The sequence below is a fragment of the Ixodes scapularis genome, unplaced genomic scaffold, assembly GCF_016920785.2.
Source record: "Ixodes scapularis isolate PalLabHiFi unplaced genomic scaffold, ASM1692078v2 PGA_scaffold2__306_contigs__length_199485367, whole genome shotgun sequence".
NCBI classification, from domain to species: Eukaryota; Metazoa; Arthropoda; class Arachnida; order Ixodida; family Ixodidae; genus Ixodes; species Ixodes scapularis.
This window is the reverse complement of record NW_024609857.1, coordinates 64,916,376-65,142,728: the sequence shown is the minus strand read 5'-3', so window position 1 is coordinate 65,142,728 and position 226,353 is coordinate 64,916,376. Positions and strand designations below refer to the sequence as shown.

At 45.4% G+C, this 226,353-nt stretch overlaps 7 protein-coding genes across 11 annotated transcripts in view; 5 read left to right on the top strand and 2 right to left on the bottom strand.

Moving 5' to 3' along the window:
* The window catches only part of LOC8036859 (NADP-dependent malic enzyme), a 195,635-nt gene extending 159,290 nt beyond the window's left edge, over positions 1-36,345 (bottom strand). Inside the window, exon 1 of the mRNA XM_042291906.1 lies at positions 35,920-36,345. Coding sequence (XP_042147840.1) covers positions 35,920-35,966 — 47 coding nt within the window. The 5' untranslated portion in view covers positions 35,967-36,345. The remainder of the gene's footprint in view (positions 1-35,919) is intronic.
* Positions 23,332-33,889, top strand: LOC8032707 (smad nuclear-interacting protein 1). The gene is made up of 5 exons (XM_029972024.4): positions 23,332-23,554; positions 24,809-24,960; positions 26,551-26,674; positions 28,135-28,331; positions 31,641-33,889. Exons 1-5 carry the CDS (start codon positions 23,456-23,458, stop codon positions 31,987-31,989), a joined length of 921 nt encoding a protein of 306 aa, XP_029827884.2. The 5' UTR covers positions 23,332-23,455; the 3' UTR covers positions 31,990-33,889.
* Positions 36,346-54,281: 17,936 nt separating the features above from the next.
* On the top strand, positions 54,282-74,696 carry LOC8032706 (sulfotransferase 1C2). Of its 2 annotated transcripts, XM_040504621.2 has the most exons (4): positions 54,282-54,325; positions 55,563-55,622; positions 56,231-56,397; positions 73,245-74,696. In XM_040504621.2, exons 1-4 carry the CDS (start codon positions 54,295-54,297, stop codon positions 74,187-74,189), a joined length of 1,203 nt encoding a protein of 400 aa, XP_040360555.2. In that variant the 5' UTR covers positions 54,282-54,294; the 3' UTR covers positions 74,190-74,696. The 2 variants fall into 2 exon arrangements, with proteins under 2 accessions (XP_040360555.2, XP_040360556.1); XM_040504622.2 differs by lacking the exons at positions 54,282-54,325; positions 55,563-55,622 and adding an exon at positions 58,522-58,591 and having other exon boundaries at positions 56,294-56,397.
* A 25,534-nt stretch (positions 74,697-100,230) lies between these two features.
* Positions 100,231-124,956, bottom strand: LOC8032705 (26S proteasome non-ATPase regulatory subunit 6). The gene is made up of 8 exons (XM_029972011.4): positions 124,726-124,956; positions 119,839-120,044; positions 115,240-115,385; positions 113,976-114,195; positions 108,740-108,848; positions 105,498-105,666; positions 104,788-104,893; positions 100,231-100,408 (listed from the first exon to the last, which is right to left on the bottom strand). Exons 1-8 carry the CDS (start codon positions 124,865-124,867, stop codon positions 100,340-100,342), a joined length of 1,167 nt encoding a protein of 388 aa, XP_029827871.1. The 5' UTR covers positions 124,868-124,956; the 3' UTR covers positions 100,231-100,339.
* Positions 124,957-125,129: 173 nt separating this feature from the next.
* LOC8032709 lies at positions 125,130-149,441 on the top strand. The gene is made up of 8 exons (XM_040220680.2): positions 125,130-125,250; positions 129,394-129,617; positions 130,360-130,402; positions 133,868-133,940; positions 142,952-142,982; positions 146,531-146,733; positions 147,084-147,219; positions 149,215-149,441. Exons 2-8 carry the CDS (start codon positions 129,396-129,398, stop codon positions 149,338-149,340), a joined length of 834 nt encoding a protein of 277 aa, XP_040076614.1. The 5' UTR covers positions 125,130-125,250; positions 129,394-129,395; the 3' UTR covers positions 149,341-149,441.
* A 1,218-nt stretch (positions 149,442-150,659) lies between these two features.
* On the top strand, positions 150,660-212,817 carry LOC8032710 (DCC-interacting protein 13-alpha). Of its 4 annotated transcripts, none has more exons than XM_029972008.3 (21): positions 150,660-151,266; positions 159,332-159,430; positions 161,503-161,562; positions 162,205-162,279; positions 169,056-169,143; positions 171,288-171,329; positions 176,905-177,017; positions 177,700-177,878; positions 179,295-179,459; positions 180,807-180,891; positions 184,983-185,080; positions 186,586-186,718; positions 190,840-190,910; positions 191,304-191,447; positions 192,933-193,060; positions 199,509-199,617; positions 202,995-203,081; positions 203,713-203,803; positions 204,552-204,602; positions 208,655-208,687; positions 211,051-212,817. In XM_029972008.3, the coding sequence occupies exons 1-21, from the start codon at positions 151,213-151,215 to the stop codon at positions 211,174-211,176; spliced, it is 2,031 nt and encodes a 676-aa protein (XP_029827868.2). In that variant the 5' UTR covers positions 150,660-151,212; the 3' UTR covers positions 211,177-212,817. The 4 variants fall into 4 exon arrangements, with proteins under 4 accessions (XP_029827868.2, XP_029827869.2, XP_040076612.1 ...); XM_029972009.4 differs by lacking the exon at positions 150,660-151,266 and adding an exon at positions 155,731-156,033; XM_040220678.3 differs by lacking the exons at positions 150,660-151,266; positions 159,332-159,430; positions 161,503-161,562; positions 162,205-162,279 and adding an exon at positions 162,697-162,892.
* On the top strand, positions 172,349-173,209 carry LOC120848661. Its single transcript, XM_040220681.3, has one exon. The coding sequence runs from the start codon at positions 172,349-172,351 to the stop codon at positions 173,090-173,092; it is 744 nt and encodes a 247-aa protein (XP_040076615.1). The 3' UTR covers positions 173,093-173,209.
* Positions 212,818-226,353: the final 13,536 nt, after the last annotated feature.

The window sequence follows — 226,353 nt, the reverse complement described above, 5'->3', positions numbered from 1 at the left end:
AAGAACACAGGTTAGCAGTCCGCACTGCATTGGCCACTTCTATAGTGGAAATACTAGGCATCATTTTAAGGCATAATCCTGTGTCTAAATCTTACTATAAAAAGACGTTCTTCAACCTACACCTACGGCGGTCTTTCTTGGCACCAGATTCTCGTGTGTGTGTGTGTGTGTGTGTGTGTCTGTATGTGTGTGTCTGAGTGTGTGTGTGTGCGCGTGCGTGCGTGCGTGCGTGCGTGCGTGCGTGCGTGCGTGCGTGCGTGCGTATATATATATATATATATATATATATATATATATATATATATATATATATATATATATATATATATATATATATATATATACATATATATATATTTATATATACTGTATACATAAGGTCTGTCTCAGGCCGAAACGTTGACGAACTTTACGAATAATATGTTTTAAAAACTCCAACAACCGTCTCAAGTGCGTTTTTCTGCTGTATATACTTTTCGTCATCCTGCGCTACGTTTGTTTTCTCTCTCTCGCTCTCTCGCTATATATATATACCAAGTCAAGTCTCTTGCGTCACGCCACGGTGGAAGCGCTTCGGGTGCACTTCCGTTCTTAGGTATGTTCATAAAAGGCTGTCCGGGCCTGGCAATTGGTACGTTGTTTTGGTAGAAACCAGTAAAAACCTGCTTTTTTCTCACGATTCCGCAGAGTTGTGAACATTGGGGCTGCACAAAAGGGCTGGGAGAAGGTGTCAAGATCGGTGTTCACGTCTTTCCTGCTCGCCCGATTCGTTCGCCCTCCGAGAACGAGACGCCGTGAAAGGAGAAAACTAGACGCCGTCGGAGACGATCGCCTGTGCGGGAAGCACTTCGGGCTAAATTCACGGAGACTCTTTGTCGTAACATTTATTTGTATAGCTCCAACATGAACGAGGGAGAACCTTCAAGCGGTCCAGACCATCCCAACGACGTTCAGTAAGTTTTCGCGTTTCACGTTCCAACGACAGCGGCCCGCAGACCACGTCAAGGATACACGCGCCGTCGAAACGATCATTGCGACACAAAATAACTGCAGTCTTCCAAGAACTTGTAAACGCGAAGGAGAGCTGGGGCGAATCCTCTCGGAGTAAACAGTACATACAAGGTGGTCCTGACCATTGTAACCGCTGGCGATCGCCAACTTTTATGCTTAATTCACATAATCCGTTGCTGCTCGCGATTTTCAGTGTCGACGTCGAGTACCGCAGCTTCTACTTCCGCTTCTATTGCGGCCCGAGCTACGCTGCAACTGAAAATAGCGAGCAGAATCTTATCATGCATATGAGTTAGGAATGTATCGCCGTACGTCACATTATTTACGCAAAGTTTTGTAGCCTAAAGAGCCTTATCTATTTTCCTGAGGCCACCAAAGTAGTCGGGCATTGCTAGGAAGACGAAAAATCAACAATTCTAATGTAAAAAAAAAGAGCACGGCGACTCACATTGACGCCAACAACAAAGCATTCCAATTATTTCCTGATCTTCTTGCCCACACCCCATCGCGCATGCGCGAGGCGCCGGTGTTTGTAAACATGAGCTCGTTTCTATGGTGCGCTGCACGACAGATTCTGGAAGCAAGTTACAGCTCACCATTGCATATAGGCGTTGCCTTGGCAATGTACTGCTTGGGAGAGCTACTGGTGATGGCCCTACGACCGCCGGTATTTCACATTTTCTCCGCCAGACCGCAGAAGCATTTTGTGATGTGCCGAGAGAAATAATTGGCCTCCCCGTACTTAACTCGTAACCTCATTTCGAAGCCAAAAGATCCAACCCCTCCTGAATCTCAAAGTGGTGTTGTATACAAAGTGAACTGTCAGGACTGTGACAAGTGTTACATCGGAGAAACTGGCCGCAAACGGAGTACCCGCCTCAAAGAACACAAAAGAGACGTGGAGAAGGCAACACATGCCACAAGATCAAAAACAGAACTGGTGGACCATTGTTGGACGACTGGTCACACTTTCGACCTGGCGAATGCTGTGACCCTGGCACGCGAACAACGGTGGGGCCCCAGAAGATTTCTGGAATCATGGTGTATTCGGAGTGACCCATCTGCCTGCAATTCTAACCGCGGCCCCCTCCCCGACGTATACACCGACATCGTGAAATAACTTGTCATTTAACTTACCATCCAGGACGGACGTAAAAAGAAGTTGAAGCGAGGGCAGACAATGACAATGTCTCCCTTATGCCATGGACGAAGAAGTCGGCAGAACCAGCGCCACGGATGAAGAGAAGGAAGAAGAAGCGTTGGATTTTTGGTAGCTAGTCGGGTGTTCCCAGGCCGCACTGATGATGTCTCCCGTATAGGAGACGAAACGTCTGATAAATGTTGATATTAGTATGCAAGTCGGAGGTATTTGTTTTTAATACTTAAAAAGTGTCGTCTTTCCCATTGGGTGGAGTCACCTCCTCTGGGGTGGCGGACAGAAGTGCCGTTCCTTTGCGACTGCAGTGAAGTGATTAATGCGAGTCATTTTGGAGCACCTCTCGGAGTAGCGGGATGTCCATTTTGAAGCAGCAAATATCGCTTTTGGAGCACAAGTATACTTTTCCTTCTTGGTCATTCCATTGCGAATACCAAGTAAAGATTTTTGTATTGCCCTGTCCAGCTAAGGGACAGTGCTTCTTTGCTTTCCCACTTCAATGCTGCCAATCACATCCATTACAAAGCATAATTTAATTGCAAAGGAAATATAATTATGCACATGTAGAGATTCATGATGACGCGAAGTCAGCGTATGGAAAATAAGTGTGCCGTAAAAAGTCTAACTGCACTCAAAACCTGTATTCTCAAGCTTTCATTCCACTACTAATGTTATTCAGTTTTAATATGAGCACTGCGTCTACAAACAGAATTCTAAGTGGAGGGTATAAACAAAACTGAAAAATAAAGGTCTCTCCAACCTGTGCCACTCGAGGTATAACAGGTTTAAGCCAACTATAAAAAAATAAATAAAGATAGCAGAATCGCTTTTCGTATATAAATGCCAATTTATATTATACAAACAGTTAGAGGCCTATTTAGAGGTGTCAACTAAACATAAACTTCAAGCATACAGCGCAGTCAAGCATAAAATTTAAACCAATAGCGCAGCCAAGCTACAGCTAATCAACGTAATTCACCAACACCTTTTCGATATCCAAAATCAAAGTACCCTTTCTTAAATCGCGAATTATTAAAACAAGAAAAAAAAATAGCTCTTTCAATTATACACGGAATTTGTTAGGATTTGCGGAGTATCATGTAAACTAACCATTGTTTCATTTTGTAAATGTCAATACAAGGTAGATGTCACATCAACATTCATCAACTTTTTTCTTTTTTTTTTGTACCTGACGCGCGGTCATATCTCATTCCACCGTAGAGGAGTGCTTTATCCCTTAACTCTTGGCCGCGTGGCCGGTGAAATTTACAAAATCACTATGACTGCTCCGCGGGCGTAGCTTCCCTGCAGTGCACCAATTCGCGAGGAGAAGCGGAATCAACGAAGCTGATTAACCAGACAGAAAAGATTACGAATAATAAGAATATTCACGAAGCCATTCAGGAGCTCAGGTGGCATTCCTGGTCTCTCGACCTTGTCATCGGAGTCAGATTATCTGCGCGGTTCTTTCAAGCGAATAAGCGTTGCTTTGCGTGCTCTAAAAAATAAAAAAATAAACTTTTACAACTGTTTTTTTTTTTAAGGTCGCACGTGTAGTTGGGCTGCGAAGAATGGCGCGCGCAGTCGCTGTAGCCACGAACCTTTGCGCTTCGGACAGTCTTCGGTCCGTTCATCGGCGGATGTTCTGCCGCTCCTGTTTCGTCGTAAATGTCGGTACGACCCACATCCGGCACCAGCTAAGGTCACGGATTATAAAAAAAGAGGGAAGGCGCATATAAGTCTTAGCATTGTATAAAACGCACAGACGGAAACTAGAAAAAAATATATATATATACGCGGGAATTTAGAGTAACTAAAAAGTACGAGCGCGATATCTCTACCCGAACCCAAACAAAACCCCAGTCAAACGAGCCTCGTTGCATTCAAACCTTCAACAACAACAACAACAACAACCAAAATAAGAAGAAAAAAAAAAGCGGACAACAAGTAGTCGAACGTTTATCCCAACGATGCCCCGTTTGAAACGCACACTCGACTGCCCTACGTGGGCGTGTGGTCCGAGCGTAAACGATCGTTTCGACGAGCGCCAAAAGGAGCCTTTCTGCCCGAATGCATCGGGAAAGGGAGGGGTCGTTGTCGTCTCGGAGGCGCACGTGCCGGTATTGCCGTCCGAGGAGCGGAAACCGCCGCCCTCACCGCGAAACAAAGCGTCCGCCGTCGATCCTGTGATTAGGGTCCACCGCACGCTACGCTGATCGTCACGGACGGACGTTGTTTGTCGACCGGGTCGTTGCTACGAGGGAAGGACACCTCTCGAGTGTTCGAGCATAGCGCCTCCGGTTTTAAACGCAGAATGTACGTGTTTAAGAGCTACAATGCGCCGGGAAAGTGGGACGTGACGTCACAAAAACTCGCTGCGCCACAAAAAAAACAAAACAAGTCAACGAAAACCGTCACGCTCCCTTCAAATTTAGCAGATTTGCGCCCCATTACACTTGGCAGAGCGTCGCTAAATTACGCTGGCGCTGTTCACGTGACGAACGTCACACAACGACGCGACTGAGATCGTGACGTCACGGTGCCCCCGTTACGCCACGAATGCAGCTCTAAACACGCTGTACAAGTTGTTGTCTCTCGACTATATATCAGTGGGATAAGGTCGGGAGACCTCCGTTCCCGAGTACTATAACGACCAAAATGCAGAGTATTGTATATGATTTGGAAGGCGCTCACACTTCGTTTCGGCAGTAGAACTTGGCAAACGACGAAAAATGTGACCCCTGTGAGCCAATAAAAAAAAAACTTCGGAGAAGAGCACGTGACCATACGTCGCAGGAGCGCCCTATAGCGGTGCGTCTATCTTTCGCCCTTTTCGCCAGTATACGAAGAATCTGGTACGCTCGCCACCGTATCACTGCACACGAGGAACTGGACATGCAGTCAAAAGCACCACGAGGTAAAGGTTACAGAGTTGTATGCGTCTCATTAACGAGGAACATCTGGCTCAACAGTCTGGAACACGAAGAGTAAAAGCTTGCACTGCAGAACCCATGCAGTTCTCGTGGGTTCAATCCCCACTCCTGCTCGTTTCGATCCGGACGAGGATCGTAGCGTTGTGCGGTCGTGTGTCGCTACACACGACCGCACAACTCGTCTCGTCCACAGCAGAGACCCCAGACGCCCACTGGGGCTGACAAACGTCGCGATGCCTAAACAAACAAACGACATAATTTTGGGCTCGACACAACTAGGTTTATCTGGTCCCAGCAGAGGATCGAGAAAAAAAAAATTAGACCACCCGGAGATTTTTTGGTGTACAACCAAAATTTCAGCAACGCGGCGCCTTATGATCCATCATTAAAAAAACAAAAACAAAAGTTTTTTTAAACAATCTAGTTGGGACACGCGTGTCAAAAAAATTTATTCAAAAAAAAATTTTCTTTTTTTTTTTTTTTTTTTGCAATATTGACGGCGAGAGATTTATTTGAAATTCTAGGCGCGAAGTACATGACGTCACGGAAAGGTCATTCGCCTAACAAGATAGTCATTCGGTCATTCGCTCTTTCCACCTCAACGTGAAGACGAAGCTGATCCACCCCTCCTCCACGCGCCCGAAATGCCGAGAGAAATAAACAAGTGGAAAGGAGGTGACTACCGACTAAATCACTTCTCGCGCCGTCAATATTGCTCTAAAAAATGTTTTTCTTTCACGTAAAATTAATTTTTTTGACACGTGTGTCCCAACCAAACTGCTTAAAATAACTTTTTTTTTTTTTTAGGGGAAGTTTTTGTTAGATTGCACCGCGAACTGTCTCCGAGCTCGTAGACGATTAGTTTCTAGAAAATTCCGCTTTATAAAGCGGTATTTACTGCACGCTTTTATCGGATTCCGGCCCATAAAATCTGCGACAATTATGACGTAAGAGAGCAAGCCAACCCCGGCGCACAAAAAAAATCAAAAAGTAGTGCATCGGTATGAATGAATAAAAAAAATAAAAAAAAACTATACATTCCTATCGACCCCCCACTACGGTCACCATTAAAAGTCTGCATGAGCGCAGTGCAGACGGAGGAAAAACAGAGCTTTTGCAAAAAATCCCGAAAAGCCGCAAGCCAAGTCCAGTACGCTCTTCGGGTTGCGCTCTTTTTTTTTTCCTGCCCTCTCCCCCTCGCCTGCGTCTCCTCCATCGCATCCGTCCTCCGCTTCAACCGATTCAACCGCCTACCGTTCCCGGCGTTGCTTTCGGCGCCGCGAATGGCGCAGCGCGTTTTGCAACAGGTCTATGAAGTATTTGATCAAGCAGAAAAAAATTCGGCCCAGAACCACGGAATAATTTTGGCGCCGAACTGCGCCATGCTGCGCTGGTGTGCTTATCCTGCAACATCTCCCCATATTTCACCAAAATCTGTGGAGTTTGCGCCAGTATGGCGCCAAAAGTGGAGTAGTGCACAATCGCGCGTCGGGCATTTAGAAAACAGAGCAGAAAATAATAATAAAGTAAAGAATACAAAGAACTTTGTGAATGTTGATGTGTGCAGTGAAATGTGCAAAAAATACTCTTGTCAGTTAGTATGATAGACTGCGGCATCCTGACAAGTCGTACTACTTCTTCTTTTCTTTTCTTTTTTTTTTTTTATTCGCACTTCGGCATCGGATTAAGGTGGATAAATTATGTTCATAAAGTCTAGTTTGGTTACGCTATACATTAAGCTTTTACGTTTAGTTAACATTTCTGAAGAGTCCCGTAACTTTATTTGGCCACGCTTAATAAAGTTTCAATTAAAACTAAATGAATATTAGTAGTAAAATGAAAACCTGGAAATGTCGCTAATTAGTTCAGCTGGTTTATCGAGGCAAATTTATTGTCCATTAAATAATTTTCAGAAGAAAACGAAAAGATTGTTGCCGAAATCGTTGCGGATTGTGGTTCAAATGCGATAGTTTTTGGCAACATCTTGTACCGCGTAAACCGTCTTTTTTTAGTAGACTGCTAAGGGATAGGAACTGCTGTGGAAATTCTAGGAATACGTTTCGTCGACGTCCATGGAGTCCTCAATAACATTTAAAATCAATGCACATACTTTCGTGGTGTAATTGTCTACGTTAGATCCCACCAACGACTTACGTTAGAGAGCATTACCGCAACTCAAATGTATGTCCTCTTACTCTAACGAATATCTGTGTAAACAGGTTAAGACCCCTGGTAACTCTATTTGCCGTTCAGAAGGAAATTTATATTATCACATTCGTTGGGCCCTTCTATGCATAATTGAAGTAGGTGTCCGATGCATGTCGCCTGCTTCATTCGTTAGAGCGCGGAGACGGACAGGAAAAGTGTGGACGATTCGCTCAGAAATGCATCCAAAAAAGTGCCGAAGACACAAGCAGGGTCCGAATATGCAACGGGCACTCACGATTTTCGGCCGCAGGTAGTGATCCGCGGGGAATGATGCCTCAGCAGCACGACCAAGTTTCTCCGCGCCGCTCCCCGCTAAAACGCCCCAACGGACGTTGGACGTGCAATCAAAGTCGCGCAAAGGGACGCGTACCTAATCGGAGGAAGAAACTCCGCGAAGACCACGTGATCACCTTCACCCCGCAGACCTTGTGACGTCAACCAAAAAGCCAACGGGGAAGTTCTCGCCCGGACGTTTCGCCATCCCCCACCTAGAATCACCCCCTTCCTTCACCCTCAGAGCGGGGAAATACAAAACGCACAATATCAAATAAAAAGGAAAAAGAAGAAGCTCCCAGACACGAGAACTGTACTGCGATTCACCTTACGATAGAGCGCAGCAAACGCTACAAGCAAATCTAACACTGCGAACGCTTGACGTGACGCGCTGTCACTTCATGCGTTCGTGACTATACGTGTCACCCGCACGTCACTACGCCATTTTCGACGGTCACATGATACTCTACTCAGCTTTGGACTGGCTTCGATTGCTTACAGCGTTTTAACAACTAATAGAAGCAAGCTCCAGAACTAACCCCATCATAAACCTGAGACCAGGAAAAACGAAAGCGGACAACCAGATGAAACCAGTAGATAAACGACCGATGTAACCGTGACGTCTGTTTGTGCGCGTGTGCGTGCGTACGCGAGCACGCACGCAGCTTCTGTCCGTAGGGGCGTATTTCCCCAGCAGCCCTCGCGTGTTCTTGTACGACGCGTCCGTCTCTCCGTGAGCTGGTCTCCGCAGCCGGCGGCGTTAGTATTAGGATCGATATTTCTGCGCCGTTATTATCACTCGAAAAATATTCCTCCCCTATCGCGGCATTTGGTGAACCATAGCGAAGGTTACAAGCGCGAACTCCTAGCCGCAAAACGCCTTGGCGGCATCACGAACATGAGTGCAGCTGGAGCATCTATACAAATGCTCTGGCAGAGAAACATTCTGCTAATTTGGGGCTAACGTCGCAAAGGGAGACCGCGCGGGTATAATTTGAGACTTGACGGAGCGCAGTTTTGCTGACAAACGCGGAGCTCCAAGGCCGGAGAAAATAGCGGATTGCCATAATGAGGTATCGCGAGACGGATCTTCCACGAGGACAACACTCCGTGACATGCCATCGACTCTTCACGGTGTGCACACGACAACGCAGACCGCATTTGTAACCTTTAGTAGGAGAATAGGACACTCAAAGCTCGTTCCCCGTGCTGAACTATCGACAAAGTGTTCACCGTAAGGTCAAAGGCAGTAGAACAGACAATAAATGAAGAAAAAAAGAGAAAAAAAAAAAAAAAAAACGCCGGTAGGCTCATACAGGCACTGTGTTAGCTCGGTAACAGTGCTCTAATCTTAGCGAAAACTTTCATTGACTATGGTTATCAAGATACATGCCATCGCGAGCTTGTATTCTTAATAGTTACTGTTGCGTGTCCCCCTTACATATGGCAAGCCCACTTGGGGCTTTCACGGACGTTTACGTAAATAATATAGAAGTGCTATTACACAGTGAGGCCTGTCTGCCTCCGGTTTCCCACCTTCTTGCGTTTTCTGCTGGAAGAAAGCGACATTTTCACCGGATTTCGGTCTAAGCCCTTTCTAAGGGAAACTGAAAATGTTCCCTCATTCTTAATCAAGCGCTGGAAACGGTTCAAACAAAAACGCACTTTGTTTTACCAGTTTTGCCGAGATCGAACCAAAGGAAAAGTCAGGGGCGTTTTCCAACATCTGTTAAAGTTAAAAAAACAAACACTTAAACAACCCGAAAGGTGAAACACATCGACAGCTAAGGTGTAACATTGGAGCTCCTAAGGTATCATTTCGGATTAGATGGACTGAATGAAAGGTAGAAGTGCGAGTGCGCACCTTAGACTCCGCATATGCATCGTAAATCTCTAAGGCACTTTTATTTGCCTATCTCCCGAGAATTGTTGTTTGTGCTAATTCTGGGTCACATGGGCACCTATCCAGTGCACTGCCAGATTGTCCGGTGGGGACTGTTTTACTGACCATGCATGTTATCTTGCTTGTTAATTATCGTGTTATCAGCGGCCCGTGGAAAGTTTTGGCGGAGCGCCGAAAATGGCCCGCGACGATATGGATCGCGGTCGACGGCGCCAAACGGCCAAATGTCCCACCAGGATTGGGCAGAAATACTCAAAAATGTATTTGGAAATACAAATACTGGGATAGATTAAGCTAAAATACTGATACTGAAATATATCTGTAAAAATGTATCGCGATACGTATCGGAAATACATTTCAAATGGAGGCAAAAAGTATTTGGAAATACAAATACAGGAATACATTTTAGGAAGGGCAGAAATACAAATACAGAAATACTGATACTGCAATACATTCTTCAAATTTGCTTGAGATGCCAAATGAGGTGAAGCTTGAAGTTGGAAGTGGAAGTTTTTGATCCCGAGATTACTTTCCCGTAGGCATGGCACTATGCCTTGAAGGAAGTGGTTTCGAACGGCTAGGAGTCTTCAATGGAGTCAAAGGAAACGTTCCATCCAGAACTGGCCGCAATCCCTTCTCTGACATCCTGTCTGTCTGACGAGGGATGCGAAAAGACTTCGACCTCTGAAATTCGATGTCACCCTAAATTCCACCAAAACGTCACAACGCCCCTGACCAATAAGGATGCCCCTGTCAACATTGATCACATGACGGCGGAATGAACCGTCTTTATCTGTTGGTGTGGTCCTAAACATGAAAATTTACCACGCTGTTGTATGAAAGAACGATGCGTACTTTCGTTGTAGTTTACCTCGTTGAAGATTGTGCAGGCAGTGTCATTTGGAATTTTTGAGAATAGTGGAACACGTGAAGCATCCTGAAACACATGTCTTATCGTCTGTTACGGCTGAAAAAACGATACGTCAGCATCCATGTTGCGAAGGTTTTTTTCTGCCGACCCTCCGCCACCGACGCATGGATTGCAGTCCTCAAGTATCACCTTGCATCATCCAAAGAGACCTCGTGGATTGCAACCTTATACTGCCGGCACAGGTACGAGCTCTCCGAGAAACAGCGCGCTTGAGACGAGTCGCAGCTGTACGGAGTCTGAGTCGGCACCGCGAGGCCACGTCTGGCCTCACTCCTGGGTTTCGGATCGTTAGAGCAGCGGGTCACGTTCACGTCGGCTGATCACGTACCCTTGAGCCGTGCAGTATTACGGGCGCAGCCGCAGACGCAGTCGAATATGTGTTGAACTTCACTGCGTGAGTGATCCTACTATTTCAAGCCAACCACCGCCCAGCTCGTGCTGCAACAGACTGTGACTCAGCTTTCCCCGCTGGGTGAACTGTGTACGCTAAGGCGAGAGAGACGGTTAGCAGCGAGCATTGGATGCCAGCAAACAATGACTCAAGAAATCCCTACCTAAGGACCTGCGGCAGAAGATGCTCTGACTCCACTCCTGGCACGCCACCTGGTTCGAGTCCCCGACTACGCAGCACTTCTCAGAAGAAAGAAGACGAAGCACAGAAAAATAGTTCGGAAACTCGAAAGGAGTCTTTGTCAGCACACTAACAATGCCCCAGTACCACCTTGGCCCTGGTGCCCTCAAAAAAAAAAAAAAAAAGCGTCTGGATTTTTTTTTTTTTTTTCAGAGGGGGGGGGGGGGGGGGTATTTTTCAAGAAATGTAACGAAATACATTTCATCCTGATTGTATCGCGATACAAAGAAACATACCAAATGTATTTCGATACAGGAATACAGATACTGGTGAAAAAAAATGTATCGCGATACAGAAATACAGATACGAAATGTATTTCTGAAATACTATCGCGATACATTTGTATCGCGATACTGCCCAACCCTGTGTCCCACTAACAACTATCGCTGTAATATTGCTGTAAAACATTTATAAAAAAAATCGCTGCTGCCGCTAAGTTGGCTCTTGAAGAAATGCGTGCGCATTTCCCGCAGCGGTTGTATATAACAAAGCATGTTGAATGCAGCTTCTCAGCACTTTTCCGCGCAATGAAAATTCCCGGAACCCCATTTCTTCCTGGGTCAAGCAGATCGGTTCCCTTAGCGTGTGCAACAAGGGCGTGCGCGCGATCGGTGCGTACGGTCCCCGTACTATCTTCGGAAAGCCAATCTCTGCGCCCGAACGTCGGCGGATTTCTGCGAACGGCGTCGTCGGTCGTCTTGAGCCTTACGTTGCCAAGACGACCCGGTGACATGGTAAGAGGACTGCGTGTCAAGAAAGGCGTGGAAGGCGTAACAGGTCGACGAACGGAACCGCAGCCCGTGTGCGTCCACAGCTAGGTCTCCAAAGCCGACGGCAGGAGCTTCCGAGGGCGTCCGAAGCGCGCTCCCACACCCCGTCCGCCATCTGTCGGTGCTTGCAGAAGGTGTTTCCTGCAGTTTTCGCAGTCAGTGCAGCTGTGGCGCCATCCCGTGGCGCCGTTGCGAACTTTGGTTAGTCCAAACAGTCCAAACCAGTTCAATGTCAGCGCATGTACCAGGGCACTAATGCTAACGCATTACAAATGGAACACCACTTCAGACAGCATAAACGAGAGCGTCGCTCAAAACAGTCCTTTGTGGTACCTCATCGCCCTTTTTCGCGTGACTTGAAACATGGTGGCGCCAGTGCGCCAAATAGCCCTCAAACCCTTCCGGTTCCCAAAGAGACGGCGGGTTTCACAATGTTCTGGAGATTAAGTCTACGCGCTCTTATCGGAGAATGGTCGATTATGCGTTCACTCGTATGGCGAAATAATCATGCCTAAAAATTTAGAAACTATACCCGGACCGGAAGTGTGCAAGGGCTACCGAGTAGATGGCGCCACTGAGTTTGTTGCAAACAAGAAACAAACTAAAAAAGGACGGATAGTGAGCAAGGGCAGGTTTATGAATAGGTATGGCCTGGAGGGAAGGGGTGCCAGCAGAGAGCTCTGCCGTCACATATGGATGTGACGCCACGGGCGAAGCATTTGTCAGCTCTAAGTTGTTGACACACTATTTCCCATTTCACCAAGAACTAAACATTTCTTTATAGAAAGAAACTGGTGTATGTCGTTTTATTTTCCAGAAATAAAGAACAATAATCTTGGGAGGTTCTTTAAATCCGCCATGGGAGTAAGCTACAACGCTTCCGCAAAGCTCCCAATATTGCTGTTGTTGGCAAACGATTAATAGGAGCGCGCTCTCAGCACGTGCTTGCTTTACATAAAGGGCTGCAGTAGACCCATCTCAGTAAGCGTTCGGCGCATGCGTGACGCCGCCATAACTTTAGTTCATAGGAGGCAGACGGCCGTGCATGCGAGAGCTCGTGCCGTCTCGTGCTCCACACGCGTAAAGCTCCAGCGGGGTTGTTGCACATGCAGGGAGACTAAAGTTCCCTCGATGCATTGCGGCAGCGGTGGCGTAGTCAAACTGGCTGGTGAGATCGGTCTATTATTCCCGTTTGGTCGGCGAGGTTCACCGCCTGCCCGCACCCGGCGATCCCGGCCCCGACCCGCTCTGCACGCACTGTGGGGTTCGCGCCACGTGCGCCCACCTTGTCTGGACGTGCGAGGGGGTCGCCGAGCATCGAAACAACGCCATGACCTTACTCAAGGAAGAAGCAAGAACAAGAAGTTACGTACGAGGACTGAACCTGTCCCAGTCTCGAGCGCCCGCACCACAAACTCATTCTTCGACTCCCTGATTAGTTTCGTCCGCACATCAAGGGTCGCCTGCTACAAATAATCTCCACACCCTACCCTTCTCACAATCCCCATCCCCCGCCACAATTAGACGACTCTATCGAAATATCTTGATGTATCCATTATTTCAATAAAAACGTTTTCTCGATCACTGACGCGCTGTGAGCAATGCGCTCAAACATGGCATATGATCAATAATGCAAATAAAGTTATGCAAAGAATATGTTCCCCCAGTTTGACATGACTACTCTGTTAACGCCAATAGGTGGTTTCAACAGACAAAATCCGTTACTGACGCAGTAAAAACGAAAATAAAGTCTATGGTTGCTATTATGCACTATCAAGCATGGCTATGTTCGAAATCTACTCCGAAGAGATCCGAATTACTCACTTCACATGGACACATAAAGAGCAATGTAGTGGTGCAGCGCTGGACGGAAGGGAGATTTTCGAACGCCACTTAAGCAAATTTTGCTGCAAATTACAAATGCAATCATCGAAATTAAGTAAAACGCTGCTCCAGAGGCATATACACCTACACGCACGTTGCACTCGCGAATCTTTCTCGAAGGGTTAACACGGCGTCGATTCTTGATCGGTATCCAAGCGGGCAAAGGCACAGAGACGTGGCACTTTGGCGTGCCAACGCATGTCCTTTGATTACGCCGCCTGGCCTCGAGACGCGTTCGACGAGTTGTACCTTATTTCTGCGTTGCTGCGCTTTAGTAAAAGATTTCCACGGGTTCTCAGTGTCAGCTCGTTTGCACGGGGATTTCAAAAACTTCCTCGGCGAACGACGGCGAACGAGAAGAAAATGTCACTTCCAGCACGCAGCCGCCCAGCCTCTGCGACGCCTCACCAAGATGGCCGATTCGGAACTTCTGACCAAATGAAAATGCGCAATCCAGCAAATAGGTCGTATTCACTGGACGCCGTATTTGAGGTGACTGCGCACAGCGCATGCTCGGGATGAGTCACTATATATGATCGCCCAAAAGACGACAATCTTGATGGTGTGCAATATGCGTGTTGGAAGCATTGTAGTAGCCTGCCGTCAGCACGTGCTCAGCAACAGCGGGCTCAACTATGGCCGGCAGTGAATACCACCTATTGTCCTAGAGATGAATGGGCTTCGTAAGGCCCCTTGATGTGTTTGTGCTTGCCTCACAAGTACTACGGAGCCCGGAACGCGCCTCCGACTGATGTGTTTAGCGTCATATTTCGCCCCATGCATGGAGAGTGGTCCCGAAGTGGCAACAAATGACGTCACAAAAGCCGGAGTGTCACGCTGTCAGGTGTCGCGATCCTGGCGGTTGGTTCTAGACATGCTGGCGAAAAGCAAGAGCGAACGTGAGTATCACTCGTCGCGGCGTCGCAACTCCTGGCTGCCGAAGCTTCCGTGGACTGTCAAAGCTCAAGAGTGACTTGGGGCAGAACAGGCGTCTGCCACATCCCCAACAGCTGCTGAGACGCCGCCAGGATCGCGGCCGGCGACATGACACGTACCTCGTACTGAGTTGCGGTGAGCAGACGTGTTTCCTGGTTCTCCTCGAGCATCCGAAGCTAAGTGCCAGTTTTTCTTCTTTTCTCTCTCTTTTTTTGAGAGTTGATTGGAAGTGACTATGCGGTAGCAGTATTAGGTTTGAACAGCAGCAGTTAACGTTAGTTTCGCAAAGTAGGCTCTGTTTGAATTTTTGGCGGGAAGGGACGGTTTGTTCCCGGTCTAGACATGGGTCTAGATTTGGGTCGGCATGACAAGGGTGGGGACGAGTTGGTGCAGTGCGAGGGGTGTGGGAGGTGGTGTTACCTGGAGGAGACGGGTTTCGGGAGCCTGGAGGTGGCGGCGGAGGTGAGTTTCGAGTGTCGGCTTTGTGTGAAGCTTCAGCAGGTAACTGGGGAATGGGAGGGTAGATTTCGGGAGATTGAGGCCCAGCTTAAGGCAGAAGGAGAGAAGCGGGTGGGTCTCGAGGCCCAGGTAGAGGAGCTGACTAGGCAGCTTAATCATGAGAGGGAGCAGCGGGTCGGCCTCGAGAAGCAGGCGGAAGAGCTGGGGGAAGTATGGAAGGCGGGTTTAGAGGAGCGTAAGAGGGAGTGTGACAGTAGGGTAGAGCGCCTGGAAGGGGTAATTCGAGCGAGTGAGAGTAGCGAGGGAAGAAAGGAGGAAGTGTCAGTTCTAGCGGGACGAACCACCAGTCTGCAGGCTGGGGTCCCTGGTGGTCGGGAGTCCGGCCTGTTGGCAGGCGGGCTCGACGACGCTGGAGAGCTGATTGAACCTCAGCTCAATGGCGCCTTCGAGCAGCAGGCGTCGGGCAGTCAGGTGACAGGAGATAAGTCGCAGGACAAAGGCGCGCAGGCACCAGGGGGATCTAGGGTACTGGTAGTGGGGAGCTCTAACGTAGCACGGGTTAGGAGGGGTGTACATAACAGGGTGAAGGGAGACCAGAGGGTAACCGTAGAGGTCCAGCCAGGGAAGTGTATGGTGGATGCTATGACCGCAGCACGTGAGGGGGTGTGGGATAACCGGGAGGGAAGGAACCTAGTAATAGTTCATGCGGGGCTTAATGATGTGCTGAAGGGTAGGAGCCAGAACCTCGGAAAGCAGCTAAACGTGGAAATACGTAAGCTGAGGGACGTGTCTGAGAATGTGCATGTGGTTGTGTGCACCATTCCAGAAGTTCGGGGGCAGTCCGGGTTAACGGAGAGGAGGGTTGTCGAAGCCAACGGAGTAATTAAGGGTATGAGTCGACAGCTTCGGTACGACGTAATGGAAGTAAACAGAGAGGTGTACGAGGCTGGCTCCCGCCCTTTTGCAGATGGCATTCACTACAGTGAGGCCACGGGTTACAGGTTGGGGGATAGGATGGGCCGCACGGTGACTGCTTTTTTGGGGGGACCGAGGGCCCTGGGGGCACTGAAGTAATTGAAAACCCAACGAAGTCAGGAGAGGCACCCAGGGTTAAAAAGAGGAGAAAACGTAAGAACAGGTATAAAAAAACAGCACAATCAGACATTGGATATATTAACATGCAGGGTGGTAGAAATAGGTTAAAATGGGAAGAGGTAGAGGAGCAACTAAGAAAGGAGGATTTAATGGTGTATGGGTTTGTGGAAACACATCTCAGAGACATGGAGCAGCCACCTTGCAACCCTGACTATGTGTGGGAAGAATGCAACAGAATGGAGGGAACGAGGAAGGGAGGTGGAATTGGAGCATTTATTAAGAAGAATATGAACTTTCAAAGGATCAGAAAGGAGTGCGCCGAACATTTGTGGCTGAAAGGAAAAGTCGCTGGGGAATCAACAGTCCTTGGAGTGGTTTACTTATGGACAGGGACAGGTGCTAAAGAGGAAAACAGAAAAATGATTGATTGCATATCAAGAGACATTAGTGAACTAGGGGAAGGCTCCGAAATAATTATTATGGGAGACATGAATGCCCATATTGAGGGTCTGGATGGGTATACGGACTCAACTGGAAGCATATTACTAGAACTGGTGGAAAAACATGACTTAGTTTTATGTAATACCAGTCAGAAGTGTGACGGGCACATAACTTGGGAAACTGGCAATCTGCATTCAACTATAGATTACGTACTCATGTCACACAAAATATATGGTAAGTTACAAGTAATGAAAATAGATGAAGAAGGTTCCAAAAGTCTTGGTAGTGATCACAAACGTATTAAGCTGAATTTTGCCAGAGAAGTAAATCCTGAAACTAGACAACATAATTCAAAGCAAACTTTCTGCAGCGACAAAGAGTTGGAAATAGTTGTTGAAAGAATAGAGGCAGCAGTTTCAGGGCACCGGCATACAGATTGGACCTATGAGAGCCTAACTAGGCTTTTTGCTCTAGAACTAGACAAAGTTAAGAGTAAACGAAAGGGGAAGCAAGGACATAGACCAAAAAGCTGGTGGGACAAAGAAGTGAAGCAAGCGATACAAAAACGTCAGGAAGCCTCTAGAGAACACAGGTATTCCAAGCGTAGTGGGGAGTCCGAAACGGAAGTAAAAAGAAAATGGGACAATTTTATAACATGTCGCCGAGAGGCATCCAGTTTGATCAATGCGAAAATTCAGAGAAAGGGTGAGGAATGGATGAGTAATGTAAGTAAGAAAGATAGAAACGCTGCCAAGAAGTTTTGGGAGCACTTGAACTCACTCGGTGAAACAACGCAAGCTAGACAGAGGTTCATACTCTCGCATCAGGGAGATCAATTAGAGGGAGATGATGCAATACAATATATTGGAGCAGTGATGGAGGAGAAATTTCGGGAACGGTTACATGTGGAAGATAGGAGAACCGAAGGAAGTAGCAGTCCAGTTTGTGACATCGCGGATTTTGGACAAAGAGAATGGGAAAAGGCGGAACGAAGAGTCCCTATTGGCACGTCGACAGGCACAGATGGTATCCCTATCAAGCTGGTGAAGAATTTGGGTCCTAAATCTAAGGCAAAACTAAGGGAGGTAGTGAGTACCATGATAACAAAAGGAAATATTCCAGATGAATGGAGGCTTAGTAGGATGAGTATGATATATAAGGGAAAGGGAGATAAGTCTGATATTAGGAATTATCGTCCTATAACCGTGACACCGGTTATTTACAGGTTGGTAATGCAGATTATAAAGAACAGACTGGAGGAATGGGTAGATTGCGAGGGCATACTGGGCGAATTACAGAACGGGTTTCGAAAACAAAGAAGGTTGGAGGACAATTTATTTTCTCTAACACAGTGTATAGAAATAGCGCAAAAAGAAAACAGACAGCTCTGGCTGGCATTTCTGGATATCAAGGGTGCCTATGACAATGTGAACCAAAGAAACCTGTGGGACATAATGGAGAACTTAAACCTAGATGAAGGACTAACAGCACTATTAAGGAACATTTACAAAGATAACAAGGTGATTATAACATGGGAAGGAAAGGCGACAGGGAAAATAGAGATAAGACGAGGCCTTAGGCAGGGGTGCCCGTTATCGCCTTTGCTGTTTATGTTGTATCTGAGAGGATTGGAGGATAGACTAGAGAAGAGTGGGCTTGGGTTCAACCTTTCTTACAGTAAGCTAGGCCAAAAAATTCAGCAATCCTTACCGGGATTGATGTATGCGGATGATATTGTACTAATGGCTAACAACAGGACAGAGTTGCAGGAATTAATGAGCATCTGTGGTAGGGAAGGAGAGGAATTAGGTTTAGAATTCAGTAGCGAAAAATCGGCAGTCATGATTTTTAACGAGGATGAAGTTGAGAGGCTGAAGATACAGAACATTACAGTTGAGAGAGCTAGTAAATACAAGTATCTAGGAGTATGGATATGTGATGGTGCAGAATATCTCAGAGACCATGAAAAGTATATAATAGGTAAGGGCAACAGAAATGCAGCTGTAATGAAAAATAGAGCACTTTGGAATTACAACAGGTATGAGGTGGTGAGAGAGATTTGGAAAGGGGTCATGGTGCCTGGCTTGACTTTTGGAAACGCAGTGCTATGCATGAAATCCGAAGTGCATGCGAGACTAGAAATAAAACAGCGCGGAGTAGGTAGACTGGCTTTGGGGGCACATTGCAAAACGCCAAACCAGGGAGTACAAGGAGACATGGGATGGGCATCATTTGAGAGCAGGGAAGCGGTGAGCAAGGTAGAATTCGAGGATAGGTTGAGGCAAATGGACGGGGAGCAATGGGCACGAAAGGTTTTCAGCTATTTATACATGAGGAGTGTAGACACAAAGTGGAGACAGCGCACTAGGAAATTAAGAGGAAAGTTTTTGGGCTATAGCGAAGATACCGAAGAGCAAGTCTCAGTTAAGAAGAAAGTTAAGGCCACAGAAAGAGATTGGTGGCTAGAGGGAATGCAGACAAAGACGGCTCTGGAAAGCTATAGATTAAACAAAAGAGTTATTGCCAAAGAAAGCATTTATGACAATTCTAGGGGAAGCTCATTGCTGTTTGAGGCAAGAACGGGTGTTCTGCGAACCAGAACATACAGAGTGAAGTACCAGGAAATTGATACAGTGTGCACTGCTTGTGGAGAGGAGGACGAGACGGCTGAGCACTTGATACTCTACTGTAAAGGGCTTCACCCTATGCCTACCGAAGACAACATAGATTTAATAAAGTCATTGGGTTTTAGAGACAGCGAAGGGAGAGTGGATTTCAAGACTGTAGAGATTACCAAGCAAAGATTAAGTGAATGGTGGCAGAAATCGAGAGAAAACTAGGTATTTTCTTATCCACTGATGGCAAGGGGGTTTCATAGCCTCACTTTCTTTGCACTGCGGAGTGAATATAGATTTCACATTTAAATATTCTAAGCTTAAATGGTAAAACAAAATGGCTAGGTGGCGTAAGCTACCGCCCGATCCAAAGGGCTCAGCCGTATTCATCCATCCATCCATCCATCCACGTGTACGCTATCATCAGGCGGATATCGAGGGAGCACTTTCCTCGACGCGGGAAACACACCGATCGGAGACGCGTTTCAGGAACCATACAAGAACGACAAATGCGAAGAATGCACCAGGCCTGTGCCTCGCGCGGCCCTTGGAAGTAAATGGCGGCGAAGTACTCGCTCCTGGTACAGTGGCCTATCTCGAGGAACGTGTCTTGCGCGTTCGGAGAACAATGGTTGCGTACAGTGTCGGTTGGCGGTTGGCGGCTTAGCTGCGGATGATGATGATGATGGTGGTGGTGATTATGATGATGGTGATGGTGATGACGCAGCTCTTCCCTTTGTAGCGGGTGAGCTAAAAAAGTGTGCCCTAGCCAAAACTTCGTAAAGCCCCTCTATCCTGGGAAAAGTGGCGCCATTCATTGTTGCGGAAATGCTCGAGACACGTGCCGCGCGCCAGTTCTGGGAAGAACATGCCGTCTGAAACCTAGCTCAGTGCTGCGTCGTGCCGCCATAATCTTCCCAAGGGCTGCACGTTGCACGTGCCTCGTACATCGACGCACCTTGCGCTGCTTTTGAAACATGAAGGGGCTTTAGAACTTTGTAAGGTCACTTCGAGGCAACAAGCGCCCCCAAGTGGAGCGATTGGCAAAAGACGATGAAGTAAGTTTCTGTCTGCTCTCGTAGACCAGTTCTTGTTCTGCGTAATTACGGCGTCCTTTTCGCTCTTTTTCCTGCTGTATTCGACGGTCCCCACGCCGATGAACTCGTATGGCCACGAGGAACTCGACTAATCAGGTACCTCCAGCACGTATCTAGAGGCCAGGCAAGTACCGGGAGTCAGGGCCCAGGATTACTCTCAGCTGATCCCATCTTTACTGAGCTTTCATTTTTGGAATGTCACTGCATCATCATTAGACGCGGCGTCGCGGGCCTTCATGGTACGGGCAATTTGCCTATCTGCAGCATCGCGGCTCTCCTGAGCCAAATATAAATATCAGTATCACTACGACAGCTGCTCTGAACCCATGCAGACCTAGTCACAGAATAGACAGCGACCGTCTGCAGGAGACAGAAATCTTTGCTCGCTCAGGCAACGGTATCGCTAAGTATTCAGTCTTCAAGAACGCTGTCGTGCATGCGCAGAGCTGGCATGACACAGTCGCAGTCAAATTCAAATCGTTAATCACCAGAGCGCCCTATTAAACTCTCGATGGAATTCATCGGAAATATACGTGGCTTGTGCTGATTCCCATATCGGTTATTAAGGTGTCTTTCCTGCTGGGCTCGTGCGTTGTCCACCATGCAGTTCGCACCACCAAATTAATTTTCCTAGGCAGGAATGGGTAGGAATGACTACCAGCACACTGCCATTAAGTGAGTGTTCTTCCTGTGTATGCGTGAAATTACTTTTAAGTGTGTCTGATCTTGTGCGCTGTGAAGCAGTATTATGCAAAGCATGTATTGGGGATATCGAATTGCTGAATCATCGCGTGCGTTCTCCTCCCGCTGATGCAGAAGAATGCAGTGCCCGCACGACGGGTTGCAGCGTGCTCGATGGACCGTGAGCGGGCTCAAGCATCGATTGGCCACGTGGAAACCCGTCGAGCGTCTCTCCTGCTGGTACAACCAGTTCTGGGGCACGGACGTCGAAGAGGACCGGCTCCACATCATTGACGGGGACGAGGGCTTCGTCAACTGGTTCTGCCTGCCCTTCCTGAGACGGCCCAAACGGTGGCCCCAAGCCGAAGTCGCTCCGGACCTAAACCGACATCATGCGCCCGCCTTCTTCGACAATAACGCCATCGAGGAGGACGAGTGAAGGGCGCCGGACACTGCGATGCTCTCAGGACATTGCAGGCAAGCTGCCAGGACAGCATGACCCCGAAAAGCGTGTATTAACAAAAATTGACAATTGACAAAAAAAAAAGCCGTAACAACACGTCAAGAATTCAATCTAAACGTCTCGAGACAAGACCAGCTATGTCACAAATATATAAATATATCTTTTTTTTTTTTTTTTCTGTTTCGTCAAGACGAGTTACGCGAAGAAGTTCGATGACAAGCATGCCGTGAACTTAGTGTAAAGAAATGAATTTCGGATATGCTGGGGCGGTAGGGTTAAAGAGAAGATAAGTCGGGACAATAAGTGTGTCACTGGTGGCTTCAGGTCGTTCGGATTGGGATGGGGTGGCTTCCAGGCCGAAGTACTCAAGTTTTAAGAAATACGTGTTGTGATAGAAGGAAAAAAAATGGCATTTGTTAGTGAAAATAAATTAAAAGCTCGTTAGGTTCCCGAGGTGTTTTGTGTTGTTAATGGCAGTGCCAAACTAAACACTAATTTGTGCTTTTGTAACTTGTCGACCATTTTACCTTTTACCTGTATATATTCGGGACTAACTGCGTCGCAATCGTGGACGCAAGTAGAGAATGAAAAACGAACTAAGCGAATGGCAAATTTAGAGTTTATGTCAGCGTTGGCATTACTTTTAAATTATAGTTTAACCTCCAGCGTCTCGCTCAATCTCGTGTGACATTTCACGGGAACAGTCGAACCCAAGATATAGAAAACATGATATTAATCAATAATAATAATAATAATAATTTATTTGAAAAAGGATCATCCACTGCACAACGCAGGTTTGTCAAGGCCTTCAAGGTTTCGGAGGACTAAACCAAGGTTGCAGAGATATAAAACGTATCACACACACACACACGCCAGTAAAAAAAAAAAAAAGAAATATTGAGTTTACAATTGTTTACAGCAGTTCACTGAAGCCGTAAGCTCCCAATTAAAAAAAAATGAAACAAAAACAATGGAACTAAATATAGAAAACAAATTAGGATATGACATTTATCACCACTGAACGCCATCTCAAAAAGTCACACGCTGTAAGGCAGTACTGGGTGAAACCCGAGGCTCTCGTGTTAACGGAAAACGAAAATTCACAAAATCAGACAAAAAAGAATGCAAAAATACTCCAAAAGCCAGGAGACGCCATAATTAAAATAGGAGCACCAAACACGTAGCCAGGATGTTTTTTTTTGTTTTGTTTTTTTTTTTTTTTTTTGGGGGGGGGGGGGTGGGGGGGAGGTCCCAACAAAATGAAAAATTTCGGGTTGGGGGGAGGGCCCACACCCCATGACCCCCCTTCCCTTCCCTCCCTCCCTCCCTCCCTTCCCTCCCTTCCCTCCCTCCCTCCCTCCCTCCCTCCCTTCCTTCCTTCCTTCCTTCCTTCCTTCCTTCCTCCCTCCCTCCCTCCCTCCCTCCCTCCCTCCCTCCCTCCCTCCCTCCCTCCCTTCCTTCCTTCCTTCCTTCCTTCCTTCCTTCCTTCCTTCCTTCCTTCCTTCCTTCCTTCCCCCCCCCCCCCCAGCTACGTGCCTGAAGAGCACCGACTTGACACAACAGAAAAAACAATTTCTTTAGACGTTTCGCCTCCCATGCGAATTGTCAAAAAAGAAAGTAACAGATTAATAATACATATGTCAACAATAAATAAATAATAAAATAAGTACTTTGAATGAACCCCACGGGCACGAACTTAAGGTTTAATTATTGTACAAAAAATAATAACAATAAGTACTAATTTTATTTTTCAAGTGACTCTCGCTTACCAGAACCGTGAAAAGAGCGCTCCGGCATGGTTTCGGTTTCGATTTGCCAATCTTCATCCGCATAGCGGCGCCACGATCGCCTCGACCGATTTCCGGTTTCCGCTCTCGTAATTTTCCAAAATGGCCGACGTCTGCCGTTTTCTTAGTTTGTGACAACGTTGGTTTGTGATCGCCGTGCGGGCATTCTCGCTTTCGCACCATGAGTGAACCAAAAGACAAGCGACGGAAAGACGGCGAATCTCGCCGAAGACATCGGTCCCGATCCATTAGCCCGGACTGGAGGTCGAAAGCACCCAAGGTAAAAACTGCGTTGCGGAGCGGAAAACGGCACCGAGGTTATTCAACCACCTTGAGTCATGAATGCTTTCAACCTTTCCGTATGCCCCGCAATCGAATTCCACAAGCTCACGAAAATTGCCAGCCAGGTTTTTTGTGTGATCCTTATGAGACAGACGTCGCAATATCGCACCTCTGTCGGATCTTCTCCATCGGAGTGGACATGTGTTGACGTTAAAAAAACACTCAAGGCAAAAGTGGCGAAACCATTTGTCATTCCAATATTCCTTCAGTGCGGTTTAGTTTTTGTCATAAACATGCCAAGACTGCAGTGGTTGCACACCCTCAACGACAGTGGTGTTCTCGCCATTCCAGACATTATTAACTGCGCACAAAGGTAGACGAACAAATGCGCAGTAAATCCGACCTGTCGTTATAAAACGCCAAAGCTTTCTTTTGTAAGCAACTCCCAGTGTAGTTAGATAGTTTTTGTATGTGCCTGGTATGCTTCACAGTGAGAAACTGTGGAGAAAATAGAGTGATTAATTTGCTTACAGCGTTTAGTTACTGGAATATGCAAATAAAACATAAGGTCACCGGTGTGTTGTCTCAAGCAACCAAAATAGTCATATTTGTCCTAGAAAAACCTCCGTTGAATGGCTGGTAAAATTTATAAGATTAATAACTGATTCATAAACAGACTGCTGCCTAATCACTGTCATTGTGTACACATAATTGTGTGATATTTGTGTTTTGTTTTGTAGTAAGTTCAAAGCTGCCGCATAACCGAGAATTTGGTTGCACATCAAAAGATCCCTAGGAGGTTGAAACTAACCCTCAGTCCTTTGCTGGGGCATGTGAGATTCCCTTTGTTAGTGTGGCATGTAAATCCCCAAAATTATTCCCCGGTCATAATAGATCAAGTATTTCAGGAGCTGCCTCACAATATTGTATTCCTCACGCAAGAAGTATAAAATGTGCCTACAAAACATTGAAGTGTATGCAACCAAGCTATTTTCGATAAGAGAGTGGCAGTTTGGAAAATAATGTACCTTTCAAACGGAATCTTCCACTCATTTTCCCTTGTAATACTCGCTAAAAAATCAGCAATACTCGCTAAAAAATTGGCAATAGAAGCCTCTCCCACAATCATTCTTCATTTAGCAGTTGGTCAGATTATAGTGAGAGATAATTTAGGAAGAATGCATGTGCTGTGGCATATCCCAAAAACCTGTATAAACTACAAAAAAAAAAAAAAAGCTTCTTTTTTATGCAGCCTGCAGTCCCGAGGCCAGAAGAGAGGTTGGTCGACAAAAGAGAACACGACCGGGGTCGAAGGAAAGACCCTGGCGAAGACACCAGGTCGCGCAAACCGGGGGCCGGAGAAAGGAGTCACGCCCGGCCACACGAAGACTCTCGCGGCCAGAGGCGAGTCGGTGCACCAAACTATGAATTGCTACACTTCATGCACGAGCGCTCTTGGCTGCGTGATCGTCAGTCCACTTGTAGATCACCATTAACTTGCTATCAATTTATAACCTCACTTCCTTCCTGTTCAGCGTCAAATTCACAACAAAAAAAGTGCTGGGTTCAATCCGCAAAATGCAATTGCTCATTTTTTTTTTCTCGTGAATGTTTGAGTGATTCTAACTTTCCGTCCCCAAGAATTACGTACATCCTTTCCGAAAAATGCTGGGAGCCAACAGCCATGACACATACTCTTTGTTAAGAAAAGGCGGGCATGGTTCGGGTACGTGCGAAAAATAACAGTCGGGCTCGGGCCGAGTTTGGGCAGGAATACTTATCGACCGGGTCAGATTCGGGCGATGTCCATGAACCATATTCGAGCCAGGACCGGGTCAGGTCGGTCCTTAAAATTCCTGCCCGATCTGATCTCTAGCTTGCACGTTACGAGCGCGCATGCTTGGCATGGACGCTGAAAAGCCGGATCTCGCTCTTATAGCTTCTGCTATGCTCCCACCTAAAGTAAAACGGGGCATAGCACTTGAGCCTCAAAGCGATGCTAAGCACAACTCCAAATATTTTGGAACAAAACCTGCTTTTATTTGTGTATAAAACTAAATATGCCATACCAGTTACAAAATAGGATTTTAATCTTTAGTTTCTTTGCTAAACACAGAAGAAAAAAGTTGTTGAGGTAAAACCAAAATTTTTGCTCTTAATCTGAGAGAGAGAAGGACCTGTTCAACCATGACATTTCCATCAAACTCTGTGCAAGCAACTGTGGGACACAAATGCACATGCATACCTGCCAAGTTTCCCGTATTACCCGGGAGACTCCCGAATTATGATCAGTTTGTACGATTGACAGAAAAAGCTCCCAGAGAACACAAATTATACCTCTCCCTCTTTCCCGCTCTTAAATAATGAGTTTTTGCCATAACATCAGATGACTGCAATCCCATGAGCCTAGCAGTGCATTATATAAATGTAATGAAGTTGTCTTCATGCAAATTTGTTGTCAATAGTTAAGCCCACCCTCCACCCCTTGCTTAAAAATTCTCCCAGATTTGATTTCTCTGAATTTGGCAGGTATGCACATATCCGGCCTCTCTTATTAGCATCGGTTGCACATCAGCCTTAAGGGCAAACCCAAGAGTCCCCTACCGTAGTATTCCAAGAGATAGCCCACCTAAAATCCAAAGCGAGTAGGGTGAGAATAAGAAGTAAGTTAACTTCCAGTGTGCAATAATAAAATAGTTGAAAAGTGCTAGTTTTAGATTTTGTGACGTGTGAAACTTGCAATCGCAGAGAGGAGCGACGAACCAAATTCCACTGTTATTCCCAGTCGCCAATGTTCGCTTATCTCTCGCCGTGGCTAAGTAACACCCTTTCTGCCGAGGTGACCATTGGCAAGGGTCATGCAATTACTAGAAGTGGGCAATCTTTCGGTGCTTTCGATAAAATAGCAAATTGTGCCAAAAATATGGATGGGTTACCCCTCTCGGGATGTTACGGTAGTTTGATTTGTCCGCAACTTTACACGCCTCACCGCAGGCCTCCTCGACACGGGAGCAGCTCCCCTCCGCCGCGGAACAGGGGGAGGGGCCGTAGGGGGCGTTCTCCCGAGGGAAAGCAACACTGGGGCAAGGTGGAGCCCAAGGAAGAGCCGGAGGAAAAGGCAAGTGACGACCGGCTATATATGCCGCCCGCATCTTATGGTGAATTCCGCTCGCAGATCTCGAGCGCTCCAAAAGCGCTCCATTTGGAGCGCGCATATTCCGCTCGCAGATCTGGCTCAAGTTGGTCATCTTCCGCTCGTAGATCTCTGGCAGCGCCCGCTCCACGGAGCGCCCCAAACTCCGCCGAACTTGCTCTGCGGGTTTTCACGGATCTCTCCGGAAGATGACAGAGCGGCCCACGTGATTTCCGTCTAAATCGGCGGTGCGCATGCGCGGCGAGGTTAGAGAGATCGGCGGGCCGGTCAGGTCGTGGAGTTGGATCTGTTCGGGTGCGTCGGTTGTTTACTCTGGATTGTGACGGCTCGAACGCTTCTACCTCGCGTAGATCAGGGATAAAAAGCCGGGGATGTGGAGCGTGGCAAATCGTAAGCGCTGACGCCTGTGATCGTGAGAGGAAGAACGAGAAAAAGAAGAACAGAAAAGCCGGAGGCAGACGCAAGGTTAGGCCTATTCATTCTGCAGCCAGTGATTGTTTACCTTTTTACACTGCATTCCGTCGGCGTTTTCCCGTGAAATAAAGCAAGAAGTGGTTAGGCAACGACCGCGCAAGTGATGGTTTGTTACCTGTGTTTATTAAAGTCGTACTACAAATCTGAACTCCACCGCTGGCAATCGCTGCATGTCCGTGCCCCGCCGCTTCGAGGCGGCCGAAAGGTATGTGACGGTGCCGAACGCGGACGTCTTCGTTATTTGTGACATGGGTGCCGCGGTACGTATAATTTCGACCGGCCTGTGTCGCGTGTTACTTCTGCAGCTAAGCAGTGACAGTCGTCACTGGTCGTCGGAAAGATCAGCCGGCTGAGGCGTTGGTGGGCTTGTCAAGTTCGAGCAGCGGCCATTTTGTACGGCGGAGGGAGAAGGGGTGGGGAGGGGTGTGGGGGAGGTCGCTCTAAAAATGCAAGTTTATCTTCCCCTCGTCGATTCGGAGCGGGTCCCACGGAGCGGAATTTTGCCTCCCTCGCGGATTTTGGAAAGTGCTCCAGATCTACGAGTGGAATTCACCATTAGTGCATGACACCACTGGGGAAGCATCGAAAAGTGGATACTCTATGGAGGTTCTTTTTCCCTCGCGACTATGCGCACAAAGACCAGCGATAAAGAAGCCTTCGGTATTAAAGCCTGTCTGCATACGCCGGGCATGTATCGGGTACGAGGGCTGCGTCGGTGCTCGGCTTGAGCTCAGATGAAAAACAAGTGCTGCGTCGGCATTCAGCGATGACTCGGATCCTATCGCACGCTTTGTGCCCGAGAAACGACAACCGCAAAGTTGCTCGATGCAGTCTTGAATGAGGGTCCATTGCTCTCGGCACCCCCAAAGTGCAGAAGCAAAAACAAAGCAAATCGTGGGTCCCAGGTCTGAGTTTGGCCCCGCGTGGCGCATTCCGTCGTCCCGGTCCAGGTGGCGGTCAAGCCGGACTTTGGCCTCTCGGGCAAGCTTGCCGAGGACACCAATGTGTTCAACGGCGTGGTGATCAAGTACAACGAGCCGGTGGAGGCCCGCAAGCCGAAGCGCCGCTGGCGGCTCTACCCGTTCAAGGGCGACACTTCGCTGCCCTTCATCCCCCTGCACCGGCAGAGCGCCTACCTGCTTGGCAGGTGAGGCCCACATTGCCCGACTTCCTTCCACCCTCTTGTGGACATGAAAGGTCCTGTTCCAATGTTCGCAAGAGGGTGGAACCCCTTGTGGACGTTGGTTCTCACCTACAATGTTGGCAGGAAGTTAGTCAGCCCCACCCAGGTGGTGTCTGGTGTCTCCCTTGTAGGTGAGAAATTTAGCCAGAGCAGTAACACCGCTAGCCTGGGGCGGAAAAATGCGGCTTTGAGTTGCCCTTTTTTCTTTTTTCACTATTTTCGTTAAAATAATTAAACTGGTTACTTATAAAGGTTTGTCTTCTCTTTTCAACACAATTGTTAGTTTTAATTTAGCTCCTATAGTTTTGTGTTAAGAGGCAGAAACGACTAGATGAAAAAGGTTCTGCGTGCACAGATTTAGACACGCTAATATTTTTATAAAAAGTAGGGTGCAATAGCTTTATTTGCTTTTTATGAAGTGTAGAGTGCTAGTGACTAGCCAAAAAGCCATGTCAAATCTTATAATTTAGAAGACGAAAATGAAGATGTCATAAAGCCTTCTTTTTAGAAATTTTTTAGGAGTTAGTTAAAATATGCAAAGACATGATTAGGATATTGTGATTCCTAATGGATGCCTGCACTCTACGTATCCTCAAGATTATACACAAAAGAACTTTACTATGAAGGGAAGATTCTGAGTAGCATAAACTGAGTGTACAAACGGAGAAGGCAATTCAAAGTTGCAAAACAAGAAAAATCCATTTGAAAGTTCAAAAGATATATGCTATTCCAAAATTTGTTGGAATTACATGAAATCTGGATGTAACACAGGGAGTGTGTCCAGGAATCATTCAGAGTCACTAAAACAACCCCTGCATATATCTTGTGACTTTTCTGGCCTCTCTTGTGCCATCTGCCATCAAACGCCGTTATATTAGCTGCTGCTCTCATGTCAGTGCGGCAGATCGCATTGCTCAGATGTATCGTCAACGCATTGATGTCGCACATCACTGAACTCCAGAGCCATAGCCACTTGTTCTGTAAATGTTTTCGAAGAACCCAATCTCCTTTTACGAAGGGCTGCCGCATGTGAATAAAGCGCCGATTACGTTGGAATCGTTGCCTTTGTTAGGCTTGGCACGCTGCTGTAAATGTTCCTCAGGTGGCAACTCTCTGCTTGCGTTTGTGCTGCCTTTCATAAAACTTGTTTGCATCGGTAGTTTCAAACGCAAAAATCACGCTTTTTACTGTTGTCTATTGCAAATCAAATCAGAGAAACATAGAAAGCACCGCTGTGTCAAGCGAAAGCCTCTCAAAGGTGGCAGGTATTTCCACAAACTTGTAATATTTTGTGCCACCTATTGTTAGTCACACTTTTTTTCTTTTTTTTTTAATTTCTCAACCAAATCTTGCTTTAGATTTTTTAACTCATGCAAGTAAGATGTCCTAAGATATTCAAACAAACAAAGTAAAAGAAAAAATCGAAAATTTCCAGATATAAACTTAAGATGCACCACACAGTAGTCATACATGACCGCACGCCGGTACAATTCTCATCTAGATGGAAACGGGCAACGGTGGGGATTAAACCAAGGATCTGGCTCCTGCAGTATCGATAGTTGGAAATTGAGCTACTATAAAGAGTGCATTACATGTGCTCTATTATTTCCTTCCCTAAAGGCCAACCTGCCACATTGTTTTCTGGCTGCCAGAAAAGTTTTTCCCAGTGTCTTTCTCTCCCTTCCTTCTCGCAATCTTCGCTCCTTCTTGACCAAAATGAGCAAAATTCAGCAGTCATCTATTTGTATTCTGCCCACCTTTAAAGGGGCCCTGCAAGAACTTTTTTACTGGTTTTTAATTTGCACCGAACCTGAGCGCACTCAACGTAGTAACTTAGTGAAACTTTTCTTTTCTCGAAATTCGCTTTATTTTAAAAGTTATAGGCAAATTAAAATTACAAAAACAAGCAAAAAATAATCTCCATCATGACATTCTTGGTTGCTTGAGTGGCCGCGAACTAGAGGAGGGGTAGCGAGCTCAGCGAACGCTCACGGCTGCCGCACTCCCGTGTCGAAGGCGGGAGAGGGCACCACTAAAGCATGTTCTGGATAGGCTGTATACAGCGGGCAGCCAAGGCGGCTCTTAATGCATTTGCTGCGCGATTTGGCATGGCACTTCATTGGCCACAAACGACAGCAAACTGAGGGTAAAGATCAGTTCAGAATGGGAGCCACTTCGCACTGCCATACCACGAAACGGCCGAACTGCAAGACAAAGCTTCTTGCCAAAGGCCTTCGGAACGCTCGGAGCCTCTTGTCCATACGTCCGCAACGCCGCCGCGTACATCCGGGACCTTTCTGTGTCGGCGCCTGATCCCACTACTCTTTTCTAGTGTGCACCGCCTTTTCCTCCGCTTGGTGGCAAGTATGTCGACGGGTCATTTCTTGTTTCCGTACTTTATAAACTGCATTCATTTCTTTTCTGATCTAAAATACTGAACAAAAACTACTTTTATACATAATTGAAACGGTTCGCGCCACTTATATTTTGTATTTCGACTAAAAAGAAGCTTTTAGTGGCTCTGACTAGTAGTAAGCCCAGGACCAAAGACGTCACATTTTGCGCGCTTCTGGTACCGTGGGTCGCCCTCGTTGGTGAAGGAGGTTTCCGCGTCGTCCGGTTAAAATATGACGCACGATATTTAGTTACTCTCTCCGTGCCCGCTGGCTTGCCCGAACCCCGAGACGTGGAAACTGCAAAAAAGGTAGACGCTTAAATGTGATTGCAGGGCCCCTTTAAGTTAGCATGGCACCAAAGGCAAGACACACAAGCTAGCTCACGCCGTTTGCTGTAAAATGTGCTTTCCAACCCTCGTTCTGCAGTAGCATGTTTCAAGGTCACAATCTCCACCCATAGACGTTGCTGCCCTGTCAGCCTAAAGGTGGATGGTGTAGAAACCCGCAGAACGGAGAAGGGGTTTCTTCATTTCTGGGATAAAAGGGAGGAATCGAAGGAAAGTTTCCTTTTTTTCTGGCTGCTTGTCAGGCTTGCCTTTAATGGTCTTAAGAATCTTTGAATAAGTATAATTGCTCATTAAAACTTTTCACCATTCCTTTATCCTGACTGCGATCAAGGTATAATCACCACGAAGTGGCCCACACCTTTGTGACCCTGATCAAAATATCATTAAGAAAATAGCGACATTTTAAAACTCACCCATCCCCGGGTCTGGGTTGGAGGGTCATATATTATCAATGCGCCTCCTTCCGCCTAACTAAACTCATTTCAAAACAGAACTTTATTTGCTCCAATCTTTTCTGGGGGCTCGTGCAGGTCGCGCATGATAGCGGACATCCCGATTGACCATCCGTCCTGTTCCAAGCAGCACGCTGTGCTCCAGTTCCGTCTTGTGGAGTTCACACGCGACGACGGTACCACGGGGCGACGCATCCGGCCCTACGTCATCGACCTGGAATCAGCCAACGGCACCTTCGTCAACAACAAGCGCATTGACGCGCGCCGCTACGTCGAGCTCCTGGAGCGAGACGTGCTCAAGTTCGGCTTCAGCACCCGTGAATATGTGGTGCTGCACGAGGAGTCGCACGGTGAAGACCAAGACGACGACGTCAACGGGCCAGCCGCAGAGGATGCAGTCGCCGCTGAAGGAACAACGGCAGCGTGATCTGTTTTAGTTGCCGTTTCGTGTGGGTGTGACCGTAGACATCTCAAGGTTTGCTGTCTCTGGCAGCAACTGGACTAGTCCTTGACATCGCAGAAGCCTGATGGAAGTTGCACCATGCTGCCCTTCAGGAAGCTCTTGTCAGGATGTGCTGTCCTGAAGAAGAGCCCTTCATGGAGCTGTCTTCAGCAAGGTCTCTCCCGAGAGAACTCTTTCTTAGGAGTTCTGTTTGGGGTGCCATGCTCCCCCTTAACTTCGTGGCAGGATGTAGTACTCTTCGAGAAGTGCTCTTCATGGAGCTGTCTTCAGCAAGATCTCTCCATACAGCTCTTTCTTGGGAGCTCTGCTCGGTATGCCATGCTGCCCTTCAAGAAGTTCTTGTCAGGACGTACCCTCTTCAAGAAGTGCTCTTTTGGGAGCCGTCTTCAGGGAGATCTCTTAAGATAGCGCTTTCTTAAGAGTTAACTGTTTTGTGGACAGTCACAGGTACATTCTCAGCTGGACACGTATGTGCTGATGTTACCTTGCCAAATATCTGTGGCTCATGACAAAACCTCTAGTATCATCTGAACTGATATGTGGTGCTGCTAGAGGATGCCCAGTCCATGCTTGTTGTCGAGTCTCGGGCTGCAGTGCCAGGGCGACCACATCATCATATTCAAAGTCTGGACAACTGGTTAGTGTTACTCGGTGTGTCAATGATCAGCCTCCTGACAATTATCAGGCCAGTACCTAGGTCTTGCAGATTGCTCTTTGTCGTGTGACACCAGCTCTCCTGTGAACTTAAATGCATCGATGGCTAATTCAACTGGACTCCTCATCAAACTTGTGTTAACTGCACACAGTTATTTTTTTTTATTTTTGTGTGTGTGTATTTTATTACTTTTTTTTATTTGTTTGGTTTAGAAACTTATTCTACACAGGTCTCAGACTTCTGCTTTCTAATAAAGCATGCAGAGAGTCAATTGTTGTGATCTAAGCAGGAATCCAGGAAACAATGAGACAGAAAATGTTCCTTCAAAGATTGATTCCTACTGGACTGCACTTTGATACATGAAACGTCACATCTAATGTTGCAGTACAGATAACACTCTATTCTGGAAACTTTATCTCCACCTCACCATCTCCTACGATCTTGCTGTAGATTGCTACTACTGGCTGTCTGTGTTTTTGTGGGAAAGTAGGCTTGGTGGGGCATGTTCATGAACAATGCACATGTTAATTGAGTAAATACAGACTACTTTGAAGTGCTATCTTTTTTTGTTGTTCTGAAACCATTGAGGCTTAAATATTTGCTGGCTGTGACAATGTAGTGGATATGTCAAAAATGGCGTCACTGTGTTAGGGGTACTGTTAATTAAAGACATGCCAGTTCTGACTCTTTAAAAGTGTAGGTTGTGTACATTTCACGAATAGTAGGCAGCCACTGAGTTTTCACTACATATCTGTATTTAGTACTGACATTATGGTTTTTCTTTCCTTCGCTGAGGTGTCACAAGCGATCTCGCGAATGTGCGATAAAACTGAATTAAGATTGAAGGCCCTGAGGGTGCTGAAGCAAAGGCACTGGACTGAGAAGTGTTGTACAGAGGCTTGCTACTTATAAAAAAAAAAAAAGACATCTGTCTTTATTACTTTCTGTTTTTCAAGTTGTTAGCAGAATATTTCTCCTTATAGCCCCTTCATTGTGAGAGTTCTTTTCATGTCTTGCACATGCAGCAAAACAACTATTGCATTTCAACTGTCTTACAAAAAGCAAAATCATGTTGTGCACATTTTGTGTCCTGGGGGTCGCTTGTTGAAGGTTGCTGTAAGCCGTTGGAGGTTACTAAACATTGTAGCTAATTTTGTTGCAAGCATGTATCAAAGTGGCATCCAAATGAAGTTGGGATGTTGGAATCGATGGCATTACCAGAAAGTCCGATCAGAAGGTTTTCTATTTTGTTGGTTGAGGAGAATGTTGCATGAACATACTATCTTTTTTGTCTTTGTTCTTCTATTTCAACAAAAAATATGCATTTTCTCGTTCCACTTTCCCCATACAAAAAGACAGGTCTACATTCGACTATTATAAAAACATTATACTATGTGGCCGTCACAAAAAGTTACAGGAAATTAGAATATTTTTTTTATATGCAATATGCAGTGATGTTAAATGTGCGAGCAAAGGTACAGTATTGATTTGAGGCGAGCCAGCAATCAACCGAGTGACATTGCTACGCCGCCTCGTTGCGACAGTCTCAATGAATTTGGGGAACATTTTTGTGCCATGCAGGTAACGTCAACAAAAATGTCCGCTGCACGAAAAACAAAATGGCTCGAGGCTCGGAATGATGACCCCAATCGAGCGAGAACAGTTGGCGTTCTCTGAAACAGGATGTGGGGAAAGGAGCGTCTCTGTGAAGCCTATATATCCTGGATTACCCTTGCCCACGTCAATGCGTGGAATATTTGCTTTCATGTCTCGGTGACCTACCAAAACACAAAATAGACATGCATAAAAAAAAAAAGACAAATAGCGGAAAACTTTTTGAGGGAGTGTCTGAACCCTGGCATTCCCACCCCTGTCGATGCCCCTCGTTAGAATGCCAGTAGGGCTTGTAATGCAAATGATGCCTGGCAAAACCCTTCCGAGACAACACAGAACCCATGTGCAAAGATGAAATGAACTAGTAATAAGGCGTGGCACCATCTCTGAGGAAAAATGAAAGGTGAGTTGGCTAAGGTGTATTGGGTGGGATTGCATCAGCTGAGGACTTGCAGATGGCTCTTCAACCAGATATGCCCCTTTGTAGTTACTTTCACTTCCCCTTTGAGCACACCAGGACCCTGCGCTAGAGGTGCCAATGAAGTAGATTTGCAAGTTGGCTCGAAGCACTTTTCCATCAGGACTCTGGGATGCTTTTTTTTTAGGTTCATTTTGAAGAACAGTCTAGTTCCAATATCAGCTTAAATCCGTGTTTGTAAGTTGCAAAAAAAAATTGTATATATATATATCAATGTTTCTTCCAGGAAGTAATTACTTCATTATTACATTAGGCTTTGAAAAGCTTCCAACCTTTGAGTATATAACAACTTTATTTCAAATATATATATATTTTTTTTAAATTCAGGGTTACTTTTGCACCCTTCACCAACAGTATGAAATACCACTAAAAAAATTAATAAAGAAAAATTCCATCATAGTTTTAAAGAAGACACGACTTTTTGGTGCATTTATTTCGTATGAATTGCGGAGTTCAAACGCCGAAAGTTCGTAGCTCGATCGAAATGCTTTGAAACGCACTCGCTGCTCTCTCTGGAAACCGCAGAGGCACCACGCTGGGAGCCCAAAAATAAGTTCACCCTTTCTCGATTCGGCCTTTTAACAACCTCGGAAAACGAACATAAGAATAAAAAAGAACTGCTCTGCGGGCTTTTCACCCACCGTCCCCTCGCAAAGAATTCTCACTACGATCACGAAGGCAACTCCCAGAGTCGAAATCCTTCCTACAACCATTCATTCTTGTTGACATTGAACGCGGTAGTAAAACAAAAAGAAAAGAAAAAGCGTTTAATCTATCGATTTGCACACACTCTTTTTTGTTTAGTTTGGTGTGTGTGAATTTATTATCTATTTTTATTTTTTTTACGAATAGGTGCTCCCGATGTGCAAACCGGTTTCTTGTAGAGAGAGAGCGTACTACCCATGGATGGATGAAGATAACGAAGAGCAATTGGCTATCTCTTGGTCGCGGAGAAGCTGAAAGCGGAAGCGCGGCTCAAGGAGCCAAACCGAAAAGTCAGAGGAGAAGTGGACTTTTACACATGCAACGTACAACCACAGGTACTACGATCAATCGCTGCGTGCGTTCTCACAACGGCCCAGTGGGTAACGCAGGCTGCCGCTAGAAAGCACGCGATCACCTAGCTCCATTACGGGTACTGCCTTACCTCAAGATCGGGCCCAACGCACCGGCTCGTAGTAACTGTAGCCACATTGTCGGTGTTTTGAATTCACTGGCGCTGATGGCCTAACGTTACACCAGCCAAACTGGACGAATAGAGCGGATTTTGCGGGGAGCACACCGGGTGAAGAAAGCGTAAAACACGGAAAAAGGAGCCGGCCTTCAATAAAGACAAAAATGTCGAGGCGTTGTTTCCAAAATTCGCCGTCGGATGGCGACACCTGCCGGAGGCTCTTCGGTACCCCTGGCGAGCAGGGTTTGGGTTCCAACCCTTGTTGCTCGCGCTACGTTAAAACCCGTGGCGCCAATTACGACAGGTTGATGCGTAGGCAGCTCGCGCCTACGCCCTGCGACGTAAGCTAAACGAATTCAACGAACCGGCGGTGCGTATGCAGCGAGGAAGTCGTGATTCAGCCGGGGCGTTTCCCCACAATGCGTCGCGGTCATGGGAGGAAGCGCCCGTTAGAGAGAAGGCGGAAATATCTTCAAGGTTACAGCGGTTGCGCGATATCTATCGCTCCATTACAGACGCGCTGCACATGTTATTCTGCGTCACCCAAGTAACACTATGGCGGGAAATCGGTTGATGAAATGTGTGCTTATCAAACAAACTTAAAAATTACTCATGCACACTCACACACGTAAATGAACACAAAAGGAAAGTTTGTATGCGTGTGTGTTTGGGGGGGGGGGGGGGGGGGGGGGGCAAACAGTATTGCATCCCATAACACAAAGAAAACTGCATATTGCAAATTGCGTGAAGCGCTATCAAAGGTGGAGGTGCATAACATGTGTGAACCTTGTTTGTACGAACACCTGTGACCTAAAGAAGGAAAACGCTCGCTTATAGAGTACGCGCTCGTTCCTTCCGCAGCGCTATTGAAGCGTTTGAACATATTAGCCCACTCGACACGAGACTCAAAACGACTCACGGACGTCTCGCGGCAACAGGTTTAAGAGTTAAAAGAGGGGAAGCTCCTCCCACCTCTTTCCACTTTAGCAAAGCGAACGCCAGAAAGGAGGTCGCTTTTTCTCCCGAGTTCGCTCTGCCAAAGTGGAAAGAGGTGGGTGGAGCTTCCCTTGAATTCTTAGCTTGTCGCCGATTATAGAGTGAGCTACACCATAGCCTAAGACTACACACTTGTTGGTCTCTATGCAAGACATCTACAAGGAAACTGAAAACTGAAGAGTGCATTAAAAAAAAAGTATAAAAATTGTGTGTTCGAAATGTTTTGAAATTTTAAATAACTATGGCTTGGAGGGCAGAAGCGGTCCACAGGGAATATTGTATTCGACGTATTCTTATAAGCGATGTATAACACATCCGCATTAAATCCGCACCAAATATGACCAAGCTTTAATTGCTGATCAACAGCAGCAATGTCGCAGAATTTGTAGCGCGTGTCGTTTAAGGGTTTGTTAAGATATGCACTGTCATGCCCCTTTTTTTTAAATTAAGCTTGTATAAGAGGTAGCAGAACATGTCCATACCACAAAATATACCTTACATTTGAAAAAAAAGAAAAACGTGTTTTTTTGTGAAACAAAATCGCGTGAAAGGAATGTGAAACAGCGATTTTCCCCTTGCGCGTAGGTGCAACATTAAAAAAACAGGAATAAAAAATTCAAAAATACAATGTAATTATTTTTATGTATAAAGCGTGCTAACTGCTCTACTTAAAGCAGTTCTATTTAGTTTTGTTAAATTTATATTTTAAGTCAACTAAAATTACAAATTTGGCTTCCTGCGCAACTCTTCCATATTTAGGCATTTTTCGGTGATTTTTTAAGACATCTTAGAATTAGGTTTTTCGGTTAAAACTTTTTTGTACAGAGTATTTCCTGCTTCGTTCACTTTTAACAAGAAAGTTAGCGTTTAACTATTTTAGGTGTTTTTTTCGAAATATCGAAAAATACCAAATGGTGCAATTTGTGTGCGGTGATTTCTAAAAAATCCCCCCAATTTTTTCTTATGCGTGCTTTAAGACGAATAATGCAGAATCCGCAAAACATATGTTGCCTTATATTGTTTTAAGAAAAAGAAATCAGCATTTTGCCAGGTCTGCATTGCTGTCAATTACCGTTGGAGCCTTTCTGTCTCAAGGACTATAGCGGTACTGGAACACCGCATCCACAGTGGCCATAGTTGGTTGCATTATGTGCAAACACCATTATACGGTATATAAAATATATATATATATATTAAAGGGCGACTCCGCTCAATTCCGAAGATTTCGGGATAATGAGTGATTTCGAATTAAAAAGCCCTAGTAAAAGACAATACGTCTTTTGCTTCGCGAAAAATGGGATATATATTTTTAAATCTAATTTTAAACACGAGCGGAAATCAAAACCGAAACTTCGGCTCCGTCCGGCAACATTGGCCTCGGGCCGCCAAGTACATGGCCATCACGTGGTACGAGAGGTCACGTGATCCTCGGCCCAACGACGGGCGGGATGGGGGCGGGCGGGCGGGCGTGCGGCAGGCACGAGTGTCGTCTGCACCGCACTCTTCGCCACGTTTTGGTGTCTACGGCATTCGACGACGTCTGCACAACTGCGGCATAAGTCTGGGACTCTGCGCACGTGGTGTCCATAGTGTGGACGAAACTCCGAGAGGCAATAATCACAAACGGTGAGACGACGACGGTGGTTGTGACGCGGAAGACTGCGGTAACGGCGGGACCACGGCGGGCGGTTGGTCTGCTCCCAAGAAGCGCGCTGCGCAGGCGCGTACGTCAATCACGTGGACACCGCTGAGCGCCGAGAGGCAACGAAAACGTTGCTGACGTCACGCGCTACGCTCGATCGGAGAAGTAAAAACAAGCAAAAGGGGGCCATGTAGATGGCGTTTAGCTGAATGTTGGCTCCGCCCATGCCATAGCCTTGACTGCGCTGTTGGTTGCGCCTGAATTCGCCCGCTCGAGTCAGCCGATTTCGGCAACTTGGTGAGTGGCAAAGTTTGCCGGGCCGTTTAAGAAACATTTAGACAGAACTGCGTCGTAATATTTGATGTGTGGTCTTCCTAGGCGATACTGAAGAGGAGTGCATTGTTTTTTCAAAACCAAAAATGAAGCGGAGTTGCCCTTTAAGCTTTTTTTTTTTTTAAGGTAGTGATGCGGTTGATATTGCTTATCAAAACTGAACTTTGCGGTGCATTCGGTCCTTGGGGTGTTGTGCTCGAATGATTGCGCTGCACTGCGCACCTTTCCCAGTGCAGTATTTTAATATGGATACATCTTGTTGAGAAAATGATTCGATTCATTTCTTTAGACATAACCACAATAATCCGTTTGTAATTATGATAAGTTGTGGCGGACGTTACGAGCTATCTCAGCCGATGTAGCGTATCATGCGACAACGCGTCACTGCGCCCCTCTCAAAGGTCACGTGCCACTTACACGACATTGGATTGACTTGTATGACTCGTACCGTTGTCCGTGGTCCATCGTGAGGTAAAACGAAGCACATGAACGTGAGACGTTAGGAATCGTATGCCTCAACCGATGGCCGGCGTGGCGAGGCCGAAATAATAGCAGGTTCCGTCTAAAAAAAAAGAAAACGGGACAAGGTGGAAAGCTATGTGGAGCGCAAGTTCGTCTGATTCTTGCGCAGGGGTTGCGGTGATGTGAAAACTCCGAGCTCTGATTGGTTCGATTGGAAGAATAGTGGGTAGACCTGAAGGCAGTTAACATTGAGGTCTACCCTCTAGCCTTCCAATCAGAGCCAATCAGAGCTCGGCGTTCTGGCGTGCAGTGCAACTTACACGAAGCGCCAGAAGCAGACGAACTTGCGTCCCGCATAGTCGGTGAACGGTTAAGAATTCAGGGTAAGCTCCTCCCACCTCTTCCCAGTTTAGCTCCTCGAGAGAACGCTGGAAAAGATGTCGCCTCCTCTCCGGCGTTCGCTCTGCTAAAGTGGGAAGGGGTGGGAGGTGCTTCCCCTGAACTCTAAGCCAAGTGATGCCTTAGGTGTTTGTATATACGCCACTGCACACCGGGTGATGTTCGCATTACACAGCGGAAGGCTCTGGTGCAGGCTCAAAGAGGCTGCTCACCGGAGGAGCTGCATCTCCTTCCTCGATTACATATGCCGCATGGTTTTAAAGGATCGTATAAAGTAACATTGGTGATGGAAATTAAAAAAAAAAAAGTGTGTTTTAATGATTGTCAGAAAAAAAAAATGCATTAATCGCATGTTTGCGCGCTAATATTTGAAATTTCGCAGGCCATCGCTCAAAGTGCCATGTTTGAGAGTTCTTATAAAATGGAAGTAGGGTTCCGTGTTTTCGGATAAATCAGAAAAAATCTGAAAAACACGCGCGGGTAAATTTTTTGTCAATTAAGATTAGTCCGAAAACTCTGAATTTCGAGGTCACAATGACAAACAAAAACAAAAATACGGTGTTTTACAAATAAACGTGATAAGAAGCTGCAGGGTCAGTGGTCCTGACAACATACCACTTCAGTTCCCTTTGAAATCCCGAACTATTGACAAAACGGCTCATAAAAAATTAAAATTGAAAACGCACATGAACTCCCATAAATCCCGAATTTTAACCGAAAATTAAACTCTGAAAACACAAAATCCTAAATGTAAGTAATTTAATGAGCAATATTATTTAGGATGACTGACCTGTACCAAGACATTGTTTGTCAAAATGAATGAACTTCTAATTGCAAGTTTTAGAATAACCTGCCCGAATTTGCAAAGAAATGGAGTCGTCGGCATGCGCTAATGCAAAACGCGGTTTGGGCTTGGTGCATGGCCACTGGTGACGACGCCATATTTTTAGTTTTCTTTTTTTTTATTTACGCAAAGGTTTTTTGGTATTGTTGCAGCGTCATCATTCCGGTGGAAACCGTCAATGTTACTTGTTGATTCTAATCTAAGCAGTGTGTCGAACCGAAAAAAAAATACGAGTTCGGTTACGGTTCAGGTTCAGGTAAATTTATTTTGTTCCGGTTCAGTTCCGGTTCTATTAATTCGATCCGCGAACCGGTTCGCGAACCGGTTCGGGGCGCTGAACCGGTTCGCGAACCGGTTCGGAAATTATAAATGACAAATTGCAACATCAAAATAAATTACAAATAAAACATCTGAAATCAGCACATACGTAACGGGATACATCGTAGTGTAAGGCTCAGGGATTTCTACCAGGAATGGTTTCTTTATGTGCACTCAAAGGTTACCTCACCGACGTTTACGCATTCGGACTTCATCTAATTGGGTCCGACGCAGTAGCTGTAAAATCCGCGACCTCCTTACAAACCCACTTACAAGTGGAACTCGCTAACTATCCCGCCACCTCGGCGTGTAAGCAATTGAAGGAACAGTGGGGAGAAAATACAGCTTTCTTTATTTGAACTAGCCTTCGGTAACTCAAATTAGACCCTTAAAGAAGTTTTCATTAAACAAGATACGGAATATGAAAAACACTTCACCGAACGCAACGCCAGAAGGACGTAATAGGATAAATATTAAAATAGAAGAGTTCGCTGTCTCCCAAGTATGTTAGCTTCTAAGTGCCTATACGAAACCGGATGCATTATTATCAAACTCCACAGCCTTTTCTTTTCTCATTCCGATGGAAGCAAGCTTCAAGAACTCGCGCGTTCTAGAAACGTGTTATGAAATGAGCACAGAGCAGCATTTAGGATTTACGAGATTGTAGGAAAATAAAATCCCGTGACGCGATTTTTTTTTTTTTTTTTTTTTGCACAGCTTTTCAATTTTTTTTTTTTTCCGTGCAAGCCGCGACCAGCGCAATACTGGTTCCTATGTCAAGATTCATGGATGCAGCGTTTGTCAAGATTCATGGATGCAGCGTTTATATTCCTAAGACTGAGTGGAGAAGAAAAATATGTAAGCGAGGTGTGTGTCAGTTGACGGCACTTAAAAGACAAATGGCATTGATAGCACATTCATTGTCAACAGCGCGTGGCAGAACCGTTTTGACATGAGCCGGTAACCGTTATTTCTTTTCCGATTCAGTTCCGGTTCGGGTTCATCGCGATAACAATATAACGGATCGGGTTCGGGTTCAGTTCCGGAAAAAATACCGGTTCGGTTCCGGTTTTCGGTTCGGTTCGGTTCCGGTTCGACACCCTGAATCTAAGTGTTACTCGTTGTTATCAGGCAGATAGCTCCCTTGATTGTTGTTACGCTCCAAGCGCGGGCTATATCTTGAGGGACTCGACGCAATGAAGACTTTATGCAGCTGCCACCGACCAGCGTGGTTGTCTCCCTGCTCGTAGCGCAGGCTGCGCGCTCAGCTGCACGACATGCAGACAGCGACGAAGTTGTAACAGTTACTCCATTCTTAAATTGCCTCATGTTATTACTTAAATTATTTACTACGGTATCGAACATGATGACACGTAAGTGCGAGTGACAATCTAGCTCCATCGTGATCTACTACCTTCTGTGTCCGGAGATTTTCTTTTATTTTTTATGCAAAAATATGTTTGGATTTGTTTATACAATAAATTGGGCAATGACACGTAAACTATGGAGCGAATGAAAAATGTCGACCATTTATCCACGGTTTAATCTATTCTGAAATCACCCAACGCCGTGTTGTTAGGGGATCTCAGCTTTCAGTTGCGTGGTGTAAATATCACCGGTGTGTAGTGCACGTAACAAACACCAGAGGCATCGTCCACCTTTGTTTCCTTCTCCCCCCCTCCCCCTTTTTTTCTTTTTTAGACGGAACCTGCTATTATTCCGGCCCCGCCAGGCCCGCCATCGGGTGAGGCATAAGATTCCTAACGTTTTCTGTTCATGTGCTCCGTTTTACCTCACGATGGACCACATATATGACGCTACGTGTAATACAAGTCATACAAGCCACGTGACCTTTGATAGGGGCGCAGTGACGTGTTGTCACATATGATACGCTATATTGGCTGATGGCTCGTAACATTCACTACAACCCATCGTAATGGGAAACGGAGTATAGTCTTGATAAGTGAATCGAATCATTTTGTCAACAGGCTACAGATTAAAATAGTACCCTGGGAAAGTAGCGCGGCCGGGAAATCAAGCGAGCACAACACCCTATGAACCGAATGTGCCGAAAAGTTATAGTTTTATAGGCAATATCAGCCACATCACTAATAAAAAATACTCTCTAAGTTTTTTTTTTTTTTTTTACCTTCGTTTTTTGTTTTTTTGTTTTGTTTTTGACGGTGTTTGGGAGGTAGCGCGATTAACTACAAGCTGTGGATGCGGTGTTCGAGTACAACTCGTTGAGACAGAAGGCTTCCAACGGTAATTGACTGCAGCATAGACCTGGCACAACGCTTATTTCTCTATTTCAATGTAATATAATGCATTATGTTCTTGCGGATTTTAAATTTCCCATTTCCAAAAATTCATAAAGGAAAATTTAAAGAAAAAAATCGAGGATTATTTTTTTTTACTTGCAGCACAAAAACTGCACACTTTTGACATTTTCCATATTTCGTAAACTTCCAGGCGCAATGTATAAATACACTTACAATACTTGAGCACTAGCTTTTCATTAAAAGTGAACACAGCATGAAATACTCTGTACAAAAAGTTCCAGCCTCAAAACTTAAAATACCCAAATATGAAAGAGTTCCGCAAGAAGCCAGCGTTGTCATTTTATATCACTTAAACTATAAACCTAAATAAACTAAGCTAAATCTAACCGGTTCAGGTAGATCAGTTGGCTTTATACATTGAAAAATTTACGTTGTATATTTTTTTTAGTGACTCTTAAAGTTGCGTTCACGCGCAATGGAGAAAATCGTAGTTTCACAACCTCCTCTCATACGCGCTATTTTTTAACCAAAATAAGGAATATTTGTTGTTGTTGTTTCGAAAGAAAGATATATTTCGTTACATAGACATAGTTTGATGCCTCAAATAAAAATTTAATTGAAAAGAAAAAAATACGCATGACGCCCCTTTGGCCGTCCTCATCTAAACATACCCTCTAAAAGAAATTCAGCGCATACAACCTTTTATTTATTTATGAGCTTACATCATGTCGATGATCATACATACATTCTAATGGATCTTATTTAAATAATTACGAGTCGATTTATAACGAAGTTATTAAACTTAAAAGATTGTTTTAGAATTCCGTGGAAACCTTCCTAATAATCGAATATTAAGCATGTGTTTGCTTTGAAATACCAACCTACCCTATTTACGAACTCAGAGCAACAAAAATGAGTTTATGTGTTGCAGTTTAGCAGAAACTGTTTGCACAACACTAGGAAATTAATGTTGTTTTTTTTTTGTTGTTTTTTTTTTATTTTAGAAACAATAAGCTAGCTAATGTAGTCGTAGTCGTAGTCGCTTTTGCGTACCTGCGAGTAAAACTGAGAGAGATGAGGATTTGAAAGCGCACGGGGGCATTACAGCCCCGAGCTCTAATTAGAATGACAAGAATGACAAATTTTATTTCAAAATTACAAGAGAAAGAGGGAGAGGAAGAGTGAAACCTACTCAGACAAAATGTAGATAGTCTCTCTTTCCCACTTTTTTCAGATATGTCTAACATCAGCTAGAGAAGTAACCGGACATTGCTGCTTTTTTCATAAGACCGCCGCCAGCCGCCAAGTGGACTCAACTTCAGATCGACGACTCCCAACAATGAAGGCAACCTCGGCTCGAAGTTTCCAAAATCAGGACTAAAACTTGGGGTACGACCTCATTGGCAATGGACGCGTCGGAGCATCTTTCACGATAAATCTGAATTTTGTGTGTTTCCCTGGACGGAGTAATTGTATTTTAAACCAAGCGCGCGTAAACGGCATTTTCCCTTTTCATCGCGCCGAACTGAAGCGCCCTTGAAATTTTGACCTCCGCGTGAGCGCTATACTACGTGGCTCACCCTCATCGCATTGCTACGCTAAAAAATTCTTTCTGAATCAAAGAGGACTCTTGTTGTGCGGTTGTCACGCTCCCCACTTCCCCGCGAGATTTGCAGTGGCGAGTAAAATGGAACGCTGCAGTGCGTAGGGAGCACTGTGTTCCCTCGGAGGAATGAGGCATAGGGTCTGACGATTGCAAGCCTGGTGTGACGTCACATCAGGCATGGGAGCGCAGCCATTGGTACTTGAAATATTTGGCATAATATTTGGTATAATTATTCGTCATTGATTACACTATATTGGGATGTCGTTTAATCAAAGAAAAATGACCTATGTTAATCATTAGGCTGCCGCCAGGTAACCATTACAAGAACTGAGGAACTGCCGGTTTTCACTGGACAATCCCTTCAAGCTTCGCCTTTAATTAATGGCTCGTTCACGCTCGCGGATTTGCAGGCGAATCCGCGGGGAAATTGACGCCGGGAGGGGGAACACACTCGCCGGCGACGGAATATTCGATCGCGGGAGCAATCGGTTCGGGACCGATTTTTCCCGAGCGGAAAAACTTTTCACGCCGCCGCAGCCAATCGGAACGCACGTGACAAAAGCTCATGCTCCATTGCGTCACATCCTGCCTGAGCCGGCCGAGCCGCACGCATTGTTGCCATTGCCTTCGGAGTTGTCGGAGCTCCCAAGTTGTGCAAATGGCGCCGTCTCGCTGGTATAGTTCTGTTGGCAAGAATGCTGATCGAGACTCAATTATTGAACCATGTTCGACAAGAGGCATCTGAGCAACGAAGACGGTGCCCACAAAGAACATCTGTGGAATAAAATTGGCGTGAGTGGTACGTGCACACGTTGTCTCCGTTTGCTCGTTATTTTATTACTGCCATCTCGTATCGCCGGGAGAATGTTGGGCGTTTTCTCGGCAGAGCCGGTTAGCCTTAACTGCAAGAGAAGATCTGCGAAAGCATATTTTCGAACGCCCCTCGAGCCAAGGGCAGCCTGCTCTGATATCCGCGAGAGACCGGAGCCGCGTGCACGCGGCGGGTGACAACAAATGTGAACGGCGCCGTCTTTTTCTGCCTAGGGTGCCTTCATGTGCGCTTTGCTTAGGGTGGTGGCATCTCGCCATTTTGTCACACACGTTTATTTTTATTTTTTGTTGAGAAGCGCGTGAAAGAGCGTGTCCCTGCACGCGCTTGTGGCGCTGACTGTGCTATGGCGACATTTTGTTTTCGTCGGTTTCTTTGTATTTTGACCGTGAGCGCGTGCTGTCGGCATCTGGTACTACAAAGGGTGGCATCACCCTAAACAGAAGGACATTGAGGCACCCTATTTCTGCCCAGTAAATTCGGTCGGCGGCAAGAGAGGTTTTCGCAAGTGAGAACGCGGCTTTAAGTAAAACGCGATAGCGTTATCGGGCCCCGTTCGCAAAGCCTTCTCATACAACCCCGTGCTTGTTCCCAAGCCGTGCATGCGTTTGTGAGGGTCTAGTCGGTAGATTCGCGTGTCACGTGATATCAGATGACGTCACGTGTGAAGTCATATCCCGTGACGCAGGACGTCACACATGCTCTGACGTTATGACTCATCGACCCGCTAAATTTAGCGGATCGATACGGGGTCATGACGTCACAGCCACGTGTGACGTCACACGTGGCTGCGCGCGTTCTATTATGGGATTTCTTGGTCCCACCCACGCTGGACTCTCTGCTACACGAGCTCCTGAACGCTGTAGCGTTAAAAGTAGAACCAAAAGGCTGGATTTCAGTTCGCTCGTGCGTGCGTACAGTGTGTGAGGGTGTGAGTCTATCTTCCTTTTTTAGCTCGCACGTTGCCGATCATTAGTGGTTATTAAATTAAAAAAAAAATTGAGGGACACCTAAGCATTCCTTATGAGTTGTGAATGCGAAAGCATGCAAGCCGCTTCCTTTTCGTCTGCTGCGTATTTTTCGTCGCCGGTCGGCGCGTGTGCACCCCTGGTGACCTTGGACGCTCCGCGCTGATGGACACGCAACGCCATGGGGTAGAGCGGTCGTCGAAACTGACGAGCGCAGCGGCCAATGCGAGCCCCGTCGACGCGCGCCAGCCAATGGAACCGAAGGAAACTATCTGCCGTTTTCGCGCTTCAGACTGGTGACGCCAGCTCGCTTCATGAGACGGTTAATGCTTTCGCATTAAAAAAAGCTGACAGATACAGAAAACGCTCGCTCCATCGTGAGGAACACAATTGGCACAACACACCGACAAGTCGACCCGTCGCTACGTCACTTATGGTTGCGTACGTGCATATGGTTGCATTGGTGGCCTTCTCTGGGCCTAGAACCACTAAATGAGCTGCGCTTAGAGTATCGGAACTCCGTTCCCCGACATTGTTGTGGGCGCCGCCATTTTGACTCGTATGCAGAGCAGACGCAACTGCCGATCGTTATGATTCATAAGTGCGACTTCCTCAGCATTAGATTCGGTGTTAGAAAGGCCATGTAATATTGCTTTGATCTGTCGCGAACTGTTTAAACATATGTGGAGGGCGCAAAAGCGTTTCCTGTGATTTCAGATAAAGCTTCAGATAACTGGCAACCATGATTTTAAGACACAGTATGGCGAAGTGTCGTTACTCTAAAATGTAGCCTATTTAGGGGCACTATCTGGGCCCAATAATTAACCCTTTTCTTGATCTGTCTACATAATAAAAATAAAATTCGTTCAATAAAAAGAAGTTTTTTGTTGTTTTTTTACGATGCACACTGCGTTTTTTATTCACCTTTACGAGTTCTTGATTGAATCGTGTACTACGACGCAAATAGCTTTACTAGTGGAAGATTTGACCGTTCGCTGCTTTGTCGAGTGCACTGTCGCGGCGGCAATAGAAAAACGCGTGTTTCTGAACGGCTTTTTTTTTTTTTTTTTTTTAATTGTGTTTTTGAACGGCGGTACTGCGGAGATACGGTCGAGACGTCGAGCAGATTTTGAGGCTAGTGAGCACCAATAGATGGACGAGCGTGATGACCGGTCAATGGCCGACTGGGCTGCCAGCTGGCGAGTGACGAAACGGTCGTCGCTGGCGCGCTCTCTCGCGTCCGTGGTGATAACGTCCAAAGAAACCGATCGAGTCTAGGGCCTGATTGCATTCTACTCGAATACGGACCATTTAGCTGCACAATTTAATGTCCCATTGTAATGTCCGAGCTTGGGAACAGGTAGCGAAATGACAACGAGTGTGGGTCCAGAAGAACCACGATTAATTAATTAATTAATTAAATCATTGATTTGTTCGTTATTTTATTTCACGTGCCCATGACCAGCTGATGCCTTGGTAACTATAATAAACGGGGGGTTATACATTAGTCAGAGAGACTACATGAATGCTACACAATTCGAGTTAAAAACGTCAATGTTCGCTGCACCTACTGAGTGAAGCGAGTGTTGTACGGGATATGGGGATAATTAGAATCATTTGATTAGCAAAAAAAGTACGGAAAACTCGCAAAACACGACTCGGAACGTGAACATGACAGAGAGAAAGATTCCCTCCACGGAACAGGACATTTACGCAGAGTTTTGTTATCGCGAATGGCAAATTACGCGTGAGGGACGGAAGAAGAAAATGAGGTGCTTGAAAATGATTCCTGGAGTCGAAGAAGGAAGAGCGTCATCATGTCTACAAAGGTGTGGTCGATGATTCGCCACAGTTTTGGAAATGTTCCCCACTGAGTGCACCATCGGGAATTTCAGAGTCCCTTAAATTTCGGAAATGACACTCGTGTTCGCAGGTAAGACACCACTCTTATTTGCTTGCGATGAGACTACGCTCAATAGAGTTCAGCCGTACAAATGGCGGTAGTCGTCGTATAGGTCTTTAAGTATTGGGGGCATTCACTGGACGCCATATTTAAGGGCGATGTTTAGGGCGCATGCTCAGAACGAGCTTACATTAATAGGCTGCTAAGATCGGCAATCTTGATGGTGCGGAGTGCACGTGGCGAAGGAACTGTGGAAGCTCGCCGTCAGCACGCGCTCAGCAATCACGCACACAGATATGGCCGCCAGTGAATACTCCCTATAGATTAATGCATTTCTGGCGCGAAATGAGCTTCTTGGCAACATTTACCGTCGACCGTTGTTTATCTCGATTTATACATCAGAGTTTGAACGTGCAGTGAAGGTCTTCTTGCTTGCCTTATGCGAAAATTAAGGTGATTGAATGAATAGCCGGTTATAGGCTAAGTACAAGCTACGTAGCTTGTACTTAGACTATAACGCCTCCAGCACGCACTCGCTGTCTGCGACCTCGCTTTGACCCTACGTACGACGAAAGCTTTTGAGAAGTAGAAATCTGGCGCTGGAGGCGCAGCATCCACTCAATCCTTAACCTGTCACCGACTATTAAAAAAACAGATAAAAAACGAGTCGTTAGTAGTCTAGACAGCGGGAGTTTAGTCTGCCTGAGCAGAGCGACATTTTTACCCATTCTAGATGAGAAACTTATAGCCAATACAATAGGACCGCTAGCCTGGGGTCTTTAACGTGCATCACACAGTAGTCAAACACGACTGCATGCTGATACAATGCTCATCCAGATCGAAACTGGAAGGGGTGGAGATTGTACCCAGGATCCCTGGGTTCTCTGGCGCGAGCTTTCACTCCACGTGCTCCGAGCTGCAGTCCGCTAACACACCCGGCCACCGATCCCGGCTTTTCGCCGACTATCGATTTTCTAGATCAGTCGGTCAGAATTAGTATGTGCATAAAAAGGAAAACGTATCTTAGCGCACCGCAGTCAGTGTTGCCAACGCAGAAATATACAAAAATGTATGGGAAATTGCTGGGCAATTGGGTTGCATACGTGAAACGTTCTAGCATCACAAATGTTTAGCGATACACTGAGTTTCTAGATGCCTACGTTCACGGCGCTCCTCATCAGATAGTTTAACGCGTATCATGTGTATACTTGATAGTTTTCCCCAGAATGAAGTGATACTGCCGCTAATCGGGCTGATAAACCTGGCGACCTTCCAGAGTTTTCCATACTCTCGAATTCCTCTCCCTCAGTGAGCACAGGTGGTCAGCTCCTCCTCGCCTACCTCACTCCTCCTTGCCTACCCCTTCACACCTCCTCTTCACTCGCCAACCAATCAGTTTCGAGTCTCGCTGCCACGCTTTTATCCGGGCTTCACAAAATACCTAACACCTAGCCAAAGAACAATTCACGTTGAAAAGAAAACCGGCAATATAATTCGCCCCCCCCCCCCCCAACCAGAAAAAAATATAAAGAAAACGCTAAAGACTGCTAAATTTCAAACACAGAGGAAGGATGACTTTTTAATAAAATTTACTGCTATAAATAGTCTGAAAACAGTACAATAAAGAAAATAAACTCGAGAAGGAAGCTCTTTGCTCAGACAACTTCCCGCACAGGACGATGTCCACTCTATCATCTTGTTGCCAGGTACGCTGCCATACCTGCCGACGTAAACTTCATCGTTCCATTTAGAGCCACTGACGCAGTGACTCTAGGGCAGCTAACGTCTCTCTATATAAACTTTGATTCGGCAAATGACTTATTTATAGATTAGATGTCTCGGTATTGACGCAAAAGGTCAGGAGATAAACGCAAATAAGCGCGAGGAGGATACTCCTTTGTTGCAGTCCGCAGCAACAAAGGACGTTCCCCCAGGGCCCTCACGCGCAGTGCGGAGGAGCGAGAAAGCACACGGACTTCGGCCCTTCGGCGACAAGCACACTGCTAAAGCACGCTTCATCGATTTTTGCTTACAAAGGGCAGTGCTCTTCAATCGGAAGTCTTTTCAATTTCTTTGGTAGCTTTGCCTCACTCGCAATTCGTACCTGCCTGCGATCATGGAATTAAAGGGCCCCTCCAGCCTGAAAACAGCAATCGCTGATCTTCACGCCTTGCGCAAGTTTACGTACCTTCAATTACGGTACTACATTATCAAACCAAAATAACTAAGATTTCATCAGGACATTAATTGAAACTCAGATTTTGATGCACACATTTTCGTTTCGTCGCTCGACGAAGCCTGTGACGTAAAAAGATAATACAGCCACTAATCGTGACGTCACGCCTTTTTTTTTTTTTTTTTACCAACATCGAGCCGCTTTCCCGAGACACCCGATATGTATTGGGCAAACTGGCAGATGTCACAACGATCGGCTGGGCGCGCATCACAACACGAACAAGACTGTCTGTTGGGATTCACCGCCGAGACTGTGTAAATCATCGCTGTATTTGTCCTTCTATGTACGCGTTGTTGCTGGTAACATAAACCTGAGATGAGCTGAGCGACACGACGCGACCGACGCGATGAAAACATACGGGACCGGGAAGGCGGAGGAAGGAGAGCCGGAGACGGCATTCTGGTCCTGTTACGTCTAGGCTCGTTTATTCATGAGTTGCGAATTCTTCAAATTGTGAGCTGAAATTTTGTGGACACTTCCACGAGGAGGTTCTGGTGTACCTGCCACAAGGTTTTTACATAAAACTAACGACCCCCATTTTTGGCTGGAGATCAAGCTTGGGCACAAAATTGGCTAAGTTTCCGTCGCTTCGAGGTTTCAAAGAGAATCCACCAGAGGTTCACTCTGATCTTCTGGGCTAGCGTCTGTTCTGGGAGATAACAGAGAGTTTTAGTGGATCGTTCTGACCCCTTTGATAACTATACCCGATGACGATACAAAACATACGCAAAGGCGTTGACGGTGTATCGGGTATCGTTATCGTAGTTATTGCTACGATATAGTAAAACCCCCTAATATTGGCTTTAATTCAATAACGGGAACATGGAATTCCATACTGTTCTTTTTATTGCACATAGCGTTATGAGCTTTTGGCCCGTGCACAGTGTGTAGCCTGGTTCGTACACAGATTTACGTCGGATGGCAACGACGGAATCACTGCGACAAGACCATGCTCCGTACGCCACGTGGTAGCCTGTACAAGGGTTAGATGTGAGAATAAATCGCAAGTCAAGAAGAGGAGCAGCACATTTTACTCCATCTATATGATTCGTCGGTGGGAAGCGACGGGAACAGCTCATTTACTTTCTGAGCATCTGCGAAACATGGTTGTCCTGGCCATGACCCTATCAATCCTGTCGTTTCAGTTACTATGAATGGAACTCACGCAGTTAACGTAATCGGAGTTTGCAACTTTGCAAGTCAGAAATGGACGTAGTTCCGCTTTTTGCCCCATAGCGCGTGATGGGCGACTCTCTCAGTCAGTAAAAACAAAACACGCAAAAAGAAAGGGGGCATATTTAGATGTATTGAGAGTCAAATTGAGTGATTCAATCGCAACTATGGTAAGACGAAAGTTAGAACCGTTTTTCCCCCCTTTTAGATACAGGGTAAAATAAGACCCGACCTTTGCCCGTCAAATGTTCATCATCATCATCAAGCGCGTGAACCTTTCGACCTCCAGCTATGTTTAACCCTGGGATTCTCTCCGCTCATCGGGAACGTACGGAGAGGAAGCCTCTCAAGCTGTGGCCAAGAACGTTATCCAGGTAGAAGAAAAACGAGGCAGAAGTCCAAAATAAGCCCGTAAGGTTGCTTCAAGAGAACCACCTGAATAGTCTATGCGCAAAGATTAAAGGAACAAAGTAGGGGGCACTTAGAAGTATCCTTCTCAGCTAAGACACAAAGGAGGGCGTACCGTTTCAGGCTGTATAGTGTCAGAGAGAGGCACATGGCAGGTACATATGCTAACTTTTATGGCTAAGCAACTGTCTTTAATACAGTGCGATGATCCGTATACAAGATTACAAATTCAGAGCAACTAATTTTACATCTTCAAGCAAACGGATACAATGTCGCCTCAGGCTTTTCCGATAGATATCGGTATTATTCTATACCTCATGTAAATTTTTCGACAAACCATAGAAGAGCACAGCAGCACATAGTTCTAAAACGCGGCGGGGATCAACTTGGAAACCTTGCTGGAACTGCTCCGTGCATACCTAAAAGCGACAGTCGTTGCACTCCAAGGCCAGCACTTTGTAAAAACAAGTGGTGTGTGTATATTAGGCTCTCGTGTAGCCCCAGAACGGTGTGATATGTTCCTAGCAGCATGTGGCAGGACCATCCAGGAAAACTTGAATGATAACAAAATTACAGCTATCTTTAGGTATGTCGATGACTTCCTAATCCTTACTACAACAGAGGTAGAAGATCAAAATAATGGACGAAAAAGAGTCGTTTTACGATGCTTCCAAAAATGCTGCCCAGATTTGGTATTCACGCATGAACTACCCGTTGATAGGTCCATCAAGATCCTAGACCTCCAAATGGAATTTAATTAAATACACGTGTGTTGGAAATATGAACCATGGTCAAGCAAAGGATTTTTTCCTTTTGCATCCGGACATTCCAAAACTGTAAAACGAAGTGTTGTTAATATTGCTCTGGTATCGGCCTTAAACAAATCCTAAAATCATAATATTGGGCAAAGTTTTAACAAGCGAATTTCCCGACTACGTGATTCTGGGTATCCGTTCGGTCTACTGGTTTGCGTGTGTGAAAACATCTGCACAAAACTGAAGCGAAGAGAGACGAGAAAAACTCAATAAACAATCTCAGTAGCACTCTACACCCATGGGATTACCCACAGATTAAAAAAGATAACCGCGAGGGAGGGCATTAAGGTCGTGTGCTTTGCACCAAACAAAGCGTATACTATATGCGCCCCAAAGTAAACCGCAACGCCAAGCAATGGAAAATTTGCAACATCCCTCACAGGGCACAATATGCACCGTGTGAAACAGGGGTTGTTTATAACATCCTTCTATCATGTGTCAAATGCTACATATGCCAGACTGGCAAATGTACTAAAGGTGGTCACGTGAGCATGCAGCATCTCTTAAGGGAACTGCATCACCATTCTCAAAACTTACGAAAATCCGTATGCACGAGAGATGCTGGAGATCGTGGCGATTGAAGAAAATAAAGAAACATGCGTCAGCGTGCCTTCTATCAAGCAACCACAAAAGAAAAAACAGTATTTTCTTTGCGTCACGTCCCGATGCAGCTCACCTCAAGAGGAAAACAGTATTAGGGGTAAGTTCACGTCCTGCTGACGTACGGTTTTTTCAATCTGGGATTGTACGTGGAACGTATGTGGCTCTCATTTTATTTAATCCTTGGATTGTATGGGGTTGCATGGCGCTCCCAGGATAAGAAGAAAGGAAGAACCAGGTAGTTAAGTTCAAGACGAGGAACACGCATTAAATCCATAGTTGGTAGTCCAGCAGTATCTCTATCTCTGTCACTCCCTTCTATATTATCTTTTTTTTTTTTTACATTTCTTCGTCCTACTAATGCACCAACTAGCTCAACTCAAGCCCGTAACTATGTTCTAACCATACAAAACCAGCGCCTGTCGATGGTGAAAGCGTCAAATATGTGGTGGGTTTCATATGAAAGCAGTGGTGGTGAGTTGGGTACATTCATGTCCTTTATTTCCCTCAAAGTGTTACAGATTTTGGCGTATAATGGACGAAAGACAACGCTTCATTATTCAAGGTTCGTTTTTTGTTTTGTTTTGTTTTTAAAAAATGCAATCTTAAAGAGGCTTTAAAGATCTTCGTCAATGACATCTTTAATTGTCTTTCAATCGCAAACTATTCGCGACAAACCCCTAATATGTTTTGGGGTAATCTGTACATGGATTACCTAGCCAAGCAAACATCAAAATAAATTTGAGTCTTTGTTGCTTAGAATTGTGTTAAAAGAAAGTTCTAAACATGCCTTCGAGAACATGTTTCCCCCAGACTTCTTCTCATTATTTTTTCCTTTTTTGGCGTAGAGTTTTTTGTAGTATCTCACTGAAATGAAAGTCACGTACGAGACGTGTCCTTGCCTTCAAAACAATATACGTTTATGTTTTTTTTTTATTTATAATGATAAATAAATTAATTATAAAAAATTATAAATTTGTTTGTATATTTTTCAGAGACTTGGCATTGCTAAACTAGAAGAATGAACTCCTCTTCACAAACCAAACTATGTGCAGGCTCAAAAAACAATATAAAAAATCTGTAAAACGAGAGAAAAAAAACTTTTGTTTGAAAGTGTGTTGAAAGTTTACGAAATAAGAAAGTCGATCATTTTCCAATATATATTTATTAATAAAACCAAATAAATACAAACAATGTATATCGTTAAGAAGGCAGTGAAGCGTGTTTTACGCCCATGATTATGAATGTAATACTCTTAAAATTCTACACGCAAAAGAAAAAGAAGAGGTTTGGGCAAAATTGTTTTTAGTGGCACGTGCATGGTTTGGGACTTTTTACAACATTTTATGCTAAGTATAATGTACTAAACCTTATTTAAAATTTGATCTAACTAGGTTATCTATGAATTATTCTAAAAAAATGCATGGGGGGTCGGTCGCTAAGAATTTGCAATCGAGTCCAAATACAAAAATAGCCATCGACGACAACCGTCGAATTCTTACCGGGTCCTTTCCCGCACGTTTGAGATTTTTAATGCCAAAAAAGGTCTCGACGTTCAAATAAGAAGCGCTGTCTGTCATGCGGTATGCGCTACAATATATGTATATAAGAAGAACTACGGGGAATTGATTACACTGTTTGAGTTCAAATGAAACCGGCCATATAGTATATTGTCCATTTACCGTGGGAGATTGTGTTTAGTAAACACACGTATGCGCTGCCCTACACGTGTTCTTAAAAACTCACTTTATGATGAAAAAAAAATGACTCTTAATTTTTTTCTATTTGGGTTGACTAAAAAGAAACTGAGATGTTGCTTGGCAAGCTTCAGCGTCCCCCACTACAGCGGAGAAAACAGCATGGTAAGCGCAATATTCATAATACTAACGACACACACAAATAAAAAGTAGCTCATAGGTTCTAGGGAAAAAAACAATAAATCATTCCAGGTTTTTGTTTTTCTTGTAACAGCCGTGAGAAACACTAACAAAACATTGGACGCAAATTCTTCCTGGTTTCACTCAATATTGCTATAATTAGCTGGGTCAGTTGTGTATGACAATGATTGTCATGTTTGTACCTCGGCTTGTTAGAAAAAAGACACATACTTCGAAACGGCAATCGTTTCTGCAGTGTTTGCGAGCAGAAATCTAAATGTTCGTCTAGTACAAGAACCCTTCCATAGCTCTCTCCATCCCTTTAAACTCCCGTGCCTTCATCCGGGCGTACAACGCCACCTGCGCAGCTGATTCCATCGGGCACCCTTGACCCTTTTTAATGGCTCCCGACTCGGCAAATACGGACGAACCGTGCCCGGGGGGGGGGGAGCGCTCTGTCCGTTCAACGCGCACGCAGAGACGGCTCCTTTCTACCCGCAATGGCCAGGAGTGGCGTCGAGAGAGCCCCTTTGCAACGAGCCGTCCCAAGTTTCTCTTCTATTGTGCTCCTTTCCGGGTCTTCTAACGGGAAGTAATGAGGAAGCTCGGCCGGTCCCAATGGACGCCCGACGCGCATGCGCCGCCCGCCAGCAACGAGTCAAGCAGACGAAAAGAAGATGGCCGACCGCAGCAGGCACGCGCGCTGCGACAGCTCCAGGAGGGATCGGGCGGCTCGAACCACGTGATGCTATCACGCAAGGTGAGTAGCGGATACGGTTTTGATCTTTCACCTTTAAACGATCGCGTGAAAAGTTATGGATGTCCGAAGGGTTCATAAAGGCTGTCATCGGTAGTCTTGGATGGTTACGCTATCTTCTAGGGCACATAGGGATCATGCTTTTTCGTGCTCGTTTCGGTAACCTTCGTGACGTTCATCGAGGGGATATTCATTCGTATGTGCAGAGCACGGCAAAGTTACCACGCGTAAGTCACCGCCGGTTTTTGTTTCCTGTTTTCCATTGACGAGCGAAAGGCTGTGATCAAAAACTAACTGCGCGCTGGAGAAGGATCACCTGAGGCACGAACGTTGGCAAAAATTCTTTGTTCTTCTCAACATACTGTTGGAGGGAAATTCGAATAAGGGACGATGTTGTGTTTGCGTTAAGTGTCGCGCGGTGGAGCGGGCCAATTTTTCTACATCATTCTGCGGAACGCTGAAAAAGTGTTTATCGGTAACATTATCTCAAGGAGAAGCGCTAGTCAGTCAACCCATAAAATCGCTTTAAAACAATCGGCGCGCACGATTAAAGTAGAAAATAAACCTAATGACGAAACAAAATCTCAAAAAGTTATGACGTTTGTAACATAGAAAAAAAAAAAAAACCGACTCTAGTACGACGCAGCAGGTGTTCTGACGTCACAAGAGTACATTTTTGCTATCGCGCGATAGGTTCTGTATTTGGGTGTTCATGATGTCTGTCCTTTCGCTTTGGGGGGGGTTATCATGCTGTTATGCTATAAGAAAAGCTGTTTTCCATCGATTTGATCTAAAGCCCCTTGATACCAATTCAGGTTTCACAAACACATGAAGGTGCTTTAATAACATCTGGCGAAGCATTAGTTGACCGAAGTGCATGGGGAGACGCAAAAACTTCTGTCGCCGGAGACCATACGTTAACCATTATTATCAAAAGAAATACAGAAGATGCAATTTTTCCACTTTGGTGCTAATGGCAACCGAGCAAATGCTCAGCCGTCGGTTCACACCGTCCTCTTACCGGAATAGCTTTTTGTATTTTGAAAGGAAGAACATTAATACATGGAGTATTAATGGAGGTAGGGCTGAGCAGCAGAAATTACGAAACCTTTTCACAAATTTTCAAATCTAGACATTTCCCAGAGAAAAAAAAATTAACAAAAAACAGCTGATCTGAGGAAACACAAGGCTACGACGTGTGCGACCAAAAGCGTCGCTCTGGTTGGCCTTCCAGGATTTTCCAGACTCTCACTGCGACGTCTTGAGTACTGTGAATTCTACTTTGATTCATGGAACTAAGAAGAATGTTATACACTGTCAACTGTAACGGTTTTGCGGAAGCGATTACTACAATCTGCCACTGTGCTTTTTACACATAGCATCGAAATTGTTGCTGCCAATCGATAGCCCATGGTTATGACGAGCCACCGAAACATCTCGTTTGCGATAGTCCCGACGTGCTGCCCGAATTGAATCGAATATTTTTTTTTTTTTTTGCCCCTTCACCTGTACCTTTACAAATCACGTCCAGGTGATCATCTCGGTCGCCCAAGAAAACAACTGACTCCTCGGTCACGAGCTAGGGGCGGCCCAGCGAGTCATTATAATGGCTGCAGCAGCCATTATACGCCGCATTGGCAGTCGATGATGTGCAAAGGCGCCATACGCGTCTGCCCCTGACCGACGCTGTTGGAACAACTGAGGTCCGAGAACACAATCGCGAACCAAATGACCCAAGTCATTAGTGAGCCAGAGGATCGCGACGACGAGCGTCCCAGGAAAAGGACCACTTCTTGCTTTCCGACCGGGGTTATAAGAAGAAAAGAAGTTGACACATTGCACGTGCCGCCATAATGATACAGATTGGAGGCGTCAGTCCATACATGGCTTGCACGCGACGTCATAGCATTATGCTGGTGATCGTTCCTACTCGTTCTTGCCGAGAAAAAAACAAATTCGAGGGAGCGAAACGTGTGCTGCGGGAGGTACGCGCTCAACGTGTGTCGCTAGTGCAAGCCACGTATACGTTCCGATGGCCGCGCATGGGCGCCGACTAACTGAGCAAGTTAGAAGAAAAAAAACCACTAAAAGCATGTGTAATTGTTTTTTTTTTTCTTTTTGTGGCAGGTTTTACGCAACTATGGCCACTGACAAGGGGAGAGCGACAGGGAGGAGCTTCAGTTGTCCAGCCTCTAGCGTGAGTTTGGTATACCTCCGACAACGTTTTGGCGTCTACCGCACCTCGAGCGCGCGCGGCCAGCCAAGGCACAGCGGAAGGCACGGAGTTCGGTCACTGGAGGAGTTCGAAAGGCACAGGACCTGCTGTTCTTGGTGTGCCAAATCCGTTCTTGAAAGGATTCTTGAACGCCCCAAGAACTCTTTCAGCTCTTGAAGAACGGTTTCGCCTCAAACACTATCGCCCCCTAGCGCACTAACAGAGGCAATTGGTCAATGAAGGACTCTTTCGAATATAAAAAAGGAGCCTAAAAGAGCCCCTTATAGGTTTTTCACGAGAAGCCCATTTAGGGGGTGCTTAAAATAACTTTTTAGGGTGCAAAATATGGACGAGCCGAAGAACCCGTAAGAGGGTTTTTACGACCAAATTCCTTTTTGTGTGTGTCTGCATGTGTGTGTGTGTAGGGCGTGTTTCTCTTTGTTCGTGGAGTGCGCAAATTCGAAATTCGCACACAGCACGACAGTTTACGCGAAGACGTACGACACCCGCATCTTTTCATATCTCTATATGGTTATAAGATTCAATCTTATCAACGTTCATTTACGGTACATTCCGAAAATATAATTCCTGATTTGGTACATTTTAGAACGCTATTATATTTCACGGCAAACTTTCAGTTGCAAAAAAAAAAAAAAAAAAGCAAGCAAAAAATATCCGGAGACTTCGGAGTCGTACCAACTGTGTCGCGCACTGGATATGCCTCCTGTTACCATGCGGTCTCTGCGTGTAGTCGCGGTGCGGGTAAATTGCACGGAAAGATAGAAACACACGTACTGCGTTGCGGCGCTTTTAGATTTTAGTATTGAACATTTTTCTGGAAGGGTGTACTTCGCATGAGGGAGCTGTCTTCCGCATACTAAGAAAGTTTGCACCCTTCAGGGTGTAAAAAAAAAAGCTGTTTCAGATACTTTAACCCATGAGTACTCTATCAACACCCTTATCTGGAGTAATACATCATTTTTAATTGCAAAATATAGGGCTGTGGTATAGAACACCCTTACTTTTCGGAGTGTGTAAAAAGGGCGTTGACAAGAGTGTTACGGTGAAGTAGGGCGACATCCTTTGTGAAGGGTGTTCGCCCTTCAATAGCAGCTCGAGCCGAGGTTGTTTTAGCTACAATCACGAATAAATATTGCCTGTATCACTGCTTTGCCAGATGCATACCTTGAACGTAGATATATTCATTATTTACGTAACATATATTCATGAGAACAAATTGTCATACTCGTAACCTTCATAATTACGGAGACAGTCACCCGCAAATTGTCTGTGAATTGTCGAGCATATAAATCGGTGGAACATTCAACAGGGTAGTGGTTCCTCTCTCGTGCGTAATTAATTGTGTCCGCATTCATCGTCCCCGCGCACGTGAGAACTGCGTATGGTGTTTGTTGCTCGTAAACGGTTTTCTGGTCAAGTGATATCCCTACGAAGCGGCAAAGATCGCGAGAATCTTGCTTTTTCGGTGCTCACCGGCGGTGCTGTTGCAATACCCTTATGGCGGAGCCCTGGTACCGGCTAATTCCCACCCTTAAATGTGCAAATCAGCTTTTATATTACACTCTTAAGGATGTAAAGTAGTTAGTGCGCGCTTATCGACACAATACTGACCGTTATCTGGTGGCAACAAGAACGTACTTCTGTTTCGTACCCTTCACTACACTGAGCGGAACGTGCAGGTCTCTGATCTACCGTTTGATGGCATTCTACGCCTCCAACAAGTTTTCACGCGTTTGCAACTGAATGCCATCTTTATGCAAAAAAAAAAAAAAGTTCGTTGCGGTCTGTATTTTCTAAAGAGCTAGTGAAAACAGTCGTCTTTTGAGAGTTTAAAAGAAGGATCCCGTGCCAAAAAAAAAAAAAAAAAAAATATTAATCTATATGATTACGTCATAGAAAATAATTCTTGCTTCATTCTTTTTTCTCTTTGCAAAGAAAGTGACATTAAATGTTCCGCGGTCGCCTCAAATGTAGAACACAAGCGTGGCGGTTAATGCCTCGCCGAGTAGTAGGCGCACCGTCATTTAGCCCACGGGGGAGACGTGGACGGCCCATGGCAGCGGGCCTCGAAACTTTTCCGCTCGTCCATCCTTCAGCGCTGACAGCAGGAGACACCCCAGGTTGGAGTGAAGTGCGCCCTCGCTTCGCGATGAGGTGCGCACTTCGACGACTCCGCGCACCGACGACGCGCGCCCTCGAAACAATTACGAGGAAGTTGTCGGATTCCATATTCCGCTTCACACTGAATCCGAGCACAGCCGTCGCTCTATATGGAGTCCGGTGGAGCCACTCAAGCAGCGGCGGTAAAAAGTGCATCGTCATCTTTGGGAGTTTGCCATCGTCCGCTGAAGCAATCACGCACAGTAAATGAGCCGCGGTCCTGCGTTCTGTGGCGACGCACTTTTAGCGTTGTTCAATTGGCTTGATTGGCTCTGTTTGATTGCTTCGATTCGCGCACTGTTTGATTGCGAACTGTCCAGTTCTTATAATGAGGTCTGGCCCATATATACAGCGTTCTTGTCTCTGCAAAGGTGTTTCGTGTCGAATAAATAAATAAGAGAGAGCTTGGGGGCGTTACATATATAACTGTCGGGACTCATCTCCCACCTGCGGGCTTCGATACAGATGCACAGGCACCTTAAGTCTAGACGCAGCCGACGCTACGAGCTGATGGGACCAATCAGAGAGCATCAAAAGGGCACCATCGTGGTGTTCGTCGTGTTTTTGTATCCATTATCACCGAACAAATCATAAAGAAAGAAAAAAAAGGCCCGGTGAATGGCGCTTTTTACGCCGCTTGATTGGTCCCCTTAGCTCGTAGCAACGGCTGTCTCTGGACTTAAGCCGAAACGTATAGCCGTATAGCTGAATATAGCGAACTTTCGTCGAATCTCGACGTTCGGACTGATTCGACGAACCTTCCAACTTTTTTGAAAAAATTCGACGGGGTTCGACTTCCCCAATGGTGTTGGCCGACTTCATCACAAACATTCAAGTTCTGTGAAAGAAAAAAGAAATGTAAACGGTATACGCTATACATTCTGAGGCACGATGTGAGTTAGGAGCAGGAGGTCATAATCTCAACCCCGAGACACGGAGAAATAAGACAACGGAGGAACGACACAACATTTGTTTGATCGTCAGCCGAATCTAGGATCCGATTGAACCAATCAAGCAGCGTTAAAAGTCACGGGACTGGTTGTCTCTCTGTGTTTGCTATCGCAAACTAAAACAATCAAGCACGGACAAAAAAAAAAGTGCAGGATCGCGTTACATTTACTGTGCGCGTGGCAAGCATGAATATCCGCAAAAGTTGCGTTTATCTGTATTTTTTAATGCATCTTGCGATAGTGATATTTGGTAATGCGGTGAATTATACGGTATCATATTTTTCGACGCTAAATTTAAATTTTTTTGCGGAGGAATGAACATTAATATTGTAGTCCATTAATCGTTGCCCTCGATTCTAATGTCTGAATTGTGACTTTGCCGCATCACAAAGGCACTGAGTATGAACCTAACATCATTTTTTTTAATGTCTTAGATCATGCTCATAACTAATGGTGGCGTGTAATTGATAATCATCTCAAATCAATTAGAAAATTTATTAAATAAGAGCGATCAAACTTATGTAGTTAAATTTCTACCTAAGTATGCACCCCCCCCCCCCCCCCTTCCCCGCTTCCGGCAAACATTTATAAACGTTCCCAAAGTGCGCGTCTTAGACCGCCGAATTTTCTAGCCTCGATGATTTCATCCACAAAACGAGCAAATGGGATTTCCGGATCACGTGGCCGGTGCTTGTCAAATCTCGAATCGGGGCCCGTAACGCAAGACACATTTCCGGTCAGGTACTATACTTCCGGAACTATGCCTTTTCGATGTCCCTTCACATTTTCGTAGAGACTGAGCGTACGGAGATGCAACATTTATTTTTACAATAAATAAAAAAACATGTGTACTCTTTCTTATTTTTTTTTCTCAGACACTTCACACATTTGCCTTGCATCGTATAAACGCAGAGTAACATGACTTACCTCAGTATTCCGACTCCGAAGCAGATCCTTGTTCGCAATCCAAACATCGTCGTGGATCCCTCACATGGGCTCGGTCGGGTCCCCAGTCCAAACTCGGTCGAGATAAAATTCAAGACCGCTACAAGCTTGGTGGTGCACTGGATATCGTTTAGATAAGATACTGACTTTTTCCTCGTTGCTGTTTCCAAGTCCCTTCCCTACCATTGCTGTTTCCGGAGCATTTTCTTTTTCTTCTTCATTTAGCTAGCAGTATTCCAATGACCCGCCTAACCAACTATCTCTAAACTTGCCAATAAGTTGACTCCTCCATTCACCAGTGTCATTAAACGTCTTTTCACTCACTCACTCAGTATTCCAATTCATTTAGGGTAAACATCACCGCAGCAAATTCTTGACGATGGCCAAAACTTATTATAATGTACGCTAGAGGTTAAACTGCCGCTAGTGTGCTGCGGCAAATTGAAGTAGACAGCAACCAGTCGAAAACTTACTTCCGGTATGCCGCATTTCAATGTGAAAAAGTGACTGCACTTCCCTTTGCGCTCGATTATAAGAGCAACTAACCCGAATGATTCGTACGTACTAGGTAGCTTGGAACATTTCTCAGTCAGGCAGACTAAATAATTGGCCAGTTACGACATGTTTATTTCAAATTAATTGCGTTAAAAGTGGTGCTAAAACGGCTTCGTACATGTATTTATGTGAACTGTCGGACACTGTTAGTGCGAACACGACCTCGGCGCTTTTCAGCGTGGGGGATGTACGTGCCAAACGAGCGAAGGACACCTGGAAAACAAAGAAAGACGGCAAGAACTACGCAGTAACACTGGATCAGTGACTGTGCATGCACGATCAAAACAAATTGAAGGCCACGTAATATAGTTCGATTTTCAATAAGTAAGTCCTGCTGTATTCTTTATGTTTTTTTTTTTTTTTTGCGAATATGTTTGTTCTACGTTCAAAGCATCACCCGCGCGCTCGAAATCTTTGATAAAAGGTGCCCGATAAAAGCTGTCCGGCAGAGAGAATAATATAAAGAGACGTATTGAATATTTTTAACCACTCTTAAAGACGAAAGACTCATTTGCTTTTAGTGACAAGACTGGCATATTAGCAATATATAAGCGTCACCGAAATGCTGGCGAGCCTTGAACACACTCTATATTTCTTTCGATTGTTATTTTGCTTAGAATTGTCGCTTGTCTTTACACACCTGCTGTGGAACAGAGGTTTGGGCCTGAAATATAGCGAAGTTAAACATCGTTCACCGATGAAGAAAAATGTGTTAACTAAAGCAATTGCCATTTCACTATGTTAATAAAGGTTGTTGTTGTTATTGGAAACATCTTTATTGAAGGAAAAGGAGAGGAAGGGGAGGGGGAGTGAGGATGAGGATAGAAAGAATTAGAGGAGTTGGGTGGGTGCCTCTATAGTCCGAGGCTCCAGTTGCCTTGAGTGCTGTCATGGCTCTCTTGACAAGCGTCTTCTGCTTGCTCGAGTCCTCGCTTCGCAGCTCGACTGCCCAATCCTCTTCCCTTGGGTCTTTGCATACTATTCGGTACTACCAAAATAACAAAAGTGTTCCATGTTATTTTCCGGTAAAGTGACAAATGCACGCGCGTTTTCCCGTAGGAATGCACAGGAGTTGTACGAAAGTAGACTGGTTGCTGTCTACTTCAATTTGCCTCCCAGAAGCCGCATAAACACTAGCCCAGTTGAAACTCCAGCGTAGTTATAATAACTCTACGGGCCAAAGTCCTCGGGCAGACCTTTCGCTAAATTACCCAAGCATAAAAGAGAATGTTGGGAATGTAGGTACACGCGCTGCACGTGCTCGCCTTTCCTATAGAAAAGATTGAAGTGCCATTTCTTTTAGATTTTTGCTCTCGAACAATTAGAGCTGAAGACGCGTCAGCGCGCGTAGCGCGTGTACTTACGTTCTCGGCATTCTTTCTGATACTTGGGTAATTCGTTGGGTAAAGGACGCCATATTTGACGGCGACGTTTAGATCGCATGCTCAGAACGAGCTTACATTAATAGGTTGCTAAGACCGGCGATCTTAATGGTGAGGAATGCACGTTGCAAAATAACTCTGGAAGCTCGCGGTCAGCACGCACTCTGCAGTAGCGCACACAGTAATGACCGCCAGTGAATACGCTCTATTGTTATGGTGGGCTAGAAGGGGAAGTGTGACAATCGCTCGCTTCGTCCAGCAGGAGAAAATGTCAAGGATGTTCAGCACGCAGCAACGTTACTAAAACAACTCATTTGGGAAACTGCCATTGAGCCTGCTTTGAAAAAGTGGTTCCGATCCGTACTCGAGAACCGAACTAAAGGTGATCACAACGCCGCCAATTCTCACGCGGCAGATGGAGTCAGGTGGTCGCGCGAGGTTTGGTGGCGCCATCTCCCAGTGCCATTTCGCAGTACCTATATCAATCAACTTTCATGTTTTCACTCGCCGCTAAAGGATGACGCTCTTATCATATTTAGTTTGGTCCCGGTGGACCCAAGCGGTCCGGTTTTCAAGGGTGTTTCCCAACTGGGTATTTTAGTAACGTTGGCACACAGCGTTAGCATCGATACGCCCGCAGGATCGCCACAACGGCACTCCGCCGCTCTGTGAACACTAAAGGAGAAGAAAATGTCTTCACCGTTGATCACAATCGTGAAGTGCCGCATTATGAACATTTTTTGTTAGCCCTAAGGAAATTGGGCGCGGCACACTGAGTTCGATGCAATGAAGACACGCTGCAGTGAAGCTATGGTGGGCTTGTGAAGCCCCTCGATGTACCACCCTAGCTTCGTTCGATTTAGCTGCACCTCCTGCACCGGTGCAGAAAAGCGTAGGGCAGTGTACTTCCGGTATGTGTATTAAGACACGACCGGAAGTACACCGCCCTACACTTTTCTGCACCGGTGCACGAGGTGCAGGCAAATCGAGCGAGCCTCTTATATCGCCTGCAGCAGGCACGTAGCCAGGATTTCTCAAATTCAACGCTGCCGTTCCATCCAGCGCGTCGGTGGAACGTCTTTTTAGCTTGGCTGGAGACGACTTTAGGAGGAAAAAGTGAGAACACTCCTATCAAGAACTTTGAAGGTCAATTGCTTCTGCGAGTAATCAAACTATTTTGGTGAAAACGCAAGCCATAAAATGACTATTTATTTTAGGCTCGCACTTAGGCTTTTTTTCTTCCTTTTTACAGCGGAATTGTTAAGGGATAATTTTCCTAGGATTGTGTTCCCCAGCAAACACATGATGACACAAAACTCAGAACAGCTACTGATACTGAGCGACGGCGGCAACCTTTCCGGCCTTTCCACTCTGGCTTCCCAACTTGCGGCCGGCCATTACTTCATTCCCACCACGGTACAGCTTCGCTGGTCTTCCTTCTTCACCCGAGTGGAAAGGCTGAAAGATTTTAGCACGCTTTTTGCCGCGTTTAATGCAAACTCGTAAAAGGACGTGCAGGGTCTGTCAGACCCCAAGCAATACCCGGAACTAGAAAAAGTGACTAAAGCCCATTTTTGAGGAAAGACTGCCTCCCAAATTCTACAATCTGCTATACTCCAAAGTGTGGAGTAGACCCCTTTTTGCAACTGTCATTAAAGGCTGGTTCACACTGCCCCGTTTTCTTTCGTTAAGTTACGCTACGTATAAGGCACCGAAACATTAGTGTCTCGAATGTCGCGTGTCATGCTTTCTCCTTGAACTGGTAGCCTCGCTTCAGACATGTACAAATTACTCAAAGAACGTAGTTAAGTTAAGTTACTGAGTATCGACGCCAAAAGTAATTGGAGTAGAGTAGAAATTTCGCATTTGTAATAGTAATTGAGTAAATCACTAACTAATGTAAAAAAGTAGCGAGTTACTCTGAAGTTACTTTCGAAGTTACTCTTTTATATTTTCGTGGTAGCAAAATGAACAGCAGTTTTGATCCGTGAAAAACCCAGCGAGCCTAAAATAAATACAGTCAATTTATGGCTTACGTTTTCACCAAAATAGTTGATTTACTCGCAGAAGCAATTGACCGTCAAAGTGCTTGATAGGAAAGTTTTTCCTTTTTCCTCCTAAAGACGTTTCCAGCCAAGCTAAAAAGACTTTCCACTGGATGGAACGGCAGCGTTGAATTGAGAAACAGGCTGTGCAGGGTCGGGTAAGCGAGTGTCGGCATCTTAGATGCCCATGACGAATTATGTGAGGTTTGCTTTGGCTAGAGGGTCTTATATAACGAACTTTCCTCCTTTTTTTCTTTTTTCTTCGGCAAGTTGAGATTGTTAGTTTGTTATGAATTTATTTCATAATCTTTATTCCCACGAAGTTCGGAGAGTACGCTGAGCGAATGAACTTGACCGTCAAGGGTTCAAGTATCGTGCCACGACGATGAGATCATCCAGACGACTGCGTGTCTCGCTACAATGCTAATGCTACGCTACTGAGAAAAAAAAATTGTTTTGGTTTAACAGAAGATGGAACGAAGTGTACTTCGCTGCTGACGACGGGTCCAACAAAAGGATCTCCCAAGGGTGACTCGCAATCCTCGCCGGCGACTACGGTATCCTGACGCGCCTGACACGTCTGACAAGTAAATCGTTTTCAACAAAGAGGTGGTCTGTCTGGCGTCGAAGATCGGAAGGACGCGTAGTTGAACTACGTGAACAAGCACCGTCGCTCGTACAGTTGCAGCTGGAAGCGGGAACGTGCTCCCATGAACGGATTATTCATGTCTGCGTTTGTTCGCGGGGGAGTCGGGCTTTGCAAAGGGGTATGCGCTGGCGACGAGGCGACCATGGGAACAGGCGCCCAGCTGCGAGGTCATTCCAGTGGTGCCTCAAGTGGAACCCCCAAACCGCTTAAGGTAGAACTCACTAAAGACAGGCAACATGAAAACAACAACCCTGGGAGTGTCCCCGTCTTTCACGGTTGCAGCTGGAGGCGCGGCGCCTGCATGCATTACCGGATTCAGTCAATACCCGACCAAGGCTTGTTAAGCACCTCTTCCTGCGTTCGTGCGCGCCGGTGATAGGTTTTGGCTGCTCGTCGCCTCCTTGGCCCAAAGACACCTGTGATTGTGATGCAGTTTCTACGGCTACCGAGTATAAGTGCGTGAAAACGGAATGAGAGGGGGCTCCTTGTTCGGGAATGTCACTTCATCTGCCGGCGCCTTATTTATTTCTGCGCTCAAAGCTTTGTGGTGATTAAAATTAGCACTAGACTTCGGAAGTAGTTAGTAATTTGAGTAGAAGTTACCTGAAAAACTGTAGTTAAATTAAACTACTAATAATCCAAATAAAGTTGTAATTGAAAGTTACCAAGTTACTCGGAAAAGTAGTTAAACTACAGTAGTTTGAGTAGAGTAGTTGACCTACGTCTAAATCTGCCTCGCTTAATATGAAGCACAAAGGTCCTGGTAACTTCAACGTAATATTTCGTAACGTAACTTCACGTAAGAAAACGGGGCTAGACAGGCTTTCCTCAAAGCTCGTTTGAGTGAAGCCTCAGCATCCTCCGGAGGCTTCGCTCAAAGCCCAGATTGGTTCGGGTCTCCCTGTCGTCAAAGCTAGATCAGACCATATACCCTTCCACGGCATCTTTCGGTGCTGTTTGAGCGGCTGACTTCCCGGCTGTCTCGCAGCTCGAGATAGTGACGGGTGCCTGACGACAGGCACAGTTCGTCATTACGAAACGTGAGCCCTGACACAGCTAACACCGTCCACACTGCGTATGGGACTTTCTAGCGATTGTAACCACGGAGAAGCCTGGCCGTTGCAATTGTTCTTCACTTGCTTTTCGCCTGGTCCTTGACCTCAGCAATAAAAAACATTTAGTGTTCGCTGTTTCTAAAGTGTGAATATTTACCACCCGCTTGTCCGTCTGGCTTGTAATTCGTTATGGGTCATACTTAGTGTCCTCTTCATTTATTCAGATTCAAAAACTATATATTGTTATGGCTAGTAGGTAATTCGAAGGCCTTGTTTCGTCGGGTTCCGTCGTCAAACTCTAATAACGTTCATTCCTTCACACACCCACTGTTTGCACGAAACACCTTGCGGTGTGAGCTTTTGTCCTACACAAAACTATTTGCGGTGCGAGCGTTCATGTTCCACAACAATATGTTCCAGCTCACCCGCTATGAAATATACGTTCTGAAGTATTTTAATTACGTACATTGCGGTAGTAGCAGTGCATAGCAGACAATCATCATCTTCATTGTATGGGGAGGTGGCGTCCCTGGTGGTGATTATGTGAAGCAGGCACTTTCAGTATAAAGGAGGCTATGTCTAAGCTATAGGCTCACATGCCTCTGCCTATGTCAGCGCTGAAGAGATTTGTGAGATTCCGTATCGTTATGGCGCATAGTTAAACAATATGACGGCCGCCATGTTACCGTGCATGCATGCCATCTGTTCTCACTGAAACACAAAAACAAATAGGCCAGAGTGCATTATTTTTTTATTTTTTTATTTGACCTTACCAGAGATAACGCTGTCAGTAAGGATTTAGTCACATTAACGTCGCGATAATTTCAAAACACGAGGTTTCAAAGCTCGCAACGGTTGCAGAGAGGGGGAGAACAGCGTTGCTAAAGTAATGGTATCAATGTAGTCGAAAGAGAAAAATAAAAACAGCATAGAACTCGGCGATGGGGCGTTTCTGCCACCTGCTTCAAACGCCATAATCGACCTCTTTGCGCGTTCCACGTCAGAGATAAACAAGATAAGACGTGCAGAGGACGTCAACGAGCAAGACACAGCACGTAGAAACGCGCGCAAGCTGTGCTTGCACAGCGTAGGTTGTGCAAGCGCGAACGTGACGGCCTTGACTGGAGCATTCGCTACACGAGCGCTAGTGCAGCCGCTGAGGCTTCATTCGAAGCAAATAGCTCGCGCTTTTAGCATGCGCGGCTAACATTAGCCCATGCTAAGCTGAGATAAGGTATAATGCCAGTTTTAGTCACGGTTGGGTTGGGGAGACAGACTGAAGAACGCAGCCGAACCTGTCTGCACTGAGGCACCCTGCAGTCTGCATGAAATCGGTTGCAAAATAAGAGGAAAGGAATCTCTTACAGGTTCTCTAATGTCCACTACAGCAAATGTAACGAGACGCCTAAGCCTGGCAGAGTACTGCAATACAGTCGATGCACGGTAAACCATACTGAAAAACCACGGTGACGAGGGGACACACACACACACAACAAAACGAGAACAAACACAGCACCGTCCTAAAACACAGTTGCAAATCTTATTTTCAGAGTCTCGTTTATATACAGCAACCCCCCCCCCCCCCCCCCCCCCCCCATTGTCGACATAACAATAACCACCGACCCTCAAGTATGACGAAGTGAACATAAAACTTAAATTTGCAACTGTGTTTCGAAGCGGTGTAGTGCTTGTCCCCTTTTTTCGAGTTCCCCCGACTCCGCTTTTTTTTTTTTTTTTTTAAGTATGATTGTTTATCAGCGTTGCTGCGAAATCTCCCGCATTTTTACATGATAAATGTATTTCAATACTGAGATGCAAATATATTTTTCAACTCTATCTCGATACAAAGATACAGACTCGAGGTATCTCCAAGATACTACAGCGATACATTTGTATCACGATACTCTCTAGACTAGAATAGCTTATTTAGTGGTCTAGGCTTAACTTCGATGGATAATTATATGATAAAAATCTTAAATTCTATTTTTTTCTTCAATTAACAAAATGCTAAAAAAACAACTTCGAACTTTTCTTATTTCTTATATCATCCTCATTGATCTAACGTGACTAGCCAGTCCGGCTAGACCGATCTAACTAGTCAGTATGGCTACGCCACCGCTACCGCAGTGCATCGAGGAAACTTTAGCAAGTTGCACGTGCGAAGACCTCGCTGCGGAGCTCTGCATGCCGTCGGCCTCCTGTGGACTAAAGTTATGGCGGCGTCACGCACGCGCCGAACGCTTACGAGAACGGTCTATTATGAGGCTTCAACTTCCGACAAGTGTAGTAGCAGCCCTTCGACGAGCAAAGCTCCTTCGTTCGATTGTTTTTGTCCAAGAAGCGTCAAATGCGCCGACGCGCGAGACTCGTCCCTCGTGCGACCCACGGAAAAAAAATGGCGGCGGAGCACTCGCTGCAGGTGGCACATGGCGCGTGCGTTCGCGCGACAATGGTTGGCGATACTTGTAAGCGCGAAGCGTGAATTTATCGAGGGGTTTTATCGACGAGATGTGCCAGGTACTCCCTGGTGGACCTGCCACGTATATCGACAAAACCCGCTTTCTCCGGCTGATGCTCGAGCCAACGCCCATTCTGACCGCTTAACAAAATTGATTCAACAAGTTCTATCCCCCTGGAACGACGCGTTCCGGGACGGCGCGTGTGAACCGCGTAAACAAGAGAGCAGCGGCGATTGTCCATCGCCGATGCTTTCTACAGCCGCTGAAGGAGAAGCTGCCCGTCAATCACGCGAGGCTGCTTCTCTCCACATTTTCGCTAATGAGCGAGGGCCCGACGAGTGTGTCTTGGCAGAGGCCACAACCTTCGCGGCGACGAAGGACCCACCGACGGCGGAAATTTGTGCCTCCTCTTTTTCTCTGCCTTTCTTAACGGCTGTCTCGCGGGAGACAAAAACAAAGTCGCGCATTAATCATCGTTGCCTGTCCCCGGGGCCACGCGTTCAATGGGTTGGGCCTGTCATACGAGACAATAGCGGCACAACTTTGCGTCGTACAGAACGCGTACTCCTTCCCTTGAGACCCGCGCACGCAAACCGTCTTCTATAGCCCCTTCCCGCCGCTTCACGCGGTCTTCTCTTCGGTACAAAAGCGCCCCGAACTTTGCAGCCACGGTACGTAAAGCAAGGTTTTTCAGCCACTTCTCTATAGGGGGCATTCACTGGACGCAATATTTGGGCGCACAGTTAACAGTGCATGCTCAAAACGAGCTCACACTTATGACTGTTAAGACCAGCAACCTTTATGGTGTCGGACGCACGTTGAAAGAACTGTGGAAGCTCGCCGTCAGCGCACGCTCAGCAGCCGCGGACTCAGCTATGGCCGCCAGTGAATACTCAGTCCCTATATACAGAGACAGATGGCTTACACTGACGTCCCATCAGCAGCCATCGTGGTGACCTGACTGCTGAGTCATACCTTCTGCGGCATACATTTTGTAACACCGAACACGCGTATGTCTCGGCAAGGACAACTAGGAATGGCCACCAACATGGCCTGATGACGTCACGTGCACGCCATGTATACGTTAACAATCTTCGTTACCATTCTTCGGCCATGATTGCTACTTTGAGCTTGTGACATCTGAACCCAGTGGAACGGAAAAGCCGATGGCAGCTAGGTTGTCGGAAAATCGGTGCAAGAGGGCCATCTGTCCCGTACGTGAAATAAATGTGAACACGGTTCGTTCCAGCCCTGTAACTCTGTAACTTTTTTTTTATGCGATTGCGCATGCATTTTTTTATGAATACATAAATATTAAATAATTATTCCATAAACCTCTGGGGAGCGACAAGTAAACGTGGATGCACCGTGCACCAGATCCAGGATGTGCGCATTCGTCCTATTTAACCCCCTCCTTCCCTTCCCTCCTTCGTACCACAGCGCATCTTACGTACGAGGCCTTACCGTAAAGTTCATCAATCAATAAATAATTAAATTCAAATTGTTTTGTTAAAAATAACTACCTTTTCCGAAAGTGATCACGAGACTTTGCACGATAGCTTCAGAACGCCGGATTTCATATGATCCTCGATGAACGAGGGGCACCTAAAAAATCAGCTCGTACAGGTCAATTTTCAAAATGTTTAACTTGATGATCGCACACTTTTACTCAGGGGAATGTTTACCTTGGCACAGGCGCTTACTTATATAAGCAACACCCGATGACTTATGTGATACACGCTATACGAATATCTGAATGTCAAACGAGTGTATGAGCCGTGAGGTCGCTCTTGGATTACTCCTTTTTTCGCGTCGTGTCGTAAAGCAGGCCGTAAACTAAATACAAGAGAAAAATATAAAGGAAAGACATGATACGATTGACCATTTTTTGGAGGCCAGGATGTCGTAGCAACTTGCAAGATGGCAGATGTAGGAAACGTGCAGGATATAACTTTAAGCAAGGTCAAACGACGCGAGATGCCATTTTGGTGGTCATAACTTTTATCATTGCGGATGTGAGTCTTACAGGAGATTGTATTAAAAGAAAAGCACAACCATCTACCTGGCAACTAAGTGACCATTGTAACGTCTAGCTTCTAGAATTATATTTACAGTACCTTTCATGACGAACATACGTGCGAGTCATCTGGAACTTCTCGTAAGATACCGGTCAAGCACCCTATTTTTTTACTTAAATAAAGATGTAGTTCTGGTGATGGGTTAATGCTCGCTTGAATAAACTTTAGTCGCAGTTAGGTGCGCATAAATGTCACAAAGATTTGAATGTTGCACAAAACCGATGGAGCAGTATAGACATTAGATGCATCCATCAAGGAATGTCTAATTTAGTCCGTCCAATACACACAAAAAAGTGCGGATTTACAAAAAGAACTCGTTTTTCTCGCTTAACCCAGGGCCGCCATTCAAGAAGTCTCATGTCCAGTGACGACAGCACCGAGGACGACACGTTCCGTGTCAGAGGCCTCAAGTTCTCCAAGGACTTCACCCGGGACCTTGTCGAATCTGCCCTGCAGTACACCCCGCGAGACGACGATGTCTTTGTCGTCTCGTACTCCAAGTGCGGGGCAGCCTTCGTGCAGCACATCGTACACCTCATCTTCAACCAGGGACAGCCGTCCGGCGACTACGTCAAATGGTCACAGGCCACACCTCATCTGGAGCTAGTGGGCGCCGAGGCTGTTTGCAAGATGCCTCGACCCAACGCCATAAAGTCCCACCTTCCCGTCGAACTAATGCCGTGGTCCAGCGAAGCTAAGTACATATACGTGGCCAGAAACCCCAAAGACTGCTTCGTCTCTATTTTCCTCAACCGTCAGTTGTTCCTCAAGCAGAAATCCATGGACGCCGCCTTCCAGGAGTTCATCAGCGGCGACATGATCTGGGGCGATTACTTTCAGCACGTGTCCGGATGGTACTCCAAGAAGAAGGAACCTAACGTGATGTTCGTCCTCTACGAGGACATCAAGAGATCGCCGCACGAAGTAATTGAGAAACTCGCAGCGTTCTTGGGCGAAAAGTGGCTGGAGTCCATCCGAGACGAGAGCACCCTTGACAAGATAGTGCACCACAGCAGCTACGACTTCATGAAAGAGCATGCCACGCAGACTGTCAAAAAATTCGAAGAAACGCCAGAGGAGGACGTAGACGCACCCATTGTAGAAACGCCGGCCATGAGGACGAGGACGTTTGCAAGAAGAGGAACGGTCGGCGACTGGAGGTCTACCCTGAATACGAAGCAAGAAAGACAGCTGGAGAAGATCTTGAGAGAGAAGTCTAAAGGAACATCCATTTGGAAATTTTGGGTGGACTTGGATGAAGAAGATGACAGCGACTTCTGATGAAGGCAAGAATCTCGAGGCAAGAAAGTCTCAAAATTCGTGCCCAAGTGTTTCAACTTGTCACTAGAGGTCGTCAGGCTCTGGCCTGTGGACAGTCAGCCCTAGGAACAGCCACCGTGGCTTTACATCCAAGAGTTTCAGTGCCTTTTACACACCTAACTGCCCGTCATCTTGTGCACTATAGCTCCAAGGGACATCAAGGGGAACGCTACAAGGTGGCGAAGACTGGGTGTTAGTGCATTTTTACGGGCAAACGAGGCAACTAGTCTTTTTCCCTACAGATGCCGAGCGTTATTGATATGAACAATTCCTATGTAGCAAGCTTAGAAGTTTAACAGCCATAGTTTAAGGAACAACTTGTATACCCAAATCGTTTTCCTTCTCGCGATGTAAGACTCACGTGGTGATGCAAGTTCTAAACTTCAAAACTATAGCAGCGCCGTTCCACGATCCCATGTCTAAAGTCATGTATTAAAAACTCTATTTACTTTGTTGATACTACAATAACCACGACCGTGTTGATATTTTTTTTTCCACAATGAAGAGATGGAAGCCATGTTCATGAAAAAAAAACGCAGAGGTTGGTTGTTGATAGCGCTGTTCTTTCGTTTTTGAAACCCATCATTTTCAGTAATACAGACACCAGGATCCCTTGCCTGCAATTTCCTTGTTTCATCAAAGCAAAACCAACATACTTTTTTATGATTTCGCACTTCTACGCTCGGAACAACCTCATTGAAGAACGGAGTTGCTTTCCCGTGGTAACCAATGTGTTCAAAACAAAATGGAATTTCAGAGGTCTACTCATTCGAAGGCGTTAAAGGTTCATTCACACAGTTGCGTTTGACTGTGTTTGGCTGCGTTAAGGCTGTTTGCATCGAGTTATTGCTGTGGCGACCCTCAAGGGCGATTCACACACTTGCGTTGAGTCCGACCTAGTGCGAGGCAACAGCTGCGTCGCAAGCCGTTGCAGTTGCACGCTGTCGGACTGGACGCAAGTGTGTGAATCGCCCTTAACAACGAGCCCACGGGGTTGCGTTGTGCTGCACGACGCAACGCAGCGCAGCGAGGTCGATGCCACTGTGTGAACGAGCTTTTATGCTGTACGAAGCTAATGAAGTGAACTATATTTCCCTCTACTAATTGACGGGGGGTTTTAGGTGTTTTACAATTATAGGCCCTAAAGCATAAAAAATGGCATCATTTACACCGAAATTGCTTCAGTGGCAGTGCAACATGCAATGCGTTAAGGTCAGTGGCAGTGCAACATGCAATGTGTTAAGGTAAAATACATATTCAGATGTATTTAGAGCAACCGAAATCACTATCAACTTGAAGAAAACTTGAAAAATTAAGTGGAAATATACACTTGCGGCACCAGTCTTTGATTCAAGGTGGAGGAGGAGGAGCAGAATAAATATAGTAAGAGTAAACGGTGAAGGATCGTTCTAAACAATCCTCTGGTGTAGTTCTTAAAACACACGGGTTATGATCTTCGCGTGCACTTTCTTATGTAAACGTAAATGACATCTTCCAGCAGCTTGCGGATTGCTTTGAAACGATTCAAAACCACTCATCAGGCGGCTAAAGTTAGACGACCTTCGTAGATGGTTATAAACCGTTACCAAGGGCAAATAGCAAACTTTCCCAAAAAATATGGAACAAAATAAAACGTTTGAAAACTACCAAAGCGGTTGGAAAACATGTTTAAAGTTGAAGTTGAAAGTTAAAAGAAAGTTAAAAGTTAAACAAGTTCACTGAAAAACGTGCACGTCCAACGCGTGCTTTTGTGTCGACAGGCTTTAGAGGAAAGTTACACTGAAAACATAAATATATTTTTTTTAATAAAAGTAGGCGAGGTAGGATTTCAGAGAAAAGAAAAGAGAGGGGAGGGGTCAGTGCCAAACATTTAAGGGCACTGTTGCAAGCCGAGAAGGCTGAGGTGCACTATGCTTCGTAGACTTTCAAGCGACGTCTACGAAGCATCACATACTTATTTTTTACCAGTTCTTCGCGGTAGCAGATAGAGTGCTGGGAAACTTCTGAACTCAGCGTATATGTACAGCACATAATAAAGTACTTTGCACTGTTTCCAATAATCACGTGTAACAGCCATAGTTGGCGTTATTTCCTCTTTACGCTGCGATCCACAATAGACACCTTTATTTGCGCTAAGTTTGCAGCTCACGGCGACAGAAAGATTGCAGACAGCAAGAGCAGATCTAGGGAACCGCTCTATGCACAGATAAATCTGGTGCGAATAAAGACAGAAAAAAAAAAAAAAAACAAGTCAGATAATGCCTCTATCGCACAAATTGTGTGCCGCACTACTAAAGTCACGGGTGCGCCAGCGCCCGTGGCTTTGATTTTCCCAATGCTGCAGAACCCATGGGACTCTGAATTAAATCCCATCTCTGGTTACGGTTACATGAATGCAATCGTAGAGCATCGAATCGAGCAGGGACCAATCGCACCGCAGCATGTCTCTCCACTTCTTCCTCTTCTACCCATAAGCGTCAACTACGGGGGGGGGGGGGGGGGGGGGGGGGGAATGGGGCGCCTGCCTCCCCCCTCAGAGCGAACTCTAGGCCGCCCCACCCCCTTGGCCCTTCGTTTTTGCGCCTTCCGGGATGCCCGCTTTTCGTGCGGAATAGTTCACAGAATAGGCACCGGCTATGAACATTTAAGGCGGACTTAGCATTTTGCCGGCCCAGACAGCCAGGAAAGTTCCGGGAATTCGCTATGTGACAAAGAAGGGGAAGGGACCCAGAAACTATGGAGTACTGGAATTGCGGGATAAAGCAGGACCAAGTGATGACTAAACGGTAACCAGAACCGCGCGCAGACGCGCACACCGATATAGCAGACCCTAAACCAGGGGTGGCAAACAGGCGGCCCGTGGCTCGCTGACACGCGGCCCGCCGACTACCGGCTACGGGTCTAGGTTCCGATATGTTTCGAGCGCTAGAAATGGCATCCGCTATCGTGATCTTATCTCGCCGATTCCTTTTCGCTCGAAAAGTCGCTCCGCTCTTTTAACGTATTCACATAGTTTTTACTTATCCGCGTTCATTTGCCCTTTGTTTCGCTTTATCTTTTGCTTCCCAGCTTTTTATAATGTACTACTATTCCGCTACTAGGCTGCAAGCGCCAGCTATTCATTGAAGGATGCATCTCGGCTGCGCGAACTCTCGATGAGCAGGAGAAGCTGCCGAAGATAAAACTACAAGCTCAAGATTCTCGCCTTAAAAAAGAAACCAACCATTAAAAGACAAGTATGGGTATTGCAATAGAAATCATCGAGAAAGCAAGACCTGTCAAATAACTGATTGTTTTTTTTAGAGAAATGTTGAGCTTGCTTAATTCCTGAATGAATTGAGCAACGGGAACGACAGACTTGCTTCCTTGTTGTATTAAAAATACGAGCACGTTGGCGGGGCAGTGTCATTTAAATTATTATCACATCAAGTCAGGGCCTAATGTAGTCATATAAACAAATAAAATTTAAAAATGACCCTGGCAAAACTGAGTTTACAAGAAGAAGAGAGCAGGAGGTCTCTTTACTTCTAAATTTTTTCACCCCCCCCCCCCCCCCTCGCTAACGTTGGCCCCCGGCCTTCCCAGTGTCGGCTATGTGGCCCTTACGCTCAAATGAGTTTGAGACCACTGCCCTAAACGAAAGGTCAATTGACATTCTTGAATCGTAAGCACAAACTGTGCCTCCAAGAGGCCTTGGCCATCTTCATTTCGAGCAAAAAACACGCGCTGCTATCGTTTCGGCCAAACTTCGCCTGACGCCCGCGATCACAGTGAAGACGAGTGGCTTTCTAATGGGCCGTGTCGAAACGCTAAACCTTATTGCAAAAGAACCTATGACATCCGGCTGGTGGCGCGCAGAAAACGCTGAACCCACCAGACAACGAGGGGCATCTTCGTTCAGGCGAGCCGAAGATTGTAGAAACGCTGCTCGATGAATGGAACCACCGTCACGCCAGGTGACACAGATAAGCCGGACGCGTTTGGGGGCGGAAAGGATGCACAAAAGTCCGAGGGGTTTTCGTTTCTTCTTCTGGCGGTCTCCCGGCTGGTTTAGCGAATGGGCAGCGCCACTCAACTTGGAGCTCTGGTGGCTGCCCGTTGTAAGGTGCGGCTCGAGAGTAGTGTACGACTAGAGTGCCAGGGGTGGCCAGAATGGCATGGGGTTAGAGCCGCAAACAAAACTACAGAAGTTCAGACAGCCGCAGGAAAACAAAAGGGGGGGAGGGGGTTACTTTTAACAAGCAACGATATGGAGGGAACAGTTCTTTCCAATGGGGACACGTATAATTGTCGACTACAACAAATAACACCAGGCAGCAGAACGCTTTTCCAACAGCTAAGCAAAAATGAATGCGTGGTTCGCTAGCCAGCCAGGTTATGTGCATACGGTTCGAAATTATCTAACAATAAAGGAAACAGGGTCACTGGACACCCCTATGTGTCAAACCGAAGCCCAGCTAAATGTACGCAGTGTAGTGCAAGGCTGCCAAGTCTGCGTACATTTTTTTATCTCTAGAATTATTTTCGTCTTGGGGATATAGGAGGAGAAGGGAGGGCATAGGGAGGCACGAAAACCAAGGAGCCGCGAGCCGCACTTGAACCCGCGAGGAGCCGCATGCCGCTCGCTAACCGCAGTTTGGCCACCATTAGACGAAAGACGAGCCGGTCGTTCGAAACCGATTAAGTTAGAGAAACCTTCGCTCCCTTCTAGACTACACCGCCAGCTCACCTTGACAAACAATGTATACAAGCACTGCTTTGACAACAGCTTGAAGCGTTTTACAACAAAGAAGAGGAATGTTAACCCAGGGAAAACTGTGACATCGCTTGGTGAGTGTCTCTAAATGGTTGTCATTATGGCCCGACTCAAGAGTGCCGAAAAAAGAACCTGACACGTGTCTTCGATTGGTCAGTAATATGTTAGAAATGGAAAAGCCTGCCATGAGGTGCCGAAAGAGGCGGATCCAACCAACACCAACAGCTTATCCAGAAGACACGTGGTATTGGAACACGCCCACCGAGACGTTTTACGAACACACAAATATATAGAAGTTCAGACATACCCTTACCAACAACGTTCATCGAATGAAAAAGGCGAAAGAACAATAGCATCTAAGCATATAACAGAACATGCCATGTCTGCATCTCTTACACTTGTATCACTTTTCGGTCTGGCACGCGGCGTCCTGAAGTTTTTAAGGCTCTCTGTACCTGACCTGCCAACATTTCATCACTGCTCTGTCCAAGTTTAATATTGGTGAGTGTTTTGTTTCTTCTGCAAACGCTATTCCCAAATAATCTTAGATGGCCTGTGGCCTTTCATAGAGGGCCTATGTTGTACTGCTATTTTGTTTAAAATATGCTGGACGCGAACATTGTGTTGGTTATCTTTCTCACCTAACGTGAATCAACTTTTTGTACTGAACGTTTTTTATATGTGCCTAAATACTTCCAACTCTGTTGGCAACTAGATTTTAATTCAGTTACGAGTCAGCGCTATGTTCTATCCGGTCTCTCTTCATTTTATATATTTTTGCGCTGTTTTATTATTCTGTATAACAACCACCAACTAGCCCATCTTTCTACCTAATTACAGTATATGTATGTCAGTATTATGCTTTAAAATAAAGAGGAAAATTTAGACACGTTTTGTTCGGTCGTATCGTGACCTCGTGAGCACCATAAAATAAAATATAGTGAACGCAAGGTAATTGCTAAAGCACGTTAGGATACATATGAAAATGAATTCACGCGCACTTCAAGTTTTGGTGCTTGTTTCTTTTGGATAAAACTGCGGTTTATGCTTTTCTCAGATATTTTTATGTGGCGTTGACGGTACATACCGGTATGTTTCCATGATTGCTTTTTTTTTTTTTTTTTTTTTGTAACGTTTTATTTAGACAATGTACAAAAACTGATCGATTATCTGCATTTCAGCAGAGAATAGACCAGGTTTTGAAATATTTGAGGCTTTAGGCAACAGATGCACACCAGAAACGCGCAAAATTGTGGCAATTTAATCCTGAAACCAGGAACAGCAAGGGGCTGTTCACACGTCCCTGTGACGGACGTGGCTAACGTGGCGATCGCGAATTAAATTTAAGATGAAATTTATGTGCTCTAAAACCTGGAGGTCTGGTATCTGGGTACTCTGAAGTGTTCTAGATTTTATGTTTCAGTTCTCTAAAATTTATATTTTCATGCCCTCAAAATTGTTCGGGATTACATCATGAGTTTAGCAGCCCTGCCCTCAATTTTTAACGCACCACCCACCAATTGTTTCTATATACTTGTAGTTCCTGGGCACGCACAATGGACATATATTTCATCAAAAGACCGCGATTGTCAGCTGAAGCATTCAGAACGCATACGCAAGATCTTTCTGCCGGCATTACTCCTCACAATGGCGATACCTGCGCTCCAGCTGTGGCCGGTACATCCAGGGATGCGAGTATATCTCAACACAGATTGTGGACGACATCTTAGAATCACTTTCAGCGATCGTGAATGTGACTTCAACTGGCAAGCCAAGCTCTCGGGGTCGCCATGAACATACTCAACCGGCATCAACCAAAAACAAAGGTGGACGAGGCGTCTCGAAGAGTTGGGAATCCACCTACGAGTGCCTTTTGCACAAGGCACAGACCGGTAAGGTGCATTGTGCCACCTGCGTAACGGCTAGCGAGAAAACATTTCCGCTCCCACGTACATCGCAAGACAAAGATGCGCAAACCACTTTCGTTGAAAGTGGTTTCCAGAACTGGAAAAAGCACTTGAAAGGTTTAGAAGTCATGAAAATTCAGCTCTTCATCGCGCGGCTTCCACGGCACTGACAGCAGGCACAGGACTAAATGTAGCCTCTGTGCTCTCAGAGTCTAAAATTCAGGTAATGAAGGAAAGTCGTAAAGCTTGTTGGCAATAGTCATCGGTTCGTTTTTTGGCGTTCCAAGGTCTTGCACTGCGCGTTCACGATGATGACGAGGGCAACTTAATTGAAGCAGATTTTACTGTTTCGCGAAGCTGATGTACCAGGGCTAGCAGCATGGCTAAACAAAACCGGCTATAAGTGGACCTCCCCAGATGTACAGAACGAAGTGCTGGAGCTAATAACCCGCAGAATGCTTCGCTCCCTAATGTAAGAAGTGCACGATGGAGACTCATATGCAGTAATTGCTGACAAAATTTCTGTCATAACTACGCAGGAACAATTGTCATTCTGTCTTTGGTATGCTGAAGAAAACCTCAAAGCGGAGGAGGTATTCGTTGGGTTTTACGCAACCACGGACACCACAGCACGTACTCCCTTCTCTATTTTGAAATATGGGATTTGTCGATTCAACCTTCGAATAGAGAACTGCCGTGGGAAATGCTATGATGGAGCTGCAAATGTTTCCGTCAAGAGCGGTGGGCTTCAAGCCCTAGTGCAAAATACTGAGCCAAGAGCCCATTGATTTGTGCATGAAAATTGATATGTGTCGGGATTTCGTTAGCTTGTTCACAGACCTCGTCAATTTTGTTAACACATCTCCAAAACACCACAGCTGGTTCCAGCAGTTTTAGAAGGAAGGAGCACCCGCTATGAGACAGTTCTGCAAAACCAGATGGACGCTGAAGGCGTCCTCACACGGGTCGGTCTCCAGTAACTACTCCGAACTAGTCAAATTTAGTTTTACGCTTTCATCGGATGAAAAGATTGACACTGGAGCCAAAGCAAGTGGGTACGGAAAGACACTCCTGAAATTCGATGCCTATTTTATGCCTATGCTTATGCTTCTTGTATTTGATAGATTAGAAAGTATAAATACCGCTCTCCAGAAGAAGAGCTTACAATTTAGCTAAGCAGAGCTCATAATGAATGCGGCTAAAGAGACTATCGGTCAGCTCCGTAACGACTTCTTTTGTTTTTAAAGCGATGTCTCCACTAGAGCGGGAAAAATTAAGGTTAAGGATCTTAGCATTCCGAAGAGACAGCGGCAGGCACTACGTCGTTATGACGAAGGATCCCATGCACATGACTTTAATTCCCCGGAAGATTTCTACAGGCAACTGTTCTATATAGTTATGGACACGGTGCATGCATCCCTGCGAACGCGATTTCCGCCAGAAATGTGGGATCACATGATGCAAGTCGAAAAGTTTGTAACAGAAGAAATCGACAGCACCTATCTGTGTGAATTCTATAAAGGGGATCTTAATGCGGGCCGCCTCTAACTTCACAAAGACATGTTAATGGACATAGTAAAGCAACGTGTCACGAGCCTTGTTACATTTCAAGATGTAGGAGACCTTCTTTCGGGAAAGGAAGGTGAACCCCTGAGAGTTCTTCTTCCAGTGGTTGTTAAGCTTCTCCGAATTGTTACGACGATTCCTGTAACTTCCTGCAAGCCAGAAAGGTATTTCTCGTCCCTCCGGAGAGCTATAGACGCTTTGCAGCAGCTGTGCATGGGCGCCGCCATAACTGACCTTCAGTTTTTGTTCCCCCTTATTACGCTTACTTCACTTCATTATTACCATAGCAGGCCAGGTTATTGACATCTTAAATTTTATTCTGTCTTGCTCCCCAGCATTGGCTTTTGTGGAGGCTCGTCCACACCAATTTCAGTGGCTCGGTATCTCGGTAAAACAAGGGAAGGTCAGCAATGGCGGCTGTATTCTGGCGCGTGTGTAAAGCGTCTATAGATTGACCTACGCTCTACAATGGGAGAGGCTAGACTAAACCTGGACCATACCGCCTTGCTCCATTGCCACAAGGACCTTGCTTGCCTAGTAGACCTAGACTTTGTAGCAAACGATTTCATCAATCGAACAGTTGTTAGAGAAAACACGTTTCATGTTGAGAACTAGGACTATCTTTTGCGCCTTCTCGAGGATATTTTCCAAAGGTTTGTTCTTTCATGAACCATATTCTCTCCACCGTCTGTCATATATCTTATGTTTCTAATGAGCTGCTGACTTGCCTTTGTGTAATTTAGTTTCATCTATATGTATAGAGCATGCATCATAAAGAAGTGTAATGTTTGTGCTCATTTTGTACTTAGTCCAATGCGCGTGTAAAAAGCCATTGCAAAGTAGCGACAGTTTTACCCTCCATGGTAAACTGCGATTTGTTCTTCAATGCAAAAGTCCAACATGTTTTTGCTTCATTTTGTTTCGTTGTTAATTATATGAGCATTTAAATATATATATGTGTGTGTGGGCGCGCACACAGACTGTCATGAAAAATAGAAATTGTGCGTCCCCTTTTATGTATGTGTTGTCAATATAGTAATTTCTTTCTTTTTTTTTTCTTGTTTTGTTTGATACTATTGTGAGTGAAAGTGCTAAGGCAAGTGTAATGAAGTAAGAATCTGCAGCGTATCATTAGATGTGTGAGACCGGTAATTTGGCAAGCACTAAACATTTTTGCTATGTTTCGTTTCTTCGATGGTATGTGCTGTTATTCAATGTAACAAATATAATTTTTGAATTTGTATATCATTCATGTGCCCCACTTCATAAAGAATGCAGCCACCATGCGGAAATAAAACCTTCAGATTTTGCTCACTGAAGGACCGATTTATTCTGTCTATCATTCTCGACGCGCTTTTGGCGTGCTCACCCATCCACTCATCTGGTCAAAGATGGTCAGATTTAAGTTTTTTTCACTCGCATTATTTCCATAAATTAGCCTTGAAAGTTGAAACCATCCGCTATCAAAAACTCCCAAACATGTCATTCCCGACACAAGCACTCACACAATCTGTCGAGCCGCTTTTTGCGTAAACTAACAAATGCAAGTATTCTTTTTTTTTTTTTTTTTTTCAACACGATTAACGATTCGAATGGATTACCTACCACAGCTTTTTAAGATGACGACACGTTTTTGAAGTGTGTTTCGGTACCATAGTGTTGCCTCGAGTATTGTTATCTATACTTTCTAAATGCGCTATGTAAGAAAACTTTATTTTATCGGTTTTTGTGCGGTGAAGTCCGTATTTTGATTTTTAGGGTCAAATGTTGCTTGCCATGCGTGCAATTTATGAGCTTTTGCGTATATTGGTGTGTGTTTTATTTTATATTTTCAGGTTTTATACAGGTGTATAAAGAGTTTTCGTTCTATAGATTACGTACCCCTCCTGCTTGGACCCCTCCTCCCCCCCCCCCCCCCCCCCGCGTCTGCAGTATTGATAAATAAAATAAATAAATAAAAGGAGCACCGCAATCTGACGTCTAACGAAGTAGCGCTTTGTTTTTCCTGGTTTCATCTTGTACTTAACTTGGCAGGCGGCGATACGGTCCAAGTGATCCAATATTGGATCACTGGGACGCGGGTATGCGCTGGCCTGACAATAGGGAGTTTTCTTAGATCGTTTCCGCTGTCCCGCAGCGCTCTCCGCAACCAGCTACGCTAGCCGGAACTCTACAGTCAAGGCCATCGGCGCGCCGGCGCAGTAGCGGCTGCTTCGTTGCGGAGGGCTTAGCGGAGGGGGAAACACGGTCTACGAAAACTCTCTATTAGGCCTAACGTTAGGCATATCGTTACGCTTTGAGGTCTAACGCCGTCACCCGGTACCCGCAGCATGATGATGATGGGGACACGTGATTTCAGGACGCGCCGTGCCAGGGTTCGCACTCCCGCCGCTATGCCTCACCCAGCGGCGCAGCCGCGCAGGGCGGTCACCAGCGAGCCAAGGAAATCTGCGCGGCGCACCGCCGCAATCCCTGTCGGCGCTTTGCCGCTTTTGCTCGTCTCGGCGCCGAGGAACATAGTGGCGCCTGATGCATCTATAATATCATCAGCGGCCGCGCAACCTCGGCAGTAGCGAACCGTGGCCGACCACGCCAGTACACCGCAGACAAACTAAGGGAGCGGAAGAACGACATTCACGCTTTCGCATTTACAACTTATTAAAAATGCTTAAGTGTCCTAGTATTTTTTTTTCACCTTCTTTTTCAATTGCTTCGGTTACGCTCTCGACCCCTGTACCTTCGGCAAGGGCTGTCGTGTGCTTCCTCTCGATCGCTCTGATTGGCTCGAGGGTCCAGCAGCGTTTACTCTTATTTTCGAGGCAAAATAACGTGGGGAAGTAGTTTTTCAAGGGCAGCCGCGAGAGCACACCACAGCTTCCCGAGACCATGTCATGATTACTCCTGTTCAGTGCAGCGAAAGGAACTTTAGGAGCAGAACCATATACCTTTGTTGTCATTCCTTCCACTGCAAATATTTGCCCGATCAACATTAAAATCACCCCTTCTTTGCTTTCTTATCCTGTGAAATTAGCATTCAGTTTAATATCGGTTCAGTTAAATTAGCAGCGGGTAGTTTCCATTTGACACGACAACGGAAAGTCGTGACAAAGGTCCCTCTCTTTCTTCAAAAAGCATGGAGCTGTACTTTACACACATACCCTCATTAATGAGGGAAACAGCGTAAGCATCTTTGAATTTAAATTTTATGCGTGGAGTAAAAGATGAACTAAATAGCATATTCCAATTGAATATTTAAAAAAAAGCTTTACTTTGATCACCAAAACGAACGTTACGTCTCTATTCAAGTGATCGCGTTAAAAATGCCCTTCTTAATTCAGTCAAACACAGGTTTCGGCACATAACTATACACGTCAAGTGTATTTCGCACGTAATTGATAAATATGAATTGAACGCATGTGCAAAGAACCAACCAAAAATCGCAAAAAATTCGGAACACACAAAATAGTTTCACTCTATTTTATTAAAAAAGAACCGCGGGTGGGCACTTATTGTATAAAACTCGCCAATAAGCTGTGAACGAAACCAAATAACGCGCTACGATTTTCGATTGACGAACGATAGCATGATCCTGGATTCAATCCCCGTACCTGCCCAATTTCATTTAGGTGGGCATGGTACCGGCGTGCGGTCGTGTAAAAGCGAAGGTTAAAGATCCCAGAGTTGCAGTCGTACTGCACTGGCTTAACTCCTCCCTAGAGCATGTAACAATATATCCATATTCTGACAGACTAAACTCACGCCGTCGAAACACGGACCTCTAATATCTGCAGGAGGAACGATGGTTATCCCATTAAACTTGTTGCAAAACGTACAGCGCCGTCTGCGGTGCCAAGAGGAATGCCGGGAACTCTCGGTACAGAGCCGGTTGTAGCAGACGACGGAAGCAACGGAGAAAACGTGGGCGATAAAACATGCAGGAGGAACTACGCCACCCTCTGTCTCTCTTCTGTGCCAGGTAGTGGATGCTGAGGGGGCAAGGACTTCGCGCGCGAGCCTTTTGGTTTTTTTTGCAAATTATCTGTTTGGTGCTTTCAGCGTCGGTCACCTGGCGACGAGAAAAGCGCTTCAATAATTCGTCGTTATACTATACGACGCACTGTGTGCACAAGTACGCCAAGATTCGTAGAGGCAGATCGAAGTGCACAGATCGCGCGGTGTCAACTTTGCGGATGTCACTTCTCCGTTGTGCAGGAGTGCTCCAGTGAGAAGCGCACTCAACGGAGGTGACACTGGCACCGGACGGAAAGACACCGGACAACGAGATTGTGAAGTACTCCAAAACTTCAGAGTACAGGTACTTTCAATGTTTAATACGAAGATTGTTCCGACGTTTCCGACATTTGCACACTCTAAAAAAAAGGGGGTGTAGACGTTACGCCCCTTGTCACATATACGACACCCCAAAACTTCAGTTGGATGTACAGCACACTGAAGTAATACCGACGCTACCAAATTTCACAAGCGGCTTGATAGCCGAGTTGTACAAGTCATTAAAATAGTTAATGTATGTTTGACTGACTGCAAAAGAAGTTATCGGGGTTTTCTAGGTTCAACTGCAAAACCTGTGCGTTTTTTTCCTGTAGACTTTGATACGTACTTTAGCTGTTTGATATGTTATATCGCACCGTCATCAACCCTCCCGCAAAAGTTGGGGCCGTCTGTTCGACGTCAGCGCGCTGTACATCCAACTGAAGTTTTGGGGTGTCGTATATGTGACAAGGGGTGTAACGCCTACATCCCCTTTTTTTAGAGTGCAATAAAACGTTCAGAAATGAAAAATACAACCCTCTACCCGTCGCCCATCTATACCTTCCAATACCCGAAACTAATGGCGAATTCCACTGGGCGTTTTGGAGCGCGCCGGGATCAGTTGACCAGATCCGGAATGGAGCACACGATCCGAACGGGGTCACGCCGCCTACGGATCCCCAGTGGAACATGACCACTGCTCCGGGATCGGCGGATGCCTTCCCGTCATCCAACTGCCTGGGAGTCCCCCTTCCGCGGCCGCAGCGGTCGTTTCGAAGACGTTTTCGCAGTCGCGGCGCTAACCCGTGTTCGACGCACGAGCGGCAGAGATGGCTCAGGAGCTTCTAGCAAAGATTACCGGAATGCCCGTAGCGCAACAAAACCTTCTCCTTCTTGGAAAAGTCAAGGGGTAAGCAAACGGCCATTACGAATCCTTCTGAGGCGAGATCAGGCGAGACGCCCCGCGATAAAGGAAGTCACGTGTGTGCGCCGAGGCTGGCCCGACTAGCTTCCGGTTGAATCCGCCGAAATCGTCGGTGCGACTTTTCTGGAATCCAGATCGAGATCTGGAGCGGGGGCTCATCCTAAACGACCAGTGGAACAAGTCCGTCTCGATCCCGATCGCCCAGTGAAATAGGCTCGCTCCAGAAAAGTCGATCCCGGCGCGCTCCACAACGACCAGTGGAATTCGCCATAAGATAGCCCTGACGACGCAGAGCAAAAAAAGTTGAAAAGCTGACTGACACGTGCAAATAGTGCTTTTTTTAATTCCAGGTGAATAGTGGTTTTAGCCGAATATTTTCAAATCTAATAGTTCCTCCAAGTTTTTCACTACTGCACCAAAATTAAACAAAAAACCAGCTGAAACGAGAAGGTTGTTCCCTTAAGCTTCCGCTTGTCCATTTTGAAGCGAAGTTAATTTAAGTTCATCTAAATTTATAGACAGCTGTGGCCTTAAAAAGTTCGATACCTACACTGGGATGACAAGTCAACAACGGATTTGAAATAAGACTAAATCTATAGACATGCCCAGTTCTACCAAACTGATGGGTTTATAACTATTATTGCTATATGCAAATATCCTCTTTAAATCTGGAACATGAGAAGAAAAAAAAATGGAGGAGGCAAATTTGTAGAAACCACAGGGTGATTATCTATGAATGCGATAGCATTTATCGTTGCACACCTCCCAATTTAGCGTCGTCCTCTGGGACGACGCTCAATCTTTGTCGTCCTTAAGATCACCCTAGAGGTCATCCCAGACGTCGTTCTTAACGTCGCCCTTGACGTCTAGAACGATGTCAAGGACAACATATAGAACGACCTCTAGTACGTCTCCTAAGAATAACTCGAGGACGACGTCAAAAACGATGTCTAGGGTGACTTGTAGGGTGATCTCAAGGACGACCTCTAGTACGAACTCAAGGACGACGTCTTAGGGGACGACGTCGAAAACGACGTCTAGGAAGTCAAGGTGGTTAGGTCCTTCGAAGAGGATGAGAATGTAAAGGGGCGAGTACTGCCGTTCCCCATATGCGCGGCGCAATCGGGTGCAAGTACAGTGCGCTGAAATGGTCTACTGCGCATACCTAGAGCGCATTAGGAGGCCAGATACCAGATAGACAGAAATCTGTGATGAGTAGTTTAATAATGGTATCGCATTCAAAGAAAAACATAAATGAACGCAGGTTGTCAGAACATCCCTGCCTAACATAACTTGCATAATAACCAATATAATTCTGAAGAAAAAAAAAAGACACACATTCTGCAGTATATATATTAACGCGCGCGTGCACCGTCCCGTTTTGAATGTGCGCTTTCCTCCTAAGCACGCTACTGCAATATTTGTATTTATCGAAATTTTGATCGTGGAGGGTTAACCCCGTTGAGGGCGCTTCTTACCGAGCACCGATGTAATCCGCAGAAACAAAAACCGCGAAACCAAGCTTCGCAAACGAATTGCTTCTCTACAATGCAGAAGTGGTCGATAAAAAGCGCGCCCAACGGGGCTAGCACACAACTATCCAACACTTCACAAAATATGAATATCAATCTCAAGGCAAATATGGAATAACTACACAATAACCCACAAGTTGGTATATTTCTTGAAAGGGTACTCCGGCGTCTTCATACTCCCCGATTTGCATAAAAATGTGCAAAGCACATTAACAAACATTGCTGAAATAGTAACCAAAATATTGAGCCAAAATATTTTTTTCCCAAAGTTTCTCAATTCACAATTTTGGTTATGACCGCGTTTTTCCAAATGAAAGTCTCTACTGGGAAGTATGAAAAAGTGACGTCAGGGGCAGGCAGGGGCTCACTTTTCGTACTGTAGACTGTTCCCAACTGATTGCAAGCAGTTTCATGGTGTCCAATTAATTTTTTGGAAGTTAGCTCCAGCACCCGCGCAGCAGCACGAAACAACTGCCCGGCAGAGTCCATCGTTAGACTGCCCGCTCGACCTACAAGCCTGCATGCTTTCCCCTGACATCACGGCACTGAAAATTGCGAGTATATTTGAATGTTGGTGTTGGCTTCATTTTCATTTGCCGATTTAAAAAAAGAAAAAATATTCTGAACGTCGCGATACTAAATAGCAAACCGTAAAGGGCAAAGGCCAGCGATTATGAAAATATAGTTTGTTGCGATAGCTCGAAAAATAATAATAATAATAACTTTATTCACCATATCACATATGGTGGGAGCTGGAGAAAAAAGCTGACAAAGCAGCTTGACGGGTCTCCTGCCCCCTGAACAGGTACACAGCGGGGCCAAGTTACATACAAGCAAGAAAAAAAAAAAAGCAACAGCAAAATAAACAGAAAACATCCACAAAACGCTGTTATGGTAAAACAAAAAGATGACTAACAGACCGTCAACTTCACAAAAAAAAAAAAATTGCATGAAGACTAGACGACTGATAAACAACATGTTTATATAAAAAGTAGATAGTCACGTAACTCACGCGGGCTAGAAGATAATATATCAATATTCGAATTCAGGAAAGTGTTTAGTAACGTTGGAAGTGTATTTCTAATCATCTGAAGACCGTAATCTGTACGCGATGTACCAACCATCCAGAAATCTGAGTGGCGAGTAGAATGTGTCAGCTGTTTTTTCCTAGGGGATGCCAAGCTTAGCAGGAAGCTATCTATAACAGAATATTCTTGTTTATACTTCATGATAAGCCTGTATTCATATTGTTGATGTATTTTAAGTACCCCGAGTTTTTCAAAAAATTGGTCCGTGTGAAAAAGATAAGGCACGTCACACACGAGTCTTAACGCTCTCTTTTGCAGTATGAATATTCTATGTAAATTTGTTTTAGTAGTGGTACCCCATACCAAATGACAATAGTTTAAATGAGATACAAATAGTGTGTTATACAAAAGTAGTTTAACACTTGATGGAAGAATTAGACGGTGTCGATGTATCAAACCAATTATACAAGCAAGTTTTGAAATAACGTAATCTAAGTGCGCTGTCCAAGACATGTTGTTTGAAAACAACACGCCCAATATCTTGAACGTGGTGACCATTTCAATGGGGGACGAGTACAGAACGATGTCGCTCAAAAGGGTAATTTTCCTGTTTTTGGGACTAAAAAGCATAGCTTTAGTTTTGTCTTTATTTATTCTTAGATTATTTGATGTAGACCAAGCCTCCAGACTTCTCAAGATGTCGTTTGCGACTTGTACAATATCGCTGCAATTCCGAGACGATATAAAAATACTCGTATCATCAGCGTAAATGATAAATTTAGCTGGTGGTGCAATATTAACGATGTCGTTTATGTATATGTTAAAAAGAAGCGGACCAAGTATACTTCCTTGAGGTACTCCCGATTTTATAGGTTTTAATTCAGAGGCGTGACCCCCGATATGCACATATTGACGCCTGGTTTCTAGGTATGACTTAATAAGTACTGCCGCATGCCCTCTAATACCGTAAATATAAAGTTTCTGAAGAAGCAAATCATGGTTAATAAAGTCGAATGCCTTTGTAAAATCTATAAATATACCTAACACTACATTTTTGTCTTCGAAATTACGTAAAATGAATTCTTTTTGGTCCAACAAACCAAGTTTCGTGGAACGTCTCTTTCTAAATCCGAACTGCGATTCCGGAGTACCCTTTTAAGCCATCGAGGTACATGCTGAACCCTACACCAGACAAATCTGGTGAAACTTGGGGAAAAATGCCTCCGACCATAACTAGCTGTAAGCGCTGCATTGCAGCCAGAACGGCTGGCACAAGCTGCCGCTCCATTAAATTAGAGCCGCAGAGTCACAAATTTCTGAAGAGGGCAAGTCAAGAAAAATAGTTTAGAGTAAAGCAACGAGCCAGGGAGTACACATAACGAAGCACGTCAGCAACATCTTCGTGTGCCTTTTTAAATGTTATTTTTAATCGTATTAGGTTTTAATTTATAGTTTTTTTTTTCACCAAGTCTTGTAAAACTTATTTCGAGTAGCACAAGCACATAGACCATGCACAAAGCTTTTTTTTTATTGAGGTGGCACTACCATCAACAATCACAATGACATCTGCACTCTGCTGATCTGTTTCGTCTCACTCTAGCTTTGTTGTTGAGCACTGTACATATGTACTTGAAACAGATATGGCTAATTTGTTCTGATTAAAATTGGTAACTGGAGTAAGAAGGCTTGATCTCTTTTAGCCATTTTCTTATGCAAGTTTTAGTCTGGCAAAATCTGGACAAATTTTTAAGAGCCTGGTATTGCAACCATTTTCGACCTGACAGCACTGATACAAGGTGCATTAGAAAACTTCTGAAAGATTTGTAAAAATATTTTTGGGGCTTTTTCTAGGAACATATCCAGCAATGTTGCTTTCGAGATACTTCCCTCATCAGTTATCACACTGCTCCAAGAGCAGTTTCCACGTTCCGAGCAGTCCCGCTTAGAGTTCTCCCGTGATCACATGCAAGTCTGCGTGCAAATTTTTCCTGATCTTCTGAGTTGTGCCTAGGGATGTCGCGAACTACCCTAGGTTCGACTTCGAAAGGTTTCGATATTTGCGAAGCGAACGGAGGTTCGATTTCGAAAAATTTCGATATTTTCGTACTGACCGAGGTTCGACTTAAAATTTTTTTTATATTTTCGTACCGACCGAGGTTCGAATTCGAAAAATTCGCAACTTTCTATCACAGTAGAGTTTCGACTTCGAAAAGTTCGAAGCTTTCACGGTTTCTAAAATTTCGGGTTCGAATATTTTTTTTACTTGAGGTTCGATAAATTCGAAGATTTTGAACTTTCCTAACTTGAAATTCGAGATATTCAAAAAATCCGAATTTCTTGGGATCTGAAGTTCGAAAAGGTCGAAGATTTCGAAATTCTTTGGAAATAAAATTCGAAAACTTCGAACGCATCGAATTTTTATACACATGAAGTTCAAACAATCCGAATTTCTTTCTGTATAAAATTCGAAAGTTTCGATTCTCTTTTAACGCTGAATTCGGAGGAAAAAAAAAACCCGAAGATTTTGAATTCTTTTCATGTCCAAGTTTAAGTTCGAAGTCCGGTTTTCAAGTTCCTCCACAGTTTCAGTTTCAAATAACGTTTTCACGACTCACTGGTTTTTACGAAATCAAGTTTTCACGACTCACTGGTTTTCACGAAATCCAGTTTAGAAAAGTTAGGGCGTGATGTCTAGACTCTGCGAAGTAGACGACAAGTGTCCCGGATGTGCTGGAATATTTGCCAGTGCAGAGTGGCGTGTGACCATAGATCAGTAATTGTGACCGCCAGCCCGGGGAGGGGGTTGGGGGGGGGGGGGGGGGGGGGTGTCTTCAACGTGCATCACGCAGTAGTGATCACACGAACACACTGTTTTACGATACTCATCCAGTTCGAAATGGCCAGGGCGGGCACGAGGTTCAGGCTAGAAAAGCCCTGAAGCGACCTGGCAAACTATCTCCTCACCCTTTGCACGCTGGTAGTAATCCGATCGAACGCCGCCCGAGTGAAGCTGGCATATAGTAAGTTAAGTTTGTAATTGTCCTGGAGGTTTATTTTCTGGGACGAAGGAATCGCCTCGCAAAAAGCACAGAAGCCGACACAACTCGAGGTCGAGCAGCGTTCTGCCATACAAGCGGCGTCGGAAGAGGAAAAACGGGGGAGGGAAGAGGGGGAGGGGCGGGTCTTCAGCCCCTCTTCCCCCCTTCTAGATATTTCGGACTGGTAAAGAAAACAATACGGGGAAAGAGGGCGTGGTCGAGCTTATTTTAATCTGAAATTATTTATGCATATGTATAGCTACTGTCGCTCTTCACTGCATAAAAGATCGCGTAGATGGTCATTGTTAGAAACTCGTTGTCAGAAGGCACTACTCGTCACATGCTTGGTGGTTCGGAAGTTCAAAGCTATGCCTTTACGACCTAAATAACTGTGCCAATAGCAAAAAAAAAAAAAAAAAGAAGAAGAAATACTAATAAATGCGGGGATAAAAAGCAAAAAAAAAAACTATCAAGAACTCGCTGGAAGTGTTGTATTCTTGCATATTCAGATGTTCAGAGCTTCGAAACAACTTTCTCCCACCAAAACGTGTACAGGCTAAAAGAAGCACGTCCCAGGAACGTGAAGCGAAAAAAAAAGCTCTCTTTTAATGACGTACTGAACTTGAACAATATTATAAATCTTCTCCCATGAGGGTATAATTGCATGTAGATACATGTTTGGACATTTCTTCGAAACTCACCTTGAATAACAATAATCATATCATAAGACGACACTTACCTAGGCTATACATAGATCATTCTTAAAAAAGTTTAACATCTCTAGCATAAATAGCTTCGGCTACATCGTGCTTCAAATCTGGCACAAACAATAATCGTCAAAAACCCTTCGTCCTTCCTCGCTCCCTCGGGAATTTATTTCTTTAAAACTAAACATGCCAGAACATTGAAATAAACGGCATTGTCTTTCGTAAAGAACTCAACACCGCATGTAAAAGTTTGAGAAAAAAAATTACGAATGTACCTCACTACTTGAATTCAAATGAAACGGTCCGCCGGTCTTTCGAAGTTCGACGAACGTCGAACTTTTACTCTAAAAGTCGAAGTTCGTCGAACTTCTGACTTTTCAGGATTCAAAAGTTCGAAACTTTTCGAATTCTCTTGATAAATAAGTTCGAACATTATCGAATTCTTTAACATAGGAAATCCCAAAGTTCGAACAGCTTCGAACTTATTAGTGGAAGAAATCGAAAGTTAAAAAATCATCGATTTTTTGGTCAGTCAAGTTCGGAAGTTCGACAAGCATCGAATTTTGCAGCGTGATAAGTTCGAAAAGGATCGAATTTTTTAGCGTAATAAGTTCGACGGTTCGAAAAGTGTCGAACTTCTTAGCTTAACAAGTTCGAAAATTCGACTTCCGTCAAATTTTACGATATAGAAAATTCGAAATCTTTCGAACCGCTTGATTTGATCACCGAAACTTCGATTCGAAAAAAGTTCGCGGCATCCCTGTTGTGCCGAATATTTGTCGTTTCTATATGAATTTTATTTTTGGAAACAAAAATGTTTGTAGGAGTCAGGTCAAGCACGTAGGGAGGCCGGGGATCAAAGCACAATTGCAGCGATGGAAGCGGCATTCCACCTTTTGTAGCAGGTTCTGTCGCAGACAAAATACTGGTTATGAGTAGCCAATGACACTCTTCGAGCAGATGCCAACATCTGTTAGCACATCACTTGAAAATAAAAAATAAATAAAAATGTGATTGCATCCCTAAAGTCATGGATGAAGAAAGAATAAAACAATTAAAACAGGGACAACACAACCACAGCATCCCTAAAGGAGTTCATTTATGATAGTGATAAAGGGTTCATCTTTGATACTCGAGAATATTACATGTTACCGTTTGTGATAAGAATCGATGGGGCATAAAAGGAAGTTTTTTTTTTTAATAAGGCTGTCAGAGTAGGTTTCGTTTAGAATAGGTATTCAAAAATGTTTGAAAAGTGAATCATATCAAACGCTTCATTAAAATAAGTCCTCTCCCCCCTCCCCATTTTACACTTAGTAGTTAGTTTAGCCCGCAACTATAATTTTTGTAAACCAGCCTATCCGCTAACACGTTTACCAATAAAAACGTGTCCCACAAGTTTAATGAACCTATTAAGCTCAAGATTCTAATATCATAAACTGCAAAAACCACCACCCAAAAATGTTATAAAAGCTTACACTTACGCTGTAAAGGTGACACTGGTCCTTAGCGGCGTAGGAGCCCGAGTTACGTAAGCTGCCCTTACGATCGACAGCTGCATGGGAACCACCCGACTGCCGTAGTTACTCACATATACATAGACCTGTGTTTTCATACCTCTTTGTTTTCTTAATTTTTTTTTATTAGAGGTTAACTTACAATTACGACAAAGAAGGTCGACCTGTAATAATCCTGAGCATAATTTGCTTGCCTATCGAGCCAAGCCAGGCGCTCCCCCAGGTCACCCGCTGCTCCTAGCACTCCGGTGCAGAGTAGTGAAGCTCGATGCGGAAAAGGTTGATGCAAACGGTGCAAGTTTTATTCTCCGTTGCTACGATAGAGGTTTCTCCCCATCCTCTAACCTTCCTGCTTTAAAGGGGCACTGACACCCCAAAGGTCGTATTATTTTTTATTGTCTAATACGATGCAAGTTGTAATCATAAAAACGCAAAAAAAAAAAAAAAAAAACGCATCGCGAAAAAAAATTTCTTTGAGCGCGCGCGCGCCTTTTTATTTTTGGCGTTTATATTTCCCGCGCTCACCTCCTCGCTTCTTTTGATCGGTGACGTCAAAAATCAGGACATTTAGAAGCTTTGAAGGCGAAATTTCTATAACATTTAATAACGGCAATCGTAAAACATGTTTTTTTAACGCAATCGCGAATGCACTGCGGCCCCTCTTTTTGAAATACCAAAAATCAGATTTCGGTGTGATCTTGCTTCCTGCATTTGTATCCTCCCTCGGAAAACTTCGCGGCGCTATCGGCGAGACGGGGAAGAAACCGGTTTTTCCCCGCGCCGGCTTCCTCGCCTCGGGTTGCTGTGGCAACGGCGGAGGTCCCAAAGAAAGTCGAGTCACAGGAGACCGCAAAATTTGACCCACTGCACTGGCGCGGATCACGCGGGAACTTCAAATTCGGCATTTGGAAATTGTTTTTTTAATTCAGAAATACTGAATTCCCAAGTTTCGAATTTGGAGGGTAATGTCCCGGCATCGTTTTCAATCGTTTCGGATAATAAAAAAAAAAAGTATGATTTTCATGTGTCAATGCCCCTTTAAGCTTGCAGTGATGGAAGTGCCATTTGACCTTTGGGAGCAGGCCTCGTAGCAGGCAAAATTTTGTTTTGGAGCAGGTAGTGGCCTTTTTTGAGCAGGGTCCGGCATATGATGGCATATTACTTGAAAAGGAAATAATGCTGCATTGCTATATAAAGCCCATCTCTATTATTGGAACAGCGCCTGTCGCCTTTTTAAGACAGGATGGATATATAAAATTCAACAAAGTAAACACACAAAAAAAAATTTAAATGAAGTTTATCTGCTCGTCAGATAAAAAAAATACAATTAAATATGTCACACTAAGTTCTGATGGTACAGGATATTTAGTTTTATCAGCCTGCACTTCTTTTAAGGTACCTGCAGCAGCATCTAACGACCCTCACTGTTGTGGAATGTTTTAGTTCAGATTAGAGTTGCCCTTGGGGCCGCAGCTTCAAATATTGCGGTATCTGATATTCACTTCAAAAATTGCGATTCATTTTCGATGTGCTGGCAAAGTCACGGTCGCATCACGGCGAGTTAACCCGTTGAGTGCGCTTCTTGGCATGCACCGACGTGCTGCAGAGAAGCGACACCCTCGGAGCAGACACCGCAGTCGCACACGTCGCGCAGTGCTTTGTGCTCCGAAAAGGACGGTGAAGCTTTACCAGCACTACATCCAGAGTTTGGTGCAACTCAACTATACTTCGTTCCAGGTTCGGTGCGAGCGCAGCTGAAGCTACAAGCCCGCGCTTGGAGCCCGCAACGGTGCCCGCACAGCACGAGCCCACGCGCGAGTCGGGAGTGCACAGAGCATTGGGCTCGCGCTAGCTTTGACTTCGCTTGTAGCTAGAGCACGGGAACAAAGCGGGCCAACATTGAAAACATCCACAAGCTCGGCCTTTTTTTTTTTTAATAGGCTGCTCAGTGGGATGGTTCTTCGCTTAGCCTCTGCGGCTTTGGTCTCAGATGTTGTTAACGTTGTTCCTTTTAATGATGATAATGATAATACGCCCTCGCAGTTTCGGTTTGCGTAACAGTTGTGGCGCGGAAAATACCGTGGTACCGCCACGCGCTCTGATAAGACTTCAATTCTTATTTCTTATTGTTACATCTCATCTCGGCGCAGGCATGGCGCAATTTTTCGGTAAAATGACAATTTGGCGGGATTGCGTCCATGGCGCAATTTGGCGCAATTGGCGCAGCACTTCCATCACTGAGCTTGAGTCCTCCTTCCGATAGACGTCCCACTGAGAGGCTTAAAGTCCGATACGGTCTGGTTAACTCGCCACGTCTCACCTCATTAGACACATACATAAGGTTTCACATAGCGTTATCAACAAGGAGCCACGACCTAAACATTTCACCGCTTCATGCACATACTATCGTGCTTAAATTCAGTTTTTTCCCTAGATCAATTCAACACTGGAATCTGCTACCCGGTAACATCCGTTCATTATCTCCAGACGAGTTTCTGTGTGCGGTTGACAGTGATTGATCTTATTTTGTTTATTTTTTTTGTCTTATTTAATATTGCCATTTACTCGAGTAATAGCTGCACTATTTATGAACAAAGCCCTTGCGTCTACTTTCCCACAGAACATATAAACAGCCAATCATTGCGTTGCGCATAAATAACGTAGCGAATAACCAGATTGAGAACACGATTCTCCACACAAATAAAATCTTCAAAGATGGTATCTTCGCACGAAGACGTTATCTTTGTCCTGTAAACAGCTGGAGTCATGCTGTCGATCGCGGTGATTGGCAATCTGCGGGCTCCGACCCTCAGGTTATCTTCATAAACAGTGTGGCTATTACTCGAGTAAATACAGTAAATTGTGACCCCACCCCCTCCCCCTACTGCAATAGCCCCAACAAAACTGATGTAGAAAAAAAAAGTGTCACAGTACTTTGCAGTAATGGAACGAAGGCATGTGGCAGACATGATAGTCGAACCTCGATATATCAAACTGCGCGGTGATGGCGAAATAGTTCGATACAGCCAGAATTCGATATATTAAATCACATCAAAAACGCGTCAAAAACTTGTTAAAACCGCGTGGCCGTCGCGCTCCGCGAAGCGCCGACAGGCGGCACAAGCGCGCCGACCGACCGCAAAGGCGGGAGCAGCCGCATTAAATATCTGGTGCGGCTCGTAGTTGGCGAGAACCTGGGACCACTCTGGATCAAGCCGCTTCTTGATTTCCTCTTCATTGGCGTCCCCGATTTCCTCTTCATTGGCGTCCCCACTTTCCCCCGAGACTGTCTTCCCAACCGCTACTGGCATTGAAGCTCTCGGCGCCGAGAATGAATGCAAAGGTCTTGGCCTTCTGTTGTAACATCGGTCCGGATACAGGAATATTCTGGGCCCTTGCGACTTCTCAACATCTTCAAAGGCAGCTTTGCGTACACGCCGCGCGCCTGAGTGCTGGTTCTGTTCTGCCTTGGCCTTTATGTCACTCTTGTTTTTCAGTAGAGAACTCAAAGTGCTTTTGGTAGGCCTAAAGCTTCGGCGACGCTCGACTTTTTTCCTCCATTCTCAACCCGCTGGATAGCTTCCAGTTTTGCAGCAAATGTCAGGGACGTCCGTTTTTTAGCGTTTGGAGCAATCACTCACGCAAGGCAACACGACACACGAAAGAACTACGATCACACGCGTACCACTACCGATAACACCGAGGACGAGGAGTCGGTGCGGAAAATGCAGTGCGTCGTTGACGTTGCGACGAACTATCCAGGTAGCGGCGTGCGCGCGCCGCTACGTTTAAATGGCGCCCTCGGCATGTGTGTAGGCAGTCGGAAGTAGAGTTCCTGTATAGCTAGCTACCAACCGTAGGGAGCCTATACAGGAACTCTAGTCGGAAGCGCCCATTGGCGCCACCGCTATCTTCGAGTGTGTTGCGGGAAAGCTCGCCGCCTGTCAAAAGAGCGCGGGCTGTTTGGGGTGGCGGAGTTCGATATATCCATTTTATGCCCAACCTGTTCGAAATAAAAAAATGCATGCGATTTTCCGCGTGATATAGAAAGCGTTCGATATAGGCAATAATTCTATATATCCGTGTTCGATATATCGAAATTTGACTGTAATCAAGTGATCTTATCAGGAGTACAAGACCTTGGTTCTGTTTTATCCCAGTAGCTAAGATCGGCCAATCCTACAGTTTTACAAACTTTTCTCGGGACTTTTAGTTCCAGACGATGTCGTCGATCAGACTGCAAGAGTGGTTGCAACAACGGCTCTGGCCGGTTGATTCGCAGCATCAAACTGCGACATCATCATGGCGTTTGTCATATCCCTGTACATGCTCTTTCATCGCTAACCCAATCAAGTGCAGCCAATGTTCCATGACTTGCACTTTTAGTATGTGTGTTTGTGGTTGTATGTGTCTGAGCCTTTGACTGTGCTCTGACCTAAGACAAAACAAACTACACGGTGAGTAGCGAGGCTGTAAAATTTATATTTGTACAATTTTTTTCATATTCTAGGTACTTCTCTAAATATTAAAGTCGACCAATAATAAAGTATTCATGTTCCTTAAAGCCATTTCGGCACAGGTGTGGCACAATTCTTAGCAAAAGTTGCATTTTGGCACAAGATGCAGCAGGTTTTGGTTCATGGTGCAATTTGGCACAAATGGTGCGGCACTTCCATTACTGCAATTGTCTCTGATTTGGCAAAAGAGCCACAAACCAGTTAAACATGATAAAATAATTAGTGACTAAAGTGGACAGCTTCCGAGTTTTGAGTGTTTATTTCATCAAAAGAGAAGGCTCCTAGTCTCGCAGTCGAAGAAACGAAAGGGGGCTGGCACTTTGTGGAGGCGCGCGGGCAAAGAGGCCTCTCAGATGTTGATGACGCGGCTCAGCTTCTGTATTCTGTTAAGCAGGATGTCACCCTGCTTGATGCACGCCTAGAAGAAACATAGGGAAAAGAGCATCAGCTCATTGAAAAAAGCCATGCCAGAAAAAAAAAAAAAATGAAATAAACTACCCAAATTTATTACACTACAAATTATTACATTGATTACAGGGTTTTTCTCAAAACGCAGGCCAAATCATTCCTGCAAAAAAGTGCACAACGCAAGGAAAAATAAAATTGATGTCGTATTGGTCTCTGCCAAAGGGCCCCTTAAGGAAAATGAATAATGTTTGGTATAATTTGTTTATAAATTATTTTCGAATAATGAATTTTTTACTCAGTAAATTTAAAGTATGGCATCAATTAAAAACTTGCTGTCCATCATCGAAAACCACTGAATCAACTGATTTTAGAGATATAAGACATGCAGTGGTGGAACTAACAAGTGATTTGGAGCAGCTCTTGTAGCAGGGAACAACGGGTTTGGGAGCGGAGATTTCTACTTTTGGAGCAGACAGTTTTTAGTTTTCATGTCACAAATTTTCATACAATCTCTTTGATAAATAGCCCGTGGAAAAAACTTCAGTTGAAATGTTAGGGGACGTAAAGTGTCATACCTACAAGGGAACTGGCCGCTACAGATATTTACCTACTTGTTGAACAATTATATGCGGGCAATTTTGCAGATGTCTCAATTAACCTATTAAGAGCACCGATCGCGTCTTCGGTCTGTGTTTGATGTAAAAAGATGCCTTTGGCTACTTTAATTGTAGGTTTTGTATCACGATGATGTAACTGTCCCGAGTTCGACATCAAACGGACACTTTTTTGCAGAATGTGCCTCACGCTGCTCTCGTTTGTATTCCGCCAGCTACTGTTCATACAGCAGCTAAGCGGAGCACATCGCTACTCTAACCGATTGCAATGAACAGCGCTGGCTATTTATTGCGATCAATGTGAGCACTGTTTGCACAAAAAACGACAACTCTTCGTTAGGCATGTGCAAATAATAGATTTTGGGTTCGAAACAAATTCAAAGTGGATAGTCGCTTTGACCAAATATTTTTGAATTGTTGCTGCACCTTTCTCCAAGCCTTCCACTACTGTTACACCATACTTAAATAAAATTAAGCTGGATGCACTAAGGTTGCTCCTAAGCTTCTAATAACCCACTTATGAGTTCTGTTAAATTTAATCTAGCTATATTTATAAACTGTAACCTCAGAAAGTCCTACACCTACATTTGGATGGAAAGTAAACAACAGATCTGACATAAAATTAAACCTATAAAGGATCCCAGGCATACCTAATTGACGGAATTCATAAATCTTCTGAATACAGGTTTGTAGAACATCGCTGCCTGTCATATACCCTCGCATTATAGCAACAGTTAACTCCCATGTAAATATCAACAAGCATAATGTTTCCTGTACGTCTTTTTTGTTTTTTTTTTAGATTAGGTGTACGCGTGCACCATACCGCTTTGAAGGTGTATTTTTCGCCTAAACACATGGCTACAGCGAAGTGAATCGCGAGATCACGATGTCAACTCAGCACGTACTGCCTCTCCACAGTGCACCGGTGCTTGAGGACAAGCGCACTCAACGCTTCAAAAAGTATGAATTTCACAGTTCATTTTGAAGCGAATATCAAATAACATACTATTTGAAACCACTATTTGAGAATTTGAACAACCCTACTCTTTATAAAAAATACTTAGGAAAAAAAAGAAGTACTAAATTTTTAGTAGCATTGCCAACAATGCCACGTGCCAGACACTTCGTTTCCTTTTCAAGACCAGCTTCTTTTTGGTGCAGACATGGTGCAAATTGTCCACAAGTACAGCCGCCTTTGGAGCAGCATGTAGCAGGTTATTCATTCTGGTGCAGTTTAGCGCAAATGGCGCGGCAGTTCAACAACCGGGCATGTAGTGTTTTATGGCATTCCAAAAAAAACACTCAATTTGGACGTGCCTCTAGGCTTTGGTTTCTTATTGGGATGCATCTTTGCCCCAAGAGCCCGCAACACATGTGTGCCACTGTTTGTTTCCTCCTGTGATAGAGACAAGGCGGTAGCTGTGCGTCTCGGCCATGGACAAGCATTTCAAACAACTGTAATAAAATGTTCAGAAAAAAAAAGGCAATATCCCCCCTCCTCCCCCTTCCCCTTGTCGCCCACATCCACGTTCCGATACCCGAAACTAATCTAGCCTTGACAATGCAGTGCAAAAAAGTTGGAAAGCTGACTGGCACATACAAATAGTAGTGCATTTTGAATTTGAGGTAAATAGTAGTTTGTGGCAAACATTTTCAAATTAAATAGTTCCTCCAAGCTTTTCACTAACTGCACCATGATTAAACGAAAAGCCAGCTCAATTCGTGAAGTTTGTTTCCATCTATATTCATTAACCGCGGCCTTAGAAAGTCCGATACCTACATTGGGATGACAAGTCAACAATGTATTTGACATAGGGTTGGTGTCGGAGCGCAAAGATGCACTCCGGCAGAAAACCGAAACCTAGGAACATGTCCAAACTGAACATTATTTTGGAATGCCCATGCTTACCGTAATCTTTTTAAAATGGGTTGACTTAGTGGTTTTCAATGATCGTCAGCGAGTTTCCAATTGAAACAATATATTTACATTTATTAAAAGTTAATTACTCGAAATTCATTAATAAACTAATTATACAGCACCTTGTTAATTTTCCCAAATGGGCTCTTTGGCAGAAGAGCCCAACACGACACTAGCCTTTTCCTGTGCGACGAATACTTTCTGCAGGAATGGCCCATGCTTTGAGACACCCTGTATAGTTTGGATTCTAAAACTGGGTGCCTAGAAAAACAGGGGTGCTCCACAGCACCCTCGACGGTTCCTTAAACTCCCAAAATATCCTAGGGCAACTCTGTTCTATGTAAAATGTTCTTCCCTGATTAGGGACTACCTTAAAAGATCTAAGTGATTGATTGACACATAACTATGAGCCAAACACTCAATAGTACTACATAATAGTCCCTCGTAATAACAGTCAATGTGAGGGCAAAAATTTAATATAAGCTGTAATTCAAGAAAAGTGAGAGCCAAAGAAACAGTGACAGAAGCCTCGAAACTGGATGGGAACACTGCAAAAAACTCAAAACATATATTTAATAAAAACAAATTTTGGTGATGAACAATTTGCAAAACTTTTACTTAGGTGAAAAAAAAGAAAAACAACCTTTCCACTCATGTAAAGAAGGGAAGACCAGCGAAGCTGTACTATGATGGGACAACCTCAAGGATGACTTCTTGGATGACCTCAAGGACGACTTCTTAAACGACCTCAAGGACGATGCCTAAAGGACAATGTCTAGGACAACGTCTAGGAGGACTTCTAGGGCGACCTTGAGGATGACCTCAGAGACGACGTCTAGGACGACCTGTGGAACGATGTTTCGGACGATCTCGAGGACGACGCCAAGGACGGTTTCAGGGACGACATCAAGGACGACCTCAAGAACGATTTCTGGGACAACCTCAAGGATGACTTCTAAGAAGACCTCGAGGACAACCTCCTGGACGACCTCAAGGATGACGTCCAGGACGACCTCAAGGATGACTTATAGGACGATCTCGAGAACGACGCCTAGAGAAATTCAGCCTTTCCATTCTGGTGAAATTCAGAGTGGAAAGGCTGGAAAGGTGGCTGCCATCTATGAGCGAGGCTGGCTAACCGGTTGTCTGGTTGCTGCCATCGCTCATAGATGGCGGTAGCTGTCAAGAGTTTTGTGTCGACATTTGTTTCGTACCGGACACGATCCTGGGGATCCTAGCCCTTAACAGCTCCGCTGTAAAAAAAGCAATAAGTGGAGTTTGTTGCTAATTTTTTCCCGGCATCAAACCTCAAGGTACTTTAGGCATCGCAAGAGCACTGTCACCACCGCTACACTCCACTTTGTTCCAAATCAGCCGTAGGACGTTTCGTGTCTCTGCAGACGTCGATATTTCCCTGGGTGCCTCCTGACCTCTCTTCAAGTTTACTTTGACCACACACAAGGTCTACGACCGCAGTATCATGGCAGGAGCAAGAACGGGAACGCCCGCAAATCGAAGTTATCGTTGGTGGCTTCACCAACGTGTTCGCAGACGCCCCTGTAGAGATCGTTGCAACTCTTGGGATTGTGTGCTAGAACTAAAAAGGCAGGTTTAAAAAAAAATGGTATGTACACTAGCTCGCACTTGTTGCCTTTGCAGTCCCGTAAGCTTAACCCTATCTTCCCAGTGCATGCAGCATTACTGAGAATGCTTGTAATCTTCCAAACAGCTTCGTCGCAAGCCTACACGCAAGCCACACGCAACTGAAAAAAACACGGAGTCGTTCTTGCAATTAAAGCGAAGCGTCATCCCAATCCGAGGAATGTTACACGACCCTTTTCCTGAGTCCTTACTCACCTGGTATTGGTAGTTCTTGCTGTCGGGACGGTTGGTCTCTACCACCTCTCCCACCTTGTCGATTTTGCAGTGGAGCCGCCCCGCAGCTATGAACCGGGCGAGTTCCCTGCAACGAGAACGGACAACACTGGTCGGTGTGCGCCGCGGCGGCGCCAGTGTGGCAGACGGAACAGCTCTGGAGCAGCAAAAGGGCAACCCCTCTCGTGCAGTGCTCGTGACCAATACGTACCCCGCATTCGCACCTTTAGGAGACGTTCAAAATTCAGCACTGTGGCTTCGTTATTTAAAATCTGTTGGCCAAGGACACGCACAACAAAAAGGGCCCCTTAGCATGCAGTCAGAATCACCCATACTAAACATGGGAATACCAGAATTGAATATAACGAGAAATTAACTCACTTTTGCATTATTTTAGTGCTAATACTACCCAGAAGACGAGCCGTCTCCATTATGTCATCGACAGTGGACCTACCACATGCCTCAAGTGGCAAACATGCCGAAGGTCGACGCAGCGCCACTTTACGTCAGAATTAAATCGTCATGACTGGTGGACGCCAGCCAACACTATTGCATCACTTTTATGATCGCGTCTTCCAGACGCTACGTGCAGTTTGGCCGAAAGAAATGGGCCTATTGGTTGACGACCCCAAAGACTCGCTGTCAGAGCCGAAGAAAGACTAACAAAAGAATGGGGAAAGTTGCAGACTCACTGGTCAATGAAGGACACGGTCACCCCAAAGGCGTCGGCCATGTACTGCAGGGTGAGGCTGCGGTAGGACTCCAGCAGCTGCGAGTAGGCCAGGATGCGCATTTCCCGCACATAGAACCGGTAGTGGGGGGCGCACAGGCGGTCCCGCTTCAGCAGACGCTCCACGTGGGCTGCCACGGGGAACAGGGAGGTGATTACTTTTCACTGCCCTACTGCGTGGGTTCTCTGACAGTGTTCCTAGGAACCCACGGGATCCACAAAGTATCCCCAATAACTGATCGAGCTCTTGAATATCCTTGACCGTTCCTGCCCCCAAGTGAACTGCATTTTGATTTTTAAACACGGTTTTAGGAAATCTGAATCCTTTGTTGGTGTATACCTATGGGTCAAACGTTCCCTATTATCTGCATTCTTGCTTACAATGTCTACAAGTGTCTCCACTGCTTTATTGCTTCAATGCAGATAGGTTCCTTAAAGAGAAGCTGAAACACTTTTTTCAGAACATGAAATAGAGGCTGATTCTAACATAGTTTTATCCCGTGAATCTGAATATCACATTAGTTTTCCCCGAAGATGTACCTAACGTAAGAAAACACGAAAAACTTCCGACCAATCGTTATGTCATAAGAGAATCTTTCGGCCGCCACACGCATGTCGCTCGAGGGCCGCACGTGCGTTGCATGCTTGCCGGGTACGTTCCTCCGCACTGGAACCAGTCGTAACGTCTTTTTCTGTCCTTTTTAAAAATAGCAAGAGTGAAGATGCATAGCTTTGACAGGCGCTGAAGGATCCTGAAAACTTATGTGACGTCTCACTGCAAAAAGGAGGGCCTTCAACGGTACTTTTGGAAATAAATTTTTGCAGCCTCCACGTGCCAAATTAAAAAAAATCATTTTTGTATTCAAGATCCTGGAGGTCAAATGAAGGCAATTTAAGAGTGTTTCCTCAAATACAAAACCGCTTCAGCTTCCCTTTAAAAGGGTACTCCAGCATTGTCTTTCTAGTGTCCGACAGGCGTGGAAATTTGCTGAACAGATAAAGAAAACATCATTGAAATAGCAACCCAAATATTGGGCCAAAATTAGTTTTTTTCACAAGCTTATTGAATTTACAATTTTGGTCCTCACAGTGTTTTTCAAACTGAAAGTCTATATTGGCAACAATGAAAAAGTGACATCAGGGGAAGGCAGGGGTTCACTCTTCGGGCTGTACACTGTTCCCAACTGATTACAAACAGTTTCATGGTGCCAGATGAATGCTTCGTAAGCTCGCTCCAGCATCTGCGCAGTAGCAGGAAACAAATGCTCGGCACAGTCCATTTCTAGACTACCCATTAGACCTCCAAGCCTGCCTTCCCCTCATGTCACAGCATTGAAAAGTATGGGTACATTTAATTGCTGGTTTCGGTGTCGTCTTCACTTCTCGATTTTACAATAACTAGTCTGAATTTCGCTATACTAAATAGCATATTGGAAAAGGTAAAGGCCGGGCATTCCGGAAATATAATTAGTTGGGGTAACTCAAAAAGTCGCCGAGGTATCCCTTTAACTATCATTCCGAATATATAGGCAATCCACAAGACTGAAAGGTTTGAGAACACCTGCACAAATGGAACAATGTACAGTCATGTCTCAATAATATGAATGCCTCAGTTTCCCAGAAAAATCGCCCATAGTGCGAGTCGTCTATAATAACTGATCGGGGACAAAAGTCACAAAAAGCCTAGTAACAACAAGAAACATAATTTATTTAGCTAAACACAAAAACTTTTTTTTTTTTTATGCCGACACTTTTGAGCTTATTTTTCTGTCCAGAAAGCGCAACACGGCTGCTACTTGAAGTGTGCTCTCTCCATGTCCTTCCTGCTCAAGGTAAGCGACAGCTGTTTCCAAACCGCACTGAGCTGCACGTGTTACGACTGGTCTCTCATCTTCTTCATCAGCTACAGTTGTCAGCGCAGAGTTTTCTTTAGACTTTCTTTTATCATTCTTTCTGCTAAACTAAAAAAAACTTACATTTTTTTTTTTTTTTTTAGTTAAGCACATAGCACTGTTTGTTTAAGTTTCATTTGTCATGGTCTCTGACCACTTCTGGTTATTGCTGAACGTTGTCTACTCTACCCTCCAAGCGACCAGAAAAGCGTTCGGCTTTGCCTTTTATGCCAATGACAGGCTTATGATCTGAGGAAGCTACTGCCATGAGCCACTTCAAGGACAAGAATTCCGCCCAACCCTCGTCATAGCCTTATCTAGGAGAAATTAACTCCGTGCGTCCAGAGCTTTTCTCCCGTTCCCCAAACAGTGACGAGTTCTACATTGAAGGGGCCAGGCTGCTTAAGGGTTCATTCTTTTTTTGTTCTTGGATGTAGGTCATACACAATCTCAAGCAACAATAGGCTGCAAGCAGTAATGGCCCATTTTTCGTAAATAGAAAAAAAAAAAAAAAGATCCATCTTTTGGTGAGCAGCTCTTATTGCGAGGCCAGCAACAAACAACCAGGCGCACACTGCGACCTCCTGGGTTCATTATATCTTAAGAGTGTTTTTAGATCTAATAACGAGACAAAAATGCCCATACTTACCCAATTCGTATTTAAAATAGCTGTCCATAGTCCGGACTGCAGGTTTCCATATTAACGAGGCAGAATTACATGGCGAAAGATCGGTCCCCGAAAATTTCCGTCTATAATGCGGGGTGTCCATATTAGCTAGACATGACTGTACCTGGATGGTATGCATGGCCCAACATCCCAATCGGCAGTGCGGGCAGCAGAATGTTTGGGATGGCAAAAGTTTAGGGTCTGCCCTTCCCCAGCACAGCTAGCCCCATACCTAACTAGGGAACGATGTGACCCCATTTAAACCCTCTAGCTTCGGTCGAAAGTTTCATTTGCCCAGGTCTAATCTTTCAAAGCGTTTCTTTAGGCCAAGGGGGGCCAGTGTGTTCAGACAGAGCAAACTGGGGAGTGTAGCAAAACGATGCTTGATTACGTCCGACTCTGCAATAACCAGTCTTGATTGCAATGCCGTCGGCGGTGAGGTGAAACTGGGTCCTGGCTACACCCTGCTTCTCCTTACGATGCATCGCAGCGGACCCTTCGAGCCATCGAAGCCAATTGGCATCGCTATTGGTTGCTGCACACCTCCCGAAGGACAAGTGACACCCGCATGGCATTGGGTTGGCTCGTAGCATCCTTTGAGGTCCTCCTAAGGGTGAAAGGAAGTATAGAGGAAAGGCCACTCACCCAGCTTCCTGAAGAAAAGGGCGTACTGGCAGCGGTACAGGGAGAACAGGTACTCGCTGATGTCAGGAGCCCCGTGAAGCACCTCCAGAATCTCCGAGCCCTGCACAACCTGCAACGGATTGACCGACTGATTCAGAACACGCTTATTGAAATTCCAAAGAGGAGAGAGGAGTGCGGCTGAGACCATTCTCAGACCTTTAGGGGCCCCTAGGAGCCCCAGTCGTTCACTCGACCCATTGACACGGTGCAGGTTGACCGAAATTTACGGCAGACAACCTTACCCAACCTCCAAGGAATGGGGTCGTATGCAGATGCCAGTCTCGACGTATCTCAGTTTAAAGTACGCTCATAAAGGTACCAATGAGGTGACGAAGGCTAATAGACTGATGAAAATTATTTACAAGCAGGGATATACATTACCCTGATGCGAGGCAAAATAAATCGGTACCTTTCTCGCCAAGGTGGTGTGCGAGAGTTTATTGTACCACCCATCTCTGGTTCTTTCAACTAAATGGCTTGGCTGGTGCTGAAGTGGCTACAATTAACAAATCCGAATAATGTACATCATTTTATGCAGTCAAAATAAAAAGTAGCACACTGACAACATCAAGTAGTTTTTAAATGACTCCACAAGCCTGTTCAGACTTGTAAGAGTGACACTAAAAAATTTGCCTGTTGCCATGCACAGATCTTTGCCATCCCAAAATACTATTCAGCAACAACCTACTGTAAAGTACCAAGCAACTGTCCCCCCCCCCCCCCCCCCCCCCTCCCAAAACATTTTGAGATAATTCGACTACATATGGAAGAGGCCCTTATTCGGGTCAGGCACAAAGTTCAAGATGGCGGCCACAAAGTGGCAACCATAAAAAGTAAAAAAAAAAAAAAGTTTCAGCCTTTCCACTTTGGTAAGAAGGAAGGGCAGCGGAGCTGTAGCTTCTGTTCTCGGAAGTGGCTTTCCAGGCGAGTGATCTGCTTTTCTTTCGCAAGAAAATTTTAAGCGCTTGACGCACATGGCGATTGCGGACCAACTGCACAACTGCGTACGTTGTCGCTACTTCCGCACCCGGTCTTCTTTTCCCAAGGAAAGAGCACGCGGCCGACCCATCGTAAGTCCAAACCGAAACTGTTAAGAGCGTAGGAAACAGCACGCAAAACAGACGAGGACGAAGGAACACACTTGACGTGCACTGCGCTCGTCATGTGTGCTTCTTCTTTGTTTTGGTCCATTTTTCTCGCTGTTTTCTATGATGAATTCCCACCAACTCGCCCATCTATTCTTCTACGATAGCTGCAGAGCCGCATATTGGGAGAGTTTGGCCAGTGGGTGTGGCGACGAAGGCGCCGAAGAGGAGAAAAGTAAATGAAAGGGAGGAGAGCGCCGAAGGAGCGAGAGAGAAAGAAGGGAGCAGAGAAGATACGACCGCCATTTTTTCGCAACGCTGTCGGAGAGACTGGTTGGAGAAGAGCACTGCTGAGGCTACGTGCCGTCTGCTACAGGCAGACTTCTTTTTCGCCTGAATAAAAGTTTGTGGCCATACGCCGAAATATCTTCATTTATTAGCTTTTTAACCCACCGAGGAATAACAGCATGTCATTTTCTTGCCAGAGCCAGCGATATAAAAGGAAATAATCAAGATTTAGATGCCGATCCCACGCATTCCGCCGGGAGAATGAACGAAAATGGCGGCCCTCCCCACTCAGCTGAGAGCAGCCGGGAGTTCACGCGCATGCGCTCATGCCTCTCGCTCTGCGCCGCGTGCTGATCGGCTCACCCGGGAGTAGAGCGTTACGGCGGCGAGATCATAAGACTGACCAAACTCTCCCCGTATACGGCTCTGGATAGCTGGAAACGTTGCCACCATCTATGAGCGACGGCGGTAACCAGACTCGTTGCCTGGTTACCGCCGTCACTTATAGATGGCGGTAACTGCCCAAAAGTTTGTGTAGGCTTGTGTCGACATTTCTTTGGTACCGGACACGATCCTGTAGAACCTAGCCCTTAACAGCTCCGCTCTAAAAAAAAAGCATTATAGCCTGCATTGTTGACGTTTTTTGCGAACAATTCAATGAATATTCAACCTGGAAAACGGAAATACTGGCATTCCCCTCGGTTGCTATCAAAGACACAAAACGATTCCTCAAAATCGGATCCAAAGATGAGGTCCAGGCCCTCAATCTGTAGCTCATTGGGGTCCTCAGGGACAATGGCACCGATGTCAGACAGCAGCAAGTTGTTCTCAATCTTGGCAGCTTCTTCGGACAATAGCTTCTTGCTCACCGCACATCCAGAGTTCCTTTTGCGCTCTAAGAACTCATACAAGGTGTCGTCAACTTCTTCGCTGAAGACGGGGGCACTATTGCTTAATTTGCGTCGAACCTTTGACTCCCCGAAGTTTTATTGCAGCAAAAGTTAATATTTCTTGTCCCACTCACGGACCGTCTTACGGTTCCACTTGAAATGGTGAAAGGTCAGGTGGATGGTTTCGCTATTCTTCCGATGCCAATCCATAACTTTTGCACCGCATATGAATGCATGGTGAACAAAGACAACCGCTCCCAATGCAAACTACTAAGGAAATGGTGGTGATGGCTGGTGGTGAGTTCTCAAAGTAACCCCTTTGATTGGACTGGATTCCATATTAGAATCCAGTCCCTGCGACAGCGTCAGCCAAAAAGCCCGAAAGAAAGCTAAAAGAAAAGGAATGCCTTCGGGACGGGTGGCAGCGGGAAAAGGGGGGGGGGAAGCTTGCTTGCTTGTGTACAGAAATGGGAAATTCCCGGAAAATGTGGGAGGGCGCTAACTCAAGTGAGGGTGCATGCTCAGTACTTTATGGTATTTATTAAACTGATAAAAGGCAGGGCATCTCCCACATGAGATACTGAAACTAGTTTTACACTGAATTCAATTGGATCGGAGCAAACTGTAGTTTTACAAGACAAAACCTGCTCATCAGACTATTCCACGAACCCTGGGGAGAATGATGCAGAGAAGGCTCACATACCATATTTTTTCGCGTATTACCCGCATCAAAATTTAAAAAGATCCAAGACAAAGTAGGGGTGCAGGTAATACGCGAATTTGGACGCGAGTATGGCTTCAAGGCAGTACGCGCCAAGCCGCATGGTCTGTAGGGACGTAAATTCCCCAGAATCCCTCTTAGCCGCTGCTTCCTAGGTACTCTCTCCCGTCTCTCCTAAGTTTATTTTCTTTTTTGGAGTTGCTATCTTTGCATTGTCTGCGCGCCAAAACGCTGCACTGGCCACACACCCACAAAGGAAGAACGAAGCTATCTACGTCAATCTTGCCATCTTAATCGTCCCGTTCCGTTCGACATGAGCTGTGCTCGGCGGCAGTCCATTATGGCGGAGCAGAAACTCAAAATAATCAGCGTTGTCGAAGAGATCGGGAACGGTGCAGCAGGCCAAAAGTATGATGTCAACGAATCCTGTATACGCAGGTAGAGAGCAAAGAAGCAGAATCTTCAAAGTGCAAGCCGTGACTGCAGGTCCTTCCGCGGTCCCAAGACTGGAGCCGACCCCCAGATTGAAGCCAAGCTGGTGGAATTCATTGAGGAAAAAAGAGGCCGCGGCCACACCATATCAACAGGGATAGCCCAGATCGAAGTATGACGCCGGCAAGAGAAGACTGCATACCGCGCGACCAGTTTCGTGCCAACCGCAGGCAGTTTCATCAATTCATGAAACGCCAAGGATTTTCCACCCGGAGGCAGACGACCTTATGTCAACGACTTCCTGACACCTACGAGAAGTTAGTGAACTTCCAGTGCTACGTGATCGGGCTCCGAAAGCGACATGAGTATTTGTACTCGTAGATTGGTAATGCGGACCAAACTCTCATATACTTCGAAATGCCACTGGACACAACTCTTAAAAAAAAAGGGCTCCAAGTCGGTAAGCATTTTGACGGGCGGTAACACGAAACGCGCTGCACAGTGATGTTGTGCGCATTAGCAGATGGCACGAAGCTACGGCCGTACGTGATCTTTAAGTGCAAGATGCTTCCCACTGATTTTCCCTCCCGGATAGTTGTGCGTACGGAGGACAACTCCTGGATGAACAGTCATCTTGTCGTTGACTGGTTGAAAACCGCATGGAAAAACAGGCCGGGTGCGATGTTAGCGCGGAGGTCTATGCTAGTGCTGGACACGTTCCGGGGCCACAACACCGAGGAAGTGAAGACCCGTCTTGCGGATGACATACCTTGTCATGATCCCAGGCGGGATAAGACATCCATGCTTCAGCCGATGGATGTTTGCTTGAACAAGTTAAGGCGCACGTGAAGCGCATGTACACAGAGTGGATTGCCGAGGAGCAGTACGGCCTTACGCGGCCGGGCCAGATCCGCAAACCTGACATAGCAGTACTTTGCAAGTGGATTATCAGTGCGTAGAAGGCGATTCCTGCAGAGATGATTCGCAAGAGTTTTAGGAAGTGCTGTATCAGTAATCGCCTGGACGGCATGCATGACGATGCTCTCTGGGACAATGAAGATGCTTCAACTGATAGCTGCAGTGACTGCAGCGATGAGTAATGTTCCAATAAAGGTGCTATTTTTGGTGACTTTGACATTACTTTTCGTGGGTAATTATGCGAGTAATGTGCGAGGTCTTTATTTTCTTTTTCTAACAGTCGTAAGTTGGGGGTGCTGGTTATATGCAGGGGCGGGTAATACACGTGAAAATACGGTATCTCTGCCTTTGTTTTCGGCCGTTCACCGGCATACCAGTGTGTCAAACTGGTAATCCTTTACCGTCATAAGGTACCAAACTCTGTTGCTTCTCACAACACAGTTAACCGCAAAAAAAAAAAAGAGAGCACTTAGAAAGATCATACCTCACACCATAATGCACCAAAGGCTGGCCGAAGCGAGATGTCAGCTACGCCGCAAGGGATCTGGGAACTGGCTGTATAAAACATTCCGCTGTATGTATCACTGCAGCCAGCCAGTTGACAAAAACCAAAGCGGATGCGAGACGGGACTGAGGCTTGAGTAAACACGCATCAGTGAACCGCGCCTAAATGAAACACGCCGCAGTAAAGAAAAAATGTGTTGCCGATGAAACGTCGCAGGAGCATGTGTCCACGAAACGTGCTTCCACAAAACATACAATGTCAACAAAACGTGTGTCCAGGAAAAGTTGTCCATGAAACGGGTTTCCAAGAAACGTGTTTCGAAGAAATAATAGGACCTCCTAAAGGAGCGCGGACTTACCTTCTCCCTGAGCTCCACGCGTGGCAGGGAGATGATGCTGGCGAGCACGGTGTATGTGACAAAGGTCTGGTAGTCCATGAGCTCGTAGCAGGTGAAGGTGGACACCGTGTCCAGGAAGTATGAGGCCGAGCCCTTGAAGTCCCGCACCGCCAGGCAGTACATGCCCTGGTACACCTTGAGCCGGTTGCGCCGGTCCCAGTCCCCGCCTTCCTCGATCAGGCTGTGTGCGGTCGAAAGATTCAGTCGCCGAGTTTAAAGGAGTACACACACCACCTTTTCTTAAATTCTACAGCATGTTTCAGCAAGCCTTATGCACTTTCCCGCGCATAAATTGGTTTGTAACAAACAAGGCAGGTGACACGCATCTGTTATATACTTACCGTAAAATACCAGGGGGGTCCTCACTTTCACTAAAAACTGGGTTAGTCTAGGCATGGGCACTTGTCCAGTCAAATCAGGCACTTACTGTATAATTTGCAGAATTCTCAAGTGGGGGAAATGTTAATAGTGGGCGCTTGAACGAAGTGGGCGCTTCCGCGGTAGTTTACGGTATTTCGATTATACATACGGAAGTTAGTCAGTGAACGGAAAATACAGTTACTGAGCGCCTTATAGTGAGAGAGAAGCATTTGAATCGTATTAATGCTACAACAAAAGTTGTTGGTTGGTCGCGGGAGGCTCGACCGCGGGGAGAAAATTATGTGAATCATTTCAAATGTGATAGAAGATTTCATGGATGTCAACGAAAAATATTCCTAAATTTCCACAGCAGTTCCTAAGTAGTGCAATAAAGAAAGGCTTAGACAGTAAAAGTCGCTGCAAAATGGTGTCACATTTTAACGACAAACTGCGCGGCGATTTCGGCAACAAATGTTTATTCTAAATAATGCGTACGGCATGGCTCAACGCGCTGAGCAACGTAGAACACGCTAGGATGCTGCTAATGATTTATTATTTGGTTGCTGGGAACCGGGACATCGGAATGATGTCTTAGCCTGGGGTGTGCAACCACGACGACGGTCACACAAGTCCGTTGCCATAGTTTGTCGTCCGTTTTCTTTTCAGAGTCTGAGTACACGTGCACATACATGTTCATACTCCCCCGAATCCCATTTTTGTCAGCCTATGTGACTGCCGCCACAATTGCGCATGTTCCACTGCTGCCATGGTGCACACATTCCCTTGCGTCTCATTTCTATCAGGCTTCCAGAACCCCGAGAGCTTAACTGAAGTAAAATGAAAGGCAGCTGTGTGCAGGGTCTACCTCTTGGCCTTGCTGATGTTCCGTGTGATGAGGTCATGGTCCAGGTAGAAGATGCCAATGCGGATCATGTGGAACAGCAGGTCCAGCCGGTGGCCCAGGGACACTGTCTTGTCGTACGTTTTGCGGAACTGCGTCAGGGCCGCTTCCTGACAGACGAGCACATCCAAGTGAACGTCCATATTCAACGGTGCTGAAGAGCTCTCTTCTAAAAAGGGGTTTCACATTCAAAGAAGTTCTTCCAATAATGAGCAGACTTGACTCCACACGGCCATTAAAAAGCGGATTTCCTTATTTAAAACAAACTAACTAAAGGGTGGGAATTCTGCATTCTGCACATTACTAGATAGAAGGAGGTTTAAAATTTTCTGGTCCCTAAGGTTCTTTGCCCTCAACGTGAGCATTATCTGTTGCGAGACACACAGCAAAACAGTAGTTTGTTTCTCGCCACAAGCAAGTCACTTGGCTTCTAGTTATCGAATTCACAACTTCCCCAATCTACAGCTTCCCCAATTTACAGCTTTCACAATCCACTATTTCAGATCTTGAAGAGAAGCAGGCATAGGTGAATGTGTTTTTGAACCTTTCCATATCCAGTGACGAGAATGTGTTTTATTAAATAAAAATCAGAAATCTGCTCCTTCCTATTGAATAGCCGTGTATTATGGCCGAGTCGCACCAGAAAAGCATTCAGCCTGTAAGCACTATACTCCGTGTCACTACCTGCATGCAGTACAGGCAAAGGGAATGCCAGGCAAGGGGAGAAAGGCTGGGGAAGGAGAGAAACCTCCTCTCCTCTTTAAAGTTCCTAGTGCTCTCTCCTTCTCCCCTCACCCTCCATTGCCCTCCTTTCCCATCCCGACTTCCTGGTGTTAACCTTTTCTCTCATCGCCCGGCACTGCCTTTGCCTTCGCTGAACACAACTAGTGACACGGAGTATAGGAATATCTTTACAGGCTCGAACGTTACGAAAACCCGCAACAAAAGAACGCGGTCGTGAAGAAGTAGGAGGGCCTACCTAAAAGCAACTTACATTTTCGTATGAAACACAAAAATAATTATACAGTCATCTCAGCAATGTTCACTTAAAAGTGCAATCTTTATTAATTTTTGGAAGTAGTCGCCTAAAGACAGCAAACACTTATCGGAATGTGCGATTAGCTTTACCATACTGGTAAAATTCTTTCTAGCTTTTTTTTTTTTTAAACTGGTTCAGGAGAGCAGTCAATTTTTGCAGCCTCATCAGGTTAGAATTGCTGTCTACTAAGCTTGTTTTTAGCTATATCGAAGAAGTGGCAGTTGCGCGGGGAGGAGTTGGGGTTGTATACTGAATGATGCCAGACATCCCACTCAAATATTTCTAGTAATTCCACGCGTAGACTGCGGTTCTTATCCAGTCGCACAAAACAGAAAACTTTTCCTGTACAGGTATAAAAAAGCGAATCACACGTTCCAATAAGTGTTTACGGTGAATGGGTAACTACGTATGAAAATGAATACAGATTGTACCTTTAGACAGACGCACGTGATGCGAGCATACTTCCTTATTTATGTTTTATTCTAAGTGCGTAGCTTACTTCTTGATACACCTTTACAGAACTGTTGAAGATAGCTTTGGTAGGAAAAACGCTGCTTTTGTTGCATCAGCGAGCGGTGTTGGGCATTTGTTTTCCTGATTGGATTCGACCATAACAAAGATGTGGAGAGATGCAGCGCAAACTGCACAAACGCAAAGCTACCCTAAAATCCCGTACAAATGCCCTCCCCCAAGAGATCACCCATCCTCTTTTCTGGCTAAATAGTGATCGATTAAGAATTCTAAATCATCATCCCTTCCCAATTCCCGTCAGATATCCCTGTTGGATGTCCAAGAGGAATCACACTAACGGCAAGATTTGAGATATCAATACCTGTGACGTGTGACTTCGCAGCGGGTTCTAATGTTTTTGTCGCACCATGGAACTAGATTTTGAGGTGTTTCCTATTTGCGGCATCATTTTCTGCGATACATGAATTTATAGAAATTTCATATGTGCCCACTGCACTGTGAAACCCATATTTGCCGTTTCTATGACCTGCGGTATCCTTTCCCATGTAACGTGGTTAGTAGCAAGTGTCCACAGTGTTTACTGTTTATCTTCTTGCCGTGAACAGGTCTGCGCAGTATAGCAATAGCACCTTAGAAATACTTATGAGGTTCTGCATCTCTGTATTGAGATACATTGGAAAAATGTATTTTCATCTCAATGGTGATATACATTTACTATCATTTAGTGGTTGCATTGCAATGCTCTGCCAGGGTTACATATCTTATTACATTCGCTGTAAAATATGAATTGTCAGGTTTTTAGGATAAACTAAAAACCTTTTTTTCCTCTATAGAAAGGAAACCGAATCATGAAAAAAAAAAAAATCACAACAAAAACCAAGCTGAATTCGTTCTTCCCACAAAGCCCTCCATTTTTTTCCACATTAGTGCAGCAAATGCCGGAAAGGAGATGAGTGGAGAGAAGAAAACCACCAATCATGGACAGAAGAGAACTTATAAGAGTTTCTTTTTAACTTGTTCACACTTGAGGATCCACACATGAATCCGCACAAAATTGGACAGCAGTGACAAAATTGGCTTGCTGCGGACCCTACGAGAACAATCATCTATCTTTGCGAAAATAGCTGAACAGGTGATGTTTTTCTTTGCTTCAGTACTGTGCAAAGAACAACCCCTCCTCAAAACGCACCCTAAAACAAGTTCGGATTCCATCCAATCGTCGTGAAGAGACTGTTGTCGACACTGTAGACTTAGAGTGCTGGTTATTTGAAATCCTTCTCAAATAAACCCTATTTGGATAACGTGGCACCGTGGGGTACATACAAAGTGCTGTTCGACTGATTAGACTCATTGAATTCCATGTTGTGAGAGGGGAATACCCATGCCTTTTGGGCCATCTCGTGTAATCAAATACTTTCAACAGTTAAGACCTATGTAGGTCGACGCAACAGAAAATCGACGGTGTGAAAAGTTTGAGTAAAATAAAGCAACAAACATTCTATAGTTGTGTTCGCTCTGTCATACACGCACCTATCTTTTATTTGTTTTTGTTTGTTCCTAAGGATGACAGAATGCTTTCTCAAAGGCCTTGCAAAATTCTATTCGCCATAAAACACGCAAGAGAGCAAAACGCGGCAATTTAGCTGTCACAAGTGTCAGGAATTACGCCTATGCAGGCTGGCACAGCCCACTGATGAGAAAAACTACGGCCCAGGGCAGTTGGGCAGCACTGAACCACACCCTCAAAACCAGAGACGCGCGCTGTAAATCGCCTGGTTAGAGACTGCCGCTGGAGAGGTGTATATAAGACAATGTCTCCTCGCCTTCCCATTTGAATGCAACCTTTTCTAAGCACTCTGCTTAGTTCCGCGTAGAAGCACCAGACACGGCAGCACTATTCTGATTGACGTATAAACTACTGTGAATGGTTACCTTGGGTACGGAATCAACGGTAAACCAGAAAGAATATTCCACCGAAATAATGTTGGAATACAATAATTTTCAACACCCAAACTGATATTTTGTTGAATTTCGAAAGGTTGTAATAAAACTATAATTCTTAAATCAGGTAAAAACAACAAAGTATTTGTTATTTGATTAGGAACAACAATGACATTTTATATGTAGAATTTCATGATACCAAACATTAGAATGTAAACAATAAATATGCTTCATAAAAAAAAAAAATATCAGCTGAATCCACTGATCTATCTTATTCAGCTTTAATTTACTCTAACGACTGTGCCATCAGACAAATAGAACCTATAAAGAGGTGATAACTAAAGAGAGTTGACATACATAAGTAAACCCCCCCTACAGGGCAGTCCACATAAATCTTCTCGCATTACCCAAGCATATTTGCTAAATCTTCAACTAAAAGAAGAAAGAAAATTTTGTCAGAATATTGCAGTGTATCATATATGCTACAGTTTTATTAAAACAATTACCGCAAGGAACAGCTGTTCCGTCACCACTCACAAATTTACTTTTTTTTTATTTCTTTTAATATACTCGACCCATCTGTGTGTAACATCCCACTCTGGAGGAATGCTTTCTCACAAGGATGCGCTGCAACAATGCAAGACGCACAAAATTGGGATGCCTACTTTGCAGTTGTCACTTTGCTGCTGTGCACCAGTGCTCACTGAGAAGCACAGTCAACAGAGCTAACTAACCCGTCAGAACAGACCACGAACATGAGAAGTGTTGTGGAACTTCTAAGCACTGTCAGTGTTTGATTCAGACATAAAATCAAATAGTACATTATTTGAGGCAATAACGGACAGCTCGAAAAATTCGCACCAGCCTGGCATAAAAATCTGGACTCGCAGGAGGTCCCACGCTTTTATATTTTAACTGCTAATAAGTTGCGTAGCAGGATGCAGCAGGGTAAGCCCTTTGGCGCAGTTTGGGGCAAGTGGTGCCTCAATCGTATAACTGAATATCCATATTTTTGCTTTAAAATACACGTATCTCCACCCAGCCCCAAGTGTGGGTGGGTGTTTAATCGGTGTTTTACGGTGGTGACTCGTGCAGTCTCAGTAGTAGCACACCTTGTCTCCGATCCGGCTGAGGTACTCCGCCTTCACCAGGTGGGCCTCCCGGACCTCCGTCTCGCTCAGGTTCTTCTCGGCGTCCTCGATTGCGGAGTCCAACTTCTCGATCTGTGTGGCGTTAGCGGCCTTCATGTTCGTCAGCAGCTTGTTGTCCATCTGCCAGCCCAGCTCGTTGCAGGTCTCTTCATAGAACGGAGCCATGTCTGAAAACGCACCAACGAGGCATGTTAAACTGACTGAATCTAAAAGTCACACCGGACTACTTATTACTGTGCTTGAGACAAGTAAGGGGGTAAAAAAAGGCAGTGCGAAGATTTTCATACTTTTATTAAATACTGATAAGATTTAATTACATTCATGACCTATGAGACACTGAGAAACGCATTAGTTTCTCTTTCCACGCAATGGCAGCTGCAGAAAAAAAAAGATGTAGAAAACCGACCAGCATTCGTCCCTTCAACTCGAAGCCGGAACAGGCGGCCACATGATCTGGTACTGATTATGCGACGCCAATGTTCATCATAGACACATGCTGCGGTTGGCAGTGGTAAAACTAAGAAACGGTCGCTTGTAGCAGTTCTTGTAGCCAGAAAAATGGGGCTTTCTAGCACACAACCCAGATTTTGCAGAAGGCGATTTCAGACCTCCAATCTAGTAAATGTGATGCAAAGACTATTGGAAACCCTGCTGTCCTGCAAAGTTCTATTAAAAAGCTTAAAATGAATGAGTGTCATACACACTATAATACTTAGCAAAAAAAATCTAAATTAAAAATTGTCGAACAGTTTGTGAGAAGGCTCGGGTGGAACGACGCCATGGTCGTCGAGGCCTACAGGGGGCGTGTCCTACACGGGGAGTTAACTGTTCAGCAACTGCAGCCAAGCTTTGTACGCGCTATACTGAATGTGAGTTAAACATGGCTCTTTGAAGTGGCGGTGGTATTCTTGATTTATGTGGACGGCTGGCTAGAGCCACTAAATAATTTGCACTTCAGAGTAACGACACTTCAGCCGTCTTGGGGCTTAAAATTATGGTTGCCAGTTATCTAAAGCTTTATCAAGGTGGCGGTGCCCACTGGCAGATCGGGGAACGCAGTGCCGATACTCTAAGCATAGCTCATTTAGTGGCTTTATGTAAGGCTATTAGCTAATCCAAAGAAGAGCTTTTGGCCGGTGGCATTTGCAGCGTTTTTGTGTATGGCACATGCTTTCTTTCTTTGTAAAAGGAAAAACTTGTGCGTGCTGCACTGTACAGATTGTGCACTGGGCTGTGGAATGGTAAACTTTGGAGTGTACAGGGCAGGCTTTTAGATTTAGGTGCACTATCGGCATGCGAGTGCTCGGAATCGATTGCGAGGAATGGTCCCGAAGTCCCAATGTGGTGACGGTATATTATTTGCTTATTAAAGGGCAACCCCGCTTTATTTTTGACATTTAGAAAACTATGTAGCCCTCTTCAGTATCATATAGGAAGACCTCATGTCAAATATTACGATCTAATTCCATCTACATAATAAACTGGCCAGCAAACCTTCAAGTGAGCCAAGTCGCCAAAATCTGCCAACTCTAGCGTGCGACGTGAGGCGCAATCGTCAGCGTTGTCAATGCGACGGAGTTGGAGCAGCCAACGTTGAGCCACTACGTCAGAGGCATGACTACGTCATTCTCACGTTTTGTTTTTTACTTCTTAGAGCAAAACTGAACGATGACATCATGAGTTTCTCCTCCCGGTGTTGGCTGAACGGAGTCCACGTGATCACCGTAACGCGGATGTGCTAGTTTGTGCTGCCCTGCGCGCCTTGTCGGTCTGTTTCTCCTCTTTCGTCTTCTCCCTTTCCCCCTCTTCCCCAGGCCATCACCGTCCACGCCATGCGGCGACCTGCCCGCATAGCGTGGAAGTCAAAACCGACAAGGTTTCTGGCCGGTTTTGATTTCCAGAAGTCAAAACCGGCCAGAAACAAAGTGTTAACCACAAGAAACTGCGCAGCATTGCAGCCCGGCACACAGTATCGCCTGCTACCGCTCACGAAAGGACAACCTCGCCATTGGTGTCATGCCCTGGCAGCAGATGCAAAAAGGCAGCAGAGAGATGCCTTTTTGCACAACACCAAAGCAAATCAATGAATGGGTCTATTCCGTCCCCATACCCCAGACCCTATCAGCTATATTTAGCAAAAACCGGGAACATAGCCGCGGAAAATTTTTGGTGATTTTTGAATCCTCAAAATACATTGAGGATTCCGAATCTTCGGAATCCTCGAAGGACGTCGAATGGCGTATGCCGCGGGCTGCTTGACATTCGCTCTTTTTGTTTGTTCCCTGCAAAGGCCGAACAGGCTAAAAATCATGTTCCCACTTTATTGAGTCTGCTCTCAAGCGCCTGTTTGACCGTTTTAAAGCCGCTGGGTATTCTCAAAATTACGTGTTCAATCAGTTGTTGTCTCTCATCTCCCTCAAGAAAAAGTGCCAAAGTGTTCTTCAACCCACAAAGCGTGTAGTTCTTCCGTTTTTTCACCAGATTTCGCATATACTTAAATCTATTGGTAATAAGTATGGTATTAGCACGGTTTTCAGCAATGATTACAAGCTGAATCGTTTGACTTCGTTGCTTCCGCCAGAGCAGGGTGCACTAAAAAACACAAGGAAAAAGAGGTCAGTTGCGTGTCGGGAGTAGTATACAGGATCCCATTTGATTGCGGATTATGCTACATAGGACAAACCAAGCGCTGTATAAACGATCGTCTCACCGAACACAAACGTTGTGTCAAAAACAAAGATCCCTATTCGGAGGTATCAAAACATGTAGTTGAATGCAATAATTGTCTACCCAACTGGGACTCAACAGCAGTCATCTTATCAGAAAAGGATGATCGGAAGCGTTTGATAAAAGAATCTATAACAATCATGAATCATGGGAATGCGGTAAATAAGCCATCCCTCACAATAGATAAAGAACAAAGAAAGTTTTTACAAATTTGATGTCTGCGCGTCCTGTCCATTGGTGTGTTGAGGCCTTTGTCCAATTTTAAGTCTTTTCGCTTTGTTGTTTCCTGGTTGTTTGTTCGTTGCGTCCTTCCTGTTATAGTGTTGGGGCTACTTGAGGACTAATGCACTTTGGTCCTTCTACTTTGCTTTTGTATAAACAACCTGTAGTAGTGTTGGGGCCTCTTGGGGACTAATGCACTTTAGTCCTTCTACTTAGCTTTTGTTTTTGTATAAACTTCTCAGTTCTATTGTAATGCTTGTTTTTTGTTGTACTGCTTGTGGCACGGGTTTTCCCAATTCTCCCTCTTTTTTCTTTCGTCTCTTTTGTTTGTGAAGGTTTCTCCCTCTCTTTCCTTTGTCTCTTTTGATTTGTGTAGGATTTGACGCCTATATAAGCACCCTTCGTTGTCAAATAAAATTCAGCTGCGTTTGAGACTTTGTGTTTGTCCGTCCCTTTTTGTCCCAGTCTCAGGGTATTTGTCGAAATGTTTAACCACCACCAGCTCATTTGCGCCCTTACCATTTGTTCACTAAGGCTAAGAGCCCTGGTATTCCCTGGTTCTCGCAGTGGAAGATAACACAGAAAGGATAAGCATCCTGAACAGACAAATAAAGTAAAAGCTTTCGAGACAGGCCAGCGAACTCCGAATGCACAATGCAGGTGGGAAGTCGCGCTTGATTGGGTTTCCGCAGTTCAGGCAGTGGGAGAATTTTCTGGCTGATAGGGGTCGCCCGAGTCGGAGGGCGGTCAGAGAGCTGTTTTTGCTGAGGTCTATACTTGGGTCACACTAGTTCAAGTAAGTTGGAGTTACTTGAAAAACGCTCCAATTCAAAGTTGTTGCACAGCCCTATAAGTGAAGCTCTAAACTGGTTAAATGGGTGCCTCCACCTAAATCTAAAAAAAATCGGCCTGGGACCCTATGTTGCGCTTTTTGGACTTCCATGGCAACTAGGGAGAAGGAAGTAACGTAGGTGTGAATGAATGAATCTTAGTAACACCACGCATCTTTTAGCTTACCGATTTCCGCTCACTTTTTCTTCTGCAGAAATTTGTCATCAGTGACTTCACCAATCAACATCCAAAGAGCGTTGTTGATGGCACTTTCCTCTCCCTGGTCGCCCTGGGAGTCCAAAAAGCGCTACATAGGGCCCCTGGTCTAGGCTTCGATCCTCAGACCCTCCATAACTAGACTGCTGTAGGTTTAGAATAGCAGGGCAAGCCCCTCACACAAAACTCCCTGCTCATCGTCATTGGTAGTTTCCTTCTCTCCAGCGTTTGTTCCGCTAAAGTGGAAAGAGTAGAGGGCTTTTTGGGAAGAGCTTGTCCTGCTTTTTTTAACCTGCAACAGACAGAGCAGAGAGCTCAACAAGCAGGAGCTCGTGGAGAAAAATCAACTTATCAGCTGCCACGAGCCTTAACCGAACATACCACAAGGATGAGAGCCCGATATTAATGTTAAAAATAGTAGTAATGATTTACGAAAAACCTCCAAGGTAGAGTAGATGTTACAGGGTAAATGGCATTCATCCTGTTTTATATCTACACCAGTTTGGGTATTTTCTACGGATCATCACTTCTAAGCTCCAAATCTATTTGGAATTTGGACAGCAATTGTACCAATGATATTGCAAACAATCATGACTGAGTTCTGACAGATACCAAACTGGCCATGCACCACCGTTAGGACGTTAACATCACGCAGACAAAACATCGCGCTACACAAAACACCGCGGAACTCTTTCGCTCCCGAATCAAACACTTCGCAAAGGACGTATGTGGAGGCATTGAACAGCAAAAACTTCGAAATAGGAGAGCGGCAAGTCAACATCTCAAAAGCCTCGGGAAAGGAGACGATGACTCGGCTACAATGATGTTTCGTTTCGTGCAAGGAGCACTCACTGTTCTCGGTGATGGCGGTCATCAGGTCCTGCTTGAGCTTGTCATTTCCGGGCTCGTGGTGGGCCAGCAGAAACTTTATCTGCGCCAGATGGAGGTTTGGATTTTTCTCTAAGCTCTCATCTTCCAAATTTTCAAGCGGCATGATGAATCGAATTCCCACAGCGGCTTGTTCGTGGACGACGAGCAGGGAACTTCGAGCGGACGCCTGGCGGTAAGTGTCGAATGTCACTTTGCTTCCTTTGCTTCGCTTTGTAGACTTCAAACAAGTAATGCAACTCAATGTTTATTAAACATAAAGTGAATAAATTTTTATTATATTTTTTATTTAAAGCTCAACGCAGATAAAAAAATGTTTATTAGCCCTAAACTAGCGCCCCAATGCAGACGATCCGTTGCTAAGGGCTACATGGAGCAGAATCCAATCCAATCAAAGCCCGAAGTACTTTCCGTCGCGCGTTTCAAAAATTTGTTCGGTGGTCGTCGTGCTCGTTGCTACTTCGGCGGCTTCTCTCCCAGAAAATATAAGTAAGTAAGTAAGCAGGCGAGATGCAGATATTGCGAAGCCGGAGACGACGGACGAAAAAGGGCAACACACAACGTCTCTGTTGCGGTCGTGTGTTGTCCCTTCTGCGTTCGTCGTGTCCGATTTTGAAAACACGCGTGCTCTTTCCCACATTTTGGAACTCCTGGGCGGGCGTGCGAGAAAAAAAGTCTAGGTTGTGTTCAAAGAAGCCTGCCATGCCTGGGGCGCGCAAGCACTTGGGACTTGACGCGCCACTCCCCTCGCGCGCTAGCTTGGGCAGTGCTTTCTTGCACACATACTCTGCTTTCTGCAGGTTAGCCTTCAGCTCAGTCTGGAGTTTCAGTCGATTCTGGCATAATCTAGGTAGGTGAATAAATTAAATTAGTGTCTAGAGTACCGTCCAGACGGAACGGTAGCAGGCCCGGCAGAGTTCCGTCCAGACAAAACGATAGCAGGTCCGGCAGAGTTTCGTCCAGACGGAACGGCAGCAAGCCCCGTAGAGTCCCATTGGTTCTGCCCGGAGATCCCAGTAGAGTTCTGCCCGGAGGGCCCAGTGTTCCTTTTTGTCCATGCTAGAGTAACAATAACAAGCTCCCGGTCAGCTTTTTGGGATGCCATGGTGCTTTTTCGTGTGACTATTTACAAAAGTGGATCCACGATACCAGGTTCTTACTATGAGAACCTAATAGCACAATTATGCGCTGCAGTCAAGGAGAAAGGTCCTGGAAGTTGAGACAGGGAATGCTCCTTCATTATGACAATGCACCCAGCCTCAGGTCTTGCCTTACAATGGTTGCCATTCCTAAATAAAGCTTTGTCTGGCTCCCAGTAACTACAAACTCTTCAAAAAGAAAACTTTCAGCCTTTTCACCCTGGTGAGGAAGGAAGAGCAGTGGAGCTGTAGCTTCTGTTCTCGGCGTTGGCTTTCCAGGCGAGCATCTGCTCTTTCGCAAGGGAATCTGAAGTGCTCGACACAGTGGAACTTTAGGCGATAGCGGCTTCGCGGTGGTTGCGGAACCATTCGCGCTCCTGCGCAAGTCGCTGCTCGTTCCACTCTCTCTCTTCTTTTTTTTGAAGACAGGTTGCCGCCATAGCTCATAGATGGCGGTAGCTGTCCAGAGTTCGGTGTTACCATTTCTAATCCGGCAGACGCGATCCTGGGGAAGCTAGCCCTTAACAGCTCCGCCCTAAAAATAGAAGAAAGCTTCATGGGAGATTTTTTATGGATGTATGAGGTAATAGAGGCCAGAGATGCTTGGTTTGCAGAGGTTGGACAAACTTTCCGGAAGCAGTTGAAATGTTATAGGATTGTTGCAACTAGTGCATATGACTTAAAAAAAGACTACATTAAAGTTATTTCTCTGGAAATTGGTCAGGGGTGGAGTGCAGGGATCGATACTTGTGTATGCTGGATGGAGCTTCAGTGGCGCATTTCTCCTCCATCTGGACGGAACTCTTGCGGTGGCTATAGTTCTGTCTGGACGGAACTTCATAGGGTTTGCTAACTTTCCGTCTGGACGGGACTCTAGTGGTGGTTATTGGTTCCATACCGACGGGACTCTAGTGATGACTATTGTTCCATCTAGACAGAACCCTAGCCACAGCCATAAAATTAACCGAAGAAGACTATCTTCGCCTGCGTGGGGGGCTCCCGCCAGTTTGTTGACAGTTCAGTTTCTTATGACCCCTCGGCAGACAGTAATATTGATGTAATTCTTTTTTACATCAAAGGAAGTCTGGTGCCATGGACTCGGCTATGTCAGCCAGTTAATACCCCTCCTGTGGCAACCTGACTAGTCATGTAGTGCTATCAGGTCGCCATAGACTTTGTCTGGTGGGGGCAAGTTGGGGGCGGGGGCAAGGCGAGTCTGTGGCCATTAAGCTCCAGCTGACGGCGAGCTTCTACTGTGCTTCTGCGATGTGCTCCAGTGGGCAGGCCTACCAGAGGGAAATAGGAATCCTGCAATGCCTACAAGAGCCGCTCAAACATCCGTGCCAAAATAGAATTCTTGAGAATACATGATTGCGCTTTAAGACAAGGACAGAGGAAGAACACGCACCACAGAGCACTAACTTTCAACCGATTAATCCAAGAGCCTCAACGTAGATACACACTGCGTCACTGCACCACATCTCAACCAATCCGTGGCCCCACCACAGACAAGCAAGTACACTATCTCTTTTTCTGCCAAGTCAATAGACCCTTTCCGAAATTCAGTCTGGCCACTTTGATCACTATCATCATGTGTGGAACGGCATCTGTGCCATACGAATGGTGGCCTTCTAGTGACTGATAAAGGAAGACGTTGAAGATGCTCCTAAGCGGATATTGCGAGGCCTGTACGTTCGGGGGTCAGTACGAAGCGAAGTAGGGCTGGAACACAAGAGCTACGTAAGCGCTTATTTCTAATTGCTCAGATTCAGTCAATCTGTCGTGGCACACAATCGGCTTTAAAGCACTTTGGTGTATAGAATTTTCTCGAGGCATCTCAGTGGGTGGGAGCTTTGTTCTGAATGCACGTTCTTGGTCACCATCGACCTGAAAGTGATCGAGAAAGAACTCACACTGAACAATTCCTCGCGTGCCGTCGACTTGCGAAAGTGACGGTGCCGATACAAGTTCATTTCCGCCATTGATAGGGCAAAACCTAAACTGCTTTACGAACCACCAGATGGCACTGAATTTCTGAAAGGGTCTATTGAAGCCACGCTGAAACAGCACGTGCCGGAACTATTGAGGTGGACGCCATCAATAGTTCCGGCACGTGCTGTATCAGCGTGGCTTTAATGGTCTTAGAAGAAAGAGATAGTGTATTTGTGGTTCGTGGCGGAGCCACGGATTAGTTGAGATGCGGTGCGGTGACGCAGTGTGTATCTAAGTTGAGGCTCTTGGAATAAATCAGTCGAAAGTAAGCTCTCTGTGGTGTCTGTTCTTCCTTTGTTCGTGTCTTTAAGCGCAATCATGTTTTCTCACGTACAATACCAACTCGCCCAAGAATCAGCAGTAGAATTCTTGGTTACAGTGTGGTGCCTGAAATGAGTCTTTGACTGGTGCCTTTACCGTCCTAGATTTACCCTGGCCATGCATTAAAGGTGGTTCTGAAGTGACAACAAATTCCATCCAAGGAGCCGGTGTGTCATGCCGAGAGCCTGTATTACAGAATGTTCCCAACTGCTTGATTGGGCCCACGTGGTTTATGGTCCACGCTTGCAATGTGAGCTGCGAGGAGGTGCCGAAAATGTTGATCGTCCGCAAATGTCTGCCTTTCAGCCTGCTGTCCTCCTTGCCACGCAAAAATGCAGCGCTCGTGCAGTTGCAACCAATTTCCGCAGCAGGCGTCCACCATGAAATTGCAAGCGCTCCCCATGGGTTGAGTGAGATACACGCCCTTTTCAATTGGGGGTCTCTGTCATGCTTTTGGTTGTCAGGATCCTGGCAATCGGTCGTAAAAACGCCGACAGAAAAAGCGAGCGGATGTGAGGGCCGCCGTCGTTGCGGCACCTCCACTCTCGTCCCCCTAGGTTTCCATCGACCGTAACTGCAGAGCGACCCTCAGCAGAACAGGTGTCTGCCTCATCCACCTCTGCCGCTGCGCAACCGCCGCGACAGGCAAGGGCATGACACGTTTATGAAGTCGTCTAGCGGAATACGAGCTACCATTTTTGAGAGCATAGCGAGCACCGGTCATAGACTCACATCAAGGGCCGTCCAAACGGAACACTCTTTCTGCAGTCACAGCATTTGCTGTACCGGAAGTGAAGGTTTTCCTCCAATTCCAATGCACTTTGGGACATTTTTTATTTTTCTGCCGGGGGAAGTCATTTTTTGTTTTTGTCCTCGGACAGGGGTCTGGAGCATGCCGATCGCGCGTGGGTCCGGACGGGCACTTGCACGCTGTACTGGTTGTCGTCGAGGCCACCACCGTTGTTGGTCCCCAATCTCCTAGAACAAGGAAGGGAGGAGACGACGGCTATGGGGCTAGCCGTGCTGTTTGCACGGTTAATGGCGTCGCCGAAAACTTGCATGCGCACCGCAACTTATTAGTATTTTGAGAACCGCATGCACCTTCTTTTTGTGCGTGGCATTTGCCGTGTCCTGGGCATCGTAGTGCGAGTGCAACGGTGTTTTTATGTCTCGATTGCAGAGATGCCTTGCACCAAGCCGGTGGTACTGCGCAAGTCCCGTTCCAGCGTGGCTCCCACCCAGGCAGCCGTCCGCCGGACCATGCTGGAGTTGATGGAGGCGCGGCTGCGGGACGTTGAAGTGGGCATCGTAGCCGCCTTTGAAACGATGCACTCCGACGCGCAGGCCATCTGCGAGAAGTCCACCACATACATCAACGAAATCATTCTGGACTTCGAGCACACTGTAAGCTGAGGCTGTTCGTCGCCATACTCCATTTTAAGTCCGACCACGGCCGACGCTACAGTATGGTAAAGCCAATCAAGCGGCACTTAAAGCGCGTCGTCGCAATACTCGTCGCCCTTGTGCACTTGCTAACACCGACCCATCCAGTCACTCGGAATGAATGCGCCATAATCCTGCCATTTGTTCATTGTGTGGTTGGTTCTTCCGGACGATGGCAACCCCACAAGGACAATGAGCGCTGTGACGAAGCACTTTTTGGCTAGCTTGGTAGGCTCCTTTGAGTCATAGCATCAGCTACGGACAGACTCGGGTGAAATCGAGCATCCGCCTCGGTGGTGGCTTACGAATCCCCAGTCGGCTGGTTTGAATCCTGGCCGAGGTGCCCGCAGTCTGACGGAGGCTTTTTGCAAAGAAGGAGCCGCATAACCAACATTTCGGTTTGCACGCCCCGGCCGAAGACCATAATTCTCAGTCTCCAGCTGGGGCGTGCTGGATGCCCTTCGTTGGTTTGGCACGTAAAACTCCTAAATTCGACTGGCGTCAACGGAGCCACTTGCCACACTGGTGTAGTCCGCTGCCTAAGACATGCTCTTGACAACTGACTGTCTTCGCTGAAAGTTCTAAAAGAGGTAACGAAGGAAGTCGTCCGTCAACGTGGCCGACGTAATGCTTGCCAGGATTGAAAATTTGTTTCGTGAATCCGTCCTATGCGGCGACTGCAAGTGCCTTTTCGATTTTCCAGGGACTTTTGGACAAGAACTTCCTGGAGGTTATGGGCGAAAAAGGTAAGCCGCCGAGATGTGACAAATGTCCGAAACGGCGCCTCTTCAGTTGCCTTTTGGTTGCGTCATGGTGCCTAGAAAGCGACTAGTTTGTTTGGCGTCCTGTCTACATGCCGAAAGTGTTCCCGAAGTGCCAACAAGTGATGTCGCAAATGCGAGAGTGTCGTGCCGTCGGGCGTCGCGGTCCTGGCAATCGGGCGTCATAGCTCCGGCCAAAAGTGTGAGCATCGCCGTCACTGCGGCGTCCCGACATCTGATTGCCGAAGCTTCTGTGGGCAGTCGCACTCGTGAGCGACCTGCAGCAGGGCGGGCGTCTGTCGCACCCACCGCTGCTGCCGAGACATTGCCAGGGTGGCAGCCGGCGATGAGATGACACTTCCGCGACATCGTTGGGCGGAGACCAAGACCACTTTTGTGGGGTGCGGTAAACGCACCGGTCGGAGACGCATTCCAGGTACCATAGTTGCAGGTTGCGGACGCTTCGAGAAATAGTTTTCGCCGGTAACCTTGCACTTTGCCGAGCTCCGCTTTTGCTGGCTCGACAACGAGCTTCGAATGCGACAGTGGCACTCGGTCGCGTTTTCCTTTGGGCAATTCATATAGCATAACTCAATAAACTGGGGGACTCGAGCATTTTCATAGATTGCGCCACTGGTTTTCGGGACATTCCGCTAGCTATGTGGGGGAAAAAAAAATTTTAGAAGGAACACGGGGAAAAGTGGACTGACGCAGCACTGTCTTCCACTTGTTACCGCATCCGTCCGGCAACTTATGAAACCAAATGTCGTTTACTCTATCATACCTTGTGCTGCACTGTCTCGCAACGCACACGATCAGCATGGCAAGTGCTGGAGCTCGCGCACTACACATGCCAATGATGCCGAGCACACACCACAACCTAAACCTTTCGCGCGCAAAAAATGCACAGCGACCAGTACATGGCAGGACGCAACGTTGCTATGGTTGCTGGACGACAGAAATCTGTGTTTGAAAACGAAACTTACCGGCAATCATGTGATATACAGTTTAAACTCATTACAACAGGCTTGCTTACAACAGTCATTTGGATAAAACATACCGATTTGTGAAGTTTGGTTGGTTTTCTTCTACATACCATTCACTCAACTCCATATCTGCGTACAACATACTTCTCTTACAACAGACCGAAATCTTGGTCAAAATCAAAATCTGTTGTAACGGGCTTAGACTGTAGTACCGGAGAATTAGTTTTAGAACGCCAGTAAATTCCTCAATATTTTCATAACTTACTTTTTATTATTGGAACACAAAGTACAGTAGATCCTCAACCTTACACAGGTATTCTTGTGACATTTTGTTGCTCAAGCTGGCCAAGTAATGCATGGTCGTTCCAGGCACCCCAAGAAGCACGATTTTGAAGAACGGTTTATAGAATGTGGGCGCAATGTTTCGCCACAATATTTTGGATTTAGGATCTTGGAGGTCTCATCCATTTTGTTAAAATTAAGTATGGGCATATCTATTTGCTTTGCATGAGCCCTTTAAGAACTCTGCAGGTGCTCCACCTTCGGTGCGAGCTTTCTGCCTCTGATAATGCACTTCAGCTGTGCAGCTAAAGCCTGGCAGAAGGTGACAAGTGCGTGCGAGAGGCGCAGCTTCTACTGGGGTTGTTAACCTGTTGCAGACTATAACTGTTCTGGGTGCATTACCAGCAATGGAAGTGCTACGCCATTTGTGACAAATTGAGCCACAAATAAAAGTCTGCTACATGTTGCGCCAAAATACCATTTTTGCTTAGAATTGCACCACATCAGCGCCAATGTGGGCTTAAACAAAGGAAAAAAAACGAAAATATTTAGGTTTTGTTTAATCCTAACATTGAGAGAAGTAGAAGAGGAAAACTGTACAAAGGTCTATTCTACAGTGTCCTTACCTTCCGTGTAATTTCTTCCATCTTAGGTAAGAGCGCAGTCGAAGGCTCAAACACACACAACCCCCAACACACACACTAAAAGCTCAAGTCACGGACCTGCGCTTGTTTGGTTTAGCCAATCAAAGAACTCGTTCAGAGAGATGATGAATGTCACGATGCTGCGCTTTTGACGCTGTTTAATTGGTTCCATTGGCTGGTGTCGTCGGCTGCGCATCGACTTAAGGTGGTACAAAGTATAGGGACTGCTCGTGAACCGCGCTGGCCTCGACATCATCCGATTTTTCAGACGATGTTGGTGATGTCAGGAGCTAAATTTCAAGAAGAATGTGCAGAGTAGTGGGATGGCGGCTATTGTAGCAGGACAGAACCAGGGCCTTTTACTCCTGATGAGATCACTTGGCTATCATGTCTGCCACATGCCTCCATCCCATGTCTACAATGTACCATGGCCCTTCTGCCGCTCGCATAGATTTTTACCATCTCACACCGGCACGCGTGCGTCGAGCTTCACCGCTTTGTACCAGAGTGCTAGGAGCAGCGGCCGACATGGGAGAGTGCCTGGGGTGGCGATTGGCTCGACAATTATGCTCAGTACTATTGCAGGTCGACCTTCCTTAGTCTTGACTCTACGCTGACCTTTAATTTATAAAAGCTAGTTGAGAAATGGGGCAAATGCGGGTCTATATTTGAATAAATGAGGTCAATTCCCGTGCCGCAATCAATCGCTCTGGCTCCATCGCCACGAGAACGCAGGCCTACTTTTTAAAGCATTGCTGTATGTTTTCATAATATTCTTGGGTGGTTGATTTTGCAATTTATTATATAGAATTCTTGAGCTTTGTAGGCTCAGAGAACTTGGGAGGACATATTTTTATTGATGAACGTCTTGGCGGTTATGCTAATTTTTGCTGGCACTTATGGGAATTATATTTACAGGCTAAATACGCCATCGAGCACAGAAGAGGAGAGGGGGGCAAGGCTTTATCTCAACTGAAATGTTGCTCCGTGCTTTATTTTACAAAATTTTTTGAATACTAGGTAATTGTAAACAGAATTTGCTTTGGCCTGGGCCTTATTTCTAAGAAGGTTACTTTTTCATTACTTTCATTACTTTTCATTTTCAAGTGGTAATCATTACTTTTTTTTTTCAAGTGGCAATCATTACTTTTTCATTTTCAAGTGGTAAGCAAACAGATGTTGGCATCAGCTCCAAAAGTGTCAGTGACTGTTCCAAATCAATATTTTGCCTGCTACAAATCCTGTTACAGAAAATCAATTGCCGCTTCCGTCGTTGCATTTATATTAACTACGTGGCCCCGTGCTCCATTTGGATATTTTTGTTCGCTGTGTTCTTGACACACTGGCCCTCCTAGCTGCTGATCCAGAAAACCCCAGATTCTTGTGCCACGCTCGTCTGATGCCCGCTTTTTCTAACAAATGTCCCTGGAACAGGCTTGCCTGGGCTGAAGAGGCCACATCGTACTGGCGAGCAGCGTTTGAACTTGCTGTAGAGAAAAGCTAATGTATAGGATTTGGTTTCGACTCTCTTCTCTTAGAGTCGGACATCTACGCATTCACGGACTCCGACACTTCCTCAGGCTGCACTGTCCCCAGCACTTCCAATTTCAGGTGTGTGCAACATCTATTTCGTTTTTCAGCTTGTTTTTTGGGGTGTTTACAAACTTTGTAAGTCTCAGATTTTCGGTGAGTCCTAGCAAGCATGATAAAGAGTTGTCCAAAAACTTGGCTAAACCGTGAAAGTCTGGGAAAAGTGTGGAAAATCGCAACTTTTTTACTTTCTTCCCTTGACATGCATGTCAGTGATGCGATTGTTGCACCAAAGTGCTGACCCAGCTATATCCTGCTATATTTAGCCAAAATGGGAGGAATTTGTGGCAACATTGCACCAAAACTTAATTTGACTTTATTAATACTAGAAATATAACGGCTTAGGCTCTGTTACATGTCCGGATAGTTACGGTAGGCCTCTACGAATTTTCTGAACTTCCGATTATTGCCGCAAATCACGCGCTGTTTCATTTGTTCTTGCTGTCAAACACTGCGAGTTCTCGAAATTTTTGCAATATTTTTTATGTTCATAGTCTGCTCTGGTGGGTTAGCTAGCTTTGTCTAGTGCGCTTCTCACCGTGCGTTTGTGTACCGCAGTGAAGTGACAACTGCCCAAGTATGCATTGCGGTTTTGCTTACCTTTCTTCACTGCAGTGCACCCGTGTGTTAGGTTTGATAACTGGAATTTATTTGTAAAGGTATGAAGAGAATGGTTATAGGACGGTTACAGTGGTTACAGTAGGGCGGCCATCTTCTCTTGGGTTCTCCTGCTCATGGTTGTCGCCTGAATGTTCATTTAGGCTAAATACAAGAATTCCTCTGCAACAAATTTAAAGGTCCAGTCTGCGAGGAGGTCGCCGCAGTGGTTGGGGACGACTAGCATTTGGCGTATTTTCTTGATGTTTCTCCCTTACAGTGCTACTGCTATGGCCTACAGCTGGTGTGCCACTTGTGCCGCTTTTTTGTTTTGGAGTTTGCAGATGCAACAATCTCTGGCGTGTCATTTGTCGCTTCCAAACCTGGGCTTGGGCAAGCATCTTTTTCGTCTTCCGGCTCTGGCTGGTGTTGGTGGATGGAATGACCACTACGTAGCTGGTCAATGTGACGATTCCAAGTGGCTTCTCAGACTTTTACTTGTTATGAAAAAGAGCCAGTTCTCCTCACAACTTTTCCAGGCACCCACTTGCTTTGGCTGCAGTAATCTCGCACTGACACAGGGTCTCCTTCTAAAGACGAGCACAGTCGTCTGTTCTGAACAGGATCTTGTTTTGTCTGCAAGTACATTTGTGCGTTCAGATCTGGTCGCAGAAGTGTCGGTCGAGTTCGCAGGTCACTCCTGAAAAACAGTTTGGCAGGTGCCTCACCAGTTGTACAATGTGGTGTGGTGCGATATGCCAACAGGAAGTTTGCCAGCTTTTTGTTCGCTGAGCCTTCCCCCTCCATGCTGTGCTTGAAGGATTGCACATATCTTTCTGCAAGTCCATTCGTTGCCGGGTGGTATGGCACACTGAATGTGTGTCGACAATGGGCCCCAAAATTGGGGACCATTGTCAGTGACAACACGTTCGGGAAATCCGCTCCATGCAGACATGTCGCGAAGGATGTCGACAGTGTGTACTACAGTTGTACAGCTCATGACATAGACTTCTGGCCATTTTGAGAAATAATGAACTGCAATGAGGAAAATCTTGCCGAGGAACGGTCCTGCGAAGTCCAAGTGGACACGATGCCATGGTCCACTGGGAATCTCCCAAGGATAAAGTGGTGCCTTTGGAGACATGTTGCTTTGTCGGGAGCATCCGCTGCACTTTTTGGTGATAGCTTCGAAGTTGGCATCGATGGAAGGCCACCACACAGGAACGTGCAGGTGCCTTCATCTTCACAGTCCCTTGATTTCTGTGTGCAAGTCCTGCAGGATGAGTTCCCGTAGCTTAACTGGAATAACTGTCCTGATCCCACACACGATTATTCCTGATGTACAGCCTTTGTCGGTAGAAGGCAGGTTTTCGTCATCTTGATCATAAGTGCTCTAGCCGTTCACGACGTGGAAATGCACTTTTGACAGGATGCAGTCGCGTTGACTTGCTTGTCTGACTCGTTGTGCAGTCGCAAGAAGGGTTTCCACTTGGGGCATGTGAAAGAGTTCTGCTTCGTCTGGCTTGCCCTCTGGCGCAGCAGGTATGGGAAGACGTGACATGGAGTATGCATTTGCATTGTCTTCAGACCTTCGGTATTTAATCTTGTAGTCGAACCCAGCCAGAAACAGTGCGTATCTCTGGATACGCATTGCCTGCATTGCAGGTATGCTGCTGCTCAGGCTATACACCAACTCATGTTTACAAACAAACCGGAGCGCCCCTAGCGGACGCCACCGGCGCCGCGCATGCGCGGTGGATGGTGGGCAAGAAGCCTGCCGTCGCCCATAAACAAACCATTGAATTGCGTTGTTGTCGGCGTCGGTGGGAGTCCCCGTGCTCTTTTTCGCGTTGGAATCATTGATTTTACGTCCTGCTAACAATGTCTGACTACTTGAGCGGCTTCAGAAAAACTAACGAGGCAAAACTTTGCGTGAATAATGTGACGTGCGGTGATTCATTTCACGTGGACGCCGCAGAATGGGCGCTAAAGCCTGACTCCCACGATGAGATTCTGCTCGCTATTTTCAGTCGCGACGTCGCACGGACTGCAAAAGCGTGGACCGTAGCTGAGATGGTGGACGTCGATACTGAAAACCGCAAGTAGAATCGGGCATTACAAGTCGGTGATGGCCACTGGTAACAATGATCAACATCTTCTAGTATCTGTTTACACTTAGCCTATTTACCCAAACCAACCTTCAAAAGTGTTTTGAGGCCTGCACTTAGTTCTTATCGCAATTACCGGGTCAACGTTTTGTTTACGGGCCGCTGACGTTTGAATGAGCTGACGACAAAAAGCAGCCAAGTTTGAAAGAGCAGACGACAGTTCGAACGCATGCGCAATGGAGTACGGGCAAGAAGCACCGCGCCCCGCGTCAACAAACCATTCGAATGTCATGTTGTCGGCGTCTGTGTGAGTCTGCATACTCTTTTTCGCGTTGGAATTGTCGATTCTACGTCGTCATCGCAATGTCTTACCACTTTAATCGCCTGAGCGAAATTATTAAGGCTCGTTACGCCGCTAAACTTTTCGTAAATAATTTGACGTGCGGCGATTCATTCGCATGGACGCCGCAGAATGGACGCCAAAACCAGGATGATATTCTTCTAGCTATTTTCGGTCACGAGGTCGCTCGTGCTGCAAAAGTGTAGAAGGTAGCGGCGATGATCGACGTCGATACTGAAAATCAGAAGCGGGAACAGACCAAGCGTAACAAGTCGGTGATGGCCACCGGTACCAATGATCAACATCTTGTATCTACTGTTTACACCAAGCCTACTTAAGTCTTTTCAGGCCTGCAATTACTTCTTATTGCAATCCCCGCGTCAAAGTTTGGTCTACGGGCCGCTTTTGTTTGAACGAGCAGACGACAAAAAGCAGACAAGTTTGAAAGAGCAGGCAAAGTTCGAACGATCAGGCGGCCGTGTGAATTTGAAGACGCACTGAGCCCGTGGGTGGTCCGGACAACTTGGCGGTTTTCTCTCGTTCATGCTGGAACAAAGCAAATACATCTGGCAACCACAAAGTGTTGCTCGCACACGCAATCGTAGTTCGACAGCGTCTGGTTTGCCCTTTTCACGGCTACTATCCACGTTCTCGGACGAACGGAGGGGGCAAAAACACATGAAAACTGATCTTCAAATCTTTCCAGACTCTCTTGGTACAGCCCCCATCGCAGCATTTTGACGAGAAGGCAGGTTTTTTGTCTCGCATCTTCCGAAGGAACACAGGAATGCATGTCTGGCACGGCGACTTCTGCCCACCGCCCCAGACCGGAAGTGCGTCCGGCGCGCCACCACCATGGCGTGACATAGGAGAGTTAAGTTGGTGTATAGATGTGTGAGTGGTTGATGATATGTGATCAGCTTGAAGTGCCTTCCATAGAGGTATGCATGGAATTTCTGTATTCCCCAGACGACGGCTAGAGCCTCTTTGTCTATTTGTGAATAGCTATTCTTCGATGTCTTCAGTGTACATGAAGCAAATGCGATGGGTCTTCCGCTTCCATCTGGCATCACATGTGAGAAACAGCTCCCAGTCCTTGGTGTCCTGCGTCACAGGCAAGACCCACCTCCAACCTAGGGTCATAGTAGGCAGGCACGGTGTCTGATGCTACGATTTCCTTGGCTTGCTTGAATGCCAGCTCACACTCCTTGGTCCACTTCCAAATGGACGACTTTTCTAGGAGAACATGTAGTGGTCGAAGGAGGTTAGCACAGTTGGGAATAAACTTTCCATAGCAGTTGACAAGGCCGAGGAACGACCTCAGTTCAGCTGTGGACTTGGGCATTGGAGCTTCCACCACAGCCCTGATTTCGTCCTGACTCTTGTACAAACCCGTTCAGTCAAGTTTTTAGCGCAGTAAATCAGAGTCTTGGACTCGCCAGTGACCAAGATGTCATCCTGTGTTCTATGACACATTGAAATTCCTTGGAGGTCAGGTCAATCGTTCGTTGTCAGACAGCTGGAGCAAGTGATATTCCAAAGATCATCCTGTTGTACCAGTACAGTCCTTACTCAGTGTTGACAGTTAGGAGTTGCTTCGATTGTTCATTCACTTCCACCTGAAGGTAAGCTTGTCGAAAATCAATCTTGGAAAATTTTCTTTTGCCGGACAACCTTGCAAAAATGTCCTCAATGCGAGGTAGCGGATACTGGTCCACCACAAGGTGGGGATTGATCGTGCTTTTGAAGTCTCCGCAAATGCGGACAGTTTGATTTGGCTTCACCACTGGCACAATGGGCGTAGCCCAATCACTGTGGTTGACCTTTGTCGAGACATCTCAGACTCCAGGCGGTCTAGCTCAGCGGTCAGTTTTCGTTCAAGGCATATGGGACTTGACGAGGGCGGCAGAACTTGGGGTGAGCATCGCTCTTCAAGTGCAGCTTCAGTTTGAAGTCCTTGAGCTTTCAGATTCTGTCATCAAAAAGTCCTTAGACTCTGCAAGTTTCTTGTCCAGCTGGTCCTGCCTCTTTAGTTGAGGTCGGTTGTCCATGTTCAGCACATCACAAAGCTCCAGAAGGTTGAAATGGTTGATCCAGTCTCTCTCAAAGAGTGGTGGTCCTAATGTATCCGCCATGTACAGCTGCAGCTGGCCAGACTTCCCAAATTTCACTTTGGCTGTGGCCACGCCTTCTGGATTGAAGGCTTTGTTTGTTAGTCTTAAAACGCACTGGCATTTTCTGCAGTGTCGTGTGAGTGATGCTTCTTGTAGAGAGTCTGGCATATAGGCCACGTGACATTGGTTCATACGACGTCAAGTGACGTTGTGGGACCCCAACTACCAGTTCAGTTCGCAGAGAGCCCCGGGTTGCAACTCCCACCCTGCAGCCTACTCACGTATCAACCGCTGCGGCGGGTCTATTTCTTTTGCTGCACAGTGTAGCTCTTACAACAAAGTCGGACGTACCTCAGTGTGCTGGGTGACCAAAAGTGCTTAATCGCCTTTTGCGCAGCCAATATAAATATCAGCAATGGTACACACTAGGTACTAGTGACGAGTAAAGACTCGCCGACCAATGCACTGACGCGACGTACCATCGCCCGCTACGAGGGCTACCGAGAGAGTGCCTCCGCGTTGGCATGAGACGCCTGCTCTTCCCCGCTTCCCCGGGAGACCCTTGACGTCGGGGGTCCCGGTTGTTAGGGACAATCGTGTCCCCTATTGGAGGAAGGGACGAGGGCACAGCTTCCAAGATGCTTGGGAGAAGAGCGTGTTGGTTTAAGTCATGGATGAAGAAAGAATAAAACAATTAAAGCAGGGACAACACAACCACATCTTTCATTGAAAGATGTGGTTGTGTTGTCCCTGTTTTAATTGTTTTATTCTTTCTTCATCCATGACTTCCAAGATGGCGCTGCGCCTCTCGGCGCCAATGGATATGTGCTGGTGGACGAGCGGGTCTGGCGGCCCGCTCCGCGGTCCCGTCGGGGCCTCTCAAGGGGAGGAAATGACTGCATTTCCACAACATTGCGTGACCTAAACACAAATTTAGTTTCCCCACTAAATTTAGCGAGAAAAGTATGGACGGATGGACAGAATTTTCGTTTTTGGAAAGTACGTTAAAAAGCATTTTATGCTTAAGTGGGGAGGCTGGTCTTTAAATTGTAAAAAAGTTGGAGAAAAGTCATTTTTGAAAAAATGGCTTTTCTGATGTTTAAACATACCCACCCAGCTCTGTGCAAAGTATTATTGCTCTATCTAATTTTCAAATATGAAAGAACATATGAACTCTTAATTTTTCTGTGAACATTCAGTAGGAATACAGATACTTCAAGGGCTTTTTTCTCTTTTCACACTTTTTTCAGAAGTTTCGATGCCTTACAGGCGTTTGCTGAAGTTTGACTTGGAAAATATTAGCATGTTTGGTGCCATTTTAATTGGGAGGAATGGAGCTGTGCAGTGATGGTATTTTTATAGTCTTCCAACTTAAAGGTACTATTCAATTAATTACATCCTTAAATAACGAGAAAACATGTCTTTTACACTATAATTAGTCATTTTTTTAGTAACCTGACTTTCTCAGGTGAGATCTAAAATAGCATCACCGCACAAATTGCACCTCTGTGAATGCAGTTGCATTAAAATTTTTGATAATTTAAGAATAATTTTTCTCTGACGACCCGTAACAAATAACCTACGTGAAGTTCCGAAACAACGCCCACCCAAAATGAGGAGATAAATGGTGAAAAACATGGGCCGGGCTATCTTTGTTGATGCCCCAGCAAATCTTTTTCAAACATTAATAATAAACAAACAACGTGACGCGAGAACTGATACTGCAGATCGTGGACACCACAAATTTCCGTTCCACAATGTGATAAACACGTGGGAATTCGCTACGAACTTCTGTGTCACGGGACACGGGAAAGGATGACGCGGGTTGCAGACGCAGCAGATTTGCGTTTCACTGTGCAAAGTACCCGCAGAAACTTGCCGAAAACTCTCATCACCCGGGTACGAATACCACAAATTGCTGACTCCACAAATTCAACTTTTAAGGTGTAAGAAACACGGGGGACCTGCTACAAACTTTCCTGTCATGGGAACCCATATTGCCCGCACAAATCACGGGGGGAAAAAAAACGCGGGAATCCGCCACAAACTCGTATGTTGCAAGAACAAATACCGCAGGTAGCGAACGTAGCAGAATCGTAGTTCACAATGCAATATATATGCGGGATCACCTTGCATTGAATCGACATCACGCGCGCAATACGCGGGAATCCGCCGCAAACTTTGTCACGGGAACAGATACCGCAGATTGTGGACGCAGCAGATATGCATTTCATGGTGCAGCATGCACGCAGGAACAACTCGCGCGCGCAGATCGCGGACATAAATGCGGGAACCTGCTAGTAAGTCGCTTGACGTGTCGGTACAGCAAATCGCGCAATTGATGTGATTTCCCTCGGACATCGCGTCACGTCCCACTCGAATGGTGGGGTGGGCAATGTTTGGGAATTTTGTTAGATATTTAGCCAGAAAAACGGGATGGGCGATCTCTCGGGGGCGGGCGTTTTCGCTGAACTTTATGGCCATCTAATTAGACCGATTTCCCATAACTCGGGTTCTTGTAAAGATATTCAATATCTGATTGCATATTTGAAATAGGTGCTAGATGTGTTATATCGGTGTATAATATAACTATTCTTTACTAAAAAGAAAATTGCTCTAAAACCCCACATCCTCCCTAAAAAAAAAAAAAAAAAAAATTGGTGAGTGTTAAGGTAGCACTCAACCCTGCAGTAAATGTTTCTGAATGAAACTGGCTGTTATTTATAATAGATGGCAATATTCTTGCAATATGTATATAGTGTATACCGTAAAATACCGGGCAAGCACCCACTCAAGGGTTAAAGATGATCACGAAAAAATGGGGGATGGGCGCTTGTCTGGTCATTAATTTTACTTTTAAATGTACTGTGCATATTTTCTCTGATCTTACAAATTTGGGAATGGGCGCTTAGTGTAGGATGGGGGTGGATGCGGGGTATTCTACAGTATCTTTTTTTTTTCTTTTAAGTTTGAGATTTAGCGAGGGTACTTGATAGAAAATTAATATGAACCACTCTAAGAGTTTGTTTTTATTTTGACTCTCTCATTTATGTTATCACTTTTATAATATGGGGCTTATCTGTTAGAGGTAGTCAATTAAGTAAATTAATACGAAAGTAGGTAAAGCAGTGAATGGAAAATATGGGAATAACCTTAACGAGTTGGGCTGGGTTGTTTTAAGTCCTGCCGATTATTATCATGAAATCCTGCATATAAAATGTCATTGATGCTCAAACCAATCATACATTTTTTTTTTAATCTGAATTACGAATCTTGCTTTTATGACAACCTTTAGAACTTGAATGAAACATCAAGTTAAATGCTCAAGATTACTCTATTCTAACATTGTTTCTGTGGAATATACTATACTTGGTTTACATCTGATTTCATACCTAAAATAACAACTCACAACTATCTGTAATATTCTTCAATCAGCATTTTGTTGCCATGCCTAGTGCTATGTGCAACTAAATAGTTAATTCTGTGTTTGCAGGAATCAAACCTGCCATGCAGTTGATGCTAACGCAAGGTTGCAGAGAAGTGTGAATGAAAATTGAGCCTTTTTCTAGTTCGACAGGCCAACACGCAAATTTTAACATATAATGCTCACAGCGGTATGAATAAAATGAAGTGCGTGTTTGTGCCAACAGCCCAGACCAATCACATCACTGGCATTCAAAGAAGCTGAAATTTGCACTTAGCGTGTATGCAAATTCGGTGTATTGTTGAGAAGAGCTGCATGCGTGTTCTTTTGAGCAATCTTAGCAAAAGATAACTCATATATTTTTATTTCTTAGGGGGCCTACATCTTGTACGCATTTGCTTTGGAATGTTTCAATGCCCCGTTGATGTTATCGTAACTTCTCTTTCCAGTTCTGACCCCATAACAAGCACCATGATAAAGGTATGCGATTTTTGTTTTATGCAATGCTTAGTTGTTATATCTGTACCTACAGCATATTAAAAAATGGTACTACCATTAATGTTACATTGCAGAATTTAAAAGTGCTAGTTTGAAACATCTGATTGGAGAGATGCATAAAATATGCTGAGAGGGTCTAGACAGGTAATCAACTGCTCGGATAACACCAGGAAATCGTGGGCCGTTCGTGCAGGTGCTTGGCGTTTTATGGCCTCCCCAACTTTGTTCCCAAAAAGCTGGGGCTTCCCCAGAGTGCCCCAAAACAACAAATTTGTTTTATGGCCTCCGCACCAGAGCAATGTGCCGAAGGGGTTGCCCAAAGCACCCCACGGGATTCAGAAGCATTCAAGTTTTCTCGGTGTCCCCTACGCGAAAGCAGAAGCGCAAAGGGTTTCACAAATATTGACGTTCGTGTGACTCTTACACATCTGCGGGGATGAAAATGCTGCATCATTTCTGCCATATTGCACCACAAACTGTAGTCTGCTACATCTTGTGCCACAGTGCCATTTTCGCTAAGAATTATACCACGTCTGCGCCAAGGCTTGAACAAAGCATTCATACATACGAGGGGCATCTCAAAAGTTCCTCGGCCTGACACAGAAGAATGGCAAGCACAGACATAAAACATTATTATAGCGCATCGGCTTTTCTTAAGATTGGCAACACCAAAAATGGCACATGCACACAGTACGGTTTTCCTGTGGCAGCTGCCAGCAGGTGGCACTCTGTGCTGCCAAGCTAAAAATGAGAAAGTGAAGACATGTTCGGTGATTGAATATTTGTCTCTGAAGGACCTAACTTGGGCAGGCATCTATAAAGATGTGGTGGCGACGTAGGCACAGGGTGCCCTATCCTACAGCATGGTGAAGAAGTGGGTTTTGAAATTCAATCAAAGATGGGAGAGCCTCGACGACGGCCCCACCCCTTGGCCGACCTTCGGAAGTGATAGCGCAAGAAAAAACTTCGACTGTGTGCTCGGTGAGGTAATGGCAGATCGCCGAGTAAAGCTTCGAACCATTGCACACGTCATAGGCACGTCCAAAACAAGGGTTCAGTACATCTTGACCCAGCACCCTGACATGCACAAAGTCTCCACCAGATGGGTTCCAAGATTGCTTTCGTATAACCAAAACCTCGCCCACTGTACAACATCCAGGGACAATCCAGAGCTGCTCAGGTCAGATCCCGCTGGCTTCAATGCCCGATTTGTGACTGGATGAAACCTGGGTCCACCATTTTCAACCCGACAATGAAGTCCAGTCTAAACAATGAAACAGTCCTCCTCTCCACCACCGAAGAAGGCTCAGCCTGTTCCATCAGCAGCTAAGGTGATGGCCACGGATTTTTGGGATTCAGGTGCACTGCTCAGCAATTACCTTCAACAAGGGCACAGCATCACCGCACACTACTACACAACCCTGATTCATTGCCTGTGGGCTGCTATTAAGGCCAAACGTCGCAGTATGCTCTGAAAGTGGGGTTTGTTCCACCAGGACAATGCGCCCCCATACCGCGCTGCTGTCATGATGGCCACCACCACTCCTGCGGCTTTTCCGTAGGCGACCATCAAAATTCCACACCTACCCCCAGCTGAAAAAAATTTTTCTGTTGTTCGCTTTTATTGGTGATGTTGACATCAATGATGCTGTGGACCCCCTTCAGATTCTTTTTCCAGGGGGATTGAGACACTGTAACATTGTTCAGCCAAGTGTGTAGACCTCAAAGCCATCTATGTCGAAAAGTAACACAAGTTCCTTCACCTCCGTCGCCTCTTTCTGGGTCAGGCTGATAACTTTTTGGGCGCCCCTCATATTTTGCAATGTCTATTCACCATATGGTTTGACTTAAAGGGGCGGTGCAACGATTTTATGATTAAAAGAATTTGCATCTCGTCATTTTTACATTGTTTATCGTGTCCCGGAGGATAGAGAAAACACCTCCTTCATTAAAATTGTCGCGATTCCGCTGCATAATCGCAAAGCAAATGTCGAGCTTTTCCCCCACCTGCAGCCCCAAGTGGCAGCCGAAGGAACTATGGCGAAAAGATTACGTGACCTCGCTCGGCTCTAAGCTGCAGCATAACACCCGCTAATGTCAGCAGAGAGAGGGAGAGGAAGCGTCCTCCGACATAGCACACGGGAACCTACACGGCACTCTGAATGACGTCACTAGGAGGGGGACCAGGTGTGACCCTGAAGGCTGGGAGTGAGTTGAGGGGTCCCCGAAATGCCAATATTTATCTTCTTTTTTTACGCAACAACTAGGACACGCAGGCGAAATCGGTTTTCTGTTCTTTACTTCAGAAGTGTCAGAGGGCACTTCCAGAGATCTTTGACCGAAGTCCGGAAATCGTTGCACCCCCCCTTTAAGATGAATTGATTGGAGATTGGTCGTCAACTGCGCTGGTCCCGTCATTGTTCGAATTTCCAAAGGAGGTCGGCAAAGTCAGGAGTTGTAAGTCACGAGAAAAATTTGCAAAATATAGTAGGATGATGGCAAATGTGATATGACAGAGCCAGGGTCTTTTACTCCTGATGATATCACTTGATTATTATATCTGCCACATGCCTCTGTGCCTTGGCCACAGTGTACATTGGCACTTGTGCTGCTCATTTCAACCTTCACTGTTTCACACCTGTGCCCGTGTGTCGAGTTTCTCTGTTTTGCACCAAACTGCTATAGGAGCAGCAGCTGACTTGGGATAGCGCCTGGGTTAGCGCAATTGGCTTGGAAATTAGGCTCTGTACTATTACAGGTTGACCTTTGGTTTTGACTGTAGGTTGACCTCTGATTTTAAAAAGATGGGCCGAAAAAGGGGGAAAAAGATGCGGGTCTATATTTAAATAAATACAGTAGTCAAGGTAGTCACAGAGCAGCAGTCAACCGAAAGGGTAGCAAACTTTGAATCGACTCTGGTTTCAATGACGCTGAAGCACAACAGATTTATGGAATCTGAAGTTCGGTAGGTTCATATAACTTTTGGGTACATATTTTTATTGATAAATGTTTTAATGGATATGCTAGTTTTTATTGCCATTTTACAGGAATTATACTTGGAGGCTAAATGAACTACCGAGTGAAATGGGGAGGGGGAGAGAGGCTTCATCTCGATTGAAGTGTTGTGCTATGCTTCATTCTTCAACCATTCTTTTTCATATCATTATAAATGCAAACTACTCTGACCTGAGTCTTATTTCTAAAAAAAAAGGCTTTGTGTTCCGTTTGTATCCTATCCATTCGTATTACAAAAGATAAAATTTTTGTGTTTGAAGACTATTGAAGTGTTTTTTTTTTTTTCTCAAATACAGAACCGCTTAGTGACCCTTTCAAGAGAGGAATTTTCATTCATTATCCAAGATCAACTGATTCAGTGACCAGCACAGTTTATTTTCAAGTAATGTGCTAATAGATGTTAGCATTTGCTCCGAAAGCTTCGGTGGTTGCTCCAGACCACCATTTTGCCCGCTACAAAAGCTCAAATGCCGCTTCCATCACTGTACTTGTATCTTTCTCTGTTGTACGCATAGCAAACCAAGGGTAGAGGGAGGGTACCCAAGAAGACTTCTGGCCAGAAGGCCAAGCCCCGGGCCAAGCGGGGTGCCAAGAAGGTGGAGGACGGCGGGCCGAGGGGTCACAAGGGGTCGAGCTCGAGCAGCCGGCTGTCCAGAACCCCCTCCAGGAACCCTCGCTCCCTGTCCCGCATGGTCATCACACCAAAGTTTGACACCAGGTGGGTCCCGATGGTTTCCCGAGATAGAGACAGCGAAATGGCATTGCTTTCCTTCTCCCTTTGCCGCTAACTCGCTGCCAACTCCGATAGAATTTTTGTTAGCATAAAGACAACCCGTGGCATTGGCATATTTTCTGTTTCAACATTTCGTGGCACTCGAGGAAGCCGGTCCTAAAACAGAAGCCGGTCCTAAAACACAATCAGTGTTAAGATATATGTGCAGCAGATGCATTCGAGGTACTTCGATGGTTGAGGAATTGCCCATGGCAGCGAGCACAAGATGGGGCGTTCCGTTGCTCCCTTTGAGCGTCCGGCGACCAAAGTTTATGCATGGGCCGCTCGTGTTCCAGGCGGGGACGGACCCCGTCGACCGCACGCCGTGCCAAGGCGGGGGAGGTCCTGGTGTCCCTGTCCGGTAGCCCAGTGCAGAACGAGAACATGGCCCCCCTCAAACCAATCATTACGCTTCCGCTCGGCAACGGAAAGGTGAGTGCCAAAACTGTCTCCGCGGGACGGGAGGTGGATTGCAGTAGTAGCTTTCTTGGTCACTTTTGCACTTAATTTTCAATATCTGCCGTTGAAAAAACAAAAAAATTCAACGTATCCGACGTGGTTTTCTGTACCGCACAAAGACATTCGCGTTTTCCCCTAGTTTTTCATTGGCTTTTCTAAGATTGACCGCCGGGGTCGCATTCATCTTAGCAGCACTCCACACTGGCTCCTGCGAACCAATTTTTGTCACTTTGGGACCGCGAGAAAATGCATAAAAAAAAAGTATGGCATTCGACGGTGATGTGGTGGCTGCGCCATTTGCGCTGAGCTGTGCCGAAACACTTACCCTGTTACATCCTGCTGCATTTTGCCAAAATGTGAGGAATTTGTGCCACCATTGTGCCAAAGCTTGTTTTTGTTTTTTTAGTACCGAAAATATAATAAATCGGGACCCAATACTTGGCTGGATCGTCTCGGTAGGCTAGTGCAAATTTCCAAAGCTTTAGATTATCGCCTTAAATAACATTAAATTCAATTTGATCTTTGTATCAAATATTGAGTGCTCGGAAGTTTCGCTATGTTTCTCGTGCTTGTCGGTTCTGTCCGGACAGTTGGCGTCGTTGAGTGTGCTTGTCACCGCATAGTAGGCGTCACAATTTTGCATATCTTGCTTCGCTGTAGTGCACCTGCATGCTAAGGGGAATGCACTGCCCCACTGTAAAAAGTAACACGGTTTCTAGAGAAACAACAAAAAAACATCTGCAGCTAGTAGTATACAGCAATATCACATTGAAGATTCATCGAGGATACTTGAGTATGGCAAGGAAACTTTTTTATAAATTTAACTGCTCAATATGTTTATTTTTCATGTCAACTCTCCTTTAGGTATTACCTTTATATAGGTTCCATCCGTGCAAACAAAAATTTAAAACTGAATTATTTGGGGCAGTTGCAAGAAAATAACCTAAACATGTTCAGCGTGAATTTTTTTTATAAAGCATATTTATTGTTTACACACGGATTTTTTGTTTTCATGAGGAAATGCCATTAATGTTCATAATCAAATGACAAATGCTTGGTATTCTATCTAAACTAAAAACTGCAGTTTTTTTACAACCTACAGAGTTTGAGGAAAAAACATTAATTTGTGTGCTTGAAATTATTATATTCTAACATTATTTCACTAGACTATATACTGTTTGGTTTGTGTTTGATTTTGTACCTAAAATAACCATGCACAGCTGTTTATACTGCCCTTCATCAATCAGAATCTTTTTACTGTGCCTTGTACTTTTATGCACACTTAAACTGCTGGCTATGCAATGAAACCTGCCATGCTGTTGATGCCATCAAAAGGTTGCTCGGGAGGAGGAAGGCGAAGTAGGCCTAAACACAAATCTTAACATGATATTCGCACTGGTAAGAATAAAAATGAAATGCGTGCTTATGCTCCGAAAGTACTTTTTGTTTGCTCCAAAATGGACTTTTCGCTGCTCCAAAAGGTGCTCCAAAATCACTTGGACTAATCACATCACTATGTTCGAACAGCAGAAACTGAACAAATGAACAAAACGCAGGATTCGAAAAGCTCGAAGGATGAGGCAATTTCGGTTGAGGTGATGGAAGGGGGAAGACAGTTTCACTCTGAACTGGTCTTGAGTAGGAAAGATCGCATCCACAAAATATGTGAGCTCATTTCCTTGTTGGGACCATTAGGGAATCAATTGCTCTGCCTTGCGAGATTGTTTTGCGAATTCAACAAATATTTTTCCTTGTTTGTTCGACCTTGCGGCAATGCCTGATGGCGCTGTGAGTTCGAAACGAAAAATAGAGACGAAGGGGCTTGAAAAAAATTGCGACGTAAATAGCGGAGGCTGCGGTGTACAGCAGAGGATTAGAAAGTTGCGCATTGGACAGAAAGCCTTTTTAAAATTGACTATGCCTGCCTCATGATTATAGTGCCCTTCCACTATTCTTTCCTTTCCCTAGGTCCTCAACATTGACCCAGATGTTTCGCGCATAGACTTGGAGGGCCTGGGCAAGAACGCAACACAAAACCTCAGAAGGCTGCGAAAGGCTCTGACAAAGTACATTGAAAAGGCCGATTGTCCCTGAAGCTCCCCGACCTGTGAACCTCTTTTTATCTCGTATTGAATGTGTGTGTATTGTGTTTCTTTTTATCCTATTGACAGCACATAAAATCTTTTGTGCATTTCTTCTGGTATTGTTTGTTTGCACTGGTCGTTGCAGAGTTGGGGTTGTTATTCCATGGTCCCACTCTGAAGGGCTGTCCAGGATACAGCAGATGCGTGCATGGCATTTTCTGTGCCAAAAGTTAAACTTTTGCTCCTATTAAAAATTAAAAAAACAAAAAACCTCAAAGCTACTTTTGAGGACTTTTTTTGTTGTTATTTTTTGTTCGTGGACAGGGGCTTGATGTTTGCTCGCCGCATATGTCCGGGCAGCCACTCGAACGCTCCGCTGGCGGTCAAGGCCGCCTCTGTTGTCGGTCCCCAACCTCCAAAAACAAGAAAGGGGAGGTGTGAACGGCGAAGAGGTTAGAAGGAAAGTTGTGTTTTCATGGTTAATGTCCTCACTGAAAACACGCGCGTGCTGGAGTTTTCACGCTTATTAAAAAGCGCGCAAGCATTCTTTTTTTTTTTTTTTTTTTCGCAGCATTTGTTGTGCTTTGTTTGGACAGCCCTTGTGGGGACTCGTGCAGGTACTGTACGTAGCAATGCAGACAGCAATATGATTACTCCTGTTCAGTGAATCACGCTCGCAGCACTGCAAGGTATAAATTGCTACTTCGAGTGTTCAGAGTTTAAGTAATCTTTCACTAATTGTAGCAAGTTTTGTGCATCATACGCTGTAGGAAATGGTTCTTGCAAGATACGTGGTTGTCGGAGATAGCTGCTGTATTTTTTTTTTTTTTTTTTAATTATAACGTGTTTATCTTGCAAGCTCAGTGCGTGTGAAGCTGCACGAATGGTGAAAATAAAAGCATGCGCTATTCGTGTAATAAGTATGCTTTCTCTCCCGCTTAACCAATCCAGCCTGCAGTATGGTTTCAATAAAATACATTACCATTAAAATGAGTAATGTTTGATATGATGTGCGAAAAATGTTTATTTCTTTTATGCTCACTTCGCTTGAAGCACTAGCGGTCTACACATCGGTGACCAACGTTGTCCGCGACGGACAAGCGAAATCCCGCAAAATTCAACTGGGACCATTCTGTCCAGGACAGCAATTTTTTGCCGGGACCCTGGGACTGCGCGTTTCCAGATTCAAGCTCCAATGAACCGGACCGGGGGGGGGGGGGGGGGGGGGGGATAATAAGATAGAGCTTGATCGCGACTGTACGGTTTTATTGCTTTTCCAACGCCGCATGCGTACGAACGGAAAGTCTAAACGAAACTAAAACCGTGTTTGTGCCGTTCGTGCAGTCTGTTCGTTCTGGTGATCATTTTCGCCGCTTCTGTGCACTTGTGTTGTGTGTAAAACTAACACTGAAAACCAGAAACTACAATCGTAAAAGATTAAGTAAAATATGAACGGTGCACTGTTTGGGTCGAATTCGAAACCACGATTTGTTCGATCAACCATGGTCTCGCAGTAAACAACACTGGAAACACCCTTGCTCAAGTGTCAAGGCAGGCAGAATCGCTCTCTACAATCGCTGCAGCTGTTTCTGTATTGTATCTGATGTGGGTGTAGAAGCAAAAGGTCATTTTCGCTCAGTCTTTTTTTAATCCTGGCCATCTTCTAAACAACGAGCCATCGCGCTTGTGGAGCGCTAGCCCCCTCGGCTTCGATCACGGTCAGTTCGGAAAAAGAAGTGCGATGCACTGGCGAAAGATCCAATCAGTGGAACCACCGCCGCCACAACAACGCCAGATTCGATAAGGTGTGCTGCGCGATCTCTTCTGATCGAAAAGTTTTCCTCACTATAATTTTCTGGCTGGAACAAAACCGATTCCCACAATGCAAGGGCCGGAAGCTCTTCACTTGGCCGACGCTCTGGACGATAATCCGCAGGTAAGCGCCGTGAAAATCGCCGCCGCCCAGATTCGCTTTCGGTGATCACCTGCAGCAGAGCCAATCCGATATCCTTGGGGTTGGGTCTGTCTCGGAACTTGAGTGCTATCACGTACTGCGCGCTATTATTTTTTGATCGACACTTTCGTGGAGCTTTTATTTACAAGCCAGAGATATCACTGTGTAAAGCAGCAGATCGCTCGGAAGCTAATTTATGTCGCATCAGACGATGCATCTCGTTTGTTGAACCTTTTAGTTGTTTTAGTCCGGCTACTCACGGACACGAATATTTTAATGAAGTGACAGGATGTTCGAAACGTGTAACGTCATTTAATTAGTCTCCGGTGAAACGCCTCGTCAATGAACTTGATGTGTTTGCGTCAAGTGATCGTCGAGGTCACCGGTTGCTCGCACGGCGCTGCAGCAAAACACGGCCAAACTGTCAAAGCACTTTGTGTCTTCTAAAAGAGGATTTTTAAATACAGCATACCCCAACTGCTGTGCCGGCAAAGGCCTTCACAACTCAAATCAAGTTTACATTTTAGTCGGACCATTTTAGTCAGAGATACGTAAATCAGGGATGCGCGGGAGATTTCCACATTCCAGGACGATAAGCTTCAAGTTTGTAATTCAGGGAAGCTGTATTTATCAGTCGGGACACCAGTCTCTGCAGCTAGACACGTTGGCCCCATGGGTGATTGCACTGCACAGCTTGCAGATAATTGTCAAGGAGCCAGCAGCACACTCTTGACAAGGGGATTGAGGATTCCATTATAGTCAACAGTTGTAAAGTGGAAGCTCCTCCTTCCACTTTAGCAGAGCAAGAGGAGGTTGCCTCCTCTCCCGCATTCGCTCTGCTAAAGTGGAAAGAAGTGGGAACAGCTTCCACTTCTTCATCCATTTGGGCAGCAAACGTTCAGTGTATAAAACTTAACTATAGTCGGTGACAGGTCAAGAACGAAGTGGAAGCTCCTCCCACCTCTTTCCGCTTTAGTACAGCGAACGCTGGAAAGAAGGCGACCTCCTTTCCACCATTCGCTTCGCTGAAGTGGAAAGGGGTGGGAAGAGCTTCCACTTCGTTCTTGACTTGTCACCGGCTATAGTCCTGAACAAGTCCAGTGCAACCAAAGCCTGTCCTCATGTCTGCACCCCGTAAAGGAATGGTCCGTTTTATAAATGAAACATGACAAAAGTTTACCCCAGTCAATGTAACGCTTAGCCATTTGGACGGTAAGCTGGATAATGCATTCCTCATAGTTTGATCTCACCACTAACGTGGTCTAGAAATGTGATAGTGTTCGTCGAGCAAGTGCCCTGGTGCAGGTGTATATTCATGGAGCGTCTGTCTTTGTCCTATTTTCTGCGCAGAAAGTAAAATTTAAAGGGGCACAGAAGTCGATTCTGAGATCGTCTTTTTGTAGTTCTAACTCAATCTAGATGCTCTAAGCATCCCAACAAGCTCGAAACCACAATCGTGCGTAGCTCATTTCCGTGTTAAAAGTGTGTTCAAAGATTGCGACACACCCTTTTTGGGAGAAATTTTCTTCCGAGTGAAGTGGTCGACGAAGGGCGCTTGTCGTCGAGTTGCAAGCGATGGCTTCACCCGCGGAGAAGAAGAGGAGTGTTATCCGAATGTGTACCTATTTGGCTGTTCAAAACGAGTTATAATAAAATCATTCGGAATCTGCGCGTATTGTAGGTAGGGATGCCGCGAACCACCCTAGGTTCGAATTCGAAAGGTTTCGATATTTTCGAATCGAACTGATGTTCGATTTCAAAAAGTTTTGATATTTTCGATCGTAGGGAGGTTCGAATTCGAAAAATTCGCAACTTTCCAGAATCGTGGGGTTTCGAATTCGAAAAGTTCGAAGCTTTCACGGTTTCTAAAAGTTCGGGTTCGATTATTTCGAATACTTGTTTACTTGAGGTTCGATAAATTAGAAGATTTCGAACTTTTCTAATTTAAAATTCGAAAGTTCCGAATTTCTTTGGATCTAAAATTCGAAAAATTCGAACGTTTTGAATTTTTAAAAACATATTAAAGTTCGATAAAATCGAAGATTTCGAATTTCTTTCTACATAAAACTCGAAAAGTTCGAAGGTTTCGATTCTCTTTTAATGCTAAATTAAAAAAAAAAAAAAAGAAAAAGAAAAAACAACTTCGAAGGGTCTTCTTTTTTTTAAGTCCATGTGCGCAAAGTTCGAAGTCCGGTTTCCATGTTCCGCCACAGTTTCAGTTTCAAATAATGTTTTCACACCTCACTCGTTTTCACGAAATCAGCTTTAGAAAAGTTCGGGTGTGATATTTAGACTGCGCGAAGTTGGTCAGGCAATTAAATGAGACGACGAGTGTCCCGGATGTCCTGGAATATTTTTCAGTGTGGTGACGTGTAACAATAGATCAGTAATTGTGACTGCCCGCCCGGGGTGATCATTAACGTGCATTACGAAGTAGTGATCCTACGAACGCACTGTTTAACGATACTCATCCAGTTCGAAACGGCCAGGTTTGGAAAAACCTTGAAGTGATCTGGCAAACTGCCACCCTACCCCCTTGCACGCTGGTAGCAATCAGATTGAACGCCGCCCGAGTGACGCTGGCATATAGTAAGTTTAGTTTGTATACAATGCAAAATCCTGAGACTGGGAATGAAATTTGAAAGGAAAAGTTCAAAGAGACAGAAAAAAGGGGACAGGACGTCTCAAACTCAACTCAGCTGAAAACTCAGCCCAGGACAACGTCTCAAACTCAACTCAGCTGAGTTTGAGACGTTGTCCTGTCCCCTTTTTTCTTTCTTCTTACACTATTTCTTGCAAATAGCAAATAGTCAAGAAGCCGGCCGGAAGTGTTGTATTCTTGCATATTCAGAGGCCCAGAACTATGAAACAAGTTTATCCTACCAAAATGTGTACAGGCCAAAAGAAACACGTCCCAAAAGCGTAAAATGAGAGAAAAAAAAAAAAAAAATTTTTTTATGACGCGCTGAATTTGAACAATTTTAGAAATCTTCCCCCACGAGTTAATTTATTCCTTAACGTGAAAAAAACAATAAATACATTATTTTGTATTCTGCAGATGGTTATGATATGTACTGTCTCTGGTGTTAATTTAAATGCGATACCCAAACAATGTAGGCGAAAAAAATTACCAAGTTTAGGGCATAATTGTCCGTAGGTACATGTTTGGATATTTATTCGAAACTCGTCTTGAACAACAATGATCATATCTTAAGACGACACTCACCTAGGCTATATATAGATCATTCTTAAAAAGTTTAATATCTCTACCACAAATAGCTTCAGCTATAGCGCGCTTCAAATATGGCACAAACGACAATTGTCAAAAACCCGTCGTCCTTCCTCGCTCCTTCGGGAATCTATTTTTCTAAAACCAAGCATGCCAGATGATTGAAATAAACGGCATTGTCTTTCGCAAGGAATGTGTCACCCCGTGTAAAATAGTGAAAAAAGGAAAAAAATTACGAATGTACCTCACTGCTTGAATCCAAATGAAACCGCCCTTCGGTCTTTCGAAGTTCGATGAGCTTCAAACTTTTGCCCTAAAGGTTCGAAGTTCGTCGAACTTTTGACTTTTCAGGAATCGAGAGTTTGACAATTTTCGAATTCTTTAGATTAATAAGTTCGAAAGTTCACAAATTATCAATTTCTTAGCGTGGGAAGTTCGAAAGTTCGAAAAGCTTCAAACTTTTTAGTGCAAGAAGTTCGAAAGTTCGAAAATCATTGAATTCTTTAGTCTATCAAGTTCAGAAGTTCGACAAGCATCGAATTTTGCAGCGTAATAAGTTCGAAAATTCGAAAAGCGTCGAACTTCCTAGTTTAATAAGTTCGAAAATTCGACTTCTGTCGAATTTATCGATATGAAAAGTTCGAAAATTTGAAATCTTTCGAACCGCTTGATTCGATCATCGAAACTTCGATTCGAAAAAAGTTCGCGGCATCCCTAATTGTAGGGCTTTCATTGGTCCACACAGTGTAGTCCGCGAGCAAAAAGACTGCAATGTTTTTCTCTTGCCCTGAGATGAATAGGCGGTTTTGTGGGATAGGATTTGTTGGTATATGTGAGAACTAACACATTTTAAACAATATAGGATCAAAAACGACGTTTTTCAAAAATGACTTCAGTGTCCCTTTAATGGTGCGCTAAAACAAGTTATATATATATATATATATATATATATATATATATATATATATATATATATATATTCTTTTTTTTTTGTTCAGTCTGGTTCTAAATTATAGCTTTCTAAATAGTGGTACTGCAAAAGACTTATTTTTTGCGAGCTCAGTATTTCGTGATTTAGGTCAAAGCTGAAGTTTTGGAATAATTCGTGGGTTCTAATTTTTTCGCGACGCGGTGGGATCTCAATATAGATTGTAATGTGTTTACATTTTACCGGCATTGTTCGCGGGACCTATTCTTTGCGAAATTCGTGAAAACTGGGCCCTCGCGAAGAATAAGTCGTTTACAGTATATTGCTGGGTGCAGCACTGTAGTCCCTCCACTGAAAAAGATTGGCCTGTCTTGCTGTGAGAAAGGCTTTCACGGCCCATTGGAAGCTTACACTTCCCCAAAGGTGCCATTAGCTGTGATGTGATTGCTGTGCCATCCTGTGCCAAAGTGCTTACCCTGCTACATTTCAATCAAGTTGAGGAATTTGTGACAACACCGCAGCAGGAGATTTTTCTTCTCAATACTGAAATCAATCACTCAGGCTCTGCCACGCTGCAGGATTGTTAGTGTAGGTGTGTATTAATTTTTGGGACTTCCGATTTTTGCTTTGAATAATGCTGCATTTTATTTGATTTTTGTATAGATTGCTGACAGAATTCGGAAGTTCCGCCATATATCTCATTGTCCCTGTTTTGTTTGGGTAGGATAGTAGCTTCGTTGAGTGTCCGTCTTGTGCGAAAAGTACACTCTGGAGTAGCGACAGTTGGATGCAGGCATTGCTATTTTGTGTATCTTGCTTCGTCGCAGCACAGCCATCTGCTTAGAGGAAGCTCACTTCTTGAGTGAGGCATGGTGGATATGTGCACGTCGAGTATTAACAAAAATTAATAAATAGGAATAAAAAAGTACGACATCCGGCGAATACTAGTGTGGCAACTTGCCTTGCAGATAGATATTCAGAATAAAATGGCGGGCAGTTTATATTGATTGCAACACCCCGACAAGTTGCATGCAACACTCGTGATTTTTAAATTTTTTTTATTTGATATTTAAGGAAACTTGGGTATAGCAACAGGGTTTTTAAATAACCTTGATTGGGTTTACCTGAGTGGCACCATAGCTCTAATTTGTCTTGTCAAACCCCACTTTAAGCCACCATCTTTATATGGTCTTTCAACTGTTTAAAGGGATCCGTGGATAAGACTAGTGTGACAACTTGCCTTGCAGATAAATATTCTGAATAAAACGGTGGCCAGTTTATATTGGCTGCAATATCCTGACGCGTTGCTTGCAACACTGGTTGTGAATTTTGTTTTTAAAATTTGATATTCAAGGAAACTTGGGTGTAGCAACCGAATTTTTAAATAACCTTGATTAGGTTTACCTGTGAGGCACCATAGCTTCAATTTGTTTTTTTGTCAAATCTCACTTTAAGCCACCATCTCTATATAGGCTTTCAATTGTTTAAAGGCTATAGTCGACAAAACTTAAAAGTAAACAAAGTTCCGCAGTGGACGAACGGAATGTAAGGAATGACCTTAACAAGTTCAGCTGTTTTAAGTAGGTACAGTGCACCCCACTTATAACGATAAGGAGAAAACCCAAAATTTCAATCGTTATACCCGATTATCATTGTATCTGGACTAGAAACTGATTATTTCCAGTCTAGAAACTCTAGAAACTGATCGTTATAAGCGTTGCATCGTTATATGTAGTATTGTTATAAGTGGATTGCACTGTAGTATATTTATTGCCCACTTGTTCATTTCACATTATTACAACAGTACATCGGAAGTGCCATTGATGCTCGTAAATAAATAAAATGCTTCCTTTTTTAACTGAATTCAAAATTGTAGTTGTATGAAATCTTCAGAACTTGAGCAAAACATTAAATTTTGTACTCCAGCAGGTTTTTTGAACATTAGATCGGCGTAATATAATTTGATCTGTTTTTATGTGTACCTCAACTTACCACACACAGATGTTCAGGTTCTGTTCTTCATAAATTAAAATGTTTCAGAAGTGGCCGGTGCTGCAATGAAACCTGTTAAACGAAAATCTTAACTCTTGTCATAACATCCTTGTTACCTTATAGGTAGGGTGTGTACTTTCCGGTGTTTATTTGTGAGAAAAATCGGCGGATGTTTTTCGGTGTTTATTTATTTTCGAAACACCAGTGTATTTCGGTGGAACGTTTCACGACGAGGCTAAAATCGGTGACTATCGGTGGAAAAAAATGATTGATCACAGACAGAGAGTTCCAATTTTATTCAAAGATTTCATACACTTCTCAAGGAAACATATATTTCTCACACTTGGTTATTATAGTAGATGCAAGCATACTTCGAGAGGCTCGCATCCGTCATGGCAGCACGTTCCTTGCGGTTCACAACCCGCAATTTTGAAAACGCACGCTCTACATTTGCGCTGGACACAGGAAATCCCAAAATGTCCAGCGAGGCTTGGGACAGTAGTGGCCAGTCAGGTAAATGAAGTTTCCAAAATAACACTGGATCAACGGTGCTAGTCACAGCATACTGGCCGTAACAAAGAAACTCTGATTCTAGGTCACTCAGGTAGCTCTCGTCTCGGAGGACCAGCCGATAGATACTTTCATAAGGCACAAATCCCTCTGGCAGCTCCACGTTTATGCACGGATTAACAATTGGCACGCGGAACCAGAACGACGATTCATCCTTGAAATCTGTAGCGTAGTCACCCTGAGCTTTCCGCTTACTTCCCATCCTGGTAGCCTTCAACTCCGCTTGACGACAAAGGGAAGCAAGTCTCACGTTGAGAAAACCCGCAGACGCGGGACGGACGCGCCTTCTCAAACACGTCTGTAATTTTTTTTACAGAACGATCCTTTTATATACAGCCGAACAACTCCCCCCCCAACAAAACCCTTTTCCCGTTTCCCCAAAAGCCCATGGAAACTAAACAGATAACAAGGAACACATGTCAGTTCTGAAAGGTCAGTAGCTCTGTACGACACGGATGTTGGCAGTGTCTTCCAGGAACCACAGCAACCTCTGAATACATGGCTTGCACCGACATTACTTGGCCAGACACAATGGGGAAAGGGTATGTGAGAGCGTACCCTCCACTGCGTTAATTTTTCCTCAAAAGGGGGCCATGGGCGACACAATGGGGTAAAGGCGGTGTGAGAGCTTAGTTTCCACTGCATTAACTAGACGCTTTTGACCCCCAGAAAGGGGGGCGGACTGACGCCACGTGCAAGCCATGTATAGACACTGGAAGAATGCAGGATCCACGAGATAACACGTTTGACGAACCTCTACGGGGAAGGGGTTTCGCTAGGTCGGAATCGTGCGACGACTGGTGTTTTTCGGTTTTAACCGGGGCGAAAATATCCAACCACCGGTGTTTTTCGGTTTTACCCGATTTTATACTTTCGTCACCGACGGATGTTTATCGGTGTTTTTTTGGTTAAAACCGGAAAATACACACCCTACTTATGGGGTATGCTAAGCAACTCGTGGTGAATATCTGAGGAATGAAATTCTTTTGTGAAATGATGCTAAGCAAAGAATTCCTTGTCCTTTAGCTAGACAGGTCGCCACGTGATTCTCAACATAGTATTGGCAGCAAAATGAATGATATCTATATGCTCATGCTCCAAACATTATTTTTGATCCTCCACAATGGAATTTTGACCACTCCAAAGGGTGCTTCATAATTACTCGGCCCAATAACATCAGTGCAATAAACGCAATAAAACGAAACCAGTGTCTGTTTCTTTTGTTTGGTTAGACATTTACTTGACTTTCCTGCATTCAGCATCTGATTGTTCTAATTTCTGGCCCTTTTGTGGAGAGTGACCTGACTTTTGTGATGTCCTTTGCGCAGACGCGGTCCCTTGTCAACCTTTTTGAGCAAGATGCGCACCAGCTACACAAGTATGTGAAGGTGATGTACGAGCATGCCAACCGAATTTGGAATGCTGAGGTGAGCAATGCCTTCCTTGAAACTCAATGACCTTTTGTAGTGGTGCACCGAAGAATGCGCGTGATGTGTCGGCCTCGGTATTTTTTTTTTTATTAAAAATGACATTGGCTTGGACGGTTTTTGTGTAACCTGCCCTTGATTTCTGAGCTGTCTATGATCCTTCAAGACTTGCACTACAGTCGGTGGCAGGCTAAAAATAAAGTAGGAGCTCTGCCTCCAGAACATGCTCCTTGCCTTCCGCCGGAATTAGGAGCTCTTGCCACAAAGTGTTACGGAAGGCAGAAAGCTTGCACAGCAGGCGGAGCATCTAGTGCAGGTGTCTCAAACACGTGGCCCTTGACTCGCTAGGATGAGGCCCCCAAGCACCCCATGGCTGCGAGCCCTCGTTCCCATGTTTCCAGCTCTAGAAATTGCATGCGCCACAATGATCTTTTATTGCCTATTCATTTACATTCTAAACGTGGCTCTTCTCTTATAACATATTCACATATATTTTATACTATATTTTGTTTCCATTTGGCTTGTGTTTCGTTTTAATTTTGGCTTCCCAGGCTTTTGTCACGCTAATCACCTGTACGGCATTTTCGCTACTCTGCTGGGGGTTTGATCTCTTTGCTCAAGGGCGCACCTTGGCTGCACAAACTCTCACTCAGCAGGAGCAACTGCCAAAGGTGATGCTAGGAGCTCGGGATTCTTCAGGAGAGAAAAAACGGTCCTTATGAAGAGATTTTAATTTTTTCGAGGCACGTCAAGCTCAGTTAATTCCTGGGTGAATTGAGCAATGGGAACGACAGTGTGCTTTCTCTTGTTCTCGCATCATGTACAGGCTTAAAGCATAGATTTATAAACAAATTAAAGCTAAACATGTCATTGGCAAAACTGCAAGTTTATGAAAACAAGGTCTCTTCTCTGTGACATCTCTTGACCCCCTTCCCCCCCCCCCCCCCCCCCCCCCCCCCCCCCTGAAAACTTGTGTTGGCCCTTGACTTTTCTGAGGTGAGCTATCTGGCACCTGCCACTTGAATGAGTTTGCGAACCCTGATCTACTGCATTCTTAACATGTCACCGCCCACGATAGGAACACACATCTGTTTTTACCTAGGATATCTTAACTCTTCTGTGCCCATTCATATTCCCTTAAATACAATATAACAATATTCTGCCTATGTAGGAAATGCAGGACATGCACATGTAGGTGCAGGCATTTTGGTTTTAATGACAAATCTGCAAAATCTGCCTCAAGGGGCTCTGAAAATCCTTCTTTTCATCATCATCATCTGTCTATAAGAGAGGCTTCTGTCTATAGAAGAAGGAAAAATCTCTTTGTGTAAACTTTTGTTGGATAATACCATTCACATTAGGCACACAAAACAGTTTAGGGAACTCGGTGCAAAGAGCCCCGGGATTTGACATTGCTTTACCGACACTTGTTGCTTAAAAACTGAAAATCAAAGCCATGTTATTTTTTACTAACTATTTTACTGATTATGCCCCCCTCCCCCTCCCATAATAATACTTGGGGGAGTTGTGTAACGTCTGGCATGCATCACGAAGTCATCACGTGCATCGTGATGACTTCGTGATTGAACATAAAATTAAAATTGCCGTTCATGCACGTAGTGAAAGTAACAACTAACCCGCCAAGATAGCATTCTCTCTCAAGCAACTCGGATTGCAATATCTGAATTTCGTTTAGTACAAAAAAATATTTAATACATAAACTAAACAATAAAACAAACAATGAAATGAAACTTGGCTTCAGCTGCCCCTCCCTTCCCCCCCCCCCCCCCCCCTTCTCCCCTCTCATTATACTTCCGTTATCCTTGCCGAGGGTGGCAGCTCCGCTATTGTGCGACTTGTGGCGTCACAACACTTTTGATCAGAAGGCCCTTCGGTCCTAACAAAACGAAGACGCTTGCAGGTGCAGTTCGGCGCTACCGTTTGGGACGTTTGAGGGGCAAGATGGTTGCTATAGTTTATAACATTAATGTGAAAATGGCTTAGTTTTTTTTTTTTTTTTTTTTTTTTTTGTGGTGGTGATTTTGTAATGTTTTTGACTGCTATCTTTTCAGAGGGAACTTGCAGATGCCACAACGAGTCTGGCTCACCACGTTAGACAGTATGATACACAGGTAGCACTGTCATTCTCTGTCGTGCTTGGGTTATGCAACATAGAATTAACTCTGACATATACCATTGCAAGTTGCCATGTCGTTTTGGTGCATGGGTGATCATGATGACAAGTTTTGATGAGTATGCTGGTCTTACTAGCTCATAATCATTTGCTCCGATTCCGAGATAGGCAAGAAACTTCTGGGAACCGTATGCGTCCAATGGTTAAAAGAACTCATCATAACATTCGGCGTTCTCTAGCGAAAGCTATCAATAAGTCATAATATAAGAGCGATAGTCTTACCAAATATAAAAAAAAAATTCAATGCAAGATGACTGAAGAGATGTTTGATGAAACTGAACTCAACAGACCAACTCCTAAAGCAGATCATTGCCGTTGTTGCAGATTCACCAAAGCTATATCTGCAAAACTTTTCAGCATTTAGTTATTGCTCAAAAGTGTGTATCTAGGCAACCTCTCCTGAACTGCTTCTTTATACAATGATTCATTGCTTGTTCCAAAAAAACTTGCATATCCCATCTAGAGGGATGCCTCAACTGTATTTTGTTTAATGCAGGTAACCTTGCCAGATTATTTGTCTAGCAATAAATAAATACTACAGGGATTTATCTGCTCCGTGCACTTCGTTGTCTTCCTGCAGGACTTTCCTCTGGACATGGATCCTGAGAGCATCTTGAGAACAACCCTCAAACAGCTTTCCAACACTCTGCAGGAGGCAAGTACACTGAAGACTGGGTCCATCCGATGCATAATGCATTTGTCACGTGACTTTTACAGTCACACTATTCTATTCTTTGTTTCATATTAACAGACTACTCGAATAACAAGTATCACAATTAGCAAACTACGAAAACTACAGAACCCGCGATCCAACGAGGGTGTCGGAGTGGTACGTGGGAGCGTTCCATTAGGAGTGCATGTCTTGCTGCGCCATACCGTATTTACTCGCATAATGAATGCACTCTCCCCAACGGGTACCAATATTGGGTCTTCTTCTTTTCCTCCTGTAATGAACGCACCTCCAATTTGGGCTCTGCAAGTCTCGAATTGCGTCCAACTCACCAAGCCAATTTTCTTTTGCCACCAAGCGGTCAGGCCAAGTCGAGTCAAGTCAAGCCAAGCCAAGCCAAGCCAAGCTGTTCTTGTAATGGCTGCGGCTGTGTAGTTGTGGAAGTGATCAACTGTGGAGCCGAGCGGCGCGCACACTTGACGAAGCTTTGGTCGAGGAATTGCCCAGCCCCAGACATTCTTCGCCTATCAGATGCAATGACGTCAGCAAACGCACAGTCATCTGTGGTCCGCTTTCGGACTGTGAAATCGTGAAAGTGGTTAGTCCTAATAATGGTTGCATCGCTTTCCGTGCTGAGTGAGCTTCGTAGGGTGCTTTTCCTTTGGCAAAAGGTTCGCCGAAAGCGCCCTAAAAAAATTCCCAATTTATAAAGCACAGTTGCTGTGGCGCACCCCCGACCAGCTGTGGGTGCGCCTCCATCAGTGGAGATGTGCCACAGTACCTTGCGGTGTCATATTGGCACCTAATATTACATTTGCAGAAAGTGTGTAGATGCAGAAATTTTACCCCCCTTCATGAACGCCCCCACAAATATGTGTCAATTTTTCGAGAAAAAACATGCATTCATTATGCGAGTAAATACAGTATGTGCAAGCCGTAGAAGCCATCTGCTACTAGTCCGAAGTCATCTGCCTTGAAAGTGCTGAATTTTGAAAGGAAGTTTGCTAGAGGTGTGCAACATACTTGTTTCCCCTAAGGGCAGAGTAGAGCGCAACGTGGCCATGAGCATCACGTTTTACGTGAATTTACCAACGCTTCATAAAGTATGAGGGTTTTTCAACGTCGGACTGTACAATAACTGTGCGGGTCATATTTTGATATTTCTGTAATAAATATTAGTGATAGACTGAATCTGTCGAACTTCAGATTCGGCAAATTTCGGCATATGCCAAACGTTTGAAAGAAAGTTTGGCAAAGATTCGGTGAAAATTCGGCAAATGTCTGCGCACGTGCGAAAACGCTACGGGGCCATGGATTGCAAATGGACGCCATGTGGTCGTGTGGTTATCACTGTACAGTGTGTTACAACCAGCGATTACATTGAGGTGTGGAATGGGCGACATGGTAATTGTGCATTTGAGAGCGTGGTTCTCCAATATTTTCTGCTTCAAGAACAGAAGATCAACCATTCATTTATGCAGTCCACCGTGCAAGTGACAAATGATGCAGTACATTCCTGATAACGGGATTTTCATTTGACCTTTCTAGTGACGCAACAAGGTAGTTGAAACATTGATTGACAATTACTTTAAAGCACCCCTTGCAATTATAACGAACCTGTTTTCGACTCACAAGTAGTTTCTGCCGAAACAAATGGATATTGCTTTTTAATTAGCGTTATTTTGTGGTTTTCATGCATGTGCATAAAACTAAACTCGGAACTATTATGCTCGACATTGCACATCCAACATTCCCAACTCTTTCCATTTTTATAATTGTCCATGTGTGTCCTAACATCCGAAACCGCCATTTTAAAGGTTAAAAACGAGACGTTGCGAATATTGGACGCACACTTTCATGCAAGGCTGACGTCATGTGACTCAAATCGAAAAACATGCATATTTACAATAATTTTGTTCGCAATTCTGGTGAAGTCTCACCAACCATTGCGATAGTTTTCGTGTACGAAACGGTGACTCTCAGAGAAAGTAAGAACGCAGTGTTATTGCCTTTATTTGTACACACACTTGCTGGCTTGTGCTAATGAGGCCTCAAGACCGAAACTCCCATATCATGATTAGTGACTGCGACCGCTGCTACCAACCTCGTTTTCACAGGACTTCTGCAAGAAGTTACTGTAAAATTGTCAGTAAACTCACAAAAATGACACCGATAAAATTATCTTGTAGAATATAACCTTATTTTGTAATAACTGTGTCAATATGCATTACATGTTGAATTTAAGTTAAGAAAAGAAAAACATAAAACCCTTTTTCGCCATAAAAAACTAAATATCAATGTTAAGTCTGGTAACAATGTATTTTTGCCGAACCTTTAGAAAAGTTCGGCTTTGCCAAATCCCAAAAATTCGGCGCCGAATTTTCGATTCGGCGAAAGTTGTCTTGTTTTGAATAAATATATCTGAAAGAAAAATTCAGCTATGTGTGAACGCCGTAGCTAAATGTTTTCCAGAGATATAATATTGAGAAGCTCGAGACGTGGACATTGCCGAGATTTCACTATGACAGTTTGCACAGCCGCCACTGTCGCACTAAAGCAGGCACGTGGTTAACTTAATTTTCATTATTTTTATAGACAATTTATAACATGCACTCAAAATATTAAAGTTACAATTATATATTTCTATGCAAAATAATATACGAAACAAGGTAAAAAAAAACAAGTTTTAGAGACACTTTCACAAATTATTCACTAACAAAGAGCTCTATGCAAAACATCGTGAAATATATAAAAATGTGAGTTTTGAAATGCAGTTTATGAATATGTAGAAAGATATTTGCCTAGCCATTAATATAGTTTTGTTATTAATGTGTAAACGTCAGCCCTTTCTCTAAAAGTAGCAAAATTGCGCATCAATACTTACAAAAAAAACTCCATCTTTTTTTTCTTTTTCAGCTCTTAACTCCTTGAAGTAACTTGAACTAACTTGTGATGGCAAAACGTTGAGTAGCGTGTGACCTCCAATTGAGAAAACGTGACAAGTCTTCACTCAAATTGAGCTAGCTTGTCTTCGTTATGGGGGGCTTCGCCACACGACGTCGGCGCCTAAGAGATATTCTCTGGAACCGACGAAGTCTGTACAACAATGCTGCTCTATCGCAGAGCGTAAAAATTCCTCTTAACTTAATACCTTGGGGCTAGGAAAAATTAGAAACTGTCAACGCAGAACGTCTCAGGGTGTTAGATTTATGATGTTCCTTAACCAGCTTGTTTGTGTGCGTGCATTCACTTCTCAGAAAGTCAGATTGTCCCAATGCGACTGTTTACTTGTGTTGCCTCCTAAGGTCTTACCCCCCCCCCCCCCTCCCCCTCCTCTTTGATATCCTAAGGAGTGTGTGCGTTCACTTCTCAGGAAATCTTGCTGTCCCAAGCTTCACTCCTTAGGATATAAAAGGGGGAGGGGGGTCAGGCCTTAGGAGGCAACACAAGTAAACAGAAAGATAAAACAAAGCTTGGGACAATGTGACTTCCTGAGAAGTGAACGCATGCACAAGCTGGTTAGGGAACATCATAATCTAACACCCTGAGATAGAAAGTTGGTTGATTCTCGTAGTCTTTGTGGAGATTATCTTTGCGGATGCTTGTTGTCGGAAGCGTGTCTAATGTTGTAGGGATTTAGCTTGTCAAGCCACGTTTGGTCAGATCTTCACGAGGTCATGTTCTGTTTTCTTCATCTTTTCTTATTTTGGTGTGGTCGAATAAACTCAGCTGTTCTTGAGATTTTCTGTTGTGTCGTTCGTTTTTTATTTTTCCTAATCCCATGGGTTTAAGTTATGATGAATTTCTACGCTCTGCAATAGGGCGGCACCGTTATACAGACTTCGTGGGTTCTAGATAATATCTCTGTGGAGCCGACTTTGCGCGGCAAAGCCCCAATAACGAAGACAAGCTAGCTCAATTTAGGTGAAGGTTAGTTGACGCTTTTTTAATTGGGGGTCATATGCTACTCAACATTTGCCATCACAAGTTAGTTCAAGTTACTGCAAAGAGTTAAGGAGACTTTAAAAGAAATAAAAGATAGTTTTCTAGATATTCACATTCAATTTTGCTACTTTTAGAGAAAGGGATTACGTTTCTGCATTAATACCAAAACTATAATGATGCCCACGCAAATATTTCTTTATATATTCGTAAGCGGCATTTCAAAACACACATTTTGATATATTTAGAGACACTTTGCATAAAGTCGTTTGTTAGTAAATAATTTGTGAAAGTGTCTCTAAAGCGTGTTTTTTAGGGGTGAAACCCCTTAGGGTCTAGCCTTGTCCGTCCGGCGTCCGTGCTCACATCGATTGCCATCCCATCTGTCTTCTTAGGAAAAGAAAAAATGTTTGCGCAGTCGACGGGATTTGAACCTGTGCGGATAGACCCCAATGGATTTCTAGTCCATCGCCTTAACCACTCGGCCACAACTGCGGGACGAGTAGGGGGCTCTGAGGTGTGGTAGTAACTCAAGAGCTGGGTATGTAATGGATGAACCGTTGCATGTAGCCGCTCAACGTCTATACAGGAAAGGGCGCTGCAATCAAATGCGTATATAATCGCGTTAAACTTTGCATGCATTGGCTCCACGTTTATAGACGAGAGGGCACTGCGGTCAAATGCTCAACTGCGTATATAACCACGTTGCATACCACACATTCTCTTTCTGACATGGATGAAAACGAAAAAATCAGCACTACCTATGAACAAAATCAGTGTCATCAGCACCACCAGAGCTTCGCCCCAATCAACATCATTCACCACGTGGAGATGCGGTTATTTTTTTATGTTTCATAACTTTTTTGTATAGAAATATATAATTGCTATTTTTAATATTTGCTGTGCACGTTGTAAATTGTCTATAAAATAAATGAAAAAGTGAAAGCCATTTACAACTCCCTGTAACACCGAATTGGAGCGCAGCTCTTGAGGAGGAGGGAAGGGTACTGAGGGGAGGGTAGACCCCTCCTCCTCCTTCTCCTCCTTTTCCCCTCATTCTTTAATATGCTCCGGGGGGGGTCACCTGACCTCGGGGGGTGGAGGGGGAGGTCATGTGACCTCGGGGAGGGGGGCCATATGACGGGGGGGTCACATGGGGGTCACGTGACCTTGAGGTGACCTTGGAGTGACCTTGGGAGGGGTCATGTGACCTTGGGGTGGGGGGGGGGGGCACGTGACCTTGGGGTGACCTTGGTTATGCCAACGGCGACGCCGCTCAAGCCGGAAACGGGCGCCTAAAAGCTGCGCTCTAAAAATATTTAACTACGAGCCTGCTTTGGTGTGACATTAGTGGCTGTGCAAATTGCCATAATGAAATCTCAGCGATGTCCCCGCCTGGAGCTTCTCAATTTTATATATCTGGGAAAAATTTAGCTACGGCGTTCACATAGCATAACTGAATGTTCGTCCCAAGAACATGGCTCTGACATATATTTCTTACAGAAATATCAAAAATATGACCCGTACAGCCATTGTACGATCTAAGGTAGAAACACCCATGAGTTCTATTACTGTTCTTCTTGGAAGCTAATATTAAATACATATTTTTCGAAACTACCATTCGAAAAATGAGATATTTGCGCAGCCCTTGTGCTCGCATCACTGTTTAACGACAGTCCACTTAAACATTCTCTTACTCACCAGGATATTGGCGATGGAAGAAGAGAACTGTGAATGTAGTCCCACTTTGGTTTTAGTGACTGCACTGGTATTGCTCTAAGGGTCTTCTGGATTGCCGGAGACACGAATGTGGGGTAATGCGTCGATCAGAAATTGTGGGGCTTAGGAACTTGGTACTTGGAATAAGGCCTCATGTTTTGACGCTTATCATTGTTGTTGGCTGGATCTGTTAAACTTATTGTGTCCAGTCTATTCTTACGTGACATGTTGCCTTAGATAGAGCCTTGCTTGTTCTGTGCTCTGGGTCGGCAGCTGCTTTGCTGTTGGGCCGGCGGAGGCGTGTGTGTTTCAACATTGTTTAAATTAACAGAGAGGGAACGAACGTCCTGGAAGATGTTTTCACTGCATTTTTCATTAATTAACTGCAGTTTGAAAAGCCGTTCTCATTCCTTCGACAATACTAGGATACAATGCATATTAATTTTTTCAGGCCTTAGTTCAAACAGTTCTTTTTACTTACTGCAAAATGTTGTTTTCATCCAAAGTGATAGATTTGTATAATTGTCCAATTTCATTAATGTACCGGTTTATAAGCAAGTTATGAGAACTAAGCATAAAAAAATAAAAAAACTTTGTTCACTGAGGTGACTTTTTTTTTTTATGTGCCAGTTATTGAAGTATTTATAGCTGCATTTTACACTATTTCATAGATATTTTCACCCTAGATATGTTTTAAAAACATTTGGTAAAATCCAAATTCCACCTTGAAAGCAAAAAAGGAGCTCTCAACTACATATTTTTTATGCTTTTGGGATATATAACAAATCCTAGCACAAGTTTCAGCCATAGCTTGATTCTGTGATTTATGTGTACAGGCAGCATTGAAAACACATTTTTAAATGGTAGTAAACGCTTAGGACCATTCCTAAGTTTCGGATTAAAAAATAGGAGCAACTCTTTTACCCGTTTTCCAAATTTTGTGGCACTAGAGGGTGTCCAAAAATGAAAAATCTCCTTGCCTATGCTATTGTCGCACATGTACGGCACCGCCTTATTCTTAAAGCGTTTGTCTGCTGAAAACTTCAGTGCACTACAGTGGTGTCACCAGTTCAAATCTAGAATGCTGCATTGTCTTTCAGATGAGTTCGTGGCATCACATGTGCAGTGCCCAGATTGGAGACAGCATGGTGTACCCATTGTCGAGATTCATAGAATCGGACCTCCACGGTAAGTGTTGCATTAAGGCAGGGGTTCTCAAACTTTCTTGCAGCATCACCTCTACTGGGCTCGTTGTATTGGGTGGGCACCGTGTTTGCGGAAATGAACGGAGCACGCGCGCATTTATCGCAGGTGGCTTTGGGGCCGGGACAAGGCGAATACAGCAGCAATACTCTCGCACTTTTTGCTGATTGTGGTCGCGGTTGAGTTGCAGTGCACTTGACCAATCGCGATTGCGCCGGGAATCATGTGATCGCCTTCCCTGCCACCTGCTCTTTCTCCCCTTCGCGCGTAAGAGTGGGGCGGCTGAAGCGTACCCTAGAGCAAGTGGCGGCTGCTCGACGGCGGGAAGTCGCCCGTGAAAGAGAATGTTGTCGATGCGAAGGTGCCAATGGTCTCACCCTAGGTGTTAAGATGAAACGCATTCAACATCAAGACCATGCTGTGCTTGAACACGAAGCGGTGCGTAGGAGAGGAAGTTTTCGTGCAAAAAATGGACCCGTCGGTGCGACCGAGTGATTTGTGCGGTGCATACGCGCTTGGTGCTAGCTGTTCCGTGTGTGATCAGACGTGGTTTACACGAGACGCCGCATGACGCAAGATCACCAGAATTTCCAGTCAATCGGGACGCGCTATCGTCAAAATATCACACCAGCAGACACTGGTTGTCAGCTGAACATGTTTTACGAATGCTGTTATTAAATATTATAGAAATGTTGCTTACAAAGCCTCTAAATTTCGAAATCGATTACGTCGCAAATAAAAAAAAGCGAGCGGGTGAGGAGGAGAGAAGGGCACCAAAAATAAAAAGGAGTGTGTGCGCATGGTAATCTTTTTTCTTTGTGTACTGCAATTTTTTTGCGTGTCTATGACCACAACTTGCATCATTTTTGACAACAAAAACAAATACAATCTTTAGGGTGTCAGTGCCCCCTTAAATCTAGGCTCTCTAGGCCGACGAAAAACAAGCTTGAGCGCGAACTGGGTGCTGTGCGTGCTTCTTTGTTTGCTTCGTGTTCTGTGTCGGCATCACTGGTCAGTGGATTGCTCCTGTGCGAAAGTCTAACTTCGCTCAAGCACCGATTCAGCGAGTCATCGCCAATCAACGATGGAGAGTCTGTGCATTGCTGGCACGTCAACGGAGTAGACGAAGGCAATCTCCTTGAAACATAAGCTTGCCATCCTCGACGTAGTGCCCATAAACGTAAAGAATGCCATCCACCACCAACGTCCTCCGCGGCGGGCATCGAAGCTTTTGACATGGTCCGTGCGTAGCTCGCAGGATCTTTTGTCGATCGGAGCTTCTTGCAGTTGTTGAGAAGCGGCTCCGATCTAGCAGAGAGTGTGTGCAGGGAATCCTCTACTGTTTTCTGCAAGCACAATAAATATGTGCTCGTGACAACTCGTGTTATCTTAATATTTTTTTTTTTTTTTTTTTGCATGTTAGTTTTGTTAGTTTAAATATAATGGGAAGACGCAGATATAGCGAAGTGATTTCCGATTCCCGTTGACTCTGTTATAATCAGTCTCGACAGTGGTATTGCAGGGTTTCAAAGACGTGGTGCATGTCAAAAACCTTGCTGGCCTGCCAAGTAAACATTTGAATAGGATTAGATCATAATATTTGTTGTTCTCTAGTCTTCCTAAATGAGATTAAGAAGAACTGCATTGTTTTCTCGTTAACAAAAATGAAGTGCTAATTGCCCCCGAAGTTGGTAATTCCATCTAAAACATAGATGACATGCCATGAAGTGGAGGAAGCAATTGGTCGTATGGGAGTTTAAACAGGGGGTAGTTAGTCCTCCCCAAGTGCCATCTGATGTCTCCGCTGTAGATTAGAAATTTAGCCAGTGCCGTACGATCACTTGCCTAGGGCCTTTAAAGTGCATCACGGCGGAGTGGTACATGAACGCCCTCCAGTGTGCTCATGTAGATAAAATGCCATAAGTAATTTGTGAGCTCTACTATGAGTAGAGTAACTAGTGCAATTGCTTTTGGTGGCAATTATTTTGGCAGGTTCTTTCAGCCCGCATATTTGCTATGCAGATTGGAAAACTAATTTATAGTGAAAAGCATGTTTTTTTTTTACTCCAGTCACAAGCCTTCTTAAATGTAGTGACCTTTTCTTTGTTCATTGTTTTGTTTTCCCCCAGAGATCTTCAAACTTCAAGAGCAGTACAGCAATGCCGCTGCTGGTAAGTGTGCTCTGCATGGTAGAAGTCGCCAACGCCAACTAAACGTAACTCAGGAGATCATTGCACAATGAAGATGTTTGCCTCATTCATCTTTTCTCAACTCTTCTTTATTTTTTGTGTGCAATTTGTACAACCTTTACCACTCTAAACGACTTAATTTTTGCTAAGACATAATTTTTCGCAAACTTCGCAACTTAATATCGCTAAAAATAGGTCCTGCGAATATATCACCCCAGGGTAATGAATATATAGAGCAGGGGTTGGCCAAGCTGCGGCTTGCGAGTCCGCAAGCTGCACTTTAACGGCTTCGCATGTTAAAGTGCAGCTTGCGGCTCCCTCCCCTACCACCTCCCCCCCCCCTCAACTTTTCCGCCTCCCTCCCGGTCACACGAGCACTTCCCCAAAAAGTGAAATGAATGCCTTTTATATAAAAAAAAAAAAAAACAGGTGGCAGTGTGGTAGTCTTGAGCTACTGCTACCCTCCGTACAGTCGGACTGCTTTTGACTAGGATAGATAGAAAGTAGCTTGAGTTTCGTTTATTGTTCCAAACTATAGTTTGCCCCTCCCCTTGCGGCTCTTGGAAGTTTCATGGTTTTGTTTGCAGCTCTTAGGCCAGGTCAGTCTGGCCACCCCTGAGATAGAGTATTACCGTAAAATCCTGAAATAGCGCCCACACTCGATAGATCGCCCACTCCGCTTTTATGTTCGAACACGTGTTTCCCTTGTATACTGATAGGTCGCCCACCTTCCAAAAATAGCGATGCCCGAAGGTTGAGAAAGGTGCCGGAGGGTAGGGGAGAAGGTTTGGAAACCTAGGATTCCCTTCACAAAAAGAAGAGGCCACACACAATAAGGGAGATAAGATAACGGAAGGAACCCGGAAAGCGGTCAAGGTCACTTATTGAATGACATCAGGAAAGCGTTGAAGGTCACTTAGTGGTTGTCGTCAGATCGCCCGAGAACCCCAGAAAATCTTTCGACCAGCAAACTGTGAAGACGTTTCTTGTGTATACTCTGGATGAGGTCCAGCTATACCATCCGGAAGAAAGTGGAAGTCGTGGAATGGCACCGCAAGAACGGAGCTAACGTGAGCAAGACTGCGCGCCATTTCGAAGTTGACCGGAAGCGTGTACGGAAATGGAATACGAGCTACCAAGTACTTCTACAACAATGCCATGGAACGAACAAGTTGAAGAGAGCAATAGGTAGGGGACGACCCGTTTTTAGTGAAGAAATCGACGACGCACTGATGGACTTCCTGGAGACTGAGAGGTCCGCCGGTCGAGCAGTCAGCAATCGCCTGCTTCAAGAGCATGCGCGGAAACTGGCAGAACAGATGGGCAAAGGAAACTTCCAAGCGTCATGCCAGTACATAGCTAACTGGAAGAAGCGATTTAATGTGTCTATGCGGGTGGGGACCAACGAAAGTCAGAAGCTGCCCGCCGACTACGTTGAAGCAATTACGGTGTTGCGAAAGGCTGTGTCAACTCTGCGCCTGGAGCACAACTACTCGGACTACAACATAGCCAACATGGATCAGACTATGGTCCGGATGGATTGCCCTGCTGCGAGAACCAACAATGCTGTCGGCGAGTCGAGTATTCGCATCGCCAACACCGGCTGTGCTCGGCGAGGGATGACGGTGGCCTTGTGCGCGATGCAAGCGGGCATCAAGCTACCTGCTTTGATCGTACTGAAGGAGCCAACCGGCCGGATTCCCCCCAGAGTACTCTTTTCTCTAAGGATTCCAGGTATGTTGTAATTAATCACCATTCAGGGTATAAATGTCGAAACAAAGCCTTAGAAATACGTAAAAATAAGGCTGACAGCATTTTTTTTTTTTTAAATAGAGCGACTGTTGCGTCATCCATTGACAAAACGCCACAGCCCGTTTTCTTTTGTATCGCCCCATTTCCGAAAGATGGCGTAGCCGTTCTGGCCGGCGCCATCTTGAGCGCACGAGCAGTTGGCGCGTGACTTGCTGGCTTTCCGAAGCTTACTCACGTGCGCGTGCTTCGGCCATAAAATCTGGCAGTTCGCATATCTTCACTCATCGGCGTAGCATGTGTAATGTGCGTTTGGGGCCCAAACTGTTATTTCATGTTATACTTGTTGTACTTGCAGCAAATGTGCGAGTTACTTCCAAGAGCGGTTGGATGACCTCTCCCGTCCTACTGGAGTGGACTAGGAGAGTTTGGGGCCCGAACGCCGACGACGTGAGGAGACTGCTCATACTGGACCAAGCACCCATACACAAGACAGGCGGCTCGAGAAGCGCTCGACGCAAAAGACACCGACGTCGTCTTGATACCGGGCGGTTGCACGTCCATTTTGCAACCCGCGGACGTCTCATGGATGAAGCCCTTCAAGGACGCGCTGCGTGGAATTTGGGCATCGTTCTTCCGGAAAGGTTCGGTGACTCCAAAGGGCAACCTTCGCAAGCCGTCGCGTCAAGAGGTTGTGGACTTCGTGGCTCAGGCGTGGGCCTCCGTCTCCGAGGATACCGTGCGGAGTTCGTTCAAACGGTGCGGAATATCCACAAGGCTCGATGGTTTCGAGGACGGCGAGCTCAACGACCGTTTGGCTTCGGTAACCAATGGACCCGAGGATCCCGAGAGCCTCATTGACGAGGCGTTAGATTTAATCTTCGATAGCGAAAGCGATGTGTCGTTTGACGGTTTCAGCGATGAGAGCTAGGGAAACCCACGCTGCTTTGGCGCACGCGTTACTCGATTTTTGTTTGTGATTTTGGTTATTAAATACTGAAAGATCGCCCACCCCACTTTTTTTGCCAATTATCTACGGCGAAAAGGGGGGCGTTAATTCAGGATTTTACGGTACTCTAAATCATAAAATTTTGTGCTTGCTTAATATTCCCAAAACTCACACTTTGCTAAATTCAAGAAATATTAAGGCCGCGAAAATAGAGTCGTTTACATTATTTTTATTTATTGCACCATTTGAGTCAACTCCGGTTTGAGTGGCAGTAATGGCCGATTCACAGGACGGTCTGATCGACGGACGGATTGATCACGTGACGGCTTGTCCGCGGTTTGTCCGTCCCCCAAGCGCATCCACTCGAGGGAGACGACGAGCAGATGCCAGCAAGGATGGACTGAACCTGTTCACCACCCCACAGTGCCGCGAAACTCCAACATTGCACCATGACTTCGTTGTCCAAGAGAGAAATTGACGTTTTCTACCGCGACAAAGGATGGAATGCCGCTGTTACTTGCAGATAGAGACTAAACAACGTTATAGGCTTCGTGGAAGTACCACTACCGTATTTACCCGAAAATAGGTCGACCACGAAAATAGGTCGACCCCTATTTATTGAGCCCACCGAGAATAAAAAAAAAAAAATAATTCAATTATAGGTCGACCTTTTTTTTCTTTTAAGCAACAGGGGAAAGTTAGGGCAAAAGAAACAAACCCTTATTTACAACACTCTCAGCTAAATCACAGGGCGATGTCAAAAACTTATTCATCGTCAGAACTTCCGCACATATCGTTGTCCGAAGCTTCGTCAGCTTGGTAGACATCCTCGCAAATCGGCAACAATACCTCACTGACACCGTTGTAAAATGACGACAAGAAGAAACGAAAGAAGGTGGAGACGGGCGAGCGACGAAAGAACAAATACAAAGACACGAGCAAAGCTGCGAGCCCCGTGAGCAACACGCCACCCGCCGAAAAAAGAAAAAGAAGAAAAAAAAAAAAAAAAAAAACTAAAATACTTTCGTTTTTTTTTTTTTTTTTTTGCGCGTTTGCGAGGAAGAGAGGAATGGAGGGCAAAGTGCACGGCGCATCGCGTTCCTCTCCCTCCCCTTCCCCCTTGCCCAGCAGGGGGAACGCTACAGGCGTGATGGCGAAACCGAAGCCCGACGCCCGAGGAACGTGCGCGAGAGCCCTAGCCGGCGGCCGCGGGCTGTCGGCTGCTGCTGTTCGGTTGTTTTTGTGCATCAAAAGCTTTTTGAAACAAGAAGCCGCGCGGCTCTACCGCAACGCCGGCTAGGTGATTGATAGGTCCATACCTTCGGTAGGGTTTCAAATTTTGGTCGGCGAATTAGGTCGAAATTCTTTGGTCACGATTATAGGTCGACCCTTAATTTTTTACAACATTTCCGAAAAAAAAAAAGGTCGACCTATATTCGAATAAATACGGTAGCTTTATTAACTCAAGGCATCACAGTGACACAGGCGTGGTTCTGCTCGAGAAGGCTTGAGAAGGGAGAAGGAGGAGGAGAGGCAGGGTGCCTAGCGACCGGGAATTGTCAGGGAAATTTTATTTACCGGGAAAAATCTGGGAATTGTCAGGGATATTGTCAAAATGCCAGCCCACTCAGGGAAAATGAGCCAGAGACACCATCTAGTGCCCTGAGCAAAGACTTGAGGACTTAGCGGCTGAAAAATAGGCAATAAGTTCTGCTTGAGTGGAGCGAGGGCTCTGCTCACCCGATGTGGAGTGCGGTACTCGATGCAAAGGGAGCAGCCGACGGATCCAGTCCAAGCCTTGCCTTGCCTTGGATTGCATTGGATTGGATTGGATTGAAGGTGTTACACTAGGCTAGATCCAGTTAGAACGACTAGATTTAGTAACAAATGGGAAAGCCGCAGACCCCAATCCAAGCCTTGAGCCGAAAATATTTGAAAGTGTGCTTCTGGCGGCCATGCTGCCATTCGGTTATTGACGTCTGTGGTTGAGCGTTGTGTTTTCATTGTGTTGCCGGAAGTGGCCTCTTCACTGACGATGTCGGCGGCAAAAAAGTGTTTGTTTAATTTAGACCGGACGAACGCAAATATTTTCGAATATGCAAGTTGAATTAAGTGCACGCAAAATGATCATCACAGGGCTCAATGCTCAATGTCTCGTGTTGTTATGGTCGTATATATTTAAACGCCTCTACAGTGGTCAAGGAATTTCACTGGAAATTGTCAGGGAAAACCTGGAAAAGTCAGGGAATTTCAAAATAATAATTTGTTAGACATTCTGAGAGAGTACGGAGGAGGAGGAGGTGCATACCTTCCTCTCCGTACCCTCCCCTTTCCCTCCTCAAGAGCTGCACCCTAATTTGGCATCATGGGGAGTTGTAAACGCCTTTCTTTTTTTTAATCATATTTATAATATGCATTGTAAATGAAAGCTACTCTGACCTGAGCCTTATTTCTAAAATAAAGGCTATGTGTTCCTTTTGCATTTTATCTATTCTCACTTTGAAAGGTAAGGATTGATATGTGTCATTATCAAAGAGGAACCCTCACTCATTATCAGAAATAAACTAGGTAATTTATCAACGCTACGACATTTTCCGTCTGAAGTGATTTGCTCCAGGTGCGTTACTGGCCACTCCAAACCAATAGTTTGTGCGCTACAAAACCTGTTACAAAACGGTCCAATTCCGCTTCCATCGATGTAAATATTCGCGCCTGTTCTTGCATTCCATCGACGAACAGGAAGTATGGCAAGTTTCTTACAAGGGGGTAATTTCCAGTTCCAGAAACGAATCGGCACAAAAACGATCATTTCTGGCTGGTGCGTGCGCGCTCGAACGAAGTGCACCTTTTCCTTTGCAGAGAAAGAGCAGGCGCTGAGCAGGTACTGCAGGCAGTCCCGTAAACGCGACACCGACCGACAGAAGTTGGACATCAGCGAGGAGGTCTACCTCGCCAACAAGAAGTTCCATACGGTAGCACTAGTCCCTTTGTTCCTTCTGCCTGTCTGTTGTCTCTTGGCTCTGTACCACTTTCTGGCTACAGACGGTTTTCTCCATTTCGTCCGACACGAGCTACCTACTTTCGCTAACACTCGGCTGCCTCGTGACCTCGTGGTCCTCGAGCTCGCATGCGCAGCCGGCGCACGCCGGTAGCAATGAGCGTACGCTAAAGGCCAGCCGTTCGAGAAAGACACCCCACCTTTCTTGTCCTGTCAGTGATTGTACTACCGTGGTGTCCCGAGGGACGTTCTACCCCCGAAATATAAGCCACCCCTATTTTTAGCTTGATTTGTTATTTCCTTTTAAACACCGAAAGATAGCTCATTTCTAGTAATGGAAGTGTTTGGATCAATGATGGCTTGGCGTAAATGCGGCTAGATAGCAAGCGTGGGATGTAAGCGAATATTGCTGGCTGGGAAGTACAGTCATCTTTGTTTTGTGGTTCCTTGCCGTGATAGAAAACATTATCTAAAAATATCATTTTTTTTACTTTTCTCGGTTGTACACTGAAAGTTGGCCCAGTCCTTATTTTAACGCGATTTGCTCTCGATTTTAGGTGGGCTATCTCTTAGGACATTACGGTTGTTGAACTCGACTCGCAGCTGCCGGAAGATCTGAAAGTGACCGTTTTCTTTCGTGGCATGTGCCTGCGCAGCTCTCGCTCAAGTTCTATGCCTACCTGAATGCGCTGCAGTACCGGCGCAAGATTGCGCTGATCGAGCCCCTGCTGGGCTACGTGCACTCAATGAAGTCCTTCTTCGGCATCGCCTACGAGACCATGCACTCGGCCGACCAGGACGACTTCCTCGCAAACATCGGCACCAGCGTTGGAGAGTGAGTCGTGCCTCGTTTGATCGGGGATTGACGACGGCCTTCACACTATTTGAAGCGTGGCGTCTCAACGAGCATCCATTGTGCACATGCACGCGCGGTGTGCGGAGTGATTGTGTCGTGTGTTTGTTTGTACGGCAGGAAGTTGGTCGGCCCCATTGGGCGTCGTGTTTCGGTTGTGAGTGACTAATTTGGCCACCGCTAGCCTAGGGTCTTTGACATGCGTTGTGCGGTAGCGACGCACGACCATGTGCCAATACGATGTTCGCATGCTCTGCGGGCAGGATGCTATGCTGGCAGGGATGGTGACCGAACCCAAAGTTCCTGAATTCTTACCAGCTTTCGCTCCACAGGCGCCGAGCTGTGGCACGTTGTCTCACCGTCCACCTGTCCTCCCGCGGTGGACAGCGAGAGTTTCGTTATATAACTAGAACTCCCATCCAAATACAACATGACCAACCAAAGTTTGTGATTAGTTTGCTATATCGGATAATTTGCCATATCAGTGTTTGTTATAAGGAGGTTCAACTGTATTGCAACTTTGTAATAGCAGTTTTGAATAACGCGCTATTTGACATTCTCTTGCAATATTAACGTTTTTCGAGGTGTTGATTTCAGAAAGTTAGCCCTCAGGGCCCTTTTACCCGCAACAACCAACGCTTAAAAAAATATTAACATTGAAGTCACGTGCTTAAGAGAGAAACACACTTTCAAAGCTGGATGGCACACACGCTTGCCTGGTGTATTTAAAAAGAAACTAAAACTTTGCAAATGTTGACACCCACATTGCAGGAAAACTTAAAATTAAACTGTGGCTATTATTTGAGAGTATGTTAGGTAGAGATACCCTGACAGCCCAAGTTCATCATTAGTGATCCCCTTTTCTTTTTTTAAATATCAAGCTTTATAAACTATGTCAATTAGGTATAGCTGGGTATCTCTATATTTTAATTTTATGTCAAATGTGTTGTTTACTCGTTATTTCAATGTAGGCAGTGAACTTTCCGAGGAGTTTGGTTGGGCTTTTGTTTAAGCGTGGTGCAGTAGTGAAAAGCTTGGAGAAACTGTTCAATATTCAGTTCGAAAACATTTGGCCAAAACTACTACTTATTCGTTTTGAATTCGCCTCAAAATCAAATTCCACAATTCACACATACGTATCGTTCTGTGAAACAGAATTTTCTTTGCTGTATACATACATGCATTTAAATTGGCCACCTGACCCACATGCAAGCAGTTCGCCGCATCCATGGGCCAACAGATTATTTCCGTGCTGTTTGACCTGACAAAACTATTTAAATTGTATTATTATTTAAGTTGTGTTTGTTCACGTAGGGCTTGAATCTCGGACTAATCTGCCCGAGAAAGAAGTGGCGTCTTGTACGTCACCAAGCTCACACGCCGAATGTTGCCGTGCAGGGTGCAGAGGGAGCTGGACACGATGGTGCAGAGTGCGGCCAAGGAGACGGAAGCCCTATCCCAGCAGAGCGAGGCATCCTACTTTGCCGAGCTGCCCCCGGACACGGGCCAGGCAGTGCCCAACACGAGCCTCTCTCAAAAAGCGGGCTTCCTCTTCCACCGCACGTAAGTGCTGGTACACCCCCGCCAACACCTTCCAGGTGGCAACGTGACGGTGTTTCGTTTCACCGCCAAAATCCCCCCCTAGCGTTCCTCCCTCCAGGCTTTCTATTCTCGCGTATTGTCGATCCGCCACGTGTTGCGTGTGACTGTCGAAATTTACATCCGATGACGCAATAGTAACGGTCTTGGACTATCGTGCCCGTATATCGTCTTTGCATAATTCTGACGTGCACTTTTGTTTGCCAAAATCGGTGCGTTACAATCAAAACTAAAACCGAAACTCGAATGACAATTGCGGTACTCGGTATAAGGTGGCTAGCTCCGTTGCCGTCATGACCGTATGTTTACATTTGCCATTTTGGTATCCTTATCACGTGCATTCTCCTGCGTCTACAAACTCGTATCTTCCATTTTAAGATAAAAAAACAAAAGAAATTTCACTAGGAGGCTTTATTTAAACGAGAGGTCATCACGCTTGTGGGGAAAGATAACGGAGCAGCATTGCATGGCCTCGCAATCCCGGCGGCCCGACAAGCTCACAAAGTGTCGTTTGGAAGACGACCCTCCCAGAGGCGACGGTCTCACACTCGTACAGGCACATGAAGCGCGGCACCCAAAAACGCTTTAGACGATAGCAAGGATCACCTCTATTAACAGTGAAGAACCATCATTGGACTCCGACAACGGCTACTACTGCCAAGACCGGTTATAACAAAATCGATTATAACGAAATAGCCGCTACATCGAAGCAATCAGGATTTCCCATTGGCTTTTGCACTTGGTTATAACCGAAGTCGGTTATAACGAAATAGCGGATATAGCGAAGTGATTTCTGATTTCCGTTGACTTCGTTCTAACCGGTCTCAACAGTAGTGCATGGTACTTAGTTTTGTGTTGGTGTGCGTTTCATGAAATTCGTTTTATGAGGTATGCGTTCAACCTTTATATTTTACCTGCGCGGTAGAATCGGCAGCAATTTACTTTTTGAATATCTGGGAGCTAAATCTGCTCGTTTGGGGACATGTTGGAATCGTGCAAACACGGTAGTTGGCGTGACAAGCAGTAGATGAAATTGGTTAATGTGAGCGTAGCATCGCTACACGCTTGCAGCAAAGCCCTAACATAGATTTGGCATCACATAGAGCTTTATTTTTAATTTGAAGGTTAACACAGAGAGAACGAAAGAAGAGCAAAGAACAGCTTTATCTTGATTACAGTTGCTGGTGAGGTGTTCTTGGCACAGATCGATCGCCAACACTAACAGCTGTGCTCACCCCGTCACCGCTCTTGACGACCCACATTGCCGCAGTCACCTTGTGACCTCTTGTGCCCTCTTGTTTGTGATTACAGCAAGATTGCGGGCATGGTGAACAAGTGGGATCGTACCTACTTCTACACCTTGGGCTGCCACCTCATGCAGATACCGAAGGGAGAGGTACGCTTATTTTAAAGTATGGAACGCTTTATAACAGAACCCCCAAGGAAAGCGGATGCAAAACAAGAGTACCGGTCCCAGCAGTGACAGCAAGTCACTTACCATTGGACAGTGGCTGACCGGCAATTCGAGCATCGGTTCACGAACAATCCGTTCAGTGTAACTGTGGTTTCAGGCGGACGTGGGCAATGCATATGCTATGCATTTTGAAGGCCCTTGGGAAATGCCAAAGACATAGGCATGTGTGAATAGTGCATTTTGAGTTTGAAACAAATTTGAGATGAGTACCAGTTTTTGTCAAATATTTTTGAATAGCACATTGAATAGTTTCTAGTGCACCATGTTAAAACAAGAACCCAGCTGAACTTGTGAATGCTGTTCCCCAGCTTCTACTTGTTTGTTTATAAGGTAAATTAACTTTAATCAAACTATATACCGTATTTACTCGAAAATAGGTCGAACCCTATTTATTGGATCCACCGAGAATAAAAAAAAAAAATAATTCAAATATAGGTTGACCTTTTTTTTTTATTTTTAAGAACAGGGGAAATTTTGGGCAAAAGAAAGAAACAAACCTTTATTTACATCACTCTCAGCTAAATCACGGGGCGATGCCAAAAACTTCATCACCGTCAGAACTTCTGGACATGTCATCGTCGTCCGAAGCTTCGTCAGCTGGGTAGACATCCTCGCAAATTCGCAACAATACTTCACTGACACCGTTGTAAAATGACGACAAGAAACGAAAGAAGGTGCGAAGCGACGAAAGACAAACTACAAAGACGCAAGCAAAGCCGCCGTGTAGCCATGAGCAACACGCGAGCCGAGTTGCCTCAAACAACTAACAAAAGTAACTTTTTTTTTTTTTCTTTTTTTTGCGCGTTTGCGAGGATGGAGGGTAAAGTGCATGGCGCATCGCGTTCCTCTCCTTCCCCGTTGCCCAGCAAGGGGAACGCTAGAGGCGCGATGTCGAAATCTGACGCCCGAGGGGTGCGCGCGATAGCGGCACCGGCCACCGCGGGCGGCGAGCCATTTCGGTTATCAAAAGCTTTTTGAAACAAGAAGCGGCGCAGCTCTACGGCAACGCCGGCTCGGTGACTCGATAGCTTCATGCCTCCGGTAGGGTCGCAAAATTTGGTCGCGAATGTAGGTGTCGAAATTCTTTGGTCACAATTTCTGAAAAAAAGAAAAAAAGGTTGACTTATATTCGAATAAACACGGTAGACTGTGGCCTCAGAAAGTCTAATACCTAGATTGGGATGGCAAGTGAACCACACATTTGACATAAAATTAAACCTATAGAGCAGTCTAACTATTAGGGCTGGGTGATTGATCAATTAGCCTACCGATTAATCAATTAACGCTTTAATTGCGACTAATCTTTTTTAACTGGTCAATCGGTAAGATTTTGATGAAACAAAAAAAAGTAAAAATTACACGCTTTCACCACGCAGACATGGACGAGTACACCTGTATGAATGCAAACTTTAGGCGAAATTTGAGACTAAAGTAAACTGTAGGGGCAAGATTTGTAACTCCAGACAATTCCGGAAGGTTACACATATCCCGGTCATTTCAGCACCTTCCGAGTGTCTGTTTAGCACAGCAGAGACTATTGTGAACAATCAATGGAGGTCGCTCTTGCCGGAGTATATCCATGAACCCCTTTGCGTCATGCAGCTGAAGTAAGAATCTGTTATTGTCTTTGAACTGTTCTCAACCACACATTGAGGTTTATTCAATATCAAAATTGTGTATTGCGCCGTTTGTCACATATTCAACACAGGCACATTTTTCACAGCGAAGCTGTTATGCGCCAGGATCTGGGAAGAAATGTGTATGTGGATGTTATCGGAAAGCACCCCATTGATTCGGGCAAGTATAAATAAATAAAAATAAAAAAGGGAGCAACCAGCATGAGTCAGTCTTTCTTGGCGTTATGAGATAGTTAGGTCCTGATCCCTTGTTGTCATCTCTAAGCATTGTGCTCGAGGTCGTCTTAGGCGTCGTCCTAGAAGTTTTCCTCAAGGTCATCCTGAAGGTCGTCATAGACGTCGTCCTCGAGGTCGTCCTAGAAGTCATCTTCGAAGTCTTGAGGTTGTCCTGGAGGTCGTCCTACACGTCCTTGAGGCATCGTCCTAGACATCGTAAAAATAGCAGCTTCGCTGGTCCTCGTATCTTCATGTGAAGTGGAAGGGCTCTACAATTATTGACTTTTTGTTTATTATGTATGGAAATGAATTAGATGGATTAATCGATTAATTAATTGATTAAAGGGTGGCAATTAATTGAGTTCAAATTTTAATCGACGTCCGGCCCTACTAACTATCGTATTTACTCGCATAATGAATGCACCCCCACAGCAAGTACCAATATTTTGATTTTTTTTTTTCCATCGCATAATGAACGCATTTTCAATTTTCAGCTGCGCAAGTCCCGAATTGCGTCCAATTTAGCTAGCCACCAAACCAATTTTCTTTCGCCGCCAAGCGGTGAGGCCAAGTCAAGCTAAACCAAGTTGCTCTTGCAATGGCTGCAAATGCGTAGTTGTGGTAGTTGTGAAAGTGATCAACCGTGAAACTGAGCGGCGTGCACACTTGAAGCTTGGGTCAAGGAATTGCCCAGCCCCAGACGTTCTTCGCCTATCGGATGCATTGATGTCAGCAAACACGCCGTCGTCTGTGGTCCACTTTCGGACAGTGAAATCATGAAAGTGGTTAGGCCTAATTTCACATACTCCGGGTAAATGCGTTTATTTAATTCGTGCACTCTGCGTCGTATGTTGAGAATGTCTGGTAGCCCCTGGTAACAGCAGTCTCTGTTGAACGAAACTTGATCCGTGCGAGCAGGCCTCGGCAGTCGGTGGTTATACTTCGTAGGAGTTCTTATACGCGTAGTTGCGGTATATGCCCGAGAGTGTTGCTGGATACTAGCAACATATATATCGCCTAAGAACGGTCTTGTTGCTTTCCATGCTGAGTGAGCTTCGTAGAGCGCTTTTCCTTCGGCATAAGGCATGTCAAAAGCGCTCTAAAAAGGATTGCAATTCATAAAGCATGGTTACTGTGGTGCATCCCCCACCAGCCGTGGGTCTGCCTTCATCGGTGCAGACTTGCTACAGTACCGTGCCATGTCATATTGGTAGTTAATATGACATTTGCACTAAGTGAGTAAATGCAAAAATTTTACTTTGCGTAATGAACAAACGTGTCATTTTTTCGGGAAAAAAAGTGTGTTCATATTGCGAGTAAATATAGTATACCTAATCATGGGGCTTTAGGTATATTCTTGCTAGATACTAATATATTTTCTTTTGTCACGAGTGTCAAATGCGGGTTGTTGGAGCAGCTGTCTAACATATATTCAGGCATATTAGTCAGTTTAATTTTTATAATTTTATTGCAATGTAAATATCAACATTCATCAAGTTTTCATTTTTATTTAAATACACCAAATGCACGCATGCACCATCCTGCTTAGAATTAGTGGTTTCCTCCTAAGCGCACAACTGTAATATTTGTACTTTTCGAAGTCTTGATTGCGGTGTTTTAGCCCCGTTGAGCGCACTTCTTTCCGAGCACTGCTGTGCTGCAGAGAAGCAACACCTATGGAAGCGAGCTCCGCATGTGGTGCTTCTCTTTAGTGCAACAGTGCTCTTTAAGGACAGCGCCCAAGGAGGCTAACCTGCCGCGGAAGCGCCCACTTCGTTCGAGAGCCCACTAATAACATTTCCCAAAGTTGGGAATTCTGCAAGTGATGCATTAATCACCCGATTTGACTTGAAAAGTGCCCACGTCTAGATTAACCCAGTTTTCAGCAAACGTGGTGTGGGCGCTCCTCTGGTATTTTATGGTACTCAAATATTTGCACAGCACTAACCCTTTCTTTGTGCAATTTAAAAACTATAAAGCACACAAAAATTACCTTGACAAAAATGTGCACGTTAGCAGATGATGTCCGAGTATTGTACCTCTGGTTCTCCAGCCTTTCTGCTGGAGAACCAGCAGGAAGGCTGCGTTAGTTGTTTTTTTTCTTTCTGCGAATGACTGATTGACGTTGGATGTTGGTTCTTCTTTTGGGCTGACATGCAGAGCGTGGGCAGTGCAGTGATGGACTTGGATCGTATGGTGGCTGCCCAAGCGCTCGAAGAGGATCGTCGCAACGTCTTTCAGATAACCAATGGCAAGAAGTAGGTTGCTCAAATCTACTTATCCCCTTATCATCTGAGGGAAGTTGTGCATTTTAAATATGTATGACACATAGTAAACTGAATGTTTGTTTGAGGGCCAGTGTACAGCACTTTTCAATAGACCATTTGCTACATTACTCAAGCATCAAGGAGAATGCAGGGATTGGTTTTCCACGCGCCACACGTGCACTCCTTCCCCGTATAAAAGGTTTGAAGTAAATGTCCAAAATAAAGCGTTGACAAACGCACATGCAAGATGGCATTTGTGGCATATGTTTTAGGTATTTGCTTTAGAAAAGTTACTACTGCTGAGGCCAGCACATGCGGCGCGTGGAACATCAATCCCTGCATTCTCCTTGATGCTTGGGTAATATAGCAATAGGTCTATAAGGCTGTGCGAATACTCAAATATATGAATATGAATCAAGTAGTAAATTCCCTAATAATTCTATTTGCAAATTGAATTCCTAGTGTTCGGCCACTCGAATGTTCTATATATTCGGCGAAAGACGCGTGGTCGGAGCTGAGCTTACGAGCGAGTAGTTTTTTCTCCCGATGTTGGTGCAGTGATGTTGAACAGACCATGCAAGAAACACATCTTGGTCCTACCATTCCACAAAGATCTAGCGTGCAAGCTAGAAAAAAAATAAGTAATGAATGTCACAAACTTTATAGCACGCAGCTTTAATCATGATCGTAACACAGTTATGAATCAGAACCAAAACATCCCACCAGAATTCCACGCCATGCCTAATTTTTTTCACAAGTAAAGCCCCCCCATTTCAAACTGAAGTGTCATTGTAGAATACACTTGGTGCACTCACAGAAATCGGCGACTGCGAGATCACAAAAAGAAGACCATGTTAACCACACTGAAGAAACCAGCCGAGTTGTAGTCGTCGTTGTTCCTGAACCGCAAGCACCGCAAGCCGCAAGCACCACCGCAAAACTAAACTCTGGCTTACCGAACATCCATTCTCTGCTCAAATGTTGCACTAGGGATCCAAAGCAGGCGCCAAAGTTACCGAACTTACCGTTATCCAATTCTAAAGTCTAAAGTTATAAGCAATTTTCGTAAATTTTTAACGTAGGAAACGGCAACCAACGGAGCCTGTGAATATGTCGAGATTATGGCAAACGCTACCGGGAATATGCCCTAGTTTCTCATTGATAACCTTTGAAAATCGCTGGTAACTTTTGAATCAGATAAGTAACAGTTCTCAAACTTTGGCATCGGGTCCAGATTGCTAGCGCTATTTTTGGGCAGAGTCTGAGTGTTCGGCGGTGCATAGCTAATTTTTTTGCGGTGAGAAAAACACCGTTTTCATTTTTTCAGAACCGTCGGTTCATGCTCCGAGTTCCTGCAGACTCCTGAGAACGGTTTCGTTGCCATCTGTTTAACGACTATACTACTTTTTATGTTGCTAGCATAGAGGCAGTGCACTTAGTGTGATCTGCACCCAACCGACTCGCATACTGACGAAGTGTCTCTTTCTTGTCCGCAGGGTCGTAGTTTTGCAAGCGCTCAACGAGAAGGATCGAGACGAGTGGATCGCGACTATCCACAACATTGCCACAGAGTCGCTGGCGTCTTCCAGGTCTCACTCCATTCCCAAAGAAGGCACTACACCGGCAAGGGTAAGCTGAGGTCACCAAAGCAGGGAGAACACGGCTGAGATTATAGAAGCTGCCATTTTCTTCCATACTCTACGACTGCCTCTGAGGCCGTATATCGAAACCGTGCGGTAACATCCAAGAAATCCTGGTCTTGTTTAAAAAAAGGTGACCAAATAGGGTGTTTTGGATGGTAGTTGTCTGAGGAAAGTTGGTTTCTGGTCATAGCTTAGGTTTTCATGGGAGTCTAAGGTTTGTTTAGGCAGAACCAATTTATTACCAGAATGTTCCAGTAGAAGAGGAACTGTAATTTTTAATGTTACACGTTTTTACCTGTGTCGAGTGCTCGCCCCCTCTGTGGGCCTCCCAAATTACGCTAACCGACCGAAAACCTCTGGCATGGAACACGGGACCCCAATTAAGAAATTAGGAGCGCTGTAAACCCTCTGCCAAGGCGCACAGCTACATCTTGGTGCACAGCCACAGCTTGGTGCACTAATCATGGTCGTCGCGCACCATTGTCCGCACCGACTTGGCAGAGACCTTGCTATCGATGGTCAAGGACAGTGATGGCAAGCACAGAATCCCCAAGTATGTCCAGGCAGCTGAGAGGGTGGACACCGCCCACTGTAACGCAAATGCGGTTTCACTTCCTCGCACCCAAGACGTCGGCACCACACGCGAAACTCGTAGCGCTTCTCCGAGCCGTCCAGTAGGTCCTTCAAACTTACAACCCAAAGGACATATGCGCAAACTGGTACTGTTCACAGACTCGGCTCACACGTATGAAACGCGTTAATGGGCGAGCGGGAGCTTGTCAAAGTGCTCCGGAATAATATGCAACCTGCTCACTGCTCACTTCCTGGATGCCTGTGCAAGTGGTCATCAACGGTAACTAGTGGGCTTATGGCGAGACGCGAGCAGCAGTTAGCCAGATAGCATTTGCACCGAACGTATCTACCATCTCGGCCGGTGGAGAACCAATGACCGTCTGGGAAATTGTCAAGCAGCGAAGACGAAGGACCCTTCGGCACTTCCCAGAGGAACGGGAGGAATGCCCAGATGTGCCCTATTCCTCCGATGCTGGAAGAGCTACCGAGGGGCACCCGGACCCTTGTTCGCTTCCTTGCAACAAAAGCTGCCCTTTTACCAGCGCTGTGCTGTGTGTTTTTTCGCAACGACCCTTACGAAGGCACATGCCGCCGCTGACGTAGACCCGCCACCGCCACTCGTATGATCTGGGAGTGCGATAAACTATCGCAACTTCCTGGTGAGATCTGTCCAGCGTCGTGCATTGATTGGACACTCCTGATTACACCGGATGAGGTGATCATTTCTTGTGGGTGAAACTCACGGAGTGTGCGTCTACGACGACGATCCCGTCCCGGGCAAGTTACTTTGCCGCGGCCGGAGACGCCCAGACCAAAATCAACTGCCGTGATGGCAACAACTGGAGTATAGGCCTGCACAGATGCCGATTGCAAGAGTGCTCATACTCAAGGCCATATAAAGAATGCACTTAAATGAAAAAGAAAAGTTTATATATTAAAGGGCATAGATAGGTCGCATTTTTTTGGTAACCTTGAGGATGTCATCAAGGACGACCTCAAGGACGACTTCTTGGAGGACCTCAAGGACGACCTCTGGGACGACCTCAACGGTGACTTGTAGGACGACTCTAGGATGACACCTAGAGGGCAACCTCGAGGAGGACTTCTAGGACGACCTCAAGGACAACCTCAAGGACAACGTCTAGGATGACCTCAAGGACGACTTCTAGGTCGACCTCGAGGACGATGCCTAGAGATGATAACAATGGGTTAGGACCTTACTATCTGATAATGCCAAGGAAGTCTGACTCACGCTGGTTGCCCCCTCTTTTTATTTTTATTTATTCATACTTGCCACGACCAATGGGAAGTTTTCTGTCAACATGTGAGGACGCATTTAGACAGAACTAGGTCTCAATATTTGACGTATAGTTTTTTCTTTGGTGATATTGAAGAGGACTGCATTGTTTTTCAAAAACAAAAATGAAACAAAATTTCCCTTTAAAAAAAAAATAAAAAAAAAATTTAAATGGTTCAAATGGCACACATTTTTACAGCGAAGCTGTTATACGCTAGAGTATAACAGCTTCACTGTAAAAATATGTGCCATTTGAGCCATTTAATTTTTTTCTTTTTACCATTTTTTTTAAGTATACCATATTTACTCTATTCTAGGCCGGCATCGATTCTAGGCCGACCCTCCAAAACGACAAGACCAAAAAAAAAAAAAAAAATCCTCAATTCTAGGTTGATCAGAAAGGAACGGTAAAACACCATAAAATAAACGGAGAACGGCAATTATTTTCGATATACAATGTCCGCGTTTCCGAACGTCCGCATTTTCAAATAAAGACACGAGCAACGCCGCCAGTCGCGGTAAGCAACAAACAAAAAGTAAACTTTTTTTTTTTGTGTGCGCGTTCGCAAAGGAGAGATGGGAGGGGGCAAGGAGCAAGGTGCATGGCTGGCATGGCACATCGCGTTCTTCTCCCTCCTTTTCCCCCCCTTGTGTAGCGAGGGGCATGCAGGAGCTGGGCAGCAACGGAGCCGCAAAACCCGACGCCCGAGGTATGCGCGCGAGCGGCGGCTACGGGTGCGGGGGGGCTGGGGGCGGGGCTTGCGGCTGTTTCGGTTGTTTTTCGTGCACCAAAAGCTTTCTGAAACGTGAAGCGGCGGGACTCTACCGCGGAGGAATAAATACTGGCAGTTTGTGGCAGTTTGGGTTTCGCTAGCTGGCATTGCCGTGAAGCGGTGCGGGCAGTATATAACAGTTTATATCGCAGTAATGCAACAGTATATATCACATTTTTTGCGAGGCAAATGGTGCAGTGTCTTTTATTAGTGCGTTTTAATATGAAATCACTCATTATACTGAAATCTCCAGAATTGAGCGGAGTTGCCCTTTAATGAATAAAAAATGGCAATAATAAAAGAAAAAAAAAGATTTTGGGTTTAATGGTGTTTTATTATCTTTGAATCTGCGTTTTATGTACACAAATAATAAAGACCAATTATGACCATGCAATGAGTTAAATATGCATTTGAAGACCCCCCAGCAACCCAGAACAGTATAAATTTGAGCAATTTTTTTGTGCGTGGTTCTTCCAATTGTGATGTAGGCCAACCTTGCATTCATGTTTAGATCTAAGCGTCTCCTCTTCATCGCAGTCTTCTGTACCTCCAATTTCTCGCAGAAAATATTTACACGATATTGTTTTTCCAACCACAAAAGAGGACTGCCGCACATCTGTGGTAACATTCAAACACATTTTTCTCTTTATGCAATTTTGGGACATCTTCACAGTTTGCGCTCAAGATTTTTTGGTTTTAAATATTGTTCTATCACCACCAAATTTGGCATACATATGCTTTAGAATATGTAGAATGTTTGTCAAGGTTTGGTCAGAATGTATATTTTTTATATTTATGAAAAACAATAAACTTTTGTTAGCCCTTTGAAAATGATATCGCGCTCATTATTTTTGTTCTTCATTGTACTCGAAGATTTAAAAGCAGAAAATTAGAATTATGTTCTGCATAGTATGCAGTACATAACAAAAAATCTGTATCAAAACAAGCATCAGATTTGTTAAAAGGAGATCAAGCACTATGAACTCTGAAAATTTCCTTCGGTTATTTTAAATAATAAAATGTTTTCCTCTGGCTCATGTCCCCCTAACAACAACTGTTGAGTACTTACCTGTTATATGGTGTGGTGGTTACGAATTACTCTATGTTTATGTCATAAAGTTTTGCCACGAAAATATCTCTAAGCAACTTTTTACGACACATAGAATAATATTTCTGCATAAATATTGATGTGAGGAGGAGAAGGAAGTTTGAGCTCGGCTGGTCGAGGAAGAAGAGGCAGCAGTGCTTATGGGGCTTTGCAGAACCTCCATCTTTCAGCCTCTCATTCATCGTAAAATAAAGTATTCAATAATCACCGTAACAATATCTTAAATTGTAATTTTAATTACCTTGTATGCAATATAGATTTCACAGGCGAGCATTTATAAATGTTCAAAGTGTACAATAAAAATTCCAAGATTTCAGTCAATATTTAAAAAATTGCCTTTTCTGTTTTGCCAACAGACCGAACGAACTCAGTCTCTGCCCAATGCTGCACCTGCTGCAAAGAGTGCCCAATCGCACCATCATCAAAAGTGAGTTCCAACACCCCGGTGTCGATTAGAGACATGCACCTAACCAAGGTTTCTTTGATTAAATATACGGTCAGAGTGTACTGTAGTGTTTCAGCCCACCTTCAAGGCTGCTGGCACTGTATTTGTTGGCTCTATCACTTTTATCGAATTACCGCTTATATTAGATTTCTTCGCTGTCCTGTTGACTTCATTATAACAAGGGATTACTATAGTTACGTGGCTCAATGAAGGATGGCGCGCAGCGCTATCTTTCGGGGTCGTCTTTTGTGTGCACTGTTCCCATCGTTTGACAGCATGTTCCACCAACTTTCAAGTTATTGAGGGACCGTTGCACACATAGTCTTCCGAGGTTGGACCGTGGTGCTGAACGGCTTGTGCGTGTGTTTCCTGCAGGGCCGCCGCTTCCCCGGCCCCTCGTCCAGTGGGCAGCCAAGAGCTGAACCCGTACCTGGCTAACACCCCGATCCAGTTCGACATGTTCTCTCCCTCGGAAGACAGGTCCACCTCGGGTCACTCCCCGAAAGATACACCGGCCGTGTAAGTCCTCTGACCGAGCAAGCCGAGCATTTCTGTGGGAAGGGCATTCTAACCGTGCTTCTATAATTTGCCCGAGCTTAGGAAAAAAGAAATAGAAACTGAGAAGCGCATGCAAAGTTTAGCACGTACAGTCGAGCCCGGTTATATCACACCCTGATATTTCGGATTATTGTTTATATCGAACAGTCCAAACATCCCCTTGAAAATCCCATGTAATAGTGTAAGAGCGTTATTTTTCTCTATCAAAGTACCATGGCGGGGACACTCGATATAGCAAACAAAGTAGGGCCGCCCCTCGCTTCTCCTGCGGTTGGTGGGATTGCGCCGGCGGTGAGCACATAGCTCGCATTGCGGGGCTGGCAGACCGCCAACCCAGCATACGCGCATGGGAATACGCAACAAAAAAGCAGTTGTAAAAAAAAAAAAAAAAAAAAAGTTGAGGAAGGCAAAAACAAGGCGAGGGGCACGGCGCGTGTAGGGAGGGCACGGAGCAGGGAGTGCCCGCTGTTGGACTGGTGGCGTGCGCTCTTTCTCGAACACCGCCACTGTCGCTGTGCGATTCCTTAACCCCAAAATAATATAGGGAAAAAAAAATCTTTCTAAAGTCGAGGGCCACGACAACGGTTGAGGCAATTACACTTTGAATGCCTTATGTTTGTTTACCTTTTTCTTTCGCCGTTTTTGCTTTGCTTTGCCCGTTTTTTTTTTTTTTTCCTTTCTTTTTTTTGCTGCCTGAATTCAGTGAGGTTTCTTTTCTCTTTTTTTTGCTTGCTTAACTTTATTCTATGTATCAAAAGCTTTTTTTTTTATGCAACTTTTTTTTTTTTTTTAAATTTTTGTGTTTTGTTGTTGGCACTATGTGGAGGTCATGGCTGGCGTAAATGCAGAGGTGTTTGTGATTTTCAACTAAGCTCTACTGTATTTAGCGGCTCTTTGAGGCTCTATTTGGTAAGGTCCCGTTTGTCGCGGCCTCTGGTGTTAGCAGAGACGCACGGAAATTTCAACTGGAGCTTAAGTTGACATATTTTTGTATATCAAATTATCGATATATCAAACTATTTTTTGTTCCCCTTTGAATTCGATATATCCGGGTTCGACTTTAGCTTCTTTTCTGAGCTAGACGTCATGCCCGCTTGTTCGTATTTTTATTCTTCCTAGTCGGGTAAAATGCGGAGGTTACTTGCCAACTTGCCCGCACTGTCACCCGTTCTTCGATGTTCAACCATAGTTTTCTAATTGTGTGTGGATGCAGATCGTTCGTACACCACTTTTTATTGTGTATCTTTATTTGTTGCTTCGCAAGTTATTGGATCTTACCTAATTAATTCTCGGTGACATGATAAAGTAGGAAATAACCGACTCGTGCTGCCGTTGCAACGTACCGGCAATCGCTTCTAGCATCATTTGCCGCTTTGCAAAGCTGCACTCTGTGCCACGAGCAGCCACATGTCGCAAACGATTGTGTCGCTGTGCTGGTGGCTGCAGGCGCATCAACCCCTTTGACCAGTGCGGTTCCTCTATCACTATGGAGTCTGCCAAGGATTCCTCATGCTCCTTCTGGGAGGTGTTCACCGTGCGCTTCCTAGGGTCCATGCAGGTCCCCAGTGACAGAGGTGAGTTAGGGCGGGGCCGCTCCTCGCTCCGAGAAACAGCACTCTTTTGGAGGCAGGTGCACACTAGGAAATGCAGCGGGATGGTTGCAGAGGACCACTTTCTGGATTAAGAAATCTGCAGCTTTTTGCCGCATTGTGCGAGGAAGTGACACGCACATCCTTTGAATATTCACTCTTTATTTACTCGATCAGACACAACACAGCCTTCTTGTCGCTGAATTATGTAGAAAAAGAAACCCGGAACACAGAGTGGTCAATGTCACTGCCCAAGACTAAAACGAGGCAGGTACCGTTACGAGTGGTGAGTCGCTTTACATCTGATAGGTACATGCATGTCGAGTTCTGCGGGGAGGAATTCGTAGTGGCGTGCTTCAACACAGAGAAATGTAGTTGGGGAACCAGCACGGCTGCACGAGCTCGACACTTGATCAAACAATGTGCGACCTTGCATCGTGCGAAAACAAACAGCGCGGAGGGAGGCTGTTCCAGCTATTTCGGCGTGGCTTTTACATTGAGGGCCGCCATCCTTGGAACTTAGGCGTGCCACTGGCCCGCTGTGCAGTGCGGTTTGTTGCATGCCATCCAGCGCCGTGCATTTAGGTTGAGTTTCAAATTTCAATCGCCTGTCGCGGATTAAAAAGAAAAAAAAAAATAGGAGTTGTAAAACGAGTAGAGGGGTGCGAATATCAAAATCTTTTGAAGCAAATTGAATCGAATAAGAATGGTTATGAACCAAATAGAATATTTTTAAACATGAAGAGTAGTTTCGAATAAGAACATTTTTTTAAAACATATTTTCTATTTGATGTGAATTAAACAAGAATGCTCAATCAGAACAGAACTGAAATTTTTTTTAACAAACATTTATAAAAAGGTTACTTTTATTTCAATGAGGAAAATGTCACACATGTGACTGATAAAAAACAGACGAAATAAAAGATCAGTCACTAAACCAGCATTCAAGGAGAGAGGGTATGTAAACGAAAGTGTAATAGTGGAGGCGGGTCGGCAAGCCACAACGCAGTCAAAGATCGCATTGCGGTCGAACGCAACCACGTGAACGTAAACGGAAGTACACAAGTGGAGGAGGGTCGGCAGGTCACAGCAGAGTTGGAGATTGTGCAATCGCGCCGCGCAGCTGCACTAACTTTGCACCATCTCTTTCTGCATTCAATAGTTCTGCCGATAGAGGGCACCACGGAAAAACAGTAAATTTAGAAAACTTTTTTTTTTAGCCACTGGAGCAGTTTATCTCTACCAGTGAAAACTGGTAGAAATAAATAACAAAAGGAATACTGGCAAGCTGATGAACCGGAAGATCAAGCGAAAAATAACACGAGCGAGATATTGCCGACAACTGAGGTCGCCCGTAAATTCATATGCGAATCCATGGCACCTTGGCTACTGTAGTGCATACTTAAGTAGCAATTCAATTACAGTAATTGAATTACTGCAGTTTAATTACGTTTTTGGTTGTTTGTATTTGTAATTAATTACTTTCGGCTGGAAGGAATTCTAATTTAATTACCTTCTAGCATCAGTAATTTCAAAATTTCAGGAACAATTACAATCACTTTTGCAAGACTTCGCGGCACCGACGGAACCTTTCAAAAGCTTCAGCGCTCCCACAAGCGGCCCAAGGCTTGGTGACACTCTCGCACGCACACGCCCGCTTAACAAAAATAGCGTCACATTTTTATTATTTTTTTTTTTTTGTTGCTTACTTTGCTAGCTGAGAGAGAATCCTCTTTAGAGCCTACCTCAACGGCTCCATGTAGCGCTGTCTGCAGTGCGAGCAGAAAACAGTAGCGTAAACATGCCAAAATATTGACAGGAAAAAAATTGGGCTTCAGCTTTAAGCCGAGGTTGGAAATTTTAATTGTCTATTAAGTTATTTTTCTTCTTTTTTTTTCAGTTTTTTTCGTCCTTCTTTCAGTATTGTCGCATACGTGTATCTTTGTATTATTTTCAAGTTTATTTCATGGTGGTTTTACTTTGGATATTATTTGCATAAACATTTTGGAGACTGACCTATCGCACCTGTGAATATTGTCACCAATGATTCGGGAGACCCGATTCGGTTCTTATATATTTCTGAGCCATTATAATATTAAAGGGCAACTCCGCTTGATTTCGGAAATTTCGAGATAGTGGGTGATATAAACGTGGAAAGTACTTCAAAACAACCCTAGACCGCTTGTCACGTTAAAAGCAAAATATTTTTCGTGCGATCTTGTTATTTACCATAATCGCAAACCGAAACTGAAACTTCGGCACAGCCGGGCAACATTGTACTCTCAACATCAGTTGCATACGCACCCATGTGGAATACAAGGGGTCATGTGATCTAGTAGCGGTAACCCAAGACAGACGCGGATGCGAGGGGAAGGGCGAGGAGGGAGGGCGGGCCTAGCCGCGGCGGCGAACAGGCAACGCAAGCAGCAACGAAGCAGGCTATGTAGGCGGCAACCCAGGCGGCTAGTCGGTTGGCACCGGTTGGCAGGTGTGTCAGCGAAACTCATCCCCGTACAACTCTCTCTTCCTCTTTTTGTTTCTCTTGTTTCATTTTTTTGGTCTGTCTCGCCCACTCATCCCTATTGTAGTAGGCTCGCCTCTTTGCTTGCTCAAACGTGGAGCGCGTCCGTGGCGCCGCCCGGTAAGCTCTCCCTGGAAAAGAAAATACCAAGAAAAAAACTGCGTATGCAACAGACGTCAGCCACAACGGAAATACAACTTTGGCTGCGCCGCACGTCGCCCGCTAAATTAGCGGATTTTGGTGACTTCGCGCGTCTCAGTTTTTGTTGGCCGGTTTAGTGATCTTTTAGGCGGTATTACGTTATAATATTTGACATTCGGTCTCTCTAGATGACACTAAAGAGAGTCGCAGTGTTTGGTAACAACCGAGAATGAAGCGGAGTTTCCCTTTAACTCAATGTAAATAATTCACAATAATGTGATGTTTGCATATGAATGTGGTCGTATTAGCGCTTGTGGATTTTAGTTCTATATTAACACTTGTAAAATATTCGTATATGACTAATTGTTGTATTTTTATTTGCCTGGCTAACAAAAGTCAGAGCCGTATATGTAGAGAGTTTGGTCAATGGGAGGCGCGGGCAGAGCCAGGGCGTGCGGCAGACTTGGAAAGAGGGCTTGGCCGGCTTGGCATGCTCTCTTGACCAACCAGAAGCCGAAAAGAATCCCCTAGCGGTGGTAGCGAGAAACAATTCTGAGCCGATCGATCATCGAAGGTCCATGTTCGTATATGGTTTTAATAAGTGCGTAAGAGTGAAGTGTAGTAACTCTTTGTGGTTAAAAATAGGGTGCATGTGTTGTTTCATCATGATCATGCAGAAAGATGTAAGAAACGAATGCGCCACTCAACTCTGTTTTGCGCGGACAGAGTGTGACCGCTCTGATGGCAGATTCCCGGCGCTCGGCGTTTGGCTTAAGGATTATGTCGATCTTTCCGCTAGTCGCACTCTTCCACCATCATTTCAGATGAGTGTGATTGAAACATCACGTGTACCATATTTTCAGCCATCGAGAGTTACTCCAATGCAGTTATCAGGTTTGTTTCTTGCGACCACCGCCAGGGTATTATTTCCGGCTTCTGGTTGGTCACATTCGAATTTCTGAAGACGCCCTGGAACACGCCCACCCCGCTTTCGGCCAATGGCGCCGCTTCATTTGTCTCCTATACTTCCCAACGAATGGCCAAACTCTCTACATATACGGCTCTGACAAAAGTCTGTCAACCCAATTTCTCCTGTAGCATCTTCCAGCATATGAACTAATTGAATATTATTTATTAAAAATATAAGAACGTAGTACTTCAATGCCCCAAACTGTCAAGCTCTATAATGATTTAACACACTTTATAAGAGGAAAGTCCAATATCTGACATTTATGCAGTGATGCTTAAGCCTTCTCGAACATTTGGGTAAGGAATGAACAAATGTGTTGCATTTTATACAATTCATTTAAAGTTACATAGCCCAAGTTGGGTCACTCTCAGAGATAAGTTATTGTGAAGTAATTGCATTACTTTTTAAAATTGATTTAATTATAATTTATTACTTTTCATGTACCGTAGTAGTAATTGTAATTGTACTTCTGGAGCAAAGTAATTGTAATTTTATTTAAATTACATTTTTTAAGTAATTTACCCATGTATGCTTAGTGACTGTAGGAAGGACTGCAGTGAGTGTGGTCCGTCGCATTTGTGCTCACGACGATGCACGTGGTGTTGCAAGTCATAGTCCTCCATCAAATCTATCGCAGCATTTGTGCTACAACCACTTTGCCAACTCTTCCGCAATTCAGACATCGTGGCAAGCAAAGGACAGATCGTGGTACTGCGTGCAGATCACTTTCCATTGCTTCATACAAAAAAAAAAAAGCACTTACGTTGGCTTTTTGGGTTTGCCAAGCTCTAAACCACACTGCGCAGTTCAAAAACAAAACAGGGAACTCGACCACGAGTTGACACTAATTAGCGAGTTCTGCTTTGTTCATAGTTTTCGAAGTATTTGAAGAACTCAAGTACTTTGAACAGCGAAAGTGTGAAGCGAATTGAATCGAATAGCAAGCCTTATTCGCGAAGTATTCGAAATTTTGAATATTTGCACACCCCTAAAAACGAGCGCACAGAATGGCAGTGGTACAGCCAGCTGAACTTAGCAAGCCGAGGTGTTCTTGATATCGCGATTGTTTTGTCTTTGTCAGCAATGGGATGCTTTGGTTTGAATTATAAAAGTCGACCTTCCTCAGGGCAGATTTTCAAAAATTTAAAAATGGGTCGACCTACAATCCTGTAAATACTGTAAATATTTGTGGCCTTTTGTGGGATGTCTTCTTTAGTCCTCTGTGTTGATCACATGCCCTGATAAATGCAGCAAAATATTCACAAATCTAGAAGTTCTGATAGATTTCTTTAACATATGTTTGTTAGAACTTCCACACATAACGGTCAGTCATGGAAGCCCATCGATTGAAAGAATCAATGCTAGTTACCCTTCTTGTTCTCATTATGGTGGTATCAGTGGCTGCTCTGTCAGCAAAAGCAATTGAGAAGTTATTGATTAAGTAGTAGTGACGGTTTCTGTACTAAAATATCATCTTCAGTGCAAAATCAGCCATCGAGATTAAATAGAGAAATTATTCAGAGCTCGAAGGTTTTGGCTGGATGCTCAATTTGTCTCGTGACCGACGGACAGGAGCACCAGAAAGGAGATTACGAAGTTTTGATTAGTTTTACCAGCTTTAGATTGGCAGCATGTCGACAACACAGACCAGCTAGACCCCGTAGCTAAGTAAGCATTGAGCAGTCAAGCACAAACCTAATTTTATCTCTCTCACGCTTCGGACATTTGTGCGATACAACGGATTTGGACGTGACACGGTTAGGACCGCCTCGTATCCACTAGTACGTACTTATAAACCTCATGATGTCGCTCACCACAATCTACTACATTCGCCACTCCAGTTCCCAAATCTTAAAAATTGATGATGTGTAAGATGGATAGGAAAGCAGTAATTGCACCGAAAGTATCTCCTAATCGAAACACGACGCAATGTCTGGTTTTGACAGAGTGCTTGCTGCGCCTTTTGGGGGGAGGACGGCACCACAAGCAGGGCTCTTGGGCGACTCGATCGGCCGCGGCCGCGTCTGTCGTTGAAAATGTCGAGGATATTGTTACAGTTTTTCACGGTAATGAAGCTAGGCATGCCTCAAAATTTGATGAGGGGAAATACACCCCTGAAATGCATTTTCGATGAAAGCGCGACCCCGTTACACACGGGCATAGATTTTAACACGAAAATGTTAGGAAGCTCGATCGTGTTGCAGAAAATCCGGCGTCGACGGGGCCGGAAGATCCTGATTGGTTGATAGGCTCATGACGTTACAGCCACGTGTGACGTCAAGCCACATGGCCTCTTGCGGGAATTTCAAACAACCCACAACGCTGACACGTGATATCACACGTGACACGTGATGTCACATGACGTCACGGTGGCATCACGTGTCTGTGTGACGTCACGTGCAACTTCACATGTAATGTCACTAACGCGTGATGCTGCCAACTAGGCCTAGTACACACGCTTGCACGGCTTGAGATTGAGCGCCGGTTTATATTACAGGACTTTGCGAACAAGGCCTGATGATGCTATCGCGTTTCACTCTTAAAGGCGAAGCTAAGGTATCCTGTAAGTTTTTCAAGCTTATCTTACGATAAGTCCCTCAATTCGTAACACCCCGTAGACGGTCAGTCTGCCTTAGAACAGTATGCCTTACTGGACCGCTGCGTAGCTGGGCGATTTGGCCGTTGGAGCACCACTGCCAAACATCCAAGTATCTTGCTGTGGCGATTACAGAAAGAAACGCAGGCCGACACAATACCCAATCTCTGAATTGAGATCGGCCGACGCGTGTCTCTGTTCCCAGGCGATCAGCTGGTGTGCGAGACCATGCGGCACATTCTCGCCGCCCGCATGGCCCACAACGTGTTCAAGATGACCGAGTCGCACATGGTGGTTACCCAAAAGGAACTCAGGTGGGCTCACTTTCTTCCTGCAAAGCTCCCTATGCTTTCTCTCTTTTGGGTATCTCTGTCTTTTTCCTATAGGGTGGAATTTATGGTCTGGACCAAAGGGGTCTCTGCATTGGCAGATTTGGTGTTAGAGTGAACTCCAAGGCTAAATTCTGGAATTGATTACTGGTTTTTTTTTTTTTTTTTTTTTTTTTGCGAAAAGTTTGGTGTTTTTTTTCACTATTTTTTTTTTGCATAGACATGCCAAATTATTGGTTTTGGAGTTGCCTTTGTGCCTTACTTTGTTTATTTCATAAAAGGCTGCGTGACAAAGAAAACTTTTCCTCTGCAAATAAGATAAGAATAAAATCACTTACATTTATTGTTTTTTTGTTTTTGTTTTCAATTTAGATTAAATACTTTATTATTGTAGAATTTTTTTACTTCTTTAATGCAATATAGTAGAAGTTTCTTGGCTTCTTCATTTTTCAACAGCATTTTCTCTAGTCTCGGGAAGCTATCCCACGAATATACCAGTGTTGTTCAGAAATGAGTTATGTTGTAGCAGCTAGATTTTTTTCATAGCAAAAGTAGACTCTATTTCATAATGCGGCAACATTCATACATTATGTGATTGCCGAAAAGTTATAGCAAGTACTCTGATTTTCTCATATGGTGCATGGCATTCAAAAGAGTAAATAAAGGCTAAAGAGGGCACACATTTTAACCGTCGATCCTGGAAAAAGGGGAATAGTAATTGCCTTTTCAGGAGGCCATAATTATAGACATATGGAGCTTATTTCTATACATATAACTTGTAAAGGTACTTACCAGCAAGTGTTAGTGTCAGGTCTTTACAGATTTAGCAGAAAATGTTAAATCCTACATAGATGACAAGATTTTTGCTGTATCATGCTCACTTCCATGTCTTTTGAGCTCGGGAAATTTTTTTAGCTGTTTGTTTCTTGTTTTTTTATGTTAAAAAGTTTGCATATTTTTTTTATCTACAGATCAGTTCTCAATCTGGGTTCCTTGGAACCCAGGCATTTCCTAGAGTAACCTCGAGGAGTTTCTCAACTAAAAACATTTTCTCAGTCGTCCCCTTCCTGACAGTAAAATATTCTCCCAGTTGAAGCATGACTCATACTAGCTCATAAATGCATGACTCAAACAACTTAAAAATAGTGCTTCAACTATTTTTTGTATGTTTGAGTTGTGCATTTATGCACAAGTGGGAGCTAAGTATTTCATAATGTGCACATTACAGGAAAACCTCTACATAAACACTGATATAGCAGTGGAGGTGTAGATTCGTGAAGCACTAATGTTCTAGTATCTTGTAATACTTTTACGAGCATATGAGGCATTGATATAATGAAGACACTGAAGATTTTTTCTGAAAAAGCTGACTTTCTTATAGAGGGGCCCTGCTGTATTGTTAATAATAAGGTCTGCACTCTTGTATGCCTTTCTATTGCAACAATGCTGAGAAGTTCTTTGGCTCTCTTCAAAGGCAGGCTGGTGCATTTTGATACGGAAACAACTCCAGGCTCTAACGTTATACTCAATGTTTGGGAGGAAGGAGAACCAAGTTTTTTGCTTCGTAAAATTTGGTGAAGACTGAATGTTGGGCAGTGAGTAGTTATGGGCTGTTTTCGTGTGAGGTTGCCATAACTGCATTGGGCGATGAAATCCAAAGTAAATGGTTTAAGCATAACCACAATAAAAAAAGGTATGGCAGAAAAGAAAAGTGGAATTATTGGCAAGAACTTCTCGAATTCTAGCGTCTTCCATTCGGCAAATAATGGGATTTGCTATTGTTCCCCAACTTAACTACGTCAGAATTCAACATGGCGGCCGCCATGAAAGAACTGTCTAGTATAGCCTCATACCACTAGAGTGACAAATGACACCGACAGACAGCCGACAGACGGGGACAAGGAAACGTGTTTTCTTGTAAGACTGGAGTTGGCAACAAAATGCCTCAGAATACACAAATGAACAGAGCCGGGCGGCGCAATTTTTATGTTTTGCTCTTTGGATGGAAAACGCTCCAACAAACACGGTGAAAGTAGAGACAATTACCATCGTGATTATCGGCACCAAACTTTTTCCGCACCCAAATTCCTAAATTTCTTGTTGGGGTCGTTCGAGTCATTTGACATCCTACGACGAGCAGTGCGAAATTTCATGCCGATTTCGAGGATGTTTCTATTCAAATGATTGAGGACACACATTTTTTATGGGATATGCGGCCTCTCGACTATCACAGATCATGACAGTAAGTCTCTTGCCTGCCGGAATGCCGTGTCCTACTTCCCTGCAAGCGATCTTACTTTGTTCCGTCCTCGAATGTTGGCATATCCATCTTGATGTAGAGACTTGGGGCTCGGCGTCTCAGAGCACCACCTCACGCACCAGGTTTTCGTGAGCTACACCAGCGATGACAAGTTTTCTTTCGCGACACGGCTGCCAGCGAGCAAGCCATGAGTACTATCATAGCCTCCTATATACTGATAAAGCCTGGCAGATTGCAACAAGAAGCGGCCGCCGAAATGGAAAAGGTGGAGCTGCAGTCAACGGACGAGAGGAGAGCCACGTGACTGGTGTCTCGCTGCAGCGAGACGCCAAAACACTCTTTTCCTGAGCGAACAAGTGTGTTTCGGGTCCTCTCCACTGCAAGAGCTGTGTGCCGATGCCCAGGTTCCCCGAGAAATGCCTCTTTGCTCTGTGCTACCAGATCCTCGCACTCCAAATCCGTGACCAAGTTATGGCTTGTCGTTGTACTGCCAGGTTCTGTAAGTATAGAGGAGGCTGTGGCACTATGAGCCGTCGAAGGACGGAAACGATCGGAGGCCACAGAGACCTTCTCCCAAGGCGGAGTGGCTGAGCAAGCTACGGGACGAATGGGAAGAAGGGTAGAAGGGTGGGAAGAGAGGCAACAATGGGTACTAGTGGGTGAGGAGGATAAGTCTGTCTCCAAGAGATCCTCCTTGGCGCGAAACCACTTGCGGTGCTTCAAGTTGGACGACAAACAAGAACTTGTCCGCCATTCATCGTTTGTCGGCGCTTATCAGCGGTTGCTGGGGGTGTTTGTCACTATGATGGGACAAGATCGGTGACACAGAACTATGTGGCGTCGCTGGACAAAGGTCGGTGTTTGTCGCCCTAGTGGGACAAGGCTGTTAACGTTTGTGGTGAGCAAATGCGCTCTCCTCTTTTTTCCTCGAACGCCTGCCGCAGCTGTTACTGATTATGCAATAATCTTTCAAGTTTATGAACCGAAAGCAGGTTGTTTCCAATTTAGTTATTGAGATTGCATTATCTTTTACCTTAGAGCTAGCATCCGGAAACAGTTTAGAAGGTAGGGACGGTGACTAGCTTTGGGCCTTGCTTTGCAGAATCATGGACCCATCGCACCAGGCGGTCAGGGCCGTTTTTCCCCTGGCTGACGTCTCTTTCTGGACGATACACAAGGAGAACAACAGGTATCTGCGCTTCCCTTACGTCTGCACACGTCATTTTTGTTTGACCAAGAAGCCAACTTACTTGTTTATCGACCATACTGCGAGCTATTTCGGCTCGTATGTGAAGCGTAGCAAAACGCCCAGAGACATGCAGTAAGTAAGAGTGTCGAAGAAACGTAGCAGATCTCCTAGGCACATATGATAGAAAGAATGCAACTTTTCTGACGCTGGAGGGGGGAAAGGTGCGTTGTTTACTTTCGAATCTGTCGATGGACTTTTTTTAAAGTAATAAGCGACATCTCGAGTGTCGTCCGACGACTACAAAAGAGGGGCGGCCGAACGTCCCTTCGCCTGTCAAAACACGTTGGCTTTGTGCCATCGTAACAGCTTTCCTTGCTTTTTTGTCCCCATACTAACCTACGCTAAGAAAAAAAGAATCGTGAAAAGACGAAACAAGTGTTAAGATAGGTACCTACTATCGGTCGTGTGGGACGTTGCCGTCCGAAAATGGCGAACAGCGTGAAGCAAGGCTAGGGTTATAAGGTGTTCGCACGTGCAGAGGCTTACTGGAAAAAGGTCCGTTGCACGCGTAAATAGGGTTTGCACTTGCTCTTAGAATCGGGTGTAAGGTCTGCCCACCTCTTCCTTCCAGGCTCCTAGGGTTCATCACAATGAGTGCCTCGGGTGACGGTCCCCGCACCTACCGATGCCACGTGTTCGAGGCGCACACTTCTGCCGAGGAGGTAGGAATGAGCCGCCGCTTCCTTTGAATGCACATCGAGGGCTTCCTCCTTCGAAAGGGTGCACGATGCACACGATGTTTTCAAAGCATTGTTGTACGCTTTGATTGTACCACTGCAAACTCTAAAGTTTGGAATGTCTGTTGTTGTGAAGTTTGGAACGTCTGTCATCGTGCCACTAGATGTTTGTGCTTATCGACTTTGCGGTAATGTAGCTGGAAAGTACAAATGACGTGTGTTTGAATACGACTCACGTTGTCTGTTCTGGTGTGTGGAGACCGATGGGTTGCGGAAGAGCAGCCTTATGAAAGGGACGTCACTGTACCATGTGTTCCAGCACAAGCTGGTATCCTAAACAGAAAATATCTGAAGGTCTGAGCAAGCGGTCGGGGTGCAGACTTGTTTTGTACCAGCGACATTGCAATCACATTGAAGGTTTTTTTTTTTTTTGTGTAATTGCTTTGAGACTGTCCAAAATGTTGAAAGGTGCATTCAATTCTGGTTTCATTTTGGCTCGACACTCGTTATGCATTTTTAAGCTGTTAGGCCTCATTTATAGCTTGAGCTATCTGATGTGAATCACATTTTTCTTTATTTTTTTTTTATAAGTCCTGTCTGATGTTCAACGCGAGCTTTATATGGGGGCAGTTTCACTGTAGCGATTCCTAGACGCACTCTGTGTTTCAGAGTTTTAGCTGTTTTTGAGTTCTTGTAGTCTCATAGACACCAATCTTTGGTTCTTTTCTTGCAGATTTGCAGTGCTTTGTCAATAGCAGCTAACATAGCTCTCAAGGCTCTGATGGTGAGTGGTTTCAAAGGTGATTTGTTCTGTGTCACTGCATTCAACTGAACTGCTTATTTAAAATGAGCAGCTGTTTGAACCTTTCAAAGCAAAGTATGAAAATGCACCCCAGTAAAATACCAGTTGTCTACTTTGGTGGTTCTGCTCACCTATTGTGAAAGCTTCTTTTTAATTTAGTTTTTCTTGGGTTTAGGAACAGTGTTCACTTTAACTCCTTCACTGTAAAGTCAGATTTATCGAAGCAAGACCTCTGCAGCATGACGGTGGAATGCCGATTGTAGGACTTTAATGAGACCGTGTGAAAACATAGTATAATCTGATAAACAGTGATTATGACTTTTCATGGGCCCCCCCAAGACAAAAATGTGCGGAAACATTACCAGGCGTTTCGGTAAAGACTTTCAGAAATTTCTACAAATAGGGTGGTTGAGGGCAAAAGAGACTCATTACACCAGTGGTTTTCAACCACAGATGTTTTGGGGACCCTTTCTTGTTTGACAGAGATGATGGGGGACCCCATCCACCGGGTGGGAAGGGAGTATTGAGCGATTACAATGACAAAGGGGTAAAAAAAAAAAAAAAACTAAATGCGCGTAAACCAACTTTGGAGCTTCGAAACGGAGAGTAATCAACCCCACTCCCTTGGAACATATGGTATGGTCTTTTTAGCTTTGTCAGACAGCCTGCACCAATAATAAAACAAGTTTTATCGCTCGGCTTGACTGAAGTTTGAGGACTTTGGGGTTCCAAGAAGGCCTTCAGGGACCCCCATTTGAGAACCACTGCATTACGGGAATAAGCTGCCAGTCGTGGTGGACATCGGGGATTGAGAAAAATCATATGAATTAGCTAAATAATTAAAGGAAATTTACTAATTAAATTTTTAGTGAATGAAAATTAACATATGCTTTAATTAGAAACTTGCTGAGCATCATCGAGAACCGTTAAATTACCTAATCTTAGAAAGATATATAAGCATTTTATGGCAATCTTAAAAATAAATGGCTCAATTTGGTCATGTTTCGGTTTCCCGTCGGAGTGCACCCTATGCAGCCGAGGCACTCAGCTACCGCCTCGCCTTCCTTGTAGGATGGGAGGGAGTGTGGTGCATGTGCGTTGCACGCCTTGGCCATAGGCAAGGGGGGGGGGGGGGGCGGCAACGGCGGCGGCGGGTGGTAGGACTGCTGGTGCAGAGATGCGCTTGTATACACCAACTCATGTTTACAAACAAACCGGAGCGCCCCTAGCGGACGCCACCGGCGCCGCGCATGCGCGATGGGGGTGTGGGCAAAAAGCTCGCCGTCGCCCATAAACAAACCATTGAAATGCGATGTTGTCGGCGCCGGTGTGAGTCCCCGCGCTCTTTTTCGCGTGGGAACTGTTGATTCTACGTCCTCCTAACGATGTCTGACCACTTGAGCAGCGTCAGCGAAATTAACGAGGCTCGTTACACCGCAAAATTTCGCGTGAATCATCTGACATGCGGCGATTCATTCCGCGTGGACGCCGCAGAACGTACGCTAAAGCCTGATTCACGTGATGAGATTTCGCTCGCAATTTTCAGTAGCGACGTCACTCGGACTGCAAAAGCGTGAACCGTAGCTGAGTTGGTCGACGTCGATACTGAAAATCGCAAGCAGAATCTAACCAAGTGAATCAGGCATAACAAGTCGGTGATGGCCACTGGTAACAATGATCAACATCTCCTTGTATCTACTGTTTACGTCAAGCCTGCTTACTAACCTTCAAACTTAAATTTTTTAAGGCCTGCACTTAATTCTTATCGCAAGTACCGGGCTCACGTTTGGTCTACGGGTCGGTGTCCTCTAAAAGAGCAGACGACAAGCAGAAACGTTACAAAGAGCAGACGACAGTTCGAACGATCAGGCAACCGTTTGAACTTGAAGACGCTCTAAACGTAGTCCGCAGGTGGTCCATACAACTTGATGGTTTTACGGCGTTCATTTTGGAATCAAACAAATAAATTTGATGGCCAGTAGTATTCGTGAATTTAACTCAAAATGCTTCCCGCCCAAGCAATCGTGGTCCGACGGCGTCTGGTTTTCCCTTTTCACGGCACATATCCGCGTTCTCGGACGAACCGAGCGCATGAAAACTGACCTTCAAACCTTTCTCGACTCTCTTGGTACAGCCCCAGTCGCAGCATTTTGACGACAAGGCAGGTTTTTGTCTGGTTCCTTTGAAAACAACGCAGGAATACACGTCTCAAATGGGCACTTCCGCCCACTGCCCCAGACCGGAAGTGTGTCCGACGCGCCACCACTGCGCCGTGACGTAACAGAGATGAGTTCGTGTATAGGAAAGCCAAGCGCCTAGAAACGCCTCCAAATTGAGCATTTTTTCGGAACACCGTAAAATGCTGTATGTGCCTCATATGTTTCTAATATGAGCTGATTTAATGGTTTTTGATGATGCTCAGCAATTTTTGTAATAGGCACCATCTGTTTATCTTCACCAATTAATAGTGAATGGACCCCTTTCGAAAGACTGCCCTCTCTTGGTAGCTGTGGAATCCCTGCACAATAGCAGACTACAACTGTAACGTCACGACGCACTTTATGCGTTTGGTTGGATTAGAAGCCAAAACACCCACAAAAAAAGGGGACGAGCACAGTGACGTTGCACTTTCGACGCTGGTCGGCTGCTCAGCTTCTAGTGTTGGCCACAGTGCTGTGGTTTGCACCTTCTGATAATTGGCATGTGACTTTTGAAAGGTGTCTATTAGTAAATTTGAGCTAATTAGCATGTTTTTTGCAATCCCTGATGTCCATCATGGCTGGCACTTTGTTCCTACAGAAAATATCTTCCCTTCTTAACCTCCCCATTTTTTGGAAGTTTTGAAAGCCTTCGCCAAAACACCCAGTATAATTCTAAGCCTTCATGATTGTGAAAAGCTAAAGCTCTCACATAAGTAGAAACAAAAATCAACGGGTAGGTGATGGTAAAACATTCTTATCGCATAGATAGTGGAGCACGGCAGCAAAGTGGGAGGGGGGAGGTGGAGCCAACATATTTTTTCCCTTGCCAGCATTTTCCTGCACTTGGACGATGGAGAGAGGGGAGAGCCACTGGGGAGAGTTGAATACACCACAGGAAAATGCGATTGGAAGGATGCAAAGTCTATAAATCCAAACAAAAGCAACTAAAAGCAGCTCCGCTGGCAAAAAAGCAATGTGGTAGAGATATCAGACTTAGAGTTAATGAGGAATTTCAAAGAGTATCATTTTAGCCCTGGTGCCATTGGTTACAGTGGGTGTGTTGTGCAGATTTGTCACTATGCAGTAAACCTCTCTTGGTTTCACACGTTCGTCTTTTTGCGCTAGACTCGTCAGACAAAATAACTTGCGCAGAGAATGTCTTCGTCAGTCTCGCAGAGTTTGTTTTCGAGGCGTTTTACCATGACCTTTTGTTTCGACACTATTGTACTTCTGCTATCTGAATGGCCCAAGCAACTGTCCAGTCCTAAGGGCTGAATCTTTATTCTTACATTCATCTGTGTGCATTCCACCACTAGTGTGTCATATGCTGGTCCTTTTACTTTTTGTACTTCAACAATTGGGGTTTTCATGTTTAAAAGAGCTCCTGCTTCGTGAAATGGTAAAGGCAGAATCTCGGGAGCCTGCTCGCGGCTGTTCTCTTTGTCTTGCAAGTGTTTATTGTTAGTCAACAATTCCCGTAAAACAATGGCAGCTTGCTTTTTTGTCTCCACTATAGTGCACTGCATAGGCATTTCTTGGGAGTGCAGCATCAGAATATTCACAGAGAGGAATAGTTGCAGCCACCAGAGTTTACATTAGAATAAACTCTGCAGTATTTTACATATGGTGCTAATGGAATAACAGAAACATGGAAAAGATTATTAAATTTTCATTGGGTGCTTTTTCTGCCAACGTAGAAAAAAAACAAAAAAACTTGCCTTGTATATGTATATAATTTGTCGAGAAGTAATTTATTGAAAGAGAGGATGATTTAATTTTTTAATATTCCTGCTGCTTGTTAATATTTGTTGTCTTGTCTTTTTTTTTTATTAGGAACACCAGCAGCCGTCACAAAAGGAGGAAAAGGTGCAGTAAGCCATTTTAGATTTATTAGATTTGTTAATGCACTTGTGCCTAATGTTAATGCGTGCGCTCTCGTGCTCGTCTGGTAATATTCGAACACTACCTCCTGCATCTTGACCTTGACTCTCTGGCCTCAACATCCAAGATAGCAATGCTAACATCGCTGCCAGAACTTATAGAAGGTTCTCGGTATGTTGTGTAGAGATGAACTCTAGGCTGCGCTTCTTTAATGTTAAATTTTTCTGCCATTTTCTTAGAAAACTTGTTATGTTTTTTTTTTGTTAACGTGCTGTGTTGGTAGGTTTCCGTTTTGTCCTTAGTCCCGTAACAAGGCTTCAGGGAAAAGCCGGCAGAACTGAAAAGGGGATAAGGGCAAAAATGGTTTCGAAAGCCGGGAATTTTGTTGACGGGGGAGATAGTGCGGGGAATTCGCAGTGGGGATTTTGATACAGGTGTTTCGAGATCGGGTTATTTCGTGTACAACCACATTAAACATTTAGTTTGCTTCAGTTTTTGTCACCTCATCACTTGTCATTCGTGACAGTATTAATAAACCCTGAGTAACTTGAAGTCATAAAAATTAGAAAAAAAATTGGACAAATGCAATGTTTCGAGATAAGCGAGGTATTGAATTTTCTTTGCTCTGATGGTGCATATGCAAATGGAACCCTTCCAACAATGGCATCAATATGCTTCACATCGTAGAGAGCCACTTTGGGGAGAACAAAAAGCAACAAAATTATCAACAAGCAAGAGTCTTAAGATGAGACAACGAGGCCTTGAAGCAAGAAAGCAAAGGAAAGGAAATAATCGGTGAAAGAGGCAAAGAGCAGAAGATAATGTGTAGCCCCAGTGAGAGAGAAATAGCACTTTTGCAATTTGGAGGGAGGGGGGGGAAGCAAAAAAAGTAAGAGCGAACATCCTTGAGGTGCAATACTGTGCCATGCATGACACAACTTTTTTTTTTCTTTTCTTTTTGTCTTGGTTTGCAGCCTACTGCAAAACTTTGTTTTCTTTTTTTCTCTTCTGTCTTTGCTTATGAATCCCTGTTTTTTTGTCAGCTGATGTTTGGGCTACTATGTTCATTGTTTGCTGTGCTCTGCCTTTTGTTGTTTTTTAATTTTTGTTGTTAAGATTTTAATATGTCCAAGGTCCCTCCTGAAAACCTTTTCAGATAAGGTTTTCAGGAGGGACTGTGCCTATAGGGGTTCATTCCATGTCAAGGAAATCTTTCCGCTTATACTTAATCTAGACTAAACTGATATTTTCAGATAGCTTACTTCCAGTTAATCAGGGATTACTATCTTCTGAGAAGATACACTTTAACTCTAGTGACTTCAGAATGTTGATTTAAAAAATGGACTGTGTGAATTTTTTTGCTGTGAAGACAACATAAGTGATAGTTCAATTTAGACATTGTAAGAATTTAAATATTAAAACAAATGCATTGGCATGCTATAGGTGACTGAAAAGAAAATTCCTTTTATTTAAGATGCATCAAATATTTTTTTTATTCTTAAATTCCATTCTAACATTCTTTAATCTATGTTGTGGTGCCATGACCATTCTCACTTTAAATTGCATCTTTTTAGAGCGCAGCTTTTAGGCGCCATTTTCCGGGTTGAGCAGCGTCGCCGTCGGTGTTAACATAATCGCACGTTGCATTATGGGACGTCACAGTTTCCCTGCTAAATTTAGCAGGGAAGCAATTGGTGTTGAGGTCACATGACATCAATTTCCCCGCTAAATTTAGCAGGGAAATTTTTGCTAAATTTAATAGAAAATTTAGCGAAAACGGTATCACAACAACAACCCCTCTTCGTCCTCAAGAACTGCGCTCTAATTTCGCATTACCGAAAATTGTAAACGTTTTTCATTTCTTATAGTCAGCACATCTATACAGTAAAACCTCGTTATAACAAAATGGGATGTAACAAACTAATGGATATAACAAAGCAATCATAATTCCCCTTGCTTGCTAATAGTGGGAAGAAATGGACATTGGCTATAACAAACTAATGGTTATAATGAAATAATTAGGACCGCTCCTTCAACTTTGTTATAACGAGGTTTTACTGTATTTGGTGGAAACTTTCTGAGGCAATGCAGTCAGTGCTGTGGGCATCGGTTTATTTGCATACCTTGAGCGTTGACTAAAGCTATGCATGCTCCCTCTTCACTTCTGAATTGCAACTGAAAGTCGCCCCGAAGTATGGATAAATGTTCATAACATATCCGCCTCTTTGAGTTGTCTAAACTGTGTTACTCGTGCGTGTGGACAGAGCCACAGTCTTGGTTGTGCTGTACAAAGCATCATCTGACCAATGACCTGTGGAGAGTGTTATACCAAGGCATTTCTGCACCAGGAGGAAGATCTGCTGAGCAAGCTGAAATTGTCAGAGCACGAGAACGCACTGTTCCCGCCCACCTCGACGAAGCAAGAGGGTGGAGACACTCCGCAGGCGGGGGACGACTCCAAGGGGAACGCTTGATGTTCGCACCTTTGAGACTTTTGTGCAAAAGGAAACATGCAAAGATCTTTCAAGCAGCATGCTGATCTCCAGCAGTGATCATACAGCAAGGGTAGCAGCTACAATGCCACTCTTGACAACTCTGCATGAGCAAAACAGGCTGGGATTCAGCATTTTGGCACAGCTTGTGCCAACGTCGTTCTCGGACAACGGCGACGCAATCTTTTCCCACGCAGTGGTGTCTCGGTAAAGAAAGCGGCACTTTTTGCAACAGGCCTTAGCTTGTCGTCTTTTCTTTTACCTTTTCTCTGTATTTAGAACCTCGTATTTCTAGGCATATTTTTTTTTTCCTTTCTAAAGTTGGGTAGTTGCTGCCAGTGCTCCCCTGGCTTGTTACATTACATTCCTATTTTTTTTCTGTGATCCTTAGGTCTCGTTTTTGAATTAGTAGAGACATTTTTGTTTGAAGTGCATTGTTGTCTGAAAGTCACATGATATGCGTGTGCTGGGAGTGGACGTTGTTACCGTGACTCAATTTCCCAACCAGGAAAGATTGTCTGCACTTTGAATTCGGTTGTTTTGGGCAAAATTTCTTCAGCTGCATTACTGACTAAGTCTATGCCATTATTTCACAAAGGTGCCATAAGGAAATAGTCACCATGAAGGGGTGGATGGATGTACAGAGGCTGAACGTTTCTGGGTGGTGATTTGCACCAGTAGGCCACTATTTTGCTTTTTCTTTTTTTTTCTGAATTGACACACATTTTTTTTTCTTTTCTTTTTGTAATTTAGGAGAGTTGCATTTGTTGCATTTCTGCTCACTTTTTGCAGTGTGCTGGGAAAACCAGGTTATTGTAATTGGAACTTACTCTAAGTACTGGTAACATCAAATGTTATTTTTTGTTGTCTCTTGCATTGTCACCCTAAGCAGAACCACCAGTTTTTCTAAATTAATTTTTGTAGCTACTAGTCATGATTAGTACAAGATGAAGGTAATTATATGGAGTTGGGCTCGGTAAGGCTGTTTTGTGTACTTGTGTAATTTAGGAGCTGTATCGAGCCGTGCGAGCCATCTCATCTAATGCAAGCAAGCCGTGGTTGTGTTGCTGTCGAGTGGAGATGACAAACATTCTGGCAAACAACGTCTTGTCAAAATAAGACCCCTTTCTCGCGGTATTTGGTTGAACAGTTTAGAAATGGCACTCTTTTTTTTTTTGTGAATGGTGTTGCAACCTAGGCATTTGGCTCTTTGAAAAGAAGGTAACTGCTGGCTTAGCAATATGTGTTTAAGGCGAGCACAACGGTTGCGTTACTGCTTCAGTTTAGTCTGCGGTCATGTTCATGCCTCTTGGATTGGTTTGAGCGATATGCTGGAGAGATAATAAAAACGGTCAACTGTTTACCTTTGGCAGTGTGAGCAGTGAACAAAGTGAGCATTCCCACCGTGTGCAGGCAAAAACAGGGCCTTTTGCTAATACGTCGCTTGATAAAAACTGCCGTTCAACAATGCGACCGCTTTTCGCTCAAATGTCGTTTGACGGGATGGCGATCACCATCGTAACGTGAACCCGTCAAGTGGTGCATTTCTCGGGTGCTTCCTTCAGTTTCCCAATTTCGTGTTACTGTGAGTTTCTCTAATAAAATAATTTTTTAACCGAGGTACTTCAGAGATATGGCTTATTCATCCCTTACCATGTTGTGTTGCTCTTTGTTGTGAGCAACTGAAGTGTGTGTGCTTTTGTTCCTTTCTACATGCTTTATGCCCGCACTGCATTTTCATATGACATAGGTATACAGTAGCAAACAAAACAATATATTTCTCTTTTACGTGGCTAACTTCCTTGAGAACTCTAATGCATATATAGATATTGTTATGTACTAAAGCTATATTACCATATTTGTTGGTACAAGTCAGTTCTTCGGGAAGTATGTGTAAAATATATTTTTTAATAAATATTGCAAAACTGGTACCTGCAGCACAACAGGACATTGTCGATAGTCTAGCCGTTAACGACGAAATTGAACATCGTGCTAACCCTGATCTCTAGATATGAACCTAAGCTAATCAATATTTCATAGAGCACCCGTAACATTAATCACAACTTGGCACTGATATTGAGTCATGAAATTCAGCAAATTGTTGAAGACTATCTGTTCTAGGTTTGACCACTCCTGCTGCAATTAGTAAAACTTCTGCTCAATGTTGCTGCCTTTCTTTACCTTCAGGCAACAGTCCAGCCCTTCCCAAAGATGATCAATTGAAGTAAGGTCAGGAAACTGACCCGACCGCCCCATTAGGTCGAGCCTTTTGCCGAGACAATTTCTCAAAACTCTGGATGAGTGCATATGGTCACTGTTCTGCTGGAATTTGTAGCTACGACGATTTAGTCCGTGCCCAGGAAAGCATGGCATCCTCAAGGAGTCCCTCAAAAACCTGTCACTACCCCATAAATTCAGATAAGGGGACCATACCACGAGCAGAGAAAAAGAGGAACATTGGCTTATTAGAAAGACAAATGGGTTAGGTAACACTCCCTCAATCATGCTCACTGTCCTCAGCTGATAGCGGGCTGGAATAAAATCCTACGCTTTTTTGACGACGCGCATATTGAACTATCGCTACCAAACAGCATAAACGATTCGTCCGGTCAGACAGTTTCTTAAATCTTGGAATTAAATGTATCTTCAATCAGTCTTTGGTCAGGGATCCAGCTCGTTTTGTTTTTCATTTGCTTCCGAGCTGGCCTACATGCCTTTAGTCCGACAGCTAGCAGATGCTTCAATGTTCATGAAGACACCGTGAAGACCAGTGGCGTAGGCAGTGGGGCGAGGTTTGGGGTTTAAACCCCCCCCCCCCCCCCCCCGAAGTGCCGAAATGCCCAATTCCTGAGAACAATTCTGAAAATCTCGATAGCCGACAGCAGAGGGCTCGTGCGGCTCGCCCAAACAATGTTCCTATCGACCAGGTGGGACGTCGACTTGGGTCGTCCTCGAGAGTACCAAGTAAAGAAACCTCCTCTGAGCCTAGTTCTCTTGGGAATTTCAGACACGATTGATGGTGATACCCTGAATTGCTCAGAAAGCTGGCGCTGCTTCATTCTAGACTGGTGGCCACAGATAATCGCTATTGACCATTCTCTGCTAAATTCCGTGGTCCTTGTACTTTTTCTAATTCCCGAAAATTTATGGATCTAAAGGAACACTGACACTCCACTCCACCCCCCCCCCCCCCACACACACACACACACACACAAAAAAAAAAAAAAGTTTTTTTCTTTTTTGGTTAGGCGATTGATTGTGGTGTCAAATTTCCCAATCAATATTTTGCTACAGTGTCACGTATATGCTTAATAAAGTAAAAAAAAAAGAAAAAAACTGCTCGAAACCGAAATTGTTTAGAGGTGCAACGCGAGCTGGACAAGAATGGCAATAATAATCCCTGGAGATGGGGACAAAGGACAAACACGCGGGACCGAAAAAATCCGCGTGGTCCGGGTTTCGGACCCGGGACCTCTCCATTTCCAATGGAGCACTTATACCAACTGAGCTAACCAGGAGCAGAGCAAACGGGTTTAGTCAGCTGCCACCAGTCTAAAATCAACAAGGGTGAAAGGCCTGCATTTTTAAGGTTATGATTAAGATGCAATTAATGCCTAGAACCAAAGTTACTAGATTACATCGGTTGTGGAACTCCTGCGGAAAGGAATAGTACTCCCCACCCCCTCCCCCCCCCCCCTCACACACACACACACGCACACACCGCCCCCTTTACTCCAGCCCGCCCCCCGTCGTTCGAAGCGGCATCTAGATTTTCGTTTACGAACTGTTTTCCATAAAATAGATTGGAACGCCATCTAGACCCTGCGCTTCGAAACGTACGCAACGTACGTATCCCATAGAATACACTGCAGTTACCAAAGCAGCCGTTCGGTGCGTCGACCGACGGGAGGTGAGCCGTGTTGAGCGAGGGGAGTTACTGCTCATGCATGCAGCGTCTATGAGCAGTTCCGTATCTGAGCTAAATAACGTTGCCTAGAATCAGCGTTACTACAGGGTGATTCAAGGATACGCGAGGCTCTTTAAATCGACCGCAAAATTCGGCGCAACGAACGAGCATATGGGGCCGAGAGCCGGCGTTTCTAGCAGATAATCTTTTCGACTCAAAAGCGGCGCGCGTTCCGCAGGCGGCGGCAGTCGCAGAAACAAAAACGCGCGTTAACAACAGGGAAATCAACGTTACTAAAACACTCAGTTCGGAAACTCTCATAGAGACAGCTTTGAAAAAGTGGCCCCAATCTGTCTCCGAGTACCGAACTAACGACGAACACAACGCCACCATCTCTCCCGCAGCGGCCTCTCGAAGAACTGCACGTGACTTCTATTTTGGCTTTAAGAACAGATACAGCGGTAGAGGTTACAGGTAAGAAAAATTTATTTGGCACCACTGCGAGTTTATACAATGTTACAAGGTGACGGTATATGCTCTACACAAAACAATGTTTACGCGACGCACTGATCACTCCGGCCGTCGCAGCCGGCGAGGCGGAACCGGAGTGCCCGCGGTTACAGCATGTCCAAGGACAGGCAAGCCAAATGTACCTGGCCGTTGATCACCGTCAGGAACCGGCACGACCAACGTCGCAGGAACTCGCACTCCCCAAGGAGGAACAGCTCACACTCCAAAAACGTGACCAGCTCCCGTCGCAGTCTCCATAGAAGTGGCCATATCGCCCGTTGGCAACGCTGCCGCACCTTCGAGGAGCAGCGGTTGCGCACCAGGACCCATTCGGCCAGCGCTATCACAAGGAAAGCAAAATTCCCTCGGGGCCGACGACCCTGATTGACATAAGGGCGCACACCAGCGTCAGGAAAGGCATGCGCCACAAGACGCCAGAAAATCTGCGCCACCACGCACTGCGCCGTTACGTGGACGTTTGTGTCCACTGCGCTGCAGTTGGGACACTTAACATCACTGACCACACTCCAACGGAAAAGGCGGTCCTTGGTTGGTAAGACTCCCCAACCTTTCTTCCACTGGAAGTCACACACTTCTCCTGGCAGGCTACCGTGGGGGAGGGGTGGTCCTATGTACGACGGACCAAGCCCCGGCACTGGCGCCGGAAACTGCGACGAGTAGAGGATCTCAACAAGACGAGACGCCGGAGCCTCAACAATGTCTTCTTTTGACACATGGACGCGCAGCTGCCGGAAAGTCTCAATAGCAGCTCTGTAGAAAGGCGGAACCGTTTCCACGCGGGCGCCTATGAAGGGCGGTTGCGAGGGTTCCAGGTCACTGTACAATGTCCCGAGAAAATACACCGCCAGTGGACGGGACGGGTTGTCCGTGTCATCGAGAATAGTCAAGAAATCTTGAGAGCTAAAGTGGACGCTGTCAGTTTGATACGAGGAAAGCTCCAGCCACCGCGCTCTCGAGGGAGGCTGAGCGCGGGGCGAGCCACCAGAGCCGTCTTGCCTGCCCAAAAGAAGGACACGAGAGAAGAGCGCGCCTGGCGTATAAACGGAGAAGGCGGTGAAGCTACGCGCGCGACATACCAGAGTCGCCCGCAAATCACTGAATGTGCCAAGTAACGCCGTACAGCCATTGGGAAGGCATATCCCCGGGCCTCTTCTACGCACAAGTTTATGTCACGCGCAAGCGCCGACCACGTCTCGCGTGCCACTCCGTCTCTATCAAAGGTCACCCCCAAGATTTTGACAGCTGCGTCAACAGGGAGCGGCAAGGGATCGGGCGGGGGATTGCCAATGCAGAGAATCTTCGACTAGGTGGAGTTTAGCTCTGCGCCGGACAAAGCCGCATGGGTCGCAAAAACCTGAAGCGCACCCAGAACACTGTCGCCATCCCGGGCGAAGAGCGTCACATCGTCAGCGTACGCAGTCGCCTTGACCTGACCCGTTCCTGGGAGCTGTAGACCACGAACGTTCGAGGCTCTCTCAAGTCCAAGAAGGAAAGGTTCCAAACTGAGCACAAACAGGAGCGGGAGAGAGGGCAACCCTGACGAACGCCCCGCGTGACCGGGAAGCGTGCGGCCGGGATTCCATCGACAAACAAGTCGCTTTGCATACCGTTGTAGAGACACTCGAACAGAGCAATGCTTTTCGGAGGTAATCCAAAGGCGGCCAGGACCCTGAACAGATATTTGTGTTCTACGCGATCGAAGGCCTTGGCCTGATCAAGGGATACTAGCAGACCGCCTGCCCGTCGGGATCGCGTGTACTCCACGAAGTCCCGCGTAAGGGCGACCAGGGAATGGATGGTGCGACCTGGAACCGAGCATGTCTGACGCAGATTAATCAGTTCTGGGAGTACGGTCCGCATCCGCAACGACAGAACAGTGGTCAGAAGTTTGTAGTACGCGTTCAACAACGTAAGTGGGCGCCAAGCACCCGAGTCGCCAGGGCTTCCCCCTTCCTTGGGGAGAAGAACTATTCGACCAAGCCGGAAGGATGTCGGAAGGCACTGTTCCTCAAGGAAAACCCGTAAAACGCCGCAAAAAAAATCCCAAAGAACAGGCCAAAAGGTCTTATAAAACTCTGTTGGGAGTCCGTCCGGCCCGGGCGCCGAGCCTGATTTCATTCGCGAAAGGGCGTGTTGAAGCTCCGCCGGGCTAGGGCATTGCTCTAAGGTCGAACCAAAATCGTCGGGAACTGTTGGAAGCCCACAAAGAAATGGGTGGTCGAGTAGTTCAGGGCGACCAGCCTCATCTTCTGCCTGCGCGAGAGCCCTAAAGTGGGAGGCAAAGGTTGGAAGGTGGACGACGTCTGTGGGGATGCTTGTCGAGGGAACAGGGGCAGGGTTCCACAAGGGCGCGCTGGAACCGGACCGCTGAGCCCGCCGGGAGTATCGAAGGACTTCGGGATGAGTCGCTGGACAACGGTTTACCCAAGAAACCGTAGAGGCCGTTGTATCAGCGAGGAGTAGGCACTGGTAGCGTTGCTGAAGTTGTGCCAAGTACGTTTGCATAAGAGAAGTGGAAGCACCACCCCTGCGGACATAGCGTATGCGGAGAATCGTATCCTGAAGGAGCGCACGACGGTCCGCTCGAAGGTGCCGCCCCTGCATGGAGCATAAATCCCGCCACCTGCCCTTGAGGTGGTCCCACGTGGCGGGGGTCGGGCGCATTCCAACAAGAGACTGTTTTATTAGGTTGGACAGCGTCGTCTTGGCGGATTCATTACGCAAAACTCGAACGTCCAGACGCCAAGGACGCATGCCGCTCGCCTTGGGTAGAGAGAGAGCGACAATAACGGGGCTGCGATCCGACCAGTGTGTCGAACCGAAAAGAATACGGGTTCGGTTACGGTTCAGGTAAATTTATTTTGTTCCGGTTCAGTTCCGGTTCGATTAATTCGATCCGCGAACCGGTTCGGAGCGCTGAACCGGTTCGGAAATTATAAATGACAAATTGCAACATCAAAATAAATTACAAATAAAACATTTGAAATCAGCACATACGAAACGGGATACATCGTATACGTGTAAGGCTCAGGGATTTCTACCAGGGATGGTTTCTTTATGTGCACTCAAAGGTTACCTCACCGACGTTTACGCATTTGGGCTTCATCTAATTGATTCCGACGCAGTAGCTGTAAAATCCGCGACCTCCTTACAAACCCACTTACAAGTAGAACTCGCTAACTATCCCGCCACCTCGGCGTGTAAGCAATTGAAGGAACAGTGGGGAGAAAATACAGCTTTCTTTATTTGAACTAGCCTTCGGTAACTCAAATTAGACCCTTAAAGAAGTTTTCATTAAACAAGATACGGAATATGAAAAAACACTTCACCGAACGCAACGCCAGAAGGACGTAATAGGAGAAGTATTAAAATAGAAAAGTTCGCTGTCTCACAAATATGTTAGGTTAAACCGGATGCATTATTATCAAACTCCACAGCCTTTTCTTTTCTCATTCCGATGGAAGCAAGCTTCAAGAACTCGCGCGTTCTAGAAACGTGTTATGAAATGAGCACACAGCAGCATTTAGGATTTACGAGATTGTAGGAAAATAAAATCCCGTAACGCGATTTTTTTTTTTTGCACAGCCTTTAATTTTTTTTCTTCCGTGCAAGCCGCGACCAGCGCAATACTGGTTCCTATGTCAAAATTCATGGATGCAGCGTTTGTCAAGATTCATGGATGCAGCGTTTATATTCATAAGACTGAGTGGAGAAGAAAAATATGTAAGCGAGGTGTGTGTCAGTTGACGGCACTTAAAAAACAAATGGCATTGATAGCACATTCATTGTCAACAACGCGTGGCCGAACCGTTTTGACATGAGCCGGTAACCGTTATTTTTTCCCGGTTCAGTTCCGGTTCGGGTTCATCGCGATAACAATATAACGGTTCGGGTTCGGGTTCAGTTCCGGAAAAAATACCGGTTCGGTTCCGGTTCGACACCCTGGACCCGACACGCGAACCGGAGTCGGGGGAAAAACAACCGCGGTGCATGACGTCAGCGCCGTGGTCAACCGACGCGGCACGTAAACGCGATCGAAGCGGCAGCTGGTCCTGCCGTCGATCGCTCCATGCGGGTTGAAAACTGGCGCCATAAAGGAAAGACCACGCATCCTCAAGTGCAAAATGACGCACCAGTCTCTGCAGTTCGCGTGCATTCCAAACTGATCGTCCCATTCGCGGGCCCCGGATGTCTGTCATCGAGTCAAAAATGCAATTAAAATCTCCCACAATGAAGCAAGGACAAGCATCGAGTAGATGGACGTCGAGGTTGTTAAAGAAGGAATGCGAAAAAGCGTGGTTCGCGGGGGCATAAACGTTAATAAGCCTGTACTTTATTCCCTAAAAAACAAAATCAAAACGGATCACCCGACCCTCCGTGTCAAACAAATAGGAGCCATGACGCAGTAGTTCATGGTTCAAGACCAAGGAGGTTAGAAGTACTAGAAGGGGGCACGTTGCAATATTGGTGAAGCCTAGTCATAAAAAGTTTAAACGATTTTGTGCCCAGCGTGACCGCAGACCTCTCTGGTGATTGGTGCGCGTGACTTGTCACGTGTGAGATGGATGGTTGATTGTAGAAGGACTCCTCGCAGGCTTGTGCGCGCACCGTCCGGTAGGTTTTATCAGATCGAAGTCTAGACTGTGGTGTATTCTAGTACCCCATAGCAAGACGAAGGCGAGCTACGGTCACGTGATGTGGTCACGTTGGCAAGGTAAGTGAGGAGAGTAAGGAGGAAAATGAGAAAGAGGCGAGGCGTCAAGGGAGCATGGCTTGCGGAGGCTACGCGGCCGACGTCATGCCCTCTCCTACCCTTCTATTCTCCATGTTCAAGTCCACAATACCTACGCCGCACGAACTCTGCGATGCAAAAGAAAAGACGTCACAGAAAAAGCAGCCTCAAATTCTGCAACCGCACGCCGGCTTGAAAAATTAGTTTCCTGAAGGCAGAGGATATCGGCAGCTGCTTGTTTCGCAAAGTGTAATATCTCTGTCTGCTTCGCCCGGTTGCAAAAGTCGCGAACGTTAAAGGAAATAATTCGCAGACTAGCCAGGAAAAAAAGCAGAAAAAAAAAAATAAAAAGAAACAGTACCTTGTAACATCTCCTCACTAAACGTCCTCAGCCGAGCTGAACGAGGTGTCACGTGAACTTGGTCGCGGCTTCTTGGGGCGACGACCAGCCTTGTCTCGTCCTCGAGGGGAACGAGAGCCGCTGCTTGAGATGGCGCGCTTGGCGTCTGGGGCCTGTCCCCGGCGTGCGTCTGTCGGATCCGAGTTGCCTGCGAGGTCCGAGGGCTCCGAGCTGTTGGTCCAGTCCTTGTTGCCTGCCGTCACTGGCGCCATGGAAGTACTTGGGGCTCCCAGGGAAGAAAGGGAGGGTTCCTCCGCCACAGGCGACTCGTCCTCCATGATGACGAGGCGCTCGTCGTCGCTAGAGACCTCGGGTCCTCCGTCACCTCGCTCCACGGGGTTTGGGTGTCCACAGCAGACAGGCTAGGTGCCGGTGTGACGAGTTGCGTCTCGGGGGCCATCGCACCCGCCGCGTCCGTCAGCGGAGCCGGAGGCGGTCGTTCCCCTGACAGCGCGGACTGGGAGTTCTTCGGGTCGACGTTGGCTTGGGGCTTGGTTAGGGCTGTGGGCGCTCCTGTCTGGGCGGCAGGGCGAGGGGGAGACACCTCATGTACTGGGGACAGTGGAGGAAAATCAGACGAGGCTGTCCCAGCGATTATAGACGAGTAGCTCCGCCGAGCCACGCAGTCCACAGTTGCGTGGGAGCCGCCGCATCGCCGGCAATCGGACGTGCAACCTTCCGTAGCGTGTCCGAAAACAGCGCACCGGTCGCAGTGCTCTGTCGTGCAGTTGGCGCGAATGTGTCCTTCCAGTCGGCACCGCCGGCATACCCGCTTGATGCTCGGGTAGTCGAAGGTCGCCCGGTGGTCTCCGATACGAAGGAAGTATAGGGACCGGGTCCGACTCCTTCATCTCGATTCTCACATATCTTGTCCCGGACTTTACGGTTGGTGTGCTGCGGTACGTTGCATGCGTGATTTCCAGGACCTTCCCGTGAGCGGACAGGGCTTGAACCAGCAGGTCGTTGCGGACATAGGTGGGCAGGAACATGCAAGTGACGTTCGTCACCTGCGGTCCGGCTGGAACGATGGGGACTTGGGTAGAGGCGATGGTGATGACGCCGGCTTCGGTGAGCTTGGCGGCGGCGAGACGGCTGTTGATAACGATTTCAAAACTTGGCGCACCAAGGTACTGCGCTGAGTAGACTTCAGGAAGTCCGACAACGCCGGCGACAGCATGGATGAGGTCGTCCGGTGAGGTGCCCAAGGGCAGGACAACGCCGAAGGCGCGAGCCTTCGGCGGGGGGGAGTGCGGCGCTGACGCAGCAGCCATGACGATGCGTCTCTCTTAACGCAAAGACACGTACGACGGACCGGGTTACCCCTGGCCCGCGACTAGCAAGGATCCAGGTAAGAAAAATTTATTTGACACCACTGCGAGTTTGTACAATGTTACAAGGTATACAATGTTATATGCTCTACACAAAACAATGTTTACGCGACGCAATGATCACTCCGGCCGTCGCAGCCGGCGAGGCGGAACCGGAGTGCCCGCGGTTACAGCATGTCCAAGGACAGGCAAGCCAAATGTACCTGGCCGTTGATCACCGTCAGGAACCGGCACGACCAACGCCGCAGGAACTCACACTCCCCAAGGAGGAACAGCTCACACTCCAAAAACGTGACCAGCTCCCGTCGCAGTCTCCATAAAAGTGGCCACATCGCCCGTTGGCAACGCTGCCGCACCTTCGAGGAGCAACGGTTGCGCCACAGGACCCATTCGGCCAGCGCTATCACAAGGAAAGCAAAATTCCCTCGGGGCCGACGACCCTGATTGACGTAAGGGCGCGCACCAGCGTCAGGAAAGGCATGCGCCACAAGGCGCCAGAAAATCTGCGCCACCACGCACTGCGCCGTTACGTGGACGTTTGTCTCCACTGCACTGCAGTTGGGACACTTAACATCACTGACCAAACCCTAACGGAAAAGGCGGTCCTTGGTTGGTAAGACTCCCCAACCTTTCTTCCACTGGAAGTCACACACTTCTCCTGGCAGGCTACCGTGGGGGAGGGGTGGTCCTATGTACGACGGAAGCCCCGGCACTGTTGCCGGAAACTGCGACGAGTAGAGGATCTCAACAAGACGAGACGCCGGAGCCTCAACAATGTCTTCTTTTGACACATGGGCGCGCAGCTGCGGGAAAGTCTCAATAGCAGCTCTGTAGAAAGGCGGAACCGTTTCCACGCGGGCGCCAATGTAGGGCGGTTGCGAGGGTTCCAGGTCACTGTACAACGTCCCGAGAAAATACACCGCCAGTGGACGGGACGGGTTGTCCGTGTCATCGAGAATAGTCAAGAGGGTCTTGAGAGCTAAAGTGGACGCTGTCAGTTTGATACAAGGAAAGCTCCAGCCACCGCGCTCTCGAGGGAGGCTGAGCGCGGGGCGAGCCACCAGCGCCGTCTTGCCTGCCCAAAAGAAGGACACGAGAGAAGAGCGCGCTTGGCGTATAAACGGAGAGGGCGGTGAAGCTACGCGCGCGACATACCAGAGTCGCCCGCAAATCACTGACTGTGCCAAGTAACGCCGTACAGCCATTGGGAAGGCATATCCCCGGGCCTCTTCTACGCACGAGTTTATGTCACGCGCAAGCGCCGACCACGTCTCGCGTGCCACGCCGTCTCTATTAAAGGTCACCCCCAAGATTTTGACAGTTGCGTCAACAGGGAGCGGCAAGGGATCGGGCGGGGGATTGCCAATGCAGAGAATCTTGGACTTGGTGGAGTTTAGCTCTGCGCCGGACAAAGCCGCATAGGTCGCAAAAACCTGAAGCGCACCCAGAACACTGTCGCCATCTCGGGCGAGGAGCGTCACATCGTCAGCGTACGCAGTCGCCTTGACCTGACCCGTTCCTGGGGGCTGTAGACTACGAACGTTCGAGGCTCTCTCAAGTCCAAGAAGGAAAGGTTCCAAACTGAGCACAAACAGGAGCGGGGAGAGAGGGCAATCCTGACGAACGCCCCGCGTGACCGGGAAGCGTGCGGCCGGGATTCCATCGACAAACAAGTCGCTTTGCATACCGTTGTAGAGACACTCGAACAGAGCAATGCTTTTCGGAGGTAATCCAAAGGCGGCCAGGACCCTGAACAGATAATTGTGTTCTACGCGATCGAAGGCCTTGGCCAGATCAAGGGATACTAGCAGACCGCCTGTCCGTCGGGATCGCGTGTACTCCACGAGGTCCCGCGTAAGGGCGACCAAGGAATGGATGGTGCGACCTGGAACCGAGCATGTCTGACGCAGATTAATCAGTTCTGGGAGTACGGTCCGCATCCGCAACGACAGAACAGTGGTCAGAAGTTTGTAGTCCGCGTTCAACAACGTAATTGGGCGCCAAGCACCCGGGTCGCCAGGGCTTCCCCCTTCCTTGGGGAGAAGAACTATTCGACCAAGCCGGAAGGATGCCGGAAGGCACTGTTCCTCAAAGAAAACCCGTAAAACGCCGCAAAAGAAATCGCTAAGAACAGGCCAAAAGGTCTTATAAAACTCTGTTGGGAGTCCGTCCGGCCCGGGCGCCGAGCCTGATTTCATTCGCGAAAGGGCGTGTTGAAGCTCCGTCGGGCTAGGGCATTGCTCTAAGGTCGAACCAATATCGTCGGGAACTGTTGGAAGCCCACAAAGAAATGGGTGGTCGAGTAGTTCAGGGCGACCAGCCTCATCTTCTGCCTGCGCGAGAGCCCTAAAGTGGGAGGCAAAGGTTGAAAGGTGGACGACGTCTGTGGGGATGCTTGTCGAGGGAACAGGGCCAGGGTTCCACAAGGGCGCGCTAGAACCGGGCCGCTGAGCCCGCCGGGAGTATCGAAGGACTTCGGGATGAGTCGCCGGACAACGGTTTACCCAAGAAACCGTAGAGGCCGTTGTATCAGTGCGGAGTAGGCACTGGTAGCGTTGCTGAAGTTGTGCCAAGTACGTTTGCATAAGAGAAGTGGAAGCACCACCCCTGCGGACAATGCGTATGCGGAGAATCGTATCCGGAAGGAGCGCACGACGGTCCGCTCGCAGGTGCCGCCCCTGCATGGAGCATAAATCCCGCCACCTGCCCTTGAGGTGGTCCCACGTGGCGGGGGTCGGGCGCATTCCAACAAGAGACTGTTTTATTAGGTTGGACAGCGTCGTCTTGGCGGATTCATTACGCAAAACTCGAACGTCCAGACGCGAAAGACGCATGCCGCTCGCCTTGGGTAGAGAGAGAGCGACGATGACGGGGCTGTGATCCGACACGCGAACCGGAGTCGGGGGAAAAACAACCGCGGTGCATGACGTCAGCGCCGTGGTCAACCGACGCGGCACGTAAACGCGATCCAAGCGGCAGCTGGTCCTGCCGTCGCTCCATGTGGGTTGAAAACTGGCGCCATGAAGGAAAGACCACGCATCCTCAAGTGCAAAATGACGCACCAGTCTCTGCAGTTCGCGTGCATTCCAAACTGATCGTCCCATTCCCGGGCCCCGGATGTCTGTCATCGAGTCAAAAACGCAATTAAAATCTCCCACAATGAAGCAAGGACAAGCATCGAGTAGATGGACGTCGAGGTTGTTAAAGAAGGAATGCGAAAAAGCGTGGTTCGCGGGGGCATAAACGTTAATAAGCCTGTACTTTATGCCCTGAAAAACAAAATCAAAACGGATCACCCGACCCTCCGTGTCAAACAAATAGGAGCCATGACGCAGCAGTTCATGGTTCAAGACCACAATACCTACGCCGCACGAACTCTGCGATGCAAAAGAAAAAAAAGACGTCACAGAAAAGGCAGCCTCAAATTCTGCAACCTCACGCCGGCTTGAAAAATTTGTTTCCTGAAGGCAGAGGATATCGGCAGCTGCTTGTTTGGCAAAGTGTAATATCTCCGTCTGCTTCGCCCGGTTGCAAAAGCCGCGAACGTTAAAGGAAATAATTCGCGGACTAGCCAGGAAAAAAAAGCAGAAAAAAAAAAAAATAATAAAAAGAAACAGTACCTTGTAACATCTACTCACTAAACGTCCTCAGCCGAGCTGAACGAGGTGTCACGTGAACTTGGTCGCGGCTTCTTGGGGCGACGACCAGCCTTGTCTAGGGATGTCGCGAACCACCCTAGGTTCGATTTCGAAAGGTTTCGATATTTGCGAAGCGAACTGAGGTTCGATTTCGAAAAATTTCGATATTTTCGTACCAACCGAGGTTTCGATTTCGAAAAATTCGCAACTTTTGACCACAGCGGAGTTTCGAATTCGAAAATTTCGAAGCTTTCACGGTTTCCAAAATTTCGAATTCGAATATTTCGAATATTTTTTTACTTCAGGTTCGATAAATTCGAAGATCTCAAAATTCTTTGTAAAAAAAATTCGAAAACTTCGAACGCTTCGAATTTTTATAGACATGAAGGTCGAACAATTCGAAGATTTCGAATTTCTTTTTGCATAAAGGTCGAAAAGTTCGAAGGTTTCGATTCTCTTTTAACGCTAAATAAAAAAAAAAGAAAAAAAAAAAACTTCGAAGATTTTGAATTTCTTTTTAATCCAAGTTTTCAAAGTTCGAAGTCCGATTTTCAAGTTTTTCCACAGTTTCAGTTTCAAATAACGTTTTCACGACTCACTGGTTTTCACGAAATCAAGTTTAG

What these genes read in the sequence shown, in the direction of transcription:
- LOC8032707 (XM_029972024.4), top strand. Translation starts at nt 23,456, where the DNA reads ATGAGTGAACCAAAAGACAAGCGACGGAAAGACGGCGAATCTCGCCGA. An exon ending in GAAGACTCTCGCGGCCAGAG is followed by an intron (nt 24,961 to 26,550) that starts GCGAGTCGGTGC and finishes GCCTCACCGCAG; the next exon opens with GCCTCCTCGACACGGGAGCA. An exon ending in AGGAAGAGCCGGAGGAAAAG is followed by an intron (nt 26,675 to 28,134) that starts GCAAGTGACGAC and finishes GTCCCGGTCCAG; the next exon opens with GTGGCGGTCAAGCCGGACTT.
- LOC8032706 (XM_040504621.2), top strand. Translation starts at nt 54,295, where the DNA reads ATGGACGAAAGACAACGCTTCATTATTCAAG. An exon ending in ACAACGCTTCATTATTCAAG is followed by an intron (nt 54,326 to 55,562) that starts GTTCGTTTTTTG and finishes TTGACTAAAAAG; the next exon opens with AAACTGAGATGTTGCTTGGC. An exon ending in ACAGCGGAGAAAACAGCATG is followed by an intron (nt 55,623 to 56,230) that starts GTAAGCGCAATA and finishes TCTAACGGGAAG; the next exon opens with TAATGAGGAAGCTCGGCCGG.
- LOC8032705 (XM_029972011.4), bottom strand. Translation starts at nt 124,867, where the DNA reads ATGCCGCTTGAAAATTTGGAAGATGAGAGCTTAGAGAAAAATCCAAAC. An exon ending in GCGTGGAGCTCAGGGAGAAG is followed by an intron (nt 108,849 to 113,975) that starts GTAAGTCCGCGC and finishes AATCCGTTGCAG; the next exon opens with GTTGTGCAGGGCTCGGAGAT. An exon ending in GCAAGAACTACCAATACCAG is followed by an intron (nt 100,409 to 104,787) that starts GTGAGTAAGGAC and finishes TGTTTCTTCTAG; the next exon opens with GCGTGCATCAAGCAGGGTGA.
- LOC8032709 (XM_040220680.2), top strand. Translation starts at nt 129,396, where the DNA reads ATGCCTTGCACCAAGCCGGTGGTACTGCGCAAGTCCCGTTCCAGCGTG. An exon ending in GGAGGTTATGGGCGAAAAAG is followed by an intron (nt 130,403 to 133,867) that starts GTAAGCCGCCGA and finishes CTCTTCTCTTAG; the next exon opens with AGTCGGACATCTACGCATTC. An exon ending in TTCCGCTCGGCAACGGAAAG is followed by an intron (nt 147,220 to 149,214) that starts GTGAGTGCCAAA and finishes TCCTTTCCCTAG; the next exon opens with GTCCTCAACATTGACCCAGA.
- LOC8032710 (XM_029972008.3), top strand. Translation starts at nt 151,213, where the DNA reads ATGCAAGGGCCGGAAGCTCTTCACTTGGCCGACGCTCTGGACGATAAT. An exon ending in TTTCCAACACTCTGCAGGAG is followed by an intron (nt 162,280 to 169,055) that starts GCAAGTACACTG and finishes ATTGTCTTTCAG; the next exon opens with ATGAGTTCGTGGCATCACAT. An exon ending in CAGATAACCAATGGCAAGAA is followed by an intron (nt 185,081 to 186,585) that starts GTAGGTTGCTCA and finishes TCTTGTCCGCAG; the next exon opens with GGTCGTAGTTTTGCAAGCGC.
- LOC120848661 (XM_040220681.3), top strand. Translation starts at nt 172,349, where the DNA reads ATGAGGTCCAGCTATACCATCCGGAAGAAAGTGGAAGTCGTGGAATGG.